Source organism: Aythya marila (assembly GCF_965140915.1).
Source record: "Aythya marila genome assembly, chromosome: Z".
Classification (NCBI taxonomy): domain Eukaryota; kingdom Metazoa; phylum Chordata; class Aves; order Anseriformes; family Anatidae; genus Aythya; species Aythya marila.
The window spans coordinates 1,932,672-2,166,691 of NC_139080.1; the positions used below are offsets into that span (position 1 = coordinate 1,932,672).

The 234,020-nt window shown below is 47.5% G+C and overlaps 10 protein-coding genes and 2 long non-coding RNA genes across 16 annotated transcripts; 6 read left to right on the forward strand and 6 right to left on the reverse strand.

The window, feature by feature from the left end:
- Nucleotides 1-1,038: 1,038 nt before the first annotated feature.
- LOC309890085 (RNA-binding E3 ubiquitin-protein ligase MEX3C-like) lies at nt 1,039-11,064 on the forward strand. Its single transcript, XM_082783558.1, has 2 exons — nt 1,039-1,897; nt 6,265-11,064. The coding sequence occupies exons 1-2, from the start codon at nt 1,150-1,152 to the stop codon at nt 7,479-7,481; spliced, it is 1,965 nt and encodes a 654-aa protein (XP_082639684.1). The 5' UTR covers nt 1,039-1,149; the 3' UTR covers nt 7,482-11,064.
- Nucleotides 11,065-11,214: 150 nt separating this feature from the next.
- Nucleotides 11,215-26,686, reverse strand: LOC309890086 (mothers against decapentaplegic homolog 4-like). 2 transcript variants are annotated; one of them, XM_082783559.1, is made up of 12 exons: nt 26,328-26,686; nt 22,059-22,424; nt 20,955-21,129; nt 20,500-20,529; nt 19,106-19,321; nt 17,318-17,437; nt 16,468-16,578; nt 15,096-15,146; nt 14,323-14,506; nt 13,332-13,500; nt 12,649-12,787; nt 11,215-12,004 (listed from the first exon to the last, which is right to left on the reverse strand). In XM_082783559.1, the coding sequence occupies exons 2-12, from the start codon at nt 22,305-22,307 to the stop codon at nt 11,793-11,795; spliced, it is 1,656 nt and encodes a 551-aa protein (XP_082639685.1). In that variant the 5' UTR covers nt 22,308-22,424; nt 26,328-26,686; the 3' UTR covers nt 11,215-11,792. The 2 variants fall into 2 exon arrangements, with proteins under 2 accessions (XP_082639685.1, XP_082639686.1); XM_082783560.1 differs by lacking the exon at nt 17,318-17,437.
- Nucleotides 26,687-28,201: 1,515 nt separating this feature from the next.
- Nucleotides 28,202-31,906, reverse strand: LOC309889722 (zinc phosphodiesterase ELAC protein 1-like). Of its 3 annotated transcripts, XM_082782725.1 has the most exons (5): nt 31,876-31,906; nt 31,001-31,128; nt 30,698-30,871; nt 29,381-29,845; nt 28,202-28,799 (listed from the first exon to the last, which is right to left on the reverse strand). In XM_082782725.1, exons 3-5 carry the CDS (start codon nt 30,852-30,854, stop codon nt 28,321-28,323), a joined length of 1,101 nt encoding a protein of 366 aa, XP_082638851.1. In that variant the 5' UTR covers nt 30,855-30,871; nt 31,001-31,128; nt 31,876-31,906; the 3' UTR covers nt 28,202-28,320. The 3 variants fall into 3 exon arrangements, with proteins under 3 accessions (XP_082638851.1, XP_082638853.1, XP_082638852.1); XM_082782727.1 differs by lacking the exon at nt 31,001-31,128 and having other exon boundaries at nt 31,876-31,892; XM_082782726.1 differs by lacking the exon at nt 31,876-31,906 and having other exon boundaries at nt 31,001-31,177.
- A 603-nt stretch (nt 31,907-32,509) lies between these two features.
- LOC309889693 (NAD-dependent malic enzyme, mitochondrial-like) lies at nt 32,510-47,090 on the reverse strand. Of its 2 annotated transcripts, none has more exons than XM_082782642.1 (16): nt 46,809-47,090; nt 43,998-44,122; nt 40,082-40,215; nt 39,512-39,661; nt 39,023-39,098; nt 38,527-38,688; nt 38,080-38,183; nt 37,679-37,788; nt 37,479-37,576; nt 36,761-36,874; nt 36,562-36,676; nt 36,336-36,478; nt 35,608-35,710; nt 35,446-35,516; nt 35,069-35,167; nt 32,510-34,903 (listed from the first exon to the last, which is right to left on the reverse strand). In XM_082782642.1, exons 2-16 carry the CDS (start codon nt 44,103-44,105, stop codon nt 34,754-34,756), a joined length of 1,737 nt encoding a protein of 578 aa, XP_082638768.1. In that variant the 5' UTR covers nt 44,106-44,122; nt 46,809-47,090; the 3' UTR covers nt 32,510-34,753. The 2 variants fall into 2 exon arrangements, with proteins under 2 accessions (XP_082638768.1, XP_082638769.1); XM_082782643.1 differs by lacking the exon at nt 46,809-47,090 and adding an exon at nt 44,978-46,396.
- Nucleotides 47,091-50,253: 3,163 nt separating this feature from the next.
- LOC309890502 (mitogen-activated protein kinase 4-like) lies at nt 50,254-57,559 on the reverse strand. The gene is made up of 6 exons (XM_082784401.1): nt 57,367-57,559; nt 53,402-54,294; nt 52,563-52,707; nt 52,112-52,273; nt 51,408-51,609; nt 50,254-51,206 (listed from the first exon to the last, which is right to left on the reverse strand). The coding sequence occupies exons 2-6, from the start codon at nt 53,945-53,947 to the stop codon at nt 50,528-50,530; spliced, it is 1,734 nt and encodes a 577-aa protein (XP_082640527.1). The 5' UTR covers nt 53,948-54,294; nt 57,367-57,559; the 3' UTR covers nt 50,254-50,527.
- Nucleotides 57,560-63,212: 5,653 nt separating this feature from the next.
- On the reverse strand, nt 63,213-69,981 carry LOC309889578 (SKA complex subunit 1-like). The gene is made up of 7 exons (XM_082782446.1): nt 69,951-69,981; nt 69,573-69,677; nt 68,822-68,946; nt 67,656-67,747; nt 66,825-66,962; nt 65,047-65,216; nt 63,213-64,248 (listed from the first exon to the last, which is right to left on the reverse strand). The coding sequence occupies exons 2-7, from the start codon at nt 69,658-69,660 to the stop codon at nt 64,100-64,102; spliced, it is 762 nt and encodes a 253-aa protein (XP_082638572.1). The 5' UTR covers nt 69,661-69,677; nt 69,951-69,981; the 3' UTR covers nt 63,213-64,099.
- Nucleotides 69,982-70,864: 883 nt separating this feature from the next.
- Nucleotides 70,865-77,184, reverse strand: LOC309889653 (tetraspanin-36-like). Its single transcript, XM_082782597.1, has 7 exons — nt 76,985-77,184; nt 74,366-74,557; nt 74,076-74,150; nt 73,788-73,883; nt 73,491-73,643; nt 73,285-73,368; nt 70,865-72,289 (listed from the first exon to the last, which is right to left on the reverse strand). The coding sequence occupies exons 1-7, from the start codon at nt 77,042-77,044 to the stop codon at nt 72,203-72,205; spliced, it is 747 nt and encodes a 248-aa protein (XP_082638723.1). The 5' UTR covers nt 77,045-77,184; the 3' UTR covers nt 70,865-72,202.
- Nucleotides 77,185-81,880: 4,696 nt separating this feature from the next.
- LOC309889774 (cilia- and flagella-associated protein 53-like) lies at nt 81,881-90,241 on the forward strand (the record flags this gene model as incomplete). The annotated part of the gene is made up of 8 exons (XM_082782803.1): nt 81,881-81,949; nt 82,462-82,691; nt 83,242-83,415; nt 85,263-85,566; nt 87,027-87,245; nt 88,128-88,344; nt 88,525-88,627; nt 89,738-90,241. The coding sequence occupies 8 exons, from the start codon at nt 81,881-81,883 to the stop codon at nt 89,982-89,984; spliced, it is 1,563 nt and encodes a 520-aa protein (XP_082638929.1). The 3' UTR covers nt 89,985-90,241.
- Nucleotides 90,242-92,076: 1,835 nt separating this feature from the next.
- On the forward strand, nt 92,077-162,993 carry LOC309889906 (unconventional myosin-Vb-like). The gene is made up of 39 exons (XM_082783098.1): nt 92,077-92,187; nt 100,410-100,520; nt 103,129-103,300; nt 104,835-104,979; nt 107,549-107,705; nt 108,170-108,313; nt 108,884-108,965; nt 110,185-110,292; nt 110,722-110,831; nt 112,072-112,337; nt 114,133-114,214; nt 115,665-115,805; nt 120,110-120,232; nt 121,448-121,531; nt 122,668-122,817; nt 123,102-123,199; nt 125,911-125,997; nt 131,339-131,450; nt 132,313-132,524; nt 134,308-134,464; nt 135,514-135,753; nt 137,815-138,054; nt 140,654-140,738; nt 141,686-141,834; nt 142,633-142,752; nt 143,095-143,232; nt 144,471-144,533; nt 147,197-147,436; nt 147,991-148,088; nt 153,492-153,690; nt 154,161-154,254; nt 155,007-155,150; nt 155,579-155,730; nt 155,938-156,027; nt 157,881-158,031; nt 158,843-159,128; nt 159,603-159,777; nt 160,414-160,494; nt 160,869-162,993. The coding sequence occupies exons 1-39, from the start codon at nt 92,161-92,163 to the stop codon at nt 161,019-161,021; spliced, it is 5,466 nt and encodes a 1,821-aa protein (XP_082639224.1). The 5' UTR covers nt 92,077-92,160; the 3' UTR covers nt 161,022-162,993.
- Nucleotides 162,994-166,220: 3,227 nt separating this feature from the next.
- LOC309890358 (3-ketoacyl-CoA thiolase, mitochondrial-like) lies at nt 166,221-177,440 on the forward strand. The gene is made up of 10 exons (XM_082784116.1): nt 166,221-166,297; nt 169,078-169,244; nt 170,223-170,351; nt 171,516-171,632; nt 172,073-172,220; nt 172,916-173,091; nt 173,923-174,052; nt 175,499-175,569; nt 175,687-175,841; nt 176,785-177,440. Exons 1-10 carry the CDS (start codon nt 166,282-166,284, stop codon nt 176,867-176,869), a joined length of 1,194 nt encoding a protein of 397 aa, XP_082640242.1. The 5' UTR covers nt 166,221-166,281; the 3' UTR covers nt 176,870-177,440.
- Nucleotides 177,441-198,020: 20,580 nt separating this feature from the next.
- LOC309890337 lies at nt 198,021-200,676 on the forward strand. The gene is made up of 3 exons (XR_014319406.1): nt 198,021-198,904; nt 199,740-199,839; nt 200,065-200,676. It is a non-coding gene; the product is annotated as an uncharacterized lncRNA (long non-coding RNA).
- A 126-nt stretch (nt 200,677-200,802) lies between these two features.
- LOC309889599 lies at nt 200,803-212,164 on the forward strand. Its single transcript, XR_014319264.1, has 5 exons — nt 200,803-200,958; nt 201,265-201,407; nt 201,591-201,694; nt 202,111-202,626; nt 211,684-212,164. It is a non-coding gene; the product is annotated as an uncharacterized lncRNA (long non-coding RNA).
- The last annotated feature ends 21,856 nt before the right edge of the window (nt 212,165-234,020 follow it).

The following is a 234,020-nucleotide window of genomic DNA, read 5'->3' on the forward strand; positions in this document are numbered from 1 at the left end:
TTTCATTCACCTGGTAGGGTGTCCTCCTGCTCCACCCTGCATTGCATCGCATGAATTCCCCCGCAGGAGCTAACAACACCGTGTTTGGCTACGGATGAGGGCTGAGATAAGCCCAAAAAATAGCTCAATAGAGACAAAAGAACAAAACCTAAGGATGGCATCCGTCAAAGGCTCATATTTTGGAAGTGAAGGTGAATTTAAACCTACTAAGAAGAGGTGTGGGGTGTTTTTTTTTCCTAGTTTTCCTCCACAGCTCCTCTGGAAGTCCCTGAGGACCAGGGGCTGAAAATTGCTGTGGTAACCTGAGTTTGGGATAAGTGTTGCCTTCTGAGACACCTCCATGGGCTATTCTTCCATGAAAAATTAGGGGAAATGGGCTAAAGTTGCGCCAGGGGTGTTTTAGGTTGGATATTAGGAAGAATTTCTTTACCAAGAGGGTTGTGAGGTGTTGGGATGGGCTGCCCAGGGAAGCGGTGGAGTCACCATCATCCCTGGAGGTCTTTAAAAGACGTTTAGATGTAGAGTTTAGAGATACGGTTTAGTGGAGGACTGGTTAGCGTTAGGTCAGAGGTTGGACTGGGTGATCTTGAGGTCTCTTCCAACCTAGAAATTCTGTGATTCTGTGAACTTAGTGACATGGTTTAGCGGAGGACTGGTTACCATTAGGTCAGAGGTTGGAGTCTTGATCTTGGAGGTTTCTTCTAACTGAGGTGATGCTGCGATCTCTCCTACATCTACGCACCAGACCCCACCAAAAAATAACACTAATAATTAAAAAACCTCCTCGTTTCCAACTTCAACCTCATTTGACACGCCTCGAGGCCGTTCCCCGTGCTCCTCTACGAGGAGGGGCGACCTGCTGAGGGGACCGGGGAGGGAGCTGAGGGGGACCCCGGAGCCACCCCCAGCCCTGCCCAGAGCTGCCTGGGGGAGCCGGGGCCGGGGCGGGGCGGCACCGCCTCCTCCTCCTCTTCCTCCTCTTCCTCCTCCTCCTCCTCCTCCTCCTCCAGCGCCGCCATGGGACAAAAGCAGCGCTGAGGCAGCGAGGGCCGCTCCGTGCCCTCCTCGGCATGGCGGCCCCGCGCCGCTAGGCTCGGCCGGGGGCTCGCCGCCTCCTTCTTCTCCTTTCTTTTGCCTTTCTCTCCGGCCATGCCGAGCGGTGGCGGGGCTGCGGCTTCTCCCCCTCCTCTCCCTTCTTCTTCCTCCTCCTCCTCCTCCTCCTCTTTCTCCTCCAAGGGGCAGCCGCCGCCTCGCCTCCTGCTGCCGCCGCTGCTGCTCCTGCAGCCGCCCGCCGCCCTCCTGCGCCATCGCCTCGCCGGGCTCGGGCTCCGCCACCGCGGGCAGCCCCCGGGGAAGAGGAGGAGGAGGAAAGGGGACGGCACCGCACCCCCGGAGCCCCCCGAGGAGGAGGAGGAGGAGGAGGAGGAGGTGGAGGAAGAAGAGGAGGAGGAGGAGGAAGCCGAGGAGGGAGACCTGGAGCTGGACGAGGAGGAGGAGGAGCTGGAGGGGGAGGAAGAAGAGGAGGAAGAAGAAGAGGAGGAGGAGGAGCCGGCTGCGCTGCTGCCGCCCTCCTCCTCGCCCTCGCTGCCTCCTCTTCCTCCTCCTCCTCCTTCTCTGCTGCCGGGGCTGGGCTCGGTGCTGCTGTCGCCGGCTTTCGATGCCCGGGAGGCGGCGGCGGCGGCGGCGCTGTACGGGGCGGGCGAGCCGCGGGGCATGATGGCGGCGGGGCTGCCCCCCGCCTACAGCAACGATGGAGGAGGTGGTGGAGGAGGAGGAGGGGGAGCAGCCGCCACCAGCGGCGAGCAGGCGGCGCTGCTCCGCCGAAAAAGCGTCAACACCACCGAGTGTGTCCCCGTGCCCAGCTCCGAGCATGTGGCCGAGATCGTGGGGCGCCAGGGTGAGCGGGGACAGCCCGGGAGGGGAGGGACGGGGGACGCGCAAAATGGCCGGGAGGGAGGGGAAAGGGAGGGGGGGGGGGGGTGTTCGCCTCAGCGCTGAGGCGCACGGTGGCTGAGGGAAAAAGGATTAAACCCCCAAGGATTAAGGGGTGTAGAAGAGCCCTGCTGGCATGGGTTGGGGTTGCAAGGCCCCATATGGGGTTTCGGGTGGGTTTGTGTGTGGAGAAAGCTCGCCGGGGTGTTAGGGCTCGGGGGCTGCTTGGTGGGCTTTTATAGTATGTAATGATCCCTTTTTGGTGTAAGAACAGGAGGGAAAGGGGTTACTGGGTGCCTTTCTCACGGCTCCACGTCTCGCTGAGGCCAGGGAGCGATGCAGGCTCTGTGCTGTGCGAAATCAAGGGGCAGGAGCAAGCTGAGCTCAGCCTCCTGGTAGTTACGAAGTATTTTCTGGTAGTTCTGAAGCATTTCCCAGCTCTAAAACCCCACACACAGCCCAACCAGGTGCTGGGGCTTTATTCTTCACCTTAACGTCCTCAATAAGCCTTTCCCTTCAGGAGCTTGGCGCCGTATTTCACAAAACCCTACGGGCGCAGGGGCTCAGCCTGTGGCGGCATCCCCCTCGCTCTGCCCGCGTCGCCTCCAAGTTTGGGGCACGGTTGAAAACTTGCCTCAAGTTTCCACCCTAAATGCCGAGCAGGACTCCGAGGAGGTGACCCGGCGATGGGGAAACGAGCCACCGACAACCCCTCGCTGACTAAAAACGTCTGCTGCTGGTTTCCTGTTGATTGCTAAATTTCGCGGGCCCCCGTTGGGCCTTTACGTAAGAGGTCATCCCTGCGGTGTCCCTCGTTGGCCTCGCACCTCCTATTCCCCCGAGACCCCACGGATGTGTTACACCAGCTCTCCAGCAGCAAACCTTAAAAAAAAAAGAGCTTTAAAAGCTCTTTTCATACCCAAAGCGAAGCGCAGAGCAGTGGCGAGTGTAGGTGTGGCAGGGCAGTCGGGGTAGTTTCTCTCTTCCTTTTCCCTTTGTGGGTTTTTCTGGCTGGGTTTGGGGGTTGTGTTTCTGGCTTGCTGAGCAGATAATGAGATGTTGGGCCGTCTGGGCTCTTACATCAGCGTGGCTTTAGCAGAAACAGGCAAATCAGTAAATCAGTGTGGCACCGGAGAGATTCAGGCACTTGTTTCCTCATCCTAAATTTATTGGGCTTTAAACATTTTTCATCAAAGGTGGGTTTTCTGCTGGGCGTTTCAAAAACCCAAAGCCTGTGCTGTAGGAACTGGCGTGGATGGGGTCAGATACCCATTCCTGAGACCGAGGTGGAAAATATTTACCCGTTGTTAAAACAGTAAGTGGCACGTCCCTCCGGTACGTCGACATGTGCAGGCTAGCCTGGCAGCCGGGTGGCTTTCTGCTCCCTTAAATGCAGAAGCACAAGACATCTTTTCCACAAAATAATGCTCGAATGATTTAGGGCCTTGCTTGTGTGTCATTGGGGACGGGGGGCAGGAGGAGAGCTGGAAAAGGGAACTGAAAACCAGGGATTGCTGCAGTCCTTTGCGATGAAACGGGGGAAAATGGGGCACCGAGGACCTTTTTAGGATGTGGTGTTTGTTCTCCACCGGATCGGGATCGTTCTCTGTAGTGTGTTCCTCAGCACTCGGAGTCCCTTCAAAACAAGATAATGGAGTTTGCATAAAAAGAGGATCGTTGTTCCTGAAGAGTTCGTGTGCTGCTTCTGCTTTCCTTTCTCATCTGATGTCATGCTGTCGGGCTCGTGATCCAATATTTAGCCTCGGCGGAGAGGGATTGTACCGCAGAAGAATTCGGGCTGCGAAAGAGGAAGGGGTAGAAGGAGGAGAGCTTGGTGTAAGAAAATTTCACCGAATACATTTGCATGAAAGCTTTGCTTAAGGAGGTTTCTTGTCCTTTCCGTGGCCGTCTTCGTGGGGTACAAAAAGAACTCGAAATGTCCTCAGCCCCTGAAAAATCAGGAGTGCTGAGTTTGATCTGGGCTTTCCTGCCGCGTCTGAGAGCGAATTTATTCGAAGCACTGCCCCCCTTAAGTGGCAGAATAACGATGAATTGGCAGTTTTGGCTGCTATTTTAACCAAAATTTAATTTTTAGGCAGAGGAGGCAAACTTCCAGGTGGTGTTTATCAGCCCAGAGGAGCCCCCCTGGTTCTTGAGAGCTCTGTACCCAAGCAGGGTGAGTTTCAGAAGCAAATCCAGCCCTCCAGGCGGCCAAGTGGTGCTCCCACAGCCCCTGCTGTAGGTAATGGGATGGCAGATGCCCACGTGGGGGGCTCTGCTCACCAAATCTGCACTGGGGAGCTGCTCGCAGGCTGGAGAAGGTGCCCAGCGCCTGAAATGTAAGCTGGGCTTTAAGGTTTTCGTGTGCACCCCGAGCTACGCCGGAGGATGCTGTTTTATGGGGGCAGTAATTCAATGTACAGCTGCTGGAAGCTGTAAAAAGGGCTGGAAAAGGGCTCGTGGAAGGTTTTCTTGTGACAAACAGGAGGCGTTCCTGCTTTAAAAAGGGAAACAAAATACTGTAGTACCTGGATTTGTGTTTTTTTATCGTTTTTTTTTTAATCTCAAGTGTTCTCAACCTGTACTTGCTCGCTTTGTACCCCCAAAAATGAGCGTATCAGACCTGGTTGGGGTAGCGTAACGTAACTCCTGGGCTTTCTTCCACTTCAGAGCCCCCAGAGGTGAGCAGCAAAGGGAGAGGGATCCTTGTATCCTTTTATTCTTGTTTAGGCATGCGACTGGGAGCCAGGAAAAGTAGATTCCAAGCGTGGCATTGCACAGGCGTCCTGTGTGGGTTCGAGCTTGCTGTTGAATCCAGCCTTCAGCGAAGCGCCTGCACCTGGTGCTGCTCAGAAAAGCGATTTTCCTTTCCTCTTCGCGGCTGAAAATCCGCCGGACGACAAGTTGCCTTGCTTTAAAAAGTCAGGAAGTTGGGGGGAAAAAAGCACCCTGGAGAACCGGGAGCAAAAGCAAGTTGCATCTCTTGGTGAGGTGACCTCGTTTGCCTGCAGAAAGCCGGGGTTAGCCCAAAGGATGGCTGCGGATCCTGAAGCAGGCAGGGCGGTCTCCAAAAGCCCGGCTGAGTAAGAGGAGGAGGGATGATATCATCCCGTTTCGGCTGATTAAATCGATAATGACAAATCTGCTCGCAACGAAAATAACCTGGTGATGGATATTTAATGATCCCGGACTCCCCTTTTGCTCTCTGCTTTTGAACGTGGGCTCATGAGCGAGAAAATCATTCCTGTGCTTAAAATAATCCTGTAAATTGAAACAAACAGGGAAAAAAAAACACTGATAAGCAGGTAGCTTATCAGTAACGTAGCCCAACGGCCCAATACAACCAGCTGCCGCTCTTGGGGAGTGGAAACGGTGCTAAAACAACCCGAAAGCTCATCCTGAGTACAGCACCTAGGTGTCCCGTGGCAGGATTGAAAGCTAACGAAGCAGTCGGAGGGAAGATTTTTGGGGTTGTGTCTTTTTTTTAAAGCAAGCCTGTTATTAAATGCTGTGTGAAATGGCTCGTTCTGAAGCCTGAAAGTGTAAGCTATTTGTTGAAAGCCACTCTGAAGGCTTTTTTTTTTTCTTTCTGGGAAGTTGCTGCACTTTGCTTTTTACAGCCTGGGACCTGAGGAACCGAAACACGTGAGCCTGCCAGAGAGCAAGAGAAATCTTGAAGCCCGTAATGCAAATTCCTCATCCTCTGGCTCTCTGCTGCTTGTTCGAACAAAGGCACGACAAAAATCTCGTCTTTTATACCTTAACCCAAGTCACTGCCCTCTGGTTCTCCTGCTGCACGGAGCTTGTTTACCGAGCTGCCATCTGGCTCGGGAAGGGGAATTTGCCTCTGCCCGTGCAGTTTTGGGGTTGATAAATGGCCCCAACCTGATAACTAGAATTTATTTGACTGATGTGGTGTATCTGGGAAGTCTTGAAAGTGGCGTGTGTCGACTTGTACCCGCGAAAACACAAAGCAGGGGCCCAAAAAAATGGTCGTTTTTGATTCTGGAACGGGTAAGTGTGATGAAATGATGACGGGAGTAACATCGGTGGCTATACCCAGCACGAGTCATAATGAAACCTTCCGCGGGCGGGCACGGGGTTTGGGGAGCTGCGATGTAGCCGAAGGCCTCGGATTGCGGCCGTGAGTTAAGGAGGGGGGGTCAGGAGGCGGGGAAAAAGGGTGTAAAATGTTCATCCCGCGTGTCCAGGTCCCGCTTCTGGTCTCACCCGCTGGTTTTTTTGAGCCTCCGAAAATAGGTTGGCTTTCTTGTGGCTTTGTCAACTCGGCCGCCTCGCTGAACTTGGCGTGTTTCTCCTTCCTCCCGACAGGTTGCAAAATCAAAGCGCTGAGGGCCAAGACGAACACGTACATCAAGACCCCCGTTCGCGGCGAGGAGCCCGTCTTCGTCGTCACCGGCCGGAAAGAGGACGTCGCCATGGCCAAAAGGGAAATCCTCTCGGCCGCCGAGCACTTCTCCATGATCCGAGCGTCGCGGAACAAGAACGGCCCCGCCTTGGGAGGTTTGCCCTGTACCCCCAACCTGCCCGGGCAGACCACGGTGCAGGTCAGGGTGCCTTATCGCGTGGTGGGGCTGGTGGTGGGACCGAAAGGAGCCACCATCAAAAGGATTCAGCAGCAGACCCACACCTACATCGTCACCCCCAGCCGGGACAAGGAACCCGTCTTCGAAGTGACGGGGATGCCGGAGAACGTGGACCGGGCCCGCGAGGAGATCGAGATGCACATCGCCATGCGGACGGGCAACTACATCGAGCTGAACGAGGAGAACGATTTCCACTACAACGGGACCGACGTCAGCTTCGAGGGAGGCGCCTTGGGCTCCGCCTGGCTTGCTTCCAACCCCGTCCCCCCCGGCCGCGCCAGGATGATCTCCAATTACAGGAACGACAGCTCCAGCTCCTTGGGAAGCGGCTCCACCGATTCCTATTTCGGAAGCAATAGATTGGCTGACTTCAGCCCCACCAGTCCCTTCAGCGCGGGCAACTTTTGGTTCGGAGAAACGCTGCCTTCCGTGGGCGCCGAAGAGCTCGGGGCCGACTCGCCCGCCTACGACTCCTTCCCGCCACCAGCCCAAACCATTTGGAGCCCTTTCGAACCCGTCAACCCCCTGGGCGGCTTCGCCAACGAGCCCGCGGGCACCGCCAAGCCTCAGCGCCGCGGGAGCCAGCCCTCCACCCCTCGCCTGTCGCCCACCTTGGCGGAAAGCCTGGAGCACCCCTTGGCGAGGCGAGCGAGGAGCGACGATCCCCCCGGCGCCGCTCTGCCCGTCTCCATCCCGGCTTTTTCCAACGGTACCAACAGCTACTCCTCTTCCAACGGGGGCTCCACCTCCAGCTCGCCCCCGGAGTCGAGGCGCAAGCACGACTGCGTCATCTGCTTCGAGAGCGAAGTGGTGGCCGCCCTGGTCCCCTGCGGCCACAACCTCTTCTGCATGGAGTGTGCCAACAAGATCTGCGAGAAGGAAACGCCCTCGTGTCCCGTTTGCCAGACAGCTGTTACTCAGGCAATCCAAATCCACTCTTAAGTATATATAGATGCTGATATTATTATTATTATTATTATTATTAATTATTATTATCTATGGACATCTAAAGGCATGGGTGTAACGGTACCCTCTAGTAAACTTCCGAAGTCATTCTGACTGTTGGGCTTTCTTGGGATTAGGCTAAAGTTTGTTCCTAAATACCCGTTCCTAAAAGGCTGCTACGGTAACACTAAAACCTCGGGGCTCTCGGCACGCTTAGCAGAGACGCACCTGGTGTGAAACGGGAAGTTTGGAGCGCCGACACGACCGCAACGCCGATTTCCCAGGCTTGCCGACGGCCCGCGCTCGAGCGTTGGGACTTCTGTGCGCTGGCGGCGCCGAACCTCAGAGCCCGAGCACAGAAGCCCGCTGCGCGGAGGCTTCGTGGCATTACCAGTACATCGAAACGACACTTCCAATGCTGCCTTCTTTACACTGCCAGTTTTGAAAACAAAAAAAAAAAAACAAAAAACAGGTTTGGGGAAATCTTTTTTTTTTTCTTTTTTTGCGCCTGATGCAACGACTTACGCCTAATTCTCTCCAGCATCGCGAATGCTTTTTTTTTTTTTTAAATGGATTTTTTTTTTTATTGGATTTTTTTTTTTTTTTTTAGATGGATTTCAGGAAGGGCTTTGGGATGCACACGCTTCGAGGAAGATGCTGACATTCCGTTCGTTAGTCCGATCAAGCTGTTCTTAAATCGCGTTTTAGGGTGCGTAGCTCCAAATGGGAAGCCTTTTTACGTTGGATCCGCATTTGTCTTGCACATACGTAAATATATCTTTTATTTTTAAATGGAAAGGAAACAAAAAAAAGAGGGGGTGCGTATGTGCCCTCGTGTTACTCGTGACAGTGGCCCCGCAATCAGTTGACTTCATTTCGAACCCGTCTTTCCAATCATCGGGCGAAACGCCTCCGGAGCGCGCTTCGTACATTTCAACCTGTGGATGTTCCTCGTTTTTTGGTTTTTTGTTTTTTTTTTTCATCCTCAGTACGTTCCCCAATCTGTGCTGGCATCTATTAAACTACAAAAACGAAAAAAAAAAACACAAAAAAAAAAAAAAAAAAGGACACAAAGGGGAGTTCCGGTGGATTTTTCTATTTTTTTTTTTTTTTTGAAGCATTATTTTCCCGAGACGAAGCTTTTTTCTCAGTATAACAGGTAAAAAAAAAAAAAAAAAAAAAAAAGAAAGAAATTCTACGCGTATCGAACTCGTAAATATACAGAAACTTTATTTTTTATTTCCACTTGAAGAGTTACATTTCGTATCGAAGTTTACAGCTCCCGGTTTTTATTTTTGGGATTTATTTTTTTTTTTTCAGTCTGAGAGGTGCCTTGAGGGCACGACGACCGTGACGCAGAACTTTTTCAAGCTCCTTCGCTTGTAGGGATCTAGCTCCACGTCAGTATTGAAGCCGAAGCTCTAGCTGCAGGCGTGTAGGTAACGAACCGGCCTTTCCCCCAGCGTGGTCTTTTTGTATTTTAGCGCATCCTACACGGCAACTAATAAGCCAAGGAACCGACGAGACGTTAGGTGCGTGTACCCTTTCTATAAACCACGAACTAAGAATGGTTAAAAACACAAAAAAAAAACAACAAAAAAACTCTCGAGCTAGTTTAGGATTTGCTAATTTTACTACACTTTTTGTTATGTATATGTAGGGAGGTCGTAGGGATTATGAATTCAATTTCAGTAAAGTTTAAAAAAAAAACAAAAACAAAACATATATTTTATGATAAAAGGGCCTTTAACTTATGACGGCCAAAGCACTGATATTATATATTTGCTGTAAAGAGAATTATAAGAGTTTTATTTTTCTGATATTAAAAGTTACTTAATAAAGACTTGTTTCCATTACCTGGCGCCTGGTGATGTCTTCGGGGTCCTGGCTTTGGGATTTGGGGGCGAGGAAGGGGAGGTTTTGTGATTGTCGGCCTCACCTCCTGCCTCGGTGAACCCAAAACCAGCCCCTCTGCCTCTCCTTTTCCCTTTTTAGTGTTCAGGAGCCCTCGGCCTCATCCAGAGCAACCTCTAGGGGCAGTGATGTCCTTTAAGAAACCTCTCGGTTGATTTGGGGGAACAAAAATGCCATTAGTAGGGCTACTGGAAGCAACCCCAATGATTCTGGGCTTCTAGGATGGGCTGAAAGCGCAGCGACCCCACTGTTTCCCCACAAAACGCCCGCCCCGGGGCTGCTCTCACTCGCTCTGGGAATCAAATTAAAAATAAAAATAAAAAATACAGAAGCCAAAAGGTGTGAATCTTTACCTTTTTTAATCAAAAACATACTCTGGTACAGAATTTCCGCCGAGTTTACTACAGGATATTATCCACAAACTAGGGCTAATGGAAAAAAAAACCAAAAAGGTACAGGAAAGCTACAAAGGGACTACTGGGAATTCGGTTGACCGCTTATCAAAAGGCAATGGCTGAAAGGAGAAATGTGGAACCAGGCTTTCCTGCCCCAAAAAAAAACCCTTTTACGGTGAGTTTTGGGGTTGTGGGTGTTTGGTGGCTCTCAATCCAGCTCGGTTCCACCTCGGCAGCGCTACCAGAAAGCCCCAGGACAAGGTGCTCGTGTGTGAAGCCCTAAAAAAAGAAAAAAAAAAAAAGCTGCAGCTGCTCTGACAAACGAGATCGTTAGGAGAGAAGGGAAAACGAAAAAGGGTTTCAACGTAAGGCTTCGAGGAAAGCGAACGCTGATTTTTCCAAACTTCAAGAAGCCACACAAGAGGAGAAAATGGGATTTCTGTAGGAATTAGCGTGAAGAAGTGTTCATATCGAGAAAATTCATCCAGTTCTGGGCATCGCTCTGGTGTCATCTGTCCTCTGTGCTGCTCCTTTCCCAAGAATTTCAGCACGTGGGGGCAGCAACACCTCAAGGCTGCGCCTCACAGCCCCGAAACCGTGCGAGAAAGAGAAATCCTCCTGTAGGGAGAAGCAGGGGAAGGAAGAAAAATTGGACTGGCTTCCCGGCAGACGGCAACCACCACCAATTCCTGCTGCTGCTGCTGGGCCGGCGAAGGAAAATAAATCCATCCTTCAAGATCAGCGGTTCCAAGGTGCAGAATTACGTAAAAAAAGCCAAGTGGATTTATAAAAACTCAGGGTTTTCATAGTTTTATTTATACTAGTAACTAGAGAGAAAGCATACATATTGTATCTGTCATACAGTCAATACATTTGCATTTTTTTTTTTGTTTGTCTGTTTGTTTTCTACTATAAATTCTCTATACAAAGTCATTGCCAATTGATACGGTCGTTGATGGCAGAAGGGCTTAAAAGAACCGAGAGGTATAAAAACAGGTTTGCCATCTTGCCCTGAGTGGAAATGGTGAACGGGTACAAAAAGTGGATCCTAAGCGATCGGTGGCACTTCGCACGTGATCGAGTGGCGGATGCGAGTAAAAAAGAGGCGGGCGACTTGGCTTTTGCGGTGTTTAAAAGCCCTGCCGAGTGGCAGGCGGGTAAAAGCAGCAGTAGTTATGAAAAACGCGTTCCTGCCATCAGCTTCTCGTTCCGCAATTTCCGTGGCGCCTTTGCAGCAAGGGAATTTCATGAGATTTGAGCTGAGTGCCAGCACTGAGAGCATCCGTTTGGTTTAGTGTTTTAAAACTCACGTGTCCGTGGAAATAAAAAGCTCAGATCTCTTTTTTTTTAAAAACTAGTGAAGGAAAAGCGACCTTTCTTTTCCTTGCTATTTTTAAATCAATGCACGTCTCATCCCTCACTTTTTGTTTTTTTTGCTTTTTTTTTGGCAGCTTCTACCTTTTAATCTGGAAAAAATCATAGCGAGATAGGCGACAAAATAAAGAAAAAAAAGTCTTCTGTTAACTCTCGTTCCCTAAAAAGAACATCCCGAATCAGCTGGAATTTAGTTGCTGTCACGTAAATAATTCTTAGAAGGAATTTTCAGATATAAATATATATATATAATATATATTCTGCATACAAAAGGCTCCTGTGAGGCTTCTCACCCAAGAGGCCGTGATGGAGAAGGAAAAGTTGCAAAGGGCACAACCCCAGCACTGTCAGGTCTCTCTGGAAGGCGTTTACCTTTCACTTCAAGCCCTGAGCCACGTATCATGACAACTAAGTTCAGAAACCTAACCGCAATCCAAATTCTGCATGTTCAGGTTCTTTTTCTGCTAAGAGCAAGGCGGCAAACACATTTTTAAAACCCGGTTTTCGGAGGTTAAGCAGAACAAAAAAAAAGTAAAATATATCTTCAGGTTATAAACAAGAGTTGTATTTTACAATCCACCATCCTCACAACACAACGGCCCACAGCAGTGCAGCAGAGGGAACCTCAGTCTAAAGGTTGTGGGTCGGCGATCGGCATGGTATGAAGTACTTCGTCTAGAAGCTGGAGGGCACGGTGCAAGTGAATTTCGATCCAGCACGGGGTCTCTTTGATGCTCTGCCTCGGGTAATCGGGTCCCCAACCTTTTACAAAACTCATCCTGAGGATGCATAAGCGGCGGAGGTCGTCCACGCCGATTCCAGCAGCAGCTGACAAACCTAGAGAGGAGAGATTTCCAGTAAGTCTTTCAATTAAATGTTTGCAGACACACTTTTTCTTTTATCACTTGTTTGTTTAGCCATTCCCGTTTGCTTGCTTGCTTCTCCAAATACCCGTCCCTTTCCCCGCAGCCAAGGCCCATCGGTATTTCTAGGTCTCCGTCACCACAGCTCAGCAATTATTTTGCCTTTCTTCCCACTAAGTTTTCCTTCTCACCGTTCTGCCATCTTGAAAGGGTGTTAAAATACAAAAGGAGTTGGATCTAAGAGTGTCAGTTGTTACTCCGACTAATAACAAGCTGAACACAGCCGGCAAGCTTCAGATCACAACCACGTCTGGAAGAAAAATTGAAATGCTTTCCCCAAAATGCCTTCAGGGTTTTGGAACGTAGCCGGAAAGCTCCGTTTGGCAGCGCAAGGAATCCAGAAGTGGCAAATAAAGCAGCCCCACACACCTAATTACTCACCATTTAGAAAATATTTAAGCGTAACATCACGGAAATAGAATTTAGCAACTCAGAAAACTCAAAAAGCACCGTTACAACCTCCTCCTCTTCTCGAGAACCTTATAAATTTTAAGTCTTGCTAAAAGCTGAGTTGTTTTCAAAGAATGAAAAAGGAGAGCAAGCAGTTAATTTACTTACTAATGGCTGGGGCTATTCCACCCACTGATCCCGGGCCGGGGATGTTTCCTGCTACTGCTGCAGCTTGAGCAGCAGCGGCGGCTTGAGCAGTGGCAGCCTGCTGCTGCATCTGACGGTGACACTGGCGTAAATCAAACACCTTTAAAAGAAATAAAAAAATAAATATCAAACTCCGGAGGTTTACCAAAATCAACGAAGGAATGGAGTCCTCAGCTCCCGCCTCCAACAAATTGGAGCTCTCCGTTCTCCGGAAGAAATTCTTCAGTCGCAGACTGATGAAATCCCGATTTTTATTAAATTCTGGGATTGCCGGAAAATAGGGCACGCAAATAAAACGAGATGCCAGCAAGTCCAGCTTCACTTTGTCAGGCTTCACCCCTTTTTCGAGAATATGCTAAATTTTGGGCAGCAGTTAGCTTAAAAGATGGAAATTGCTTGACAAAATACAAAATTAGCTACTTTGACGGTATCTGGAGGATACTTTCCGCCGAGATGACTTTTTAAATGACTCTAAAGTGGATTTTTTCCCCTAAAGATGACTTTTTAAGTGAAGTTGGCGATTCTAAGATGGTAACGAAGCCTCCGATTCCACGTTTGATTTATTTCAGTGCCTCACAGCTTCCCTACGATGTGCACGAACAGTCCCCCTCCCCCAGTTTTCCTCGTGGAGCATCCAAACCAACCTTGATGTATGCACTTGGGTAAATCTTGTGAACAGCATCCCCGGGCGCGCGCCCTGCTTCTCTGTCCAGGTAGTAGCTCTGAACGAAGACCGCGTGGTCGCTGAGGCATCGAACCCACACGTCGCCTTCTCCTTTGCACTCCAGCTGCACCCCTTTCCCTATGTGCAACCTTGGAAAGGAAAAAAATAAATAAAAATAAAAATAAAGAGGTCCTGATTTAGATTCTGAAGGAAAACCACACGCGCTCCACTCGTACGAGGACGCGAAACCGTGGTTATCATCGTGAGGATAACAGAGTGTGCGGTTAGGCGAAATCTGGGAAGTCAAAAACCATCTGTAAAGCCCCGGAAAGACATATGGGAAACACAGAATGCAGAAGCGATGGCACTCGAGCAGCACGAAAGCCACTCGCTGACAATACGGAGCTGGGATCCCAAACACATTCGGGGTTCTGTTCCCAAGTGTGAAAATCCCACAAAGTGCTCCCTAGCACGGAAAGCGATTGTCACAATGCAACAGCTTGGGTCTTATTCCTTATTTTCTTCCTTCTTTTATTCCTTTTCACTCCGAAGAAAGAAAAAAAAAAGTCCTAAGATCAGCTCTCTGGGCTTTCAAATCAAAGCCTGGCGCACGCGTGGTGAGAATGAATGAAAACTCCAGCGAGCTCTCCATCAACCTTCCTTTGTTCCTTTGACAAATGTGTATTTTGCAGTCAGTTCTCGCATCGCTGGGAGATGGAGAGCTCATTTGCAGCTCGCACACAGTTGCTAATTTTATCCTTGAAGGCACAGCAAGGAGAAGCAACGTGCCACGAGGTCCCTGTCACGCAGTTGGCGTTCTGAATGCGTTACAGCAGCGGCCTAAGAACCGTGCCCTGTGGTTAATTCAGTTTTAAAAAAGAAAATGTATTGAAAGGGAGCCAGGCGCTGAAAAAAAAACAAGAAAATATCCAATATCACCAGCAGCTGGAGCTTTTTGGGGTGCAAAATACCTTGCTCTCTCGATGGCTTCTGTTCTGTGCACGTTGGAAAGCTGGCCCAGGCAGAAGCGGTCTCCTCCGGAGGGATCCACGTAGCCATCGACGGTAACGATGGGACAGCTCGAAGGGACCTTGAACGTCTCCCCGACTTGCACGTCCATTTCGAAATACGCGATTGAACACCAGTACTCTGGAGCTGGAGAGACAATCAGCGGGGTGAAACGCGCAGAAACCCCAAAAAAACCCTTACAGGCAGCCAGGCAGGCTTGCTGCAACTGCTTCTTGCTTTAAATAAGCAAGGAGAGGCAGAGAAACCCTGATCCCGTAAAGGCTGCCACTGAAACCCAAGCACTCAAGCAAGGTTTGCTAAAGAACATCGTGATTTTGTTTACGTGTATCAAGTGCTAGCTGGGAGCAACTGGCTTGTCAAACCTCCTGCAAGGTTTGCTGCCTGTTGCTCTCTCCAGACACCTTAAAACCTGCAATTCCCCGAAGTTTAAATTGCTCTGAGCTCCTTTAAGTTTTGTCATCTTCGAATAAATACTCGTGTGCCTGAGTGTCGTGTCATTATTAATTTATATGAACGTCTTCTGTCATTATTCCTAAAACACAGAGGTCCAGATTCAAAAGAAGGCGTCACGAAGTGGTTCCTCTCCTTCTTTCTTCCCCTTTTGAATTCCTGCCACTAAATTCAGAGTACTTCTTATTTAAAAAAAAAAACACAAATTCAAAACAACTTTGTCAGCTTGAACAATCCTTAGCATTCATTTTCAGATTTTACTTACCAGGATGATTTGATATAGGAGGCTGGAATGCGAGTTCGTTGTGAACTGGCCCTTGAAGAGAAAAAGATGCAATTTGTTTTACACGAGGAAAAAAATAAATAAATAAAAGATCTTTCTTAACCTGTTTTGGGTGAAAAAAGGACTTGCGAGGATGCCACGTACTCTAAATCTCGGGGATAGCTGAATGCAGAGGCCAAATCTAGACAAAAATGCCCACAGAATTACACATTTAGGTGTTTTTTGAAAATTCAGAGCTCCACTAGCGGAATGCGGCCACAAATCGAGGAAGGAGAGAATCATTTTATAGAGGTACGTGATACAAATCTGTCAGAAACCCAACTTCATTAGCTCCCCGTTCACAGAACAGGTTGCCCAGGATGCTATGGAGTCAACTGTAAGAAACCCTCCACGGAGATGGGGGGGAAAAAAAAATCCCAGAGAACTTGTTTTCTCAAGAATAAATAGTGAATGTGGTCTCGGTAAAGGTCAAGTCGATTCTTTCCACTTTGATAAACTGACTGGCTTCCTCGCAGGCAGACAAGAAGAAAAGGCTTCGATGTAGTATTATAAGCACCGGCAGCTTTTGCAACAAGATGTCAAAAACAGGCACAACGCTGGGAGGTGTCAAAAGATGCCACTTTCTGAAGCGAGAAGAGGCAGCAGCCAAGAAAAGCTGTGTGGTACCACCAGCCAGTTACCGACATTAATTATGGAAAGCTACGTTCGCACACAAAAAACATTTATAGAGTCTCTGCAGCAGCGGTGAAGTTCTGAAATCTTGGCGTTTCTGACAAGTAAGGAGCGAAACGAGGTGGGATCCTAACAGAGCAATAAGGAAATTTGATAACTGGACCTAAAACAATTTTTCTGATCGAGATATGTTGACTTTTCAGCTTTAATTCACATCATTTTCTCCCCTCTCCTAACAAGAAATATATATATCTATAAATATATAAAAATAAAAATAATATATCCAGCCAGAAACGTCCATCTTTTGAAGGAAAAACAGATCCAAGCAGCAAATTCTGAATCAGCTTCTGGCCAAATGTTTTTCCACAGCAGAAACGTGTACTCCAAGACTGCAAAGTTTTCTAAATGATGGTTTTAGAAAATAAATGCTTTTTGTTAGATATAGGAAGGCATCAGAAGTATAGGTGGGATCACTAGAGCTGTGTGAATTTTTAATCTCTGCTGTTTTAATTGAGGAAAGTACAAGGAGTTCTTACATTTAACTGTCAGAATGTATTAAATAGAGTGAGAGTGGTTCTATAAAAAAAGACACGGGGGTAAAAAAATCAATCACAGGTGACCCAAACAACCATTAAACCAAACTGAAAATGAGGAACATGACTTGAAAATCTGGAGCACTTACAGTAATGTCCAGGATGCATAGGTGGGTGATGCTGAAGATGGCCATTCTGGTGGTGAGGTATGGTAGGTGTGTAGGCTGCCGTTCGACTTCCAGTCCAAGTTGTAGTACTATCTAGAGAAAGGAAAAAAAAAAAAGGAAAGACAGAAAGGAGAAGGAAAGACAGAAAGGAGAAGGAAAGACAGAAAGGAGAAGGAAAGACAGAAAGGAGAAGGAAAGACAGAAAGGAGAAGGAAAGACAGAAAGGAGAAGGAAAGACAGAAAGGAGAAGGAAAGACAGAAAGGAGAAGGAAAGACAGAAAGGAGAAGGAAAGACAGAAAGGAGAAGGAAAGACAGAAAGGAGAAGGAAAGACAGAAAGGAGAAGGAAAGACAGAAAGGAGAAGGAAAGACAGAAAGGAGAAGGAAAGACAGAAAGAGAAAGAAAGAGAAAGAGAGAAAGAAAGAGAGAAAGAAAGAGAGAGAGAGAAAGAGAGAGAGAGAAAGAAAGAGAGAGAAAGAAAGAAAGAGAGAGAGAAAGAGAGAGAGAAAGAGAGAGAAAGAGAGAGAGAGAAAGAGAGAGAGAGAGAAAGAGAGAGAGAGAGAAGAAAAAAAAAGAAAGAAAGAAGAAAAAAAAAAGAAAGAAAGAAGAAAAAAGAAAGAAAGAAGAAAAAAAAAAGAAAGAAATAAGAAAAAAAAAGAAAGAAAGAAGAAAAAAAAAAGAAAGAAAGAAGAAAAAAAAGAAAGAAAAAAAAAGGAGCGGTTGGGTTTTAAGGGAGTTTTTCTGCATCTCATCTCTACATCCTCTATTTCTCCTCAACATTTGGAAACCGCTTTTAGCGAGCTAAGAAGAGCGCAGGCAGGTGTATACTCACTGTGATGGTAAGTAGCTGGCTGAGCTGTAAACCCATTCTGCTGAGTTCCTGGCTGAGGCCCTGAAGCAATCTGTAAGAGTCCATCACTATGGCTACCTGTCAATATACTGGGAGGTTGACCTGGTAAAAGAACACACTACCTATTCGTCATCGTTCCACAAGTTGAAGGCAGAAGAGCTCAGCACTGCTGTAGGAAAACGCACCCAACTCAGGGCTCTACAACACACAGTTCCTAAGAGTTTGGGTTTCAGATCTCTTTTTTTTTTTTTTCCACCCACCAGAGCGTCTTAGGAAACTGGAAGATGCTTTGCAGCAGCTCGTTTCAACTCCGAGACACCCTTATTTATTTTGTTTTTTAAGAGAAGTGTGCAGAGAACTGCTTTAGCAACCACGTCTTTTTGTTCGCATCTCATTTTTCAGTCTGAAGGGAAAGAAGAGACGGCAAAGGTTTTAGCCAAGAACTTATCGGGAGGAGATTTGGGCTGAATCCAAAGATTTGGGATGAATCCAACATTGTGCCCAAGAAGCTGCTGATTTTCAGCAGGTTACAACGGGTTCCTAGGGAGGACACTTCAATCTACGTCCCTCCAAAACATATTGAACGGTATTTTTAAAAATAGTGCTGGAACACATCACTGGACTCCTTCCTCAGAAACTTTTTGTGTTTGGTGTTGGTTTTTTTCCTCCCAAATAAATTTTCTAAGCTTTCAAGTAAAACTACAGGTATTTCAGAACAGGATTCAGGAAGGCTTCAGCTCAGCCATTAACACTAAACCGATCAGCACTCTCCAACTGGTCCTGCTAGCGGAGGTGAACACATCGAAAACTTATCCTAAAACTTAAAACTTTGTTTTGTTTTTTTTTTTTTATCCTGTCCACTTGGTGCCAACAATTACAGCAACGACAAGAAAAAGTTATGGAGTGTAATACAATTCAATCACCTATCCTTTTTTTTTCTTTTTTCCTGCTGGAGACAAATACAGACATCAAATCTCTGTTTTTAGGTTTAAACAAAGAAGTCCTTGCCTAAAATTAAAGAAGATAATTGCACCACCACGTCACCCTGATTTAAATTAACACAAAATCCATTACATTCACACGGCCTTGATATTAAGAGTGATGAAGAGCAGGTGGAAACCCCCTCCCACTTCATGGTTTCCCTACATGAGGGCCGCAGGATGTCGTGTAAATAAACAGGGCTTCCTAAACTGAGGAATGAGCTTGGATGGTGGTAAAACAGATTCTTCCACTCGTACCAAACACAGACCAGCAAGAAAAACTTCACCGCAGCACCCTTCTGGACTCGTGAATGCATTAATCAGGGCTGCAACTCTGGTACATTGGACTGATTTTAAAAAGTCGTGTTAAAACTGGAAGATAATTTTAGTGAAACTCTAAAAGAATTGCCTGGAAACGTCTCTACACTGCCCCCCACTAGTAAGTCGCTTGTCCCACTTGCTGTTGTAATAAAATATTAAGGTTCTTCCGTTCCTGTGGCATTTATTCCCCTAACAGCCACACTTTGTCAGTGGTTAACAGCTTAACATCGTGTCACTGAACCTTTGGAGCATCCAGTAGAATAAAGACAGGGTTAGCAGGCAAACTTATTCAAACTACTCCATGACTTCAAACCTTATTTTAATACTTAGAAGCCTGCCACTCGATTTAACGATGCAGTTTGGCAGCAGCACGGGTCCAAAGCGAGATCTGCTTTGGCCAAAGCGTTGGTTATCCCTGAGCTTTCACGTTTTTAGGGTTTAGGGTTGCGTATAAGCTCAACGATCTTACTTGTTGAAGCCACAGGAATGTTGGGAAAGTTAGTGGTGCTGGTAGTGCTAGCCTCGGTGGGAGCTAACATGGCCGGGGTGCTGTAAGGCTCCGTAGACGCCCTGTTACTCGGCGGGTGCTGGATGGTTTGGACTGAATGTCCTTCAGCTGAAGACAACGATGGCTGCGCCTCGTAATCGTGAACGTATTCGTCTTTCACCAACATGCTTGATGGGGCTGCGAAGAAACGAACAGTTAAACATGCAAAGCAAATTTATTTTCAATTTTTAGCTCCAATTTGCGGTTTTCGAGTGCAAGTTTTTTACTTTCAAGCACTAACAATGCCAATGAAACTACCGGGGGAAGAATTTAACCGATATAAATACTTCTGAAACGCTGAGAGAAACGTCTTTAAATTACAAATAAGCACTGGACGGCAAAGCAAACCACTTACTTCATTCAAACTCCCATCAAAATTGACTAGAAATAATACACACCACAAGGAACTTAGTACCATTTCCACCAGAACTTGTTTCTATACATCGTTTTGTGCACATCCAAGTAAAACTCTTACACTACATTAATTTCCTTGCTCGTTTTTAAAGCAACCCTAAATAGATTAAAATCCGACTGCAATTTTTCTGTTTCCTGCTCCAAAACCAGCAGCGTGACAAGGAAACGGGTTAAGTATTTAACTTCTGGTTAGTAAGATTTGATAATGTGCAAAAGGATCATTATCCAGAAGACACTGCTAACACAAATTAGCAGAGCTGAGCACTAAGTTAAAAAAAAATATTAAAAAAATCAAACTTAAAAGCTTTTGAAGTCATTTTTGCTCATTTTCTAATAACATGCTAATAACATGGGATTACTCAAACTTTATTTTTGAGTTTCTTCTGGAAGAAATAACAACATTTTTGAAATAAAGCTGTTATCAGCTGCACGGTCTGACTTCTGAGTAAGACCCACTGGACATTTGATGTCCAATTTCTCTCAGTTTTCAGGGAGGTAACAGCATCAACTGCTTCATTCCACTGCATGTTAATGACAACGTGTCCTATTTGCCAATCTGACCACTTGCTTGTTAAACTGCTTATTAAATAAGCATCCATTACAGCCAACGCAGCTAATTAGTTAATTACCCAGGTGTGCTTCTTTCATTTTGTTGGGGTTTATGAGTTGCAGGCAATGGAAAGAGAACAAACCTGCAAACTGAGCTGAGGCTTCTAGTTAAATTTATCAGCACGCTTGCCTCTCGTACACTACGTAGTTAATTTTCCAAAACTGGAGAGAAAAAGCCATTTCTGTCTGCTCTTTATCCTCCCTCCGTGCATAGAAATAAATCGTGTGCATATTGAAGAGTATTGAACACAGTTTGTCCCGAAAGAAACGCGGCAGGAAACAGAACTGCTTACCAGAACTCTGTAGTGTCAGTCCTGAGAGATCTTTAAAAAAGAGAAAGAAAAAAAAAAGGGAGGGTGAGAGGAGAATTATAACTTTTAACAGTGTTTGAACATTTATAAACCTTTACAAATTGATGTTATAGACTATTTACTATGTTATATACAGTTCCCTTCTATCACTACACAACTCCCTGTGCTAAATTATTTCTAGAATATACATTAACAGTGTGTGAAGCACATCAAGGCTCGGCCAAAAGCCACAAACTGCTCTTTAACATTGGAAAGAGAGGTTAAAACAACGATCCCATCAAGCAGATGTACGAAAACACACAAGAATGATTTATAATCAGATCGTTAACAGCGAGTATTCTAACGAGGTCTTTATTTTCGACATTCCACAGGCAAAAAAAAACATTTCCCATTTCATTCCCACCACTGTTCCCTTCCGAAATCCAAAGGCTACTTACCGATGCCAGGCGATACTACACGCTCATAATGGTAAGGGTTTACACAGACACTGTCACATTTTAAGTCAAAAGCATACTGACAATATTTAACATGCTTGAGTTCATTTTTATGAAGATCGGGCCACCTCCAAAGACGGGCGTAAATCACATGAGGGAATCCCTTGCGACCGGCCACCTAAAAAGTCAGACACAAAAGGTGAGTGGGAAAGGAGCACGGCCTTGCCTTTTTACGGAGCGAGGAGCAAAGCTGGGGGAGGATAAACACAACCTGTCTCCGGTATCAAAATACGAGGGGGGAAAAAAAAAAAGAGGTGGTAAAGTTTGGTAAAGTTTACTCAGTTTCCTCGAGTTCTGTGCTCAATGGGAATATGCATCTGGTTTTGCTACGGTTAAATCAACCCCGTGGTTTTTAAGGAAAAAAATAAAAAAAAAAAAGACTGCGTCCAAAATGGCAGAAGCAGAGTTTGTGCTTAATGTCGTGTGTACGTTCACCTTCCCCACCGTGGCTGACGAGAGGAGCTTTGCCCCCAGAAGAAGAGGACCGAGGCGCTAACCTAACCCCGGAAGGAATTTCCAAGTAGCAGAATGCCAATCCGTCAAAGTGACAAAAAAAAAATATAATAAAAATAAAAATAAATAAAATGCTTCGAGGGTAGACAGCGGAGCTAGCCAGCAAACACGACATCTGTCCTGGAACGAGGAAATCGCAAGCCAAGCTCTGCAGGTACTGAGTACTGACGACAGAAGGCTAACGAACACCCTCGGAGTACCTGAGCAAGGGATCTTAGCTCTTTCTTCCCACTGCTGACCACCACAGAGCGAACAGAAGCTTGTCGGGAAAATCCCGGGATCAACAGCCGAATTTGGTAACGTGACCCTGCTTTTTTTTTATTATTATTATTATTTTTTACTGCCACACACACACACACACTCGTTTAGAACGGCTGATCCACCACCTTCTGCTCCTTTTGGGAAGAAAAACGGCAACAACAACAACAACAAAAAAAATCAACTACGCTTCCTCAACGCGCTAGGATCCTGCGTCACTCACTTTTGCTCCAGCTTCGCTAGGAGGAAAACATCTGATTTGTCACTTGTACTAACCTGAAGCCTCCCATCCAGCGTTCTCTGTATTGTAACGCACTTGCTAGGATGAGCTCCATTTGTGGTTATAGCTGTAATCAAAGAATCCAATTCATCTTTTTTCTCCTTTAGCTTTTTAACTAAACTTTCAATTGCGCGTTTGGCAAAAGTTTCACTCTCTCCACCTTGGCGATGGCACATCAAGCTGTGAACAATGCTCAGACAAGCATCATTACTTGTTGGCGTGTTAGTAATAGACATATTGTCCATTTGTCACAGCTTTCTCTTTCAGATCAAATGTCAGTTTTGGGGGCTGTTATGATTCTCAAGCTGATGAACAAGAGATGATCCAAGTTAAGTGTTAGATGTACTGTCTCTTGGTAAAACCTAGGAGGAAAAAATAGCTCCATTAGAATTGTGTCTTTAACAAATTGCAGATCATGTTTCTAAGGAAGCCGGTGGCTTTTTTTTTTTTTTTTTCGCTTCTTTTATTTGCAAGCTAAGTGCAGGATATTAAAAGCACATCAGGAAAAAAAAAATCTGCATCGCTCGTCCCGTGATAGCTAAAACATGCTTAAGACACTGCCTGCACAGGTTTAGAAATGAGATTTTTGGGTTTTTTTCCCCTAGTAACAGCGGTTAAATGAAGTTTATATCCACGTACACAGAGGGTGTACATCTAGGAAGGCAGGAAAAGGAGGAGAGGGGCTTCCATCTCCTACGCTTTGCACCGGGAGGGTGCAGCCAAGGAAAAACATCGCCTGGGAATCCGGGGGGCGCTGATCCCACCAAAATTCGGGAGAGCCAAGAAGCACGAATGCAAACCAGCATCACCTTTCATCCTCAGCTCCAGCCAGCGAGGCGCTGACTTCAGACTCGAGCAAAAAGCTGCCCGTCAGCTCAGCTCACTCTGAATTAACCCTGCTCGTGTCTTTGTGCTCGGGAGCTCCAGGATCTCTCTCCTCGGTTGTTTCCAGCTCCTTCTGGGTCAAGATAAATCAAGCGAAGTCGCTGAGAGCCTGTTTCCAAACGGGCTCTGTCAAACAGAGCGGCTTGTACTAAAGGTCCGGCAAGGAGCGAGCTCGCCCTTACGCGTTTAACCTCTCAATTTTGTTTTAAAGAAGAATTTGCAGCGGTTTGTGGTCGTCGCGGCACTCTCCCAGCTAGCAGACCTCCTCTTTGCGAAGTTATTTCCTGAAATTAGAAGAGCTGGCCTGATTTGGGGGATTCTACGTGGACTGATTCATGGGTTTTATCGTGCTTTATCCAGAAACACAGGACAGCAGGTGTCGAGCAAAAAAAAAAAAAAGGAGTCTGATGTTTTCCCAAAGCTGCTCTGCCCGAAGGCGCTCATCCCACCGCCACAGCCCTACAAGCTACACGGGATTTCTCCCCCGGCAAACGATTCCCTACAAGTTTGAGTAGGATTGCCTTACCTAGCCCTTCTAGTTTTTTTTTGGCGCTTGGACTCGATAAAGCCTCTTTTGAAAGCCAAGCCCAACCTGCCAGTCCTTCTCCATGGCAACCTGCGCTCGTAAGAAAGCCGCCAAAGCTCGCCAGGACATCGTTCGCCTTCAATACGAGGCAGCATCCCGGAGAGACACGCGGAAATCATCAGGAATAAGGGACTAGATAAAGCTAGCAGCCCCCAAAAAAAGCCATAAATAAGCACTTAACACCAGGAACGCGGCTCCACGCGCCTCGAACCGGGAAGAATTTCGCTCGCTGGCTTGCAGGGGGATAAAATCCCGCAAACAAATCCTTTTGGAAGTGGAACGGTCTCCAGAAACGTTGAGTCACGTCCCCCCCCCCAGCTGCCACCGCACTCAATAGGAGCTTCTGAGGGCTCAGCAGTTTTCGGAAAGCCGGGCCACTTGTTCGGGATTTGCGACGCCGCTGCGGGGTCATTCGGGAGCCTGGCTTTCCAATCCCTCCCCCCCCGGGTTTAATCTTGGGGTTTTGAGCCCCAAAAACCTGGCACCTATTGGGAAACGCGGTGAGATTTCTCGGGAAGTATCTAAAGCATTTAAGAGCTCCCCTCCGGTTTGGGATTCCGCTTTTGGGATGATGAGGAGAGGGAGCACGAAGAAAACAGCAGCAGGAGGCAGCGCTGGAGCAAAGCTCCTGGAACGAGACCCGAGCGGAGCACGGGAGGAAAAGGCACCAAGTGTTTCACCCCACCTCAAGGAAAGTCATTTAACTTGGGAAAAAAAACATATTAAAGGCACTCTGCATCCCGTAAAGCAAAGGGGATCCTCGAGGGAGGAAAATAAAGCAGCTAGCACGGCCAGGTAGCTAAAAACACCTCTGATTATCCCCTGCAAACACGCCCCTATCTCAAAACCAACCCCAAACCACGACCGGGACGCCGCACGCTTACGGAGGTGACACGAAGGAACACGAGCCAGCGGTCCCACAACCCCCCAGAGCTCGGGGAAGAGGGTTAATCCCGGCCCCACAGCGCCCTGACACACTACCCGCCCCGTTTACAGTAGGGTCGGAGCCAATCGCGCCCGCGGAGGGCTCGAATTCCCCCAGGAACTCGGGCTCTAAAAATGTGGCCGGTCCAAATGCCACCGGATAAGGACTTGAAGGTACGGGCAGAAGGCCAAAAACCACCCCTCACCCCTCCGGGGCACTTTGGGAGCACGTTTTATCCCTCGTTTTCATGGTAAAACCACTTCTTTTCCAGCCCCGAGAGAAACTGAGAGCCTTAAGGCCGTTTGCTGGACGCATCACGCCATTCAGCAGGGTGATTTGGAGCGTTTTAGGTTAAAAGAAAACGTTCAGTGGCGTTATTTTTAAAAAAATCAAGTGTTTTCTTTCTTGTGTGTACGGATATTTATAAAAACACGCGCGTTTTGCAGCCGTGGCACAACTGGAAGCAGCGTTTCCGTGCAGGTGGCAGGGTTAACGCGGGGTTTTTGGGAAGCTTTCGATGCTGAAACGAAGCAGCCTCGCGGGCAAGAAGCTCCTGATACAGCGGTGAAAGCCCAGAAGGGGGACAAACATCCCAAATAACAGGGCGAGGGGACCCTCTGGGGCTGGGGGCGTGAAATAAAACGCCAAAAGCACTTCAAATCCTAACCACCGACTCCAATTAGTCCATTTTAAAGCAAGCGCACGGCTAGAAAACAAACAAATAAATAAAAATATAAAAAACCATGAGCCTCTCTCTCTTGCTGGAAGAAACTTCCCGGGGTTTTAGGGTTCCAGGTATTCAAGGAAGGACGGCGGCGGCGAAAAAAACACCACCCTGGCACCTCTCCTCTTTTCAATACAAGCTTCTGCACGGTCAGAGAAAGAAGCACGAGACGAGGAAGGGAAGCGAATTCCTTTCCAGCTGCTCTGTCTGAGCCGCCCAGCGGGACTCCGCGCCCGTCCCCCCGTGCCTAAAAGGGGGTGAAGGAGAAAGGGGAAAGAGCCCTCGTGCAGCAAGCTGCAGGTGGCAGGGCCCCTTGCCACAAAACCCGGGCTGGGCTCTCCCTCGGAGCATCCTACAAGCCCCATCTTCCCGCAGGAGGCTTCCCTCGGCGAGGGCAAACAGCAATTTGCCCGAACCTCCCAAACAGAGGCAACGATTGCGGCCCAAGCCAGCAACACGAAGCGCAGGCACCGATTCCTCCCCCTCGGCCAGCGTTTTTCGTTGGTTTTTTATGGTTTTTTTTTCCGACGCCCCGGCACTGGGGTGTGCAAAGTAACGTCTGCTCCTCGCCGGGATAACGAGAAAACAAAAAAAAAAAGAAAAGAAAAGAAAAAAAGAATCGAGGAAGAACTCCGGGGAAAAGCCAGCGTGGAAAAGGCCAGCCCTGAGCCAAAAGCTGGGGTGGTTTTTTGGCGAGGTTTCCGAGGCGGGCAGCCGGCGTCCTGATGTTCGCAGCGGACCCTAAAGCTTTGTTCTTTCTCCTCGCTCCCAGCTCGGCCGCCCATTGTGCGAGGCGAGGCGAGGCGAGGCGTGAGGAGCCTTCCAAAGCTCCTGGTGAGGAGGAGCTGAGCTTGGGGAGCAGGCGAGAAAACTTTCTCCCAACCCGCTCGCGACCAGCCAAAAGCCCCAGAGCTCCTTCTCGGGGAGAGGAGGGCCGGGCGTGAGGGATAAATAAACCAGCAGCTGAGGGAAAGGCGCTGCCAGGCCTTGCTGAGAGCTCCCAGAGCCCTCCCAAAGGGGATGAAGGGGGGGGGGGGGGGAGGCAGCGAGGCTCTGAGGGGAGCCCAAGGGGGGTGCAGCCCCCTGAGGCCTGGCTGGGGGTGCTGAGGGGGGGGCTCAGCGCTGCTGCCGGGCGCGGATGTTACCTGGGGCCGCTCTCCAGGCTCGGCCGCGCTGCCGGGGCCGGCCCCGGTGCGGCGGAGCGGGGCCGGGCCTCGTCCTCCTCCTCCTCCTCCTCCTCCTCCTCCTTCCTCCTCCTCCTCTTCCTCCTCCTCAGCCGCCCCCCCCCCCTCCCAGCCCCGGCCCAGCCCTCCCCGCCCCGCTCCTTGGCGGCGGCGGCTCTCGAAGGGCAGGGCAGGGCCGGGCCCGGCCGCCCCGGCACGGCCGCGGGGGCTGAGGCGGCCGTGAGGCGATGGCGGCTGGGGCGGGGAGAGGGGGAAAAGGGGAAGGGAAAAAGGCAAAAAAAAAAAAAATAAAAAAATACAAATAAAAGGGGGAGGCCGGGGTTATAAAGGGGGGGAGGGGAGGGGGGGGGGCGGCCGCGCTCCGGCCGCTCGAGCTCCGCCGCCGACACGTCCGGGCCGCCCGCTGCGCATGCGCCGCATCCGGGAACCCGCCGAGCGCTGAGGGGATGGAAAAAGGGCGGGACCGGGAGGTGGAGGGAGGGGGGGGGAGGGGGGAGCGCTGAGGGGATTTGTGGCGGGGAAAGGGGGAAAAGGGGGAAAAGGGGTTGCCAAATGGCCCCACAACGGTGAAATCCCACACCTGCAAGACCCCCCAAGTGCAAAATCGCCCAGCTAGCAAATCCCACAACTGTGAAGCCTCGCAACTGTAAAACTCGTCAACTACAAGACCCTACAACTGCAAAACTCCTCAACTATAAGACCCCACAAAGCCCCACAATGGCAAAACCCCTCAACTACAAGACCCCACAACTGCAAAATCCCCCAACTACCAAACCCCAGAACTGCAAAGCCCCACAACTATAAAATCCCTCAACTGCAAAACCCCCAAATTATAAGATCCCACAAAGCCCCACAAGTGCAAAACCCCTCAACTACAAGACCCCACAAGTGCAAAATCCCCCAACTACAAAGCCCCTCAACTGCAAAAGCCCACAACTGTAAAACCCCACAAATGCAAAGCCCCACAACTACAAAACCCCACAAAGACCCACAACTGCAAGACCCCTCAAAGCCCCACGATGGCAAAACCCCACAACTGCAAAGCCCCATAACTTCAAAACCCCCAACTACAAGACCCCACAAGTACAAAACCCGTCAACTACAAAACCCCACAACTATAAGACCCCACAAAGCCCCACAATGGCAAAACCCCACAACTACAAAACCCCACACATACAAAGCCCCACAACTGCAAAATCCCCCAACTACCAAACCCCACAACTGCAAAACCCCACAAAGACCCACAACTGCAAGACCCCTCAACTGAAAAACCCCTCAACTATAAGACCCCACAAAGCCCCACAATGGCAAAACCCCACAACTACAAGACCCCACGAGTACAAAATCACCCAACTACAAAGCCCCACAACTGCAAGACCCCTCAACTGCAAAACCCCTCAACTGCAAGACCCCACAAACGCCAACTACCACCAACAAAACCCCGCAGAGGCGAAACCCTTCAAACACAAACACCGCAAACACAAAACCCCACATGTGAAACCCCAGGACGTGTGCAGCCCCACAAATGCAAACCCCAAAAATGCAAAACTCCGCGAATCCAAGCCCCACAGATGCAAAACCCTGATAATTCAAGCCCTATAAATGCAAAACCCCATCGAATGCCACAAGGCATCAGCAGACGACGCTTTTGGGGCCGGTGCTGCCGCCTTTGGGGCATCTTTCCACGGGGCAGCCGCCTTTAGGGGCGACATTTTGCTCGTTAGGGTTTGGCTCGTCGCTCCCCTACAGCCACGTACGCTCTTTATTGAAGAAAACGGGAAGAAGACAGAAAAATTATACACGAAATTTAACTTCCCAGCTCAAAACCTGCCAAATTTGTGCATTTTTATTAGTTTTTTTATTCAAAACCTGATTTTTTTATTACGTTTTTCTTTCTTTCACCTTTCAGGAACCCACGGCAGGGGAAAAAAAGGCTCGAAAACGCCTTTAACGCTCATATTTTTCCAAAAAAACTTGACTTTTTCACGGGGATTTCGAGCGTCATCAAGTCCTCGGCCAACGCCACCTCTTGGCCGTCCAACGCCGCCTCCGCCTGCCTCTTCAGCTGGGTGACATCGGCGTCCCCCTCGCCGACCCCAGCTTTGTAGCGCTGGCTGAAATGAGTCAAAAGCAATTTTTGAGCCCCGCACAGCTTGGCGAAAGCAGCCGCCGTTTTTGGGGTGCTGTGGCCGTGCTCTTTGGCCTTCTCCTCCTGGCTGTCGTCCAGCGTGGCTTCGTGGATCAGCAAATCGGCTTCGCGGCAAAGCTCCGCGGCTTCGTCCCCGACCGGCCCCGAACAATCCCCTAAAATGCAGATTTTTCGGCCGGGCACCGGCTCTTCTAAGACGTCCGAAGGAGAAATGGTTCTGCCGTCCTCCAAAACGAGGGAAATTCCGTTCTTCAGCTTCCCGTACGCCGGACCTGGCTGAACTCCTGGCAAAGAGAGGCGAAAAAAAAATCCTTTAGGGCGAGATTTGGTGTATTTAGAGCTGTCTTACCGAAAAAACACGACCTCAATGCAAGCAGCACTCGACAATTCATCTAGCTCGTACAAAATAAAGCGTGTGTAACCCTATCGGGAAGTGCTTTTGAAGAAAAGTTACGTTCTTCAGAGGGAAATCAATAAATTCCTGCAAAACGCGCTGCCGTCCCTTCCTCGGCTAAGCCACAGGGTGCTTTTTAAGGCTTTCTGAGCTTGGTTATTCCTCCCCGTACCGGAACAGGCTGCGATATTAACTGAAATCGGTGGTTTTTACAGCAAAAATTCAGATTGCTGCCTTGCTATAAACGTATGAAAAGCTCTGCTAGAAAACAGAAGATGGAATCTGAATGGATTACAGAGCGGCGCAGCAGCCCTGATTTAACAGAAACCCTACAAAGGTGGCCACAAAAAGGTTTCAGCTGCTTAACCCCACGGCGTTAAATACGCTGGAAGCTGGAGTCACGAAGCTTGAACCTTTAGGCCTTTCAAAATTAATTAAAAAGAGGAAAAACAAGTAGTAGGAGGAAGTTACCGAGGTCTTTCAGTTTTTCTACGTTGAGTTTCCCGGGCCGGGGCTTCTCTTCCACCACGAAGCCGAAGGAAGGCACGCGGTGGAACAGGCGAAAGGCTTTCACCACCAGCTGCTCGTTGTCCACCAGCAAGTAAGAGTTTTCCCCGGGATCCAGCTGGAGAATTCTCCCCCGGGCTTCCCGGGGAGATATCTCGTCTCTCAACAAAGAAAAATCTTTAAATTCTTCCGCAGGGCACTGGTCCCGCGTAGGGACGAGCTCGTGGACAACGTAGGGGAACGCGAGTTGGGAGTGGGAGAGCTCCATGGTCCTCCAGATGAAGTTTCTCAGTCCGATCGGGCCGTAAATATCGAGGGGTGGCTTGGTTGGCTCGGGGCTGCTTTGGAGGCTGAGGGTACACAGCAAGCCGGGAAGCCCGAAAAAGTGGTCGCCGTGGAGATGAGTTATGAAAATCTTGGTTATTCTGCCTAAGGATCAGGACAAAAGAGAAAAAAAAAGGTAAAAAATAAACGAAAAACGTATTTAGCACGCGAAATGATCTCAAATAATAATAAAAAAGCATCCAGTTTTGATTTCAAAGGGCTTTAAAATGCAAGAACCTCGCAGTCCCCTCCCGATTGGTTTTCAGATGGAAAAACTTCGCGGCCCAGCTGAGTTTGTGGGTGTCCTTTGGTGTCCAAGCCCTTTGGGGGCTTTTTCTCCTTCTAGGGAAGTAGAACTTAAATTAAAAGGACACCACAAGCAGAGAGATTATTCCGATTACCCCGCTGTTCCTCATGAGGGTAGCCACTTTACGTTTTCCTCCATCACTTCAGGTGCTCTTTTCTGCAAAGCGGGCAGCCACCAGAACGTGCAGCGTCTCCCCTGTTGCAGTTTGTGGACAGAAAGAGGTCAGGGAACGAAAAAAAAAACACAGTTTTTGCGTGACCGCAACCCTTGGCAGCTGTTTTACCATTTTTATCATGTGTTAAAACGCCACAATAAGAAGGACCAAATGCCTTTTGGTTTCAGGACGATTTAGGAATGATCACTACTTCGGTCTGTTGGCTTGCATGCTAAATCTGTAGTTTAAAACCAGTCTCTGCTCCCCGTTTCACGCTGCAAAGCCGAAGAAATTAATTCAGGAGAGCTTCGTTCAGAAGAGTTTGGTCCTCAACCACAATTCGGCAGCGCCGAGCGATCAGGGACTACGGCACAGCAGGTTCAGCAGCCGCCGCCCATCCGCAGATGCGCACGCGTGTTTAGTTATGCATTCGAGTAACAGGAGCACGAAGGGCAGAGTATTTTGCTCAGATCTCAGGAAACTTTTCGGCACTCACCTGCTTTCAGCTGGCTTTTCATCAGCTGGGTTTGCGTCCCCTCCCCGCAGTCGAAGAGCCAGCACTCGCCTTCTCGCCGAAGCACCAACGCGGACGCCCCCCTCATTGGAGAGGGATACGCTGAGCCCGTCCCGAGGAACGTTACATCCATCGCCATTTTAAACGTCTCGATACCTGAAAGAGAGATTTTTAAGTCCCCGAGCAGATGTATTTATACTGAGAAAACACCAAATGTTGTTCTTTTAAGGGAAGGCGCCTGACGTATTTGAGAGTGCCTTATTTTCAGGTGGGTTTCCACTTCACCTCAGCCTTCAGGCGCCTCAACAGTGCTGGGGGCTGAAAGAGCTTCAAGCTGTGGCATCCCCAGGAGGCAGATTTACAGATTTCTCTTCCTTTAGCTGAGGATGTTGTGGGGATTAATCCCTCCGAAGCTGAAAAAAAAAAAAAAAAGAGAAGAAACCGGACTGGGGCCTTACGCCCTGCCTTTGTACCCTCCCAGCAGCAGCCGGCAGAGGCTGGGGGAAAGGCGGGGAAGCTCAGATCAGCTTTCTCGATAGGCAGGATCAAAGTTTAATAATTTTTCTATTTTATATCTGCGTGACGGGAAGGTTTCAAAGCCCGCGCCCGGCGCTGCCACACGGCGCTGCCTTCGCTTTCTCCTTTCAACCTCTCGGCGCCTCGCCCCGGCTGGCTGGCGTGAAACAGCATTTTCAGGAGTTTCAGGCAGGAGAAGGCAAAAAAAAATAATAATAATATATATATAAAAAAGCCACGGTGAGGGCTTTGAAGGTTCCTCCGGGAGCAACGCTACAGGTAGGGCAAGTTTTAATTAAGAAAATCCGCCGGAGAGGCGGCCAGCTCCCAGATGGGACCGCCTCTTGCGCGGGGAAGCCGGGCTGCGCCTTTGCCGGCCGTCCTGAGGCTTTTCTGAAGGGAAAATGAGGGAAAAACGGGGTTTTTAGGGCCGTGTGGTGACCGGGTGTGAGGGGGGGGGAGGGCTCAGCCAGCACCTCCATCCACCCGCCCTCAGCACCGCGGCCGTAACGGTAATAAAACGCAAGCCACGACCACGGGAGCCACCAGGCGACCCCCTCGGGCTCCCCTCAGGCTCCCCTCGCTATTTGGGGTCCCTTTTGTCCCCTTCCCGGCCCCATTCCCGTTCCCTTTCCCGGCCCTACCCGTGCGGGTGGCCCCGGCGGCGGCAGGCGGAGCCCGCGCTCTGTGGGGCCGGGCCGGCGGCGGGGCCACCCCCGGGGCCTCGGCGTGAGGAGAATCGCGCCCCAAGCGCCAATTTGGGGGGTTTTTGGGGTTTGCCGAGGGTCAAGCGGTGTGGCAGCGGGCTCCCAGTGGGGTTTGGAAGCTGGGAGCTGTGGGAGCGGTGGTTTTACGCCATTCCCGGCCCTGCTTGTGGCAGCCGGCGGGCCGCGGTTTCCTCTGAAGGATGCAAACTGCCAGGGGACACACACACACAAGGATTTTTCTCTTCATCTTACACATTTCAGCAACAATCCTTACAAATAGTCACAAAAACGTGCCTAAAACCTGATAATTCACGTCAAATATCCTCCCTCTTCCCCCCCCAACCCCAAATGCAGTGTCCTGGTCGAGCCGGTGGATGCCACAGCCACTTGCACCTAAGACTTGTTTGGTTTTATACTTTTTTTTTTCCTGTTAAAAAACACCTAAAGGTTCTTCAGACCCTTAAAGGCTTCAGTGTAGAGTGCTGTGAAGCAGGCAGATGTTCCAGAAAAACTTCTGAGAGAAAAAACTTAATCGTTTTGCTTACAGTCCGCATCCCTGCTTGGTCCCTTTTGTCCCTTTATGAGGGACAAAAATCAAGCAGACTAAAGAAAAAATAAATAAAAGTAAAAAAAAAAAAGCGGGAGATTTGGGTGATTTCTACATAGGTCAAGCATTATTGTTGTAGAAGAAAAACCAAATGTAATTTAGGCAAAAGGGAATGCGTTTTACTAAGAAAATAGAAGAGCAGAACACACATTTCAATAGAATTACAGCGTAGAAAGGAGGAAAAAAAAAATAAACAGGTCACATTTAAATACAATTTTAGTTTCAACGAAGCAATAACCCTCCAAAAGTAAAGCCAGCCCTGGACAGATCAGGCTAGGATCTCACAAGCACTGCAGCACGGAGTCGCAGCGTAAGGTAGATGTGCCTAAGATAGAAATAATTTTGCTGTTTTATTTATTTTCTCAAAAAAAGTCGATCTTACCGCTGTGCGGTCCTAACAGGATTCGTGTTTTTGTTTCAGAAAGGAAATATTTAAAAGGTGGAGAAGTCTGGTGCTGGATTTGCCTCACAGTTCACCCAGAAGGGGCTTTCTGCTGCCACGGTAAGATGTGTTTCAGGTCAAGGTAGCTGCATGCGGAATTAGATGTCCCTTCACCAGAGGCATTGCGTTACTCAACTTCAGCTGTCAAGCGGCTGTAACGAGAGCTTTGCTCTAGATTTTCTCCTTGCTCCAGTGTTCAATGTAACAGCAGTCCCTGCCTGTTACAAGCATCTGTTAGGAAAGGGGACGGTGTCGTCTTAAAGAACCCAAAAACGGCAGCGGGTCCTCCTCCTGCAGTGTTCCTTCCTGAGCGGCAAGCTGAGAAGCAGCAATTAATTCAAAGCTTAATTACGGCTGAGGAATTGACCAAGCTGAGATTGGATCTATATGTTTTATTTAAAAATAAAAATAAATCTGAGGTGAAAGGGAGGAGTGAAAAGCAGTTAAAGTGTGAGCTGACGTTCCCAGCTGCTGATGGAAAAAGGGCTGCACCTTAAAGGCAGAATTCTGCAGAATACTGCAGATTAGAGACGACTCCTGTTTTCCTACCGAGGGTCAAAAGCCCACTGAGGATGAACTCCTGGCCTGAAAAAAACCATCAGAGCGAAGAGACGGCTGCAGAACTTTTTTATTTTGTAAAGCCACGTTCGAATCACGGACTGAGGGCCCTGCCTTTGCCATGGGGCTCAGCCAGGATGCGAGATCGGTGCGTAGGGATCCTTTCAGCACTCTTCTGCCTAACGAGGACGGCGTCAGAAGAGGCGAGGAAGTGTGCGTTGCCGCTGTCTTTCGATCGAGGGAGGCAGAACCCCGCCGCCGGGCGGAGCTGCGCTTTCAGAAGGTAAAAACAATCGTCCGCTAAATAAATAAATTCCTTTTTTTGTTTTTTTTTGTTTTTTTTTTTTTGTTTTTCTCGGTAAGATCACGAATTTAAATACGCTAAAAACAGGCATAGCAAAAATAGATGAAAAAAAAAAAGCACTCTTTGTAAAAACATCACGTGTACGCGTTGGTCTTTTTCGTGTATACGCACATGGACAAGCTGCAAACCACGTTAGGTGGCGACGGGGCGCTCAGAGCCCCGCCGGACAGCATTTTACCACAGTTTGAACGTGCAAAACGTTCCCCCCCCCCTCACCGTTTTCTGCATTTCGATAATCAGTCTTCTTTCCTCACCTAGGTAAAGCCTTCCAAAAAGCTTCCTGCTCTTTCTCGTCGTTTTAAAATCGGAGGCTAGGCCAGAGATCACGTCCAAAGAGGTACAGGGACTGGCAGCCAACACAGAAAGCCCACCAGCCTTCAATTTGTCGTGAGCCGCCCCCTTCTTTTGTTCCTGAACGAATTTTCTTTGCTGTTGCCACAAAGATCGCTGTGCGACACCGCAATTAGAAGACTGATTACGGAAAGCAGAAATGAGTGGTTCTGGAAATCAGCAGCGACGAGAGAGCAGCACGCACATGCAGCTACGACATCGTTAACCAAATGATTGAGCGTGGGGAGGGCTCTAAGGTAGAAACGCGACGTCCTTTTCCCAATTCATCCTCCAGAGCTCTCTCGATGGGTGCCGTCCTCCGGACACAGTTCACCGGACGCTTTGGGGGGAGCGGGGAGCGACCTACGTCAAGGGAGAAGGGCAGAAGAGCCACCGAAAGAAGTGAAAATAAATTACAGGACTCAACGGGCATGATTTCAATTGGTCTGAAAAAAAAAAAAGGGATCCCTGCAGAGTAGGAGGTGCTGCCTGAGGAGCGAGAGCTTCTGGTCCATCAGTGAACCTTAGACTCCGGCCAGTCGTAGACATCTGGCATGAAGGATTCGTATTCGTAGGTCCAGACTTTGGATCGAATGTACCGGTTCTTGTCCGCAGGCTCGGGGTAATGGAAAGCCATGTTGTTGGCGTACAAAAACTCCATCACCTGCGAAGGTAAAGGAAAAAAAAGCACCGGGCTACAGCCACGCTAATAATATTATAATAATAATAATAACATTTCCGACTTAGCGAGACAAATCGCAAGATCTTTTCACAATTCCTGCGTGATCGGGGTCTGAAAATTTCCTTTCAGTTTGTCTTTCACACTCACCTTGACGGCGATGTAAATGGAAACTTCCCTGATATTGGACAGCGGAGGGTAAAGCCTTCCCTGGGCGAGCTCCTCGTCAGTCAGCTGCTCCGCCAGCGCCTGGATTAGAAGAGCAACAACTTCTCACCTACCAAATAGGGGCAGGAACGTGCTAAAATACCCGAGAAAACCCTGTTGGGGTGCTCTCACTACGAGAGTTTTCCTAAAGCAGGCGGTCAAAAATAATACCTCGGAGGTCAAATCTACAATCCGTGCCCGTAGCAGGTTTTGTTAAATATTTAACTGAGTTAAACCCATTTTTTTTTTTCCCCGACAGGAAGGAAACCGAAAGAAAATCCTCGAGTTTCAGCGAGATTAAGGTAAGCTCCCACGCTTACCTTAGCGGCCTCCAGGAAAACCTTATCACTAATATGTCGAACGCTGCTGAGGATGACGGCGAGAGCCACGCCTGCAACAAAAGCATCGCCGATTAGGGGCCACCGCGCTAACTAGGGAAGCCAGAAAAGCTCCGAAGATTTGTAATGTTTAAGATTTAATACCTGGGAAGATGTAAGCGTTGTTTCCTTGGCCCGGTTTGAAGGTTCTTCCGTCTTCCAGGGTCACCAGGTCGAAGGGGCTGCCGCTGGCGAACAAGCAGCGTCCCTGTGGAGGCAAGGGAAAGAAACCATCAGCCCCAAAAAGACCAAAAGAGACCAAAAAGACCAAAATTAGAAGCCAACAAAAGCCCACGCAGTACAAACACGCGGTGGCAGAGGGCACTAAAGCACTGTCAGGCTTGCAGAGGAGCCACCTAGCGGAAGAAGAAGGAGGAGGAATAAAAACGTAGCGGTGATGGCTTCGTTTCCTTCCAGACTTCCTGGTTTAGCGAAAAAGTTCACAGCAGCCAGGATCAGGCTGCTCCTGAGGAGGAAAAGATGAAAAACACCAGCAAACCTGGTCCTGATTCCTTCCTCACGCAGTTAAGATTTTGTTCTGCCTAACAAAATCTCTCTGAGACACTCAATAATCTTCATTTTAAAGCGTTTGCTACCGAAAGCCGAGGTGCGGATTTCGTCCAGGGGCCGGCGTGATTTCCGCCTAGGGCTCGTTTTGGAGCCGTTAGATTCGGGGCTGCGCTTACGGAAAATAAAAAAAGGCTTTTTGAAAAGCCCCACCTTGAAAGTTTACGGTTTAAAAATAAGAGAGGAAATTCCCAGACAGCTACAGACACCGGGAACGCGAGGAGAGAGGGTGACCGACCGATTATCATGAAGCGGCCACCACGTACCTCTGTCAACGTATAGGCTTCCTCCGCCGTGCACTCGGCTTTCACCGTGGGGTTGCTCAGGGCGAATATGATCGGGCGCTCGTTGATGGAGCCCATCGCCTTGAGCACGTCGGGGGAGAAGAGGCGGCCGGCTCCCGCGACTCCTGGAGGAATAAATCAGCGATTTATGAGTTCGCAGGAGCACACGGAGCCGAAAGGAAAGAGAAACGGAAGCGATTGGGCTCACCGATGATGGCGGAAGGTCGTAGCACGTTCACCGCGTCGACAAACGTCTTTGGGATCTGCTCCGGAGCCGGGTGGGTGAACGGTTCCTGGTTGGAATCCACCTTTTGTTCTCGGCCCTGCAGGGAAACGTGGATTTTAGCCGTGAGGACGCGTAAAGGAGGGGTATTTCTGTGATATTTTAAGGCTTGGTGCAGCCTTACCTGAACCAGCAATCCGTATTTGTCGAACATCCATATCCTCTTGTAGGCTTCCTCTGCTGAAACACCGGTTTCCATCATGGCCATGACGATGAGGTTCGCGATTCCCAGGGCAGCCTTGGGGATAAAAAGCCCCCGGTTTTTATTTTAAAAGATCCCAAAAAGGGCTCTGTCATCACCACCATCTTTCCCTCCACGCGGGGCTTGAGTGTAGCAGGCAGAGGGAGGTGCAGAGCAGGGCTGGAGGCTTTTTGCAGCTCATTAAGTGATTTTGTCAGCACCCTAGAAGCAATTTTGCTGACAAACCAAGGAGCGCGGCGCTTCTACTGCCGCTACCAAGCGTCTGCTGCAACCAGCCACTGATTTAACTTCCTAAGAAAACCACAGCCTGTTCCTCCGTCAGGCCATCAAAATTAACAGACGTGCTTCCTCCCTTTCCTACCGAATCATCGTTTCCTGGTAAAATCCCCCTCACCTACGCAGCTCCCTGCTGCTTTGATAAATCCACGCAAAAAAAAACAAGTGAGAAACTGAGCCCTGGCAGGTGTCAGGCTGCTTTCAGATAGCATTTTTGCAGCAGCTACTCCCTCCTGTCGATGCAGAATCCTTTTTAAGGCACGGTGAAATGCAAAGAAATTCAAAAAATCTGCAGATCCTGCGAAACCAGGGAACAGAACACACTTAAAGTCTCTAAAACAACGCAAGATCTAAGAGATCTCACCTCTCCTGCTCCCAGGAACAGCACTTTCTGCTCTGAAATCGGCTTGCCCGTGGCTTTCTGTGCTGCCAGCAGCCCCGCCAAGGCCACCGAAGCCGTCCCTATAAAAGCAGGACAAAGATGAAGAGAGTTGAACAGATCTACGGGGCGGATTTTGTCCAGAAAACGTTTCAGCGCGTCCACGAGGACCGCAAAGGGCGTACCTTGGATGTCATCGTTGAAGGTGCAGTATTTCTCTCGGTATTTTCGCAAAAACCGAAAAGCGTTGTGGTTTCCGAAGTCTTCGAATTGGATTAGGGTGTTCTGGCCGTACCTACAGAACACGGCAAATCGTTAAAACTCACCAAATAAACGGTTATTTTACAGCAAAGCCCGCCCGTTTCTCTCCGGACAGGGGATCCAAAGAGCTCCATCTCCATTCCGTGCACATTTAACAGGTAACGACAAACAGGTCACAGAAAAAAAAATTGCTAGAGGCAGAAATACGACAGCATCTCTTGCCATCTACTCATTTCTTTAATCCTGAAGCGGTTCTTACGAGGATGGAGTGTCCTGGAGTTTTCTTGCCAGCACTTTTGGCCGTGCAGAATATTCGGGGTCATACCTGTCTGTGATGGCCTCCATGAACTCATCGATCAGGTCGTCGTAGACCTGCGAGCGATCCCGTTTTTGGTACAGGCCCATGTAAAACGGATCTTTTAAGAGGGTCTGAAAGAGAGCACAGCAGCAGGGTGAATCGCTTCCTTGGAATTCATTTCCCAGAGGTCACATTTTACACCCTTTTCAAAGATTTATAGGGCTGCTCTATCTGCTTCCAGCCTGTATCAACGCGCAGGAACTTCAGCTGCCGCTTGAGGTTGGTTAAAAACTAACTGCGGTTTTTCTGGGATAGGCATTTTATTTACATTACTGGACTCCAAATCGCTTCCCCTTGCTCCAAATGTTCGGTTTTCAGGCGCTGAAATAAAAAATCTTCTCTTACAACACCAAAAGCTCTTAATTTGATGTTTTTTACAGCGCTAAGTTTCAGGCAAAGCTTTGGCCAACTCACTGTGTTGTCAGTTCCAACGTCGATGCACACAGGCAAGCATTTATCTGGATGGATTCCTGCACAGGCCGTATACAAGCAGAGTTTCCCCACGGGAATTCCCATCCCGTACACCCCGAGGTCTCCGAGACCCAAGATCCTTTCTCCATCAGTGACAACAACAGCCTGAAAAAAAAAACAGAAGTCAAGCTAGAGATGATTACTGAAATTTTATAAAGTTTATAGCGATACAAATTGTTTTTTTTCCAGGCAAATAATCAGGTATATTTGTACGGTTAAGCAAAGAACACATTGCAAGGATTTTCTTTTCTTTTCTGGATTTTTTTCAGGATTTAACTCTTCAAGATGTGCCTTATCTTCGTTAGCTCTGGCTTGCAATCATCCTCAAACGACTGCCAAGGACGCGTTATTCAGCGCTTAGATTTCCCTCAAATGCTAGCCCAGAAGCCCTGCTGGGATTAAATAATAATTAGAAAGAAGAATCACACAATGGCAGTACCTTGACGTCGTTCTCTGGCCAGTTATTCACAATGGACCTGATGTGACCTCTGTCTGAGATAGAAATAAATAACCCTCTGAAAGAAAAAAAAAAAGAAATATTTGATGGGTGACAATCAGAAATTTAATTTTGCTTCGTAAAACTGGATTCTAACCAGCGAAACTTTATTAAAACTGAAGCGTTGCCATCACTGACACTAAATATTTAGAGGACAATTTGTCGTATGCATTTCTGTTCAGTTATTTGGATGCTCTGGAACAAAACCACAGAGGAAATACTTTGCAGGAGTGCTTCTCTCTGGGAAAAGGAGAGGCAATGAAGCAGAAAAGAGCCCAGGTGAAGAGCAAAAACCCTTCCTGAGCAAAACGTGAGGCTGGCTGGCCTTCAGAGATCCCTTTCAACCTATTCTTGCCTCCAAATCCTCAGGAACCTCAAGGAAGAAACAGAAAACAACAAAAAATATCAGCGCTATCCATCTCCTGTGCTTACTTTGGTCTCCTGAAGATGTGTCCGTACTGGGAACAGGCGAGGCCCACCGTTGGTGTATACACGATGGGCATTAAGCGCTCGATGTCGTCTTGTAAAACCCTGTAGAATAACTTCTCGTTCCTCTCCTGGATTCCCATGATGTAGATATACCTGAAACCAAGAAAAAAAATGACATCAATTTACCAATTTTCACATTTATGCTTGCTTAAGACAAGGTGAAAATGATCGAAGCAAAAACTTCACGCGATTTCTTCACGAAATTCCTTTTTCTGCTCAAGCTGGACACGTAGATAGACGTAGACACATACGAAACCAGTGCCAGGATGCTAAAAACATGCTCTTTGACACAAGAAACAAGCAAAAAAGCTTAAACACCAAGCAAAAAAGCACTCAAAAATAAGCAAGTAAATAATAAATGAACCAAATGACCCCCCCCACACACTTTTTCATCCAACCTGAGGGATGCAAACAACCGAAGAAGGTTATTTTGGATATTTAACACCATAAAATATTTATTTTCAGCCGTTTCCATTTACTTGCAGGAGAAAAGAAGGCCGGCGGGGCGCTTACTTCTCCAAGGGGTCCGTCATTTTGGCCAAATTCTTGTGGAAGCGTAAGGCTTGAATGTCTTGGGTCTCTATTTTGGGAGGAAGAAGCCCTTGCAAGCCGAGCATCTGCCGTTCGTGCAACGTAAAGGCCATCCCCTGAAAACAAAAAGAGAGAAAGGGCAGAAATAACTTGTCTGTTTTTTTTTTTTTCTCCAGCATTTCAATTTATCCTGGATTTTTTTTTTGCCATTATCCACTCCCGGGACGTTCGTGGCTGGAATATCCCAAATGTTATCACACCAGGGTGTCCCTGGAGAGATATTTTGGGGTGGGTGCCCTGCAGCAGCTGCCCCAGGGCACAGATTTGGGCATTTGGGGCTCTCCTGCGTGGGTTTCCCTCCTGAGCACGGCTTTTCTGCCGCGCTGAGTCCTCGGGTGCCCTCTCCCAGATGTCGTTTCCCTCTGTGAAACGGGAGAAGAGCGACGAGATTCCACCGCAGATGTTTAGGACTCAAACCACAGCTGGCTCTTGAAACATTTCCCAGAAAGAAAGGGTTGACCAGGGCATGGGGAGGTCACCCAGTCTGCTCCTTACGCTCACAGCCACAAAGAGGCTGCATTTTCCCACTTATTTGCACTGCTCCAGACCCCAAAAAGTGACCGAATCACCCTAATATTTCCGCTCAGATCACACTTCAACCCAAATCCTTCATTTTTTGCTCCAGGCAGTGCCCGATCCCTTGGGACTGTAACACTCGGCGACCAAAAAGCCTCATTTTGTCACAAATTCCGTTTCAGAAGAGCTAAATTGAGGAAAAAAAAATAAAAACCCCATTTCTGCCAGGAAGAAAGAACAAAACCCATCAGCTATTTTGCAAAAAATACTCGCAAAGACTTGGATTTGCAAAGCGTTTGACCCTAAAATACCTTATTTATTATTATTTATACGATATTTTATTTTTGACAACCTTCTGTGGAATAGTTTTGACGATACTGAGCTCAGCTTCTCCTTTTTTTCTATTATCTGCAGATGATTTGTGAACCATTTTATTCTTTTTTTTCTTAGATCTGTTTCGGTTTCACTTCCACATCCCTCGCACGAGATGTGAAAGGACTCCCTGGGAACGTTAAGCTGCACGAAACCACGGGCAACCCAACTTTCTTCCCCTTTCCCTCCGCTGCCTCCGAGCTCATCGCCATCAGCAGTTTATTTCTTCCCTAAAACAACCACTTCTCTGCGGAACACAAAATCGGAGGGAAAAAGAATTGAGGACGTTGAGCTAAGGACAGCTGGTAAACAGCTGCGGCATTTCTCCCATCCCTTCAGGCTCCGGGAACATAAAAAAACGATGCCGAAAGGATCAGGACACGAAGGAGAAAAGAAAAAATAGGTTTGAATTCTTTTCAGAGCACGCAAAAACCCGGGTGTTTTGTCTTTGGGGTTGCAGCTCGCTCCCTGCACAAAAAAGAAAAAAGAAAAAAAAGAAAAAAAAAAAGAAAAAGCAGCACCCCCAGGTGCGAGGTGTCCTTTCTCTGCCTACTCAGCGCTGACTTTCACTCCGATTAATTTCCACAATCCTCTCAGCAGCTCAGGAAAAGCAGGCGGCCCTTTTAAGCTGGCCCAGACGACGCAGCGGGCGCGTCTAGGGGAAAGAAACAGCACGCCTCGAAGACCCCCAGCGAAACAATTCATACGTGGGGTCGATTTTGTCGCAACAAAACCAACGAACTGCCACGGGGGAGAGGAAAAAGGGAAGGCAACGAAGCGCCGACAGCTTTTTAGGATCGCTGACTCCTGCTACAAAGAGCAAGCGGCGCTATAAATACCAGCCCAGAGGAATTCCTGTTGCCCACGAGGCACAAAGGTGAATGGGAGACCATTCACCTCTGGGTCATAAACCTTGAAATCGTAAGCGTTTTCAAAAGAAAAAGTGTTTTATAGCGCTTTGTGGACTTCCCATTTCCTGAACTGCTTCTTTTGGCTCGATCCCAAAGTCCACTCTTGCACAAGGGATCCCTTGGAGCAAATGAACGCAGTTCATCGCTCGTACGAATCAAAGGTGTATTCGCTATCTCGGCCACGATTTCAAAGTTTGTGTTTATGGGCAGAATAAGGATTGGATTTCTTGGATTTCTTTCCTCTTTTTCAACCTCATTTCGTATCTTTGTGTTTGTTTGCTTTTTTTCCAGAAGCAGCGGGATGCGACGGAGGAAGCCAGGCTGCACGCGTGCTAAAATCCGGCAAAAAAAAAAAAAAAAAAAAAAGGTATTTTGCTATCATGGAAAAGCTTTGCTCACTCCTCCCATCGCTACGCCTTGAAATCCACGCTGAAGCTACGAGAAGAGGGCTGCTAAACCCATCGGGCAGCCCCTTTAGGGCCCTAAAACCCCCGAAACCAGGCGGTTCCCTTCCTTCCCTCCCCCAGCCGCCGTGCCTGGGGAGCAGAAGAGCTGACGGCAGTTAAACGGGGGCGCACCTTTGGTACTTACACCTCCTCTGCGACCAGGAGATCATAATAATAAAAAAATAAAAAACGAGTTATATATTAAAGAGCTCCATCTCCTGCCACAGCTCAACCCCTTTTGAAAGCACGCACGCCTCCGGGAAGCTGATAAAAGCTGCAGAAGCAGCAAACACCCGGTTTTTATTTTTTATTAGTCGGTTTTATTTTCGGCCAGCCAGCTTTATTACTCGATTTCGTTGAAAACGCCGAATCTGGGGGTGTTTCAGGCGCCCAACAGGTTTAAAACCGCTGCTTCAACAGCGGAATTAAAAGGCCCCGAAGCCACTGAGGTGTCACCTGAATCCCTGGCGCCAGCCATCAAACATCGTGGCACATTTCAAACAGCCACGGATGGCAGCGGGGCAGTTCCAGAGCCTCCTGCAATTGTTTGGCTGCAGCAGCAAGGGCGTTACGGATATAGCTCGCGACCTTTGCCGAGCTGCCCCGACAAGAAACGCTTCAAATCGGGAAGTTTTTTTTGTCCCCATCTTCAGTATCGCTTCTCGGGGACACTTAAAAATTAAAAAATCACCTGCTGGGAACGTGCAGCTCTCCGTTCTTCCTTCCCCCTCGAGAAAAAACACCGTGCTGTGCTCAGAGAGCTCCAGTCTTTAAAAAAAAGAGTAAAAAACCCCACATTTAGCACCAGGGGAACAATAAGAACGGCCCTATTGTTTTTGCCTCCCGATGCCGTTGCGTAATCAGCGCTGGGAAAAGCTTACGGGGCTCGAAATTATTTCCACTGGCACGGCGAAGTGTTTATAGCTCAGAAAACTCTTGAGCTAATCTGATCGGGGACGAAACACGCCCCTCTGTTCTTCCCTCCGCCCCCGACACGCTTTCATTCAGCCGGCCTCCGACCTCTGCAGCAGGCAGGGAGAGCGTTTAGGGTGAATTGGGAATAAAAAAGCATCACGGGGGGGAAAAAAGCCTAAAATCAGAGGATAGGGAAGAAGAGAAACGACGGGTATTAAAAACGGGGGGTGAAGTGGTTTTAGTTTACAAGTTGGTTCGATATTTTCGGATTATTTCTGCCTCGGGGCAGCAAAAATAAAGAAACTGGGGATGGGGAGGGAGAAATTGGTAGGGAAAAGCAACCAAACAACAAAAGGACGGTGTTAGGAGTTCCTCCCAACGCAGGGAATTTTCATAATGCCTCTCTCCCTCTCCGCTAGCTCCATTCAAAGCTTATTTTTAGATGCTCCGCGTGCCCCTGCCCAGGGATGTTTCGCGTTGATATGGCTCCGGCCCAACTCCCGGCAAAAGGCAGGAGCAGGACGGAGGAGCTGGCGCTTTTTACAGAGGCAGGAATTTAAATTCCCTCCTGCCAAGTCCGAAACCCAACTCCCCGGGGTTGGTTTCACCCCGGGACAAGGTCCGCCGAGCTGGTAGGAGCTGGAAGATAAGAAATTTGCTGCCAGGGGTGCCACCGACCTTGTTTGTCCGGGGGTTTAACATCAAGGGTTTGCCTTTTTCTTTCGTGTGAGCCCCGCGCCGCGCCAGCGAGCAGGGAGCGGCGGCCGCCCTGATCCGGGAGAGCATGGCTGGGGGTGCTGCACCTGGAAAAGAGGAAAAGATATTAAAAAAAAAAGAAGTTGAGATAGTGAAAAGATGGAAAGGAGGAAAAAATATTAAAAAAAAAAGAAGTTGAGGTAGTGAAAAGAGCTGAATCGATGCTCCTGTTCCCACGCCGGCTGTTGGAAGGGAAGTAGGTGTGTGTTTAGCGAGGCCTTTCACTGGATTTACCCCAGTGATAACCCCAAATTGCCTCGCGGCAGGCAGGGAGGAGAAAAGGGAAGGGTTCCCAACGCAGAAAGCGCACGATGAGAGGCGACAACAGCCCAGGGGAACAAAATAACTTTCTTATCGTCTTTTAGCCGCACCATAAAGCCACGGGAGAGCTGCTGTGAGCAAATACGGACCTGCTGTGCCCCCCCCCTTCAATTGGATTCTTCATTTGTCCCTAATAAATACCCTAAACGAGGAAGTAAAATGCAGGACAAACACCGCACCTTATCGTCCTCTAATTAAATTGAAATCCCGTCCTTGCACCTCATGAGCAAACAAGCTCGTGGCCCGGATTTCTCCTTAACTTCATCAATTAAGTCTCTAATCAAGCCGAGCTGGGCTTGATTTTGCTTCGTTAACCGAGGCCTCGCCCAGCCCGGCGTGACACAAACCAGGCACCCTCCCAGCCGCCTTCATCACTCCGGGAACGCTCAAGCAGTCGAAAAGGATTCCATCAGGCAAATTCCAGCTCCCAACGCGCCTCCCGGCGAGGGTTTTGCTTCAAAAAAAAGGAAGTTTCCCATTCTCCGGCAGCGCAGAAGGGGTTTTGTGGGGGATGAGGATGAGGGGAGCCCCAAAAAAGAGGAAGGAGCAGGGAATGAGGCTGGCGGCTCCCCTAAACTGACCTGAGGCTGGCGGGGAAAACGAGCAGGACGCCTGGTGTGGTTGTCTCCAGCAAGGTGCCGAGCGAATGGCATTCCTCAGGCACCTGGAGAGCTGCAGATGAACTGGGAGGCGGCCCCGATACCACGCCCAGCGGCCAGCTGCCCGCTCCGCAGGCGTCCTTTGCCACCCTCAAGCCTTTTCTCCTCTTCTTTCCAGGGTGAATTCCCTCTCTCGGCAAACAAAAGCAGGGAGAGAAATCCAGCACCCGGCTTCGGGGCTTGTTTGCAGAAAGCGCGGCGTTATCTGAACGACTCGAGCCCGCGCCGCTGGCAGGCCGCCCGCAGAACAAACAGAAAACGGGGCTGAAACGTTCAGCGCCGGAGTCTTGCCTCGTAAAAACCCTTCGCACGAATCACAGAGCCGCTTTCTGGACGTTTCGGGGGATGGATTTGCCTTCAGCATCACAAAATCCTCGCTCTTGTAGCCGTGGGAACCGCAGGAGCGGTACTTTCGGCTTAATCCTCCACAAAGATTTGTTTTTTTCCTGGATTTTGTTTCGTTTGTCTTGCTGGGAAGGGTCCTGAAGCATTATTCCGGAGAAGAGGGACGCGGATCTATGATGTCTGCTTTCTCTTTTCCAAACATATGGATTATTTTATATAATTTGAGGGAGGAACAAGGATATCCTCACCACCTGCTGCTTCCACAAGGGAATTCCTCCTGGGAAAGTAACTCAGCAAGCAAACAGAGAATCGGGGCTGCTGGCTATTAAATAAAACACCTTTAGTGGATGTTTTATCTCACATAAACTCGCCCACCTCTTACAAACCTCGGCGTGCACTACATTTGGACTGACAAATCATCATTATCAATCCACAAATCCTAAAAGGATTCTGGAAATACGCACACGGACAACGAGCTGGCAGCCCCGGCAACGTTGAGGCGTTCCTTCTGTGGCAAAAAAAAAAGCTGCAGAAACGGATTACAGCAAGGATGAAAGCGTGAGTAGCAGGCACCCAGGGCCAGCACCTACCGCGCGTTTTAACACTTCCTCAGCTTGCAGGAGAAAAAAAAAAACCTTCAAGTGTCGCCTGCGCTGCCGCTGCTGACTCATAACGCCGCTGCTGGGGGTTAGCAGAGGCTTTGTCCTCGGGCTGAGGCGTGTTTTTTTGCCTTAAATTAGACGCCGGGACCGTGTTTTTGCTCTTTTTACCTCAGGAGAGCAGCGCGGGAGATGCTCCTGGCTGCCCACCCACGAGTTGCTTGCGGGGCTCTCTTTGCATCGCTCCGGCGGATGTATCCTGCTTGCCACTAACTTTTTGGAAGGAAGAAGGTGAAGATACCACAAAAGGCTGCTGGGCTGGCTTCTTTATGGGCCTTTCGTGGCCACCGTGGGTGTTTTAGGGGGATTTAAGCAGCTGGACATCTCCGCCACCACGACCGAGGGGCTCTGAGGAGCCTTCACCTCACAGCGCTCGGTGGTGAGCGCCTGGCAGGACCCGTAAGGCTTCGCCCCGCCGCTTCTTCATCCCCGAAAAGCAGGAAAGTGAAAAAAATAACCCCAAAGGATGGGAGAAGAGGGCTCCGGGCAGGCCAGGAGGCTTCCTCCTGAGGAGCCGCGGCGCTGCCCGGTTGGGGCCGGGAAGCAGCGGCCGCTCCTCGCCTCAGGGTGGACCCGGGGGAACCGGGGGAAGGTGCCCGGGGGGGGGACACGGCCTCGGGGCCGCCCCCTGCCCGCGTTACCCCCGCGGCTGAGGCGATGCCCGCCCCGCCGCCTCCCCGCAGAAAAGGCCCCCGAAGGACGGGCTGGGAAAGGGCCGGAGGCCTTCCTAGCAATTGGAGAATCGTTACCGGAGCGCCGTCCGCCTCCTCCTGCTGCCCTCCGAGCGATGCCGGCCGAGGACCTGTGCCTATTGTGCGACAGCAGCTGCCATCCGCCGGAGCTCCGCCCGCCTCGGAACCCGCCACTGAATGCGGCCGGCGGGGCTGCGCCAGGGAGGGACACTCCGGAGGGCGGGGCGTGCCTGTGACTGACAGCGCGCGCAGCCAATTAGAAGGGAGAAACCTCGAGCGGGCGGCGGCGCTCCACCAATGAGCTCGCTGCTCCGCGGTTCCTCGCGCTGAGCTGAGGGAGGGCGGGCCGGGCGCGGCCGGTAATATGCAAATGAGCCGGGGCCGGCAGCGAATGGGAGCGCGGCGCTGAGGCGAGGCGCCAGAAAGGGGGCGGGGCTTGCGTGAGGGGAGGGGGGCGGCGAGGGGAGGGGGCGCGGAGGGAAAAGGGCGGGAAGGGGCCGGGGGCTGTGAGGGGACCCCGTGAGGGAGGGGACGCGGTCATGGAGGGGACCCCAAATGGCTGTGGCAGCCATAAGGGGAGCCCAGCTCTGAGGGTGCCAGGCCAGGAAGGAAAGAGAGGAAGGAAAGGCACAGCCAAAGCCACCAAAAAGGGGGTTTTTGGGGCGCAAGATGGCCCCCGGGGTTGTTACTTGAGGCGAGATGCTTCCAGCAGGGATGCCACCGCTCCCCTGGGCAACCCGTCCCTGTACCTATTCACGCTTTCTGACAGAAAATCTCCTCGTTTTCAACTTAAACCTGCCCTGGCACAACTTGAGGCCATTCCCCCTGGTCCTATCACTGGTTATCTGTGAGAAGAGGCTGACCCCAGCTCCCCAAACCTTCCCTTCAGGCAGCTGCAGAGATCAATAAGGTCTCAATAAGGTTTCCCCCAACCCAACCAACCCCAGGACCAGTTAAAACGCACGCACATTTCATTAAAACAGAAGGTTTGGCAGAATCACCGCATATCTCCAGAGAAGACACTCGCTTAAATCAAAACCTCACCACCTAATCGCGATTTTGAGGCTTGTCGCGAATTATATATCCTATATATCCCCCTGCTCCCTGTCAGCACGGTTGTGCTGGCTTTGAAACGTTTCCCCATAACGCGATGCTGCGCCTATAAACAAAGAAGATTGCTAAAATACCATGCAAGGTCATGGCTTTGTGCCTGGCTAAGAATAGCCCGAAGAAGGTCTGGACCATGCTTCACGCCTCCGTGGTGGCCAGCAGCACGTTTTTCTTTGCTAAATCCGACTCTTCCTCTTTTATTTGCCCCGTAATCTCCCTTACTGCCCCTTCCCAAATCCCCCCAATAAATGAAACGGAAGATTTTTTATTTTTTTTTCCCCACCCGGGAGATCGTTTTGGCGGCCCTCTCTGTAACAGCTCCATTTTTTCAGCCTATTTAAAGCGCAAGCACCAGAGCTGGACTCGATGTTCTTGGCTTTTTATATCACCCATTCTTAATGGGAATTAAAATTAAAAAAAAAAAAAATAACAGGCGGGTTTTTAGGCTGAGGGCTCAGGTTAGGCTCAAATTCGCAACTGATGCTTTTTTGCGAGCTTTTCCTTCGCGTAAAAATATCTCTTTGCAGGCTGAGGACCCACACAACCTCACAGATGTGCCGTATTTTTGGGGTCAGCCGAGCCCCACAGCCCTAAAATTCAGGCTTGCCATTCAATCAGGCACCTCATGAATAATCTATTAATGATTAAATGTTACTAATTGTTAATATTAACCTGGAAATTTGCATCTGTGGGCGACAGATTGACATCTTGGCCGGCGTAACGGGAGCTCTGCAGCGTCCACTTATGGATTTGAGGCTGTGCGGAGTCGAGCACAAAGCCAGAAAAACACAGAGGGGAAGCACTGCCCTCTCCTGACCGCTCGCTACCAGTTGGGATTGCTCCTTCAGCTGATCTAAAATGGGAAAAAAAAAAAGCACCAAGCACGAACTGCATTTTTTTTGCAGTGAAAACTCAGCCTCCAGCGGAGGAGAAACGGCAGGGGGAGAAAAAATCGAACACCGTAGGCCTTGCGACACGTTTTTTAATTAAAAAAAAAAAAATGAAAAGGGGGGAAAAAATAGTTTTAAGGGATAGTCTGTCCTGTCCAAGCTGTAATTGGGTTTATTCTCTCCAAAGCCAAGCAAAAATTCACACAAACTTCCTAAAGCGCCTGCTTGTTTGCCCTCTACGATTAATCCGAGCAACCCTTTCAAGACCCTTTTGTTCCACCTATTCTGCTGCAAGCCAAGAGACAATGGAATAATTTATTTATTATTATTATTTTTTTTTTGCAGAAATCACCGTATTTGTTGAAATTCGCTCCCCGGCGCCGGGGTTTGTGCTCAGGAGGCTTCTGATCTCCCACGGGGACGAAACACCGAGGCGGTCGGATCCCTTCACCCCGGAGCTGAAAAGTGCTGAGCTTTAGTTGAGGTATATAAATCGCCGCACGCCCTGCAAACCCGGCCCTCTGCCTCTCCCTCCTTTCTTCTTTTTCTTTTTTTTTCGGTTTTTTTTTTGCAGGGCAGCAGCCTGAACGTCCTCCGGGGACCTCCGAAGAGCGGAGGCCGCGGTGCCTCCCGCCCGTCTCACCCGTTTTGCTGGAGCAGCAGCGGATCCGGGCAGCGTAAGGTGAGGGTTTCACGAGGAGAAGCAGCTTGCTGGCTTGTCAAACCCTAGCAAACCCTAAACCTGCCCCTAAATCCTCCCCCCGAGGAAGAGAAACCAGGGTTAATGCAGCAAGCGCTGCTGTTAGTCCTTCCCCCGAGTCTCGCACGCGTTTTCTTCACAGCTCAGAGCATTTAGGAGTTAAAAGGGGAGAAATAATTCGTAGGGGAGCGATAGTTAAATACAGACCTTGGAGGTTTAAATACAGGGGTTTCTCTTTTACAAACGAAAGTCGAGCCACCGTGCCGGGGAGGCACAGCGCCCCAACAGCAGCACGAATGGAGGCTGGCTTCTACGCTCTTTACAGGTTTTTGCTTTAAAAAACGGCCGAGTTTGGTCAAAAAGAAGTACAGAACAACTCCTCCCTAGACAAACCCCTCGTTGGCTGATTCATTAGTAAGGTGCTTGTTAAGTGGGAACCAAAAGAGAAGTTCGAGTGGATTCATTCGTGTCCGCCTCTATTTACAAACCACGCTTGTTGGCCCGCCGGTGTGGTGTCTCCGAAAGAGTTCAGAAGCACCCGGCTCCAACGGGAAGGAGAAACCCAACGAGGAGAAAAAAAAAAAAATTAAATTAAATAATAAAATTATCTTCCCGTCGGGGAAAAGAAAAATAAAATCCCGAGTGGTCAAATTCCTTCACCGTCGACGTGCTTGAGGGGTTATTTTCTGCCTCACGCAAGCTCCAAGTTTGGAAGCCGTCGCCCCGGGAGAGGACCTGACCAGAATAAAAAGCTGATTTTTGCCCTCGTCGTTTTCAGATGCTATGGAAAAAGGAAGGAGAAGAAGTCGATTCGACCTCTGTTTGCAAACTTAGCGTGGACCAGCGCCTCTCGGCTCTACGTCGAAGCTGCAAACAGGTCGCAGAGATTGCAAGGCAAGCTTGTTAAGGCAGTGGAAGAAACTCAAGACTCCGTTCACGCCTGGTGATCCCCTTCGATGCGCTTCTTCGGCATCAAAAGGGGTCGGAAAAACCCGGTTGGAAAAAAAAAAAAAAAAAAAAAGGCATTCGGAGCAGCGTAAAAAAAGGGCTCGAGGAGGGGCAGGAGCCGGGGTTCCTCACCAGCGCTCCTTCTGGTACACCTGGCTTTGCACCATCTCGCTGGGGTGCTCGGAGATGCAGGCCCCGTTGATGTCGCTCAGCTTGTTGTCCGGCAGCTCCTCGGGTTTCGTGCAAAGTTTCAGCGCCCTGGAGATGAAGACGTCCAAATTAAACTCGGGGTCTGTTTGGGCGCTCACCTCTTCGGATTCCTGGCGGAGGTGGGGAGGAGGAGACGGCTCCCGAAGCTCCGGGAGAGTCGCGGGACACTCGAGCCCCGCTTGGGTGCTCTTCACCCACTGGGCGATCTCCAGGAAGAGGTTGGAGGGTTCCTCCTCCAGGGCCAGCTCGCTTTCGGGCGCGATGGCCGCTCGTTTCCAGTGGGATAAATCCAAAATCAGCTTGGGTTCCGAGTAGTGGTGGGGCTTGTTGTCTCTCCACAGCAATTTGTCCAGGTAAGAGGGCGACCCCACTTTGTAATCGCAGGATTTGCCGCACTCGGCGTCGAAGACGCGGTCCAGGGAGGAGTGAGAGAGCTCCAGGAACCTCTCCGAGCTGCTCTGCGAATATTTCCGGGGATCCACTTGCGCCTCCTCGGCGATGGATCCCGACCCTGCCCGCGGGTCCCGCTGGACCTCGTCCATCTCCTGATATTTATCGTGCCGCCAGTCCAAATCAGACGAGAGGCTGACGTGGTACCTGGGGAAGACACGAGGTGGGTAAGTCGTGGCTACTGGGTTTGTCCCAGCTGCACCAGTCCCGGGAAGGACTTTTTTAACTGGTGTGTTCGTCTAGGACAGGGAAAACCTGCTCTAACCCTCCACGTAGAGGTTTCAACCCATTTAAAACCCAACTCAGAAATGTTTTAACGCACCCCTCTAGTGCCCCCAGGCACTGTACCTGTCCCAGTTCGCCATCTGGCTCTGGTTGGCTTCCATCAGTAAAATGTCATCGATCTCGTCCTCGATCCGGAACGGCTGCTGCGACACCGGCTCGTCCTCGGGGCAGGAATAGGGGCTCATGTAAGGGTGCTGCAGCCCCATCTCGGCCGTCAAGCGATCCATGGGGTTGAAGGTCAGGATTTTCTCCAGGAAATCGAGAGCTGTGGATCACACAGAAGCAAACACCCTCAAATCCCCAAAAGCACCGCTCGCTTTCGTTCCACGAACAGCTCCGGGAACCCCAAACCCCCTCGAAGGAAGGAAGGAAGGGATTAAAGGGCAAGTCCTGTCGGCGGTCTAAGGCGGCCACGTTCGTCCTGCCTGCCTCGGGGTGACGTGGCTAAGTCCTCGGCACGACAAACGCTATGAAATTATTTAAAAAATTAGTTAAATCAGTTAAAATTTCAGAAAGCTTGGGCGTCTGAAATTATTTCTGAAAGACCGCGGAGAGCGATGATGAAAGCAGAAATTCAGTGCAACGAAAGCAGCTAGAATTAAACCTAAACACGGGATTTATAGGGATTTTTTTGCTGATTCCTTTTACGCAGGCTACAGAAAAAAGATCAAATCCTGCCATTAAAGATGTATTTCTTATTTATTTAAGTCTCATGCGTGGAAGAGTTCCCTCAAGCCCCGTTAAGGTAACGAGAATTGGGTTTTTACCTTGGCTGTCCACCTCGGGGAGCAGCTGGCGCAGCGGCTTCCTCACTTCCCAGGTGCTGCTGATGAAGCTGGGCATCACCTTGAGCAGCTCCTCTTTGTCCTCCTCGTGGACGACCGGGATCGTTTCCAAAATCAGCTGCATCTGCTCCAGCTCGTGTCCCCCTGAACGGGGCAGAGAGAGAAAGTTGGGGAGCCGAGGCGCCCAAAATCCCGGAGGGAAAGAGGTGGAGAACTTTTGGGCTGCGATGCCTGCACCTCCACGCGTTTTTTTGGCAGATTTAGGAACATTTGGGGTCTCAAGCCTTTTATTTCCCCACCTATTCCTAAACTCCGATAAAAGAGGAACGCCGCATCCAAATCTCCCCAAATCAGAGCTTTCCGTGGCTCCAAACACACGAGAAAGGAGGAAAAAAAAAGAGGAAAAAGATGAAATAAACGGATGGGGACCCACCTGCAAAGAGCATCCTCCCCGTCAGCATCTCCGCCAGGATGCAGCCGGCCGCCCACATGTCGATGGCTTTGGTGTAGTCGTTGGGCGAGAGGAGGAGGCGAGGCGAGCGGTACCACTTGGTGACCAAGCCTTCCGAAAGGTAACCCTGGAAGAGCAGAGAGGGAATCGTGACGGAATGCAAAAAAAAAAGCCCAAGGTTTGCCCCCGTGCCATTTTTTTGGGGGTCATTTTCAAGCCTCGTTTTGCTGCTTCTGTTCCGAAGGCTTCCTAAGAACTACTCAAACGACCTTAAAAAAAAAAAAAAAAAAAAAAGGGAGAAACCTGCTGTGGGTAGGATTAGCGTCAAGCTCTCCCAAATATCAGAGTGAAGAAAGTGGAAATTGAAGAAAATCGAGTGCAGGAGGGAGCGAGGGCTCGCCTCGTTTGGAGAACCACCGAGATTCAGGATCTGGCTCAGCCCCTCTCCTGAGCATCCAAGCGCACCAAAATCCAGCTTTCTGCACTCAAAAAGCTGCGACGGCGAGAAGCAGGCGCCCCCAAATCAGGAGCTGGGCAGCACCCAGCACAAGCTCCTCGGTTCCTCTTCCCTCGAGGCTGCAATTTCTGCCACTGACGGCTGGCGGAGCTGCAGCTCTGCGCCGCACCCCAAGCTCCCCGGCCCTGCAAGGGCGCAGAGGTGAGGATAAACCCCAAAACAATAAAAAAAAAACGCTTGCTGATGAAGCAGGAACCCTTTCACGCGCTTTTCCTGTGGGGATAAAGGGCAGCTGGTGTTTTATACGAGAAGAAGGGCGTCAACGGGTGAGGCCGCGGTGATTTCTCGATTTCTCGGCGCCTACCTTGTGGGAGTAATGCTGATCCACGATCCTGGCCAGCCCGAAATCGCCGATCTTCAACACCAGGTCCTCGGTGCTGATAAAAATGTTGGCCGGCTTGAGGTCTCGGTGGAGCACGTTGGCCGAGTGGATGTATTTGAGGCCCCGGAGGAGCTGGTACATGAAGAGCTTGGCGTGCTCCTCGGCGAGCTTCCCCTGCTCCAGCAGGCGAGCCAGGTCCGTCTCCATGTACTCCTGGACGATGTAAACCACGTTGAACTTGAAGAAATCCCCCCGCAGGCTGCTCCCCTTCGGCCCCAGCACCTCGTACACCTTGACGATGTTGTCGTGCTCCAGGCGCCGGATGATCTTCACCTCGCGGAAGGCGTGCTTCAAGCTCCGCGCGTCGCTGATGGCGATCTTCTTCACCGCCACCTTACGGCAGCTCCTGCTGTCCAGGGCCGAAAGCACCAAACCGTTGGCCCCGAAACCCAAAGGGCGGAAGTTGACGAAGCGGCAGCCCAGGTCGTAGCCGTAAACGCTGGCGATGCAGTCGCACTTCTCGGCCATGGCTTCTTCGTCCTTCACCGAAGCCTCCGGGGCCGTGCCGAAGCGCTGCCCGACGTCCCCAAGGCTTCAGTCCCGGGGCAAGCAGCCGGCGCCGATGTCCCCGCAGCGGGGCAGAGCCCGGCGCGCCCCCATAGCCCCTCCGCTGCCCCGCAGCCTTCCTCCTGCCCGCGGGTCTCCACAGAGCTTTTCCAGCCAGCTACGTGCATCGAACCTCACTTTTTCCCCGCTGGACGTTTCCACGGGTGCATTCCCAGCACCTCGCGCGTCTTTTCCCTTGATCTTTAGGGCCGGCGAGGATATAAAGTCCAAGAATCGTCCGCGGCGCTGGGCAGCTCTCAGCCCTGCTCCTGGAATTAAAAAAAAAAAAGATGAATTCGCTCAAAACCACCACCAAACCCCGCGTAAAAGCTTTCCTCCTGGAAGGAGATTAAAAAAAAAAGGGTTTTGCAGCTGGGATGTCAGCCCCGGAGCTCGGTTGGAAGTTTGGCACCGCCACCTCTTCCGTGCAGCTGGGCTAATCGCTCCGGAGGATTGCTAGCCCGGCCCCGAAGAGCCTCAAAACGCTTCCCCTGCGAAAATGCTAATGGGACGGCGTGTTCCCGGAGAGGAGGAGAGCGTCCTCATTAAGATGGGCGACTCGTGCTGTCCCCAGCTCGACGGAGAGCGAAGAGCTCGGAGCGGCACAAGGGAGATCCGCGTGCCAGCTCGGCCCCCGCACCCCGAGCCTGGGAAGTTTGTTGCGCCCGGCGTGGAAGGAAACCCTCAGTTTTGCTTCGTCAGCTTCATTATTAATAATTAGTGAAGCGCTGGAGGCGCCGAAAAGGGAAAATGCGCCGCGTAAGACCGGGAGGGAGGAAAGTTCTGGCTGATAAGCGCGCACGGTAGCTGCACTTTTGTCCCGGGAACATCTTGGCGGGGGCACGGAAAACGAGACAAAAAAATAAAACCAGAGCCCGAGAAGCCCCAGCTAAAAAAAATTCAGCCCGCTTTTCCCCATTTTGGGTTCAGAGCACGAGAAAACCTGCCTAAAAGCACGAGAAAATGAACGCGTCTGATTTATTTACGCCCCAGTTTAGGTTGAGGGCTGACTTGGTTCCCTTAGCAGGGGGAATTCATTAAAGCTCGAGTGCTGTAACGAGCCGGCTGTTATTAAGGGAGCACCACGGGTGCTAATTAAAGGAGGCTGAGAGCCATCTCTCGCTTGAAAACGCTCGGAAGGGGCCGGATCCGGCGGCTTTTTACATCTCGGCAGTGATGGGAGCAGAGATTTAACAGCGGGGCCGGCACCAGGGACTGAAAAATAAGATGCTCTCGCATGCACAGCTACCTGGGATCTCTGAGAGCCACGTAACCTCCTCAGGAGTCCACTATACACTTATTTTCCCCCCCAAAAATAATCTTTTTCAGATGTTTTGACTGCCAGGATGCAAATGGAAACCGTTGGGACTTTTAAACGGGGCACAAAACGGCGCTGGGCTGCCCCCGGCGCTGCTAAATCAGCCGTGGCCGGGGCTTCGAGTGGCTGAGCACGGACAAGAGGGGAGGGAAAGCTTTCCCAGCGGGTCCGAGCACACAAAACCGCCCTGGGCCCTGCGGTTTCCAGCCGGGGAGCAGCTACTGATGCCTCGAACAAACACTGGCGGGCTCCTAAAAAAGAGAGAGGAAATAAATAAACGGCGCTCGCCCGCACCCCGTCCGTGAGCCCTTCGCTCGCCAGGATGCCACAGGTCAGGACTTTGCCTGCGTTATCGCCGGCGGGGCCAAACCGAGATAAATAAAAGCAGGAAGGGGATAAAAAAAAATCAAAATAAAAATCAAACAGCAAGGTAGGAATAGCCCCGGAGGTTTTTCATTCCAGCCCACAGCAGGAATTTGCCCCAGAGGAGGAGGCAGAAACAGCACGCACACCGGGTAGTAAAATTACACGGGGCAGAGCACCGTGCCCCAAAAACGACCCCGCTGATCCTTGTTCCTCTCCTATCCACGCACAGCATTAGTTTGGGGTCCCTCACCTGCAGCTCTCATCATTTTGGGGAAAAAGTTGTGCATTTTGTGGGGTTCCGGCAGCCAAACGAAGCGGCCGCGGACGAAATGTGCTGGCGCTGTCAAAAAAAAAAAACAACACTGGCGAGCCAGAGAATTGTAAGAAAAAAAAATGTAAGTCCTGGTCCTAAAATAGCCCGAGGGAAAACAGAACGCGCTCCCAGTGACTTCTCCCCCCAAATAACCTGGGTGGAGGGAGCTGCCACGGCGATGCTGGGGGACAAAAATAAAAAATAATCACGCTGCCCAAACTCTTTCACTCTTTTTTTCCAGAGCAGGAGCCCCTCGGCAGGTAAAAGCCTCATTTTTCCCCTTTTTTTCCCCCATAACCACCCTGCCCGGCAAATGGCGCTCAGGGTTGGGGACGCCCAGGTGCGGAGGGGGGGTTTTCGGGAGCCAGAGCTCTGAATCACGAGCTGTGATCGGGCTTTTTCCCCTTGCTTTACCCAGCTAATTGCTCCGGGCCTATCAGTTACCAGGTAATTAACGCGGCTGTAAAAATCAGGTGCCACCCAGAACGTGTTTGCGCAAACCGGAGAGGGACAGATGGACCCTGGTGGTTATTAAGGCGGGGGCTGGTTGCTCTCGGCTGACTCCTGAGTGGACCTGACACGAGGCTGAGCCCACTTCACGAGGATTTTGGGGGGGATTTTGGGGGATTTGGAAAGGCTCCCGACCCTCGGTAGAAGAGTAGGGCCGTCCTCCTACCCATCCCAGCAGAAGTTTTGTGCTCCAGAGCGGCTGCGTGCCCAGAAAGATGCCCAAATATCCCTGGAAGCGCCCCCCAAACAGCACCTGGGCTCTGCTCTCCAGCTTTTTCCTCACCTTTCCTTTTTCCTCGAGCCTCCTGCTCCTTCCCTCTCTAGATGTAGTGGGCGATTTTCTTCCACCACGGTGGCAGAGACGCTTCACCCCCCTTAAATTCAGACCTCCGAAACACAAATAGCGGGGGCTGAACCTGAGCGGCACCCTCCTGCCCCGTGACGGGGGCGAAACGAATCCCGTCCGGGCCTTCCACAGGGCGAACGGCTCAGCCCAGACGCGTTCGGGCGCTTGACCACGGGGCAATGAATCACGTCCACCAACGCCCCTTGGACTGCCTGGAAAAAATCTCGCCCTAATTTGGGATCAAAACGCCACATTTTGGCCCGGGAGGAATAAAAACGATGGCTCCTGCCACCGGTGCCTGGGCGCAGCTCTTCCCTTGCTAGGTTTTAGGTTCAGAGGGGAGCTGAAGGAGGGAGTACCTGCGTCAAGCAGCCAACCTGCAACCTGGGGACGCTGTGGGATGCTGGTTTGGCGTCCTCCTTCCTAAACAGGGGTCACCTGGTTGGGATTTTTCTTCTTGTGAGGGCTGAGCCCTTCCAGCCACCTACCTGGGAGGCTGTCGGTGACGCTGAGGTGACGCTGAGGGGACGCTGAGGTGATGCTGAGGTGAGGGGACGCTGAGGGGCTTCTCCCTTCGCCCTCACATCTTCCCCACGGCGGACACGCTGCCGACGAGGCAGGTGGCGACCCCGTTCCCGTCTCCCGCGATGTCCTCCGAGGGGCTTGGTGGCACCCGGCTGTCCCCAGGGCTGTCCCCAAAGGCTGAGACCTGAGGCGCCCCCGACCTCCTCGCCTGGGTGTGTGTGGGGGGGGGGGGGGGGGGGGGGCCTCGCCGTGAGGCGGCAGCCCCCTGAGGGGCGGCGGGAGGCGGCTGCGGCCGCGGGGCTGAGGAGGATGAAGGATGAGGAGGACGAAGATGAAGGAGGAGGATGAGGAGGGTGAAGACGGAGGAGGAGGAGGATGAGGAGGATGAAGCCGGGCTCGCTCGGCACCGGCACCCGCCGCCCGCCCCCGCCGCTGACGTCAGCCCCGGCCTCAGCCGCCGCGCGGGAGCCACCTGCCGGGGAGGGGCCTCACGGGCAGCCGGGGCCGCCCCCCCCCCTTCCCCGCTCCACACACGCAAGCCCTGAGGCAGCCGCTGTGGCGGCACCCCCTGTGGTAGCCCCTGTGGTAGCCCCCCCGGTGACACCCGGCAGTGTCACCACGCAGCGACACTCCCCCAGCGACACCCCCAGTGCCACCCATCAGTGTCACCACGCAGCGACACCCCCCCAGTGACACCCCGTCGGTGGCACCACACAGCAACACCCCCCAGCAACACCCCCGTGACATCCCCAGTGCCACCACACAGTGACATCCCCAAAGTGACACCCCCAAAGTGACACCCGGCAGTGTCACCACACAGCGACATCCCCACAGTGACACCCCGTGTGATACTCCCTGGTGCCACCCCAAGTGCCACCACACAGTGCCACCCCTGTGATACTCCCAGTGCCACCCCCAAAGTGACACCCCCATAGTGATACCCCGCAGTGCCACCCCGTCAGTGTCACCACACAGCGACATCCCCACAGTGCCACCCCCAGTGCCACCACACAGTGACACCCCTGTGATACTAACAGTGACACCCCCAGCGCCACCTCCAGTGACACCCACAGTGACACCCCCGGTGACACCCGTCAGTGTCATCACACAGCAACACCCCCCAGCAACACCCCTGTTACATCCCCAGTGCCACCCCCAGTGCCACCTGTCAGTGCCACCACACAGTGACACCCCCACAGTGACACCCCCACAGTGACACCCATCAGTGTCACCACACAGCAACATCCCCACAGTGACACCCTCTGTGATATCCCCTGGTGTCACCCCCAGTGCCACCACACAAGTGACACCCCCACAGCGACACCCCCACATCAGTGTCACCACACAAGTGACATCCCGTGATACTCCCAGTGACACCCCCGTAGTGATACACCCCCAGTAATACCCCCAGTGCCACCCGTTAGTGCCACCACACAGTGACACCCCCCCAGTGCCACCCCAGTGCCACCCCCCGCCACAGAGGCACTGCCATGGATGAGGCCCCCACAGCTCCTCGGGGCAGCCACCCTCAGCATTCCCTCCCCGTGCCTCCATTTCCCCCTCCCAGTTTGAAGTCCTTGTCCCGTCGCTGCCCCCCCGTGACAAAATGTCCCCCCTCAAACCTTCCTCCTGTGAGGTATGGGATGGCCGCCACTGATTTTGAGTGTCTCCAGAGAAGGAGACCCCACAACCTCCCCGGGCAGCCTGTCCCAAGGCTCTGTCACCTCACAGAAAATCCCCCTCATATCCAGCTGGGACCTCTCGGCCTTCGGTTTGTGCCCCTCCTGTCCTGTCATGGCGTGTGACTGAGAAGAGCCCGCCTCCATCTTCCCCACACCCTCCCCTCAGAGATTTATACACGTTTAGGGGGCCTCTCCTCAATGGAGGCGTCCCCCTCACGATGGCGGAGGCGTCCTCCTCACGATGAAGGTGTCTCCATCACGGTGAAGGAGGTGTCCTCCATGATGATGGAGGTGTCTCCCTCATGATAATAGAGGCGTCCCCCTCACGATGGCGGAGGCGTCCTCCTCACGATGATGACGGAGACGCCCTCCTCACGGTGATGGTGTCTTCTTCACGATGATGGAGGTGTCGTCCTCATGATGACGGAAGCGTCTTCTTCACGATGATGGAGATGTCTTCCTCATGACGATGGAGGTGTCCTCCTCATGACGATGGAGGTGTCCTCCTCACGACGATGGAGGTGTCTCCTTCACGATGACGGAGCTGTCTCCCTCATGATGATGGAGGCGTCCTCTTCACGATGATGGCGGAGGCATCCTCCTCACGGTGACTGAGGCGTCCTCCTCATGATGATGGAGGTGTCTCCCTCATGATAATAGAGGCGTCCTCCTCACAATGATGACGGAGGCATCCTCCTCATGATGATGGTGTCTTCTTCACGAAGACAGAGGTGTCTTCTTCATGATGACGGAGGTGTCCTCCTCACAATGATGGCGGAGGCGTCCTTTTTTCCAGGCGGGGCATTTTTACTGTCTAATCACAGCATTTACAGCAAGAAGAAAGCAAAGGGGGGTTCTCGCCTCTCGTATCCCACACGTTCCCACTGCTCACCAAATTTGAGCTGCCCTCAGCACTTCCAGCTCGCTGCCCGATTTTGTTCCGTCAGCTGCATCATTAATCAGCGGGCTGCAAATTATGTTTGCCATCACCCACGTACTTCTCACATTTTTGACTAAAAATAGAGCAAATCGGCCAAGAGCAAACAAACCCCGGTCTGCTGGGAGAGCCCGCGAGCTCTCCTGACCCCAAAACGGCCCTAAGGGAACTGAGCCCAGGGCTGGGTGACGCGGCGGAGGACATTGCACCCCTGCTCCATCCATCGACCCAGGAGCAAAAACGTTCGAGAGCAAAGCTTCCGAGATCCCAAACTGCCACCAGTTTGTCATTAATTTCCTTTAAGGTTTCTTTATTTTTGGTTTTGTTTTCCCTCTGCTTCATTAATTTGACCTAAAACTGCCAAAGCAAAGGAAAAAAAAACACCAACAAAACTAGATGAAATCGTTCTCCTCTCTCTCTCTCTTCCTACTCTTCTCCCGCTGCAGATTTCAGGAGGATCCTATAGGACAGGCAACCAATTAATCCATATTTTGATGTTTTTGGCAAAAATTTTCTTTATTTCATCGGCACGAGCCATCCGTGTGCATTTTTGGGTGGTGCACATCCTGGAAAAGCAGCGACTCCTGCCTAATATCTGAGACAAAAGCTTGGCCGTGGTAAGAGAAAATAAAAAAGTGTGTTATTCTAATGGGAATTAAATAAAAAATAATTAATAAAAAGGCTTGGATAGGCCGGGAGCTTTGTATTTGGGCTGTCATTAATCAAGCTAATTGACAGAAGCGAGCCGTTGGGGCGATATTAAGCACAGCGAGAGCAGCCCGGGCGAAATCATCAAGGACTAAGAAGAAAATACAAAGCAGATTTCTGGGTGCAGCCATACAGAGCCAGAAAAAGAGAGAGGCCGCAGGCTGGGAAGCCCAGGATGTGCTTTTTGGGTCAAAACGTGGAGAATTTGGTGGCCAAAGCAGGCGAGGAAGACCCCTCAGTGCCTGGAAGCGGGGGAGGTTTGGGGCGCTGGTGGTGCAGAGGGATGCTGCCTCCGTTTTAAGGTTAACCCGAAGGGAAAAGGGGGAAAAAAAAACTCCTGTTAGGAGCTGGAAATGGGAGACGGTTGCAGGATGAGGCCACCGGAGCCTCCCCGGAGGCTGCCAAGCCTGCAGCCGCGACCACGCCGCTTCCAGATGGAAGCAGACGGGCGATAAAAGCGCTCTTCGTTAAACATTTGTCTAGCAATTACATACTTCGGAGTCATTATCGCCGGCAAGGCAAACACCAACTGGGTCGCGCAGGAATGAGACAGACGGGAAAGGTTCACGGGGGCTGCTTCTGCCTCTGGGGCTATCCCCAAATTCTCGCTGCAGGACGGGATGCCCAGAGCTCTGGGTGGAAGGGCTGAGGGGCAGATTTTGAAGCTACAGGGCTGAAAAGACGATTCCAGCAGTGCTGTCTCTCCTTAAATCCTCATTTTTTACATTAAGTAACCCCAATTCCTTTCTTTTTGCCCCTACAAACCTTACGGGCTGGCCCTGCCCTTCTGGTTTCTCTTCATTTTGGCCAGGTCTCCTCTACCACACCCCTGCGGGCCAGCTCAGCCTCTGTCTGCCTCTGATTTCTCCTCCTTATACACACCACGAAAAGAAAAAAAAAAGGACTTAAATCAACCAGGAAAATAGCGACTATTTAATAGAAACGCACTTGAATCGTTGCCACCCTTGCTCGCGGCTGTTTTCCCCCAAACAAACCGCCTCGAAAGAAGCGCGGCCGGGCGAGCGAAATGAATCACCCTCCTCAGCTCTATTTTTAAAAGCCGTTCTCCGTTTTAATTGGCATCCCAATTCCCAGGAAAAGGCCGTACGACAATTTAAAGGCTGCTTTTTTTATTAAAAAAAATCAACTGTTTCGTAAGAAAGCCACGTTTAGGCTCTGTACTTTGCTGTGGAAAACCGTGAGCCTAATTATTAAGCTCTGCAGCTGCTGGTATCTTCTCCTGGTGGTCACACACGAGCCCCAAATTTAGCACAGCTCCTGCTTTTGGTTTCAGGTAACACACCTTAAGGGGTTTGCTACGATAAGAACCAAAATGCTCAAGGAAAACTCTTATAAAAGCAAAACTTGATGACGAATAATTGCTTAAATACAGCAGGGAGCAAAATAAAAACCCGGCACCGAGCTCCCACCACCATCATACGAGGTAGGAGGGACCTGGATGGGAAGGTTTTCATTTTAATGATTAAAATAAGCTTTTTTTCCCTTTTTTCAGGGCTCACAACTCCACCCATTGTTCTCTGGGGATGGCTATGTTGGTTTTATTTCGTGGTGTGGATATTTGGGTGTTGGGAAATAATCACAATCCAGGGGACATCCATGTCCCTGCAGCACTGAACCAAACAGCCGGAGCCAAGTAGCATCCTGGCACTATCAGCATCCCCTTAAAGCTGCAAAAAACACTTCTGAGAGTCACTCGAGGAAGGCGTGTGCGCCCGTGAGACCTTTTTGCTTTGCTTTCTGAGCTAAAACTGCTCTCTCCAAGTCCTTCCTCTCACTGAAGGCTGCGAGAAGAACGTACGATCCCTTTCTCACCCATTAGAAATTAATTAAAAGCGCGGTGCTTTGGCTTGAATTTCCTCGTTTGCAGGAGATGAAGCATCAGAAAGAGGAAAAAAAAAAAACAGAAGCTGATGTTTGGAGGAGGAGGACAAGCCCGCACTGGAAAGCTGCGAGATCGCTAAATTCTGGGGGAGTATTAGTAACGCGCCGCGCTGCGCAACACCATTGCCAATTGCGCGCTGCTGGGAGAGAAGGGAAACTCCAGCCAAAGAAAAAGAAGCGAGAGCACGGCGGCAGGAGCTGGAGAGCCGGGTTTTGAGGTGACTCAGAGCTGAATGCTGTCTGAAAAACAGTTTGGAAACACCAGCGTGGCGCTCAAGGAAGGAGATGGGAGCGTGGCGAGCACCTGGGGCAACGCAGGCTCTTTTTTTTTTCACTTCTTCCCCACGTTTTTCAAGTTAAAGCTGCACGATCCCAATATAAATCACCCAGGAAACTAAATCGACGTGCTGTAAATGAAGAGAAAAGTTACAGAAATTAGAGAAATTCTTATTTTGTACGTCTTCCTATGCCGAAGATGAAATAAAATCGGACACTACGCAGAGACAGCAGCTCGCAGCTTGACATCCCAGAGCAAAAGACACCAGAAAAGGTGATTTGGTACTCGCCAGGATCTCTTTATTGACCAGGTTCTGAGTTCAGTATCATTTGCTCATTAAATTGTCAGCTGACAGGGTAAAACCAGAGGGATTTTCAAATAGTTGCCGTGATAACAGCAGATAGAGGCTCAGGGAAGGAAAAAAAGACTAAAAGTTTTCTTATCGAAGCAATTTCCGTCACTCACAGAGTTGAAATTAATCACAACCTTTCAAAAAACTCGAAAAATGTGGAGTTTGGCCAGTATTTTTAAATGTAATTCAACGTTTTCACTATGAAAGGGAAAAAAATGATTCCTGTTCTGCTCTTTAGCGTGTTGGTCTGAGCAAAAAAAAAGAAAATCTGGCTGTGTGATGAAGTATGAAAACCATATGGGCAGCAGAACTACCCGAGCATCGGTCTGGAAACGTTTAAATCACCTCAGATCTTCCTGTTCGAACTCCAAAACGCACAGTTAGGATAGGAATTAAAAAAAAAGATTAAGGAAAGGAAATCTGGGAATTGGTTTGAGGCGTTAAAAAGAACCCAGTGCTTCTTTTGGGTTTCTACGGAGTAGTAACTCCGGTCTCCACCTCGTAAACACGAAAGGAAGGTGAACAGGCAGAGAATTTAACCTTAAAAAGGTGATTACAGCTTCCTACGACTACAGGTGTGCCAATTTCAGCTGCTTTGTGGTTGTAAGGTACCAAGAGACGTCAGCGCCTCCCAGGTTTCCAGAAATAAAACTCAAAACGCTTCAAGGCCCTTTGATATCGCTGCTCTGAACGTGGAAGAGATGCTTGGAAAACACTTTTTGGTCCTGAATTATTGCGTTTTTAGAAAATGAGAGCTTCAGAGGAGTGCCCACACACAAAATCTCTTCGTCTCTCTGCCCTCCACGTCTTTCGGGTGAGCAGAATCCAGGAAGCTCCCTCAGCAGATGACGTAGCGGACGAGGCGCGCGCCGCGGACTTCTCTGACCCGCTGGCAGTGGCGCAGGATGTTGAGGATCCCGTGGAAGCGCTTGTCCACTTTCAGCTGGGTGAACTCCTTGATGTCGGCCTCCACGACAAAAAACTCGCCTGGAAAAACAGCAAAAAAAAAAATAAAATAAAATAAAAGCCACCTGAAACCAGGAGCGGACCGATTCCGAGGAAAGCAACGCCCAGAAAAGCAGGAAGGGGGAAATAACGTGTTGCTCCTAACGTTGGAAGCGTGATATTATGAAACAAAAAGTCTGCATGCAATTTCTCCCTTTTTTTTTTTTTTCCAGAATTCAGGGCAAAATTCTTCTTATTTGAAGATGAAGCGAGGATTTCCAGGCTAAAATGAGCCGCCGTTAGACCGGAGCAGAGCTGGGCTGCACAAAAACCCACCCAACCCAAGAATATTTAAAAGGGAAAACGTTCTTGCCTTCTGCCCGGGGCAGGAATCGAGAGGCAGACAGCGTGGCGTTGCTCTCCAGAGGAAAGGAACGTCAAAAAAAGGAGATTTTTAAGATGAGAGATTTGCTGCGCCACGTGCGTTTGGGGAAGCTCGCCCGTAAGCTGAGCGACAAAGACATCTCAGGGCGTTTTTGCTCATCTGTGCTTCGAAGACGAGAAGGCTTTTTAAGATTTGCAGACAGCCCTGTCTCTTCCACAAAGCCACCTCAACCTGAGTGATTCGCTAAATTCCAGCTTGCTCAATTTTTCCTCTTTTTGCTAAATTTCAGCTCGGCAGGAGCCTCCGTAGGGATTTTAAAGGGGCCAAATCTGATTTCGACTCTCACCAGGTGCTGGGGGTGAAGGGAAAACCCTGCTAAGCCCGCAGCTGTTGGGTTTTGTTCTGGTTTTGTTCTTTTTTTTTCCTGTTTTGAGAATGAATCAGAGCAGATTTACCTTTCGTGTCCTTCGTTTCCTCTCCCAGGAATCGGTGGTAGAGATTCCTGACCGAGGCGTTCATGGATTTCAGAGGCTGGTGCAGGATCTTGTACTTGCCCACCACGGCCTTGTTGAGATCTTGAACGACGGCGTTGATTTGATCGTAGGTCAAGCGGCCTTTCATGTACCTGCAATTAAAAAAAAAAAATAAATCAATCAAAGTCAGCAGCCAGAGAGTCAAAAACTTGAAGTTCTGCGCTTCTTTTTCTTTTTATTCAGCCTAAACTGAACGTGCTGCTCCTAGTTCGAGGCAGTTGCTGCCGCCCCGTGTTAATGAGTAAACCTGGTGGTTCGTTAGAGCGCTTAATAACGCTGCAGGAAAAAAAAAAAAAGCCATAACAGATCTTGAAGCAGAAAGAAAGAACATTAGAAAGCCAAATCAAGAAATTAAAAAAAAAAAAAAAATATCCTGGCCCTAAACTTTCGGGAGATCTTTTGGTTAATCCAAAATGTTGGAGATGCAACGATTTGGGTAAAAACACTTCACTTTCTTGAGTCTTCTTGAGCAAAAGCAGCCCTACTGCCTCTGAAATGTGGTCACAGGTGGTGTAACACAGCCTACTACCTCAGAATCACTCGGCCTATAGACATTTAGTTGCTATTTCTTGCTCTTTATGCACCCCTCAGCCTTTTTATGAAGTCCCAAGAGAATTTGTAGGCTGTGAAGACCAAGTTATTAAGTCTAAAACACCTATAGTCGAGTTCCTACGCTCCCACAATCAATAAAATACCCTAAAAAAAAGCCAGCAAACCCCAACTCACCCTGAGGCAGCAGCAGAAAGGCACGATTTATTTCCCTAAACCTGTTTCTGCCTTGAATCCGTAGGTACAAAACCCAAAGCAGAGGGCTGCGTTCTTCAAAAGAGCAGCCTAACAGCGGTCTGCCACAAAGATAGAGCTGGAAAAAAAAAGAGATGGAGCTCCTGACGGCCAGCTCCCTAAAAAAAACGTTCAGGCTAAAAGAAATATTCCCCTAAGTTACTGTCTGGGAATTATAATGAAAGCACACGTGCTAAAAAAAGCCTTCGGTGGTGAGAATTTGGAGAAAGAACAAAAAAAAAAAAAAGAACGGATTTGAAGGCTAAAATAATTTGCAGGCTTCCCACCGTGCGAGACTGTTCTGTTTGATCCAAGATCCTTCATGCGTGAGCCTGAACACAGCACGTGCCTTTGTTAAATACCTGCTGCAGAGCTCAAAAAAGCCACGAAGCCGCCGAAGACCGCGCGAGCAGCGCTGCAAAGCTTCCGCTTTTAAGGATAACGAAGCACTTCAGGAGTTTATCAGGGAAGATAACGGCTTTTACTGGGGGTTAAAGCAACATTTGGCTGCGTCTGCTTCTCTTTGGCCCTTGAGGAAGGCCAAAAATTGTCACGGTCCAGCTCTGTCCTTCCTAAATTCCATCAGAAGTACCCAATGAGTAAACCCACTGAAAGCTGGATTTCTTCACCCCTCTCAAAGCAGACCGAGAAATCAAAAAAAAAAGACAAAAAAAAACCAATATTTTCACAAACCCATTGTCAAGGTCAACTAAAAACTGCCTTTTTCATCATTTTTGCTTTTTTTGTGTAGCCGTACGGCATAAAATCACGTCTGGAGCTATTGCCACGATGCTTCACACTGGAACGTTTAAAATTTCAACGCATCTGTCAGTTGTAACAGCTTGTTTTCCCCCAAAACCTCTGTTTTCTGGCCAAATCGACGTGCGAGGGAGGAAGAAAAAAAGGTGTTTACTCACGCGGGAACGCTTTCAAATTCTTCCGTGGTTATTAAGGATGCTTCTTTAATAAATCTTGGCTCCTTGGCAGGTTTTTTTGCATGTTCAGGTTCTGCAGCTTTCGTTTGGTCCTCGCTTTTCGCAGCCGGCCCAGCGATACTGGAAAATTAATTAATATTAAGCACATAAATAGCAGCTAAGTAGTAAGGGGAACACCAGTACGTTTTCTGTTTATTCACAGCCCTGAGCCATCTGAGAGGCTGGGTGAATACAAATCGCGATCTCTCCTAGAGGAAAAAGAAATAACTGCAGCACACGCTCCCTTTTCAAAGGGCGCGCTTCAGCTGACTTCATTAGGGCCCCTCGTTTCGCCGCCAGCAGGTGAATTGGAAGCAGCCCAAAGCAGTTAAAAAGTCAACGTCCCGTCCCGTTTCGCAGAACAGGAGGCCTCGATTCGTATGGGATGAAGCAGAGCGCAGAGCTCCAGCTTAACAGGCAGCCTTAAAGCACTTTGAAACGAGTTCAAGCCTTGGGAAGCCTGACTCAGCCATTAATCTTTTGGAGCAGGGAAACTCGGGACAGCTCTGCAGTGTTAAGGATGGTGAGTGCCACCTGCTGGACTCCCAAAACGCCTTTGTACACGAAATTGTGACAACAGAAGCTCTGCTCTGTGTCGTTTCCATTTTTTTTTCCATTATTGTTTCCAATAATGGGAAAAAATAAAATAAAAATCAGGAGCAAACTCCAGAATCAATACGTAAGAGCCTCAGGGTCCTAAAAGTTCAGAGTTAGCTCCTGGGGAAAGGATGGGAGCTGTAGGATGCAACATCTCCACGCTCACACACCACGTACCAGCTCCGAGTCGGTTTAGGCAGGTGGAGGGGAATGTTTTCGCGGAGGTGCTGGGCTTCGCTTTGATCTCGCTCAGCAGACTTCTGCAGCTCCTGAAATTAACGGTGGAAACCATCAGAAATCTGAAGTTTCAATAATGTCGTGCAATTAAAATTAGCTCACTATGAGGACGATGTTAAAGGAAATCTTAAGAGGTGTTTTTTTGGGCTCTTCCCGTTGTTTTATATCTTTACTGCCTCGTTTTCCAAGAGCAGCAAGTAAAGCTCAGGAAAAACAGAGCGAAGAGAGAGAAAACACGAATCTCCCTGCCCTTGCCCTCAAAGTGTCAGAGAAATTTGAGCGGGCAGGAAGTATTTCACAATGTACCATGGCAGGTTTGGGTAAGGGAAAGGTGGTGGTGACTATAGGAAGAGATACGACAGGAAACTCATCTACATTCCTCAAACACTTTCAAAAAAACCCACAACAAATGAAGGCACTGAAAACGCACACTAAAACGGATAAATATATTCTAATTAATTCATTTGTGTATCTATTGCATGGATGTAAAAATAAAACTATTCCTTACACCGCAAAATCTATTCTGATAAAGGCATGCTTGCTACGTATAAAGCTTGAAAAAGAGCATTTTTAATCTTCCGTGCCTTGACAAACCAAATCTGCTTCATCTGCTGGTTTTATAAAAGATTCTTACTCATAAATTTGATGGAAAACTAAAATTTCTTTTTGGCTTTAATCCTCTAACACCAGCTATGTCGATATCAACAGGTTCTGCAGGAGTGTTGCGGATAGAATCCCATTCTCATCTGGGAAAAAGATTTTTGATCAAGAAGAAAAAGCAACGGCCTGTTGAGAATCCTTTTTCTGATTCTCTCAAGCCTTCTGAACTAGCAATAAGGAACAGAAATAACTACTTACTCCCTTTGCAACACCCTCAACAAGGCATTAACCTCCACTCAACCCCAACCGGAGACAGGGAAGAGTTTCAAGAACGGCAGCTAACACTTTGCATTGCTTCACAAGTTTTTAAAAGTATTTGATTGTTGCCCTTTCATTTTGAAGTAGCCTCTTGCATCTAAAAATATCACTGAGGATCTTGAGAGTAACAACTAAGCACAAGGATTCCTCTGAAACTTTCAGTATTTTACAAACAGAAAAACGATTACTTTGAGCAAATTCTTCAGTTTTTCTTGCTGTTGAACTTCCATTTCCATTTTATTCAGGAGATCGTGCAAGAGAACCATCTCTTGTCCTATTTTGCAGAGCATAGACTTGAAGGATGGCTCTTGACCTGTCAAAGAGAAAACGTGAGAACGTTATGGCAGAAAACCAAAATATCTCTGACACAAAAACAAAATTCAATTTCCCTCCTCTCTGCACAGTGATTTTCTCCTTACTCTATGCTCCCCAGCCAGCATCTCCTCCCAAGAGAAGCAGCAACATTATCCCCTTCACGATCTCCCTCTGCTCTTCAAACACAAAGCTAGCCCAGATGACCCCTCTAAACACCATTTCTACAATTCTTTGTAACATCTGTGTTTAAGAACGGATAAAAAATGAGCCTAAAACATTTATATCAGCTTCACCATGGCAGATTAAATAAGTTTGTTACCCACAGCACATTTACACGACAGAGATGCATTCCTGTAACACTTGGAGAAGACACTGATATTCACCTCCAGCTATTCCTTTGGACATTTTTGTAATTAGGCTTCACTTATTTTGTAATTAGGCCTAACTTAACAAGGTATTTTTTCTCCTTTTCCCACCAGGTGTACAGATATATGGGGTATTAACCACCAGCCTACAAGTATCTCAGAGGAGCATCCTCTAGCCTGCTTGACCCACAGCTCACTGATTTTCTGCAAGGAGGTATGAGCCCAAACCAAGACAAAACCCAGCCTTAATTTCTTTTACCGATGCTCCTTAATTGCAGAGTCTTTTTAATAGTTGAAATCTTCATGTTGATGTGAAAGCACAAGTCCTCCAGATCCGAAGAAGCCATTGTCCTCTGCTGTCACACTGAGGGATAAAAGACAAAAAGCATTGAAAAGAAAGACTTTAAGTAAACTCTGAGTGCACAAGCAGCATTTTGAGAAGGATAATAAACTGTCAGAGAAGCGAAGGGAACTTAAACAAGGCAGTAAGTGCAGCAACCGCTCTTTTTTCCACCAAATGGAGAACGCGGCAGGCAGCACGAAGTAACTGTCACTGAACAAGGCAATCTCCTGAATTTTAAAAACAAATACAGAGCAATATTAGTGCAGCGATTCCTCAGGAAACCGAGTTACTTACACAGCACAACAAGGGACGGAGCCGCCTCCCCTCAGCCCCGTTCAAACCCGCCGCGCCCGCCCACGGCGCATGCGCGGCAGCCATTTTGTAACGCCCCCCCCCCCCAGCCCCGTTGCCACCAGGGAAAATTTAAGTTAAATAATAGAAATTGGATAAATTGGGACAAATAAAGGGTTCATAAGCACAGAAGGGGGTGTGGTGGAAGGGATCTTAAAGCTCACCTAGCCCTAAAGCCTTTCCACAGGTCAGGTTTTCCTCACGAGATGGGGCAGCTACTGCTTCTCCAGGCAACCTGTCCTGGTGCCTCACTGCCCTCAGAGTGCAGGATTTCTTCCTAATACCTAAATCTGCCCTTTTTTAGCTTAAAGCTGGTACCCTTTAGGATATACCCGTCTGCTCACTGCCTGCTTACTACTTTTTTTTGCAGGATTTCAGCCCAACCGCCTCACTTGGTGACACACAGCCCCCTCTGTGCCTCACCTCAGGGCCAGCCTTCCCTCACGGCGCTTCTACCCTCCCTTGGGGTTTGGCCCAAATTATTCAGGGTTTGCCTCTGTTTGCTGTTTGTTTCTCAGACCGTGAAGCTGGAGGTGAAAGCTCCAAGTGCCAGGGAGAACTGGATGTTTCTGGTGCCCTCTGCCTTGCTCCGGGGTGGGCTATAACCCCACAGCGAGGGCACGCTGCTTCCCCTGCCAAGCTGCTGTGGTTATGTCCTGTATGCCATGTCCAACAACCGGGATTCCACCAAATAAATACATAAATAAATAAATAAAAACCCAGCACTAATTAATTACTTAAAGAATTTAAGATTTATTTTTGGCATTAAACAGAAGACAAAGCCCTCATATTAATTAAATCACCTTCAACATATACATTCTTCTATTGGTTTCTCCTACACATCAATTTCTTTCAGAAAAAAAAAAAAAAAAAAAAAAAAGATAAATAAACAGCTTACACTTACCCCAAACTGCTTTATTTTTTTTTTAATAGCTACAGATATAAAGGTTTGCTGCACCGAATAGACTGCTCATCTCTCCAAAGAGCAAATATCCAAATATGCTGTTCCTTTTCCACAATTCCCTACCCAAGAATAGCTCAGTTTTCTCCTTCCCTGTATCACAGCTCTAAAAACCCTAAAGCACCAAGACGTGGATTAGCACACAGACGTGTTAAAGAAGGGCCATTTGTGAAGAAGTGGTGCAATCCAAGACAGGACCACATTCACCAGACCTTCAAAGAAAGAAATCAGTTTCAAACAACAAACAACAGGTTAACAACATTGCTTGGTGAACTAACAGGGTACAAGAAAGTTTTATATTAATATTTTTAGCTGTGAAAAGCAGCCAGATGTGTTCAGTCACACAGAGAACTCTGCACTAGCCCTTCCAGTCATCCTTTCTGCATAACCACGCTGATCCAATGTTTCCTCCAACTCCTGCATTCATCTGCATCACTCTCGCAGAGACACGGTCTGTCTTTGGGTACAGAAAAAAGAAAAAAAAAAAAAAAGCCCTGCTTCATAAGCAATTTTTATTGTCAAATTAAAAACAAAAAGACAAAGTGAATCAAAAGAAGACATGTCCCAAACACGCATCACCTCCTGGCCAGGTGGTGTTCACATTTGCTAGCTGCTTCACCAGACAACTCAGATTTCTGTTCCGGACTTCACAGCGTTTGTCTCACTCTAACAAGCCCTGCAGTAAACTGGATTTCAACACATGACCACGACAAGGAGAAAAAATTGAACCACCATCAGATACAGAGAAAACACATTCCATCTCCCCATGCTTATGAAGAATATTTGAACCTTGCATCCCGCTGTTTCTTAAGCACATCAGGGGAACGATCTGGTGTTTTCGCAGGCAACTGAATCCGCTCCTGCAGTTTCAGTCAGTTTAGTGATTAAAAATAACATTTCTGCTGCTTGTTTTGAGGGAAAGAACTGCAGAAGTAGGCTTCTTTCTGGAGCCCCTTACGCCACGTGGTGCTACCTAACCCAAAATCCACAAGAACCTTACAGAAAGCTGTGGTATGTACGACCAGGGTTAAGTTACCGTAGGGTAACGAAAATCGGAATTGCCATTTCACATCACCCCCAAGAAACTTTTCCCAATCAGTACAAAAAGTTCCTTCCATTTCTCATGTAAATAAAGTCAAACATTGGACAAGGTCAAGAAATCGTCCTTTAGCGTTCATCTTTACAAAGCTATTGTATCATCAGGAAGCAGAAGAAGAGGGATCTTTGCATTTTATTAAGCGAACACCCCCGAGTAAAGAGGCTGGTATCCGCTGTCTTCTCGCTTGCAAGTAAGCACGCAGACGCTCAGCATGCCAAAGAACTGAAAAAGAGGAGAAACACAAGAAATTGAGTTTTGCTGCATTTTATTTCACTTTTCGGATCCAACATTTATGTTAATTTTTCATCATAGCAAGGACATTCTGTTCATATTAAAAAATATTTAAAAAAATGAAAATAAATCTATGGAAAATATTTTTTTAAATTTGCCTATCACTTTTCAATAATAGTTTCAGTTCAACTTTTTCCTCTTTTTTTTTTTTTTTTTTCCCATTAATTTATACATCAACATTAATTCTTAGTTATGTTAATCCAGGAAAAAATTCAGTGAAAACCCCAGATTTTTCTGGATTTAGAAGTTCTATGCATTTTTTAAGCATATAAAATAAGGAAATAAAAGATTCGTCATAGATAAATTAAAATGGGACCTGTAACACAGTGCACAACTGAGCACTTCATTGAGGGAAGGGAAAAGATGGAAGATTCCTCCCTGAGCAATTTAAGGATGTTTTAAGTTTTACATCAGTGCTTTTCAAATCCAGTTTTCATCCACCACATGATTTGCTTTCACGTTTCATTTAATTCAGTGTTGTTATTCCATAAATAGCCTGGCTGGTTTCATTCCTTGTCATGTTCCCAGCACATTTTGACGCCAGGTCTCCTAGCACAGGACTATTCGTTGACTTGTACCTAAAACAAACTTCAGTGAGGGGTTTAAAAATCCCAGTTAAATACAGAGAAGTTGTTTTTTCAACAAATTTGAACAAATTCTAGATCTAGGCCTTTTAGTTCTCTTAGCTTTTTGTACTTGCTACTACAGGACCAACACGGATTATTCATTTCCTTGCTGTTTCAAACTAGTTTTTGGATCTCTCCCCTTTTTGTCATGCAAATGAAATGCAGAAGAGTTGGCAGAAAACCAGCGAGGAACATAAAACTGGGCTTATTTTAGGCTAGTGGGACACTGTGGAAAAAAAAGCTCTGCGATCAAAGAGGAAATTATTATTTTCCACGGGGAAAGAGACAGGAAACCTTTACCTTCACAATGGCAAAGCCCAGGATTACAAGCATAGCGTAGCTGATGACACTCTGCAGCCCGGCCTCCAGCTCCCCTAAACAGCCCTGGCGTGGAAGAGAAAACCGAAAACAAATCAAAGACAATTCAGCTGGACGGGGTTTTAAAGGCAGGATGACCTGGGTGCCAGCGTGATGTGGAAATGAGCAGCTAGGCCCTTTATCCTCACCTGCGTGTTGAGTTCCTGCGGCTGATCCAGGCTCCCCGTGCAGTTCTTCAGATTTTGCTTGCAGCAGCTCAGGGGGACGCTGTTGTTCCCGGTGGAATTAAACCACTGCGTGGCCGTCCAGTCGCTGTAGTTCTTCACCCCACAGCAGTGAAGCTGCCAAAGACAAGACAGGCTGCGATCGCACCCCTTCGATCTAATGCTCGGAGATCTCATCTGATGAATTCCTCTTCCCCAGCCCCAATTCCTCAAATCGTTCTTTCCTAAACAGCCCTCAGGAGGCTTTAAAGGCTTTCTTACGTTTTCTTGCAAGTAATCCATCACAGCAGACTCTGAGTTTCTCCCGTCGTACTTCTCGAAGACTGTGCGCATCGTGCCTTGAACGTCACTTTTTACCTTTTTAGAAAGGGGAAAAAAAAAAAAAAAGACAGATTTAAGGTGAGAATTTGGATCTGTATCCCTCAAAGTCAGAAAAAAAGGACAAAAAATGAAAAAAAGTGAGAAAAATGGATATACCGGAGTGCTGTAACAACACGAGGTCTGGCTTTTAGCTTTATGTTAGCACTGAGATGCCAATTCTTTGCTTACCTTCTCCCTGTAAACAAACGCCAGGACGAAAGCGGAAACCTCTGCGATGAAGATAATGAGGATAATGGCCAAGAACTGGAATTAAAAGAGAGACGGGGATAAGGAGGAGGTCCACAGCACCTGAATTCCTTTGCACACTCGCACCACGTTGCTTTATGACTCGTGAGAAGAGTTCTAGGACCCCCAGATCATTGCGTGGGGCTTCAGCAGACGGCACCCCGCTGTTTTTGAACCTTTCTCTTTTTTTTTTCTGGCTTTTTTTTTTTTTTTTTTTCTGGCCCCGCACTCACCAGCCCCAGGCCAACCCGAGATTCCCGGAAGGTGGCGCAGCAGCCGAGGAGCCCGATGATGAACATCACGGCCGCCACGCAGAGGATGATGACGGCGGGCAGCAGCGCGTACTTGTCCTGCAGGAAGTTGTCGTAGCTCCTGTAGGTGTTCATCACGTAGCCCCCGACATAGCTGAGGCCAGCCGCCGCCGCCTGAAAGGCAACGCGAGACATTAGCAGCTGGGATTTAATTGATTTAGCGACTTTTCGGCTTCAGAAGTTAACAACTGTGATGTGCAGATCCAGAAGAAAATGTGTGTGTGCATCAGAGACTTGCTACACATCAAAATTTTAAACCAAAGGAGGGAGAATTTATCACCACGGGGTTGTTTCGGTTCGTTTGAGGCTTTTAGCTGCAGCCGAAGCACCAAAAGGCTCAGCGAGGCTTTTTTCCTCAAGGTTTTCCTGGAGGAAAACCTTCTGGTCAGAGATGAAATGCAGCCAGGCAGCGAAACGAGGTAAAACTAAAAGATTTGGGGTAAAAACCGGTCTTAAAGGAAGCTCAGGCTCGCCCACACCCCACACCGAGACAAAGCCAGGGCATCATCCAGGCTTTAGGAACCGAGGTTGGGAGTTTCGTGGGTGTTTTTAGAGGCTCCTCCGAGCATCCTTCGGCTCGCAAACCTCAACCCACCTCGCGCAGACTCTTTCCCTGCGTTTTCACACTTACACTGCTCATTTTCCTGATTACTGCCACGCTCAAGGGATTGGGCACCTCCTGGGATGGCCGGCGGCCCTGCCAGCGCGCCCACCAAGCGGCCACGCGGGCAACGAGCGCTCCCGGTCCCCACGGAACAGGCTGGAGCTGCACGAGGTCATAAAAGCCCGCCACTGCGTGCTGCTAATCAGAATCATGGCACGCCCGGAGGATGTTTTTATCCCTGGGAAAGGAAAATCCCGGGATTTGGGTTGTTTCTCCCCTCGTTTCAAGGCAGCTGGAGGTGCACGGATGGCTCAGCAGCCGCTGCCGAGGCTGTTTTCTCCGGATTTCGCTCCAGAACACCCTCTAGTTCAATATTTGCCTGCAGGACCGCCCTGTTTCCTCGCCACTCCGCTCCTGGCTCCTGCTGCTTTCACTTGCTGAGCTGCGAACCGAGTGGCAAAGAATTTAGGCAGCCCAGCTAATCCCAAAGCATCGGGAAAACGTCTTGTAACAGGGCAGATCCCGCTCATCTGTCCCAAAACGCAGTTTTAATGCCGAAATCACAAGCACGGAGCCATCCCCTGGCTGAGACCCGGCTGCATTTCGGAGCTGCTCCAGAACCCGCCAGGATCCGTGGCAGCCTCGGGGAGCGTCGGAGCAGATCTTGTGTTTTGCTAAGGATCTGCAGCCTCCGTGCTGGTAGAAACCCAAGTGTTATAAAGAAAAAGACGATCGGAAAGGGCACCCAAGTCGGTTCCTCCTTCTTCCCCACCCTCTTCAAAACCTGAATTCCAGGTTCTGCTGGCAGGAATGTAATTACCCCGTGTTAATGGGTGCTCCAGTGCATAAATGCCACGGGCTTTTGGGGCAGCATTGCTCTTCCTAGGAAAACAAACAAAGGGCTGGCAAGGGTCACCCCAAATTCAGAGGCAGGGGAGTAATTACGGACGGTGTGCGGAGCCAAATGACCTAATGGCTTCAATCGTGGGCAAAGAGCTCCCCGAGGGTGGAAGGGAAGGCAGAGAGACACTTCTAGACGGACAAAAGGCTGTTGTTTGACGAGAAAACCCCGAGTCCCAGCAGTGATGCCAAGCCGGGTTGTACGTGAGCCGCACGAGCTGAAGCCGGGGGAATTTCCACATGCACACGGCGAGGCGTCCCCGGGTTTCTCTGCGGGTATTTCAGAAAACCACCACACGATGAAGAAGCCCTGTGAGAGCACAGCAATCAACACGGCTCAGCACGGCAGTGGGAGGTCTTTACAACCCGGGACACAACACCCCGTGAAAACTCAGGGGTTTAACTCAATGTTTCCATTTCCTTTTTTTTATTTTTACCCTCGCGTCTCTCTCTGCGGGACTTCTTGTTCTTCTCTTTATGGGATTTCTTGTTCTTCTCTGTCATTCTTCCTCGCTGTCCCAGCCTGAAACCCCCTGGCTGGTAACAGGGTTTTGCAGGCACCTTATGTGTCCCAAAACCTATGGGGCCAGGGATTACGTCCCCCTGTGGGTTGGTGAGGCTGTCCTATAGGATGTGACTGGAAAAAGGTGTCTGTAACCAGGTTCCCAGCTGGGATTTTCTACAATAATCCCAGTTTAAGGCATTTTGCTCCCTGAAAGAAAGCCCTCCTCAGCACACTACTTGGCAGCAGCCCCCGGATGATCCCCCACAAACGGTCTGCAATCACTAAATTAACTTAAAACCTGCTTTTTTTCCACAAAATAACGTGCGATTAAGACCACTGAAGAAAACACAGGCTCCGACAGCGCTTTTTTTCCCTCATAAACTTAAAAACAAACTCCCCCCCCCCCCCTTCCGCGCAGCTAAGCGGCCGCCAGGCGTGAGGCGCTGAGGGCTCCGGTCCCGGCTCGCCGCCCCAAACCCGGTTCGCCCCTAAAAATTTAGGGTCGGAGCCCTCCCGCCGCCCCCCTGCTCACCCAAAAGGCGAGGCTGAGCAGCAGCAAGACGGTTTTGGAGGTGATCACGCCGCAGTCCATGGCCACGACCGGCCGGGAGCCTCTGAGAGCGGGGCGGCACCGAGCCTCTGAGCCCGCCCTGGCTGCGCTGAGGCGGCGGAGCCCGGCCCTGAGGGGACGGATGGGGTGGACCCGGGGCTGGGCTTTTCCCTCGGTCCCACACCCCAAAAAGTTTGGGGACAGCCACGGTGTGGCTTTGGAGAGATAGTAGAGTGTCTAAAAGGCCAGGCTGGGCGGCCAGACGGGGTCGGGCTTCGAGTTGGGCGGCTGCAGAGGGCTGAGGTTTCGAGTGTGGTGGCTGCAGAGGGCGGAAAACTTTTCTTTTTCCGTCTTCCCCGCCTCACGGTATTAAAAAGAAAAGTTTAAAGAGTTTAAAAAGTTTTAAAGTGTAGGATGGCGAGGCAGGCGTTTGTTTTGTACAGAGGACGTGTGGCAGCCTGAAGATGACCCAATGCTTGGCTGCAGCACACGGTGGTGGCAAACTCCTTGGCAAAATAGTCATTAACCACTTTCCTTTAGGGAATATCGGTTTTGTAGGGTTTTTTTTTTCTAGACTGGTGCTCGAGCAGGAATCATAGGCAGTCTGCTCTTAGCCCAGAAGTCTATCCCAGAGAAAACATTGGCAGAAGGACCCACGTCTGCACTGACAGACCCCACGGGTGACCGTACCCATCGCTGCCACATTATGATTTCTATTAGAGCAGTAAGTATTAACAAAGTCTGTAAATGTGGATTTTTTCTTCCTCAGAAACAAACTACAAAATCATTTGTCTCTCATCCTTGTAGTGTGGCCAGATGAGGTCTTAATAAAGACAAGAAACGGCCTGGAAAACTTTTAGCTTGTTAACGATCTGTGGTAATGACCGCTAATCTGGGGAAAGTATTTCAGATTAGAACAAAAGGGCAAATTTTGAAGGGAAAAGGGCAAAATGCACTTGAAGTGAAGTGTAGAGGAATAAAAAAACGACCAAAGAAACAACTTCACCAGCCAGCCAGTCCAAAACTTTGTTTAATATCTACATAATGTCCTTTTTGGTTGCTTGTTGTCTTCTATTTTATTAAAAAATAAAACTAAAAGATCTAAAGATATTTAACAACGAGAAATTAAATAGTGCTAATCAAGATGTTACGGCACGTATGCTGTTTGTTTTGGAGCAAAATGTTATTAAAATCAATTTTGTATTAAAGGTGGGCTGGAAAGTAATTTGGATACAAGGATAACTTCTCAGGTAACCACCTCAGACAGGTTCTGGACCATTCTCCACCGGATCAGTCCTAGAATCACCAGATTACTTTTAAATGTTGGATTTAAAAAAATCCCAGGATTTAAAAAAAGCCCAGGTGACAGCCCCAGGGGCCAGGGATGAAGCAGGGGATGAAGCTCCCTGCCACAGGCACCTGCAGCTGGCCTTGTGGCCCAGCAAACATCCAAGACTGTCACACGAGACCATGTTAAAAGCTTTATCAGCTGATTTTTATTGCTTCTTTCCCCCCAGGGCCTGTTACCCATCGCAGAAGGAAATGAGATGAGAGTAAAACCGTTTGTCCTAGACAAATCTACGCCGCCTGGTACTCCTCTCCCTATTTCCTTCTAGTTGCTTACAAATGATTTTCTGATTACCTACTCCATGGCCTCTTTGATGTTGTTTTTCAGGAGCTGAAGGAAATTGAGTTGCAATTTCCAAGCCCTTACCCTTTATCCTTTCATTTCCTTTCCTATTCTTTTTTCTTTTCCCTTTCCTTTCTTTTCTTATTCTTTTTTTTCTTTTTCCTTTCCTTTCTTTTCTTATTCTTTTTTTCTTTTTCCTTTCCTTTCTTTTCTTATTCTTTTTTTCTTTTTCCTTTCCTTTTTTTTCGTTTCTTTTCCCTTTCCTTTCCTTTCCTTTCCTTTCCTTTCCTTTCCTTTCCTTTCCTTTCCTTTCCTTTCCTTTCCTTTCCTTTCCTTTCCTTTCCTTTCCTTTCCTTTCCTTTCCCTCTTCTCTTCCCGTTTCTTTTCTCTTTTTCTCTTTTCTGTTCTTTTCTTCTTTCTCTTTTATTTTCTCTTTTCCTTTCCTTTTCTTTGCTTTTTTTTAAATTCTTTTATTCTTTTTCCCCTCACCTTTTCTCTTTTTTTTTTTCTTTTCTCTTCTCTTCTCTTTTCCCGTTTTTCTCTTTTTCTCTTCTCTTTTCCCCTCTTCTCTGCTCCTTTCCTTTTCTTTGCTTTTTTTTTTTATTTTATTTTATTCTTTTTATTTTTTCTCCTCACCTCTCCTCGATCCTATATCCGCCCCCTTTTCACTCCAGTCTCCCCAAACCCCTCACCAAACAGCCCTGCCACCCCTGCAAACAACTTTTTCAATCTTCTAGCACAAAGCCCATCAAACTTCACGGGACCATCACCACCTTAACCCATCTCCGTGGAACCTGCCCTTTCCTCCTGCTCCACTTGGATCTAACCTTTTATCAGCACTTCTCGTGCCAGCTGCTGGATTGTGAGTGACATTTTGGTGACCGGCGGTGCAAAAGTCACACTGCCTGTCGCAACGGGGGCGGCTGGGGGCAGTTTCCTGCGCTTGGCATGTGAGGGTGATGCAAAAGAAGCGTGATCTTCTCTCTCAAATCCACTAAAACAGCTCAATCTCTGGAAAACCTTCACATAAAAAGCATCGAGGAGGAAAATGCGGAGGAGAGAACTTGTTAGCTACAGGGAAAGAACCTTTGGATGATCGTCGAATTAGCAAAAAGTCTCAAAACTCAAATTTATTTTCGGTTCCTCTTTATTATTTATATTATTTAAATATTATTTAAATATTTCAGCTGGGTTAAAGGCTCAAATCATGTCCCAGTAGTTTTTTTTTTAAAAAATGGTATTTTTTCAACAATAAAAAATGACATTTTTTCTTTTTTACACTAGGGAAATTGTCCTAGACCTCTCCTAGGTCCTGTGCGATTCCAAGGGGAGGCAGATCTGGGAAAGAAACAAGCGTTTTAGTAAAGATATCCCTGAATAATTATGAGAACCGACACTAATTACAGCTGCACGATTAAACATCTGCAGAACTCGTGGGCTGCAGGAATTCTTAGCAGCAAAACTTCACAGTTTGGTAGTTTGGGACTAAAAAAAGGTTTGATTTGAAACTTGCTCCTGAAACGCGTGCTAGTAAAAGTTGTGATCTCTGCTGCTCGTGCTTGGCGTGGTTGTGTCTTCTGGCCCTGACTCACACGATCATGTGGATGGGAGCGATCAGCAAATCCCTCCGGGAGATTAATAAAGGAACCTGCTGGACCTTAAAAAAAAATAATAAAAAAGGAGTTAGGATTTTTTTGAGCACGGATTTTGAAGATTGCCTGGAAGCTCTGGCAGGAGGGATTAAAAGGAAGCGGGACCGGAGGAACTGGAGGTGGTCTGGAGCGTGATCAGCGAGGAAAACCCAGGGGAATTCAGAAATTCAGAACCTGGGAGGAACTGTGGGCTTCACCTGGGTTTTCCCTCCTGGCACAAAAAGGCGCCGGTTAAAACCAGAATCCCGTCTGCCGAGTAACTGCCACGTGGTGCTGCCCTACCCGCCCCTCGCCGAGCGTAAAAGGTTTTTATTTTCTTATAAAGTTCTCAGCGAGAGGTGTTTCAGCAAGGAGGATTCCTCTTCAGTGCCTTTGACAAGAGTTGGTGCTGTGCTGTGGGGTCTGGATTGAAAACTGGCAGGTTTTAGGACCAGAACGTCTCCTGAGATCTACTCTTTACAGGATTTGTAACATTTTTGGGCATAATTTCTGCCCCATGGGAACTTGGCCACCCAGCAAGTCCCCACAACATCCCCTTTTGCTTCAGGGCTTGTGTAGTTTTAAGGGATTTTTACCGTTTCGTTAGGACTAACCCATTAAAGCGACTGCCCTGACCCCATAAAGGCGTTCTGACAGTGCCAGTCAGATTACAAAAGGGGGTGGCTCCTGCTGGAACAGAAAAAAGCCCCCAAACTGTTTACACAACCCCGGAGCAGGCAGTTACAACACTCCCTCAGGGATCCAAGCCAACAAGTAAAAGACAATATATGCTATATATATCCTATATATGTCCCCCCCCGGGGAAGTCCTGCAGAATGCACTGACCAGGACCCCCTTTGGCATGGGAGCTAAAAACAATCTGATTTCTCATCAAATGTTAACGTAAAATAAGAATAAAATCACCAACTACCCATGCCTTAACGCTAAAATTAGGAATACATTTTTTACAGGTGGCAAAGGGACTTAAAGAAAGAATTAATAGTGGGATTAGAAGCTCCGCAGCTCCATTGTTTATTTAAAATTTTAAAGAGGTGAAATGCTGCACATTTCTCTACTGTATTATACATAAAACTGATTTTTTTTTTTGGTGTTAAGTGCTGACTAAGGCATTTTCTACTTACTTTTCCCACAAATATTAATCAAAACTTCAGCGTACCAAGAGATTTAGCCCTCTCAGCACGTACATAGGGGTTTTTACGTCAGGGAAAAAAGAAAAAAAAAAAAAAAAAAAAGCACTTTAAGCTCTTGGCAGCAGCCCTGTCCCGGGGCCTCCAGGCGAGCTCACTGCGGACAACGACCCTGAAGCGACCGCAGCTCCTGAGGCGCTGCCGAGAGCCGCGCACCACCCCCACCCCCTCTCAGCAGCCGCATTCTCGCCGAGCAGCCCCAATTCGCAACGCGTTGTGGCGACAGGCGACATCGCGACATCGCGACATGACGACGCCCCCACCCCCGGCCGCCATTTTGTGCCCCCTCAGGCGGCGCGGGCGCACTGCGCATGCGCACCCCCTGTAGGGTTCCCGCCCGCTCTGAGCGTCCCTTGCGTCGTGACGTCACTTCCGCTTCACCATAGCAACGGGAGAGGCGGCGGCGGCCATGACGGCGCGGAGGGGCGCGGGGTGGCGGCGGGAGGTGCTGGGGCCCTGCCCGCACTCTGTGGCGCTGGTGAGCGGCCGGGAGCCGCCACAGGGCTAGGAGGCTCCAAGCGGGTGCCTCTTGGTGTTGGGGTTGGCCTTGGGGCCAGCAGGAGGCGGGTCCGAGCTTGGGCTGACGGCGTGTGGCCAGGTCGCAGGGGGGTAAGGCCGTCAGGGGGTGACAGCTGAGGTGGACAGGTTGAGGTTTAAGCTGTGAGGTGGGTAAACGGGCGGCTTGGAGCTCCTCGAGGCCTTTCGTGACGCTCTTGTGCTGTTTTTTGGCTGGATATGAGGCAGCAGTGTGCTCAGGTGGCCAAGAAGGCCAACAGCATCCTGGCTTGTATCAGAAGCAGTGTGGCCAGCAGGGCTAGGGAGGTGATCGTCCCCCTGTACTCGGCTCTGGTGAGGCCGCATCTCGAGTGCTGTGTTCAGTTTTGGGCCCCTCGCTACAAGAAGGACACCCTTATGTACTCGGTCCCCAGTTGAATTAAAAAAAAAAAATAAAAAGGTGTAATTTCATCACTGCCATTCTTTCTGTTACAGAGAGCCAGGCCTCCTAAAGAGCGAAGAAATGACAGTTTTGTCTTGGCCCGCAGAGACAGAGAAGAGGAGCTCCTGGAATACGCCGCTCTCCTCAAGCTCTACAACCGCTGCTGCAGCGTCCACGAGTGGCAGCAGCGCAACGAGCAGAAATGGCTGCACAGAGCCGTGCAGAGAAAGGTCGAGGCGGCGATGCAGGAGTGTCAGGCAGGGATTGATGACCGAAGAGAGAGGTAGCAAGGAATGAGCCCAAATCCGTGTCCGCCCGGCTGTTTTCCACTTAATTCTGTGCTTAGAGGGGTGATTATGGGGGGGAAAAACACTCAGCAGAGCTTGATTTTAGATATAACCTCAGGTGTTATGGCATGGTCTGTGTTATTAAGCAACATAAAACGAAGAGGAGCTTTTGGGCTCTTGTTACCAGTACAACTCACAACAACAAAACCCTAAAAACCGAAACCACGACAGCACTGCGCTGTGCCGAGCTTCGGAAAGAAGTTTTCTCCGTTATTCTTTTGATAGCAAGCGGCTGTGAGCTGCGAGGAAGCCGCTGGGATCTTCTGGCCCTGCTCAGCGGGGCCACCTAGCGCGGGCTGCTCAGCACTGCGTCCCCTGCCGGGCTTTGGTGAGCTCCAGGCACGAAATTTCGGGGCAGCCTGGTGCTGTGTGGGGCCATCCTCGCCTAAGGGCGGCGTAAATGCAAGGGGAAGAGCGCGGTGCCTTACTTAATCACTCAACAGATAAATTATTCTGGTTTTTATTCGAGTGTTTTCTTCCCTTCAGGCTTCGCGAGCTTCTGGAGGCCGAGGAAAAGAAATATTTTGCGGAGATGGAGGCGTTTGAAGAAACCCTGCTGGAGAGGCAAGCGAAAATGAGGGAGCGAGCGAAATTATTGCGGGAGGAGAGGGAGAAAGAAAGGCAGCAGCTGGTGGCTGAAAAACGGGAGCAGCAATTCAGGTGGGTCCAGAACAACATCAAACAGAGTTGGGGGACGGAAATCCTAAAAGGCGATTTAACAAGAAGGTGACAGAAAGCGCAGAAATCCTTGTCCCGTGTGAGAATCCCCTGCCAAATTGGATGTTTTTGTAGTTCTTGGGTAGAGTTTTAGCTCAGTGGTATGAAAAGAGTTCCTGGAAGATTTATTTGGCCTAAATCCTGCTTCTTAAGCTCATATATGGCAAGCCCTTGGGAAGTTAGGGTTGCTCAAGGCTGCTGGCTTTATTTATTGCCCGCTTTTCCAGAATAAAGCTGTCGTGCAACCTGAAATTCCCTGCCCAGTCCTCCTGGATGCCAAGTTTGGCAACGACCTTTGAAGTCGTTGAGATTCGCAGGTGCTCCTCGGGTCCCGAGGCCTTGGCATCCCGTCTGACTCGTTCAATTCTTGGAAATCTGCTCGGCTGAGGGATGAAAATCGCGTTAATGGAAGCGGAATCATTTGAAACGTCGCTTCCGAGTCTCCCACGGTGGTAGGGAAATCTGCAGCACCTGCTTTTTTTTTTTTTTTTTTTTTTCCCCTAAAAATTGGGGCTTTGTGTGCCAGCTGTGACCGAAATCTGCTCTATTTGTGGCGCCACTTGTTGCTGGCGTTCTTGGGAGCCAGATAAATAGGGAACCTGACGCCAGCCTGCCCTTTTCCTGCGCAAAACTGAGCGTTGAACCTTGTGGGAAGGGGTGGAGCGTTTCATCGTGGGCTTGAGCGGGCTTTTCTCTGCCCCACGTTGGTGTCTTTAACAAAAACCAACCTGTGACATCTTAAAACTGGCATAAAACCTCCAGCACCTCCTTTTTTTTTGTGGTTACATCAGAAGCATTCACGCAGAGGACGTTGTTATCGCAGCGACTGAATACAACAGCCATAAAATGAATAAATAACTGGGAGGGGTGGGGAATAAACGCAGCTTCTGGCTTTGGGAAGCGGCTCCAGGCGGGCACGATTGGGACGTTAAGAAGCTTAGGGTAGCAAAGTGAGGAAGCAAAGCAGCCATCTGGGAGAGCAGATGTTTATAGGTCGCTCTCAAAGCTGCTCGAAAGAAATTCCTTTTGATGAAATCGAGCAATTCCAGAGGGATTTCGTAGTAAAAATTCGACCCGTGCCAAGCTTTGATTGAACTTCTCCTCTTCTCCGAGAATTCAATTAAATTCAGATGAGTTTAGAAAGGTGAAAAAGAAGTCGTTCTTTATCCTTTCGCTGCTGAGAGAACTTTGAACCCGCTGCGTTCAGGTGACACAGTTCTTCCTAACGATGCATTTCCAATCTTAATTATGGCAATGTTTTTCCTCAGAACAGTTGAAAAACATTTTTCATGAATACCAATTAGTCCTGTAGTCTGTAATCACCAGTAACGACTACCTGGGAGTCGGAAGAAGGATCCCAGGGTTAGAAATATGTCCTGGTTTGAAAAGGGTTTGAAAAACACATTAAAGGGGTTTAAAAACACATTAAATGGGTTTAAAAACACATTAAAAACACAAAATGGGTTTAAAATGGGTTTAAAACCACATTTTTAAAAATGTTTGTTCAAGTTAAATTTAGTTTGGTCGTTTCTTTTCTTGCAGCTTCTACGAAATATCCCACAAAACTTCCGATTTAATGCAATTCTAGTGGTTCTTGTTCAACAGTGGGACCTAAATTTCTGCTCTTAAATAGTTTTCAGGTTGGGACTGAGCTTTCAAGCGACCTGTAAACTAGTCTAGGTCTTTATTTGAACGAAGAGCAACCTAAATGTTTGAGCAAGTGTGTTTTATACGTTATAAATATGCATATTCATATAAAAAAAACCACATAATTCATGCTCTGACTCCAGAGAACGATGCGATGAGCTCCGCGCGCAGCGGATGAAGCAGCATCAGAGGGAATTGTGCACGGAGCGGCTGGCCCAGCTGACTCTGAAGGAGGAACTGAAAAAACAGCAGCAGGAGGAGGAGGAGATGTTCGCAGAGCTTTGGAAGGAGGACAGGTTGGCTAAGGAAAGGCGAGAGGCGGTGGATATGCAGAAATCATCCAAACAGAAGCGGGAAATCCTGGACGTCCTCGGCGCCCAGGTAGCGGTGCTCAGCGCTCAGAAAGAGGAGGAGAAGCGGCTGAAGGAAGAAGAGGCTCGATTGCTGGTAATTTCCAGATCATCCTCAATTCAGTACTCTTTGAAAATCCCTTTTCAGTACTCTTTGAAAATCCCTTTTCAGTACTCTTTGAAAATCCCTTTCTCCCCCTGCAGGGGGAGCTTGCAGTGTAGCTGAGCCGACTTCGGCGGAGCAGCATTTGGCGTTGACTTCGTGATTTATTTCAAATTTCATCTTCATTTTGCAGCTATCGGTGCGTAGCAATTGACTGGTCACGCAGGGCACCGAAAGATAAATATCCCACTGCTTTTTTAAAAAATAATGACAGTGAGGAATCTGAAGCTCTGAAAATCCTGGTTGTAAAACATCAAAGTTCTTACTCCAAGCTAGATTGCAATGTTTCACTCATTTAAAATCATGCAGAAGAAATTTTTTTTCTTGTAACGACTTCTGAGGAACTTCCAGATCCTCCAAAACTAAAACCACTTCTACTTAAGTGGCCTTTTGAGAGAAAAAAATAGAAGAAACAGAAATAGAAAAAGAAGTTAGAATAGGAGACTTCGTAGCTTCCCCTGAAGACAGCTGTCTTGAGCTCCATCAGGAACAGAAATTTCTGGTGAAGTGGTTTAATTTCTGGAAAAAACAAAAAGCTTTTTTCTGATGCGTTTTAGGAGATTTATTTACGCTTTGAAGGAGCCATAATATTTAAAAAGAGGTTAAGAAAAAGCAGCGTATACCTCGGAGAAAGCTGAGCCCTTGTTTTGGACACCTGCAGCTAAGTTAATGATGGGCATGTGCTGTTAACAGCTTGTTCGAGCACAGTTTATGCTTGTAAACTTAGCATAATTCATGAGTATTCGTGATTAAGTTACTTTATTGATGCTGTTTTGGGACTTTTTTAGCTGAATAATCTTGAATACACATACACAAATTTGATCTCAAGTCTACATTTCTAATTTTTCACTGTTTCTTTCTTAAGAATTCAGCTTTATTGCCCGTTTTTCTGTTCTTTCCCGTATAAAATGGAATGACTTGAGGCCAGGAAAATTCAACAGCTGCCCGTTATTTAATTACATCGTAATAAAAAGAAGCAATTACTCACTTTATGCCCAACAGAGATGTGCTCTGAACAGATAACATCCAGAAATGGGAGGAACACGCGGTTCTGTTACTGGGTAGAGGTTGTGGCTGTGTTTAAAGAGTTGGATGTAGATTAAACGTGCTGCAGGGATACAGATTTCTCCGAAGAGATGTCTGTCTGCCTGCCTGAAGTATTTGGAGTGGGGATGTCAGGCATTCCTGTGATAATTAAAGAGAAAATCCTGAATTTTTAAGGAGCAACATGGTAAAACATTCGTGTTTTAACAACTTTAATGGACGACACTCTCTAAAATTCTTTTTTCTTAGAAATAAATGGTTTTTAATATTTATCTTTGCTCTTCGGTGTTCCAAATAAACTCATCCTAGTGGTCACTTTGTTTGAAGCTGGCTATTTTTCCCTTTTGTAGGAAGAACAGCAGCAGCTGCTGAAACTAGAAAATGAGAAACTTCAAATGGAGAAATTACAGAAGCAGAAGGAATGCAGGGAGATGTTGCTCGGCGCAGCAGAGGACAGGAGGAAGCGGCTTAATGAAGAAAAAGAAGGCGAGCTTGCCCTCGAGATGAAAACCTTAGAAAAATCGCCTTGGAAACCTGAGGAAGACCCCGAGGAGAAAACCAGGAGGAAAGTAAGGGCTACAGGTTTGAATTGTGAACTTTTGGGACAAAACCTCACTTGGACTAATTTTGTTGCTCTTTGTGGAGCCGCACAGTGTAAGTGAGATCAGACACGAGACCTTTTCTGTGATCAGGTCGATTCTTTTGTCGCATAACCTGTTGCCTCTCTTCCTGCCAGCACTCTGCTTTCCTAAAAAACCCCATTATCTCTTAAAATCACAGCAAGGACTTTAAATCCCGTCTTGCAGGCAGCAAAGCTACCAGGCTTGATGAAAAATTGGGGGTTTATAGCAAATCCTGGCTTCCTGCCCCTCCACACTGATTTCCTTCTGCATAAACCACGTGAGGTTTTTAGTCCTTACGCTGCATGGATGTAAGGGAGATTAGGGAAGATTTTGTCTGTCTCCCGGACCTGATTTATTAAATATTTGTGATTGCAGAGGAAAGTAAATATTTGCCACGTTCTGGTTTATTAGACTGCCAGGAAACAGTTTTAGATGTTTTATTACTAGCTAGATATATAAGTGCAGAATTTCCCGTGGAATATCTCGGGGAGGCTACGAAACCATGGACGTGTCTCACTTTTTGCACCTAGAACAAGTAGATTGCCCAACTTGGAGGTGAAAAATGATTTCAGAGTAACTAAGACCGAGCAGGGAGCTGCGTTCCTTACTCTGCACGAGGTATTTGGAAGCTCACGTGGGTTAGGGATGTTTTATAAACTTCTTCTGTGATCAGAAAACGCATTTCTGCACGGCTCTTCTGGGCTTGGAACGCAGCTCGAGGTTTCTGCTTCCCACACGGGCCACAAACCGCCGCTTCTCTTCGCTTTTTTTGAAGTGTATCTTTAAATTCTTGAACTCAGATCTGCAAATGTGTGCGTGTGCTTGCAGCAAGAGCTGTTCAAGGAGCAACAGGCTTACCGGGCGCACCTGGCTCAGCAGCTGGAGGAGGAAAACGAGCGAGAAAAAGAAGTGGACAAGCTCCTCGAGGAAGAGAGGGCGAAGGTTTGGGCCAAGAAGGCTGAGCAAACGCGGTTGGAAAAGGAGGCTAGAGAGCAGCTCCTGAAAAACGTCCTGGATACGAGGCAGCTCCAGATTGAGGAGAAGAGTAAGTGATAACAGCTGCTTGTGCACCAAAATTACTGCATAAATGTGAAGCTTCCCATATTTTTGGGTGCCTCTTCGGAAAGGACAAAGCTCAGGCTTGCTGTTTAGGCTGAGACTTTTTAGACTTTTATCTTCTAAAAGTCTTTTTGTGTTTTTTTTTTGTTTTTTTTTTTTTTTACAGTGCAGAGAAACGCGAAGGAGCAGGAAGAGCTCGCTCAGGAGAAGCAGTCACTAGCAGAGGCCGTGGCAGAACTCAAACGTGTGGAGGAAGAAAAACATGCCAGGTATTTTTCCTTCTGCCCGTTGGCTCGGTGCATTGCGGATCAACCTTTTTGAAGTGTGTGGGTTGGAGAATTCTCGCTCGTAATTAGCTTTGTAGGAACGCTGGGGAGTTTTTTTTTTTTTTTCCTTTCCCTTTTTTTCCCTATCGGTTCCCGACTGCGTTTTTCTGTTTATCAAACGCGTCCCCTCGCGTTCGGAGCCGCTGAGAGGCGAGGAGGGAGGCTTAATGAAAGGTTAAGTCATTGCTTACCCTCCTCAGCTTATTGCCAAACCTCACCCACACTCCTCCCTTCAACAACCGCGGCGTCAGGCAGCAAAACACCAAAAAACCCACCAGACCCCATCGCCCAGCTGCGTGGCTTTCCCCTTCCCTTGCAGTTCCTTCGGGGCGAGAACGTTTTCATTTCGCAGTAGCCGCAACGTTCCTCTGGGTGTCGTGCAAAACCCAGCACCGAGGGCTTTATTTCTCCCGTTCCCGTTTCCCTTTTTGGACTTCTGCCCTTTCTCCACACCCGTTTATGGGACGTGACCGGGTAAACTCCTTCCAGAGCCAATACCTCTTGCCTCAACTGATACATTTCTTGAAAACACATCTCCTGGATGTGGCAGATATCTCACCCTCTGCCAGGAAACATCCCTGATTCCTTCTGCCAGCCATTTCCCACGGCGTTAGCACAACGAGCCTGCGCCCTGCCTCGCCTGTTGGCAGAAACCCGTTGTTATCTCCGCCACCAGGGAGTGGAAACTGGGCGTGAGGCTGCTTCAGCAGTGAGCCAGAGCCCGGGGAGGACTGAAACCTGACGCGTTTGCTCCCCTTTCTGCCACTGCGAGGGGCGGAGGAAGGCGTGCTGATGGCAAGGGGTGCTTCTTGCTCTTTTATTTCTCATTAAGCACGAATTTTGCGGTCTGCTCTGTAAAATACGACAGAATTTGTGCTCTGAACAACGATTAATTTGCTTGTAGTCGCACAAGTTAACTCTCAACTCCTAAGACGAGTTTTGAACCTTCCTTTGGTCCGAGGTTGAATGATAACAGATTAAAAAAAAAATGTTTTTTTTCTTTTTTTTTTAACCCAACACTTTATAAATAAGCTTTTTACCTGTCGTTTCCAGGAAACTGAAGGAAGCAAAAGAATACCAAGAGCAGCTCAGGGCTCAGATTGCCCATCAGCAACGGGCCCGTGATGCTGAGGAAGAAGAGAAGAAGCAAGAATACGAGCTGGGCCTAGCAGAAGAGCGAGCTTACCAGGAAAGGATCCAGGACGCTCTGTCAAAGCCTGACGAGAAACTGGCAAAAATTCACCCTTTGAGAAGAAAACTCACGTCTACCTCCCAAGATCACTTAACTATGACATTTTAACTCACTCTAGGTTGCCTTTAAAAACCTTTTCTAGGCGTGTTTGTAACTGATTTGGGTTTGACCCTCCTCTGCTGTGACACTCAGAATATTTCACTGGCAAATACAAGAAATATATTTTTTAATTTTTTTTTCCCACTGTCCTTTTTTCTAAAAAAAAAAATAAAAATCAAAGCGTGTGACGTTTTAATACAAAAATACTTCATGTTCTCTGCGGTGTAATGATGATGATGACGTGAAGGATATGCAGGCGTTATTTAAAATAAAAAAAATAAATAAAAAATTGTAGAGGATGTTCAGCAAACTTTTATTAAAACACCTTTTGAGCTGCAAATATTGGCAAAACCTTTTTTTTTTGTGTCGAGACAAAAGGTGCTCGGTGTTTTATCTTCCTTTTCCTTGTTAAATCTAGGGAGCTATTTTATTTTGGCTAGAGAGCAGAGGGTTAATACTGCCTTGTGCGTGTTCTGACAGCTGCTGGATGACTTGTGGAATATCAGAGTCCCAAAACTGGTCTGTGAAACCTCTTTTTGGGCAGATATAATTGTGCAGATCCGAGGAAATCCTTTTCTTGGAAAAAAAAAAGGTGATTATTTATCCTTTTGGTGGCAACTCTGCCTCTTTGGACCGTCTTGGATCGCCTCCGGTGCCCCAGTCTGAACGTACAGGTGCTCGGTCCCAAGTTCTGTCATCTTTTAAGGCAAAACAGCCTTAAAAGTAGTTAATTAATGGCCAGATTGTGGTTTTTTAAACGTTTCTTCCACCTTTTTCTTCCTCCTCACCTTCTGTTTTCAGGCTTCAGCTGCCTGTTGGTGAATTCCAGCACACTTGGCTGCTTGTTTTGTGGGGATATGAGTGGAGGAGCTGAAAAATAGCTGGGATTAGAGCTCAGGAATCCCTGCTGAGGTAGTTTCATCAATCCAGAGAGCCCGGGCAGCCACAGGTCTCTGCTCTCACCGCTAGCTCAAATTGGCAGGATGATTAAGAGATTAATTTCCTTGACTGCTACGGCCCCGCATAAGCCATGTAGATTTTATTTACTGCCCTGCCCCATGTTTGGAAAAAAACAAAACAAAACAAAACAAAACTTCTCCTGCTGTGAAGTTTTGGGGCCAAATTTTGGGGTTGTACGCGTTTACGTTCGCTACGGAGGCGATGAGATGAAAAAAAAAGGAATTTTCTTCTTGCTTCTTTTACTTTTCCCGGGCTGCCCGGGGTTTTAAAGGGGGGATCTGAATTAGGACTCGTATTTTTCAGGTGGCTGTGGGCAGAAATCCATCCCAAAAGCCTTCCTACACCTCCCTAAAACCCAGGGGGATGATATTAATTGGAAATTTTGCGTCGTCACCCCCAGCTCTTCCTTTAATGCCCCCTAATAATGGCAAATAAACGGATTCTGGTTATGGGGTGAGCGAGGACAAGCTGCTCCCTGCCACCCCGGGGAGGGCACGCGTCTCCTGTGTGCTTCCCAGGAAGCTGCTGGCTCTGTTTTGAGGGGAAAAAGAGGGAATCTGGCTCATTTTCACACCTTTGATGTGAACGGGAGAGGTTTTAGGGTCGCTTCCCCTTCAGTATTAGGGGTTTCCGTCTCCCGAGGGGATAACCTCCGGCAGGAGGAGGGAGAGGCTGGGGGAAAAAAGTGTGAAAAAGGTAAAAGGGGGGGGGGGGGGTGATCGTTAAAGGGGGGTGGAAATAAAGGGGCGATGGAGATAAAAGGGGGACGGAGATAAAAGGGGGGGGGTGATAATTAAAGGGCGGTGATGCTAAAAAGGGGGATGATGCTGATGATGAAAACGCTGATAACGATACTAAAACCGGTGAAAATGATAAAAACGGCTGCGACAAAGAAAAAATAAAAATGAAAAAGTGGGGAAAACCAAGGTGGCATCCCATAATATGGGCTGGGGCGAGGAGCCGGCACCCAGGAAGTCCTGCGGAGCAGCCGAGCCTTTTACCTGAGCGGGGCGCGGCGGAGGCGGTGCTGCCTCCTCCTCCTCCTCCTCCTCCTCTTCCTCCTCCTCCTCCTCCTCCCTCTCCGGCTGCGGGTGTAAAGGTCGCTCTGTCGCCCTGTCGCCCTATAGGGCCGGCAGCCCACCCCATATCCCCCCCCCAAAACCCTAAAAAGCCCCCGCGAGCTGCCGGCCCCATGCCCCGCGCCTAGCGCTGCCCGTGCCCGGCCATGTCCGCAGCTCAGCTCTACACCAAGGTGAGCCGAGGGCTTTTTTGGGGGAAGATCGGTGGCTTTTGGGGTCGTTTCGCTCTGGGGAAAAGGGGGCAGCAACTTGCCTGCCCCATAGACCCCCCCCCCCCCCCCTTTATCCCTCTCCATCCCTCCCCTTGCGCCGCACCCGCGCCCCGACGCGCGGCTCCCCGCGGGGCTCGCCGGGGTTTTTGGGGGCAAAAAAGGCGATTTTGGCCCCGTCGATCCCAAAAGGGGCTCGAAAGGTGCGGCTCCGAGCCTCTCCTCTTCCCGTCCGGGAACTTTTTTTAGGGGAATTCTTCCCCTCCTTGCCTGAAACACGGGGCTTGGGGAGAGGGAAGGAGGAAACCTCCCGGCGGCGGAGCGCTCCCGGCTTCCTCGGTGGATTTCCCTCCGGCTTTGGCAAATCCCAACAAATCCCAAATGCTTCCTTTTTGCCTTTTTTTCGCTTTTTTTCCTCTTTTTTTTCAGCAGCGGGCGAGGCCGAGCCGCTTCCTCCTGGCGAGCAGGGAGGGGAACATGGCCGATGGGCGAGAGAGGAGCCCAGATTTGTGCCCCACGGGAGGCTGCCACCCAGCCCGGGGGCTGCTTTTAGGGCTAGGAGAGGTGGCACTTGGATTTTTTGGGGCTTTTCTGCTCTTTTTTTTCTTCTCTTTTTCTCTTTTTTTTTCCCCGTTTCTCCCCTCGCGGGTCGGTCACTGCTCCGGATAAGCAAATGGCATTTGCATGCCAGGGTGGAGGTGAGGTGCAGGGGAAAAAAAAAAAAGAAAAAAGGAAGAAAAAGGGGGAAAAAAGTGCCCTTGGGATTGACCCTTCGACCTGCAAAGGGTTTGGGGTGACGCCTGGTACCGTGGAGCCACCGTTGTGGGGTCCCCTACTGCTGTGGGGACGTGCGAGGCGAGAAAAGTTTTTGGCTTTAAAATCTTTTTATGCTGGCAGACGGAGAGATGCCGGCATCGCCTGCTGTAATAACGAGGATTTTAGGGTTTTAAGGAGGATTTTTAAGGGTTTTCTTCCCCTGAGCGCGGTCAGGGTGGATGGGGGGACGCTGCTGGGCTGGCAGCAGCCCTTTCAAGGAGTGGTTTTCGGTCTCCCAGCTCCAACTTCGCTGCGGGTTCCTGCTCCTGCACCCAGCTCAGGCAGCCCTTACGTAATTTGGGGTCGGGCACCGCTTATTTTCGGGTTTCTTTTCGGGGCTGCCCACGCGGCACGGCTGCGGGATGAACGGCGAGTTTGGCAGCTCGTCCTTTGAACCCCTTGTGAACGTGAAAATCCCCGGTGGATTCAGCTGACCGATTTACTCCCTTTTCGGGAGCCCTCCTGAACCAAAATTTTGGGTTTTCCACGGAAAAATCTCCGGGGGGATCCCAAATGGAGATGGGATCAGATTCATCTCCATGGCCCCGGGGAGGAGGCTCGCCGCGAGCGCTGCTCTGTCCCTATCTGTGGGCAGGTTGTAATGCTCGGGTTAGCTGATTATGAACTTGATCATTAGATTAATTAGCCCGGGTTGTGCATTTTTACTCTAACTCAATTAGGTTTGTGTTCCTGTTTGTGTGTTAAAAGGGTGCGAGGTGCCTGTGGGTGATCCCATGGCTGTCCTGCGAGGCACCTGGGATGTTATGGGGATTCGGTAACCACCCTTGTGCTCCGTTTTCAATTGATTTTTAATCATAACGAGATTCCTGATGAGCTTCGGGGCTGATCCAGGGCATCAAGGGGAGGTTTTGGGGCAGGGTTTGGCCGTGCCGCTTGCCCATCAGCGGGGCAGGTTGGAGCCGTGCGTGGTTCGGGGCGCAGCTTCGGCTGAGACCTCTCAGAGACCTTCAGCTTTCACGTGAAGCTCGCAGGAGGTCTCCTGGGCCCTTCTGGGATGAGTAGAGCTCATTTAGTGCTCGTTAAGCCACGCTGATAAACATTTTACCCCGAGGAGCTTAGCAGGCAGGAGAGGAACCTGCCCTGGAAACCTCGGCAGCTGTGAACTCCTGGGGAAGGCCCTTTTTGCATCCCGTGACCCTTCAGAAGGCAGGGCTGGCGTTTAATAAGGAGATAATTAGCAGCTGTGCCTAATTAGGAGCAGGTGAGTGGCTCCCAAGCAGCCGGTGTGCATCAAGCTTCAAGCACGTGGGGCTCCGCGTTGGTAAATAGTTTTGGGGGGAGAGCCCGGGTGGGTTTTGCTTGCTCCTATTCCTGTGCCCCACAGGAATTCGGTGCCACTGGGTCCTAGCGGAAGAGGGAAGCGAGTAGGGGAGGCGTGGAGCCACGGAGGGCTCCCTTTTGTATAAAAATAACGAAATAAGAAATAGAATAAAACGTGTCCCAGGTGGAGAAGGGCTGGAGCTTTGCGGGACCGAGCGCCGGCACCGTGCTGGGGCTGCTCGCGCGCTCCCAGCGCGGCCCCGGCTTCCTCTTGGCCTCTTGCTGATGCTGCTAAAACGCAGCCAAGGCAGCTCAATCCCTCTAAGCCCGGGCAGATGCCGGCGTTGTCCCGTAATGGGATAAGAGGGGAAACGTCCCTCCCTCCGCGAGCTTCGCCTCCAGAGACGCTCGGATTTGCGGCGTGGGGCTCGCGGTCACCGCAGGGCCAAGCACGTCGAAACTCCTTTGAATTACCCCGTGGATGAGGTTGTAGAGAAAGGAGCAGAGAGCCGGGCTTGGCCTTGGGGTGGTTGTTGGAAGCACGGCCCTAAAAGAGCCCGGCTTCAGCTCGGGGGTGGACTTTGCACCCTCCGAGGCGCAATAAACGGCCGATAGCGGGGGGTTACCCTCTGCTCTTCGACCTCTTCTGCAAACAGCACGGCTGGGATCAGGAAAAGGACTGCAGCAAAATTCGGAGCCCTGGCAGGCAGCGGAGATCTCTGCTCTTGGCCAAGGACGAGGCTTCTTGCTTGGGGTTGCCCGGCTTTGTCTTCTTGGGGATGGGCACCCAGGCGAACCTGTGTCCTCGCCCTGCCCCTCCATACCCTTCCGGAGGCGTGACGTGCTCCTGGGATGTGTTAAACGCGTTTAAAGGCTTGTCTGGTGGCTGAATCACAGCCCTCGCTGCTCCGAATGACATGTTGCATCCCAGGAATGCGCCCTAACGGGTTGCGCCTCTTCAAACCCGAAGACCCTCGGATATGTTTTAGAGTCCCTCTTCCAAATTTCCAAGGGCAGCACTGGGGACGTCCAGCTTGGTGCAGAAACCCCACGAGGATGGTTTCTTGGGGCCGAGGCAAACCTTTAGCTGCCTTTTTGTCCCAGAGAGCCGGAGCGCCGACGTGCTTCTGAGCAAATCGGTGTCAAAAAAACGTGGAAAATGAATAAAAAAAGGTGTGGGGTGGCACTTAGAGCACACAGGAAAGCACGAGGTGAGGCTGCTTTGCCTTTTATTTTCTGTTTAATCTGGAGTTGGGGTTTGGATGTGGGAAGGGGTTTGCCCACGTGCTGAATTTTGTAGTTGACGTCCCCGGCGAGCGGAAGGTACCGCAAGGCAGCGAGGGGATGTGGAGATACCGAGCTGATAGGAGCGGTGACTTTCAATCTAATTCAGTCTAATTAAGCTGAGTGCCTCCCTGATGGGTTTCTGCTTCTTAATTAAACTCCGAGCTCTGCTAAGGCGGGCGCTGCGCTGGTTTTGGGGCAGGGAGCGGGGCGGAGGAGCGGTACCCACCGAGAGCTCTCCTGCAGGGTTTTTATGGCCCTTGGCGTTACAAACGCCCTGGCCAGAGGGATAGGAAGGCTGAAATACCGGGGTTGAAATGTGCTCGGTTTTCTTTTTCCTTTTCCTTTTTACGCCTCTTGTCATTTGGACCCATCCCAGGTGGGGTGACAACTGGTTCCTCCCTGCACAGTGGCGAGATGAGCCCTTACGTTCCCCCTACCCCGCTTTCTTTTTAAAAAGGAAACGAATAATTAAAAAAACAGGGTGTTTTAAGCATGTAAATCCAAATATCGACGTGTTTCATGTGAAATTAAAGCTCTGGTGCTTTGCAGAGCTCAACAGCAGCCACCCTCCAGCCCTGCTGTGCTCGGAGGTTTTAGGGGCACGGTCCCGCGATGCTGGATGGAGGCGAGTGGCTTTGTGGACCCTAAAGGATCCCTTTGCTCAGGGGAAACCCGTTTGATTTTCCAGGTTCTCCGCGCTCTCACGGTGGTATTTTTATTTTTTAATTGGAAAAAAAAAAGTGCTCGCAGCCCGGTGCAAAGTTTGGGGTCACGTGGAGTGAATGAGCAGAAGGCAAGCCCGGCTGCTGTTGGCTAAACTTTGCCCGGCTCTCATCTAATCGCTCATTCGGGCTTTAAATAATGGCCAGGGTGACCCATTTTTTGCTGTCCCTGTGCTAGGGGATGCCTGGATGTCGTAGCTGGTGGAGGAAAGCGAGAAAATCCCCGAGACTTCGGTGGGCGAGCGTGGATTTAACTATTGAATCTTTCCATTCATAACTTGGCGAGGTTTCGGCCTCTGGAGGTGGTTTCTCATCGTTACGCATTCCCAGAATCAAGTCTGAACGTTTCTAAAGGAACGAAAACAATTAAAAAAAAATAATATAATAATAAAACCATTTCGTGTTCTCCGGTAATATTTTGGGGGCAATCCGCTTGGCAACTCTTTTATCCAGCCTGCCATCTCTCGCCTGAGAAACCTCTTTGATGTGGCTCATTCAGGGGAAAAATGGCATTACACGCCGCCTCAATCACTCAGATGTCAGCGAGGATATTGCCTTGGACTAAGCGGGGGAAATTTGGGAAGGTTCAGTAATGCCGGGAGACGTGACCCACTTTTGGAGAAACGTTTTTTTTTTTTTTTTTTTTCAGACCGCGGAGCTTGTGCCGCGCGACGGGGGAGGGCAAAACATTTCACTGGGGAGGAATTAGGATTTCCTCCTCTTAATTGTGCTGGCCCTATTCCAGCTGGAGGACGGGTTTCCCAAACCCCGTTCTTTCGACAGCCGGGTTAAAAGCTTCGAGCAGCTTTACCAAGCAGAGCAGCGCTTTCCCCGGGTTGTTTTAGCAGCACCTGGCTTCATCCTCTGAGAACAGGTTGAAGGGGCCAGGGATCAGGTTGAGCTGCTTCCCGAAGAAAAAGAGCCCTTGTGCAAGGCCGTCCCTTGGGGATTCTCCCCGGGACGGCAGCCGAAATGTCTTTTGGCAGCTGAAACGTGTGATGGAGGCGAAAAGGCTGGGCACGGGCTTAAATTCGGAGAGCCCCTGGGCGCTGCCCGTCTCAATATCCCGTGAGGAAAAGAGGCCAGGGTGTGCATTATTCATCAAAACTGAATCTCAACGGCTATTATAATTATTTAGTCATTGGTTGGAGGTTATTTTATTCTTTATATTAGCCTTATATTCTTTCTATCAGCCTTCTATCCCATATATTTATATATAAACGAATTGTATAAATACGTGGCAGGCTTTTCTTTGAATTTCTGCAGAAGGGCTGCCCCGAATTTCTCTCACATCCCATGGTTTTTTGGGGTATTTATCTGTTGGTTCGTGCGTCCTGCTGCTGGCTTTTTCTCCATCCTCCCGCTGGACACGAAGGTGCTGGTGGGTGCCCTGCGAGCAGTCGTTTAGCAAGAAAACCGGGTATGAGGCGGACAAGTCTCTGCAGATCCACACAAGAGGCTCAGGGCAGGGCAAACGAGTGCCTCGTCCCAAGAAAACACCCAGAAATACCTTTCTGAAAGCTCCCAGCCCATGGCAGGGCTCTTGCCACGGTGGGGAGGATGAGAAAGGTGGGCTGGTGGACGAAAGCGCGCTGATGGAGGGCCAACACTTCAAGGGAGAGCTCTTGGAGGCACCTTGGACGAATTTAAGTGGAAAAAAAAAATAGCTTTAATACGATTTCTCCTTCTACCTTACTGCTGGAATTCTTTAATTATCGCTACTAAAACGCCTCTTGCTCGACTCCTCAGCGATCGATGCGTTTCCCACCAGTTGTTTAGCAACGAAAAAGCCTCCGGGGTGGCCCCTGAGCCTTTCCAGCTCCGTTTAGACGGGGCTGAAGAAATGAAATCAATTTGTTTCCTTTTCAAACCTCCTTTGGGCTAAGCACGTGCAAAAGTGAGGCTCCGAGAGGCTTTGGGAAGTTGAGCGCTTTGAGAAGGATGCAGTGATTTGCACGACCTCTCCTTTCTGCCTTTTGGGGTTTTATGGAGAGCAAGAAGTGGGGATCCCAAGGGTCCCCTCCTACAGGCGGGTGTCCTCTGGCCAGCTTGGGGACACTGCAGTCCCTTGGGGTGGCACAGGCAGGTGGTGGCCCTGATCTCAGCTGGCCCCGTGGGGCAGAAACCACCCCCAAGGGTGAAAATCTCCTTCTGAGAGGCTGCCACTGTTGGAAGTGAGCTTAATAATTAAAAGGCAGTGATCCACAGGTCTCCAAACAGATTTTCTTTTGGTGTGTCTTCTTCGAGACCGTTCGGAAATACTGGACCATCCTATTTCTTCCAACCACGTGTAATGAGACTGGCACGAAGCCCACTGCAGAGAGGGGAAAAATAGAAGCATGCTTTCATTTTTGAAGCAAAACACCCAGATATTTGTCCTGGTGCCTACCTTGTCGTTGGCCAACGTTTGTGTTTGAGCCTTTCTAGCTGCCCGGGAGGCTGCGTTAGCGCCCAGCAGCCGAACAAATCCCGTCCCTTCCCGTGTAATGCTGCTCCTAATCGGCCTCCTGCTGAAATCCAAATCAAATCATGAGGCAGGGATTGAGTTTATTCACCAAAACCTCTGCTTCATCTGGGTGGAATAGCGCGAAAGGCTCCGAGAGCGTTGGGTTGTTCCAGTTGTGGTTGGGTTGGGTGCAAATGTTGCTTTTCCCCCTTGGGTCTTGAGCCAGGATTTGGAGCCAGCCACCAAGCCGAGCACAAATAACACAAAAACCACGTTGGAAAAGTGTCCCCAAGGGTGGGACACTTGTGCCAGAGGTGAGGTTGTAGAAGTAGAGGCTCTCCGTCCCAGATGGGGACTCCCCTTGGGGCTCGGTTTTGGTCACCCGGTGGCTTTGAGCTCATCCATCTTCCCCAAGAGCTCCTCGTCCTGTCCAGGGCTGGCTTGGAAAAGAGGTTTTGGGGAAAACTGCGAGAATCTGGTGATTGTGGGAGGTTCAACGTGCTCGGGATGTTTCGGTGCCGGGAAAGGACGGAGGTCAGGGATGGAAAAAGGACGGAGGGGAGGATGCTGCAAATGCACGTGCACAAAAAAAAAGTGCTCCCTTTTTTGCACAGCATTATGGATGCTTGAGGAAATGCTTTCAGCTCCGGTCATAACAGCCTCTTCTCCCCAGCGGCTATTCATTTAGGGTGGGAAGGCTTTGGGGTTTCCCAGCTTGGGAACGAGCTTGCGAAGACGCCTTCCCCTCTGCACGATCCCTTGGCCGCGCGTACGCACGAGGAAAAGCACTTTTATTATTGACATTCCGTAGTTTTGCCATCCGGGCGGACAAAGGGATACAAAACCCACAAAGCTTTTGATTTTGTGGCTGCCTCGAGGCGGGTACGTCCTGATCCCCGACTATTTCGGGCATTTCTGGAACGCCTTTGATCTCCGGGGCGCCGGGAGGAGAGATCAGCCCGGGGAAACTGGGGCGAGGAGCAGGGCACGAGGAAAGGCTGTGCCCAGCTTGTCCTGCTCCTTTCTCCCTAGCAAGGTGAAAAACAGGGCTCCTGGCCATACCACCAGGGGGTATTTGCTATATTTACATATTATTTAATGTTTTAAGACAAGGACCAAACCCCTCTGTTTTGCAACGCTGTCGGCATCGCCTGGATTTGCCCCAAACTCTTGTGTTTTGAGCAAATATTTGAGGTCTCGGCCCCCCACTGGTTATTTCTTTGGCACAGGGGGGAACTTTTAAGGCTGCCAGGGCAGAGTATTTATTGAAGTTGCAATTGCAGCGTTTCATAAAAAGCTTCTCAAAGGGGCTTGGAAATTAAATTCCCTGCTTACCTTGAGTTTGTACCCTGCTTTGTTGGTAGCAAGCCAGTTGTATACCTTGTCCGGGAGAGACCTGATTGAAAATCTGCTTGGAAATCAGACTGCTGGCTTATAATTTACCCCCAAACCTCAAATTAGGACTTTTATTTCCAGGCTGACACAATGTTTTAGCAGCTCTGACTTTACAATGAGTGGTGGATCGTGTCCGTGGGGAATTAATTTATTTCTGACTTAATTTCTTGATGTTTCGAGCTTTTATTATTTTTTTTTTCCCCGTCTTTGAGCTTTTCTTTCTTTCTCCCCCTCTGCAGTACACCAGGGTTTGGATTCCTGACCCCGACGAAGTTTGGAAATCGGCCGAAATTATCAAGGATTACAAAGAGGGAGATAAAAGCCTCCAGCTGAAGCTTGAAGATGAAACTGTAAGCTTTTGAACGTTGTTATTCTCTTCGGTAATTGAAACTCTCAAATTAATGGGTGGGGAGAAAAAAAAAAAAAAAGCCTGAGCCATCTCACATTTTTCAGAAAACATTTTATATGCTTCTCCCTGCCTCAGCTCTTGAAGCTCTCCCCTGCTTGTGTTAGAGGAGGCTGCGAGAAAAGCCTTTGACCCCCCTCAACTCCTTTCAGCCTCTGGCAAAGCTGTGATAGCAGAGCAATTTTATTTTTATGTAGCAGCAGAGATGTTGTTAGGAATATCAGGCTCTGGGGTTTTGCTGCTGAGCAAATTGGAAGGAGTGAGGCTGGTGGCACCTCCTTGAGACTGGCTACCGATGGAAAATCAAACAGGACATGATCCTACATTTAAAAAATACTTTTTTAGGGGCTATGTTTATTCTTTACGTGTTAAAAATAAATAAATAAGCAGGACAGAGGCTGGGGCAGAGTGGCTGCTGTCTGTCCACCTCCCAGAGCTCATGGGCTGGGACATCCTATAATTATAGGGGCTGCACGCGGAGTTCACCAGGGGGATTTGGGTGTTTTTTGGGAAGGGGAAGACGTGCCATGTACCTGCCATGAGGTGCATCCCACCTGGATGAAGAAAAATGAGTATTTTCGTGAAGAACCTCACCTAAACCAGCTTTCCTCACTGAGCAAGCAGGGTTTCCTTTATCATATAACAGATGACCTGCTCTGTAGCTAAAACATTTTAAGAGAGAGGTCGCTTTCTCCAATTTGGAAATGCCCTGAGGATAGTGAGCAACTCACGTCCCGTGCTAGCCGCCTGTTTCCATGTGGGGAATACTTTTTCCCGAAGGATTTAATGGGAAGACGGAGAGCAGGAATGAGGCACGCTTGATTAGGCTGCTCTTCAAAACAATTTTGCTTTCAGAGCAGCAAACGCGGGCCAGTTGCAGGACGTCAGCGCGCTGGGCTTGAAAAGGAAGGGATTTGTGGTGAAATGCGTGCCTGGCGTGCTTTGGCTCTGTTGGGGTCAGTCCCTGCCGTGCTCGTTGTCCTCCCCATTTTCTCTTTCCAGCAGGAGGCACGTCGGTGGGCTGTCTGCAACCAAAAAGCACGTCAAAGCCCAGCATCCGCACGTGCCAGTTCAGCCTCCTGTCCCCTTTATCTCTTTTAGAGCTGAAGTTGAGTTTAGGTTATTAAATTGAAGTCTTTCCTCCAAGTTATTTTGTGGTTTTCAACTGTAACACGTAGCTTTTTGTTTTAAACCTTGTACCTGTCACTCGACGTTGTGTTGTACCTTGAGTCAGAGCAGTTTTTTTTTTGGTTGGATCACATCTGTTTCTGTCAAACAAGATGTGAAGGGATACAGGAGCTATTTCCTTTAATAATTCCTGCAACACCTTCTTAATGCTTTTCCCCACAAAGCCCTGCCTGGATCCACATCGAGTTGGGCTGATGAGCATCACCGAAGGGGAACCGTGCAGGTGTGCATTAGATAAAAAAAAAATTCAGAGTATAAATAACTTCAGGGGAGTCAAAGCTGTTGAAAGCAAGCCTTTTATTCCTGACAGCCAACATGTATTACCCAACGGGTTAATGCTTCCCTTTTGTCCTTGCATTTTAAGTGAATTTTCACGCGTTTTGTGGCTGCTGGCTGCATACAGCGTGCTCCTTCCCAACGACCAGCTCAGTTTTAAATATCACAGGGGATCCCTGGTGTGCTTGCCATTAAGATGGGAGGCTGAGTGCAAACTCTTGAAAATTGGCCTCGGCTGCGTGGGATTAGAGTACAAAACCAGCCTGAGATCTTCAAACACGTCGTGTGAGCCTGTCCTTGTGCACGTGGGGTGATCCTTGTGCAGTTGACTTAGGCAGCGATCCAGTGGTGGTTTCCTTCTGCTTGCAAACTGGATTTCTCCCTTTGGCTGGGAGCTGAGCGTGGGGACCCCTTCCTGAGACACTGATTTATTTACTCCACTGCAAAGGGAGAAAAAAAAATACATTTTTTTCTTTAGTTGGTGGCTCTGCTGCTCGTTTGGGGCTGGGCCAGGAGCACTTGGCATATGGGCAGCCGTATGCTTCAACGTTATCACCCGGCTCTGCAGAAATTGAAGCAGCAGGGACTCTGCTTCTCCCTGTCCTTCTCCGCCTGAAGGGGTGCAAGGATTTGAGTATTAACGTAGCCTGAATTAAAGATGAGCTGAGAAATCATGCTGCTGGGAAGAATGTGGTTTATTCCGAAATGAGGCTGTCCTTCAAAGAGCATGAAGACGCTTGGATCAGCTGGGGTTTTCTTTATGGTTCCTGTTACTGGCCAAAGGCTTTTTGCCCCAAGCCTGGCCTGAAAACAACCCAGGTGTGCTCGGGTTGGAGTTTCTGGACCATCCCTGTCTCCTAAGACCATCTGTTGGCCATGGTCATCTCCAAGCTCTTTAGCAAAGGGGTTTCTTTTCTGGATCATCCAGGTCCCTGTAGCATTTAACATCGAAAGTCTTTAATTACAGTTAAAGTAGAAGGTACGGGCATTGCATTTTCTCAAGCTGGAGTTATCCTTGGATAAATTATAAGATATTAAAGGAGCTGTCGGTTTTTGTGTTCTCACGTCCCTCATGTGTGTCTCTTCAGCTCTACGAGTACCCCATTGACCTCCAAGGCAATGAGCTGCCTTTCCTCCGCAACCCCGATATCCTGGTGGGAGAGAATGACCTGACGGCCTTGAGCTACCTGCATGAGCCTGCGGTCCTCCACAACCTCAAAGTCAGGTTCCTCGAGTCCAACCACATCTACACGTACTGTGGTGAGTATCGTGGTGGGGCCGTGTCCAGGTCTTGTAGGCTAAAGGCTCCTTCCCAAACTCTTCTTCCTCGGATAAGTTGGTCATATAGCACGTAACGCCCCGCTGGGGTGAAGGCTGCTCTCTGAAAATTGATGTTTGAGGACATCCAAGTGTCCAGACCATGTGTTTATCTCCTGGAAAGCAGCAGGTTAGAGCACAACTACTCAGAAACCTCTTCACACCATGAGCAAGAGGCTGTGCCGTGAGTAAGGTCCAGGACTGTGAATTTGGGGTGGGTGGGAAGCACGCGTGTGGCCAACAAGTTTTGGGTTATACATATCTGGGGACAGGGGACATAGTACACGATTCTTGGTGGAAAAGCCTTGTTAGATGACTTTGAGGCCAATTTGGAGGTCTGTGGAGAAAAAGTAGGACCTATCAAACCATGGGAGAACAGCAACGTGCCAGGAAGATGTCATCCAACTCCATGTCCATGGCGTGTTTCCCTCCCAAAAGAGAGTTTCCTGCTGTAACGGGTTTATAACGGGGACCAGATCTATGGGATTTGGTGTCCCAGAAAATTGCACAATTTATCCAGTCATGAGAAGAATTACAGAACGTAATTCTGTAATTACGTTACGGAAGAGCAGACAATAATGATGTTTTGTTAGTGGCGTTGCCGAGCATTATTTTTTTTTCTGCAAGAGAAGCTCCTTTCTGGAGACCTTTCCATCCAGCATTTGTGATCTCCAAAGAAAATGAGTGTTGATGGCAGAGGTTAGCAGCGTGTGGGTGGAAAAGACTGCAAGACACACCTTTTCTTGATGATTTTTGGGGTCATCAGACTCTAAAATTCAGAGCACGAGGAGGCCAGCTGCAAACTTGGCTTTGTCATCCCTGGGGAGAGAGGCCTGCCAAAATCATTCGAGGCAGCAGTTACCTGTGGATGGATAGCAACAGCTCGCAACCCTTATAATAAAAATAAAATTAGGAAAAAAAAAAAAGCTGACTCAGCCAGTTTTCTGCAGTTAAGCAGGAGAATATCGAATATTGAACCCTTTTGCTGGCACTTGAGATCATTTTGCTCACAGTGCTGCAGATTAAAGATTCCCCAAGAATCAGTTTGCGTGGCAGGGCATGTACAGCTGTCATGAGGTGGTGCATTGTAGGGTTGTTGAGGAAATGCTTGGCACGTTTCTGTAGAGCACTGCCCTTGAAAAGACGTTAAGCCAGGGGAAAGTCCGCCTTTGCACGATGGAGATTATTTTCTATTCATTTTCTATTTTCTGTTCATTTTTCTCACCAGTTTCATGTGCCTCCTCTGTAGCTATCCTGCAGCTTATTCCCTTGCTATCAAATCGCAGCACTTTGATGGAGATGCCGAGATAAGAACTAGGAGTCGTTCCCATTCCTTTCTCATTTCTTTTCCCCAAGCATCATATTAAAAAAAAAAAAAATAAAAATCAATTGAAACAACTAAGGCAAGCCCTGTAAAGCCTGAAGCATTAACTCCAGGCTTGCTTTGTAACCTATCTGTGTATTTATCTCTTCTAAGGCATTGTCCTCGTGGCCATCAATCCCTACGAGCAGCTGCCGATCTACGAACAAGATGTCATCTACGCCTACAGCGGCCAGAACATGGGGGACATGGATCCCCACATCTTTGCGGTGGCAGAGGAAGCCTATAAGCAGATGGCCAGGTGAGGGCTGCTCAGTCAGATCCCACAGTCGGATCAAAACTAGGGAATTAAACGTGGCAAATGCACGGTTTTGAGTGAGGAGGCACCTTTGGTGGTACCTGGAGATACTTACGGGTCCGCAAAAGCAGCGCCTTCCCCAGATGGATGCAGTGTTTTGCTTTATTTCCGTATTTATCGTGTTGCTGAGGACAGATGTGGGATTTTGCTCTTATCAGATAAGCCGTGATCTGCTTTAGGCAGCTGGGATGCACGTGAGCATGGTGGGACTATGAGTGCCTGGGCAGGACTGAGGCCTCTGAGCGTGTTAAATTGGTGTGAAACCATCACTTCTTTGGGTTGTCTTAATTTTTCACGTGATTACATGATGTCCACCAAGGGGGAGGTCTGCTGCTTGGGGTTAGAGGTGGGACGGCGAGGAGGGGGTGAGGCTTTGGGAGAGTTATCCCACAAGCACAGGAGTGGTGTAGGACCACAGTATTTGAAGAAAATGCTTCCCAGGGACTGAAGGAGAGATCTGCCCGTTGCAATCCCAACTCAAAAAAGAGCATCTGGGTATAAGGTAGCTGATAAAAGGTGAGTTTTTGGCAACTCACTCGAGACTGCACACCGAGAAACCGCAGACCTTGTTCGTTGAGGACGAAGAAGAGCCACGTTCTTTACCCCAACACCTCTTGCAAAGCATAAATCCCAGGAGAAGGTCATCTTCCTTGTGCGCTCCCAGGAATTCATGGACAGAGTGGAGACAGGTCAGCGTTTTGCAGAAAATTCCTATGCAGCAAGCTGGAGCAAGCAGGATTTTCCTTGCTGCATTTCCAGCTGCCTGGGGAGAAGGGTCTGAAACGAGCCACGAGGGATTTCAGATCCTTTGTGGGTGTGGGTTGTCGATGGAGGAAATTCTTTTTCCTCCCCCATCTGCAAAAAGCACTGTATAAAAGGGTTATCTACCCCCCAAAACATAAAAAAATAAAAAACTGTGGAGGTAACCCATGCTATTTATTGAAGATACTGCACAAAAAAAAGACCTAGGTGAATGCATAGGGTCTTTGGGGGCTGTTTATCTTAAAAATGGGCAACTTCTGTCCTTTTGTTTGAAGGCAGGGTTGGCAATCTCAGTTTATTTCCTTGCTGTTATCATCATTTGGGGAAGTGCAATGCAATTGTACGAAATCCTTATATTTTTATATACTGCTATCCATGCAATTTAACACTGACACGTGCTTTCAGTCCCCACTTCGGGGCTTTAAGGGTGTTCTTGTTGTGGTCAGGCTCAATTTGAACGGCGTACTTAAAACGTTTTTAATCTTCCCCTTGCTTTATGGCCACTAATCCTCAGAGCATCCAGGAAGGAGGTTAAACATCACTTCTCCGGCGGAGATGCGGCGAGTCATTGACTCACGCCGCGACGCGGAGAATTAGTGTCGGGCAGGGATTGACCCTGATAATTGCTCCCGGGGTCTGGCTCTGCCCTCGTTTGCTTCAGATATTCTTTTTTTTTTTTTTTTTTTCCCTCTTTAAGGTTTTTAGTGTGAGTGGCTTTGCTCTCACTGCTGAGATTGAGATGAAGTTGTTCAGCAGTTGGCTTAAAGCTCTAGCGATGGCTTTCGAAAGAGAAAAGAATGGAGACAAGAATGGAAGAGTTCCGATATGACTTAGGTCTGGAGAATACTTCAAAAATATTTCCAAAGGCTCTTGGTTGCATCCACGTGCACCAAGATATCCTCCATCTCTTCTCACCAGTCGAGTGCTGCTGGTGGTAGAAAGCATCACTGTCCTGGGGCTCAAACCCTTGTACAACGTCCTGGCCATGGGTTTTATCACTGGGTTTGGTGTCTTTTGGGGAATGTTTTGAGTTTTGAGTGAGACAAGCCAGAGGGAGGAAGGAACCACACCGCTGAATGAGCTCCCCAGGTGGAACTGATCTTGGCCTCCTCCAACCAGTCACGCTCTTGTATCTGAAAAGGCATGGAAAAATGTCAAAATTGGTAACAAAAAGCCTTAATTATGAATCCTAGATTAAAAAGAAGCCCGGGGTACGAAATGTTACCTGGTGGCAGTGCTGATTGGATGCTAAATAATGCATAATTCTGCTCTTTTGAGCTTTATTGGCTTCATTCAAGTGAAGAGACTCCCTGCCTGGTGTGGTTTTCATCTTCTGGCTCAAAGGAAAAAGCCTGGGGCCAAGTTCCCCGAAATGTGCGAACTTGGGCAGTCCTGCTGAGATGTCAGAGAAGAGTAAGAAGCAATAATTACCAAGTGACTTCTAGGCAAGAAGTCCAGCACTGGAAGAGTCCAGACTTCCCTGTTTATTTAATTGCACAGGGGATCAAATGACTTCAGCTATTTCCTAATTTTAGGGTGCAGGGTTTCATCTCCTGGTGTCTCTGTGAACACTTGGTGATGTTCTGGAGATGTTTAGGGTGTCTTTTACGCTTTAGCTGAGAGGCATCACAATTTTCTAAGGCAAGGGAGGCGGAGGCACGTGAAGACGGAGGCTGATGGCGTGATGTGAATGTTTTATCAACATGAGGACAGATTGATTTACGAAAGTTTTTCTTCTCTGGTGCCACAGGGACGAGAAGAACCAGTCCATCATCGTGAGCGGGGAGTCGGGTGCTGGAAAGACGGTCTCTGCCAAATATGCCATGCGCTTCTTCGCGACCGTCGGTGGCTCTGCCAGCGAGACCAACATCGAAGCCAAAGTCCTCGCGTCGAGCCCAATTATGGAGGTAAAAGCTGAAATTTCCCTCTGTCCTGCTCGTAGTGATCCCCATTTCTCTCCTGATGTCTCTAAAATGTCAAGAACTGTGCAGAGAGGCCGTGGCCACTGGTTTTTGCTGGGGAGGAGCCCAGCCTGTGGCTGCAGAGCCACTCCAGAGGGCCTGGATAAAGCTGGTGGTGAAAGAGGGTGTGGGTGTCCTGTAAGACAAAACAGGAGCGCTGTGGCTCTTTGGATGTTGGTGGTGGAATCACTGAAAACGTGGTTTTGCCAGGATTTTTGTGGAATTAAAACACACAGTGACAAAAATGAGCATTTGTACAGCAAGCGAGGTCTTCCCCTAAGCCACACCGCTCCTTCATCAGCTCCCAGTGCTCTTCCTTCTGCTGCTGGGAGAGGGATTTCCTCAAATCCTCCCGTGACTATTTATGCAAAGCTGATTGCAAATTTAACGTTTAATTTCGTGTCACGCAGGCAATTGGGAATGCGAAAACAACGAGGAACGACAACAGCAGTCGTTTTGGGAAGTACATTCAGATCGGCTTCGATAAAAGATACCACATCATCGGTGCCAACATGAGGACGTACCTGTTGGAAAAATCCAGAGTCGTGTTCCAGGTGAGGAGACCTTTCTTTCGGGGGCTGTGCTCAGGGAATTCAATAGTCTGGGTCTTCTCTTTGCGTTAAACAAGTCACCTTGCTGCGGGAACATTTGATTGCGTGTCGGTTTTGGAGTCTAAATTCAACTGTGAGATATCGGCAAAATGTCCCAAGACTTTTTTTTTTTGGGGGGTTTAATTTTTCCTGAAATGATCAGTATTTCATACAATCAGTATTTCATGGCATTCCTTCTTTGAAATGCAGAAGTTATTTGAGCTCCACGGTTGTACTGATAGCCCCATTTGTCAGCGCAAGCAATCCTAGAAGCCAGTCTGCTCTTTTTTTTTTCTTTCTCTTTTCCTCCAATCTTTCATCTCCACACCTTCCCAGAGGCCGCTCTATGGATTCGTTAGGTGGGATTAATGCAAGACATCCCTCCCAGCTTTGCATTACTGCAGGCAGATATCGCATATAATGCTCATAAAAGTGTGAGTCAGCGGAGAAAGCCCCTCTCCTTCATCCTGAAGGTTGGGAAAAAAATGCTGCAACCTCTTCTCCCCCCATTAGCTCATTGTTTGCCCCCCACAGGCGGAGGACGAGCGCAACTACCACATCTTCTATCAGCTTTGTGCCTCGGCGAGTCTCCCAGAGTTCAAAGACCTTGGACTCAGTGAGTATTTCCACCTCCTCGTGCTGTCCCAGGGCGACAGGAAAGCACGGCGGGGTTAGAAATTTGTAAAGATCTGTGTTTTAAACGAAGCCTGAGCATGGGTTGATCCGGCCAGCTTCTTGGCAGGAGCACTTTTGTCCTTTGAGTCTGTTAACCTCCCAGATCCGCTGTCAATGGTTAACCCGGGACGCATCCCGAGTTGTTGTGCCTTTTTTTCTTTGTTTTTGTCCCATTTCCCCGCTGTGATTTCACAAGCACAAGCCGCCGGTAGAAATCCGAGTCTTTCAAGGTGGCTTTTTAAAAAAGGAGAGCTCCCTGCTGCATCACCCAGGGGGGCTTGATGCTGCTGTGCAGCTCTCAACCTCAGCTCTCAAGGGAGAAGGAGAAATGGCAACAGCTGGCACCGCAGGAGGCGGTGGGCACGGGGCTGCTGTCCCATGGGGCACTTGTCTGGAGGAGAAGCCTTTTAGCATCATTTCTACTCAAAATTTGATGATGTCGGTGTGTGTAGTCTCCAGCTGTGCTTTTCCATGCTGCTTCTGCATTTGCTTAAAACGCAAAAAAAGAAATGATTCTCTGCAAAAACATCAAGCTCTGTCTTCGGTGTTTTCTCCCCTTTTTACTAAATGGAGCAGGATGTTTGTTTTCCCATATCAAAAGCAGGAGCTGTTGCTTCTCCTCGGAGTCTCACACACAAAGAACTGCTGTTTCCCTGGTTTATACTGCAAAATGCTGGAAAAAGAGTCTCTAAATTTACCTGAGCCCAGCAAAGCGATCCAGTAAGCTGGTTCTTCAGGTAGGGTGATGCACGAGATGTGCCAAAGAGTTGAATTTTAAGCTGACAAGTAAATATGTGGCTTAGCACGTGGGAGCTGGCATGCATCACAGCGCCCTTTCCAAGCCTGATATTGCCCTGAAATAACTTCATAGGGCACGGATGCTTGGATGGGGTCACAGATGCTGACTCTGCTGGCGTCTCTCCATGCCCTTTGCCCCCTGTGTCCGAGGCATTATGCTGAGAAGGTGCTAAAATGCTTGAAGCTGTCACGAGTAGGTAAAAATATTTAAAACTATTTAAAAAATATATCAAAAGTAGGAGATAAAGGTAGGCAGCTCCTAAGTCAGATGAAAGCTTTGATCCAGCAGGCTGGGGATGAGGCAAAGCAGCTGCGGTGGGCGAGTGCTGCTCGCTGAGGCTTTTTCATTTCTTCTCTTTTAGCCTGTGCTGAAGACTTTTTCTACACTTCTCAGGGAGGCAGCACATCTATCGACGGCGTGGACGATGCTGATGACTTGGAGAAAACCAGGCACGCCTTCACCCTGCTTGGTAAGGGGCTGCTTGGAGGCTTCCCAGCAGCAGTCTCGGTATTTTGCCTGAAAAAATCCATCTTCTCCACCTTTTGTTTGATCCACTCCTGAAGGTGTTGCCAAAATCTCAGATTTGGGGGCTTGTCTCTGCCCCAGCCTGGCTCACCTCCAGTTAATTAACGCCAAGCAGCATCTTTGGCTTTGTGCACGTTCACAACAGTGGTCAAATTGCTTTGATACAACCGTTTCTGTAACGAAATAACAGCACGCGAGGGGCTCCTCTGGCATCTGAGCTGTTGTTTCGGAGCCATGGGGTGAGGATGAGTTTGTTGGGACACAAAATCAGTAGCCCAGGCAGGAATAAAGCACCACGAGGGCTTCAAAATGAGCGGAAAATTGCAGTTCGTGTCATTTTGTCGTGAAAACCAGCTGTCGATTGCTCCCCTAGGAGTGAAGGAGTCTCACCAGATGGCCATTTTTAGGATAATCGCTGCCATCCTGCACCTAGGAAATTTGGAAATTCAGTCGGAGCGGGACGGCGAGGCCTGTAGCATGTCGGTAGGTCACCAGTGGGAGTGGGGAGCTTTGTGTGCTCGTCCATCAGCCCGTGCCGGGTGTGCTGTGCCCTTTTGTCACCAGTCCTTTTCCTCCTGGCATTATTTCCTGGCTGATCCATTTTTTCTTGGGAAATGGTGCCTCATTTCTCCTCTTTAGCCTGCCCATAAGCAATACAAAGGCTGTTTGCCTCGGTGTGTCCCAAATCAGCTTTATGGCTTTCTTAAAAGTCTTGGTGCATGCCATACTGGGAAGGAAAAATCAATTTCCTACAACCACGTTGCTACTGGCAAAGCCACCAGGATCCAGGACTCAAGGGAGGGTGGCACAAGCTGCCAAGTATTTCAATTAATTAGCAAGAATAAATAAGTTGAAAGATGCCTTAGCAGGGATTTTTCCCTTTCTGTGTGTTGGCTCAGGGTTAAAAATAAATAAATAAAGAGATGATACGGAGAGCACTGTCCTATCAATTATCATTGCATCCCAGACTGGGTCGTTTGTTCCTAATTAAAGTATTTAAATGGGCTCTGCACACGTTTTAGCGTTACCCTTGAGATAATGCGGCGTGCAATTAGCGGGATGCTGGGGGTAATTTGCCTGGTATTTAATCGTATGGATATGTAAAACTGGCCTGCTCCAACGAGGTTGAGTTGTGTAATGGAGTTCATGGTGTTTAATTGCCTTCAGATGGAACTGTGTGGTATTAAATGAACGCTGTTATGACTTGGAATCCGGGGTCCAAAATGTATCGCAGCAAAAAAACCACCCCAGAGGTATTTTAAAATGCATTTTGCTCCCCGTTCTCAAACCCTTCCGTACAAACAAGTATCTAACGGGAAATAATTGCCTTTCTTTTGATAGATATTATTACACCGAGTTAGAGGGAAATTGATTTCTCCTTGTCCAAAAGTGCCGCCTTAGCATAATAAAGCCTCCCCACCGCCGTGCTTTATTGGGGGGAAAAAAATAGAATGCACTGGAGAAAATTGTTTGCTTTTCATTTCATTGATCATGTAAAACGGTGCCTTCTGGTAATGCCAATTTTGCAGGTTTGTTATTCAAAAATTGAGTTAGTCCGTAAGAGGTATTACGTGCCTAAGGCCTATCGGGGGCTTGCTGAAGGATGGTTTTCGGGTTGGGAGGCGCGTGTGGGTGGTACGGTGGGCAGAGGGTGGCCTCTCCTCTCCAAATCTTGGGTTGGAAGAGTCAGCCCCCGCTCCTCTTGCCTTCTGCTTGCCCGCAGAGCGAAGACGAGCACTTGAACCACTTCTGTGGCTTGCTGGGCGTGGAGCAGGACCAGATGCAGCACTGGCTTTGCCACCGCAAGCTGGTCACCACGGCTGAGACCTACGTGAAGAGCATGTCCATGCAGCAGGTGGTCAACGCCAGGAACGCCCTGGCCAAGCACATCTACGCCCAGCTCTTCGGCTGGATCGTGCAGCACATCAACAAGGCCCTGCACACCACCGTCAAGCAGCACTCCTTCATCGGCGTGCTCGACATCTATGGGTAGGCCTGCTTTCCGCTTCCGAGGCCCCAAAACGAGCACTCTTTGATGTATTTCACCCTTCTGGCAGAGCATCCTCGACCTTGGCTTGCAGGAGGGGATAAGAATAATAGAAAGGGGTGGAAAAAAGCACAGTCGTGAAGTGCAGTTGGCAGTTTCACCTGTTTCTGCTTTAGATTGTGCAACCCTGACCCCAAAAGTGGGTGTTCAGACCTCCTTCAGCACTGGCTTTCAGGATTTCTCTCCTGCACCATTCAATGATGTTCAAGCCTAAAGAAGAGCTGGGCTGAAGGGTGAAGATGTGGGGACAGACAGGCTCCTGTGCTGGGGTCGCTGTGGGGAGACGGGGACTTCCCAATTGTGGGGTGCACAAGGAAAGAGGCCTCCTGGGTTTATTCCCTCTTCAACCTTGTCCCCTTTCTGTCCCTTTGGGGAGCAATGAAAAGGGAGCAGTGGGGCAGTAGTGACCCACTGTGGTCCCTTAATATACCAAGATGCTTGGTTACCCCTATTTTGGAGGTGGGGTGGGATGGACAAGCTGTAGCCACTCCAGGAACTGCTCCCTGACCCGTTGCCGTGCTTTCTCAACCCCACATCACCTAATTGCAGACTCCTCGTACAGTCTGTCAAACCCAGGTAAACCTGAAATTCCCAATGAAATCCTGCCCAAGGGGTTCTGGGCCAGCTACAGAAAGCTTCTGTGGCTGCAATACCAGTTGAGTTACTGGAATTCCTCTGCATGAAATACCACGTAGGGTTTCTATGGTTGCTGGCTTTTGGGATGGGGAGTTCAACCTTAAAAAAAAAAAAAAAAAAAAAAAAAAAAAAAAAAAACACCCTGCTCCTTTCTCCTTTTTTTTGCACTTCATTTCTCCAAGGGCTGATGCATTTTATGGACGTTACACCTGGCAATGACTGTTTGATAATTGCTTCGTGGGGATAGCAGGTCTTGGCCCTGGAAAGTACTAGCCACCGTTTATTTTTTGAGGGAAAAAAGGGTTTAATTCAGTGCTTTTAAGACTTCTTTTTTTCTGGCTCTTACAGCACCTATTACCTGAGCAATTACTTCGCAGCACATTAATCACTGCAGCAGCTTATTCATTTAGCACGGAGAGCTTTGCCACTTTTTCCCTTAGGTTAATCCTTACAGGCATTTTTCAAAGACCTCCCCTCTCTCTCCTCCCCACTGCGCCTTAGAAATAACATAATTCCCCGTGGTAGCTGAAAAATGCCCTTTTATAACAGCAAGCCCAGCTCCCCCAAGCTACCCTGTGAAGAACGTGTTGGAGCTGGAGCTGGAAGCTCCAGTTCTGCCTTTGAGGGGTCTTTTGCTCACATGTATCCAGTGTTTGTGCTACCAGGGCTGCAACGCTGAGGCTATAATTATGAATTTAATATCTCCTGTGCTCCATTGAATTACACGGAAAATAATGTGTTGGCTCCCTTAAAATAGCAGCCACTCTGTCGCTTTTGCAGGAAATATATTTGGACTTGATATTTAATATTATTTTTCCCAAGAGATGCTGTTAATTTCTTACCTCCTTCAGCGCTGCTGCCTGATGGGCAAGAGGCTACGGTTGTACCAAATATCTGATACACCCTTAAACCTCTTGAATCCCTTGAGTTGTGGCAATATTTTGGGGAATGAGGACTAAAATGTAGATCTGGGATGCGAGCGACGTGAAGAGAGACGGGTGGCTAACCGGCCTTCCCTGTCACACAGATGATGCTGTTGCAGAGTAAAGTAGATTTTTAGATGAAGCAGTGCTTCCTGCTGATTTGTTCATTGCTTTGCAGGTTTGAAACTTTTGAAGTGAATAGCTTCGAACAGTTCTGTATCAACTACGCCAACGAGAAGCTCCAGCAGCAGTTCAACTCGGTAAGGTCGGCTTGGAAATTTTCCAAAGAACTTAGCAGAAAATTCATCAAGGCACGGCTGGCTTCCACTTAATGGCATTTATCTGCAGCCTGACAAGAATTCATGGCCAGCATGCGTGCGGTCCCTGCGATACCATCTCCTGGGCAATGATTATTCTAAGGAATTGCACTAAATATTCAGATCAAGTCGAAAACGATGCTTGGTTGGTTTATAAGATGGATACTGGTAGCAGACTTGTAAGTGGCTTTTGCAGAGCTCCACTGGTTTTTGAACAGATAGGAAGTTTGTGCTTTTCCCCCTTATTCATTTATTTATTTTTGCATAGTTTCAGTCCTCACCTGTGCTAAACTTTTTTGGTCTTGTGCTGAGTCTGGATTTCCAGTGGAAACCTTCCCATGAAGTGTCTCTTAAACCACTGCAACTAAAACTCTGAGACTCTAGGACTAGACACACTTCCCATTTTTCTCGTGACACAAAACCCCCTGAGATTCTTCTGTTTTATTAGATACAAGCACCTACCTGCACTGAAAATGAATCCATTAATGGGTCGTCGTCTGTTTTTGCTGTAAGCAGGGAAAAAAATTACTGCTATTTTCAGGCTATGAGGCAAAACTTGTTAAGTTTGAGCAGCTATGGGGGTAGTTTGGCACTTTGGACCTGTATCATATGCACAGACACGAACATTTTTTGAGATATCTAATGCATCAGATCACTGCTCCTAAAAATGAGAAGTAAATTAGGGATTGTATTTGCACTATTCATATCTTTCTTAGTATGTCCAATGATCACTTCTGAAGCTTATAAATTCAAACTCACAGATGATATGTTTGAAGAGATTTTAAAAAGCTATCTTTGAAGAAAAAATGCGTTTGATTTTTTTTTTTTAAATGTGCTTAGAGTATCTCAGAAATAGCCACAGACAAATTATCTGCTTGTGCAGAGGTCTGAGATATATAAGCCAGGCAAAGATTTGAATTTTTTTTTTAAATAATCTGCAGTGGAAATGTTCCTGAGACGGTCAGATACCGATGCTGATATCTCCTCTAGGACAATGGGTACATTTTGGGAAACTCTGCTCACGCATCAGGGCACAAGTGCTCAGCCCTGGCTTGGTCCCAGCTTGTGAATCTGCTGCAGGTCACTGGTTTCATCAGTGGAGCACCAGGAGAGAGGGATTTTGAGAAGCCCAACATTTGTATTTCAATGCCATACCCATATATGGCTTCCACCTGAGTGTACTGAGAGTTTCAGTAGTTTTCAACTGAAAAAAGTGCTTTTTTCTTCCCGCCTCATGGTTTCCTAGCGTAATACTTAGGTTTTCCTTGCCAGAAGCTAGTTTCCATGAGTTGTTAAAGCACTGAAGGAAAGCTTTGCTCAGATGGGGACAAATGGGCAAAGGGGGAAGGGGCTGGGGTCACAGTCACTAACTCTGTGGTTTGTCCAACCTCAGCACGTGTTCAAGCTGGAACAAGAGGAGTACATGAAGGAGGGAATCCCTTGGACTCTCATCGACTTCTACGATAACCAGCCCTGCATAGACCTCATAGAGGCAAAGCTTGGGATCTTGGACCTACTGGATGAAGAGTGCAAGGTAGAGAGGACGAATCCTCTTTATTTTTATAAGATGTTATTAAAGAAGGGCTTTACCTATGGTATTTTACAAAGTGTGAACGTGTTCAAGCGTTCATGGCTTGGGTAGGCTGTTGGTATTTGCTTTGCTTTAGCACCATTTGGTTAACCTGGGTGCCTGATCTCACCGTGTGATGCCAGGGCTCATGCTCCTGGCCCAGGGACAGCCCTTGCTTGCAACTCTTTATTCCCTCAGTGTTGTTCAGGAGCTGGAGTTCCTCCTTGCCTCGACGTTTGTCTTGTCCCAAGGGAAAATCGAGTTTTCTCGTGACAGCTATTTGGGTAAAGACAATGGTATTTAGACTTCAGACTCTGGAATTTGTGTTTCTGTGGCCCTTGGTGCATGGGCAAAGTGCACCTGGGAGGGTCTTCTGTTTGGTTAACCACGTGTCCTTGAGGGACATCAGCCACTTAACAGCGACTTGCTGAAGGTGACGATGTGTCTGTTTTGCAGAAGAAGGAAAATGCATGTCCTCTGTGCTCCTTTGGGGTAGAGAAACGGGACCTGGGACGACCTGTAGGAGTCCTGCTGCATAGGCTTCTTCTTCAGCTCTCTGAAGTTGCTTGTGGTGTTGCAGCAATTTCTATGCAACGGCAGTAACACGGGCAACTTTGCTGTAAAATCTGCCTATCACTTCTTTCACATGTGCCTTTTTGACCAAAAACATGTGAAACACATCATCCACACCCCCCCCCCCCCCTTTTCCTCACTCCCAAGATCAAACTCCAATTATCTTGGTATTTACCTGTCACCGGGTTATGCTGCAATTAGTCACAGGCACTTATTACGGGCCCTCTAATCGGCTCTTTTATAATAACCCTCAACCCTTCTCCAGCTTTATAAAAATTTCAACAAGCTGTCAACCAAAAGCACTGGTTTCTAGATGGAAACCTTCACCCCCACAGCACCACTTCACCTTTCCGTGGGCTCGCCGTGCCGTCGCGAAGGAGCCCGGCAGCTTCTGCCGCAGCCCTGCAGAGAGACGGGGGCAGCGCTACAATTAGGATAATTGCAAGTCACCTCGTTAAGCACGTACAGCAGCCTGTAAATGTACTCCGGGACCGAAATGGCATCGAGGGGGGTCCTGGTAACATAATGAAGCATTAGCGCAAAAGGCGGAGGGTTTGTCGCTAGAGTTCTTGCTTTGCTGTAAGGATTTTTGGGTATTTATTTTTAATGGGAGGTTAGAGAGGGGGTGGCTGGCTCTGTGCTGAAGAAGTTCAGCTAACGAAGGTCCTAGACCTTTGATGGGTAATGAGAGACTTGTCACCATCTGGAGAAGGGACCCAGGAACAATAGAAATGGTAATCAGCAAGAAAAGAGAAGGCTCTCGAATCATAATTGGAGTTATAGGGACTCAACTTATCTCATGAAAGGAAATGATAAAACCCTCTGGCTCTGTAAAAACAGAGGGCTTTAAGCTATGTAGTGTGTACTTTTTTTTTTTTTTTTAGACAACTTTGTGGTCTTATGAGTTGGAAGTTGTTGTAGAGTTATTGGTGTTGGAGGTGGCATCTGGAGATCATTTGGTCCAACCTCTAGTTATCACAGAATCACCTAGGTTGGAAGAGACCTCCAAGATCACTGACTCCAACCTCTGACCTAACACTAACCAGTCCTCCACTAAACCATATCACCGAGCTCTACATCTAAACGTCTTTTAAAGACCTCCAGGGATGGTGACTCCACCGCTTCCCTGGGCAGCCCATCCCAATGCCTCACAACCCTTTTGGTAAAGAAGTTCTTCCTAATATCCAATCTAAACCTCCCCTGGAAGTTATGTCCATGGTCTGCCCAGGAAGCCTTATTTCTCCATGAAATTGTGACCCTTTTTCCTCTGTTAAGCGACTTTGGAGTCCTCAAAGAGTCTTGTGCCAATTTTATGCACTGGAGAGTCACTTGCCTGGACCTGGTGCTTTTAGGAGCTCTTGGTTTTGCTTTTTTTCAGTTAGGAAGGCATGTAGAAGACTTGCTCTGGATATCTGGGACAGCTTTAGTGCCTGGTTGTCCTCGCTGTGCTGACTTTGGAGAGGACAGCGGACTCCCCAGGAAGGCTTTGAAGGCTTTGAGGTTGGAGGGATCATGTGAAGAGTGACTTCAGTGCCCTGGAGAGGAGGAGCTGTGTCCAGACTGATTTTCAAGAGACTTAACTTATCCTTGGAGGAAATAGAAAATTCTCTAAGAAATGCAGCAGGGCCTCTGCATCAAAACTGGATGAAGTTTCTTGTTTTTCAAGCTAAGAAAAGCAGGAAACCCCTTGCTGTGAGTGCTATCCATCCTCCACACGCTTCCCAAATTTCATTCAAGTGCTGTTTGGAGTTGCCGTGGGTAGCCAGGTTTCTCTGGAAGGTGTCTCCCTACTTTCTTGCTTTTATCTATCCTGTTGGGATGGGAATGGAAAAAAAAAAAAAAAAAAAAAACACAGATAAAAATTCTGTTAGCATGACCCCATTTAAAGGGGTTTGATCAGCAACAGGCTGGTTGGGAAGGTTGACGTGTCAATCCCGATGTCTGCATCCCAGTATTTATGATGAATTTTTCTGCTGAGCTGTGGTGTGACCCTGAGGCTGCTAGAGGAGGACGTGTCTAACCAAAGCCGTGAGCTCCTGCGTGTTCTCAAACTCCCTTGTAGCTCCCTTTTTGTGTTTTGTGGCACGTTGCCATCGCATTATGCTGTTGACGTCCCAAATGCGTCTTCTAATTCTGCTCAAAAGATGATCTTTAACCTTCCCCGTGTCCTTCTGTCGAGTGTTAGAAGCATGAGGGCTGCTTCTAATGGACCAGCTATCAGCCCTGCTTGTCTCTCCGCGCTGCTGTGAACTCGGGGATCTGAGCAAATGCGTTTTCCTTGTCTTGCCTCGTTAGGTTCTTGAACATCAGAAACCAGCACGTCGCCTTTCCCCACCAGGCGGTTTGATCCGGGGGGGGATTTCTGCTCCACGAGCAGATACACGTGGCTCCGGAGCACGGAGGGAGGCTCTTTCCAGGATTTAACATATGTAGAAGGGATAAAAACAAAAATTTAAAGAATTTGTGGTTTAAGAGTGGGACTTAAATGTTGTTTAATGGACCTCCAGTGCTTATCTGGTCCTCCTGCTGGAGGTGGTAGTGGTGGGAATCTCACCTTGCAGTCTAAGCAGCTCCAAACACCTCCTCAGCTGCCTCGTGGTCAGGGTAGGTTCTTAACCATGGGATGCCTCTGAAAATAAAGGGTCAGGCTCGAGCCTAGGCACTGCCCCTGGCTTCAATGGCTAGGTTTGGGGTGGGTTGCACCAGCTCCTGGCAGCTCGGAGGATGGTGTATGAGGACAGGAGGTGATGTTGGCCAGGATTCGGCCCCTATCAGGTGCTTCTCAGGCAGCTAAAAATACCCAGGCTGCACAACGGTGAGCAGGGAGCGGCGTGGAAGCGGTGAAACCCTCTTTCCAGGAGGCAGGAGGGAAGCTTTTGAAGTTCGTCTCTGAGATAAGCAGGTTTCTCAGCAGAGTGGCTGGCCTGGAAGAGAGCTGGAGCAAGGTAAATCTGCTTTCCACAGAGCCCGGCAGCTCAGGTGGCTGCGATATTCCCGCACTGCACCCGTGGCTCGGTCCCAGAGAGCCTAATAAATACTCCAGAGAGGGTGTTTGCATCAATTATAATGCAAATAAATATGTTAAAGATAAAGAAATAAAAAATCTGCATTTATATAGCTGCGTAGTTTAAATATGCACATCAACTTTGCATCACTAAAACATGCGTAATTGCATAAATAAATGCTTTTTAATATTTATATGTGATCTATATATAACAATTGGCTACGTTTACAACTGGGAAGTATGAAAATAGTTCTGGGATCCCATTTCTCGCCGATGGAGTGGGCAGGAACAGCTTGGCCCTGGGTCCCCTTCTGGCAGGTTTGGGCTTCAGAGAAGCATAAGGAAATATTCATCATCTGCCTCCAGTTGTCCTTCTTGCTTGCCGCTCCTATTTCCTTGGTCATTTTTCTTACAAAGGTCCATATAAAGATCTGATGGATGATCAGAGCTTTTCCTGACTCTGCGCAATTGTTCTGTGTTTTATCAGCTTTGTCCTATCCAATTTTAAACATTGCCTGACTCTTCTCTTCCAACAGCTTTTTCTAACATGAATAATGTGGTGGGACCTTTTTTTTTTATTAAAAATACGTGTGAGTGCTGCTCTTGCAGCGATGTGGGGGGCAGGAGGGATGGGATGAAGCCCCCCCGTAGATTTTGGGTCAAAGATTTTGGTCTTTCCATCCCCGTTCAGGTTCCCAAAGGCACTGACCAGAACTGGGCGCAGAAGCTGTACGACCGGCACGGGGGCAGCCAGCACTTCCAGAAGCCCCGCATGTCCAACATCTCCTTCATCGTCCTGCACTTCGCAGATAAGGTAACCGCTGGTGCTGGGGTGCAGGATGTGAAGGGCACGCCTGGAAAGAAGAAAATTACAGAAGCAGCGAGATGCTTTTTTTTTTTTTTTTTTTTTGGTGAGAGGGATGCCCAGTTGCTGGTAACCTCGCCGCTGATCTGGATCAGCTTGGAGGACTTCAACCTCTGAGCTCTCTCACTAAGCATTTGTCTCCAGGAGGGGAAAATCCCCTTTCTCAACGCTGCAGTGAAATGAGTTCCTGTTAGGGCAGCTTCGCTGCAATTATATTGGCAGGGGGAGTTATTTTTGAAGAGCAGGAGCTGGGAGCAGAGGGGAAAGGTGGTGGGGAGGAGTGCAAGAGGTGCCCATGTGGCAGGTCCCACCCTTTGGAGGAGAAGATGCTCCTTGCGCATCTCCAAATCCCAGGGGCTGAAGCTTTAGGGTCTCATCCACGGGCTCCAGCTATATTGAAAACCAGGCATGTCAAATCACTCAAAGAAGAATCCTGGCAGCTGGGAGTTATCCAAACACACCGTTGTCTGAAAGGGAAATGAAAGAGCAGCCTGGGGACGTGCCAGAGGAGCCACATGACGTGCAGGTGCCACAATCCCTTGCAGGAGCTTCTCTGGGGATGTGAGGGGCGCTTTTCATGATGAAGGCTCCTATTTTCCTTTCCTTAGACACGTGATTTTGCACACATACACTTCAAAACCAATATTCTTTTCCAGGTGTCGCCTGTCAGCTTTGTGATAAGTTATTTCGGCTGACTTAAAATGTTTTTTTTTTAAAAAGGAAACAAAAGTTTCCCTCTTCCTTCTCAAAACCCTTTGTGTTCCCCCAACCCTCTGCAAGCCGAAAACCAAGAGACCTACGGGAAACGCAGCTAGGAGATCTTTTCAGGTTCATTGATTGACTTGCAAGGAGCCTTTTAAACGAAACGTCCTGTTGAGGGACTGATAATCCTTGCATTTCTACCGCCGGCTTGAGTGGAAGCGCAGCTGCATCCAGAGCAATTTGATGATTTAAAGCAGTCTGTGTTTGTGCAGAGGATTTTGTTGTCATTCAGATCCATTTTCTTTAATAAAAAGCAACCTTCAGGTTCTGTCCGTTCCCCTGCCCTCGGGTTTTTCAGGTGGGCTGTGGGCAGAGCGCCTTGCAGCTGAGCTGTCGGGTTTTGGGTGGGCAGAGTGCGACCTCTGGGCTTTTTTTTTTTTTTTTCCCTTTGTCCCGTGCTAGGTGGAGTACCAGTGCGAGGGATTTCTGGAGAAAAACAGGGACACGGTGTACGAGGAGCAGATCAACATCCTGAAAGCCAGTCAGGTAAGTGCAGCCCGTCGGGGCAGCGGTCTTGGCTGAAGCTTTTGGTGCTGCTGCTTTTCCCAATCAGTAATATTACCAGCTTTACACGTATCGATGACCACGCTCGCTGTCCCTCCTGCACTACAAGAGCTTTTTAGGAGCATTTCAAGCAGGAGTTGGTTCTCGTCGGGATAAGAGAAATGGGAAATGAGAATGGGAAATTGAGAGTTGTCAGCGGCTTGCCCTGGCTCTCAGCGATGAATTCATACAAGGATGGCAAGACGTGCATTTTTCCCATCCATGGGGGCAGATGCAAGTCTTCTAAAGCTGAAACTGGGCTTTAACGATACCCAAATCAAAAGCTTTGATTTTTTTCCTCAGGAAGCTTACAGCTTTCCCAGGGTAAAAGCTGTGCGTTATTAGGGCTTCCTAGAAACTCCAGGTAACCTGCGGGAATAATTAATGCTGTGTGATAAATCATTTAGCCAGTGCCGAGCTTGCTGTGGTGTCTGATGGGGGTTTGACTGATTTTTTTTTTTCCCCCCTGCATTTATCTTTGCATTCCCGCTAAGGTGATGAGCAGGCAAGGGGGAGCGCAGTCACTTGCGCTTGTCAAGGACTTCAACACCTCCCTGCCAGCAAGCGCATCGCTGATGAGGAGCTCCCACCAAGGTGGAATTGCATCCCGCTAATTAGGAACGCAATTAGCGCAGTCAACAAGAGGGCAGAAAGGACTTTTGATACAGCAGCTAATTGGTTTCGCTGGCGCTGGTCAGCCAGAGCAGTTGAGAGCTGATGTCCTTCGAATTAGGGAAAATGATGTGAATACTGATCGAAAGCATGTGGGCGTGCTGTTAGGAGATATTTCAGTCCCCTGTGATTACGAATAGGCACCAGCACTTTTGACTCTGCCCGTTGGGAAGGAAGGACCTGTCCCTTTCGCTTTGGATCGATGTCTTTTTCCCTAGGGATGATGCTCACAGCTGTGCACGGAGGAGGTATTTTGAATCTTGGAATACAAGAATTGCTTTCACTTGATTGCTTTTCCTTCCCTTTCTGCTTTAAGACGGGTAAAACCCATCAAACAACGCATCTCGGGTGGGTTCGTTCAGCAAAGAGCAGTGCCCCGGGTGCTCAGTCCTTGTCTTGCCTTTCAGTACCAGATGGTAGCAGACTTGTTCCAAGACGAGAAGGATGCTGCGTCCGCCACCTCCTTGGGGAAGGGGACGTCCAAAATCAACGTCCGTTCGGCCAGGCCAGTGATCAAAGCTGCCAATAAGGAGCACAAGAAGACGGTGGGGCACCAGGTAACGTGAGCGGGCCGGTCGAGTGAGGAGACTTTCCTGTGACCCATATTGTAGGATGGATCCATTTGGCTGCCATGTTTTGTACACTTTCTAGCAGTTTCTTGGAAGAGCAGACTTGAAACATCTTGACTAGAAGGAGCGGAGACACTGCTTAAAGGCACTGGACTTGTATCACAGTGCTCATAAATTAAGAATAGGAAGGTTCTGCTTTGAGAAAAAGCTTCTGCGGTGCCTTCATCTCTCCTAAAAGTGTGTTTTTTGTTTTTTGTTTTTTTTTTTTTCAGTTCCGTAACTCGCTGCACTTGCTCATGGAGACCTTGAACGCCACCACCCCGCACTACGTGCGCTGCATCAAGCCGAACGACGAGAAGCTCCCGTTCAAGTGAGTGGCCTTTTGGATGGGCAAATGTGCTCAGCTGTGAAGCAACGAGAGTGTTTTGGGCTCTCTTTTCCCTTCGTAATTTGGTTCTGTAACTGGAAGGTCCCAGCGGTTTGTTGGGATCTCTCCTCTTGGATTTCATCAAGCATTGGGTGTTCCTCCTGCCCCTGAAATGGAGACTAAAACAGACCCTAGGAATTCATTTTTACGCTCTGTAGATACTGGGTATGCTGCAGCACATCCTCACTTTGCAATCATAGGGTCTTCGACGCAATTTCATCTTCAAATTGCTTTGATTTAAATAGTTATAGGAGCAAACACCGGGAAGCAGCAGAGAAAGAAATAAAAATGCGGGGACGAGCGGTGTGCTTGCAAACTGGTTTGTAAAGTGAGCAAAAACGTCTCGGTGCTTCCAAAATAAACGTGGCCAAAGCAAAAAAACATGACTTGCATCAACTTCAGGCAGATTTCCAGGTGAGGGAATAGCTGAAGCAGAAAGCTGCTCTTGATCTTTCTCTGCAGTTCAGAGGCGCATTGCAAGCCGTGAATGCTGCGAGCAACTGGCTGGTAGCCCCGCTTGACCTCTTAGATAATGGATTTGTACCCGATTTTGTTCCCTGTAAGTGCAGCAAAGCCTGGCCGTTGGTACGCGGGGACCTCATATATCTCCTTGTAAAGGCGCTGCCGTAAACTGCAGGTGCTGACATTTCAGAAAGCAGGGTTATAGCTAAGTCATAATCAGGAAGGCATTTCCCTCCAGCTGATGCAATGCAGCCTGAAGGCTCCCGGAGAGCACGGAGCCACTTTGGAGTGCAGACAGGCCCCAGGAAGCTTCCCCAGCTTGGCTCCTCTCCCCCTGCAAACAGCAAAAGCAGCAGGATTAATGGTTAGAAGATGCTAAGGAACTGGTTCATGTTTAACAGACTCGTTAGATGATGAGTTAACAGGTCTGGAGAGCACTACCTTAGCTGTCAGGGATTCCAATTTTACTCCAGTTACTTTCTTTAGGTGAGGTAAGGAAATATTTTCCAAGCTTGAAAGAGGCACTGCAAGGAGAACTGGCTTAACCTTTCCAGGGGGTGTTTCAAAGACTCAATTTCCTTACTCAGCTGAACTTTCAGCCCATCCTTCTTCATTTTTTTTGCCTTTAACTTCCCAATTCGTTTTTTTCACCTGATGCTCAAGATAATATCGTTAGTATCCCTTCGTAAATGCACAATCTCCCGGTGGTCAAGGTGCAATAAATTGTCTGAATGAACGTAGCTGTGCTTCTAGCACCTTCAGGTTAGCAAGCACCAGGAGGATAATGCTGTTTGTGTCCGAGCAGTGTGTCAGGGTTGTCAAAGCTCAGGATTTTGGGAACGAAGGGCAAGCCAAAATACAGACAGGAGCTGTTCAGGAGGAGCATGCAGGGCTTCATTGCAGAAGCCAAGATGTGCTGGAAATGGTGGAGGATGTTCTGGGTCATTCCTTCCCCATTTATGAGCCAGAACACAGTAGTGCAGGTATCTTATCCTTGGGGTTTTTCTTCAAGGCAGAGCTCTTCTCCTCACCCATCCTGGATTGCTTTATTGACTCTTGCTTCTTGACTCTTCATTGCTCTCGCTGCCACCAGCTTGAGGAATCCGCATCCTTCGTGTGACTGGAATAAAACCATTTGTTCGGACGGAAAACTCACGCCTGGAAAAATCTGGCAAATACTGGGATGGCTGTGAAGGATTCTGCATTTCATAGGCACTTGTGCTGAAAAATACACGGTGCCAGGAAGAATTAGAGAAATGAAGCATCAGCGTTGCTGCACTGAGCTAGCACTGAAGCTATCTTGTAGCTCGCAGAGTACTTGATGTTATATGTTCATTATTCACTGCAAAAATGGAGACCTTCTTATCTGACTAAAGCACAACTTTTTTCAGCTCATGGGAGCTTTCATTTTTTTTTTTTTTCTAAAATGAGATAATTGAGCCTGGAGAAGAGAATGCATTTAACAGCAGCCAGGTTTGTGGTGGAAGGACAGGAGGCAGTGGCCACAAATTGAAATAAGAGGTTGAGATTGGAGGTTCAGACAAAAAAAAAATTGCTTGTGCAACCTCTGTCCTTAGAAGTGTTCAGTCCTTGCCTGGATAAATCCTGAAGCAACCCCGTTTCTGATCCTCACCCTCCTTCTGGAGACCCAGTGCAGCTCTGAGGGCCGAAATATCTTGAATTTTCAGGTGACCCCTACCAAAGCCCCGAGTCTAGAACATAAAAATCACTCTTCTTGGAAAACTTAACGGTCTCCAAACCCATGGGACCTGTTACCTACTTGTTTTTCATTTGGAATTTAATATATCCGATTTATTTTAGAGTTGAATTGGCTTTCTTTCGGGAAATATCTCATCGTCCTTATCACAAAAGCTATCCACAGATACATGGTTTTCTTCAGCCCCTACACCGAGGACGAGAGCAGAGCTTTCTTCCACAAATTGGAAACTAATTCATGTCCTCTAAAGAGTTAGTGTCAAGCTGATTGAAGTAATAGTAAGTTTTTTCTCCTGGCATAATGCACCAATGGGTTGTAAAGGACTGAATTTCCTAATGTGCACCGTGTGCTCAAAATTTGACGTATTGTAAAGTATTTTCTCTATTTTTTCTGTATTTCAACATTTACGTTTTTGTGATTGATGGCGTGGGTTGCCTTCTCACCGTGCTCATCTCCATCCTTCGTATCGTTGCAGGTTTGACCCAAAGAGAGCAGTGCAGCAGCTGAGAGCTTGCGGCGTGCTGGAGACCATCCGCATCAGCGCCGCTGGCTTCCCCTCCAGGTACCGTGCTGGGATTTCGACGTGGTGCTGGGCTGTTGGAGTGCTTTGCTCAGCGAATTTATCCAGGGAAAGGGAGCAGAAAACGTCTGCAGGAATATTTATATTTTTCTCTGGCTTCAGATATCTGCTACCATAGTCATTTCATCCAGAAAAAAAAAAGAAGTGAAAAATAAAATTGATTAGACTTGCAGAGAAAGAAAATAAGGGTTGACAATTATTATTGCAGGGTTTCACACAGCACGTCCAAAGTATATCGGGCTCGAAAGCCTTGCGTCTTCAAAAAGAAAGGTTACGGGAAGTGTGGCTCTTGCTGGTTGTGATGTGAAATTCGAGAGAGGTTTTTAGGGCCTAATAAATCAGAAAAACATAAACTGTAAATAATGCCTGAAAGCAGCAAGGGCGAATAATTCTAAAAATGCATCAGTAGCATTTTAGTGCCGAGCAGCTTTGTGTTAATGTCAGCAGAGCCATCAGCCCTTTTGTGTGGAATAAAAGAGTTATAAATACGCCTGGCAAGGAGCTGAGCGTGATGGTGAGTGCCACCAGAATTTCCACCCCCAGATTTAGGAAGGAGCATGACTATTGCCTCCCATCTCCCACAGTGTCACAGCAGTGGGGATCATCTCTTGAGCCCTGAAACCCTCAAGGTGTTTGTGGAAGTTGCTGTTAATTTATATGATCCTAAATAATGTGATCTCTGAGCTCCTGTTTCTTTTTTTAATTTATTTATTCCATCCTTCGTTAAAGTAGGTGTGGGGCCAAATCTGGCTGGCTGTCCTCTTGCGGTGAAAGCCCTAAGACTGCTGTGGCTTATTTTAGAAGAGGCCACGAAGGCAGTTTTATGTCTTTAGGTTTAATTTTCCCAACGACTGATAGCATTTCTCCATCTCTGCCACGAAACTCCGGGTAGCTCAGACCCTATAGCGCTAAAATCGACGTGTGGTTAGTAACTGGAAAGGGGGAAAGGAGAATACAGCAGCACCTGGAGACCAGCCAAAGTCTATTTATGACAAATACTTGACCACTGTGAAGAAAAAATCAAAAGGGACCTCCAGTGCGAGCTGTTTGTGTGCTTTTGGGTCCGCTTGTATGATTTTGGCTATGGGGTCTTTTTTTTTTTTCCCAGGACACTACGAGTACAAAACTCTTCCATCACTGCAACTTGTCAGCTGTTGTTCTTTCTCCAGGGGAAAAAAAAAAAAGGTGTAAATAGCTATTTCAGCTTTTTGGCGTGACCTTCTCAAGATCAGTGTTTGGGATGCCTCAAGGAAAGATTTTTCTTTGTTTCCCTGTTTCCGCAACATAATCGTACACGGAAACAGCTCTACGCTACATAAAATGTTCACTTTGGGCTCTGGTAATTGCTTGTTCATCAAATTCTGGCCTTGAAAAACCCAAAAAAGGAGTTTATACATTGAAAAGTTTGTCTGTGAAGGCTATACATTTAGATCCCTTAAAATAATCCTGCAAAACTTGAAACCGTTGTGAGATTTTCTTTCACTCAGGTGTCTGTAAATCACTTTCAGAGCAAGAGATATTTTTTTAAAAGAAGTTTTATTGGAGAAATGGGAGCAAATGTCAATTTTTTGTCTTGGAGTATTTACATCCAAGTGACAAGGGTGACTTCTGAGATCGATGGGGCTTTGGGTTGGAGATCTCTGGACAAAGCCACCTTCTGGAATTACTTCCCACTTCTCCATCACTGTTATTTATGGGTTGAAGAGCTGAATATTTTGAGGCTTCAGTCATCTTTTACCCAGTTCCTTTGATGAAAAACAAACCCAACAATATTTTAATACAGTTTTTAGCCTTCCTCGACCCGCATGAGATGTGACAAAGTTCCTCTGAGAGGCGAAGCCTCGTGCTCTCCACTTTGGGCACGCCTGGCTTTCTTTTCTCATTTCCACGGTGCGCTGCATTCGGCAGCTATCACAAGTAAATTGCAAATGTATTATTTGGCTTGAAATGGTACGCAGCAGTTAAGAAACGCATTTGTTAGCATGCAGAGATAGGACACTGATGAATGGACTGTCTTAGATGTGTAGATAGTCTATCTGTCATCATCTTTCAGGGGCAAAGCATGGAAGATGTCTCTAGTATAAGCCATTTGTCTTCTTTTTGTAGAAAAACTAGCCACATAAAGATCAGTCTATCGAAAATGAATTGGTGCAGATCTCCATGAAGAGCAAAATACTCCTTTAAACGTGTTTTTCACTTGCTTATTAGCAGAACTCTCAATCTTCCTGCTGGTTTCTGGTCAGTGCTGCAGGAAAAAGAGTTGCTTTGAATAACATTGAACCATCGCAGCCTCTCGGAGATGCCGGTATCGTACTCGTTAGGTAGGATCTTGATTGCTCAAGGATTCCTGGCGCTTGGCCGCTTCCTTTGGTCGCTGGAGCTGCCTGTCAGGTGCTGCATCTTTGTAAGAGCTCGGTAGGAAATCACAGCTGCTAAACTCTGCAAACGTTAAACAGCCATAATTGGAATGTTTCACGGGCGTCCTTGTACACAAAATCATTTTTTTTTACAATATGCCTTTAGCCACTTTACAGTCTTTTCAGGGAAACAAATCCTGTAAACGACTTTGGCCACCAGCAGTTCTGTTTGCACACTCCCCCCAGTCCCAACAAAGGTAATATCTATAGTGTTTTTCTTCCTCGTTCTGCTCTTTGAATACCTTCCAGATAATTTCAAGCAATGCCAGCCTGCATGCTTTAGAGCTAATTGAAAGGCAAATCTGTTCCGCTGCAGTAAACAAGGCGAGAGAAATTTTGTCCCTGCATCGGTTTCCAAAATAATTTTGAGTCCAGTCTTGCCTCAAATATTCCACCCCCGTGCCCCCAAACACTCTTCAGTTCCTACAGAAATTGAGATATCGGCCACCTCCTGTGCTGCTTCCCCTATTGACCCCTTCAGCCCCTCTGCTCCCAGGAACAGCCCATTCGCTTTGCACCCCCTTGAAATTCACCGTAAAGCCTCCAAGTCTCATTCTTCAAGCCAATGGATACAGGATTTAATTTGTGGCTTGCATTATGCTTTATTTCATCTGTTTAATTCCAAGACGTTGCTGGGCTTGTTGACCAAGGCTCCAGCTCCTGGCTAAACCAAACATCCTCCTTGCTGCTCGAGCCCCAAAGAGGTTTTTTTTGCAGGTTTAAGCTATTTTCCTGGGTCCTTCCATTCATTTTAATGCCTCTTCCTTTAGTGAACTGTGCTAACTTCAAAGCAAAATTCTGATATTTGAGGCTGGTTGTGCTTAATCTTAGCTCCAAGATCATCTCCTTGTGAAGATTTGCGTAGTGTCTGTTCAGTCCTTCGTGTTTCCTTCTCTCAGTTTCTCGGTTATGCAGGCACAAAATTCCTCCTGGGTACAGCTCTTCACCCTCACCTCTTGTAACTTCATAGTTTTAAGGAATTTTATTTATTTAGTACCTTAGTGGTGTTCAGCTCCTAGCAGTGGGCTGTGCTAGGTGTGGGGCAGCATCCTGGAAACCCAAGGGGTGGTTTTAACTTAACCTGACAATAAATTGAGCTGAGATATGTTCCTATAATCTCCCTGAACTATTAAACTGTGGGGTAGCAGGGCACATCATTTGTCTTGTGCTGGTAAGGACTTTGTGTTTTTTTCTTTTTTTTTTTTCCTTTTTTTTTTTCCTAATGAAGTTGTATATCGCAGATATACCCTGTATGATATACCATGTATGATGAGGTTCATTGTGAACCTTTAAAAAAGAGGAGGGAAAAAACAATCAACGTGTAAAAATACGTGCAGAAGACCATGGAGAAAGTCCACATCACCCAAAGCAGCAAGTTTCAGTACTTCTGCACAAGAGAAACCTCTCGTAACATTGGGGGATCACGTTCGTTTTCCTTGAAGCACGTAGTTATAAGGTGATTTCATGCTGCTTTGAAGCAGAAATGGTTTAACCAGCCACGTTGCATCGAACCTAAGTGCTTTCATTGTTTCTTTCTGCGGGGAGAGCCCGAAACAGCGCCTGTGAACCTCTGCAGCTTTCCTCTGCTCATTAACTGGGACTGCAGATACCATGGTGCAGCTCCTGATGGACCACCTGAGCCCGGCACAAGAGCTTTTCCCTTGCTATTCTGTAGACACTAATTAAAATGATGTGGAACTCAGGACTGTCATCTCCTGTTAAATCAGCCGGGATGGCAGGAGCAGCCTGGCTGTAGCAAGAGAGAAGCAGTTTTACACCACAGAGGCACAACGTGTGGCAGAAAACCTCTGGGACGTGTGGCTGGGGTGAGGTAGGGCACCGCAGGATGCTACCAGGCAATCTTAAAAAGTGAGTTACAGGGCCAACGTGACAGATGGAAAGGAGTGGAAAATCACTTTTGACCACCACGTGAAGTGAGAGTGAGCAGCTCTGAAGACAGATCCTCTCTACGGTGATTTATGAACTGGCTTTGAGGAATTTCTGCAGGTGTCTGAGTTTGGGTTACGGGTCTCTGGCTAGTGAAAACCCAATACTTGCCCTCATTTGGGGGTTTGCCCATGCAGAATAGGGTGAAACCTCCAAATCTGGCTATGCCAGAGCTACCCAGAGCACTCTGAGCTTGGGAAATCCTCATTTTTCTGACGCTCATCACAACTCCCCTCTTACTCCAGTCTCTTACCTTGTGATTTAGCTACGATGCGAAGGACTCTAGCTTTTTGCTGTTGCCATGTTCTTTGAAAATGGCTTTTTTTGCAGTGTCCCCGTGCAGGAAATTCATTGTTTTTATCAGTCTGGCTTTCCTTCCCTGCTGAATTTTCTGGACAAATGTGAAACTACTGGTCATGTGTTTCAAAATACGTGCTATATTCCCCCCTCTCTCAATCCCTAGAATATTTTATTTTGGTGAAGTGGACAAAAAAAAATAGAATTAGGTGGAATAACCCCCAAGTAAATGCATAGCCAGGGCTGCTGGGCTGAGGAGGAGATGTTTCTGTGTATTCTTCTCATTTTGGTGATGCTGTTTGCTGTCATGAGGGTGAGGTTCAGGCACACGAGTGGTTTCATTGAGTGAGGGCATAAATCAAGATCTCTGCAGTTCACTCCCATCTCCTTTCAATGTTCATTTGCGTGTTTTTTTTTTGGAAATAACCATGGGTGTACTTGACAGGGCTGGAAAAACCTAGTGTTTTAATTAAAAACTCAGGGTTTGAGGGGTCCATAACTCACTGTGTTAATTTGGAGGTCCATAACTCACTGTATTAATTTTCTTTCTCCATTGCTAATTACACGGGGTTATGTGAGTTTCAACCCTGACTCCAAATGCTTTATTTTTTAGGAAACGATGCCTGTCGCACAGATTAATCCTGCCTATCTCTTGCTTTCAGGTGGACCTATCACGACTTTTTCAATAGGTATCGTGTTCTAATGAAGCAGAGAGACCTCTCAAAGAATGACAAGAAGCAGATCTGTCAGACCCTGCTGGAAGACCTCATTAAGGTGAGCTGGGACTGAGTCTTTAGCAGCAATTTTTAAAGCACAGAAGCTCGTGGCTTTGGTATTTCTGGGCTAGAGAGTCCAGAGTCTGCCATGAGTGTAGGTGAACCACTGCCCATCTCCAGAAATCTCATCCCCCAACCTCTCCTCCTGTATGTGGCTCACCACACAATAACTTCTTGATCTTGATGTATGGGAGACTCCTAATAGCCACTTATATGTTGAAAAAAATGATAATTATCAATTGGAACCTTTTCACTTTACACTTTTAACCAAAAAAGTTTCTGTCATGTCTCACCAACACCTTACTACTCAGACTCACGTGTATTATTTTAAATTGCAAACGTGCAGACTGTTGAGCCCAAAATGCACGCAGAACCTTTGGCAGGTTTTAATTTTTCACCCCTGCTTTCCTCATAGGATTTTGAGGAATTTACTCGCTTGGGTTCCTCTTTCTGCAGAGGTTGTTCGCCTTATGCACCGGGCGTTTTGCTTCTCAGCTGCGGAGTCATTTGCAGCATGTGCAGAATTTTGCAGATTTAAGCCCTAATTTTTTCTGTAAAATAAACCTTTTCTTGAAGTCTCCTGCACTTGCCTTGCTGTGTAAATAAACGCATTCAAAATTTGTGGAAGTTAAGATTGAATCCTAGTGCTTCATTTCTCAGTGGGTTTTTTGGAAGCTGAAGTCGTTTGGAGTCTAATATTATGTTTGTTACCCAACTGAGAAGAGACGTTAGCTGATAAATTTGACTCCAAATTTTGTAACCTGTATCTAATGAGCAAGATAGACTAAAAAAAAAAAAAAAGAAGAAAAAGAATCATGTTTGCCTTAATTAAATTTAGTTTCCTTTATGCTTTTGAAAAGGATCCAGACAAGTTCCAGTTTGGACGTACCAAGATCTTTTTCCGTGCAGGCCAGGTGGCATATCTGGAGAAACTGCGAGCGGATAAGTTCCGAGCTGCCACCATCATGATTCAGAAGACGGTGCGGGGCTGGCTGCAGAGGATCAAGTACCAAAGGCTGAGGCGGGCTGCAATAGCGATCCAGCGCTACACACGCGGGCACCTGGCGCGGAGGTGAGTCCTAGGAAGGCCTCCAGGGACCTTCCCTGGTAAAAGAGAGGTTGTTTGAAAACATTTCTGGGCACTCGTGTGGCACGTGGAGGTACCACTCTGGTGAAAGCTGCCGTGCCAAATTCACACTCCTGGCCTCAACCTCTTCTGCTCTTATTAAAGGCCAGTGATGAAAATTCCCAGCCTCCAACTGTATTAATTTAATTTCTGGGTGCTGGGCCAGGGTAATAACGGAGGCAGCTAGGTTATAATTGGATGACTAAAGCACTCTGAGATATTTAGGTGGGAGTGTTTCACAGAACTAATATTTTTTTTTTCTGGAACTACCACTGGCAAATGGCATTTGGACTGGGTAGCGAGCACTTTGCTAATTGGTATGCGCTCATCTTCTGCAGGGACCAGGCTTGTGCCTCCTTGGTACCCAAGGGGAGTTCTCGGAATTGATTTACTGTATTCCTCGTAATGAGAAAAATCACTCCAAATCACTGGCGACGGGGCTATTTACAGTAGGGCATGAGAGAGCTGGAAGTTTAACTCTCTGCGTGCAGGAATTTCAGGCGTCCTAGTGCTGGGTTTCCGTAAATAATGCTGTGTTGGAGAGTAGTGCTGATAGCAAACGTGGGGTGGGTGTGAGGAGGCAATCAAGCACTTTTTTAGCATCCCAACACATGGGTCACTGGGCATCCGTGCCCCTCGTTCGCATCAAGCACTGCTCTTCTCCCACATCCAGAGCAGCACTTTTCAGATAGGAACAGGGAGATTGGATTCAGGGAATGGGTTGGGTTAGAAGAGACCTTAAAGATTTCCTATAAGTCACTCTGTATTTTGGAAGAACATCAGAGATGCCATTTAAATTTGCTCTATTATTTGTGCTTGTGAAAGGGACTGGAGAATCTGGGGATGAGAAGGTCTCAAATGAGCAAAGCTGGGCAGTTTGGTGACCTTTATTTAGAGCTGAGCAGAGATGTTTCTAGTCCCTAAAAGTCCACGTGCTTCTCAAGGCTCGTGGACCTCTTGGTGAAAGAGCTCTTAACTTTGAAGTTAAAGCAATTGAGTCCCGAGCAGTAAGAGGAAGGTTGGCAAAAAGGGGAGCCACAAAAAGTGGCTCAAATGCCTATAAAATCCTTCATGCTGAGAGCAGTAAATGAATCATAAATTCGGCAAAACAAGCTAATTATCGGATTAAACGGAGGTTTTATGGGCATTTATTAAGCTGTGTAACAGCAAATTGAACACGAATTCAGTCGGAGAAGGGGAGCAGCGTGTCGCCGAGCTGACCACATCCCTCATTATTTACTCTGTATGAATTGCTTGGGGTTCTGCTCTTGAATGTCGCCAAACCAGTGCACACCGGCTTAAATGTCAGATCAATTTGCTGCACTTTTCCTGGAGCTGGTAGATACCCGGCATGTTTTATAGTTCTGGAAGTGGCGGAGCCAACCTGGGCATTGATCGGCTCGAGTATTTCATGCAGAGAGTTCAAACTCAGGGAAAAGCTGCAAAATGTTTGTTTTTAACGCTGTTGAGGAATAAAGAGGTGTGTGATTTCTGGTTCTGGTGCACCCAGGAGCCATGAACGTTGTCTGATTGCGTACAAGTTCCCATTACCCTAACGAAGACATGCTCTCAGCTTCTCTTTTCTTAGCCTTACTGCTGGGGTGGTCTCTCCTGAACACTACCAAGCTACTTTGGGACAAAAGGTTTTCCTCACCATAAGGTTTAATACTTGTTGTGACAATATAGGGAGTTTATTTTTGATTGCTAACCTTTTCCCCGTGCTTTGCAGGCTTGCAGAGCACCTGAGGAGGACGAGAGCTGCCATCACCTTGCAGAAGCAATACCGAATGCTGCGCATCCGCCGAGCTTTCCAGAGGGTCCGCAAGGCAACCATCACCATCCAGGCTTTTGCTCGGGGCATGTTTGTCAGGAGGATTTATCGCCAGGTAGGGCTCCCCAGACAGTCTTTGTGTTAGAAATGAGTAGGAAAATCCTTTATATTTACCTCCACGGCACTGCACAGCAATTCATTTGCAGTGGACGTTTTGATGTTTTAATAAGCCGACCGCCTCAGGTGTTTCTGGAGCGCACACGTTGATGGCATTGCCATTTAAAGCAGGGAAAGCAGAAAAGGATTTTGGCAGCGGCACCTCCGAGGAGAAGCTAAATGAAGTTAGTCACACAAATGCCAGAAGGCGTTGTGGAAAGCTGGAAATGTCATTCGATCCAACCCGTGCTCGGCAAAAACTTCCCTGTCAAGCAGAAGTTGTGTCGGAGCCGTGCTGCAGGTGCCATTTCCAGTACGACAGGAAGACTGGTGGGGTCTGTCATCGAAGGTGACAAGTCGTTTATTGATAGAAATCCCTCTTTAATTGTTTCTCTCCATTAGATTAGCTTTCTGCGTTTAGCCAGGAGCTGGAAGCACAGCAGTAGAGGTTTAATGACAGCCGGTGCTACCGTGACAGCCCATCTCTATACAGAAACTGAGAACAGCTTTGGGAAATCCTCTGCACACTTTCCAGACCCAGCTTTATGCTGATTGTCACCGAGTCTTGTTATGCCCGAGTGGGGGGTCACGGGGATGCTTGAAATCAGAGGCAAGATGAGCCAGGAGGGGAGAGCCTGGTCCAGGAGGTGATGGGGTTACACAGATGTCCCCTAGTCACCCACCAGGATCCTATTTACCCTCTTGTTTATGATTATTTATGATTGTTTCAAGGCCAAGAGGGTCTTGAGTCGTTCAAGCAGGGTGGCTCCTAAGACTCAGTGTCACAGAAATTGAAGTATCCCTTCCTGGGTATAAAATAAAATGCAAAATAAAAGCTCCTGTCTCCAGCCACCACCTTTAGCACCTACCGGGATGCTCCTACTTGGAGGACAAATCCTTTTGAAGGAATTTGGGAAGTGCTGGGTGCCGTGTGGCAGCCAAACAAGGACTGCTGCCACCTTGCGGGTGCCTCTTCTCCCCTGATTTCTCCTTGCTTGTGTTTTAAAGGTCCTCGCAGAGCACAAAGCCACCATCCTCCAGAAATATGCCCGCGGCTGGCTGGCCCGCACCCGTTTCCGACGGATCCGAGGTGCCACCATCGTCCTGCAGTGTTATTACCGGCGCAGGAAGGCCAGGCAGCAGCTGAAGGCGCTGAAGATCGAGGCCCGCTCGGCGCAGCACCTGAAGAAGCTCAACATTGGCATGGAGAACAAAGTGGTCCAGCTTCAGAGGAAGATCGACGAGCAGGTAGGTCCCGAGCCGCGTTGGGGCTGGCGTGGGCCTCCTTCCACTTTGTGCCTCTCCGTTTTTCCATTTCTGGGAAGGATTTTGTCTTCCCACGAGGTTTTGGGAGGCCAACATGGTGGTAGCGGCCTTCTCCTGGCCAGATATTTGTAAGGGTAGGGTGCCACCATGCATGCCACTTGGATTTTGGGTCTCCACCTCGTGTCTGAAGAGCACAAGTTGTGCGATAATGGTTGTGTGAGCTGCCCAGAAGGAAGATAAAATCAGGAAACTTGGAAAACCATCACTCGAAAAGCCCAGCCAGCAGCTTGGAAACACGTCGGACAATTAGGAGGTGTCAGGAACCCACACCCATCACGCTCAGTTTCCTTGCAGCCTTAAATCTCTCCCATCCCCGTACGACAGTTGAGGTCCTGCGATGAAGGAGATGAAAAATGACTGTGCGTTGGCTCGGATACTGCAGAGTCAAGCCACTTGGGGGATTCTGGCCGCTTTCCTTGCTTGTATTAATTGGCCACAGCGTGTGCGCCGCAGTAGTCTGACATTTAAACTGCAGGGTTTAATTTTCAAATGCCTGCTTGCTTGCTTAGGCTTTGCAGAACTGTAGCTAAGAAGAGGAAAAAACTTGGGCAGAGGGTTTGCTATACACTTACGGACCAGAAATCTCGTTGATATGCCTCTGCTTCATTTATAGGTGGAATTAATTACCATTTAATCTTTGGTTAAGGTTGGCTTTACTGAGGGGGACTGTGAAAGCAGCAGAAAGGGAAGAAGGCAAGGAGGGCTTTTAAGCAGGCAGAAATAACGGGCTGGGGCTCATCTCCATCTCCCTCAATCTCTGTGCAGACGGTTTTGAAGGAGGTACTTTGATGCTTTCTGCGTAACTTCTGCAGGAAAGCTCAGTATTACTCCCGACGGCCTGTCCAGCGAGCTAATTTTAACCCTCGTTTCAGGGATGACAGGCTTCCCTGCGATGCTTTGGAGGTGCTAATGAGCATTGTTGCAGCAGGATTTAACGTCAGCGTGCTGGATTTTGTTTCCCGGCAGCAGCAAGTTTTGTTGTAGCATATTTTCCCTGAATTTCCCCTATTTCAGTCTTTGCTGATCTATAAACACAACCTTTTCAAATAGCCATTAGCTTTTAAGAAAATACATCGCAGGTAACCCGCAGAGCTGCAGTTGCACCTTTATCTGACTAGCCGTGGAAGAAAACATTTCTATTTCTGCCTCTTTAGCTCACGCATGGATAGAGATACGCCGTGCTCAGTGCGTCCCTGAAGAAGAGAAGATCCTTCTTCGCAAACATTAAAACCTATTATCATATATCAGCCGCTGCTCGCACACTGGGCCTCTTTAATTCAGCTTCTAAATCATGTGAGGGACTGTTGCACACACGAGGAAGGATTAAATCTGTTTTCCTAGAGAATATCCCAGCGAGAGGGGGTACATTGGGATGTTTTCCAGGGGCCAAGGGGCTTTTGCTGCGTCACCTTTGCTTAAGGAGAGGGACAGGCACTGAAGCACATATGGATGATGAGGAGAAGACCCTACGTAGACCTGGAAGATAAAACTCTCTACTTTCATATTTGTTTTTCTTAACCAGGCTGCACAGTTCTTGGAAAACTCTGTTGTTCTGGGACTAATGGGGGCCTTTGGCTCTGTTGCAGAGTGCTTCTTGCACTTGAGTTTGTGTTCTTGCTTATTTGAACCCCATGAACACCTTGAAAGAGGACGAAGTGGTAGCTCAAGATCTGTCTTTGCTGCTTTACTCCTTGGCCTGACCAGTTAAAAAAAAATGTATGTCAGGAATTCTCTAGTCTATTGAGTTTTATTATTTTATTTTTTTGAAGGAAAAGGGGAAAAAAAAAGTCACAAATGGGTAATTTTTAACTGTTTTGCCTTCTGACTTCTTCGCCTCCACGTGGCACGAGCCTTCCATACAGTAGCCTGACCCCAGTCCTTTATGACTACTGAAACCTTTCAAAAAGAGAACTTTAAAAGCCTGATTATATTTTTTGGCTGGATCTTGCTTACGGTGTTACTTTCTTCTTTTTTGGGCCGCAGAACAAGGAATACAAACTTCTGAACGAGCAGCTCTCTACCCTCACGTCTGCCCACTCCTCTGAGGTGGAGAAGCTGAAGAAGGAGCTGGAGCAGTACCAGCAGAGCCAGCAGGGCGATGGCAACCAGCTCGTCAGCCTGCGGGAGGAGATGGAGCACCTCCGGCTGGAGCTGGAAAAAGCCCACGGCGAGAGGAAGGTGGTGGAAGACAGCTACATGAAGGAGAAAGACCTGCTCAGAAAGGTGCGTGTGTTAATCATGTCCTATCTCGTGTAGGTCTCTTGCAGGTGAAAGCTTTGCAAATCTGAAGGGGGAGAGCCTTAATTTTCTATCCCTCAAATAGGAGAGAAATCCTTCAACTGGGAGAAAGAGAATTCAGTGTGGAGAGTTTTTAATATATATATATATTTTTTTTTTTCAAGCAAAAAGTCCAAATGCACATTTTACCCTGAATTACTTCATCGGTTTTCTGAAAAACCTTCACACCCATGCTTGTCACCTGAGGTGTGGCTTTAATTTCCTGCTGGAAATAATTGTGACTGCTCGATTTAAATGAACGAGCCTTCTGCAATTGTAATTCCAGAACAAATGCTTTTCTCATGACAACCTGAAGGTGAGTCGCTTTGAGGTAGGGGAAAAAGATCTGGGATTAGGGATCACCTCCCTCTGTCTGAGGGCACTTTTTGCACGTGTGCTTGTGCGTTGCCCCCACGTTGGAGGATGTGGACTCGGTGGTTTTCTTCTCTCCAACCCCAGGCAAAAGGATCCTTTTTGTCCTGGGGCTCAGTTTGTTAGCTTAGGCTTTTAGAGCCTTGTTGTGGTTTAACCCAGCTTGCTCACCCTCTCCCCTTCCTCTCTGGGATGGGGGAGAGAAACGGGAAAGTGAAGCCTGTGGGTTGAGATAAAGACAGTTTATTAAGACAGGAAAATAATAATAACAATAATAATAATGATGATAATAGTGCTGCTAATAATAATGTGTACAAACAAGTGATGCACAATGCAATTGCTCACCACCCGCTGACCGATGCCCAGCCTAACCCCGAGCAGCCACCCCTCACCCCTATCTATTGTTCCCATGACCCCAGATGGGATGGAATACCCCTTTGGGCAGTTTGGGGTCAGCTGTCCTGGGTCTGTCCCCTCCCAGCTCCTGCTGCACCCCCAGCCTGCCCACTGGCAGGACAGAGCAAGAAGCTGAAACGTCCTTGGCTTGGTGTAAGCACTGCTCTGCAACAATTAAAACATCGGGGTGTTATCAGCACTCTTCTCATCCTAAGCCAAAAAACAGCACCCTACCAGCTACTAGGAGGAAAATTAACTCTGTCCTAGCTGAAACCAGGAGAAGCCTGAAAGGATGTTTTATTTTGAAGGCGATGCGCTGGGGAAAACCGGCTTCTCTCTGTTCTTGATTGCAAATCCCCCTCCAGCACTCAGAAGAAAGGTTGTTTTAACAACTGAAGAAACGCTTTCAAAAAGCAGAAAACCAAAGCAAAAGCTTTCCCTTCTTGCAGCAGTGCCTATGGCTGAGTAAATACTGTGTAGCTTACCACGTTGATAAATGGTTTAATTATAAACCACAGCGGTTGTTTCCATTTCTAACGAGGAGTGCAGGCTCCCAGCTTTGACGTGAGCTTCCAATTGCTCCCTTCAGTTCCTCAGCAGTGGGAAGACCTGAGAAAAAGCCAGGGAAACGTTGTGGTGATTGCTTTGATAAAAGAAATGCATTTCATGCCAGCAGTGCCCTGGAAATGGCTGGCAGCAGGAGATGGGGCGAGCAGGTTTGTGGTCCTGTGCTGGAATAGTTTCAAAAGTGATGCTCAGAGGCTGGATCTCACAGCTGGAGGTCCAGACCCTGGAGGAGAGATGGTTTTAAACCTGCTCAGGAATTTGATCACCTTCAGTGACCGGTTTCTCATAGAATGATGGGCAGGAGGTGCAGAAGGCACTGGTGTCGCAGCAGGGCTCTGGGGCAAAGCTGTAAAAAGGGTCAAATTTTTTGTCCAGTGTTGTCTTCCAACCATCATAACTTTGTCTTCTGGGTAAGAGAGTTCATTATCAGCACCTACTAAAGAACACTTATAGAATAATCCCATCATCCCTTATCTTTTCCCTGCTGGGATAAATGAATTGAGTTCTTCTCTGTGCTATTGCAGCATAGGTTTTCCTCTCCTTTGTGTTATGGTTCCTCTCATTATTTTTTTTAATTTCTTTTAAGAATTCTTCTGAACTTGAAGGCATCAAAGCTGATCTAATGTCTGCCAGGGCATTTATTCGAAGTGATACAAGAATGAGGGGATAGAGTTAAGTTGTTGGTGCAAAAATCATGATTAAAATCATGCCTTGGTTTCCACCATTTAAAAAAACAGGATTTTTGCATACCTTAAAACATCTTTTCTTCACTTTCTCATTGTATTTTCAGTCTCCAGCTCTCCTACTGTACAGAGAGATGCGTGAAATCGTAGTCACAGAGCAAATGAATGGATCAGAGAGCAAGGGGCAGTGGGATGACACTAGTGAGTGGATCAAAATTCATGAGGACAAACAAAATTACAGCATAGGAGACTGTCAGCTTCAGCCCAGTGTTGCTGTTAGGTGACAAGTGGCATCGTTTCCCTTCATTTTAAATAAAGAAGTAGCAGAAAAAAGGTAAAAGAAGCACAAAAAGTGTTTAGCAGGATTCAGTTCAAGTTTTCGTTACTTTTTGCTAGGCAATTGGGGGTGTTAATAGTGGATATACAAAGCACACACCATGCCTCGCTGACCTGGAGCTTCTGCAGGGGTGTAAAGTGATTTTAATCTTGTAATATGTGCGAGCAATAATTTTTGCCTTGTTCCGCAGCGTATCTCCGACCTGGAAGAAGAAAACGCCCTCCTGAAGCAGGAGAAAGAGGAGCTTAACAGCAGAATCCTCTGTCAGTCGGAAGGTAAGAAGAAAGGTTTATGGCTTGGTGGTTCCTGTGTGTGTTTCTCTGGATGTGGAAGGCACATTTTAGAGTTAGGCAGTGGCTGGCTGAAGCTTTCCAGTGCTTTTTTGACAAGCGTGGGCACAGCTGAACCTCATCACCCCCAATACCTGGGGTTTCGATCGGGTGCATGAAATGAAGTGCTCCCAGGGAGAAGCCTGACCTTTCTGCTTCATGGAGGTTGGGTATTTTGAAATGGATAATGAACATTGAAAATGATTAGGGACCTCAGCTTGATCCCAGCAGAGCAGGAAAGGGAGCATTGATGCTTCTGGCTTAGATTTAGCTTTGGGTTCCTATGTGTTCAGTAAAAACGGTGCCATCTGTTAGATGCTGGTGGCTCTCTCCTTACTGGTTTTCATGGACTTACACTTGCCTGGTTTCTCAAAAAGGGGAAAGGAGCAGATTTCCTTCCAAAGGGGAGTTTTTAAAGAAAGAAATTAATTTTAATATAAAACACTCTTAAGCCTGCAGCCTTACCATGGTAAGTGGTTGATGATTATATGATAAAATAAAAAAGATGCTGCTGTTGATTTTTTCCTATGTCCAATCTGGTGGTGGGAAGAAGCAGGCAGAGAAGTCTTTAAATGCAGTTACCATCAAAGACAATTCTTAAACATCAATATATTTCTGTTCTGTGCCAGCCTGTTTGCAAGTGGGTTTATGGCCAGCCTGTGGGAGCTGGAGCTGGCACGCCTGAGCCTTGCAGAAGAGCCAGAGCTGTTCCAAATAGCAAGGAGTAGGATCTAAATGATAAGCCTTTAACTACTAACAAATGCTCATATGTATTTTAAAGGTTCTTGGCAGAGAGTGCTTTGTTAATTAGTCAATGTTATTGCACGTGTTTACAAGAAGTTCCTTTCAGAGATGAAGAGCACGATTCACTGTTGGTGTTTCTTATTTTGAAGATGAATTTGCACGAAGCACAGCTGAGGAAAACATCCAGATGAAGAAAGAGCTGGAGGAGGAGAGGTCTCGGTACCAGAACCTGATAAAAGAGTATTCCAGGCTGGAGCAAAGATATGACAACTTGAGGGATGAAATGACCATTATAAAGGTAACGAAGCTGAAATTATTCTCTTTTGTCCTGGCCATCATGTTGGTGCTTGGATAATGTGGCTTACTCATCCCCAAAACACGTGGCAGAGCTGATATTGTTGTGTGGTTTGGGCTTGAGGTTTCTAGGACCAAATGTTATTGCTGAAGCCAAACCATGTGTGTGTCTTGCAAAAGGATGCTGATATTTTACACTTTCTGTTAACAATTTGGAGAAACCCGTGAATCACAGCAGAAGCTGGCACCTGCATCTTGTTTTCCGTTTGGTTTCAGTGATGTTCACGTGCCAAGTGGGTGTTGAATTTGAAAAAAAAAAAAAAAAAAAAAAAACACAAAAGCAAGGCATGAGAATTTCAAAGGGCAGCGTTTTTAGATTCAGCTTTGCTAAAGTTTTAGGAGAACTGCTGAAAAATTGCTGATGGTTAGAGTGCTGCTGGGTTAGGTGGAAGGCTGAGCATGTAAAGGGAGCCCCGTGGGGTTGTGTGAACAGAATAATCTTGAGCTCAGCTTTGCATGTTCTCACTTAACAGGCATCTGGTGTCATGGGCAGCCTGTAATTCATGCAGGATTTTTAAAGCGAGCTTCTGGATCCCTTTATATTTTATTTTAACGTATGCCTACGTGTTAATATGAGTGTTACGATAGGGCACAGGAGCCAGAAATTAGAAAATAGAGACAGTCCAGCCTGTCGTGAAGGTAACCTTACTGTACGCAAATATTTGCTCAAAGAACCAGTGCTTTGTGAGGAATCCTTCCTTAAACACTGAAGGCGTTGTGTATCCGTGTCTCTCCTTGACAGCAAGCACCAGGGCACAGGAGGAACCCATCCAACCAGAGCAGCTTGGAGTCTGACTCTAATTATCCATCGATCTCCACCTCTGAGATCGGAGACACCGAGGATGTGATGCAGCAGGTGGAGGTACGGCTGCTGTTCTGTTACTTTCATGTTTCTGAGCTGCTCTGAGAGCAGTTGCTGAAGCCAACTTCATCTTATAAACCGTGGCTTTAGGTTCTAGCATAATATCAAGGCAAGCAGTATTGGCCGTGCTCTACTATTAAATGTTCAATTAAAAAACAACCAAACAAAAAAAAAAAGCCCACTAATTAAAAATGCTTGATCCCCTTCTAGCCAAGTATTTATCTTTTTAACCATGGCCTCAAGCAGCCAGCCTATCTAATGGATGTTCAATAGTCAATAATTTATTAAAATGGGTCGACTGGGACGTTAAAAGTCGTTGTTTAAAGAGAGTTTCTTCTTCAGGAGGTTGGGACGGATAAAGCAGCCATGGACATGAGCCTCTTCCTAAAGCTACAGAAGCGAGTGAGGGACCTCGAGCAGGAGAGGAAGAAGCTGCAAACCCAGCTGGAGAAGAAGGAGCAAGAAAGCAAGAAAGCCCAGGTAAGGGATGCCTTTGAATTTGTAGGAATATTTCAGGTTTATAACTGGCTTGCCTTGGTTGCCTGAGGACACAATACAGGAACTGAGCTTTAGGAGCACCAAGGTCACATTAAAAGGCAGAAAATCCATCGAGGAAACGGAGAGGAACTTTTTTTTGGCAGCTGATGGCAATTAGACGGGAGAACAGATTTTTTTTTTTTTTTTTTTCTGACAAAATGCTTATTTTAACACATTTAGGACAGTATCTCAAGTGAGCCTAAAGATAGAACGGAAAACGTTCAAGAGGGTTCTTCGGGAGGCGGTGGAAACCCAAAACACGTTTCAAATCCCAGTTCCTGTGGCTTTTGAGACCACATCTGGCAGGGATTCATCGCAGGCTAAAACAGTACAATAAATCAGAAATAACAAGATAGGAAAAATACACTCTGATAGCAGCTTTCCTCTGTTTTGCAGGACAGGGGCTGCCTTTGATATGTTCTTTCTTCCCTATGGAACCAAAGCTCTTTCTGTATTTTGGGTAGTTTGCCTGGAAGCCATTTAAAACAAATAAAATTGCTGTTACGGACAGCTTGATGGTAACTGAGAGGCAGGACTCGGCCCTGTCTTGTCACTGAAATGTGAAAATTCATCTCTCTAGAAAATGAGCAAGCTTATTTATGGCATGGAGGGAGCTTTTAATGGCAGTTTGTGTGTAGGTTTTCCCCTGCTGTCTGTAACCAGAGCTCTGAGCTTCGTTATAGGGCAATGTGTGGGGAGATGATGCACGCTGGGTCTGTGCTTATAGGGTCCTGAAGCAATAAACGTGCTACTGTATGAAACCCTAAGCAAATGCCTTCACTCTTGGTTGAGTAATGGAAGCATCCAGGGCTTCTGGTGCTTTGTTTGGCAATTATTTTATTTATCTTCAGTGTGAGATCTATTGCATTTGTCAACAAACACATAGGAGGCTCAACAAAAGCCTCAGTGGCAATTATTCACTTGGCTCACCAGATATTCCCACTGATCCTCTCTAGCAGCTTGCTAGGAGATGTGTGAACTGGGAAAGCTGCAATAAACCACAGTTATCAAGATATTAACGAGAAATTAAGCCATTTTCTCCCCAAGCAGCCCCAGCTACGTGGAGCTGGGACTCCATCTAACGCCAATTAATAACATTATTCTCACTGAGCTGGCTGGTTCAGCCCGATCAGCTCCTCTGGCTCCTCTTTAATACCAATTTCTCTCTTCAACCCCTGTAGGTAATCGAGACGAAGACCGAAATGGCTTCGGACCACGAAGATTTTGCCTACAACAGTCTGAAGGTGAGCGAGGGGCTCGTACTCGAGAGCATACCTCTAGCAGCAGCTTTTTCTAGCACTTAGTCCATCCAATTTTTAGGCTCTAAACGTGCTATTTTTGTTGAGTTTCATTAGTACCTCTGCGCAGCCCGCTGGAGCAGAAGCATGGCAGGAGCTTTAGGATCATTGCCCAAGTGTCTTTCTGTTGGATAAACGTGGCTGTGAAAGTTTTAGGTCTGATCTTTGACTTGACCTTGTAAAGCAAAGCGAAGTTGAAGGTTGGAAGGGGAAAACCCTGACGTTGCACCGCAAGAGCTCTTTAGGGATCTCCAGCATGGTGTTTTTAAAGGATTTCCAACATGATGTTCTCACTGTGGCTGCAGGAAAATGAGCTGAAGGTGGCAAAAATGAACAACCAGCTCTAAGAGCTTGCTTTAAATCCGTACAGTGCTCAGCAAGAGAAAGACAGACTCTGCTGGACCCACTCATGATTTTCTGGCAATTTCTGGCAAGTGGGTGATTTTCTGGCGAAAAAATTCAGACCAGCAGTGGCACGTGGGGTTTGGGGTGAATTCAGGTTTAGGAGAAACTGTAGAAAAGCCAGGAGCAGTTCCTTCAAAAGACATCGTGGCAGGAAACGTCTTCCTAAAGGAGAGGATTTTGCATTCCCTATAGATGAGTTGAAATACACGGCTCCTTCGAGGGTCATGTGTAATCAAATTTATTCTTCCCTTGTGCCAGCTTAAAAAGTTGTTACGTGGAGGAGCTGGTGTGTAAAAGCTGCACGTGGTGAATTCCCCCTTATTAGGAGTCCTTTATAATGGATAAAGAGAGTTTTTAGATGCTGCTGTCCTAAAATGTGCCCAGCCAGCTGTAAGGTAGGGCTGGAGGATGGGAAACTCCTTGTTTATTCTCCTGGGGAGGTCCTGATGGCAGGTGTGTCTCTGAGCTATGCACATGCAACAAAAAGATCAGTGAAAAATGTATTTTCTGGGGCTGGGGGAGTGGGAACAAAAGCACCAAGAAGTCCTTGCACTGACTTTGTGCTCCTAGCAGGATAGCTGGGATGCTCTTGAATTTGTAAGCTCATCATTAAATAAGCTTCTATAGAGGGTGTTGTTTTTTTTTTTTTCCTATCGAGGACCAGAAATAGAATAGGGAATGAATTGCTGTCACAGCAGCACTAACCTCGGATTTATGGAGGTTCACCCTTCTAGCGCTGCTGTCTAGGCATCTTCCTAGATGCCTACAACGAGCCTTTGGAGTTAGGAGTGTGGAAAACCTGCAAGAAAAGCAAGCAAGGCTTCTCCAGCAAAAAAATCAAAAACCATTTGGGTAGAAAAATCAATTAATGCCTTGCTTCTTCCCCTTCATCTGGCTGAGCCTGACCAGAAGAGTTCAAAGTGAGTCAATGCTTGAGCTACCCAGCAAGAGTTAAACCCTTCTTGGTGAAGATTTCCCATCATGTAAACGCTCTCCAAACTTCTTTTAGAAACACTTAACTGAAAAGCTTGAGCCGTGGTTGATGTGGACGTGGAGGAATTGCTGGATCGAACGCATTTCTTACAATTTTTTAAATGACAGATGGCTTTAAGTACCTGAATGTGCTCTGTTAATGATGGTGTTTGTTCATCCAGGAGAGGGCTGGCTGTCCAGATGCCAGATCAGCTCTTCTGTTCACACCTCTGCTGCTATTTATAATCTGGAAGGATTTATAATTATAACACCCGTTTCCTATGGAAATAAGGTTTGCACAGCTGTGCGAGCTACACGCTATATAAATTGCATAAACCGCCCCCATCCCCCTCAGTGGCTTTCAGATTCATTAGCCGAAGCTGCTAATGAGGTAGATAACCCATAGTTAACAAGAAAGCTGTGGGATGGACCAGAAGGCAGAGGGGAGAGAGAGGAACCCGAATCTCCTGGGGGAGAGGTTGTGCTGTTGTAGACGCTGGAGAATCCCCACAGAGCTCGGTCCCTAGGGAAGGGGAATCCACGCCAGACACCGAGCTAGAGGCTGTCTAGCTGCCCGAATTTGTTATTCCTCTCTCTCCTACTGTCATGAAAAAGCAAAGGAGCCCTTCGGTTGTCTCAGCAAAACATCAGCGCTCACGCATCTTTATTCGGGGGGAGCGGTTGGTGTAAAACCTGCACGGCGTCGACCCCGTCTGTCAAATGCCAGCAGCTGACAAGATAGCAGGGAGAGAAAATCCTTTAACTGCAAATGTGATGGGGAGAATTACGGGCTGGGTGACAGAGGAAGATGCAGTGGGAATTCAAACCCGAGGGGATGTTGGCAATGGGAAGGGCCGTGTAAGACCGCACCTTGCGGCTTATCTAAGGACAGCCAGAAATGAATTAAACATTGTGGGGTTTTGTGGTGATTTCTTGATTAAGAAGGAAAAGGGGTAGAGAGGAAAAAATGCGTTTGGGTTCTCTACTGGGTTGATTTTGTGTTTAAAAATAACGCCAACGAATAATGCCAATTCTCCTCTGTGTCACCACATGAGATTAAATAGCACCAGGCTATTGATTGCAGCAAAAATCTTTTCCGAAGGCTGATTTGGGGCAGGAATTGATGGGTCAGCTGGGATCACCAGCACGAGAGGCATCTTAGAAGCAGATGAGACAGTCAACCCATTGCTCGGCAGTTTCGCTCAATCTTGTGATGGTTTGGTGTTTTCCAGAGGCAAGAGCTGGAGTCGGAGAACAAGAAGCTGAAAAACGAACTTAACGAGCTGAGGAAAGCTATCGCAGACCGAGAAACCCAGAACAACTCTTCCAACGATGTTCAGGACAGTTATAATCTCTTGCTGAATCAGCTGAAGTCGGCCAACGAGGAGCTGGAAGTGCGGAAGGAAGAAGTGCTCATCCTGAGGTCGCAGATAATGAAGGCGGCCCAGCAGAAAGAGCCGGGCAAAAATATGGTAAATGAGAGGATAACGGGATTTCTCTTGCCTTTTCCCATCCCGGGAAACATTGAGGTGATCCCGGTGATGTTTTGTGACAGCCAACCTATTCCGCAAGGAAACGGGATGGTGGAAAATGGTTTCTGGACCAGATTCTGCTCGTGTGATGCTGGTGCAGTTGTGGTGTCTCTACTGGCACGTAGGCAAGGGAAGAGTTTGACCCTTTCTCATGAAGGCTTTTTTGTTTAGAGCCTGCTCTGACCGAAGGGTGCATTTTCTGAAACTCTCACTTGGGTTTTTTAATTCACCACTTTATCCTCCCTTGAGGTTTTAGTGTGTTTTTGTGTTTCGGGCCACACACGGGCACTCCTTATCTCCCTTCTGGGTTCTCTTCATCCTCCTTCCATCTTCTGATCCTTGCTGTTGTCCTCTTGCACGTACGAATTTGTAGGAACCCTCTAGTCCGAGGGATGCCCCGAGGGAGCTCCGTTACTCGTGGGACTTGTTCAGTTTTGGGGACCTTGAGGGATGTTCAGGAGGTCACGCTGCTGTGTTTTTCGTGTTGAATTTAGGAGGCCATCACCAGCCCTGCCAGCTGGCCCAACAGTGACAAGCACATCGACCAGGAGGACGTGATCGAGGCCTACCAGGGGATATGCGAGACGAACCGGTAAGCGCGGCCCAAACTCTTCCAGCAGTTTGGAGGACTGAGGAAAGCGTGAGAGATGGGATCTGGTCCTAAATTACCAAAATATTTTGGAGAGTTAGCAGCTTCTGGGTTCTGTTCTGGGGCTGGGGACGAGGATAGGCCATAAAGATGGGACTGAAGATGCCGGTCTCCTCATGGGTGAGGTGCCCTTGTCTTTGGGCCAGTGCCTCCCCAAGGGAAGGCAGGTGTGGGACAGGTGGAAAAGCCAACGTAGAAGTGAGCAAAACTGGATTTGGGCTTGTACTGGGGGAGAACAAAGGCAGGGATTGTGCTGCCAGGTTAGGAATCTGTTTGAAGAGCTCCTGAGTGGATGTTTTAAGGGAAAATTTCCCTGTCTCTGAGCCTTTCCTATCCCTCTGGCTCAGCCCTGATTTGGGGAGAGCTGAGCTTTCCCACTCTTCTGCTTCTGTGGCTGAAAAAGTCAAGGAAGCAACAGGTAAAAACCAAAACTCCTCTTCCACTGCATAATTAGTAGCAAGAAGGAGGATTTGGAAAATTTGATTTACTCATTTCAAGCAATTCCTCATGCTGTGCTGGGAAGGAATTTGTCACCATCTGTCTGTATGGTAACAGAGGGTTTATACTTCGAGGCATTAAATCAATCCCTGCCACCATCCAGGAGGATATAAAGTAAAAAGATAACGTCCTGCAAGAAAGCCAAATTACTTAGATTAAACTGCGAGGTCATACGTAAAGTAAATGTTTATTTTACTGCATGGGAATTGAATCTTTATCTCCTTTTCTTTGACAAATGCAGATATTTCCTACCCAATTTGCATTCAACAAGGTATTTGGGGGACATAACCGTTGTGGATGAATGGCTTTTAACAAACGCAGGATGCTTTGCCACTTTGCAAACTGGCTGCAGTAGGTCGTTAGCACACCAGGCTGGGAAAGGCCGTGACTTAATTAGGATTGTATTCATGCCTGTATGAATATGAGCCGAGACACGCCATCTATGAACGTGACATGAACAATTATGAAGAGCTGCGTAATGGTTTTGGAACTTGGTGGACACAAAAGTGTGACGGGGAATCATTTGTGTCTTGTTTTTTCCCCCCTCTTTGTTGCTACTGAATATTTGCTTCCCTAAAGTGAACTGGCTGAGCAATCTTTTAGCCCTCCTGCGGAGTAGGGATGGTGAGATTGATTTAGTTTGCAGACCTGACTGCTACAGTGAGGATGGAATCAAGCTCAGAAATCACCCGAAATGCTCAAACCATCTGATTTCCCACGATACTAAGAATCTCTTTTCCTTGCAAGTGCACGAGTGAGCTGCAATTTAAAAATTCATGCGATGACCTCGGCAATTTTTCATCTCTTGAGGTTTCGGAGGGGAAATCTGCAGTCTCCAGGCTCAGTTTCCTATTACCCTCGTTTGCCTTTAATGTGAAGCTGGGCTGGAGAAACAGCTCCTGTAACGTGGTAGCAGTAGCTCGAGGTATAATCAGCGAGGTTTTTGGTGGTGATTTATCCAGCGGCTTGTAAATCATCACCAGCTTCCCCGTGGTACGGTTCCCTGTGCATTTGTTTGGATATTGGGTAGGTTTATAAGCTGTAGGCTGGAGCTGATGGCAATAAAAAAGACGAAAACAAATGCTCAGGGAGCACGGGCTGTTGTTTTGGGGGGATATAAATTAACATTCCCTCCCCCCAGCACCAATCTGGAAGAAAAAAAACCCACACAACTGCTTTCTCTTTAATCTTTATCAATAAATAAATATTTTGAGGAGAAGCTTTTCTGGTGGGATTGCAATTCTGAAGTGGGATTGCAATTCTGAAGGAGGACTGATGAGCAAGAGCCACTTTTTCAGTGAGTATTTCCATTTTTTTTTTTTTTTTAACCTCTTGCTCTCACCCCTAACCAAAGGGGATGCTCTCACCACTGGGGCAAACCTGTGGGTCACTCCTAGCTTGGAGTCATCATATCTCAGCTGTTTAGGATGTGACAAATGCAGCTTTATTGTGGGGAGCATGCCAAATTTCACTGGATTCACCGAATACCTGATTAATCTGGGAATTTAAATGCAGCAGGAGGAAAAGGGGAAGAGCTGCCAGGTGCTGCTAACCCAGCCCGTGGAGCGGTTCTGTTTCTCCCTGCTGCTCTCGAGGGAAATCTTTTGATGCCAGGTCAAGGGGAACCTTGAATTAAAAGCAGCCCCTTTGTAAATTCAGTGAACTCAGCTTTTTTTTTCCTCTTTTTTTTTTTGACTTTCAGCAGCTAAAGAACAAAGCACCAAGTGAGCTTCCAGCTAATTTTCTGCTTTAATGACAGAATGCAAACCTCCGTAGTCCCTTTGTTCCCCCATTTTAGTTCTTGGGATCTTTCTTTCAAGGCTGTTTGATCTCGCTGGAAACAGGGAGCCTCCGAAAGGCCAGGCGATGATGTTAGAGATAACCGCAGCGTGCACTATTTTTCTGTTCAATCCAAAATAAATTTGCATTTTCTAGTGAAATGCCCCTTCCTCTTAAGGTGACAATGATCTAAAGAGGATAAAAATGAACATCTCTGGGGTTTGGTACACTCGCATCTCCTTCAAGCTACTTGCATCAGGCCACACAGAGGCTTTGTGAAATTTTTGGAGAAACGAGGCTTTGTGAATTGCATCCTTTCAACTCAGTTCAGGCTTGTCTGAGCGAAGCATTTAGCATTTTAGGAAATAATTATGGCACCTGCACTAATTAATCTAGTTAGCAAGGAAGGACCCCTAATGACTTTTAATGCCTCAGTCGATACGAACATCTGGGAGAAGGGAATCTCAAGGATTTCGAAGTCGGTGCCACGTTGATGAATACAAACCAAAGCTTATTTCCCAGGGCAGCTTTATCTTAGTATAATTGCACTCCCTTGAATTCCCAGGCTGCTGACTTGTAACGCAATCTGAGGACTTTTCCTGGGTTTTTGCTTGTTTTCCGTGTCTAAATCCATGTTCTGTTAGGATCATCTGGACAACCAAAGACCTGGCTAATAGATTAATGCAAACCAGACCAATAAAACTTCCCCCCATATCTGTCAGACCACAGATCCTTTCGGAAACCTGCGATGTATGGGGGAAAATGGGGTTTTAATCAAAATTCATACACATGGCTTCACCAGCTGGATTGGCCAGAAGAGTTGGCTGGTGTTGAATTGCCACTCCAGGACAGCAGCAGCGAGACACCTCCCAAATCCTTCTGTGGTAGTGCCGCAACACCCCAAAACCTTTCTAATTCCCCATTTGGGGCTGATTAATGTCCATTATTGAGGTTTGTATCAGCGAGTGTGGATTTAAAGGCAGAGTTTTCCTCGCCAGGGAATGGCACCTACCACAGCTCTTCACAAAACAGGAGATGCGTATTGGCTTGATTCCCTTTTTCTCTGAAATCTCAATGATATGTTAAGCATTTTTTTATTATTATTATTTCCCAAAAGAGAAGATATTGTCAAACTGGAGTTGAAACCGAGCAAAATCTCGGTGTAGGAAGCGCACCTGGACAGGTTCACCCAACGACACTTATTTGAAATGCGTTCAACGCCTCGTAAAAAAAAGAGAAATGAGTTCCCTGCCTTTCTGCCTAGATATGTAGGGAAATTGGATCTCATATGGATGTAAGAGAAGCTGGGGAAACAAATATCCAAAGGAGGTTTGGATCCAAGGCTGCCCTGAAGAAAGGCTGATGTGTTTGGCTTGATGACAGAGAAAACCCTTGACTGGAATAGAATTTATTTTAGACCAGTGAAGGAAGGAAATAGATAAAGATGTCTTTTGCTTGATCAGAAAAGAAGTATGATTAATGAAATGTGCCAGGGTACAGAAGTTCTGGAAGAGAAAAGGGGTGAGGTACCCACTTATGAGTGAGATGTTTTGAGTAGGGCTGAGTGAAAAACCCCAAAATATGTTAGGAGGTACATGAGCAAACAACCCTTCCCTTTAGTCCTCGGTTTGGCTTTGCCAGACCCGTGGAGAGGGTCTGCAAGAGTTGAAGTGGTGTAGAAGTACCAGCCGGCGTTATTTTGGGGTGATTTTGAACCTGGCTCCTTAAAAAATGGTGTCCTTAAAAAATAATAAAAAAAAACAAGGGTTCTGCTCTTCTTCCCCTTCTATTTCAATTGACCTTTTGTCTCTCTCTGTCCTCTTGTTCCCTTTTTTTTCTGTCCTTTATTTCTAGCAAGACTGAGGACTGGGGTTATCTCAATGAAGATGGAGAGCTCGGCTTGGCTTATCAAGGTTTAAAGCAAGTTGCCAGGTCAACCACTTTCTTTTTTTTCCCCTCTTCTTCCTCTCCCCCCTTTCTCTTTCCGTTTCATTTCTTTTTCTTTTCCTCTGCCTGTTGCCTTCTGTGGGAGCAGCTAGAGGGGGAATATATGAAAAGGGGGAGGATCTGAGACCCTCCTCTAATTTTTAAGAGGAGATTGTGGCTGGGCACAGCTCCTGGTGGTGGCTGAGCTCTCAGTTGGACTCACTGGGGCATGATTTGAAGCCTCCACATCTCCTGGGGATGCTGGTGCTTCTCGAAGGATCTCTTATACCCAAGCTGGTGGATGTTTGGGAACACAAATGGAAATGAAAGTAAGGCAGGAGGACTCGTGGGGTCTTCTTCTGGTTCGATACGGTGCTCCGAAGAGCTAATAATTAGCTGTTAATCAGTCTGTAGGGCAGTTAGGGGGGTCCATATCCATGATTTTCATAAAAAACATTGAACGAGCTGATTGAAAACACTGTTAAGAGGAAAAGTCGTAATAATTTTTTGTATATCATCTAAAGCAGTCCCATCTAGAGAGATGGGGGTAAAACCAGGCAATAACGGGAAAAATAAGCGATGATTTTTTTACTTTTCAAAGGAGGAGCCCGAGTTCATAGAAGGAACACGTTCACGAGGGTAGCTCATGGTTAATCCGAATGCGCACGAAGAAATAAAATGAAAATTAGATGCTTGATACTTATTCCATAGCGGGCCTGTATTTTCCGAGCCTATTAAGGACATAAATCCTGACAACATGATTGCAAGGCTGGGTGCGTTATTGTCTCTGTTTTCACAGTTGGAAAAGATCCTTTTGTATCTCTGGCTGGAAAATGGGGGTTGCAACTGGCTTTAAAAAAACAACAACTGTAATAAAACCCTACAAAGAAACACGCTTAATAAGGAAGTTCTGGGATTTTTTTTCCCCCTTTCCCATCTTCTTTCAAAACTGTTTAATCTCCCGTCGAGTAAATGGCAGATTCCTGTGAGTTATAGCCGTACTGCCCCCTTTTGTGTCATTTTTATAGGGAGGTTGACTGGAAACATCTCCCATCTTGGCTGATTTTGAAGGATCTTAACTCAAACGGTGTTTACTGCCACGATACCAAAATAAATCCCCGTTGGCTTTGGTCCTTTTCTCAGGTTGCTGGAAGCACAGCTCCAGGACCAGAGAAGAGAGCACGAGGAGGAGGTGGAAGCTCTGCAAAACCAGGTGGAGGCGATGAAAGAAGAGCTGGAGAAACAGCAGCAGGCTTTCCTGCAGACCCTGCAGCTCTCTCCAGAGGCTCAGGTGGAGTTTGGACTCCAGCAGGAAATCACACGGCTCACCAACGAAAACCTGGTAAGAGACTGCTGAAAAGAGACACGAAACACGAAGGGGAGGCATCTGGGGGTCTTCCAACCCTCCTAAACCCTCTGCAGGCTCCTTCAGCATCTCCCCCTGGTGCTGTTGGTGCTCTTTGGAGCATCCATACCCTTGAGCTGTTTGGTGGCCAAGGCTTTTGTTACTCCTGTGTCCTTTATTCTTTTTTCTGAGCCTGCCTACGTGTGGCACTGCCTACCAAAAGACACCACTGAAGTTGCTGGTGGCCCCTCCGCTCTGTAATTAGGCACTAAGGCAACGTCAGCCTTTCTTTTTGCTTCTAGCAACACAATTTTCCTCTGTCAAAACACTCGTATCGTGTTACTGATACACAGAGCAGCCTGTGAGCTCCTGGCTGCTTGTGACTCCAGCCTCAAACTCACCTCAGATGACTTGTGCTTGTTCTTTTTATTTTTATTTTCAAATCCATTGTGTCTTCCGTTTTCCAGGATCTTAAAGAACTGTTGGAGAAGCTGGAAAAGAATGAAAAGAAGCTGAAGAAGCAGCTGAAGATTTACATGAAGAAGGTCCAAGACTTTGAAGGTGAATTGGGTGGGGGGAACAGCGCTCTGCTTTGGCTCCTTGGAGGCTGCAGGTTCCCTTTCCTTCCCCCCGTTCTCTGTTGATGCTGTGATAAATCACAGAACCCCTCATCTCTGAAAACGAGGCATTAAGGGAAATTAAGCTGAAAAACTGGCCAATTTCCACGGCTGGCACAGCTGCTCTTTGTCAGTGTGCTTTGCATGCAGCCGGCTGATGTTTCCTCATATACACGCGTGCTGGTCTCTTCCATTTTATTAACATTTTATGGGTGCACAGAGCTTAATATTGTGCCTTTGTGGCACTTAGTTTGGCTTTACAGCCAGCCTGAAGCTGAGATGCTTAGGTATTTTTCATTGCCTGCCCTTTTTTTTCCTCCCCCTCCATGAAAATGATGCATCAAAAAGTTTCCCGTGGGGTTACCGCTTACCACCTTCTAACTGCAGCCTTGGAAAATAGCAACTGACTTCATCTTTTATTCTTTAGGTCTGACTTCTGGGCTTTTTCTTTCGCTCGGTAGACTGGTAGCTCAAGATTTTGTAAGTCAGGACCCGCTTCTCTAAATTTTTATAGGTCTGAGTTAAAGGTTTTATTGGAAGCTTTCTATAAAACACGCTGCTGCCTGCTCTAAGGCCAACGAATTTTGGAGACTTGGGCCAAGATGCTTTACAACTAGTCCTCGGTCACCAGATGCTATGTTTCACCCTCCTTTCACCCTCCTTTCACCCTCCTTTCACCCTTCTTTCTCCTTGCAGCGTCCCAAGCCATGGTCCCGGAGGAGAGGAGACAACACGAGCGTAACAGGCAGGTTGCTGTCCAGAGGAAGGAGAAAGATTTTCAGGGGATGCTGGAATATTACAAGGAAGATGAGCCCCTCCTCATCCGAAACCTCATCACAGGTGAGGAGTTTGCTCTTGTCTGGCTCCTCCTGCTCTCACCAGGGAGAATTTGTAAATTTGACATCTCAAAACTGGCCTGTTTTTTCCCCAATGAATCTTTCCCAGGGCTGCGTGTTTATGGTGATGACAGTTTTGGCAGGCAAAGCTGTGTGTTGCTTTACCAAGCAGTTACACCGGCATGGATACGATCCTAAGGGGTAGAAAAAATGGAAAATGAAAAAAAAAAGGAGGCTGTAGATCTCAGAGCGGGCAGCAACTGGTGAGCTTGAGAGAGCAGCAGAGAGGGATGCAAGTTGCAGAGCCAAAATCTTAGCCTCCTCGGGGCAGGGGAAGAAGAGTTTGACTGGGATCATCTGCTCAGGTGTTTCTGCTTCACCTGGCATCAGCGAATTTTAAAGGGATTTAAAAATAACTATCAAACCTTCTAGATCTCAAGCCCCAAGCAGTGTCTGCTACCGTTCCCTGCCTTCCTGCCTACATCCTCTACATGTGCATCAGGCACGCGGATTACATCAACGACGACCAGAAAGTGCACTCCTTGCTCACCTCCACCATCAATGGCATCAAGAAGGTGCTGAAGGTAGGCGTTGGCTTCCTCTGTCTTAAAATGGTTATAAACCACGTCAAAATGTCGGATATTCAGCTCTCGTTGTGGTTTTGAGACCCAGTCACGCTTGAAATGATAGTTTCAAGATCTAGGTGGGGAGCTTCCAAGCCGTTTTGGCTTGCCGTGCCAGCTGCCCCCGTTGAAGAAGGCTCTGACGTGTTTTTCGTTTTGCTCCCCCAGAAACACAACGATGACTTCGAGATGACGTCCTTTTGGTTGGCGAACACGTGTCGCCTCCTGCACTGTTTGAAGCAGTACAGCGGCGATGCGGTAAGGAGCTCGTAGCTGCTCTGAAATGTTTTGGCATTGCTGCCAGGGGTGGCGTTTGGGTCCCCTGGCTCTCGTGGCTTTGTTCTGGCAACGATTTGGGGTCATCCCATCCTTTCTTCTACTCGGATATGATGCGAGGCTGCTCCTAACAGAAATTCATGGACAAGATGTTTCGAAGAAGAAACCAGCAACCTCGTAACCTGCATTTCCAGGACGATACCCAAAACACTTTGAATTTCAAAGCCAGTTGTGCTATTTGATCTGTCAGAACAGGGGATTTCCTTCTGGTAGGCTGCTCTTGAAGGCTGTTTCCCTCAGGTTGGTCGGCCCCACAGCTTTTCTTTAGCCAAGACTTTCAGACGAGGAAAAACATCCCAAATCTTGCAATATTTTTGTGGATGTTGCCATTTTTTTTCCTGTTCAGCTGGTTCAAAATAACAACACTCAATCACACCGTAAGGTTTCAGAAGGAAATCCTCTCATTTCTTGCCACTGCCGTGTTTCATGTTTCAGTTCTTTCCTTTATTTATAGCCATACCTGATCCCTTCTGACAAAATCAGATCATCACAGGCCTCGTGGTACGTTACACGCCGCCATCCTTATAGCCGTGCGCTGTTGGTGTTAAGATTTGTAGCATCCCCCAGTGCTGTAGTTTGTCATTCAGTCGTGACTCGTGCTAGATGATGCATTGAGCAGTCAAGCTTTAGGAATAAAGATAAATTGAGAATTTAAAGCAAAGTTGTCATGCAACCAAATGAAAAAGTCAGATCATTCACATGATGATGACCTCTGAGTCCTCCGGGCCTCTGAGGTTTAAATGAGAGTGAAATTCGTTAGTTAATACTCAATTTATGCTCTAGTTTGCCCTCTTCTGCCTAGATAACAACATGACATTTAAACAAAATCCTGTTCCAGAAAACAGCAGGGAAAAAAAAACACTTTAAATTTCACATTTTTGCCATGATTTGCTGGGTCAGCTGAAGCAGCTATTTACAAATCCTTTCAGTATAACCCTGAGTTTGAAATCCACCTGATTTTTTTTAAAAAAGCACTCTTATTAGTGAAGAAAACTGATGTGTTTTGAGTTGATTTTAGGATTTGCATAGTGTATTTCTGCATTTTGCCAGTCAGCAAGCAACAAAGCGGTTGCATACCTCTTGCTTTGACCCCAAAATTGATAAGAGCACATAAACAGGCAATTACAGTGGTTGTGTTAATTGCATAACTGTGTCACGTGTGCCTCTGCCAGCAGAGTTGGCATTAACATGGAAGCCCAGAACTCAAGGCTACGGCTTCCGTTTGTGGCATCAGAAATCTGCCGTGTTTTCAGCAAAAGGCAGGGAAAAAATCAGCTACGAGGGAGATTTCGGAGCTTCAAAACAGTTGAAAATGCTGTCAAAAAACCAACAGCACCTGGTTGTCTTTTTCTTTAACTATTTTCTAAAATTTTAGCCTCAAAATAATCAGTCTCTCGCAAATAATTGCGACTCCCAGGAAGCAAATGGATTAGAAAAAATGTTTCTCAGGGGACTGCAGAGTCGCTTTTAATTTCATTTCTGTATTGAAATTAATCCAGTTGTGGTTTTCCTTGCTAAAGGTAAAATGAAAAAGTACCATTTAACAATGTTTTTTTGGCCTTCCTAGTTGTAATTTATGACTGAGATAATCACATGTGATTTACGACTCTCAATTTTTTTTCTATAATTGAGTTTAGAAATGCCCTCTGGTAACATATCTGGCCGCGTTATGCTCTGAGGTGTTCTCTATTCATTAATTTTTAATATTTACGGTTATTTTATTGGACTGCAGAGGGCTGGAATAACAAAACCGGCTGTTTTCGTCATCTTCTCAGGGTTTTATGACGCAGAACACGCCGAAGCAGAACGAGCACTGCCTCAAAAACTTCGACCTGACCGAGTACCGCCAGGTGCTGAGCCACCTCTCCACCCAGATCTACCAGCAGCTCATCAAGGTGGCGGAGGGCATCCTGCAACCCATGATCGGTAAGTTCCCCAAAACGTTAGCTTTTAGGAGCGTTTTTTTCTGTTTGGTTGGTTGTTTTGCTTCAGTTAAATACCCCACGAGTGTTTTGCGGACCTTTGTGTGGTGCTAGCAAGACTTCTCCCCAAAGGAAAAGCCTGCAGCAGGCAACAGAGGCCTATGGTAGGGAAGGGGAAAAGAAAAAAAGCGTTGGTTTGGAGCAGGTCCTCCTGTTTGCAGCGACCTGGAGTGGAAGAAGCAGACCTGAAAATAAGAATATGTACTAGGGAGGAGTTATTTTTTTCCCCCAGTGATGGAAAATTGCTCCTTTCTTTCCGTTCAGGAGGCAGGGACAGAGGGGAGGTAGCGCTGGTGGTTCTCTGCGAATGGTCTTCCCCTGCAGGTTTGTGGCTGAGCTTTTTGTGGGTGGAAATACTTAAAAGCAGAGAGGAAAACAAATGAAAGAAGAGGATAAAGAACATCTGGTTTGCTTTGCAAGGGCGAATCAGTATGAGAAGAGTCATCCCCTCAGCTAAATCTGGCCTGCTCCTCGCTGAGCTCGTGGCGGGGGCTGTTCTCAGCGCTTTCCAGCTCACAGCTGCTGGTATTTTCCTCGAGCTCACAGCCTCGACCCCTCCATAGCTGGGGCTCTTTCTCTTTGCCCTCCAACATCTGCATATTCCCTGCTCCTTGCAGAAAGTTGTCGTGTTCGCGTATCAGCTAGCCAGGCTAGCAGTAGATGGATCTGTTCTCCTTTCAGACCTCTAGGTCTGAATTATGATTAAATTATGATTAAATGCTCATCTCTGCTGTTTTTTTTTCCCCCTTTTTCAGTGTCTGGGGTGCTGGAATATGAGAGCATCCAAGGGCTTTCGGGCGTGAAACCGATGGGCTACCGCAACCGCTCGTCCAGCATGGAAGACGGCGACAACTCCTACAGCTTAGAGGCGATCGTTCGCCAGCTCAACACCTTCCACACCACCGTGTGTGAGCAGGGCCTGGACCCCGAGATCATCCAGCAGGTCTTCAAGCAGCTCTTCTACATGATCAACGCCGTTGCCTTGAACAACCTCCTCCTGCGGAAGGACGTCTGCTCCTGGAGCACGGGCATGCAGCTAAGGTGGGCCGAGGGCTCTGCTCGAGAATATTTTGTTAATTTTTCCTTTGATTTGGTAAAGGGAGAAACTTCGCATTCAGCAGGGGGCTTCTGGAGTTGGCCGAAGTGCAAGGAATAAGCAGGAGTAGCTAAAAGCTGACCCCTGCAAGCCTGCCAGGAACAGCTCATCAATATTTATTAGCGTAAATCTTCTCACTGTAATAAAGCTTCCTCCTCGCTGTAAATGATTTAAACCTTCCCTTCGCCAGCCTTTCCCCACCCCGCAGGGGATTCTTGGCGTGCTGCCTTTCAGCCCGAGAGTGGGTGCAGACAGATATTGAGCTTTGCTCTGGTTGTCTTATGCCATGTGAATCGCAAACATGCATCCAAAACCCCGATATGCCAACACTGCAAGATACCCTTAAGCCTCGTGAGTGATTTCTGAGATGCTGCGTCTCATCCTTCAGCTTGATTCTTCTCTTTGTTGCATTCCCCCAGGTTTAACATCAGCCAGCTGGAGGAGTGGCTGCGTGGCAAGAACCTGCAGCAGAGCGGAGCCCTCCAGACCCTGGAGCCCTTGATTCAGGCTGCCCAGCTCCTGCAGCTGAAAAAGAAAACGGCGGAGGACGCCGAGGCCATCTGCTCCCTGTGCACAGCGCTCACGACGCAGCAGGTGGGGAACAGGAGGGTGCAGGGATCAGGGAAGATGCAAACCCGAACAAACCAGCCTCCAGTTTGCTCCTCGTACCCTGCCCGCGAGCAGGACGGAGCCCTCGGTGTGGGAATGCTGCGAGGCAACCTCTGAGCGCCCTGCTGGGCATTTTGTGCCTTGTAGAGTTTGGTGTAACCAGGGCGAGGCCAGTGATCTGCTGCAGAAACCACAGGGATAATCCAGCAGCTTGGGGATGTAGTGGGAAAACACCTGGAGATCATTCTTAGGCAAAAAAAAAGCTCTGCTGACTCTCAGTGTGAAGTAAACACTGCCTTAACCCTCTGTTTTTTTGGCAAGTGGAGATAAGCTGCATGCTGAATATATTGTAAGCATCTGTTTACCAAGCCACCACGATGATACTTGTGCTGCCTCCTAGGCAAACAGGCATGCTGTAAGAGAAAATGTGCAGAGAAAACCATTTTTCCTCCTCCATACAGATTTGGGTACCGTATTTCATCACTTCTGGGCAGATTTCTCCCAATTCTGCTCCTCACTGAGGTCACGGGAGGTTTGCTCCGGCCATACCCGGACAAAATGGTAGTGGTGGAAAATTTCGGCTTCTTACCATTGCCTGTAATCCGATTTTGTTTCCGACAGATTGTGAAGATCCTGAATCTCTACACTCCTGTGAATGAGTTTGAAGAACGGGTGACGGTAGCTTTCATACGAGACATACAGGTAAAGCAGAAGGCTATGAAATGGAGGAGACAAGAATGATTTAATATACGTGTCGTTAGGAATAACTGGGGTGTTTTGTAACAGCTCTGCCCGCTGAATGTTGTCCTGAATTTAGTGCCGCGTTGCTCACTTGCAACGCCCAGCTTCAGGGTCATCCGGGCTGTTAATCACGAAGGGCTGAAGACCAAGATAAGCAGCGAAATTCCCAGCTCAGGCAATTTTGGGGCATGCTGGGACGCGTGGTAGCAAATAGCACAAGCCCATGAGAAGTTTTACTGGCAGAACAAGGTGCCAGTGCGATCAGACCCTTTATTAATAAATTTATTTATAATTTTAAAGGGGTTAAACGTCTGTTTTCTTCTTCCCCCTCCTAGACACATTTGCAAGAGCGAAACGACCCCCCGCAGCTGCTGCTCGACTTCAAGCACATGTTCCCCGTTTCGTTCCCCTTCAACCCTTCCTCCATAACGATGGACACCATTCATATTCCGGCTTCTCTCAACTTGGAGTTTCTCAACAAAGTCTGAAGAAAGCCTACCTAAAGCCTTCGCTCGTACCCAGAGGCCTCCAGCAAAGAAGGAAAAATCGCAGGAGAAACGCGAGGAGCTCTTTAAATATGGACCAAACAGGTTTATGGAAGAGCCAAGAGCGTAATAAACGGATGCTAAAGTGTACAGTAAAAAAAAAAAAAGAGACGGATCTGTATGATTTCTTGGGTAATTTACAGCTCGGAATGAGGATACTTGAAATGTAGATTTATTTTTTACTGCTCGATTTTATGTTGGCATAGTTCGAAGCCCGTAACAACCTCCAAAAGCCACTGAGAAAGAGAACGGTGAGGGGGAGACAAGGCATTTTGCTCTTCATAGGTGTCTGTGAAGGAATGACAGTGAAAAACTAAATCTGAGACACTTAGGCTGCCTTCAAGGACGCGTGGTTTGCCTAATAACTAGCTGGGGTGGATGTGCTAATAACGGAGAGACGCAATTCTGTCTCTTCTTGCTTGGAGCTGTGTGGCAAAAGTGATTTCAGAAGGTGCAAATACGTACCTGTGACGCAGGCTGAGGTTGCACGTGTTTCCACTGCTGTGTGATTTGTCACAAAGATTGAGAAATTGTGTTAGTCGGACTCCGTATTGTGCATCTCTGACTTACCTGCTTCAGAGGAATGAAATAAATGGGCAGTTTGGCATTTTTTGCACAGATAAGACATGCCGACGCTGCCCAGTTTGATAATTAGGTCCTAAATCATGTTCAGTGGATTAGTCCTAGCCATAGCAGTCAATGGGAAAATTCTGTGTGATTCAAGCAATGTTTTAACACACACAAAAAAGAGTAAAATGTAAAAAATATATATATAATTGTAAACCGGTACGTTAGTGATGTAAGCCAATTATTTAAACAAGAAGATTTTGATCCTACAGCCTTAAACTGATCAAAACAGCGAGCAATCTGAATTCTAACCATTAGGTTTTGTTTGTGTGGCTTAGAAATTAAAACAAGCAAACCCTCTGACATCCCCAGGTAGGCACTGAGAGGGGACAGCTACTCCCAAAAGCAGCAATTGACTTTTTCTCAGTACGAGAAAGCATAAAACCACCAGGCTTTCAGGAAAAAAAAAAAAAAAAAAAAAAAAAAAGGTTCAAGTTGGGTTCCTGGGGCTGAGAGATGCCGTAGAGCAATCCTGATTGCAGTCAGTCCACGAATTAGGACTACACTGGTCTGTGGGGTGATCCTTCTGCCATAGCTCAGCGTGCCAAAATGCAGCCAGGAGATTTGGAAGCAGCGAAAGCCCTGCTCGTCTTCATGTCGTGAGCATTTTTGGCCTTTCCACTTCCATCTATCTACGTCGATGTTAACTTCTCTGCTTTTGTGGTTGCCGTTTCTGTAGTCTCAGCACTTCTGCCCCGCTTTAAGAGCTTTCAAAAAGCCTCTCTGCACCCGACTGCGTTTAGTTGGTCTAAATCACATCCAAACAGCGAATTTCTGATCAGCTGGGAGCATTAAAAATAGAATGTAAAGCCTCTTAAAGATTCACAACGCCGAAACCTGCCGTGCTGCAGGCACCTTTTGAGAGAAGGTGTGTGTTTTGATTTAAACACCGTGTATATAATCGATGTATATACAAATTGTAATAGAGCTGTATGTACTATATATGTATATGACTATCAAAAAGCACATTTTTAAAGGAAAAAAAAAAAAAAGAAAAGTTGAGTGCTGTTAAGAAATACATTGGTCTATGCCTGTGTTGTTTCAGATGGATGATGATTTAGTACGCCTGTTACCAGTGAAGGACAGACTTAAGGTCATTCTCTAGGGAGAAGTTATCTTTCCTTCTAACCATCACCCAGCTAATTACTGAAGCAAATTGATTGCTTGGATAGTTACCAGCACTACCTCCAAACTACAGCCCTTGAGCATTTGCATCTACGACGTTTATTCAGTAGTGCCTTCATCTCCCCTTCGATCACGATGAGGATGGCACCACCATTTTGCTGTGCCACTTGCTCATCTACAACATTTTTATTTATTGTACCTACCTCTTTCCACATTTTTCAGATGAATGTGTTTTTTTGTGTTTTTTTTTTTCTTTTTTTTTCCAGTGCTCTGAATTTAATTTTTAATGCTGTTTTATCCCTTTTTCCATCCTCGGAATCATGGTATATATATATAAAAAAAAAATCAAAGCAGAATTTAGTCTTTCCATCAGTGCTATTTCTCAGAATTCACTTTAGGCCGGCAGTTTCCTCTCAGGCTCTTCAGGTCTTTACCTCTCTTTGCTGTAAATTATTCAGGGTACGATTCCCAACAGCCTGATTAAACCAGTGCTCATCATTCAGACTAAATGACAGGTTGCTGCAGCATCCTCTCCTGCAATGATTTTGCTACCGAGCACAGTCACAATCGTGGTTAATGCTCTTCTAGGGGATAGCGGTCTTTCACTGGCTTTTTCAGGACCAGAATTTATATGTACAACAAAGATTTTCTTAAAAAAAACAACAAACAACGACAACTCTTAGTATGTACAGATAGGAACTGGGATTTGATGTCCTGGTCTGTAATAACGTAGCTTACCCATTAAAATCCATCTGGAAGAGGACTCCACTAAATATCTTTAATATATTTTTTATCTTTTTTCAGTTTGCACTTTTTAAAATTTATTTTTAAATATTGATTTTTGTTAAATCATTGTGTTTGAGCATGCCTTTCTTTTCCTCGGATGGGCGCTTCTTTATTTAAAGGATACGTCCAACGCAAAGCCCGGCTTTCAGAAAGCTGGCTGCTTTCCAGGTCCGCCTTCATTTTGAAATATTGATTCCGAAGTCGAGCATTTTCCCTACTGTGTGCCTTTAGTTGTTACTAAGGTAACTGACTTCTCAACCACTGGTAAACTGTGGGAGGTTTTTTATATTATTATTATTATTATTAGTCTGCCACAAACAGTTTTCTGTGGATTTAGAAGTCCACTTCTAAAATCTCTCTGAGAAGGTCGACAAAAACACTTAAGAAGTTCCTGAGAAAAGACATATTGAACCGTATTGATTTTTTTGCATGTATAATGTACCTCAGAAAAACCACTACTGGCAGTCAAAAAAAAAAAAAAAAAAAGAAGAAAGTTAAAAACAAAATACAAACTACACACACCACCACCGAACCAACACCTTAAACCCAAGTTCAGCTTTGTGCTGTCTGACCTGTGAGAAGTGTCTAGGCCAAAATATACATTTCATTTTCAGCTGAAACTTGACTTTATTTTATTCTTTTTACTTTTACTGGCAGTTCTGTAGCTGAGGCTGCTTATCTTTCAGCTCGTAAGGCTGTTGTAGTAGTTGACTGTAGAAAAGACCATTAAACTTAATGAGAATTAAGTTATTCGAAATAATTTACGCAAGTGTAAATCAGACATTTTTTGTTCATGCTTTATCATACTTTGTTCATAATTTATCTAACGGCACTTCTACGAGTGAAACAACAAAATGTGGGTGTGCTGCAGAGTTTGAGCATACACAGTGGCTGCTACCTTTCCTGGTGACTTGAACATTGAAATCACAACCTGTCTAAAGCCTTTGCAATATCTGACCCCTCAATTTGTGGCTTACAAAAGATGCAAGTGTCAGGGATGCACTTGAAACAGCAGGTCCTTTTCCTCTTTTCAACCATAAATGAGCAAGATTATGCAAACTCCTTCTTCCAGACCATTTAACTGAAAAATTAACATTTTACCATTGCATCTAAGTATGATAATCTAATTAAAAGGAATTGCATGAACTGCCATGAAACCTATTCATTCAGCTTCATTAATTCACATATATTACAGCCATAAATTATTTTTTTTCCCGAAAAAAAAAAAGTTATAGCACTGTAGATGTTCATTTAAATAATCCAGAGGACCTATGCCCAGACAAGCATACAATTTATTTCAAAAGGTAAATGCCAGTGGACTAAGGCTTTCGAATTAAGTTGAAATTAAAAGAAAACAAATTATAAAAAATATTTCTTCTTATTATAGTGCAATATCTATTTTTGGGGGGTTGGGGTGAAGTCTAATTACCTTAACAAGCAGAAGGTATGGCTGCTCTAAAAGAAGTTGAATGATATACAGGAGCGATGAAATACTACTGCTTATAAAATATTTTTCCATTTTGAACAAATCTGTAAACTACACCTTTGTTTATAGGAAAAATGCTTGTAATAGTCACTGTAATATTCAGCTGTGGATAAGAAAAAAAATGTGAAATAAACACTTTTGAAGAAATCGTGACTTGGTCAAAAATGGGCTGTGTTAAATACACATTTCGGTATTTGCTTCATACATTGGAAACTGATATTTCTAATTTACAAACACAAAGAGTCTAAAACCTTTTACATACAACTTCAAAAGGTTTAGAAGTTGTGACAACTTTAGAGATGTTTATATATTTTGAGGTAATTAGAAACCAATTGAGTGTGAAGTATTATGGCCTTGTAAACCCATGCAGAGGAGCTGAGGCTGTGCCAGCCCTTTTGTATGTGAAGTGAGACAAATCAATGGCAAAGACAGAAAGTAAAGTATAACTTTTTTTTTTTTTAATTTTTGTTCTTTTTTTCCCTTTTCTCCCCCTTTTTTATTATTTTTTTTAAGGTTAGGTTACAGGTACATTCACTGGTCTCCAGGTTCATTAAACCACTGGAATTACGTCGGCAAAGCAGTTGAAAGACATTCTGAATACAAAATGCAGTTTTCATGGGGAAAATCTAGAAGAAAAATGCTTTAAATCCCTTCACTGAAGGAACACATGGTATGTTTTTGTTTGTAATAAAGCATTTTTTTATCAATCCTCCCTTTGACAGCCCGAGGTGTTCCACCAACCACCACACTTTTTACACCTCAGCGTGTCTTTCTAAATACTAGAAATTTGTGAGGTGCTTTTGGGGGGCATAACACACCCCAGGTGGGAAAGTCGAGGTGTAGAAAGGGAGAAAACCGTGAGGAAAAACCCCTTATCCTCCATGTAAAGCCACCAACATAGGCCAAAAGAGATGGCAGCGCCCTAGGGCCCCCTCACGGGGCCGCCCGCCATTTTGTGCCGCCGCCGATTCGCCTCAGGTCGCACCCCCCCGCTCCCCTTTTCCTAAGCGCGGGGACGATGAGGAGGGGAAAAGTCAAATAAAGCTAAAATAAAATAATTAAATAAGGAAAAAGCGGCGCCTGCGCGGAAATCCATCCAGGCGCCTCCTCTCTTGGCGTGGTGAAAGTGCGAGCGAGGGGGGCGGCGCTGCCAGAGGGCGGGCGCGGAGCGGGGCGGCCATGGCGCTGCTCAGGGGTGAGTGGGGTTTGTGGGGTCTTTGTGGGGTCCCCTCAGGGTCGTGTCGGCCCGGGGAAGCCCCTTGCCACCTGGGGGGGCTCCCCAAAAGGGTCCGGGGGTCGGTGTCACCGGCTGGCCCCGCTGCCCTGCCCGAGGGGGCAGCGCGGGGGTGCAGCAAGGGCTGGGTCCCTCAGCCCCTCGGTGGGTTGTGGGGTTGGCAAAAAAAAGGGAAAATGGCATTTTTGAGCCCCTTTCTGTCTGCGGAGGGGGTGGTGGGGTTGTGAGTGTCGCTTGTTCTGTGGGTCTTGCTTGGGTTTGCTGTGGTTTCTTCAGTTTTTCTCCTCGCTGTCTTGCCCGTCCTGTGTCAGCGTGGATAAACGCCTGGAAATAACATTAATATTTCAAATAAAGCCCAGAGAGCTGGCACAATTCTGCTGATCTGCAGACCCGTGGCAGAATTATAGTGTGTTTAACTTTGTGTGGAGGCAGCACACAAACATACACGGAGGTCCATGAAGTAACAGCGCAGGTTGTAAGCTCCCGCAGCTCCGACGAGAGCTTTGTGTAAAGAACTATTTCTGTGTAGTTTAAACCTTACGTCTTCCACAAATAAGGTAAACGAGGCCTGTAGGATCCAAGCTTGCTTAAAAACAGAATTGAAATGTGTTGAAATAAGGCTGCGTGGCAGTGTTTTGCTGCCTGGTGGCTGTATTTATATAATAACACACAGGTAAGCCATAGGTTGAGGTTTTGGTGCTGAAAGCCTCAAACTGAAGTTTTTTAGGCCATCAGAAGAGGATCTGGAGAAGAAATATTTTCATACCACGTGCACTTAAGAAGTGCTGGAGGGTTAGAGAAGGCTTCAGGTCTGTGTCTGATTTTGGCAGAGGGTTGTTAACAAAACCAGATTAAAACATGTCTTGAACTGAGTGTTTGATAAGAATTCCTGGCTGCCTTCGCTTCCTAGTCCCAAAGCTTTCCAGATCCATACGGATTTGGTAATATTCTGCTTTCATCACGCATTTATCACCTTGGGAAACAGCAGAGAGTGGCAGTCTTGCTGTGGTGATGCAGGACAGCGCTAATTAACGGGGACTTAAGAAGAGCTAATGAAAGGCAGGGCTCTTTCTCACAGGACTTCGTTTACCCCTTGCCATCCCGCTTCGGCCCCGTGGTGCTGTGGGGACGACGTGGGCAGCGGCGAGCGGTCGGGTTGGGAGAGAAAACGTTGTTGTTGTCAACTGAGGGTTGAAGGGCAAAGTTCTGCCCCACCCCGGGCCTGTTTGTAAAGCTGTCCGTGTGTGATTCAGCAGATAAAGCGGGCAGCCGACCTCCTGGTCAAAAGGGAGGGGAAAAACTCTTTGGCTTAGTCGGGTCCTTGACCTGGTTCACAGCAAAGCCTTGCAGCTAAGCACTAATATACTAAATGCGGCTGTTTTCCATACTGATAAATCAGTTAAAGCATCCTCATCTTTGTTTAGAACAAAAACACCTGTGGGAGTTCACATTTTCCATCTGTTAGTAGTTTTTTTTAATAAAACCCACGTGTACAAGCTAAGTAAAAAAACTTTGGGGCAATGGATTTCGGTCAACGGGCATCGATGCTTATCCCCGAAGCTGCAATTCTTGCTCAGGGGATTGCCCAGCTGGTTTTCAGAGCATAAGCACTGCCTGCTTCGGGTCCCAGCATTGCATTCAGGTCCTTGTAGCAGAGTGAGCTTGACCTTCATGAATTTGGAAGTCCTTCCCTGGAAATCGTGCAGCCTGGGGTCCGCATAATCCACGGACGCAAGAGATGGGGGAGCACCAAACCGGCCAAAGATCGTGCAGCCTGTACCAAAACCTGAAAGCAGTCAGGACGGTGGTCACGGGCAACGTAAAGAACACACATTTTTGTTTGCCTTCATCCTTCAATCTGCACGTGTCCTTCCAGCCCTGCTGAAAATAACAGTGGGTGTTTCGTGGCAGCTGCAGCGAAGGCGCGTGAGCTCTGGCGTTCAACTGGGGGAAAGTTCACAGCCTGCCTCCCTCTTGTTCCGACACGTGGAAGCAGAGAGCTGCTGTGCCGAGCACTCAGGACACGTTCTGTAGGGTGCAGGGCTTTGCTCGGGCTCAAATCCTCTTAGGTTCCTTCTGGCCGAGGTGTTTGTGCTCCTTCACAGGCTCCCCTTCCCATTTAAAACTGGATTTACTTAGAAGTTGGAAGGCCGGTGCTAACACAGCTTAGATGACCTATATTAATCATGGAAATATTACGTTTTTGGTAAGAGAATGTTTTTTCTCTGGAGTTAAAGGAGTCAAATTCAAAACAAATATAATTTATTTATTTTTTTTCAACTTTGTGGACACGGTTTCAGTCAACAAGCCCCAAATTTCCTGATTTTTTATAAGACAGGAAACGGCCTTTTTTATTTGTAAAAGAGCAGTTCCTCATCGGACGGATTATTTCACGTGTATCCAGCGTGGGTTTGCATGGAAGTTCCTTTTATGCTTTTAGTGCCCTGTCACTAATACCTGGTGGAGTGTGGCAGCCTCCTTTGTCTGCCCCATATCCAAATTATCTACTTTTTCCAAATCTCTTCTTGGAAAGGAGGTGTTCCAGGAGTCTTCAAGGTTTTTTTTTTGTTTTTTTTTTTTTTTTCTGACCATTATTTCTGGCATATTTTCCCTGTCTAAAGCATTGCTGCCTCCTGTATCTTGCTTGTCTTGAGCTGCTTGGCTTCATGCTGTCTTTCCGGATGAACGTAGGATTAGGATATCGATAGGATTTATGATCCTGGATCGTTCTTCTGTCGCAGGTGTCTTCATCGTTGCGGCGAAGCGAACTCCTTTCGGGACCTACGGGGGCTTGCTCAAGGACTTCACGGCCACCGATCTGACCGAACATGCCGCTCGGGCTGCCCTGGCTGCTGGCAAGGTCTCCCCTGAGATCATCGACAGCGTCATCGTTGGCAGCGTCATGCAGGTGGGTAGCGGGGAAAACTCGCCAGCCGGGGTTTATTTCGGTCCTCTTCGGCGTGATCCTATAGATAGCTCCCTCTGTTTTGCAGCCAGGAATAAACCACAGGGGTGGAAATGGAAGGGGTAAGTAGCACTCGTAGTGGAGCGTTTCCTGTGCGTGTTTTAGGGACGTGCCCTGCATGGTTTTGTGACGGGACTGGGAGCAAGGCTTAGATTTCTTTCAGTTCCACAAAAATAGTTGAAATCAGGTGAGGCTGTACCAAAAATACAGGTTCGTTACATGGCTAGATGCTAATCCCTGTTATATTTTTCCTGTTTTAATGACTTAAATCATTAAATCATTGATGAATTTACACTCGATTCCATTTTTTCCAAAATCCCATTTTTTCGAGAGGCTGGAACTGATTTGGGCCCATTTCCCTCGAGCTTTCTAAAGAGATTTTTGGAAAATGAATGAGTTTACTTTTCAGCTAGAAGGGCGCACGCCTCGGCTGACTGTCCAAATATCTCTGCCATAGCTTTTACAAGGAGATTTCGATGTGGATGCTGCAGGATCTGCAGCCAAAAGAGTGGCTTTTGATTCCTCTATCAGCCACGGCTACCATCTCGGTTTCTTTTAATCAAATTTCTGGGCTTTTGTAAGAATTATTCCTCAAAAAACAGGCAAGTTGCTTCATCGTGTAATTAATTTTCACACAAGGAACAGCAGTCTTTTCACACTGGAGTTATATTTCTTTTCCCCATCTCCCCCCCACCCATAAATTTTCGATTTTTGGTCTATTTTCTACTTGGTTAAGCATAAGTAACTGTGAACGGACTATTTTCAACTCCCCTTCTTCAGCAGAAATGGCTTAGTTCCACTTTTTTTCCCCAGTTTCCATTATCAGGTAGTGTTGTGCACAGAACCACGTGTTTATAACACACGTTAGCTTAATTTTTTTTATTTTTTTTAATTTTTTTTTAAATTTTCTTCTGCCTGCAGAGCTCTGCGGACGCTATTTACATCGCGCGACACGTCGGCTTGCGGGTGGGAGTTCCTGTCCCCGTTCCAGCCCTCACCGTCAACAGACTTTGTGGCTCTGGTTTCCAAGCCATCGCCAGTGGATGTCAGGTATAAATTGTGTGTTTTTTGTTTTTTTTTTCTTCTGTATTTCTGTATTAGTTGTAATTTTTATCATATTGTTAACTGAGAGATGTGTAAAAGCATTTATTGCATGTTTGAGATGAGTTCTGGGCTCTTGGCTACCACTGGTAGAGGCATCATACTGGGTTTTTGTTCAAAGATCTTCATACTCTCTTGGGTTAGGTAGCTTATAGCATCATTTTTCTAAAATAGACAAAAAAAATCAACTTATTTGCAGCTGATCATCGCGTGAGATTTATGAGAGAGCTGTTAGTGGCTTGAAATCACATCTCCTGATCCACCTCCTCTTTATTTTTGCTGGACTACTCGATACCCTTTGTCAAACATGAAACTCTGCCACAGTTCCTAACGTGTGCCTTGAATGTTTCCCGTGATGCATTTTGCCAGGGGATTATTTTTTTATCTTTATTTATTCCATTCCTTCAACAAATACGCTTGATTGTTGTCCAAAATAATTAAACATCATTGTTCATTTGACATTTTTCTGCTTAACAAACAAGGTGTTTTTCACGTAGAAGTGTTGCTCTTTTTTTTTTTTATCATAGTATTTACTCTCTACCTAAATCACAAATTTCTCATAGTTTCCTTTAGAAAAGCAGCAACATTTTTTTGTCTGAATAGCAATGAATCATTACGAGAGGAGTGATTTTTCCCAATAATACCAATTGAAGTGTTCTTTCTAGGGCTTTCTGGAAGGTCTATACACGCTACCCTGAAAAGATCAGTTGGAGATTTTGACCAAGCATGGTCGTGAGATCTTTACCCAAGGTGGTATCTCATCAGTGGTGCTTGTTCCTGTGTTTTTTTGGCACACGACAAGGCTTTTCAGAACTGATTACATGTGCACAGGGTGTTTAGAAACTGTAGGAAGCATCTCAGCCCAAATTACCTCCAATTAGTCATAATTATTAACAAGTTACTTACAGAGCATATTGGGATAATTTCACCTGCTTCTGTTTCAGTACAGAAATATCTGTAACTGTCCAACTGAGTGAAGGACTTGAAGGAAGCAGAATTTTTTAGTGGTCAGTGTAAGGCTTCTATGGGCTACGCTGGGGTGAATTAGTGTGTGTTTGGTGTTTCTTTTTGGCACTTTAAAATCCTAAATCTGTTTGGGTTTTCTCTTACCAGGAAATTTGCCTCAATGACTCCGAAGTGGTCCTGTGTGGTGGAGCTGAGAACATGAGCCAGGCTCCTTACGCAGTTCGAAACATTCGATTCGGAACCAGATTGGGAGCAGAACTCAAGGTCTAACACCTTATTTATTCATTTATTTCCAGTGAATGAAGTCGTGTTTAAAAATGAGTGTAAATTATCAAACATTATAGCTAAAGAAATGTAAATTATCAGCCATTATCAGACACCATACTCTTCTAAAAGAAATCACTGGAGATTCTATCCAGATTTAGATCTTCAGAGCATTTCTCCAGTAGTCTCCATCATTAAAACAGTAGGTTTGCATAATTTCGTGAAGAATGCCAGTTTTGTAGCTTTTCCAAAACAAGATTAGAATTTCTGTTCCAAGGTAAGTGTAATAAAACTCTGACCAAAAACTTAGTTCACTCGGTGTATCCCCTCAAAGCTCTCTATATTATATAAAAGCGTAAAATCAGGCTAATTAAGAGACTCGTTAATAAATGTTAATGTTGCTGTGCTTTCGGGTTGTCTTCTAACGCTGTTCCGTGCAGTTGGAGGACACGTTGTGGGAAGGGCTGACGGACACGCACGTGAAAATACCCATGGCAGTTACAGCCGAAAACCTGGCTGCGAAGTACAGCATCACGCGGGAGGACTGTGACCGCTACGCCTTCAAAACGCAGCAGAGATGCAAAGCTGGTTAGTAAATACAGGAACGGGAGCGTTTCTATGATCCCAGTCTCAAATTCAGAGAGTTTTTAGCAACAATTCAGCCTGTTTGTAAGTTTTATGTAGCTCGTGCGGATTGGTGTCGCTTGTTTTTTTGATTTTTTTTTGATAATAGTGCTGATTTTTAACAATTTTTTTTGATAATAGTGCTGATTTTTAGGTCCTGTGGCTAGTCGGGAAAGAAGACCTTGTAGAACTTGTCAAAAAAAAAATCAGAGGTAGCCAAATGGCAATTTAAATCCCTTAGAGTTGCCTCTGTGGGATGAATCGAAGTGAATCGTGGCTCGGTTTTAAGAGTTTTTAAATCCATGAGTTCACGTCAACACCGTGGAAACAAAAGGTAGTGTTCAGTAGCCTGAATACTGGCATCAAATATAATCTTAGGTGATGTGGCCAGATGCTCTTACGGGCAGCTTAGGTACCTGTGAAACCTGAAATAATATTTTAATATTGGAGGTTTTATTTGGAGAGGTTTTAGAATGTATTTGTACAGTTTTTGTCCTGTTTCCAAGAAATACAAACAAGCAATAACCCCCCAGCTGGCCTATTTAAACTAAATAAGGCACAAATCTGCTTCCCTGAGCTCTTGGCTGAAACAGAGCAAAAGGCAATCATATCCTTCATTTTTTTTTATCAGTCTTTTATTTTCCTTTGTGCGGTCGCAGCTCAAGAAGCTGGTCATTTTAACGCTGAGATGGCACCGGTGGAAGTGAAAACAAAGAAAGGGAAAGAAAGCATGCAAAAGGACGAGCACCCGAAACCCCAGACCACTCTGGAACAGTTGGCAAAACTCCCGGCCGTCTTTAAAAAGGATGGGACGGTCACGGCTGGGAATGCTTCAGTGAGTACGTCCAAGCCTTGGCTTATGGAAGTGTCACCTTTAGCGGGCTCCAAATTTGTTGTCACTGTCGTCGTGTCTTTTCTGAGCCACAGCAGTGTCTCCTGGTGAAAAGGATTTCTGTTTTTTTATATATTTGCAATGTTTGTGTGGATTTAGCCGTTTTATTTTCTTTTTGGGGCGAGGCTTGCTGAACATCTGCTTTAAAAACCAGCCACTATCCTCCAGGGCACGCTGCTGCTTGTCTTCGTGCCACAATTAGGATCCTCTCCAGCCCAAACCACGCTTTTTTATTACTCAGGGTAGACTGAGAACTTAGCAGCGTGTCATTAGGGACAGCTCCTCTTACAGTCATTATCTTCATCAACCGATTAATTGTTCTTTGGGCCACAGTGAGATTATAATCCCAATTCCTGCCCAAAATAGATGGTGGCCACAGTAAGGATGGGTGTCTGCATCGTATCGTTAATAGGAAATGATATTTAGGTTTTCTAATCTTAATAGTGTCCCTGCAAATCTACAGAATGATGTTTCCAGTATGCGGAAGACTTTAGGTGGTGAAAATGTATTTTACTTGTCTGAAATAGTAAAATTAATCGCTTATATTTAATAAAATTAATCAACTTCTCTTTGAGAGTCGGCAGAATAGTGAAAGACTGTGGTATGTTTTGAATAAACACTAAAATAATTGTGCATTAAATGTTAATAATAGCCTTGTAGACGGAAAGTGGGTTTTGGTTTTTCTCTGAGGGGCATATTTAGTTTAAAATGTGTTTGGTTTTTTTTTAATTTGTGCTTTCTCCCTTAAAAATGCTTTTCTCTCCTCGCTCTAAGGGGGTGTGTGACGGAGCCGGCGCAGTCATCGTTGCCAGCGAATCGGCCCTCAAAAAGCACAGTCTCACTCCTCTGGCGAGAGTTGTAGCTTATCACTCCTCTGGCTGTGACCCTTCCATAATGGGCATCGGTAAGTTGTAATAAAACACATTTTCTCCTTTTTTTTACAACATCAAGCAAGCTCTTCTTGCGCTGGGCATCCTAAGAAGGCTTCTTTTCTAACCAAGTCGCTGTTAACGCAAACAAACCCTCCAAGCTGAGCCAGACACGCCGGGATTCTTCCCTTCTGTTCAGTTTGTAGACAGCTTTGTATCCCAGCACTGCTTTTCCTTTCTGTGCAGAGAAATCATTGTTGGCTGGTTTCATGTGCCAGAAGAGATGCAAATGAGGCATTGTCAGGTTTGCTTTCTCGCTCGGGCTATCTGACGAAGCCAACCTTCAAAGCAAATGTAGAGGGAGGGTTTCTCTCGCTCGACTTCGTGCTGTCATTGTGCTTTCGAAACCGGGCCATTCTTGGTAGGTCAGGCGACTCTTTTAGCCCGGTTTAAAAACTTCATAAATCAGACGGAGAAACAGCTCGTATCTGCGCTGCTTAACGCCCCGGCTTGTCCCCAGCAACCCAAAAAAGGCCAGAAGAGATTCACAGCCATGACAGCGACGGATCTGAGAACAGAGGAGCTCAGACTGAGCGGCTGCCTTTGCACATACTGATGGCGTTAGGGAGCCCGGCCTTACAATCTCGGAGAGAATTCATTATTTCAGAAAGAAAAAGGGGAGGTTGGGGGGTGGGAAGCTTGGTCTCCTCGGCTGTCATTAAGAATCTTTGTATTGTCCATGTGAGACCTTCCCGTTTCTCTCACACATAATGAGCATCCTGAAATCAATCCATGAAACACATCTAGGGTCTAGCATGAAGCCGGAGTCTTTCTAATGATCCACCGAGCTTTGACCCGGGCCCTTTCTTCTTTTTAACCTTTCTGTCTCTTAACATTTACTCATTTTTACCCCTTTTTTTTTATTATTTTTTTTTTTTATTCCTGAGCTATGAATTTTCAGCACCATTTCTTGGCAGTGAGATACCTAAAAAAGCATTTTAGGATGGGTTTTACTCGTTAATGATCAGCTCCCTTCTAGCATCACTAAACACATGACCACCAAGCCCCAGAAAGCCTGCCTGTTTCTTTTTTTGGGGACTGAAGTGTTGAGGAAGGAAAAAACTGAAGCCATGAGTACTGGAGAGGAGAAATGCCTCGAAAGGTTGTTTTATTTGTCATGGGATGCTGTCCTCTTGACTTGAAACTTCAGCACACGTTTACCAACATAGCTGTGCAGCAGTAGTGACGCTCCTAACGTTCCTTGGCAGTTTCTTGAAGGGGCTGCCAAATAATTTTTAGGTTTTGGAGTTCTCTTGCCACCTAATAAAGCAGGTGAGTGCCTTATCTAGGGTTTATTGGCCCCACAGCAGCTCATGGGAGGGAATCTGGTGAGGCTTTTCGAAGCTATCTGACATACAGCATGTTTATGAGGCTTTATTTATTTTTAATTTAATTAACTATGCACCTGATTTTCCAACTAGGCCCTGTGCCTGCCATTACTGAGGTGCTGAAGAAAGCAGGGCTGACCCTGAAGGACATGGATTTGATAGAGGTAAGAGGATTTAAGGTGAACGGTGAGGTTACTGATCTTTTTAGCAGGATCACTCCCCTCGTACAAGTGGCCAGTTGAACAGATCCAAGCGATTTTGTCGTTTCTCTGCTCTTTTAGGTGAACGAGGCGTTTGCACCTCAGTATCTGGCTGTCGAGAAAGTGCTGGGCCTCGACCCTGAAAAAACCAACGTCAACGGAGGCGCCATCGCTATCGGTCATCCTTTGGGTGCTTCGGGAGCACGCATCACAGCTCACCTGGTGCATGAATTAAGGTGCGTGTGTAGCCCACAGCTACTGGTAACGAATGCAGGGCTGACGTATTCATGCCTGCAAAGGATTTGGAGCACAGATATTGACGGTGTGACTAAAATCTTCCAGTCCATGGGCTTAAAATTGTCATTTCTGAAGTGTGTACCTCTTTGTTGCCTGTGTCCTGCAGTCCAAGTCCAGCCTCCTATTCCATTCTCATCATTGCAGCTGGTTTTTTCCTTCCTCTACTTCTGATCCAAAGCCTCCAGCAGTCAGTGGGGAAGTTTCCTTTATTGAAACAGCCTCGATCAAAGCCTGTCCTTTAACGGGCTACATTTAAAAGGCTTTGCCATCGCCCTCCTTCTCCTTTAACCCATTTTTCAGAAATGCTGACACTTTCTGACTTGCTTGATACACTCAATACCATTTTAATCTGAATTTTCCCTTTATTATTTTCTCTCCTTCCTCCTCCCCTCCCTTCAGAGCAGAGATCCCAGTAGCTTTTTGCTGGTACCTACACCAGTATTCAACCACAAAACCTGAATTAATTTACAGCTTGCAAAAAAAAACGTTTGAGTTTGGCCATAGAAAACTTAGCTTTCAAAGACCACCTCGGCCATAAAATTATGTTTGAGTTAGGAATACAAAACAGAATGGCATTAGGGGATACTTAAGGTTTCAACACGCAGTAAAAATCGCCTAAGAGCAGTATAATATTGCTGTCTTTTAGGTGGAAAAGACCCAGAAATATTTTCTACAGGAAAAAAAATGTAGAAAATATTTTCTACGGAAATATTTCAGTAGCAGCTGAGGCTTTGTAATATTTCCCTGGAAAAAGAAGGTTGGAAAATCTCGTTATTAGTGCCTTTGAAAAGTTGATAGCTGGTTTCTCTTTGTAAAATGGGGACCACAGGTACCGTGGTTTCCTAAATGGAAGCCATTTTCACCGTCGCGTTTTCTGTCCAGGCGTCGTGGTGGGAAATACGCGGTTGGCTCAGCTTGCATTGGAGGTGGACAAGGCATCGCCCTGCTCATTGAGAACACCGCCTGAGGGATTTTGGGGACTTCGGCGTCGCCCCAATTACGAATTCCGTGGAAAACTTCTGCCTTCTGTGACAGCGAAGCACCGCTGCCTCCCTTCACGTATTCCTGCAAGACTGAGGAACAGCTGAGAAGTCTGGATTGGGAACGAGGAGACTCAGTCGTGTCTTTGTACCTAAAGAAAGTGTAGTACCCGTGTAATTTCGCACTGATGACGTATTTTCGAAAAGCCTCTTTTCAATCAAGTTTATTCGATTTCCGTAGGCAAAATTCTTTTCGTTTCCTGAGGAAATTGCCTGTCAAACTTTTCACCAAACCTGCCTTAAAATAGCAGTGCGGCTTTGTTAAGCCGGTGTTGCTTTAACTTTTTCTTGTTTCAGCTGCTGCTGCTGTCTGGCACGTGTGCCTCTTTTCTCATCAGGCCATGTGAAAATTTAATTGGAGACCATCTGAAGCGTATCCTGATGGTAGATCGATGGCTCTAAGCTGTACCCTGCTATTTTGCAAGGTCAAAGAAAAGGAGGGGAAGCTGAAATTGTCACTGTGCCTCTTAAAAGAACAATAAACGTACTGAGAAAGGGCTCAGCGTGTGTTGGTGAATTTGTTTGAAAAGCAAATCGCCGTCCTGTGATACGTAAACTAAAATCTTTGCTACTATTTTAGCTCATCCCGTCCTCAGCCCCCTGTTGAAATACGAGGTCTTCCTGCCGCTCCGCTGCCTTGGGAAAGATTTGAGGCCATTCAGAAGCAGAACGGCTGGACGAGCAGCAAGTTCGGGTCAAGGCAAGTGGTGGTAGAATTGGTGGGCACCAGTTAAAAGTCTGCTGATCCCCATTCCTAAGGTTTTTTCTGGATCCAGTTTCTTTAATGACTAGAAATACTCCGTGCTGTTTACGTGGATTCCAAAAAACGGCTGCTAGAAGGCAGCAAACCAGATCCTCGTTTCACACAGTGTCTTTTTTTCCTCCCAAATGGCTCATGACACTCCATTTTCCAGAAGACGAGCGTGTTACCAGCACAGATCATCATCATACATCCTGCTGGAACCCTTTCCTTGCTGCGTAAGCCCGCTGTTTATTCCCATATCAATTCTTTTTTTATCCCGTCCCTTTCCTGGAAGAGCCTCTGCGGGGGGCTTTGTCACACCGAAGTGAAAGTGAAATCCTTTCCCATGAAGTTCCTGGGACTTAATGTGTGGTATATTTCTAATCCGTTTCAACTTCTTCCACAGCTTCAAGATTTTCCAGCTCAGTGTCGGTTTGAAGAGAGATGAAGAGAGATTCTTCGGTTTTGTGAGTAGTCTGCACGGCGAGTTGTAACGAAAACGCTGATTTTTATCCTCGAAATGAGTGAGAAAAGGGAGCGTTTGTCGGGAAAGCTGCGATGAATGTGATTTCCTGATGAATGTAGCTACAGCTTTCTGCCACTGGGTGGTGCATTTTAGACACGACAGATCTAAAGATCGATTTTCGAGGCTCCTTAAGTGCACGATTTCAGGCAGGTCTCACCTCGTTGTGACAGTATTCCTCATGATCTTGTCCTGAGTCTAAATCCAGGCATTTTTCCGTCTGGTGTGATGCTGGGCAGGGCTCTTCCTCGCCTCTCCAGCCTGACCGGGCTAGGGGGATGCTGAGGAGGGGTCTGAGGGGAAATTAATCCTTCTGAGTTCACAAACTGAGGGTTTAATAACAGGGGAACAGGAGTTAAATGTGAATTAGACGTGATTGTCGTTTTTAATTTTATAACGGAGAAGTATTTCTTGTAGAAAGCGAGCTAAAAAGATAAAGACGTTTAAAATGTTGCCTCTTAAGGCTATAAGAACAAATCCAAATGCAAGTCTAGCAACGCCAGGTCAAAATACAAATAGAAAATACGAAGCCAAACGAATTGCTGGGTGGATCGGGTGTAAGCTCGGGTTGCTAAACCTCAGCTATCTGAAAATGCCAGCGTGATAATTCATCTCGGCAGGTGTTCCAGCGGAGCAGCTATTGGTTATCCTCCGGTGGGCACACTTTTTACACGGCTGCAGCAGAAGCAGGGCTGCGTGTTCCCACCCCAGCTGGCCGGGATCTGTTTTCTGGGAGATCGGGAGTTGCCCAAATGGGGCATTGAGGATTGTGAAACCGCAGCTTTAATCGCCGGGAAGATCAGCGAGGCGGGGAGGTGTTGCACGGAAGCTCAAGATGACAAGCTGAAGACAGCTTCTGTGCCAGCCCGTGGTTTTTTTGCGGTCCCTAAGCTAGAAATCAGCAACAGGCAGGCTGAATTTCTGTCTCGAGGTAGAGGGAAGCGTTGTGGGTTAACCTCGGTAGAGAGCTAAGCGCTACATCGCCGCTCGCTCGCTCCCTTCTTGCCCCCTGTGGGATGCGGGAAGAGAAAACGGAAGGCTAAAACCAACAACAAAAAAAAATAAATCCGTGGGTTGAGATAAAAATCCTTTAATAAGCAAAGGAGAAGCAGAAGAGGAGTCAAAGAAAACAAGTGATGCAATCGCTCAGCACCTCTCATGGGTAGAGCAAGAGCCAGCATCCCAAAAACCCTTTTTTCCCCTTTTATTGCAGAGCACGGTGCCGTGGGGGCATGGGGTACCCCTGGTCTGTCCACTGTGGGGGAGGAAAAAGCAGCAAGAAGGGGAAAAATCTGATGCTTTTATTTATTCTTGCTGCCTGACAACCCATGTGAATTCATTAATTCCTTAATTCATTAATTCTTTAATTTCTGGCGTTTCGAGAAGGGCTTTGCAAGGTCTAGAGAGAGCGTGAAGCAGAAGATAATTTAAACAGAAGAAAAAAAAAACTTGAAATAAGAGAGGGCAGAGCGCCGAGAAGCCCTATTTATGGGATATTTGGATTAAATTGACCATTAATCAAATCGTGCTGCCGGGAGTCGCAAGGCTGAAGTTTCCCACGTAGGCAAAGCTAAAATTACACTTTTTTTTTTAAAGAAAACAGCCCCCAGTGGCTGCCCTTTCTGCTCTGCCCAGTTTCTGGGGCTTGGGGCAAGGTGAAAACCCGAGGCGCCGGGAAAACCACGAGCGCGGGCCTAAAAAGAGATGCCCCGAGACTCATTTGGGATCCAATCAAACCCGAAGCGTTTGAGGCGTGCTGCTCCCACCTGTGTACCTCCAGCCGAAATCCCTGGCTTGGGGGTGGGAATGATTTGGCTGTGACTCTCCTGGGATCGAAGGGGGAGTGGTGGTGAGTCCGTGGGATGGAGGAGAAGCAGCTCGGCGTCATTACCACGTAAAAATGTCCTATTTCCTTTTTTTCTCCTCTCACTGGTGTGTGACCACTTAAGCCACAAATTTTGAGCCCGATGTGCTCTGATCGACTTAACTCTTGTGTGCCGTGTTCTTTCTCCCGGGTTTAACCTCTTCCTTCTCCTTTCAGACGTGTGCTTGATCCCCGTGAGCACGAAGCCTTTGAGAGGGTGGAGATGCTTGGTTAGGGTGGCGTTGCTCGAGGCTTCAATGGTGTGACCCGAACAAACTGTTTCTTGGAGAAGCGGAGTCTCCCCTGGTTTGTTTTGGATCACGTTTGGGGTTTGGGCTTGTTCAGAGAGAAGGAAAACGGATGGGGCTAAGAAAAAGGATGCAAAGCTTTTAGGATTTTTATAGATCTTCCCAATACCACCACGTTTCTCTGTCAAATCGTACCTAATGCTTTAGGCAACGAGCACTTCACAGCCAGCTTCTCCCAGCTGGCTCCATCGTGCTTGGGCAGTGACATCCACGGAGAGGAGGGTTTTTTTTTGGTGGTTTACACCTCCCAAAAGACTCGAATTGGGGGCTTGGTGTCTGGCTCAGACCTTCTCCATCGTGTTGTGAGTCGGGGATTCAGCTCGGCCTCTTTGCTCAGCCAGTTCAGCAAGCTGTGGCTTTTGGGACAGCTTCAGGTCCCGTTTAACTGATGGTTTTCCCTCTGAAACGGCGGCTCGCATAAAGGATTTCCCTTTATGCTGCCGCTTAGATCGCACCAAGCTCGGGCCGAGTTGGGAAAGCGCTGCCCTTGTCGCACGGCTCGAAACGGCTCTGGTAAAATGGGTGAAGGAAAGCAAAACCCAGCGCAGGCGAGCGAGAAAATAATAATTAAAAAAAAAAAAAAGAGGGTGAATAACTGAAGAACTTCCCCAGAAGGTGCAACTGAGGGCAGCCTCGCTGGATCTTACGCTCGCCCAGCTCCCTGGAGGAGCCTGGCCGTGCCCTGCTGTCGGGATGTGTGTGCACCTCTCCTCCCTCCGGCATCATCCGCAGCCTCCGCCCGAGATTGGCTGCTGCCGAGTCAGCCCATATCTTGCTAGAGGGAAACTTGAGACCCGGCAAGCCCGAAATGTCAAACGCTGCTTAGTCAGATGAATAGCAGCACTCACCAGCGGCCAGCCCGGGCTCTTTCCACGCTTCAGCAGGGGCAGGGTTGCGCGGCTGAGCTTTGTTTCTCAATAAAACGCTGGAAGGGGAAAGGAAAAAAAAAAAAGAAAAAAAAAAAAAAAGCTTGCGTGGAGCTGGCGAGGCGCGTGGAAAATCAACATCTGAGATGATAATGCAAAAAGAATAAAAAAAAAAAGGCAGATGAGCTCCTTCGCCTCCGTGCTCCTGCTCTGCTCCTCGTGTGCTGCTTTCCCCTGACAGCTGGATGTGAAAAATACGACACGGACAAAGCACTTGAAGCGTTACGCTGGCTTCTGCAAGGCTCCAGAAATAAAAGCTGGGGCTCCTTCCCAGGATTTCTCCCTCCCAGGTGCTAACCCCACAGCGCCCCATAGATCTGTCTCCTGGCCCGGAAGGTTTTCAGGCACTTGCAGGCTCCCACTGCTGTTTGCAGGCTGGTGCTGAGCAGCACCAGCCCCACGGGTGATGCTTCAGACCCCAAATAAAAGTCACGGAGGGTGGGGGGGTGCTGCAGGGTGTTTGGGTTGGGAGGAGAAGCTTTGTGCAGAATCTTTTGTATTTTTTTTGTGTGCATCCACGGCAGAGGCCCCCAAAAGAAAAACGCTCTCAGGCTGGAGGATGCCCTGGGTTCGTTTCAGCCCCTATTTAAGTTTGGCACCCGAATGCTACGGTCAGAACGGACCAAATTCAATTAATTCTCCGACCAAATTGGTGGCTAATCAACACATCGTGCTAAAAGATACCGCGAAGGTCCACCAGGAGACAGATAATTTGTGCATTGTCGCCGGGAAGCTGAAATTTTGGGGCTGATCGCAGAATCCCAGCAAGTTCAGCAGCTGAAGCCATCGGTGTCCATCTGCATCTCCAAGAGCAGCTGCGATTTCTTTCTGCCCAGCAGTGTTTTTGCCTTCAGCGCCTGTTTATCCAAAAAAAAAAAAAAAAAAGGGCGGTGATTGGTGAAACCTAAGAGCTTTTACACAGAAAATGTGTTGCAACTGGCAGTGTAAATAACACGTTCGGTTTCTGGAAATCCAAGTACAAAATGCTTGCGCCGAACTGCCAAATGATGCACGAAGTTGCCTTGTTTCAAGAAACGAAGAGGAAAGAGAAATCTTTCTGGCCCTGGACCTTCAGAAAAGGGTTGTTGGGAGAAAAAGGAATGAAGACAGGACAGAAAGAGGTAGCTAAAAATATCGAGCCTTGTAGTGTCTAAGCACTCTGTGTGTTAAGTGAAACTGAATTCAACTTGAAATAATTAATTGGAATAATTAGAAATAATTAATCTCTTCATGGAAATGAAAGGTTTTTTTTTATTAGGACTGTTATAGGTACGTACTTCAAATGAGACCTCCTAATAATGCCTGGAGTGTGACTTGTGATTTCTTACGTGTACTATTTTCAAATAGAAATAATTTCAGAAACTATCGACGGTAACGATAGGATCCTAAAGAAATCCTGAAGTCGTATAAAGAATTGAACTCTCCTCTCAGCAGGCAGGATTATTTTGGTTTAAAATGATGCAAATGTAACTCGGGGCTGCCACTTTGATGGCACGTGGTGGTCTTTTTTTGAATGAGCAGAGACAGAGAGCGCAGGGGAGTGTTCAGTGTGAATAAACGAGAAAATACGGAAGGGAAACAAGTCACTCCTTCTTGAGAGATGCCCCAACAGGAAATCTGCAAGCTTCTCGTCGTTGCTGCTTCTCGGAAGAGGAAGCCAAACCGCATCTCAACAACCAGGAGGTATGGAGCAGAGCGTTGAGTCGCCTTGCCAGGAGCATCACAACTGCAAGGGAAAGATCTCCGAGTGATCCTGGATGCCTTGGGCTTAGATGTGTGTCAGCAGCGTGGTATTTCTGTGTGAAGGGAAGGGTTGGAGCATCACAACGTGACACAAAGGCCCTTAGTGGCGGCGTGCTCGCAACCCTACTTGGTTCTCACAGGTACGTGTGCCTGCTAAAATGACGAATGCGCTGTTGGGTGAGATAAAAGCTGAGTCTACACGAGATTTCTCAACCAAAGCGAATTCAAAGAGGGTTTTTCTCAGTGCCAATCCCTGCAGCTCTGTCTGGAAGCGGAGCGCCGTTCCGGGTTCTTTCCCGTTCACTCATTAAGAAGAACAATCCCATGTACCAGTCGCCTTTGCTGCCTCTGAGGCATGAACCACAGAGGGAAACAAGACAGTGAATAACACAGGAATGAAAATTATCCCCAGTTTCTACCCATCTGTACAGTTACACCTTGCAGTCTTGTGTCTGAAGTAAGAGGTCACGGCCTGCATTGATCCATTTTCTAATCAGATCCGAATTTTAATAAGTAAGCTTGCTCCAACGTTGGGCAGAGCTGGATCTCATCATTGCTTGCACAAAGTGTTAGGACCTAAAACTCCTTAATTCTTGCTGTCTTTAACCCCGTGGCACGAAGCGTGCGTCAAAGCTCTTGGAAACGGGCACTCTTCATGCAGGAATGCAGGAAATACGTATGCAAATCTGTAGGTAATGAAGGAAATAGTATGTGAAAACACTGGAGTTGGCTTCCTAGCAGTTTTTAGGGGCTCATGTTTTTCATCTGAATCTACTAACCACTCTTAAGATGTGTTTGGTCTTGCCAACATCTTTTTAGGACTTGAGCGCACTGAAGGATGGCACAGGACGTGAGGTATAAATATAAATATAAATAAAAATGTCATAAACCGTAGTCCACCGTAAATGTCTGCCGTTTATAAGTCTTGATAAGACGAGGAACCCCAAGAAAGAGATGTCAACGCTGACTACAGACTCAAACTAAGGAGACCAAAGCAGAGATGTGCTCAGTTACTCCTGCAAGCCTCCCTTCCCTAAAAAAAACAGCTGAAATTCGATTAATATTGCACTTAAAACCCCATCTGAGAGTAAGACCCCAGCTGTACGAAGGTGTCAGGTGGATACATGATACGGGAAACTTTTTCTGGGCACGGTAGGAGCGTTACCCCTGTACGCTGTGCTCAGATTTTCTCACCCACCGGCCCCGGCGCTTTGCTGAGCACACTTCTGGTCCCAAACTTTGCAAACACCTCTTTGATGGGGAAGGAATGTGCACTGTTATATGATCGGGGAGACCGGGGCGTGGTGGGAACGAGAGGGGCCCTAAACTGCTCGTCTACATTTACGCGGAAAGCGTATTGCAGAGCTGCAGGCAACCCTCAGATCTTTTGGGCCCTCTCACATCCTTGGCTCGGGACATAATAGGGGCTGGCCTCTTTGAAAATGTGCCCCTTATTCAGGTTTGTGTGAGAGCAGAGCTCCCCTGCAAACGTCTGGTGTTGTGTTTCTTCCCGTCAAGAAAGGAGACCCTAATGTGATGTGGGACTGGACAGAAGTGGGGAGGATCTTCTCGACCAAGAACAAGATCAAAAAGAAAGAGGAGTGCTTTGTACGAGGCTCTGGCTGCCCTTTAGCCTCTAATCCTCCTCCCCTCCCCCTCATTTTTTTTATTTTTCCTTTGCTTTCTTCTTTACTGCCTCAGGTCAAACCTTGATTTTTCTTTTTGCGTTGAGGATGTGGTTGACCCAAGCGTGGGACATGCAAGATGTCCATCTCTTGGGACGCGAAGCCCCAGGATGACCCTGATAGCAGCAGTCAGTGTCTGAAAAGTGTTTTTCAAGAGTACTTTACCCTCGACAGGAAAGCAAGAGGTGAATGAGACCTCTCTGCCCTTTTTTTTTTCTCTCCACCTCATGCACCAGGTGGTATCTAAAGAGCTTGGTGCCCCAAACAGGATGCTGACAGGAGATACCGAAGTCCCCCAAGTAGTGATGTGGTCTGCAAGTCACTGCTACCTTCTCCTGAAGGTTTCCAGTTAAATTTCATCCAGACCATCTAGTGTCACCTCCGAAAAGGTAAGGGACCAAGGAACATCAGGGAAAACAGAGCAATGAGATTTGGGGGGTCTGGAGCTACTGCCAGCTTGTGCTGTGGGGTGTTGGGCCTTGTTTGGGATCCTCGGCAGTAAGAAGAGACAGCATGAAAACCCCGTGCCTGCTGGAAGGGATGAAAGGAGTCCTTGCCCTGCAAAATATGGTTTGATTTTTCACTTTACACAATTAAATTTCTCTGGGAAGGCTGGGGTGGAGGAATGCAGCCTGGGTTACACAGGAACGTGCGCTTGGTCCGTACCTGCTGATGGGTGTAGGAGTTTGAGCAGGAACCTTGCCCCATTTACAGACGTCAAAATCAGTGTTTTAACAAAGCATGCTGTGTTCTGGCTAATTCTTCATGCAGTGCCCTGGTCAGCTCTGAAATACCATCAAGGAGAAGTTTGGCCTCGTCAGGGGGGAGGTCACGACTACAAAGGAGCAGAGGCAAGGGAGAAAGGAGCAAGCACGACGGGATTTTTCGGAGCGCCGTAGATCAGTGGGTTGGTCCCTCCGTGCTTCCCACGCTCTTTTTTGTTGCAGTCCTGAAAGAAACACGATGTAGGAGGCTGGTGCGAATCGAGCAACGTGTCCCAGAACAGCAGTGGCGTGAGCGGGGCTCCCCGCGGTGAGGCTCCACCTCCTGCCAACCAGAGGAAGCAAGCCACGAGTGATACGAGAAATGATTTTATTTACACTGATTATATTTACGCTGCGACGATCCCTGCTTCTCACGCGTGGCAGTACTCTCGCCAGAAGATTTCTGGGCTCCCGTAGCAGGCGGGGAAACTGAGGCACCCAGCTTAGGTCCCTGGCTTGAGGTGAGGAAATGGCTGGGTGCTGGAGGTGGAGACCGATTTTTGTAGCTCACACGCTGGTCAGCCCGAAGTTGTCCTGCTCCAGAGAGCGACCCACCACAATGGGATCTGTGATGGGATCTGGGTGAACTTCAGAGCCTAATCCTACAAGTTTCAGCCCCCACAAGCTGCTGCCTAACTCTGGGGCCTGAAGACACTTGGCTGCCTGGCCTACCTCACGCCAGCCATGATCCCCTATCAGTGCACAGGGGTTTCTGAGGCACCTTTGGAGGTAGTTTAGACCCAGGCCCAAGCCATGACGAAGTTTTATCTCCACACTAGGTCTGCAGGAAGCTCTTTGTGCCTGGCAGCGAGCCTGGGCCGAGATCTGAGCCCGATATAACTCCTGCCCCTTCCTGGGCTGAGCCAGCACTCGAGGTGGATTTTTTTTCCCCTCAGCTTTTATGGGCTTTCTCCGTTTTTATTGCCAGCGTAATGACTGGAAAGCAACGGTCACCAACGGCTCTTGGAGCACGTGGTGGCTCTCCAGAGAGGCCAGGAGTCAGCCACACCTGAGGAACAAGTCAATATTTGGGGTGGTGGACGTGGTGGGAGGGATGAAAGGGTCCATCTTGAGGCGGAGGGGAGTTCCCTCAGAGCTGCTGTGCGGTGGTGGGCTGGTAGAAAAAATGCACCTAGATCAGCAGGATTTCTTCCCTCTTGTACCTTTATTTACAGTTCTCAAGCTCTGGGGTGGGCTCTTCCTTCCTGAATCCCAACAAAGTTCATTATTATTATTATATTTTTTTTTTCTAGGAACGAGGCCGATTGGTCTGAGTCAATGGGGAGACCTGAGGCCCAGACAGCGTGGGTCCCGAGCCTCTGCGGGCAGGAAGATGTGTGTCTGCTGCTATCCTGACAATGAAACCAGCTGTGTGTCTCGCTGCCTGCTTGACCACTGCTCCTAAATTCGAGCCTGGGGCCTGGAAAAACTTGTCATCTCGTAAAACAGCTGGCTGGAGAAGGAGCGAGCTGGCAGGCCGCAGCGGGGAGCGGTGTCCAGCGCGCCTCATGTTTTGGCATGTCCAGCTCGCTGCCTTGGAAGGTTTCCTTGAAATACTTGCTTTTTATGAAAAAAACACTGCCTGTGTTGAAGCACATCGCTCCCTCGCAGCCTCTCTGAAGTGAACCGAGCAGGCAAAGCTTGTGGTAACGCGGCGTGCTTGGTCAGGATGAAATCCAGACTGCGCTTTCCTGCTTCTATCTGTCTCCTATTGAACAGCCAGAAATAGCCATGGCCCGGCAACCAAATTCAAGGAGAAGGCTTCTAGGAAAGCCTGCAGTGCACACTGCCTTCAGGAGCCCGATAGCCTTATGGTATCTGTGCATGCTGGAAAGCCTGACCTTGGTTGAGACACCTGCGTTTCGTTTTTTTCTCAAAAGCACATGGGTGTATAATACCTTTTAGCTGATTCAGCTCCCTGACCGACTTATCTCGCAGGTGAATTACAGCAAATCAAAGCCAGGGAATGGCCCGAGAAGATAGCGCTGGTAATCAGTGATAAGGTACTTACATTTAAGATAAAAAAAGGTTTGTTTCGGTTTTGTATTTATTTATTTATTTATTTTTTTGGTATTAGCTCCTAAGGAGGTGGTTAGGCTTCGAGGTGCAGGAGCTGCCTTGCTGCATCTCCTCGCCATGGGCTGATGGCAACTGGGGAACACTGACCAGCGTTCAAGGCTCTCAAACACGTGCTGGATGAGGTATCGTGATGGCTCCCGGCATTGCCCAACTGCTAATCACATGCAGATGACTGCAATCACATCTTGCAGACACGTTTGGCTTCTGCAAGGTTGATGACAAAGAGCTCAAGAGGATAGGGACTGACCCTAACGTCGTGATGAGCAAATGAGTCTGTTTCTATTTTCGTCTGGTTATTTTTGGTCTTTTTTAATGGATGAGGCTTGCTGATATGGGGTAAACAAGGATTTTCTCCAGCGTGTGAGTAGTTGGAAAAATAGCCATGTGCGTGCTCTGCCACCCCGCTGACCTCTCAATTAAATTACTCTCAGTTAGTTTAATGTGTTTTTCTTTTTTTTTTTTTATTTTTTAATGACATTTGTGGAATGAAGTGGGTGTTTGCAAAAGATGTCAGTGTAGGACTGCAGTTTGCAAGAAGTGACATGGTCACAGCTCGCTCGGAAGCTCGGAAGCGTTGTGCAAACGCAGAATGGGAAAACCAGGGACGTGAGTGACCTTTCCCATGTGATATCAAGTCTGTCATGTATCGTGAATGTCCCATCCTACTCAAAGTGGGTAGCTAGAGTGGAGACATCCTTTTCTTCTCCATCCACCCATCCTTGGGACTTTCTGCTCCTCTTTGACCCCTGGTACCATCTTCCTTCTGGTTGCAGAGGAGGGAGGAAATCGACTCAGTTGAGATGCCTGGGAAAAAACGTATTAACTTGAGTAATCAGGATGATACACCAGGATCCTGAAGGCTTTCGAGAAGCATGTCAAAAGTTAAAAGTTTTAGGATTTTAGTTGTGTTTCAGAGTGTGTCTGGAATAAAGTGGGGAGAGGGGGAGAGAAAAGTTGTCTCCCCAGAAAGAAGCATTACCTAATGTCATCTGCTGTAATTTAGACTGTCAGGCTTTAACAAAATAATTTATTAACAAAATTGTTTAATTTACTTTCAGAAAAGGCAAAAACGTCCTCCTTTCATGCAGCCTCACCCCGGAACCTTGCACAGACTGTGAATGCTGCAGTGGCTGGAGAAAGGTCCCAAAGGAATGGAGGAAGCTTTCAGGCTAGTTACTATTTAACTTGAATTGCTGCAAAGACACGGTGCTTTCCTTCCCTAAAACGTAAGCTTCAGACTTGTTTTTTTAACAACTGAATTAACAAGGTACATGCAGGCCCTGGGACAGCGTGTTCATCTCATCTGTTGCCATCTGAAGCTTAAGTAAAGGGTCAAACTTTTAGCAAAAGTTTTCTTTTCAGAAACTGAGCTGTGAAATCGGACGTTTTGGGGTTCCTTGCAACTGGGAAGCCTCTCCTTTCTGCTTTGCTGGGTTTGAGAGGGATGTGGCGTACAACTACAGCACACAGATCACAGCTTTGTCCCTTTCATGAGCCTCTGATCCGCTCCGTGGCTCGCAGGTGCAGAATGACATTGGCCTGACCTGGGCTCCTCTGTCTAGCCGTAGCTCTGGGAGAGGCAGAAGAGCAGCAGCCTAAGCAATCTGTGCACATCACAGCATTTCAATATATTTGAATGTTTTACGAACTATGCCTTAAATCGCCAGTGCTGAGCTGTACAGCGTCCATATGGATCCGCTTTCCTTTTATGAATCGCTTCCCAAGCCCGTGTTTGACTCTAGAAATGTTTCTCAAATCCATCCATCTCTATCTGGGCTGCCTTTATCTCCAGGTCAGAGAACAGCTCCGGAGCGGGCTCTGATGCTAATTCGAAACAGATTGAGGCTTTTCATCAAAAATCCTCTTTTTATTTTTATTTTTTTGTGAGCGCACCATGGCAAATCTGGACATTTAATAGGTTTGAGGAGGATTTTTATTTATTTTTTTTATTCCCAGATTTGTAGATGGCCTCTCTCTGAGAAATACGTCGGCCCCAGAAAAGGAGGAAGCGTGTCCGTACCCGGGGGGGGGGAATTTCTGCAAGAGCTTCGCCGGCTCTGCTCGGGGCTGCTGGGGGATGAATGAGGGATTTGGAGGGCAGGCTAGGAGCTGATGGGGTGATGGGGTGATACCGGCCTCTGGGGTTACTGCGAGTCAGTGACATTTGCTTACAGCAGAGGTAACACCTCAGGGCCTCTCTTCCAATAGGAACGGGACTCGGACGGGGCGAAATCAGGAGAGTTTGCGGGCCAATGAACGCCGGCTCTGGGAGTGAGTCACATTCAGTCGAGTTTCAAGTTTTTGCGGTCGGGGAGCTCATTCAAAAGCCACATAAAAGAAGGTGATTAATACAGCGCCTTCGCTTCTCTGCTGGCTTCAGCTCCTGTGCAAACGGGAGACGGGGCAGGGGCTGCCGGTGCGTGGTGTGGGGGAGGAAATAAGAAGGAAAAAAAATTACTTAACCGTGCTGGAGACACGAGGCGCTGCTTTCCTGGGTGAAATCCAAGGCTGGGAATGCTCTGCGGGCTCTGAATAGCCCCTGACAGCTTAGCCTGGGCTTCCCTGGAGCATCACCCACCTCTGTGCATCCCTCCTGGCAAAAATGTTTGCTCTCTGCCTTGGAAGCACGCCCCTGCCCTCCCCGGAGGGATCGACTCACTGAAACAAAATCAAATTGCCACAATCCTTGTGTTGGCACCGTTTGTCACGATGTTTAATATATATTTTTTTTAATGTTTCTGTCTCTGAAAGCCTTGTTAAGAGAACGTGTTTCTCATTATCAGCTGCGGGGCTGCCAGACCTGGGAGGTGTTTGTTTCCCATTGCTCTCCTTGTCCCTCCTGCTGTGCGGGATTTGTCCCAGAACCGGAGGTGAGGAAAGCCCTAGGAAAAAGATGTTACGGGGCAGGTGGGTGGCTGGTGGCCCCCTACATGGCAGCTTTCAGCTTGCCTCCTCCCCTAGAAGAGGAGGAAAAGGGATTTCTCAGCTCTGCCCAGGTAAATAGTCCTGCACCGGCTTCAGGAAGGGCAGTCCCGGACGGAGCTGAATATTTCTGCAAGCAAATCACTCGCCGGTATTTGGGGAATGAGGCTTGAGGAGAGGAAAAAAAAAATCTTGCTGTTCCTCAGGACCTGAAGGACCCCATCCACCTGCTTGCTGCTGCTGCTGTGCCAGGCTGAGTGTTACCCAGAGCTTTACCAGCACCGAATTAAGTCATTTCCCGTGAAATAAGTCATTTCCCATGAAATCTGTGTGTTGGTGAGGCTGTTCTCATCCCTTCAGCTTCTCGTGAAGGAGCGAAGTGCAGCTGGTCTCAGCCATATAGGCTGGGCTTTTAGGGTTTCTGTATGAAAAGGAGATAGACTAGAAAATACCTGTAAGGTCGCTGAGGGAAGGCTCATCCTACAGTTTGTAGACAAATAATTCCTTCTGGCCGAAATTCATCCAAATTTCGAGTTTTCACAAATTATTTCACACATTTTTTTGGTGTAAGGTGAGTGCTGGGGGAACGGACTGGCCCTTTGAGCATCCCATCCTGCTGGGAAGGGTCTGTGGGATCCCTTCAGAGAGGCTGGGGAAGGGAGGTTTAAAAGAAAACCTCACTGAGAAAACTTTCTCTAAATACTGGAAAACTCTTTTTTTTTTTTTTTTTTTTCATCAAATTTACACTTCTGGCACCGAGAGATTTCTCGCTTCAGAGAAATTCTCAGGGATCCGTCTTCTGAGAAAGCTTCGGACCACTTTAGAGGGGGATTTCTGCAGAGTGAACTCAGCGGATATCTGCACGCTCGCTCGGCACGGACAGAAGACGTTTTCATCACTGGCTGAGGCACTTCTCGTTTCCTTGAAACGTTAGCTGGGGAATTTCGTTCACTGCCATCAGCTGCTGCTGCTCAAAGAAAACCCTGGTAAAATATTCAAAATCTTTTTTTTTTTTTTTAAGGCTTTATAGAGACAGAACCGTTCCTTGGTGCTGTTAGCTTCTCATTTTCATAGGCATCAGCACTGAGCTGAAAACAATTCCCTAGAAAAAGAAGCGCTGTCGATGCTGTTTTTTTGGTGGGGGAGCAATTATTTCCTAGGAAAGCAGCCTTTGAACTGAAGAGTCCGAGAGAGAAAATGCAAAATTTGTTTCCTGGTAGTTCCTTCTGTTTTTCTGTGATTTTCTGTATTTTTTTTTTCTAGGCAAAAATACGATGGAAGGAGAAAGGCAGTCGGAAAGAAAATAATCTGTTGCAGCGGTGCCTCGAGGTCCTGAACTCGGTCAGTAGCCCATTGCACAAGAGTTCAGGGGCTTCTGAGGCTTCAGTCCTAAGGGGGGATTTTTCAGAAACCCTTCAGGGCTCTGGAAGCAGAAGCCTCTTCAAAACAAGATGCCTGGAGAGCTGGGAAAGCACAAGCAGGTCAGAAGGCAGCTCTGCAGACACCCCGTTGCCGCCTCGTTCAAATATTTGTTCAGCTTGCTTCAAGTGCTCGGGGTTTCTTGTGAGGTTAGGTTATGGACACAGACTACACCAGGGACCAGGAGGGTTTCCAGACTAGGACAGGGTCCAAAAGGGAGCAAGGCCAGATATTAAAACTGGACAGCAAGAGCTTTTGTGCTCAGAAATGCTGTGTGGATTTGGACACGAGGTTAGCCAGGCTAGGAAGCCGCAGGGTTTGGATGTGCCACGAGGTCTCTGCTTCCTCATGACACTTGCTATCAGCCTGATGTTGTTTCTCTGGCAGCTGTTGCAACTTATGCAACTGTGTTTTATATCAGCGGCCCCAAATACAGCTGTAGGAGAGGCTCTCCCTTGGCCTCTCGAGCTCGGTACTCGGTGGTGCCAATTTTCCAGCCATGGCTTAGGCGTGGATGTCAACCATTTGCTTGGACGTGGACGTTTCCAGAAGTGAAGGTGTCACCTGAAGCTGTCCCTCCTCACCTCTCTCCTGTAGGAGCGCTGGAATTCACTGTTGCCCTTAGCACTGATTAAAATAATTTATTCTCTTACTAAATTAACCACAAATTAATCACTTCCCTTTTCTTCCCAGCGCAGAAAACTGGCTAAAATTGCTGTGGCTTGACCACGGAAGCTCAGGTATTAAGATTTTACTCAAAAAAGGTAAGTTTGCTCCAGATGTGCAAGGCTCAGGTAAGCAGAATTGCACCACCTGGCTTTGCTTTTAGTTTAACAGATACGAAGAAGACGTACGATGGAGACAGAGAAGTTTTTTTCGTCTCTCTGATGCCTGCTGAAGGATCGTGGAGTTGCTCCGGGCGCGTTTCCAGCTTTGTGAAAGCCTAATGCGGTGCTGATGATTTTCAGTGCGTACAACCGTAACAAGTGCATGTGGTTTCCATGTGGAACTGCGAGCCTGTGCTAATGTCCTCCCAGGAGGGGAAAACCGCAGCCCCAGGCAGAGCAGTTAGTAATTTTGTGCCTTCTTGGTCGAGCAGGTATGGAAGTGTTTTGGTTTTCAGTACATTTGACTGGCTTTGGAAGTGCCTCGGTTTATTACTTGGCTATAATTCTGCTTCCAAAATATATAGGACATGTTAAAACCGCTGTTTACACTATTTACCTGGTGGAGACTCAAGAAATTATTCTGTTCTCTTACGAGGCACCAGTTCGTGTAGCTGCAACCCAACGTGTTGTAGGGGCTGGTGAAAATTGTGATCGGATAGACACGCCGAGCTCCTGCCTGAGAGCGTGCTGACTCACAAAATTGTGTCTGAAGACTCAAAATGTGACTTTTTCTGACCGTATGATAAATGAGGAACTCATACGGAAAGTTGCCCGTTGTGGCTTGGCAGAGCTGAAAGAACTTATATGGCAAAATAGAGAGATAGAGATGGCTAAAACTGAGACAAGGCGGTGGGAAAACCGAAACCAAATTAGCATCAAAACGGTTCTGAATGTTCTGAACAGCATCTGCTGGTGTCACGCCACACAGGTTGTTATTTGACTTCGGATATCCCTTGCCCCAAGAGTTTCAGTGAGGTACCGAGGCCAAGGAGAACAGCAAGGTGTGGGTGAGTTGATATTTCAGGTGGTCGCTGCACATTTTTTAGAGACTGTGGCTTCATGCACACCCCCATCTACCTTCTCCCATCCATCTCTGCCCTGTAGATCAGACTTTTCTTAAGATTTTGCTCAAAGGAGACGCTTCTCCTGCGTAGGACCATTGCCAGCTCGTGACCAAGCCGTGTCTGACCCAAAGAAAACCTCTCTGCCCGCTGCAGCAGCACTTTGGGGTGCCAGAGCTGGGTCGCCGTGTCCCTATATCCCTGTCTGAAGGGTCTCCACAGCCGGGGAGGAGAACACCTTGTTGTGTCTCGGCTCGTGCTCCCCCAGCCGTCCCGCTAGACGAGACGGGAAGATGAAAGAGTACTGAAAACATAGATTTGGAGCAAAGGAACAAAGATAAAGGAAGATAAAACCAGAAAATGCCTTCTTAAGATTATCTGTAATTACAGAGATCGTCCTTAGCTGGCTCAGCACATTGGCTGGCACTTGCTGCTCTGGATAGAAGCAGCTGGAATTTCTCTCTTCAACTCTTAGAGGTCAACATCTTCTTCTCTCGTATCCATTAACTAAGACAGATCCCAAATCTTTGTGTTTTTCTCTCTTCTGTAAGAAGAAATCCAGAGCAAAACCCGGTCATGGGTCTGTGGGGCTGCAGAAGTCCACGGGTGCCTTGCCAGGGAAAGCCAACGAGCCACCAACGTTCCTGCACGCGTGGGCAAACCCTGCGTGGAAAAAAAGTCAGAGGCCCAGGAAATAATAAAGGTTGAAAATGCTGGCCGTAGGGTTCAGACGCATAACATTAAAGATTAAGAGCCACGTGAAAACCTCAGCCCACATCTGTGGTTCGTAAGTGAAGGTTTACTGTCGGGCAAATTAGTGCTGAAGTCTATTAACTTCCTGAATTCGTTGAACTTCTGATAGTTGTTTCTTTTTTTTTTTTTAAAGGCTGCGTTTTGCTTTTCAGCACTTCTTCACGTTATGCGAGGCAAGCGACAGCATCAGCTTTCTGTGGAAATCCGGTCTTGTCCTCTCCTGACATCCTTATGGCATGCAAAATGTACGGTGTGGCCAGCCAGGGAGCTGATGGATGCACCCTGAGTGTAAACTCCTTTTATTAATGAGGATTAAGATGGAAACCGAGTGCTGGTTATGTGGGTAAATACAGGCACTGACATAGAAATGTCTGAGAGAACCTCCTGATAATTACTGCGTGCATCTGCTCGCATTGATGTGCATCCAAAATCAAGAGAGAACCCGGTGGTTGAGTGCTCAGCTCCGTGGAGTCCCTGGACGTGGCCACTCAGCTGCCAGGTGGAGAGGTGGTGACAAAAATACGAGCTTAAAGGTGACGTCTGGAGTTTGCCTGCGGAGGAAATGAAGGCAGAAAGACCTTTGGAGGTGGCTGGGTCAGGATTTCCGAGGGCTCTGCCTTTGGGGTGGCTGAACTTCAACCCCCGGTGCTACCAGGGCCACTTGTGGTGCTCAAGTGGGGAGCCCCGTGGCACCAGGAGGGATTTTTTTTCCAGCTGATAAGGAAAGTTTCACCCTTCCACCTGAATTTCTCGGGACTTCCCCAAAGCTTTGCTGGTTGCTGGAAGCTGCTCAGCACCCAGCACCATTCTTGCGCCCGGCAAGCTTCATTCTTTCCTCCTGCCATCCATTATCCCCTATCTGCATAGCTTTGCATCCCAGCACCATTTCCATGAGAGTAAAATTAGCAGCTTGAGTAATTACGAATAAGTCGTGGGAGACAAAGAAGCCTTGAGGCTGATTGTAGGAAGCTGAAGTGTCTGGCGTTGCAAATCTCCTCCACACGCTGAAGGGCAGCACAAAATCACTTTTTTTTCTGAGTTTCCAAGGTATTTAGGAACCCAAACCCCACTGACAAGGGTGGGGGCACAGGAGGGTTGATGTTGAAGTGCTCAAGGCACCCAGGCCAGGGTTTGGGGTCTGCTCTTCCTCTCCATCGATGAGCGCGGCGATGCTGTGATGCCAAAAATCACCGAGGTATTACCAAAAGCAGGGGGCCAGGCTCGTGCCCTGCTCATCCCTGAAGGCCGGGGATGCCTCAAGCTGCACCTGGTTCAAAGAAGAAACCCAAAGGTCTGTGCTCTGCCTGGTTTCCAAACGCGAAGCTTGTACCAGGCACATGTGATGAGGAAAGCGGGTGCTGCCGCCGAGCTGAGTCCAGGACGACAGCTGTTACTAGTAAAAAAATAATGATGGCTTTTACTGGGAAAAAACTGCTCACTGACGGCAGAAAAAGAGCTTTACTTGAGGCAAAACTGCAGGTTCTGTCTCATAATGGCCACATTAAAAAAAAAAATACAAAGCTTAAAAAGACAGCCTGTAGAAAATGACTGCTGTCATCTTCAAGGCTTGATGAAAATGAAGGAATCTAGTTTTTTTTTTGCATGTGTTTGCACACACATTAGCGTAAGAGGAAATAAGTTTTAGTTTAAGAAATGTTTAAATATATCCTAAGGAAGTTAGGCTTCTGGAGGGGCTTCCAAAGGGTACCAGTGCTAACCCCGTACTTGTGCTGGGGGCAACCTCTGTGCTAAAACCACCCTGTAACGAATCTGTTCTGTTTTTTTTTTTCTTGTTTTTAACAGGGAAAACTGGAGAGAGATCACATCAGGACACGCGCTGGCCCATGTGGAGCAATGGCCAGGGGCAAACAGCAGAGCCAGGCTGCTCCGAGCACGTGGCCGAGCACCATCCTGCGATGGCAGCCAAAGGTGCGGCCTTGGGAGTCTGAGTTATTTATTTATTTTTTTTTTTTCCATGCTATAAAAAGGCTGAAGGGCTTCTCCTATTGTTTGTGCGCGGAAAAGGTCTGGCTCTGGAGCTGTGCACCAGAAAACCGATGACTTTTCCAGCTTTTCCAGCGTTACTCCCCCCAAAGAGTGGCACGAGACGACACATTTCAAAAGCGTGCCTCTTCCGGCGCCACGAGGCCTGTTTCGATTTCGTTTTCCACCTCAGGATGATCTCCCGGGCCCTCCAAGTTTTTCTCTTACCATCCGGCACCGTTCGGAGCCGTTTGCTCGGCCAGGATCCCTCTTTGAATCCAGCTGTCGGAGTTCCTGGGGATTTCAGTCTGCCTGGCCGGCTGTGACATGCAGGCGCAAAGCTTTGTTTGGCAGGGGTGCCGAGCAGCTTCTTGGCAAGCACAGTTTACTGTACACAGAGACAGAGGGAAGGAGAAATCTCCCTTTGTCTTTCTCTGCTCTGATTCAGCCTTCCTTCAGACCATGCTGCTGCTGGTTTACGTGAGTTTGCTTAAGGATTCACTTCACAGCATCTAACCCACTGATTCTTGCAAACTTTCACAGGTTTGCTTCCTAAAAAAAGAGGTTTAAAACCTTTATATGATTTTTTTGTTGTTGTTCTTGCTAAGAAAGTGAAGAGAATCACCGTCTCTACCCCTGCTGCTTCACTTGCAGAAGATATCACAGGGCAGGGAGTTCCCCAGGTGCCTGAAATCCCTGCTGATGCCTGTGACTTGCTTTTCTTTCACTCTTCATTATTAATCACTCCGGCTTGTGCTAGCCTCAGCACCAGGTTCCTACCAACATCTCCTCTGATGCTTTGGGTCCCTAACAAGCAGTCGTTTGTCTGCTCCGAGGCCTTTTTGGTAAATTTTACATCGTTTTCCCTGCAAAGATAATTTTACGAAGAGTTGCAGCGCTGCGCGCGCTCAGAGGTCATGGGAACCTCTCGCTAAGATTAGCCCAACTTCTTCTTATCAATGGCTTTAAGTGGCGTTCGCATTTTAAAAGGAGTGCTGTGTGAGCGTTAAAAGCCATTTTTTTTTTTTTTTTCTTTCCCCAGTACACGTTGAAAAGCACTTTTATCCCATGCCTAGGGCTGGGCGCTAAATGGAGCCCTATCACCGTGGGCTGATGTTTTCTATTCAGAGCCCCACAGAGAACGCTTTGTTCGAGGGAGAGCCGAGCTGCAGAGGTTGTTGGAACAATTTCATAAGCATAAAAGTTATGGCAAGGTGTCTCCCCGGAGCTGTAGGGCGGAAGGGAAACCCTACAACACAGGCTGCTAAGGAAACGAGCTTTACGTTGCTCAGCTCTAAGAACGGAGGAAAAAAAAACTCTAAATTAAGGTGTCGTCGCCCTTCCCTTTGCTCAGTTTGTCAATACCAGGGCAGAAAACGTCGTGTTGTACATACAGGGAATCACAGCCTGAATTTCTGAAGGGATTTACTGCTGAGCTAAGGCCCTCCAGCATCCTGCTCCGACACGGACATCGTGGCAGTGATGCTGTAGGGACGCAGCCGTGTGGTTTTTCTCAAAGCTGGGAGCCGAGCCTCTCACCAGAATGGATTTGATTTCGTAAACAGCCGCTTTTCTTTTTCTTTTCTTTTTTTTTCCGAACGCGTTGTCCTTCTGGAGAGACGGATTTGTGCTGGGACCTGCTGCCCCGAGGCGCTGCATCCCCTGCAAACCAAACCCCGTGGGCATCCTTGGCACGGAGACTCCTTTCTGACCGACCCGAGCCCTGCGGACTTCCAGCTAAGTGCCTTTCTACGGATATTGTGGGCTAAGTGCTTTACTCGGAGGCTTTTCTGTTCCCCCACAGGCTGTTCTCACACTTGCCCAGCTCTCAGGAAGAGGAGGAATAAACTCGGAGAGACGCTGCAGGGGATTAAAGCACCGGGTGATTTCTGAGAACTCCCCTCTGCCGCGATGACAAATAACCCGACACAACTGGAGAGGGACAAAGCTGTCCCCCGAGTAGGATCAGGGCTGGCTAGCACAGCAGGAAGAGCTCGATGGGATTCTTTGAGGTTTCTCTTTCTCTGAAAAAGAAGAGGCCATGCCTCAGAGAGTCCTTCTTAGCAAATGCTGCTCCCCTCTGAAACCTGGTTCACTCTGCCAAAGGCCTCTCCAACCAAGGAAAAGTTACCCAGTTCCTCTTTATTTCCCCCCATTATTCACAATCTGTTCTAGTTGGCTATTTTTTGTGTAATTTGCCGTTGAGAAAGGCACCGTCTGGAGCCGAAGACATCCAAAAATGCAGATCGATCATCTCCCATGACTCTTCTCCCGTGCGGGATCGCTGATCAAAGAGGGCAATTAGCACCGCGATACGTCTCGCCCCACGAAAATTATGGGAGCTGATGGCAAAATTCTTCAGATTCCACAGGCGTGAAAGCTCTTCTTTAAAAGGAGAGGAGAGGCGATGCTGCACGAAGGAAATGCTCTGGGGTTGGAAACGTTTGCCCTTTTCGCCCACCCTGGTGCCTCCAGGTCCATTCCCTCACATCGTAGCACCTGGGGGATTTCTGTAGAGGAAGGTGAGGAGGTTTTGGTTGTGCTGTTTGGGTTTTTGTCTTTTTTTTATCGGAGGTGGGGAGATGGAGAACGTGCCAGCCTCTGGAAACGCTGGAGTTCATCAGCCTTGTTGGTTTTGAGAGCGTGTCAAAGGGCGAGAATAACCAAACTCCTGCTGCAACACATACAAAAGCCCTGGGAAATTCAAGGCTGGGTAGACCTGAGGTCCTCCCTGCTCCCTAATTAAAATAGTCCAGGCAACAGCGCTGCCACTGCTTCTCTTCCAACACTTTTCTGCTCCATCACCCCGAAACGTGTGTGTGAGGCTCCTGCAGCCCCTCGGGTGCTCTCTCCGGGGCTGTGCTGCCAGCAGAATATTTTCTGCCCTCGGGAGTTTGGTGTTGACAGCGTTATATCTTTTGGCGGAGGCTGCTAACGACTTACACCGGAGCAAGGGTTGTATTTATTTTTAATCTCCATCCTCAATGAAGCCATTGTTGGGTATGTGACTGCTCAAAACGCGCAGCCCGAGCTTCGCTGTTAATTAACTCCAGGCAACGAAGGTAGGAAAGGATTTGCAACGGGAGTGGCTGTGGCAAAAACATGCTCCACAACAGAGTGGATGTAGAATAGTATTCTGCAGGGCTTATTTTTTTTTTTTCCACACAAATTTGTCTGCCTTATCAGGGAGCCTAATTATACCCCCGGAACTGATCGGGAGCATTTGTCATCAGTATTTCTTTAATAAATACCAGTGAGATAAATAGATGCAGTTTTCTACGCAACACCTGATCCAGCAGAAGCCATGTGGAAGCAATGAGCAATCTGTCTCCAGATTTTGTCTGATTTTGTCTCCAGCTTTTCCACAGTTCCTCTTCGAGACCGGTGGGATGACGAGGTCTTTCCTGCGGCTTATGGGATCACTGGATGAGCCGAACTGGAGCTGTCTGTAAGAAGGGTGAGGCACAGACATTAGTTGATTTGTTCTTCTCAGGAAGAACATTTTGTCGATGTTCTGCTGGCTTTTCTTTGCCTGTCTGGAGCGGACATGGGGGCTGTAGTAAAATTAAGAGAACATTATGATTATGCCAAAGCTTTTTCCACTGGAAACGGTGGCAAATTGACAGCTTTTGATCAAGAAGCCAACATCATAAATCAATGGTCATGCTTTGCGTGTTGACAGTATCATTGGACCCTCGGACAGCCTCACCCGAGCATCTTCTTGCGTTGGAGGAAGGCACGGAGAGCGGGTAGGAAGCATCAAGCCCCGGTGGGCAGGAGCAGGCCAGCTGGTAGGAACAGCAAAACGGGGACTTTGGGAGCTGCAAGTCCCAACAAACACTGCAGCACCGGCAACAATTCTGCTTTTGTTGAGGGCCATGCGAGTCTGTTTGTTTGGGCACGGGCTGTGGCCCTTTGTGTTAACAATACAAGCTTTTGTTTCAGCACAGCTTTCGAAGCCAGAAGGCAGCCTTGGTCCAGGTACTAAAGCCAATTTGCTTTTAATGAGGTTTAAAGGAGCAAATGGGGTCCTGGAAGCTCCCGTGCAGCCCTACGCTGTTGGTAACACCGTTGAAGGTAACGTTGAACAGTAACACAGCTGCCCATGGCTTGTGCTTGTTGTCAGCAGCTGAATCTCTCCAGAAAAGGAGAATTTCAGTGGATATCAAGCCTGAATGTCCAAGCAATAATCCCCTGCAGCCTGGTCGTGCACCCCTCAGAGATGTGGTCCAAGCTTCTGCATGGGTGGATCTTCCTTGAATGCCCCTGTGATGAAGCCAAGGCTTCATTTCAGCCCTGAGGAGCCTAACAAACACCAAACATCAGTGTTCAAGGTTTTAAGGATTTCTTAGGTGAGAAGTGTTTGGAGATATCCAAATATCCCATCCTTGAGTGCTCTGGGGACTCCCAGGGTGAGGTGGAACAGATCTGTGAAGGCATCGGAGCGCTTCTGCAACGCGCCCTCCCTTTGGGTTTCATCTGGGAGCCAAAGCAGGGGACTTCCAAGCTCCAAGAAGCACGTTCCTGAGCTAAAATGAAGCTCGGAGGTGGACTGAGGACCAAGCTTCAGATGCAGGCAGGTTAAAAGAGGGTTTCCTGGCTGCTCCTGCTCCCAGGTACTTGTGCCAACGTCCCCAGCTCTGCTGCACGGGTGGTTAAGCTCCCACGGAGCAGCTGCTCAACAGCTGCAGCTTCCTCATCCCATATGAAAGAAACCCCCAAATCTCTGTGAAATTTCCAGGGGTTGAACAGCTGCTGCCTGAGCCAGGCTGTCTGTGCCGTGTACACGGGGACGCTGTTGGTGGGGAAGAGGCAGGCCAGACAGCTGGGAGCTGTCATTCCTCCAGCCGCTCACTTTTTCATCTGCCTTTAGTCACGTCAGAGCCTTCTGAGTGCAAATTGGAGAGCGGAGAGGGCCTTTGGATTGCTTTTCCTTCCCTTTTTCTCACCCCAGCCCCGCGATCGCGGTGCGTCGTGGGAGCCAAAGCCTGTCACCAAAGGATTGATTTCGGGGGAGGCTTGTCAGTGGGTTTCATCTCGACTAACTTCTAGACATCCAAGCATCTCCAAAGCTCGTTATTGGGAATGCAGAGGAGCAGGGTCCTGCAAAAGTGCCACTCAGCTGAATTGGGTGGCATTTTTAGGAGCAGACAATTTGTTTTCTGAAGACTCTCAAATTCCTCTTTTTTTTCTTTATTTTGGCTGCAGCTGGGACAGACCCCGGGATGCGCTGGATCTTCTGGGAAGGCCGAGGTGTCCTGCGGAGACGAGAAGCTCTTGAGGGAGGAGAGCCACTAAAAATCAGGAAATTGGTTTGTGTACTTTGAGAAACCCACGCGGAGCCATTTGCCAGAGGTTCTGGAGGGTGTTTAAAATATCCCCACATTAACAGGCTGTGGTGTGACCGACTGGCCAGCCGTGTTTGCCTGGGGAGAGGAAAGGTTTTATGCCCAGGACGTAGCGGGGAAAAGTCTGGGTCACCGGCAGGGTTTCGTTTACCTCAGTCAATAATGAAGTGCAGGATAAAATCCGTGGTATTGCTGGGATTTCGCCTAAAAATGCCTTGTGCAAAGACTTACTTTTATTTCCCGGCGTTTTGCATTCTCTCTGCATTTATAAAAATAAAACGAGTCATTAATCCTTAATCAAAACCAGTTCTTAATTCTCCTTTTTAATGAAATTGCGTTTCTGCCACGAATCCCTTATTCGTTCTCACATGTTATTTCAGGTTAACCAAGAAACGAGGCGTTTTTCAGCCGTGGGAAGCAGAGGTGCTGGATGTGGTGATGCTGCAAAAGTGAAGACGCGCCCTGAGGTCTTGTCGTCGTGGCACTGGGTTTTGATTGGCATTTCCCTGCTTCGTTTCTTGCTAAATGAGCCTCCTGTAGCAGACCATCGGTCTCTGTTCGGGTAACAAGAGGGATCACACCTTCTGGGAAGAGTTTCCCCTCCAGTGAGACAGCGGCAGGTCATTTATCTCTTTCTTTCGGTTGCTCTGCTTGAAGTTGTAACTCAAGATGTGGTTTAAGCAAGATCAAAACGCATGAGTCCCCAAAATCCTTGGCCACGTGGGATCTTGTTCCTTTATCCCAGCCCTCCCTGCAGGTCTAATGGCTCCGAAGAGGTGGGATACGAGGAAAGGGGAGAGGCAGAGAGGTAGAAGGAAGACCTTGAGTTGAAGCTGTCATGCCAGGAAGGCCCCCGTAACCTTTGTGGCTTCCCCTGCAGCCTGAGCACAGCGTTGGTAAGCCTCTAAAAGCTCCACAAACAACACAAACTGGGATTTCTGCTTGCAGAATGGGATGTGGGACGTGTCTCCGAGGATGGCTGGAGGTCCCCAGAGCGGTGGGAGCTGGGCTGGCCCCCAGAAACTCTTGGGATGAGGCTGTTGGTGTGCTCCTGTGGAAGGCCCAGCAGCAAACGGGGCTGATCCTGCTTGGCTATAGGGGCTTTGGCACCCCAAAACCCTCTCCTTGGGACAAAGAATAGAAATAAAAACACCCCATGTTGTCCCCATGGCACAAACACCCTCACCAGGGGGACAGGACGCGCCATCTCCTGCATGGTCCCGTTTGGGGACACGGCTGTGATGCCACCGGGGGTGAAAGGGGACGAGGCAAGGTGACAGCATCACTTCTGTCCCTTCCTTCCCCTGTTACTGGGTTGGTCCCGCTCTGGGGCAGGGGCTGGAGTCCAGAAAAACGCAAAGCAGGACCCGTCAGCGCGGGCCGGGCGAAGGTTTGTTGGTTTTTTTTTGTTGTTGTCTCGTTTCAAGCAGCCCCTGCGAGCAACTGGTGTGCGCGAGGGGGTGGCAAGGGAGGAGGGGGGGGGGGTTGCCATGGCAAAAGGGGATTTGCAGGGAATGAATAGCTTGCTTTTTCTCCCGCGAAATGAATGGGTTGCTCAGACCTCCCCGCACATGAAGACTTGTAGGTGCTACGTTCGGCGGCAGAAACCGCGCGCGATATCCTCTCCACCCCCCACCCCCCCAGCTTTACGTTTTACACAGGCCTCTTGATACAACTCAATCTTATTACGCACACACAAAAAAAGAAGTGATCTGGAGTGCAGATTGAGGCGGACAAAATGCTCCCAGTGGGATCTAGCCGTGCCTCTTCCCCAGTCCCCTCCAACGACAGGGATTAGCGGCGATGTTTGCGCTGACTGGAACCGGGACATAAAGCCCATGCTTCATTTCTTCCCATTCAGCTAATTCTTTACATTGCAGACACTACAGGAGCCATTTATGGTTGGTTTTGTGTGTTGTTTTTTTTTTTTTTTGCCTTTGAGAAAGTGGGTTAGGGCGGGAGGGGGAGGTGGGGGGGGAGAAATCTACTGAGGACGCTGTTGGCGTCGCCAAAGAAAAGCCTCCTTTCAGGCGTCAGCCCCCAGCCCTCCTCTGCTGGGGATAAAAGAAGCCGCATCTCATGCCGTGCCGTTTTTGCAGGCAGTGCTGCTTCAAGACGAGGCCCCTGATGCATTTGCAGAGCAACTTTTGAGAAAGAAAGTGGTTTAGGACGGTCGGTTTGACTTCCCAGATCAAGGGCCGCGGCTGTATCGGCGCAGGGGAGGGCTCGCTCTCACTCTTGACCCATACCCTAAAAAAAAAAAAAAAAAGCACAATACGGCATCAAATTTAGGTTTTTATTTTTATTTATCTCTTCTGGGAGACTCTGGGGAGTCGGGATGTGACCACGTGGGAAGGGTTTGGCCAAGACCCCAGGGAAAATAGTTCTGCCAGCCACCGTTCTCGCTCGTCCGTGCCAATTGACAGCGCTCGTGTTTTCCTCCCAGTTGGAAGAAAACTTCTCCGGCGGCCCCAAAAACACTTGTGGGACAAGATTTGTGTGTAGACGCCGGAAGATAACTTGGTTCTGAGCAGATTTGTGCCGTGACCTTGGCTCGTCTTGGGAGGGTGAGCGAGGCAACGTCAGCCGGAGCATCTCCGGGGACATGGGATGGGAGAAGGGACAGCAATAATATGGCCAAAACGCCTCCTGGCTGACCCGGGGACAGGCTTTATCTGCTCCAGAGCCGTGCATCGATCTTGGCTCCGCAGACAAGCTGTGCTGACTCACTGCGGGTTCGGGAGAGGTTACGGGGTGAAATTGAGGCTTGTGAGATGGAAGGAAGGGCTCATAAATCTTTGCGGGTTGGAGGGCAGGCAGGGCTTTGTGTCACAGGCAGCGCTGGGACATGGTGACCCTCAAAAGGAGCTTCAAAACACGCATTGTGCTGGTTTATTTCCTCATTTAATTGCAAACTTTCGGTCTCGGAGAGGAGAGTTGCGTGGTGTGGGCACACCTCTTGTCATCGTGGCTTGAAATTCGGCCCTTACAGTTACGGAGCGTAATCCACCCAAGGATTAACCTGGATTTGTGCAGACAGGAGAGGGAAAACTGACCTCAAATTGCCCCGTGCATCTCGGGGGACCCCAGCTAATGTGCCCCAAATGTGCGTGATATTGCAGCCACGACGTCTCACCTCCGTTCTTGTCAGTAGGAGAGAGAAGAGATGAACCTGAGCCGTCCCGCGGGGAAATACAGCCTGGGCAAGGAGTTCACCACATGCTTTGTAGCGCTATCCTGCACGGGCTTGAAGTGGAGGATGAAGCCTGAGTACGTTTCTCTGCAGCACGGCGAAATATCCTAGGAATAGAAATATCCTAGGGCAAGAGCTGGTACGCGCTGCGTGGTGCTGGGCTCCTTCCAGCGCAGGGAAAATATGAAAGGTACCTCGGAAAAAGCCGTGCTCATCCCGACAGATTCACCTGACGTTAATAAATAAGAACGGAGGAAGTCTGCTGTCGGATTCGGAGCTGTGTGTTGGCTCACCCCTCCCAGTCCTGTGCTGGGTGAACGATTTATCTCTCTAAACCTAAAGGATCGGGGATGAGAGGTGCATTTGGTTTCCACGGGATGGCCGTTGACTCAACTTCAGGTTTTCATTTGAAGTCTGAGACAAAGGTGGTTTTAGTTCCTTGCTGTCTAGCGTGAGTGATGCTCTGCCCTTGCAAAAATGTAACATCCTTGGAAAATTTAGTGTTTTCCTGCTTTATCATCTTCCTGGCCAATCCGTGCAAGGAAAGAGATCAAACATCTGTGCTTCTCCCGCACGGAAACCAGTCATATTTGAATGAATTCAAAGTGAGGTCAGCACGTACGTATGATCATAGAATCATAGAATCATAGAATATCCTGAGTTGGAAGGGACCCTTAAGGATCATCAAGTCCAACTCTCGACACCGCACAGGTCTACCCAAAAGTTCAGACCATGTGCCTAAGTGCACAGTCCAATCTCTTCTTAAATTCAGACAGGCTCGGTGCAGTGACCACTTCCCTGGGGAGCCTGTTCCAGTGTGCAACCACCCTCTCTGTGAAGAACCCCCTCCTGACGTCCAGCCTAAATTTCCCCTGCCTCAGCTTAACCCCGTTCCCGCGGGTCCTGTCACTAGTGTTAATGGAGAAAAGGTCTCCTGCCTCTTGACAACCCCTTACGAGGAAGTTGTAGACTGCGATGAGGTCTCCCCTCAGCCTCCTCTTCTCCAGGCTGAACAGGCCCAGTGACCTCAGCCGTTCCTCGTACGTCTTCCCCTCCAGGCCTTTCACCATCTTCGTAGCCCTCCTCTGGACACTTTCCAACAGTTTCATGTCCTTTTTATACTGTGGTGCCCAGAACTGCACACAGTACTCGAGGTGAGGCCGCACCAGCGCAGAGTAGAGCGGGACAATCACCTCCCTTGACCTACTAGCGATGCCGTTCTTGATGCACCCCAGGATACGATTGGCCCTCCTGGCTGCCAGGGCACACTGCTGGCTCATATTCAACTTGCTGTCTATCACGACCCCCAGATCCCTCTCTTCTAGGCTGCTCTCCAGCGTCTCATCGCCCAGTCTGTACATGCAGCCAGGGTTTCCCCGTCCCAGGTGCAGGACCCGGCACTTGCTCTTATTGAACTTCATGCGGTTGGTGATCGCCCAGCTCTCCAACCTGTCCAGATCCCTCTGCATTGTATTGCCATCTGTGTCATCTTCACCTTGCCGATAGGAGAATTAGACGGGATGAGAGATGTAGGATGGAAAAAATAAATGCAACTGTGACAGAACTACATTTCCCAAACTGGAAACGCTGATGTCACTCTCATCCCATGTCCTTTTGGGAAGTTGGTATTTTACACGTGCCAGGAAAATCATTCATATCCTACCTCTACTGAATATGTTTCAACGCTGTGCTTAAGTTTATTGTTTGCAGTGTAACTTAACCTAATTCCCGTGCTCTTTGTGTTGTCTTTATAGTTAAAACCACGGTAAGGGTGGACTGATTTGCATGCTTTGATATTAGGAAATGTTCTGAACTGCCAGGATGGGTCTTCAAAGAAGACCCAAAATGGGTCTTCAAAGGCAGGTTGGAGATCAAAACCCCCTTTAGACTTTCTGTTGCGAAAGCAGCCAGCATCACACCACGTTACATCGTGGAAAACATTGTAGGACACGAGGAAACCCTTTCACTGACTGCTGTCATCACGAAACGTCGTACAGATGGAGCTGAAGGTGACTTTAGGTCTTGTTGTGTCTTTGGCCAGATGGATGGACTCCATCCTACCCCATTTTCAATTTTTCAGTGGCCATATCACTCTATTATTTTTTTTTTTTATTAGTGAGAATTGCTTAATAATGCCAGGAAGCCAGCTAACAGTTGGCTCCAGGTGGATTACCTCAGTTATCAATTAACCCTAAGGGGTGAGTCAGAGCTTTCACTTTCATCTAGAAGCTCCCTTTCCTCATCACCCAATTCATGCAACGACGCAGCTGCCGTGGGTACCTGCGAGAACTTGGCCAGAGGAGGAAAAACACAGACAATTAATTGCTCCATCACCAACTGCTGAAACTCTCGTAACTAATACGAACCAGGACATCCTCAGCAGCCCATAAATCACCGCTGCTTCCCACATCCAGTGTCTTATCTCAGCGTAAAGCAGCTCTCCACTCCCTAGCGTAGTTTGTCTGAAGGTTTCCTTTGTCTCTGAGGCCATCTTCGGAATTAGCACCAAAAGATGCAGCTCACCTGCAAGGGGGAGTGCTGGTAGGTTGTTTCTGAGCAGATCTGCGATTAATTACTAAATTCTTCCAAATGAGAAGAGTTTCTCAAATGCTGCTTTGTTTCAGAAATCCAAAAGCAATCAAAAAACTCTGAAAAATAATAAAAATAATAAAAAGCACTGAAGATGTGACATGACAAGTGCACCTCACCACACACCTCTGGATGCAGGAGCACCACTGAGGTCACCAAGCTCAGTGCAATGTGTTCGGCTGTCGTTTCAGCTCAGGTATCGAGGTGGAAAATGGGAAGTAAAGATAACCCCATAGGAAAACCACCACCCGAGTTCAACAATTTCACATTGGTTCCTGCATGGATGAGGGCCCTAACCACAGGGACAAGTGCTCTTAGTGCTAACAGAGAGTGCAATCACACCTGGTGCTAATTAATTCATCAGCTGGGAGGTTAATGAATGAGGTTGTAGTCCCCTTAACGTTGCAATGGGTTGGACAATGGGGTTAGAGTAGTAGTAGGGGAGCAGCAGGAGGCTGGGTGATGGAGAAGTAGGATCTTCAAGCTATGTAATCACTTAGAAGTTGGTCTTCTGCCTTTACTTCCAGATGAAATATCTAATTTTGGAGGAAAAAAAAATGATGAGGTAGGTGTTGGAGATGTAGAGAGGAGAAGAAGCTGTTTGGGTGTCTGCTCATTTGGTTCTAGTGGGATTTTGTTGTTTCTTCCATACAAAGAGGAATATAGAGGCATTGATGTATTTTTCCCTCCCTCTTTAGAGACTGTTTGGAGAATGTTGTACCCATAAATGAGCAAAGGGACTTCCCTTTTTTGGGGATATTACTCTGTGTAGTTACTAAACTGGCTCGAGACATGTTTTCTGTCTAAAGGCGTTCAATGAAACTGTTGGAGCGGTGATGGAATTTGGAAGAACAGCATTTAGGAAACAAGTTACTGTGAATTATTCACTTATTTATTTTCTTAATGCTTGTCTGCCTATTCTAACAGTGTCTTTTTTCTTTGTTTGCTTTGCTTTATGCATCTATACGTTGTTCCCAGAGAACATTTGATTTCCTTGGACGGAAATAAGGAAGGAATACTTAAATTATTAATTTTAAACAAATGTTGGGGGAAGCGATTTTTTTTATTACTCTAATGTGAATACTTCTAATCTTCAAACCTATGGTTCACTTCTCAAATTTTCCCTTTATCATTTGAAGTGATTCTTACTGTCGGTGTAAATGTATTTAGAATAAGCTTTGATTTTTCAAGTCAATTCATGAAAATATGTACGTGTGAGCCTCAAGCTATTGTTCATTTTAACTGCAATGTTAGTGGAATAATAATTTGATTTTTTTTTAATTGAAATATATTTACAAAACCAGATTTATCTTTGCGCTGGGATAGGAACGAAGACAACAGATTCCAGAAGTTTTACAGAACTGAAGAGCTGGGGCTTTTTGAAGATAAAACATGAGCTCATTTCCTCGTTCAGGGTCCCAGGAGCACGGCACGTTACCAAATCTCTCGGCGTGCAGCGATCTGCGTACAAACCATCCATCTCTGAGCGTTTGGGGAGTGAAGGCACACCCTTGCGTGAAATCCTTTGCATGTTTTTCCTGTTTTGCAGCATTGTGTTATTAGATACAAATTCTATTTGCAGTATAGCAGTCTTTGATCTCTTCTTTATTGTGTAGGTGAGCGGTGTCTCACCATCTCACTTTCCTGCTGAAGAAGGAAAGTGTTTGGTACAAGTTAGTCGTAGTTGCTAGATAGAGAGCTTAAGGAGTTGACTTGATGATCCTTGTGGATCCCTTCCAACTCAGGATATTCTATGATTCTTAAGGAAGTAATCAACCTATTCCTTTTTTCTCTATTTTTTTTTTATTTTATTATTTTTTTAATGCAGGAACGAACCTCTTCTTGAACTCATTTGCCTAGGTATCTTCTTGCATAGTGATTTTTATGTTGGGACAACCCCTCTGGAAATGCTCTCCTCCTTTTCCTGGTTGTAGACGAGATGCTTCCTATGGAGACAGCTAGAGCAAGGTGAAACAACGTTTCCCATCAGTGTCCTCTTCACAAAGGTGTTTGAGACCTGAAGCAGAACTTGAGGGTCCCATTTCAACGCACAATACTTACATAACAGTTTAAGCACAGTGGTTGCTTAGATTTTTAATTTTCCTGATGAGATGCAAACCCAAAGTCCTTGTGTTTCCTGGAGGTCCCAAAGTGCTTTTCTCCCTCTTACCTTCACCTCTCATTTCCTCCTTCTAGTTTCAGATGATGGTGAATTCCTTTGGTTTCCTTCTTCTAAAACGCAGCAGAATTAAGGCTTTTCTTTACCCAAGGGGCCACCCCTACTCTCCCTGGTAGGTGATCCTGTTTGTCACTGTTTCTGTGGCAGCTTTTGGGCTCTGCAGATCACCCAGAGCCTGGTGATCTCTTCGCTCGTGGATGGGGGCTCCAGGGAGTCTTCAGAGCTCCCAGGCCTGGGGTGATTGCCCAAATTCACTTGGGATGGAGGTCCTTGAGAAGGTCCTCCTCTCCTGTTGATTAGCCAGATTGCTTGGAGGGAGGTTTGGCTGCAAGCTGGGGTTGTCAGCAACATGACAACAAGAAGATTTCTTCAGTATCAGCAAAACTAACTGGGAGCTGATGGTGATGCTCTGGAAAGCACAGGTTATCCCAAGGCATGGTGGCAGACAACGCAGCTGGAACTAGAGGGTGCCAGGACAGCCCATCTCAGAAAACATATCATGGTTTGACTTATTTTTAACAGCTTAACTTAGCATGGGTGAAACCACTTGTGGTTTCCTGTTTTCATTATCTGGCTTTTCTATTGTTTGGCAAGGATGTTTTTTAGGGGCAGAGTCAAGCCTCTGGGCCCGCTTGCTGCCTCTAACATGGGGCTTGGAGCTGCTGTGTGGGTACTGAGGGCACACGTGGGCTTTGTGGAAGGGGTTTGCATCCTATTTTGAGAAGTATCAGCGTTGCGTTGCAAAGGAGCAGGTAAAGAAAATAGATCTTAGCCTCATCTTGTCACAAAGTCAAGTCTTTCATCGTTGATAGCCCACGTCTCATAGCTGGAGACTGTCGCTGATTTATAATGTTGCATAAAGCGCCAAGTACCAGAGTAGACAAAACAGGAAGCCAAAAAGTTCTTCAGATAAAACAACTATTAAGGAGCTGATGCGTGCTGGAGAGTCCTACAGGATGATGGTGCTTTCCCCAGAACTGTGGGAAAAAATAGACTTTCCCACTGGAAGATATAATTTAATCACGGAAATGATCCAAGTTGCTCATCTACCTGCTTTTTAAACTACGTAAACTGTTTCTAGAGGTGACTGTAGGGAGAAATCCATCTGTCTTTCCCCCCCCAGCCCCAAGTTACACCCCCTGTTGGTACAACCATGGAAAATGGGAGGGATGTCTGGGTTTCTACTTGCTGAAATTTCATAGAATTAAAAAAATTATTTACCAGCCCAAGTGCATGAGGGGAAGGGTGTTGCTCTTAATGGCCACCTGCACCAATTCTGCAGGAATTGAGGGTAATTTTGTGCTGCCTTCTTGGCTATGGGTTGGCTTACAAGCAGTTATCTGCCTCCAGGCTTTACATGAAATGGGGAAATGAGGGGAGAAAGGTAAAAAAAATAAAAGCAGAGGTGCTGTTCTCTTTGGAAAAGAGCCTCTGCTGCTTCAGAGCTGAGGATATGGGTAGCTAAAGGAGCCTTAACAATAGGATTTTTGGGCTGCTGCTGGGATGTGTCCCTATAACATCTAGAGGCCAGGAGGGATGGGCATGCTTTGGTCGTCCGTTCACTCCCAGCTCTGTCATCTGTCCAGCTCTTCCCAAAACACCTTCTCTTATTGCAGTGACATCATGGTGGGCCGCAAGGTGACCTTGTTCCCTAAAAACATCCGAGAGACCCTTGGCTTTTTAGTTCCTCTCATTAACGAGGAAAGCTTCTCGTTTTTATGGGCTGAACCCCGGAGGTCGGTACGGGTGAGCGGATTTCTGTCATGTTTCCCAGAGAGCTGGCTAATTTATAGCCCGGGATTTCTTCTATGAAAAGACAAAAACCCTCACGCTGTTTAAATGTTTAAAGTTTTTCAGGAAGCACTCGCTGCGGTGAGTGCTGATAGAGCTGCCTCACGCCTGGTGCCCTGGTTTATGTTCCGCGGGTGGTTGATTCGTGGTGGTGAGTTTGTGGTTTGTTTTTTTTTGTTTTTTTTTTTCTTCTTTCTCTAGATGCAAGGCAATTTCCTGAGCAAGCCTGAGGCTGAGTGTACGCCACGTGTTTCTCCAAAACCAGAGCTGGATGGCCTACCTACTTTGTCAGGTTGTTTGCTTTGAGCACGAGCTCTCCCCAGGCCGTGGGTGAGAGGAAGGTGGCACGGGAGCAGGTGAAGGGCCAATATTCACAGAAACACTTCAAAAAAAGACAGAATTAATTATCAGGGGTCTTAAAATCTTCTAACAAATGCTTCCCTGTGAAACAAGAGTGTGCAGGCAGCACCAGGTGAGAGGAATCTGATGCTTGGCCTACAAAGGCCTTGTGAACGAGCGGTGCTTTTCCTATAGCAGTTCTCAGCTGAACATGCTTGAAAATGCTTTTATTTATCTATCTTACTGCTCAGCAACAGTAAACACCACCCCCTCTTCCTTCAAAATGGCTCACCAATGTTTATATCAAATATTTTTACCAGAAATGGATGTTCTTGAAAGCTTCATCCGCTTGAGCTGCCGCACCACCGTGAAAAGAATTTGGGGCTGGATGGGGAAGCTGGACTGTCCGGCCCTAAAAGCAGCAAACTCCTCCAGGAGTGATTTCTCTGCTTCTGCTTCCCTCTTTTCTGTGTTGGATGGATTAGCTGGATTTAGATGTCCACCTGGATGAGATGCTTAATACTGAGCCGGTGACATTTTCCTCCTGTGCACAGGCCGAGTGGCTGCACATCCCTAGAAGAAACTTCGTTTTTCTGTTTTTCTCAGAAGTTCACCGTTTGTCACTGCCAGTAAATGACAACAGGAACACCTGAGAGGTAGGAAGGAGGAAAATGTGGTTTTCTTTCACAGAAAGACAAATTCGGGGAAACAGAAGAACAACAAACTGTAGACCTAAAAACTCGGACTCCCAGGGTCCTTTAAGATTTTCTCTCTCCCTACAAAGTGGCTTTAAACAAAAACCTGCAAAACTTCAAGGGTGGCAGGGAGAACATTTCTGGCCAGCTCTGCCCACCACCTTTCCTTCTGCATTTTGTATTATTTTGGTTTCTCTTAGATACGAGTTGCAATAGGCAGATTATGGGACAACAGCTGATACTGGGATTAAAGCTGGTAGAGATCACAAATCAGAGCTGTGGGGCTGCAGATATTTCCTGCTGGAAATGCAGGAGGAACCACGCCTTCATGTCCTTGCTTCATTTAAAACAAAAATCAAAGCTGACAATGCTTGGAAGAACTTAACCTTTTCAGGGCCTCTGCTGACACTGAGTGGGGAATAAAGTGAGGGTATGAAAAAATGTGAACTCTAATGTATTTTTTTTTCCTTTTGCAGCCAGGAGGGATTCTCCGGGCATGTTCATCCCTTCCTAAGAAAAACGATAAACACAAGTGAAGTCATCTTCTAAAGTGCCCGTTATCTCCTCTGACTGCAAGAAACCTCTCGCTGACGCTTGTGTGTCAAACATCTAGCGGCCTAGGCTTAAGTGAGGTGACTGTGACTCGGTGACCTGCGAAATATTTATTTTTGCTCTTTTGTGGTGGACCACGGTGGTGTCTCCATCCTGCTGTGTCACCCCGTCTGGTGGTGTGATCGCTTCCACGACCTCCCAGGGGTTTCTTTCTTGGGGTCCCACGGGCTGGATTTTGGTAATGTCACAATTCCAGGGTTTTGTTTGAAATGACAACCGCTCCTCACCACAGCGGGGAAATTCTGTGGAGAACAAAACAAACGTGCCCCAGGCGTTCGGACGTCACAAGGGAACTGATTCTGTTTTCTGATTTTTGTGATGTTTTAGAGGGCCTGACTCATTTTCTTTGAACGCTTGGGATTAGAGAGCCCCTTCTCTGTTCAGTCTGTACAGCTCTCAATCTTGGCACTGTGTCTGCAACAGCACAGAAACAAAATCCAGACGGTCAAGGACACTTGGATTTGTTTCCTAAATTCTGTCCTTCACAAGAGCCTGGCCCAGAGGCAGGTGCTTCAGCTGGATCACGGTGCCTCAGCCTATGGATGCTTTAATCTGTGCTTTGGCAACAGAATTTCAAGCCTATTTTCTGCTCTGAGTCCTATTTCTGTCTGCTTTTTCATGTACTCTGTCCCTTAAGAGACGTCCCCAGGTGCTGGCAGTGCAGTGTGAGGCCCTTGTGACGTGCTGGATGCTCTCTGTGCTGCTCAAACCCCTGGCTGGAGGCATTTGGCTGCTCGGAGTGGGGTGCTGTGGGCTCGGGATGCTTTCTGGATGATCCTGCAGATGATGGATGGGGTCAGATGTGTAGGTTAGGAGTGATTGAGTCCATGAGTAACAGGCTAAGTCATGCTGGGAAGACAGGAAGGGGAGAACTTGGCTTAATTTTAACCTGCAAATATGACTCTTGTGATTTTTCTGTGGTCAGTCCCAGCTAGGAACTGAATCTGGATAAAGTATTAAATCCAATTGTGTAACTGTGGACGTAACAGGTCCCTAAATATCTTCAGGCAGTTTATCCAGAGCAGCACCGAGGTCCTCTTTCCTCTGAAGTAATTCCTGGGATGTTTTACACGTCAATGCAAGAGACTCAAGGAGCATCTTGGGCCTCACTGAGGTTTGCCCAAAGGTCTCCTCTGCAAGCAGGTACCTTGAGACTTGCTTAGAGGCACGGCCAACCTTTAGACTTTTCACTCTCTTCCAGGGCTCATAATTATGCTCGTAACTGCTGTGCCAGCTGCCCTCTCACCCTCTTTACCCACAGAGAAAGGTGGGTGTGCTGGATGTGTGCCTGGAGCAGGGGATGCCTCACCCCGACTTGGTGATGATCAGGAATTCACCCGGATGCTTTAATGATGAATTTTTTCTCAAAGCATGACATTAAGGTGTAATCTAGCCTACGTGGCCAACCGAGGAATTCAATTCAGCAGAGCAGAAGTTCCTCCTGCTGTTTTGGCTGGAATATGGGATTTTCTTGCCCGGAATATGAGATTTTGTTGCCCCAAGCCCCCCGTTCGACAGGTGCTTTGTGTCATCTGGAAATAGCTGCCTTTTAGCACGCGGCTCAAGGGGATTTCATGGGGAGCCCACGATTTGCTTTCAAGCTTGGCTTACGTGACGATAAAAGCTGACTCCACATGTAATAAGCACTAATTTTATTAAAGCAGATTTCAGGGTGGGCTCTCCGACAGCAAATACCACTCTCACAAATGCAGAAGAGGATTTTTTTGGGGGGGAAGGGTTTGTTCAGGGCTTAGTTATTGTTCCAAACGATGGTGCGTCCAACCTAACCCACGGTAATGAAGAAGAGATCGTGTCACCGAGCTGCTGTTGGTTGATAACAGAACAACCTGCCTTGGCAGCTGGCTTGCTCCGGATCAAGTCAAAGCAGGAATCTTGGCCCTGCTTCTGAAAACAGGATGCCAAGCGAGCCTTTTTTGGGTTTCGGTCGATTATGACTCCACCTGCAAAACATTCCCAACCTGGTATGTACTTTTCCTGAGGTTGTCCTGATATGGTCAAATAGGATCGTGGTTCCCCTAAAAAAAACAGGAGGTGTTTTGCTTGCCCTCTCTTGCCATCTTTCTCTCCCTGATCTTTTTTTTTGTGAAAAGGCGGGGTAGAAAATATTAAGTCTGCTCAGAATAAAGATCATTTCCAGCAGCATGAGAGGAGCATTCTCGGCGGTGTCAAGAAAAAAGGATCTTAAATGACAAAATGCTTGATTTTTTTTTTTTCCATTTAGCCCTTGTTACTTTCCTTGTTTTTGCAGAGGATCGGCCACTGCAGCATCCCTCGCAGCAAGCTGTGTGAATGCAGCGGGAGCCAAGCACACCCCTCCCAGCGTTGTGTGGGATCGTGGCGTGAACTTCCTGATGTCATGCGGGAGCAGCAACACGTCCTTCATCTCCTGTGTCTCACACCAGCCCATCCAAACGGGTTTAATTAGCTGCGAGCGGAGCAAACTCTTGCAGAAATCGATTTGAACGTGCTTTGCGAAGTGAGGTATTCCCGGCAAGTGCTGCAGTTTCACAAAGTCACCCTCTCGTGTTTTGTAATCGCTCTCTGAAAGATCCAGAGAGGTGATGGAAACTGGGCGTGTGGACAAATCCCTCACGCTGGAGACCCCAAGCGAAGGGAAGTGGGGAATTCTCTCTCCTTTCAGCTGCTGAGACTTTTCTCTCTCTCTCCCAGAGGTACTTCCTAAAAAGCTGAGCTGTTTCTCAAAGCTGATGTCAGTTCCACTGTGTGCAACAACCCAAGAATGACTACCAACATCTGCTGTTCTTGCACGGATGCAGCAGTAGGCTTTCAAATGCAGGTTTCAGATGTTGAATGTATCCAAACGAGCAAATTTTAAGCAAACCTCTACATCCAGCTACGATTCTTGTTTTATTCAGCCCAGATTTGCATGACACAAAAAACAGGGCACAAATTAATTCTTTCCAAAGATATTTCTGTGCTCTAAGAGATGTTGCTTCAATATCTCTCTCGTGATGAAATGAGGATGCAAAGAAGTAACAGCTCGCTGTGTAATGGAGGGAGCTGTGCACAGAGGCTTGCTAGGGTGGTCCCTTATTTTTAGGAGCTCGGGGGAATGAGGACTGGGGAGCCTGCGTGTTCAGCAGCAGCTTAGCAGGGAATTTGGGAGTTTTTGCAGTACTGCCCTGAGGGGGAGCAGGCATCTGCGGTGTGAGGTCTGCTGGAGGACAGCTTTGGGTGCTGGTAGCCCAGCTGGGCTCAGTCCTATCCATGTTGTGCATGGGAAAAAAAAAAACTTTCTAGGAAATGTGAGCAATTTATTAGCATGGATTATAGCTGGTTCAGTGCTTGAATTTATTTTCTGGCTATTTTATTTAAGAGTGTAGGTGCAATTTCTATGGTTCTTGCTTTGCAGTGCCTAGGTAGGAAGGGCAGGGAGTCCTAGATGCAGTGCCCACACGTGCTCCATCATCTCTCCAGTAGGTACAAGCTCAAAAAGTTCCCCTTTTGGGAATAGGGAGGGGGACAGAGCTGTCTTGCAGAGCTCCAAGTCCCCTTCTTTGTCCTTCCTCCAGTTCTTGAAGCTCGGGGAGTTTACTTTCCCACAAAGGCTCTTTCCCTCCTCTTAAAAATATTTACTCCGTGAAAATCCCTTCCAGGCTGTAAATGCTAATCCTCTCAGCTCGCAGTGATGCTGCGCTTGGCACTGAAACAGTAATTAAAAAAAAAAAAAAAAAAAAAAAAAGCAGGCTTCCCAAATTCTGAGGGAAAGGAGGCCTTTTTTTAACTGCTTGCAGTTAAACTGATTGTCCTCTCAGTTGTCACTTGGAGGAGTGCTGCAGAATTGTCCTTGTGCATGAAATCCCAGTACAAGTCACTCCGAACAGCCGGGGATGTTTTCATTTTCCCCAAATCAAAGCATTTGGGACTAGACAAAACAACCTGCCGGGAGACAGCGGCTACAGGCTCGCGCCGGGAGGCACCGGGCTTCTCGGAGGGGTGGTGGATATGGGAGCAGCTCTCAGGCTGGGTTAAATTACGCCTTGAATATTCAGGTAATTGTAACACAAGTGGCTTCTACTGCTGATTTTAGGAGCTGAAGGGAGCAGCGCTGCGGAGAGAAAGCTTGCTGCGAAGTCGCCTGCCCCTTGGGGCCCAGCTCTGCTCTCCAGTAAGCGGGAGTGTTAATTAACATATCTTATTGTTTCTATTTCCCTGCTTTGCAGTGGTGCTCCCAGCCCGCATCAGGGAAAGCGTTTGCCCTGAAAAGGCTTTTCGAAGCCTCTGCCCTGGCACTTTTACGTGGGATTTCCAACCACAGCAGCTGCTGACAGCGGGGAGGTGGCCGGCCCTCGGCACGTGCAGCAAGCAGCTGGTATTTCTGTCTCCCTCCTGCTTGCAATTAATACACTGTGCTGTTGTGTATCTGCAGCTTGGATGGATTTGGGCTTAGAAGTGTCTAACCCCACCTACAACCTGTTCACATCGACACCTACACCATTATGTCCCTGTTGCTGTTCTTTTTTTTTCCAGTTTCATTAAGCACTGGATGCAAAAGGACCTCCCTGATGTTTATTTTTGAATTTTCTGCTTGATGTTTTAATTCATTGCCTTCCAAACTTGGTTTGGGAGAGTGGATGTGAAAGAGGCAGACTGGGCACCGAAGTCCTATCTGCCATGATCTCTTTGATAAGGCACAAAAGCATGCAGTTGCACCTGTATTTTTGGAAAATACACCTGTTATTTATGTGTGGATAGTAAATAAATATATAATCTTCGATTCCTGGAAGTAGTTACAGCACCTTCCTTTCTTTTATTGCAGATCCTTAATTTCCCATAGGCTTATGTGCAGCCGGACATTGCCCAACGTTCCTCTAAAATCAGTGTCTACATTGGATGCATATTTTTCCAAGCCAAGCCATCTTCATTTTGCATGTCCAAATGGAAGTGAGAGTCTCGAGCAGGCACAGACCTTTCTGACATCCCCAGACATCCAGCAGACACGGAAAGCTGAGGCTTTGAGGTTGTAGGTAAGACCGTAGGAATTGTGATGGGGGAAAACTCAAACCCAGCCCAAGCAGGTGCTGTGTGGCCAGCCTCAGAAGGTCCGCAGTCATTTATAATATCAGCAGTGAGGTTTGGCAAAAGCCACAAAGTGCTAGGCTTCAATTTGTGTGAAGCTTAACGGGAACTGAAGTCGCAAGTACGGACAAGAAGTTGCTCAAAGGTGTATTTATGGATTGTTGACTCACCTTGCTTGGGGTAAGCAAGGCACAGGCAAGATTTTGGGCTATTTATGCCTTGAGTTCTGTCATTTCTTTCCTCAGAGATAAATACCTAATAAGAAATAATTACTTTTATATAAGAAAAGGGGCAAGATTACTAAATAGCTGTGCAGAGCATGTAGAGTACCAGGACTGTGCATTGCTCTGCAGCACACCTCATACAGCACATTAAAGCTATTAAGGACTTGATAAGAAATTTTAAGTACATGGAGGAAGGGGAATACCTGAAGGATGTTTCTAAGCACTGAACATGGCACTCTGGAAAAGAGAAGTGATGAGAAATTGCAAAGCTCTCCAAGTTTATTTCCTGCTCCGGGAGAAGTCTGAGCTCACAGTAATGGCTAAACCAGTGGGAAATAGAAACTGCGGTGGCTTGTTGGTTTTTGTTGTTGTTGTTCTTTGGTTGCTTCAGTTTGTTTCAAAAAGGCTTTTCTTAAATCTCTATTTCTCTATGGAATTCTTTCATTTTTATTTATTTTTTTTTTTTTTTTACCAAGCACAACTAAAAATAAGTTGTCTAAAACACTTCAAGAAAAAGTAACTCTGCTGTTTTCTGTAATGTTGCACACAGCACCAAAGAAAAAGTCAAAAATTGCAAAGGAAGGGGGGGCTAACCTGATTTTTTTTCTGTAGCTAACTTGAATAATCTGGAGGTTTGGTCTTCCAGAATTGCTAATATCACGCACTGAAGCCCTTTATGGCTCTGGATGCTCCACGTATCCCTAAACTTTGTGGAACAAAAAGTGATATTTCAAGAAGATATCTAATGATATTGCAAGGAGTATGGTTCAGTTAATCTCAACACTTTATATATATAATTTTTTCTTCAATTTAAGTAAGCCTGTGTACCAGTTAAGTGCAAGGAATAGGTTGGCCCTAAAGGTCTTGGTTGCAGTGATCCAGTGCGAAGCGATTGCTTTCAATTCCTCTGGATTTTTATGGGGTGAAGGCGAAAGCCAAAGATGGTAGGATTAAGACTGGTTGGCTTCAGGTTGGGTTTGAAGCTGGCTCTCCAGCCCAGAGTTTCTTAGTACGTGCCTTTTCTGAAGCCCTGATTTCTTAAATCCCCAAATTCCAGCGTGTGACTGTAGCGTTGCCAGGTCACGGGTTTCTTTCACAAGTCTCGCAATTCGCTGTGATGCTTTTTCTGAAGTTTGAGTTCTTCTGTTTGCGAGAAACCCAAACAAATTATTAAATACATAAACAAAGCCTCTGGCTGTCTTTGCTGTGGGGGGGGGAAATCTTAACAATCATGACCAGAGCATAACCCGATGGTGTGAGTGGAGGGAAATGGCGTTCGGATCTGAGAGAGGGACTTGGAGCCCTTCCTCACCGAATCCTTTCACCCAGTGAAAGGATTTTGGTGTCGTTAATTCAGAAGATGCATGGGCAACCTACTCTGACTCAGAGATGGAGCATAATGAGGTCAGGGAGTCGTGCCAAATGTAGGTGTGTGCAATTTGGCAGCGAAGCTATGTGGTACAAAAAAAGGGAATGTGAAGTATTTTCCAGAGCCATTTTGGGAAGCGAGCAGGTAAAGGTTTTGACTCACTGAGGCCGGGGAAAGCCGAGGTCCTGCTGAACATCTCGCTCTGAGCAGATGCCAGCCCAATTTTCATCTGGTATCGAACAAGAAAGCTGCTGTACTTTGACACCGAGTACTTCTTCTTGGTGTTGTTTGTCTGGAGGCCCTGTCAGAACCAGATTTATTGCCCTCGATGCTGTGCAAACACGTGGGAAGGTGTAACCTTTCCCTTTGAAGGACTGAATGATATGGAGATCCAGATTTGACACAAACCGTGTGTATCCAGAGGTGACTAAAACAGCCTGATTAAACTTAGGGAAAGGCCTGTGTACAGTGCGTGGGCAAACCCATCCATCACGCAGCTCTTGTGCTCTGCTTGTTGGCCTGAAATCGGAACGATGTGTTGGGGATGAGGAGGATTAGCAGTCCAGCAGTGATTCTCCATTTCTGGTCTTCTTTGATCCCGGTCTTAACACATTTCTGGGAGTTACAGTCTGGGCAGGAGCAAGGCCTTGGCCCCGGTACAAGGCTGACTCGATGGAGCCTTCCAGAGCAGCCTCCCAACTGTTTGCAGTTCGGCCTCATGTTTGGATTTGATCCACTGTAGAAGTAAGAGCCACCCAAGGAGATCTGATCTAATTTTAAACTTTCCAAGAACATTCAGAGGTTCTGACGGGGATTCTCCGTTGAGAGTTGAAGGAGAAGGAGAAAAATATATACACAAGCTCCGTGGCCAGATAAATAAGATCCTAGCAGGGAAGGTTTGTCATGACATAAACACAGATGCTCCTTCACAATTATATATTCACGGGGAATTTATTTCTGTCTGGTCATTTATGCAATCCCTAAAGCACTCCACAAAAGCGAAGGCAGCCAAGCAGGGTAAAGCAGAGCCGCCTGGTTAACTTGGCTCAAAATTACCTGGAGCAGTCCCAGAAACACGAGGAGAAGCTGATGAATGCCCACCAGGTAGAGGCATCTGGGAGGAGGAGCACCTGATGGAGAGAAGAATTGGCGGTGGTTGTTCTTGAGGCAGCAAGTTTCTGTGGGTTTCCCATAAGCAGAACGTGGTGTTCCTGTTTATGCATTTCATATGTGTGCTTTAAACAAGGGTCAAATGACATTTTTGGCAGGAGGGAAGGAATCTCTTGCCGATGTTTCTAGGTTGTCAAAACTCACTTCCTTGGGGTAGGGTGGTCTTCGTTAGCACCTGGGGAAGACACGATGCTCGGAGTCTTGCTGGACGAGTCTGCCACACAACAAAAAGTCCTATCCCAAATGACTTGAACACAAGAAGACGACAGATGGGGAGTGCCAAAAAAGTGAAGATGCACCTCTAGGCAGAGCAACAGAGAGCAACCCACATTTGCCAACTGCTGAATTCCCCTTAGCAGCTGCATCCAAAATGTTTTTTAATCAATCCATGTTGTTTTTTCCCCTTCCTGTCATGCAATCGTTATGATTTGTCTCGCTTCCTCCCCCTCCTTTTTCTCTCATGCTTTTCTGATGTTTAATATCCTGATCGTTTCCCCTTATCTCTCCAGCCCCTACTCCATTTTTCTCCGGGACTTTCCCAAGACCCAGATCGCAGGTGCTCAAACTACAGAAGTGGCCGGATGAAAAGGCCAGCTCCAACCACTAAATCCCCGGAGCCTGGTGTAACCTGAGTCCTGAACACGGATTCTGGATAACAGATCTTTTGGGGTGGTGCTGCTGGACTTGAGCAGAGCCCGGTTAAGCACAGCAAGCCCTTAAAATGACCTGGGAGTGAAACAGCATTGCACACACTGCATAATACATACTTACATTAAGAGATGGGGATATGAATATCCAGACTAGTGTTTACTAAGCCCCTGAAAGTCTACTGAGACCGTGTTTTGCAGCATTAGGCCTTTCCAAGCAAAATCAGAGAATACCAGTAATACTGGGAGGGAGCAGTTCTCCTGCCCAGTTTTGCAGGTTCATGACATTTAAAGCATTCGGGCTCTCAGTTGCTGGTCCAAACCTTATGATGCAGTCGCTCCAGGGTGCATTTCTGAGCATTCAGGGGAGATTTTTCAAAAGGTCAGGCTGTAAAGTGAGGGCCAGATTTAGGAAAAAGCTCCAAACTGCGTTTGGGCTGTTGGAGAAACCTAAGCAGCTCCTTTCAGGATGTACCAGGTGCAGAACTGGGTGTTCCACCATCAGGAAAAGGTCCCGATCTGGCCAGGCTTTGAGCTACTGCAGGATTGGGGCTCCCAAAATACTGTCCTGACAAGTGTAATGCTGACCTGAGAGATGCAGCGAGGTGTGGGAAATCTGTGTTTCTGCACCAGAAGGAACAGATGGATATTAAACAAGCAGACTTCCCTAAACACCTGTAACTGATAATTTTCTAAACAAACCCTTCAGGTAGAAAGTCTACAGGCAGAGCTTTTATTTACTTACTTTAAGCTCAGGAGAGTGGTCTCTGTGCATCAGCCTGCTGCTGGCTAGGCTCAGGGACTGGTGGATCAGGTTTCTGCCTACATTATTTGCACGTGGGGGAGGAAAAGCCCTTCCTCCTGTGACACAGCAGCAGCCCCGAAGAGGCCAGGGCTGGATTTTCAGCTGCCTGAGTCCTGCACGTTGCAACAGATGTTCAGAAGCCAGATTTCCAATTTTTCCCTCAGATTGCTAAGGAAAGGCACCTCCGGTTTTGATCCTTGCAAGCCAGTTCTTATGCACCCCTCGGCATTTTGGTATTCCCGTCAAGATCTAGGGCCTTAATTTGGTGTCTAAGCTTTCTTTGTGGCTGACTTTGATGTCAGAATTCACTTGTCTTTGTGTCTGGGCATCCGATGAATCACTTGATTCTCCCCCAGCATCTCTTATTTCTGTCATATGTCACCTGAAACAACTGTTTCATATCTCCACGGATTGAGTGTCGCATCCTGTCGACTGACCTCAGCTCTTTGCCTGTTCTTGACTCCTTTCCATCATGTGCAAGTTCACATCCAAGACGACTCAACTATATTTAGGAACCTGATGATGCCGTGTTTTGATATTTTGAAGCCCTTTGACTCACTCCCTCGCTGCATTCCCTGTTATTGTTGAGGTTTTTCATGCACGTCGTCCCCATCCAGCTTCTCCCCTTGTCCTCGATCAACCTTGCATTTCTGGTAACCTCTGGGACGTGTCTCTTTGGGACTGCTTGGAATTGTCCCGTTTCATAACGGGCCTCAGCTGGCTGGGGCTGGTGGCATTTCTGAACCCAGACTCAAACCAGCCTGCCGTCTACCACATGCTTGCTTCCTACTGTGCTTAGTTTTTGGACGATTATATCCATTCTAGCCTTTCTTCGTTACTTTTTTAGCGTGATTCAACCCTGATTTTTACAGTCTTTGACTTTGTCTCATGTATTCTACCTCAATTTCCCCAAGCCTTGCTCTGTCATATCATTACTGAGGCCTCAACTGGGGTTCAATTTAACTCTTTCCCTCAATTTTGGCTGATCCTTAGCCTGTTTTAACACAGTGTGGTTGTCACAAACAGTATTATTTGGAAAATGAACCAAACGCTGAAGGAGCTCTGTCTGTTTCTGCTAGGCACAGCTTCTCTTCAGTTGTTTTTTTTTTGCTTTTTGTCTCAGATTTTTCAGGTGTCTTTCTCAGATCTCTGAAACTGCGTTAGTAGTTAGTTCCTCTACTGCTGCTGTTGGGTTTTAATTTTATTTTTGTATAGATAGGGAATTTTGTAGAAGCGTTTCAGCAAGATACACTGGTGACCAGGACGAGACCCTATAGGTCTAAAACTGCTTTTGTGACGATTCCTGCCCTCACAAATTCTCGGTAAACTTTCTTGTCATATTTTCACCATATTTTTCACCATGTTTTCACCTTCTGCGAGCAGAAGTCTAGGCAAGCAAATTACTGCATAGAACTACAGAACAGTTTGGGTTGGAAGAGGCCTTAAAGATCATCTAGTTCTACATCCACAACCCCCCTGCCACGGGCAAGGACACCTTCCACCACGAGGTGATCCTCTTCTACCCACAAAAACTTTACAGTACCGAGGGCATCGCTAAAATGTCTTTAGGTAGGACATCTTGTACTGCATGGGGGCTATACCAACAGAACAAGATCATAGTGGTGGCCACCTGTCAAGTAAACTGCATTTAAAATTGTAAGCTGTAGCACAAGGATATTCCCAATATCTCTTCCAGCTTTCAAAACTGGCTAACATAAAAAGGATTTTACACCTGTTCCTGGATTAGGAGCTCTGTGGTGCAGGCACTTCTTAAGTTTCTTGAAGCATTTATCACCTAGTAGGTGAAGAGATGAGTCTTAAGTAGGTGCAGAGATAAGAGTAGAAGTCCTGCTGGGGTTGTTACTTGGTTGAAGAGGTATTTTGCCAAATAACTTGAAGAAATTCTTATTTTTTGCGTTTGTGCCACACCATTTTTGCCTTAATCATGCAAGGGGTGACCACGTGGAAGTTGAGAAACTGGGGCTCTGTGTTTTGGGCAATGGGCCCTTAGCTAAAGTGAAAAGAGCAGGGTCAAAGCTGATGATGTTCTGCTAACCAAGGGAAAAACTGATCCTGCAGTGACATGTCACACAATCTTCCTCTTCCAGCAACACAAGAGCCAGAGAAGTTCTGGCTTCTGTACGAGAACGTTTCACTCGGATAATGAACAAGTTCCTGTATAAACAGCGTGTTTACTTCCTGACAGTGTTCTCCTAAAAACGATTAATGAGGACTGCATCATTGCTTCTACCCTGAACGACAGAACAAACCCAGCTCATCAGTTTTAGAGATGATGACCTGGCTCTGGAGGCGCACGGTTCTTCAATCCCTGCAGTCTTTCTATGTGGTCTCTGAAAAGGAGAGGAGGCAGCCAGGGATGATGTCCTTGGAGGCGCTGGTGAATGCAGAGCCGTCGGCTTGTGCCAAGTCCCGGGGTAAATAAAATGAAACCACCCCCTCCTGCTAAGCCATGCATCAAGAAAACCGCCTGGGAATGGGCTCGGTGACTCGCTTCAAATGCAAATCGCCCTTCGTCCCCGCTGGAGGCACGGATTCACGTGCGCACACCGCCATTCTTCCAGCCCTGAAAGCCAGACAAGTCCTAAATGAGTAATAAAGTACCTAATTGGACTTGACCCCCTACCGAAATGGGCCCGTGTGTAAGCGGCTCGGTGGCCGTGTGTGTTTTGCCCTCCTTGGCCGAATTCTCCCCTCTGGTGCCTGCTGCTGTCTGCGTGGTGCGGGTCTCTCCGTCACGGTCTGCTGCATCTTGGCTGCCTTCCACCTGGCAGCGTTTGGGCTAAGCCCTTCCAACAAAACAGCCCCTCTGTAGGGTCTGCCTCGCTTTCTTTGGGGCCGGGAGCAGCCAAAAAGGCCCCCGGGATCACGGAGCTCTGCGCCGCTGCCCACCGTGTGTCCTGAGCGGGGATTTATCGCGTCCCCGTGCTCTGCGCCCAGCGCCGGCCTTGTCATGAGACCGAGGTGTTTCAAGCTTCAAATCCCACAGCTCTGGATGGCTCAGAAAAGACCTTGCTTGATCGATCCAGGCAGAGAAAGTGGGTTGGGGAAGATTTTTAAGACTTTTAAGAGAGGAATCCCGGAGTGTGCCCAACTTTTGTCCTGGTTGTTGGCAGAGTAGCGCCAAGACGCACGTGCCTCGTGTGCGACATTTCTCCCTCCGGCTCTGCAAATCAGGGTGCTGAGCCTTTGGTTGACCCGCTCCTTCCAACTGGAAGGTTTTCTATATTTTTCAAAAAGTCTTTAGGGTTTCAGGGCTATTGTGTGTTATTTAGGGGGGTCGTTCTCTGAAGGCCGTGCTTGCTGACAGACCTTTGAGCTCTTGAGGCTGCCTGGAGGACGTAGGAAGGAGGCAGTGCTTCCCCACGAGGTTATTTTTTTCTGTGCCTTTATTTCTCTTCGCACATTTTATATTGCTGCTTTATGCAATATGATCCCTGGGGAAGGTTGTTATTTAGGGGATACCCACACAGCACCTGGCAAAATGAGATTTTGCTCAATTTTGAGGCCTCCAAGATCAATTATCTTTCCCACAACAATTAAGTGCTCTGTAATAAACTCTGTTTTATTACCCAAAGTGATCTACGGCCTTCTCTTTATCTTCTCTTGATGCTGAGCAGCAGGAATAGCCAGGAATAAAGAAAACCAGAGAGAAAACAAATAGGCCCTGCCAGAGCCAAATGGGCTTCATACGGAGTCAATTTGTATTTTGCTGTTGCACACATTGCAGTGATTTTTTTTTGCCATCCTTTAATTCATCTCTCTCCCAGCCAGCACGGGCTTGCAGGGATGCAGCTGACTGTGGAGTGAGCCCCGTGGTCCATAAACACTTCAGCTAAGATTAAAGGTACTCCGTGAAGGCTGAGTGTGTTTTTGTAAGGTGTTTCCAGACGAGAGAGAACTGGATTATCCCTCAACCCCGTCAAGAAAAACACCGTGTTGCAGAACCAGGTGAGACGACAAGTAACCAGACAACAGCAGCGTGCAAACTGGCTAAGGAAGCAGAAAAAAAGTGTTGTGTTTGTGACACTTAAGCGGGCTTTATCGTGACGTGGGGCAGAGCAAAGATTTGGGGATTTGACCTGCTGAGGATTTCAGGTGCGTAAGAGGTGCTGGGTCATTGCTCACCAAGGGCTTAGGGTGGAATATTCCTAAAAAAAATACTATTTTTGCTGGCCAGACTGGCCTGGAAAAGCACTCTGTGATGTAAATTGGCTAAAACGTGTGTACCTGGAGAGAGGCAATTGTTTAAAGATGACCCAGCAGGACAATTCATGGGAAGTTTGGCACATGGTGCCGTCGGTGTGCTCTTAAATGCTGCGCTGCCCGCTGCCAAGTGGCAGATTTTTGTCAAAACAGTCATTTTTCACTACCTGGGTAAATGATGGCTTTGGGTGTTAAAGGCAATCTATTGACATAAGATGCTTTGGTGTTGGGAAGACTTCTCCATAAAAACTGATAAAGATTTCAGTCCTGTCCATTAAAAAAAAAGACCAGGAATCGCATCCTCATCTCAGGCATTTAAGTTGGATCTAAACCTTTGGTGTAAGAAGAGCTGAAGAGTAGACAATTTTATTTTATTTTTTTTTGGTTGATGTGTTGTTTATTTTTTAAGGAAAACGAGATAAAGACCTTCATGTAGAAACTCTAGAGGAGTTACCAGGGACAATAACTTCTACTGCTGTGTGTAGTGATAGCCAGGCCAACGTTTCAGCTCCACGAACCTGATGGATGCTGCAGGATGTCGACAATTTAGGCAAGGTGAGAGTAAACGAAAGTTGAGTTGGGCTGAGACGATGGAAAAGGGTTGGGGAATGGTTTAATTCTGCTGCGTTTGAAGAGCTCGTCTACTTATTGGATCAGCAAGATGATTATGTGGTGACTTCACTGTGTAAATGACCATTTTCAGAGGAGAAAATCCTAATTGGTAAATAACTAATTTAATCTAGGAAAAAGGGACACACATCTAGCGCTGGTGGCTGAGCTGCAGAGAGTAAAAGGAAAGTCATCAGGTATTTAACTCTTGGCACAGCTAACCACAGGAAATGATGCTTTTTATTTCTTTATGGGGGTGAATCAGCGCGAATACTTTCCTGATATATGCACTCTTGAGCTGTCGAGCTGAAGTGGATGGAACCGTATCACCCGTGGTTGGGATCAGGTGGGTTTATCATCATGCGAGGAAAAGCTTGGCCACGGAGAGCAAACCGTTCTGAATTTAAAATGCCCAGAAAGAAAATATAAACCTTTATCTTACCACGTTTTTCAGAGCAAACAAACAGTAGTAAATTATTTAGCGAGGAAAAAAAAAATCAGCTCTGATTGGCAACTGGTGCCTTTCATACCTGAAGCTGTATTTCAGCGTTCACCAAATAAGTGGTTTTAAGGGCATGTAAGTGGGAAGATTGTGTCTTCAGCATATAATACCAGGAACTTTTTTCAGGAACAAGTTCCAAAATGCTACTCCGGCCCTGAGGCATGGGGTTAAAAATAAATTTATATAATACTGCTGAAGCAACCTCTTCCATTTGGTTTCATGTAAGAGATAGCTTGGGTTTTATTGCAACAGCCCATGAGCGAAAATCACTCACTTGGGCATGTTAATGCACATCCTTTGTATTTACTAGGTATAAACGGAGTGCTTTGAAAAACTTTCCTTTTTTTTTTTTTAGGAAGATATTTGGAGTACTACTAAATGAAGTCCTATTTTCTGTCACTGACCGTGCCAGGAGTTGGATTTATTTATCAATAATAATTGTTCTTCTCTTGAAACCTACAGCGGGTCCTTCTCAGGTTTTCCAGTTTTGCACGGCGTGTAATTGCTGGTCATTTCTAAAACCTGTCCAGAGCCCAAAAAAAATCAGCATGGAGAGGCTTTATGACTTATGTGTATATTCTTGAAAAGTCAACTTGCAATTTTTCTTCTGTTCTTCCTGATAACTTTCTTCTGTCCTTTTGTTCCCCTGCCCTTTTTCCCTATTCCTAGACTTTTCTTCCATTTTTTATTAGTAACACACAGCTTAATTACGTATTTTCCATGCCACGTACCTTCAGATACCCTCTATATCCCCTGAGCTTTGCCCTGGTCTCCTTCATCCTCTAGCACAGATGTCTGGTGTCGTCTGGTCCACTCTGTATGGGTGGGATAAATCTGAAGCGTACCTTGAGGGTGAAAAAGTCAATAGTTTTGCGTGGAAATATGAAAAGCTCATGTCAAAAGAAATGCGTTACAACGTATTAAGACGAGTTTTAGTGAAGACGAACCTCAACATAACCAAAAAGGGGTAAAAAAGCAACAGTCGGTGGCTCTTGAAATAATTGTTAGCTGTTTGGGAAGCTCCCTTGGGTTTTTATTCTGTCACGTAGACAGATCCCCAGCTGGGAGCAGAACCCCTTCATGGTGGGAGGCCTTCCCTGCCTCGTGAGGCTCTTGGCACTCAAAGCACCTTTTTAATAACCTGAACTTGCCAATTTTCACACCAAAGGCGCCGAGGGCTTAGCAGTTTGAGGTGTGATCCACGGTCCTCTCAGTTTGCTTGGGCCAGCTTTGCTTGAAGGTGTGAGGAAGAGGAGCTCGAGGAGGGTTGACAAGAGGCCCAGACCCTGTGCAGCAGGTGAGTGTAGACTTCAGAAATATTTTATTTTTATCTACAGATCTAGAAATCGGTGCTCAGAGACTAAAATTCCTGTGTATGTAGAAACTCCTGTGCTGAACCTGTGTTTCTTGTCTCTTCGAGAGCGAAAACATCAACCACAAAGTCCATAAAACGTCGAGTCCTGGTGGGAGCGCTTGCAAACATGCTGGAGAACTGGTCTGGGACCTCAGATTTAGGTATGTCACGGTCTCCTCTGCCTTAGGAGACATTGTGTGTGGGACTCAGACGGGCTTGGGTCTTACTGTGTATCCTAACCTGTGCTTGCACACTGCTGCCTATGGGATTGCCACATGGATAACTGGGGGCACACTTGGCACGTCCTAAGATGTCCCTCGGTAACCTTCCCGCGGCTCTGCAACGCTGTCCTGCGTTTGCTGTGCATCTGCAACACAAATCAAAGAGGGAAACCACAAGCTGGAGATGCAGCCAGCATAAATGTTTGTCTTTCAGCAGATTTTACCCTGGAAAATCACCTTCAACATCGATCATTTCCCACCTCCCCAGCTTCAACAAGCAGCTGGTGTCCAAACCTGGAGCGGTTTCACCTGTCGTCGGGGCCTGTAGGTGAGAATGGGGTTATCAGAGTGGAGGAATCTGTGGGCTCAAGGCCCAAATAAATTGGGTAGGCTTCAAGCATCCTGTAGGAACAGAGACAAGCGACCTCAGAGTCTGGTTTCGGCAGCTTTGCTGAGGGGTTTGGAGCATATTTGGTATGTCTGGGGCCAGACTGTGACCTTAAGGTTGTCCTCAAGTATCGTTGTTGATGACCAACCTTGGATCTACTTCTGCTGTTACAACCAGAGCCCCTTCTTGTGGTCAGCCAGCCAGTCAAAATATTCCAGCTGCGATTGCTTCAGCATAATCTCCAGGGACTCTGGAGAGTCACCAGGAGTCCAGAAACCAGGAGGGGAGATGCCTGGCCTGCATTTTGCAACGGGTCAGCCCTAATTGCAGTGCCCGGGGAGGCCATCTGCAGCCTAACAGGCACTGGGAGCTTTTCCTTGGCTTCTGCGACCTCCCACAGACCTTTCTGCTGTGGGGTGGAGGACCCATCCCGAGCACGATTCACCCTATCAGCTCCTAAAACCTGCAATCCCATCCTAAAAACTCCTTTTCCCAAAAAAAAAAAAGCAGGATGGAAAAGCTGCATTAATACATGCCCAAGCCCTGTCTGCATCCTTTGCTTTGTTTCTCGAAGCTTTGGGATGGGATATTAGGGGCAGAGCAGTCAGGGCAACCTGGCACAAACAGCATCCAGGCTTGTTGGAGCGACAAAACGCTGCTCAAGCTGCTTAGGGAGGTGGAATTAGAAAAACAGATTTCACTTTTCTTTTTTCTTTTTTTTTTTTTTTTTTTCTTAATAAAGCTTTCCTATGAAAGTCGAAAGCTGATTCAGCAAAACCGGGGGGGGAAACAACGCAGCAGGAATTTGAGCAACAGTTTCTGTTTGTCAGCCAGGGCCTCGGACAATGCCCATCTTTGTTCAGATGATGCGGGAATGAAATCATAAATAAAAAGGGCTGCTGAATGGAGCTGACATGCCGTGCCTCCTGGAAGATCCTGAATCAAGAAGGGGTAAAGCAGCCTCGGTTTACAAACAAGCAGGCTTGCTCGTGTGCCCGTTATCTCGAGGTGTAAATCAGCCCCTGTTCACCCCTGACGCTGAGCAGATCTTGAAATTCTCCCCTGCAGGTTTGGAGCTGGTGCATTCGGGAGCCGCAGGTTGCTTTATCCTGGCTGGAAAACCCGATGGCTGAAGTGAGCAGGGAGCACGGCTCCACTGTCGCTTCAAAGTCCCAAATTTACCTTAAATTCAGGTAAGGATCCGCTCACCTGTCGGTGACAGCTTAGGAGCACGGGAAACACGTATAAAATATTGAGGATGGAGCCCATAAAAGGCTTTTATGGGCTCCTCAGCAAGGAGGGGACTGATATTCAGCAGGCCTGATATTCAGTCTCCTCCAGCAGGGAGCAGAGGGTGGCCTGACCCCAGAGCAAGCTGCACTCGGGCGCTGTTTAACGACAAACCTTATAAATCAGGCCAAACCTCAGAAAAACACTTCCCTGACCTTGGCTCTGGAGATGTAGGGACTGTGTACACACTGTCCTAAAGCAGCGTCATCGACCAGCTTGTCCCAGGTGTTACTGGGGCCATGTGTAGGATTTTTTTTTTGGGGTCGTTGAGGGTCTTTTTCAACCAAAATGATTTTACGATTCTGCTCTGGGCTGGGAACAACTCATCCTCGGGTGCTTCGAAGCTCGGGGGCTCTTCTACACCTGGCAGCTCCTCTGCTAAGGAGGGGGAGAGGACTCAGGATCTTCCCCCCCCAGGGAAGTACCGGGGAGAAGCAGTGGGATCAGCAAAGCTGAGACTCATCCAGAAGGGACCCGAACCCTCTCCTCCCCCAGATGCCTGGCAGCAGGAGGAGCAGCTGCAGGAACGCAGATGTAGGACGCCTCTCCAGATAAGAGGAGTTGAATTATGCAGAATTAACCGAAATAGTTGCCGTTTTATAGTTGTTTTTTTTTTTTTTTTAGCAACTAATGACAAACAGCAGAGCTCGGCTTTGGCTCCGGTTGTCCGTACAGGATGGGATGCGAATTAACATAATCTTCATTAAAATATTTTGGAAGGGCGCTCTTTTGGTCTAAGTGGAAGAGTGGGAAAAAAAAAATAAATCAGGGTTCTTTCTTTCTCCTGTCCCAGTTATTTCCAGTATTTGCAATCGTTATCTTAAGGAGATGCTGTCAATTTAAGTATCACAAACATTTGATTTCCCCCCACGTGCAAACTTATTAACTTGTGATGGGGCTAGAGGGAAATAGGTAAGTACATTTCCATTTTCTTCCTTGCTCATCTGACAGCATTTCACTTAGATCGTGAGGCTCCTTGCTTCTCCCACGTAGCTGGCAAGTTTTTCCCCGCTCGTTTCTCGTGGTCTTCCAGAGGGGAAAAGGCAAACAGCTCCGAGGGGCACTAAAATCCCACGAGAGCAGCAAAAGCTCTCCGACGAAACTCAAAAACCGTCTTTTGGCTCCGTTTTGAGGAGATGCACGAGATACGAAGTTCCTCGCGTCCTGGTAAGTAGCTGTTGGACAGGACGCAAGATTTGTAGGTCAGCGCTTTGATGTTGTTCCTGGAGCTGGCTGGGAGGCACCGTGCGGCTTGGACCTCGGACAGGAATTTAGGCCGGTTGCTGAGGATGCCGGGAAGAAGAAACAGGAAAAAAATAGAGAGATGCTGATTAATTTTGTTCGAAACTTGCACCTTTTGAAAGCCCAGCCCTGGCACTCGTGCGTGTCCCTTCGAGCAGTGCCCGGGTGGGTGAACTTGAGCAGAAGAGGCTCGTCGGGCTTCTTGAGATGAGGAATTGGCCATGAACGAATGCTCAGCGAGGAGGAAGCTTTGCAGACATTACAGGACAAGCCAAAGATGGAAAAGCAGGGGAAAAGATGGAAAACCTTAATGGATGAAATCATTAAAGTGAGCACGTGCAACGTGTAAATGAATCAATTCTTGTCTGAGTTGATTTGTGGTGCCATAATCACCATCAGATCCCTTCTCTACCCTTTAATTTTCAGTTTCTTTTACCTCCTGGCGTCTGATATGGGAATAGGGGTGCAGACCCTATTAGGCCAGGCTGAATGAGCAGAAGCAAGCTTCAATAAGCGAAAAACCCAGCCCTTCAAGTGTTTTTCTGTGCCTAAAAACTTGCCCGTGATACAGGCTAGTTCCTTTGGGACTTTTCCGACATGGATTCACGTTCCTTGACAATAAGGTCAACGCTGATAAACCCTATTTAAGGAAACCCAACTTTTCTGCATAACCTTACTCATCTGGAAGCCGGCCAGGTCGATGGCTCTGAAATTCAGAGGGAAATTTGAAGGGTTATTACCCAGCTGACGCTTCGGGATCCGTGGCTGGAAATTCCCTGCGCTGCGCTGGGTGAATAATGCTCAATCCATCCTTCCGTGGGGGGTTTCTTAATTAAGAAATTTTTTATTGTAATTAAGATTTTTTGGGTTGCTCAAAAAACCGATGGATCTGTGGGGTGAGGATCTCCTTCTCAATAAAATCTGCAGATTTTATGGCAGAGGAGGAGGATTGTTTCGGTGTGGCTCCAGCTAAGCTCGAGTGGCCTTTCTTTTGGGAATTTGCTCGGATTCGTCTGTTTTCAGCCCAAAACAGGATAGGGGAAGATGTATGGAAAGGAGCAAAGAATCAACCAGATTTGCCTGAAGGTTTCATCTACATCTTACATCATTATTTTGTCTGAACTGCTTTGCAACCATTAGGACAGCTGACTAAGGAGAAGTGAAACTAAGGATAAAAATCCATACTTTATTTGTCCCTTTTCCTTGTTTTTCGCCCTTATTACGAGTCAAATCAGAAGGAAGAGGTTTCAAATGCCTGCGCTCGGGCTGGGAAGTCAATGAGCTGTGTAATTTATGTTGGAATGCCAGCAGCCAAGCAGGCATAAAATTACAACTCGTTATTATTGCTGTCGGAGGAGCGAGGGCTTGGGTTTTTTTTGGGTCGTTACAGCCAAGTTTGGGTGAGGTTGTCCCCGGGAAGCTTTACCTGGTGCTGTGGGGCTGCCTGGTTATCTCGGGAGGGGAAGCCAGCAAAGAACGTGCTGTTCTTGTTCCCGAAAACGCTGCCAGGTCTTTCCCTTCCCCAGCACAGCCCTTGCATTGAATTTATTCTATCCCAACTCTTGCAGCTCGGAAACCGCCTGCGGGATGCAGCCGGAGCCTCCTGAGCCGCGTTACGCAGGGAAATGGTGGAGAAGCAACCCGCAGGCGGGTTTTTTTTGTTCAACCCACCTTAAAAAGCCGCGATGCTGGGGTGTTTCTGGGGGAATAGTGCCCGATGGAGGCTGCTCGCTGGAGCTGGGGTGGCGTGGAGGGACGGGGAAGGTTGTAAAGCATTCCCCGTGCG

Coding starts and splice junctions, on each gene's coding strand:
- LOC309889578 (XM_082782446.1), bottom strand. CDS start 69,660: ATGGCTTCTTCGGATCTGGAGGACTTGTGCTTTCACATCAACATGAAG. Junction 67,748..68,821: donor AACTGAAGAATTTGCTCAAA/GTAATCGTTTTT, acceptor CGTTAATTTCAG/GAGCTGCAGAAGTCTGCTGA. Junction 65,217..66,824: donor GAATTTGAAAGCGTTCCCGC/GTGAGTAAACAC, acceptor TTTTAATTGCAG/GTACATGAAAGGCCGCTTGA.
- LOC309890358 (XM_082784116.1), top strand. Junction 169,245..170,222: donor TCGTTGGCAGCGTCATGCAG/GTGGGTAGCGGG, acceptor TTCTGCCTGCAG/AGCTCTGCGGACGCTATTTA. Junction 173,092..173,922: donor TCACGGCTGGGAATGCTTCA/GTGAGTACGTCC, acceptor CCTCGCTCTAAG/GGGGTGTGTGACGGAGCCGG.
- LOC309890086 (XM_082783559.1), bottom strand. CDS start 22,307: ATGGACAATATGTCTATTACTAACACGCCAACAAGTAATGATGCTTGT. Junction 21,130..22,058: donor CGCTGGATGGGAGGCTTCAG/GTTAGTACAAGT, acceptor CTGACTTTTTAG/GTGGCCGGTCGCAAGGGATT. Junction 20,530..20,954: donor TGTAGTATCGCCTGGCATCG/GTAAGTAGCCTT, acceptor TCTTTTTTAAAG/ATCTCTCAGGACTGACACTA.
- LOC309890502 (XM_082784401.1), bottom strand. CDS start 53,947: ATGGCCGAGAAGTGCGACTGCATCGCCAGCGTTTACGGCTACGACCTG. Junction 52,708..53,401: donor ATCAGCATTACTCCCACAAG/GTAGGCGCCGAG, acceptor CTGCTCTTCCAG/GGTTACCTTTCGGAAGGCTT. Junction 52,274..52,562: donor GGGGAGGATGCTCTTTGCAG/GTGGGTCCCCAT, acceptor TGCCCCGTTCAG/GGGGACACGAGCTGGAGCAG.
- LOC309889653 (XM_082782597.1), bottom strand. CDS start 77,044: ATGGACTGCGGCGTGATCACCTCCAAAACCGTCTTGCTGCTGCTCAGC. Junction 73,884..74,075: donor CGTTTGTTTACAGGGAGAAG/GTAAGCAAAGAA, acceptor CTTTCTAAAAAG/GTAAAAAGTGACGTTCAAGG. Junction 73,369..73,490: donor CGCAGGAACTCAACACGCAG/GTGAGGATAAAG, acceptor CTTCCACGCCAG/GGCTGTTTAGGGGAGCTGGA.
- LOC309889722 (XM_082782725.1), bottom strand. CDS start 30,854: ATGGCGATGGATGTAACGTTCCTCGGGACGGGCTCAGCGTATCCCTCT. Junction 29,846..30,697: donor GAAAAGCCAGCTGAAAGCAG/GTGAGTGCCGAA, acceptor CCTGATCCTTAG/GCAGAATAACCAAGATTTTC. Junction 28,800..29,380: donor AGAAAAACTGAAAGACCTCG/GTAACTTCCTCC, acceptor TCTCTTTGCCAG/GAGTTCAGCCAGGTCCGGCG.
- LOC309890085 (XM_082783558.1), top strand. CDS start 1,150: ATGCCGAGCGGTGGCGGGGCTGCGGCTTCTCCCCCTCCTCTCCCTTCT. Junction 1,898..6,264: donor CGAGATCGTGGGGCGCCAGG/GTGAGCGGGGAC, acceptor TCCTCCCGACAG/GTTGCAAAATCAAAGCGCTG.
- LOC309889906 (XM_082783098.1), top strand. CDS start 92,161: ATGTCCGCAGCTCAGCTCTACACCAAG. Junction 112,338..114,132: donor GGCGTGCTCGACATCTATGG/GTAGGCCTGCTT, acceptor ATTGCTTTGCAG/GTTTGAAACTTTTGAAGTGA. Junction 120,233..121,447: donor TCCTGCACTTCGCAGATAAG/GTAACCGCTGGT, acceptor GTCCCGTGCTAG/GTGGAGTACCAGTGCGAGGG.
- LOC309889693 (XM_082782642.1), bottom strand. CDS start 44,105: ATGCTCTCCCGGATCAGGGCGGCCGCCGCTCCCTGCTCGCTGGCGCGG. Junction 40,216..43,997: donor TAAACCCCCGGACAAACAAG/GTCGGTGGCACC, acceptor TTTTGTTTTCAG/GGGATGGCCTTTACGTTGCA. Junction 34,904..35,068: donor CCATTTACATCGCCGTCAAG/GTGAGTGTGAAA, acceptor TTACCTTCGCAG/GTGATGGAGTTTTTGTACGC.